Here is a 288,358-nt window from a genome sequence, read left to right as displayed (position 1 = left end):
CACTCTTCTGTCGCACCTTGTACTGTTTCCCAATATCCCCAGGCTGCGGGCCAACCCCAATGGCCGCAGCAGAGTTTAGCAATATGAGCAGGTATTCTAACATATTGTCCCTTCGCTCAACCTCATTCATCGAGTTCTCGTCATCCTCATTAGGGTCTGTTTTCTGTAAAACAGATGAAAGTTGTCAACAGTTACTTGATTTTTCTTAGATATCAACCAACATTTATAAGCACATGTTCTAGGTTCTGTCCCAGCCCTGAAGCTAATTAATGGATTTCACAATCTTCATCATCATCAGGTTGTTTTCTGCAAAGATCAGTATGCAAATTTTATATACTAATCAACATTAAGAACCTTGTTCATGGAGTTGACTTAACTCTCATTAAGAACCTTGTTCATGGAGTTGACTTAACTCTCATTAAGAACCTTGTTCATGGAGTTGACTTAACTCTCATTAAGAACCTTGTTCATGGAGTTGACTTAACTCTCATTAAGAACCTTGTTCATGGAGTTGACTTAACTCTCATTAAGAACCTTGTTCATGGAGTTGACTTAACTCTCATTAAGAACCTTGTTCATGGAGTTGACTTAACTCTCATTAGGAACTCTTTTCTGCAAAGATCAATTTACAAAAAAAAAATTCTTCAGATATCAATCAACATGTATGTTCATGTCAATTGGGCAATTAATTGTACAGTCCTGGACTACAATCAAAACACTCGAATTCTACTCTTAAATTTATGTTAGATTGATCAATTAAGTTGTTTATTGAATACAGCCCAAGATCAATATTAAATCTGTACACCAAACCTTAGGAGATTTATAGATACGCGATTTATTAAACCTTTATCATCAGTAAAATGCATATTTTACGTAAAAAGAAAATTACATAAGATTGACCCTAACCTTAACCCTTAGCTTTGTTTTGAGAGCCCCAGCGGCATACATAATACGATTTATCAAACCTTGATCGTCACAAAATGCAAATTTTATCTAAAATGACATAAGAATGACCCTTGACTTACCCTAAGCGCTGTTTTGAGAGCTCCAGCCGCGTCACCAAGTATTTTCTCCAACTTTTTACGATTCTGGACTTCTTTGCTGACTTTGTCTGTTTCGGTTCGCAGCTCAAACTCCAAGTTATCATTGTCTTTATTTAAAGTGTCAATCTCTTCTCTGTGAACAATATATAATAGGTAAGTGACTAAGTTTTGACAGAATAAACCTATAAACAAACCAATAAATACTTCCTTACTTCATCACACATTCAAAAAAACAAGAGTAGTGCTGGAGCCAAAAATTTGCAAACTCTAACACCAATTTAAGTTGTCTTATTCATCCTTGTAGATTAAGTGGAATAATGCCAAAGCCAGAGTTATAGGTTATGCTATACTACTTGTATGTTTTCTGCAACATGTATACCAAGTTTCATTTGACTATCTTGAAAAAAAATTGAGAAATGGCCATGGTTAAACGCCGCGTACTAGGCCTACAATGAGAATGCAACCAAGGCTCAGACAATTGGCTCTTAATATACTCTTTAATGTTTTCTTTTTTTTTCGACAGAAATGCAGTTCATATTTATCCCTTTGAATTACTTCCCCTTATTTCATTGCCTTGTTGTGTGACATCTTATTCTCGGACACAAGCTCCCAGCCCCAATTTCTCAGGTGATCTTAAGTCCCTTTAAACTTTTAATTTTGAAGAGTTGGGGCCAGTAACTCTTCTTCCCCCGGCTCTATTTATTAAAGATAAAATCATTATTGGGAGCACACCAAGTAGGACTTAAACTATAGCTTCATAGCATTGTTTTTTCTGATTGCAATTTCTCCATCTCAAACCAGAGTTCAAGAACTCCTGTTCCCGAAATCATAATTCATGATTAAGACTAAAATTAGGAAAGTATTTAAGATTGAATACTGTATGTGCCAAGTCTTACTTCATAGACTCGTTCTGCGATCGCAACATCTCGTTCTCCGACACCAGTTCCTGGTACTCTTGTTCTCGCAACTCAAATTCTTCGATCATGGCTTCCTGGTTACGACACTTCTCAGTCAACATCTTGATGATCTAAAAATACACGCCAAACAATGCACATCTTGTTTTACCCTAATCTTGATAACTGTCTTTTCTTCAAACCATTTCTAATTTAAATAGATCTACAATAAGGCCAAAAAAATATACTTTGGTTAGGTTTACATCCTTTTCTAAAACAGGTAGGGTAGGTAGGCTTTTTATTTTATTATTTTAATTTTTATTAGGCTTTATATAAGAAAGTTATTTTCATAATTGGGGTATGGTGTTGTTAAAGTAAACTTCTGTATATAGAGTGTTAAAGGTTTTAAACAACATATTAAAACACACTTGAAAAAAATAATCTGTATTTTCTTTTTTCTTGCATACCAGACGTGTGTTTCCGGTCATGTGACCAGTGCTGGAAAAACTCATCTTACATACCCCATGTAAGATGAGTCATGCGCAACAACGCGCCACTTCTTATTTCAATAAATTGTATGGTTTATGAACAATATATTATGCCATTCCAATAAAGCGCAATCAAATATTATGTATCTTTGCAAGACTTTTAATTAAAATTGAACATAAATAATCGTTAAAAAACGCTATTTTTAGTTATAATTCAAAATCACTGCGCTCTATGACGCCATTAAACAACATCGCACGCGCGTTTTGGTGAAATGAACAAAAGTGTGTTTTCTACGTCAAATTTTCCACAAATTCATGATTAAAGGTATGCAAGAAAAAATATCAATCATGTCTTTCCGGTCCGGATCGAAAAATCCGACCCTCGGGCACGCTGCGTGACCGGTAACTCGGCAAGCCTCGTTACCGCTTACAAGCATGCCCTCGGGTCGGATTTTTCTATCCGTACCGGAAATACATGATAGATACTTATATTACCAACTGACTATAAAAACCTATTTCCTAGGTAGGGTTTAGTAACCCGAACTAAATGTATTTTTATAAGGCCTAAACACATTTCTAAAAGAGTTGACTGCGAACTTATTTTTTATATACCCGGTATGTATATAGATGTATTAACGTAGAAATGAAAATTGTTTCTTGCTTTAAAACATTCTTACATATATCTCTGTCCATTTTGCATTCTGTAATTGCAAAACCTGTAAAGCAGGCTCCTAAATGTCTCAAAAAATCTTGAGGCTTAATTATCTTAATAATATTTCAATTAGCTAAACCACATTCTGAAACTTGATTCTACAAAACAAAAAATAGTTTATCACAATAATCTTGAATATAATATGCTTGTATATAGACTCAAAACTCATTGGACTGGCAGAATTTATATATATAATTATATATATATATATACATTGTATATGGCATATATTTGCTGACTGAAGATTATAGGGTAGGTTGGTCTTTTTTTTTTTTTTTTTAAAGAAACATTTTGGCCGAACATCATAGTCACATTATTTGGTCTGGATTAACATTTACCTGGAAACAATCCGTAAAAAACGTTAATTTATGGGAGTAAATATTAACAGTAAAAAAAATAAAATTGTCTGATGGCAATGAAAAAATTAGGGTTTGGTTGGGAAAAATAGGGTTGGAGGGAAACCGAAATGAACCAATTTCTTCAGTCAGTCTTGCTTTACCTTTTGATTACTATGATTCTTCTTTAAAATTTCTTTCTCGTTGTCTTCAAGCATCTCAATCTTTTGTCTCTGTTCCTTGTTTTTCTTCTTTAACTCGTCATTTTCCGAAATGAGTTCTGTCGTCTTGTCAGACATTTTATCAAGCTGAGCGGTAATTGACACGTTGTCTCGGATCGTTCGTTTCGTCGTCTCGGCCATCTGTTTGTTGGAGACTTTGCGGAATTCTGAAGCAACTTGGTTTACTCTGTTCACCATTTCTTTTTTGAGCCTGGAATAAAAAAATACTCATTCATTTGACTTTTTTGTTAAGGGTAACAACAAAATTACGAGGAAGGATAGGTATTGAATTTATTTTTTATTGAATATACTTGATGTCATTATAACTTTCCAGCAAATAGCGCTACTCCTTGCAAATGTCACTCATATATATATTGCTCTTGTTTATGGGGTTTTATTCTGTCAAAAATTAATGGCAGTTTATGTTTAAAAAAAGTATGACTGTTCTTGTTTTGTTTGTTTTTTTAATCATTTTAAATCAAAGCAATTATGATTCTATGGGAGGGGAAGTCAAAAGGTAACACCCATTATTAACACCCCCTTTCACGTCAATTCCTTGATCTGCCCCTGTTAATAGTGACTTACATGTCTTTATCGATGACCTGTTTCCTCTCAAGTCTGTAGATCTCTTCCTTGTGGTCTGCCTCATTCTTCGCAAGCTCTTCTTCCATCTCAGCAAACTTCCTCATCAGATCTTCCTTCTGGACCTTAAACTCTTCCAGCGAAGCCAGCTTGCCCTCTGTGGAATTGAAAAAAAACATTATGCAAGTTATACAGCGTATATAACATGAGTTAAATAAACTTTGTATTGAATAACCATGACAGTGTGATATCATAAATTTAAAATGGATGATTTTCAATGGCACTATAGGGCATGCACATTTTCAACGCTATTCAGTGATGACATCACTTCAAGAGTTATAACACCAGTTATATACCAGATTTATATAATGGATGTTATTTCATGATGGTGCCATCATTTATGATATAAATCCATTTACTACCTACAACGTTAAACATTATGACTTATCATTACAAACACAACTCTTATTACAATAAATGTACAAATTAAAAGCCACTTTCTTTATTGCAGGTCATTATCTTTTTAACTGAATGACAAGACTTAAAACGAAATGGTGAAATAGTTACAGCTTCAGTTCTTATATCATAATACCGAGTATATCATCTGCGATTATCATATCTGTGCCATCCAAAGCCTTTAAATATTATAAAGATACATTACTAATTTAAAAATCTACATACACAGTGATCAAAATTAGCGCAAAACCATAAGCATGAATCAACCACTGACTTGCAAAAAATATATGTTGATATATTCCAGCTTGTTCAAGAAAATCTAACAATTACAAAATTAACATATAGAACCCACTGAGTAACCTGACACTTATTCACAAGAAATGACAATAAACGTGTATAAAGTGTTTCAAAATTTTATCATTTGAGATATTGTATGCCACCACAACGCTTAGTATCGGTAAACTACATATGTTTTTGAAGGAGCCCAGATCATTATATTTGTATGAAGAAGAAGAGGATTGTACGAATGAACATTCTATCAGCAACAACTTATCATAAGCATATAAATTCCCTACGTTGGATCATATTTTCAGACTGAAGCTGGTCTTTTGTCTCCTGGAACTCATTCTTTAATTTCTGGAGTTCAGACTCGTATTGTTCCTTCTCAGCATCCTTGGCCTGCTGTAGACCTATCAGTCTGTCATTCAGATCAGCAATGTCATCAGCTGCAATATGGAGATACATGTATATATTTCATTTGAAGATGTATTACTACTTATAAATTCATTATACATCACAGACTTATTTATGCATTCTGTACTCCTTTGAAATCAAACCACATCACACAAATTAACCTATAATGTATACCATCTACTTATAGTTTAGTATGCACGAACGAAATATTATTCAATAAAAGGCCTCCAGCCCATAATACATGTTGCAATGCAAATCAAATATAATAAAATACATAATTATAGTAACTAAATAAGAGTTGTGTCTCTTGGTAAACAAATTTAAGTGTTGTCTATAGCTAACCTGTGTTTATGAACGTAAAGAGCAGTGGATTTAATATGGCTCATTATATGGGTAATATTTTACGATGCCATCGGATTATAGAAATGAACAATATCAGTATTTCCATGATACCAAGAAAACAAATAATTTTCACGGATGTCATTAAATCTTGAACACTTAAAAAACATGATATTCATCTTCAATAACAAGTATGTCTTTGTCCAATAAACAATAAATACAGAAGTGATCAGTTCTATCAATACTAAAAACTCGACCAATTTCAATATGGAGTTTATGACTAGAGGTTCTAAATCTAGCCAATGATTTTCATACTGGAAATAGTAAACTGATATTTTAAAAGGTGTCTTTCAACATTTAATAAAGACTTAAAGCATTTATAAGTATCACAATGTGAGGAATGATTTACACCATCAAGCCATGTTTGTCTACAACAATCAGTAAAGGTCAGTCAGTTAAAGGTAAGTAATCATGTTTAATCTATAGCATATACGCTTGTATTGATGCATTCTCATGACACAACTTCTCATCTTTTTAAGTTGTATGCTATATGTATTTTTGGCCAATAGCCGTTTATTACCAATTAAACAATCAACTTGAATAAACATTCCAATGAAAATAACAGTTTGATTGTTAAACAATAACATATCACTGAATTTCTAGACTTTTGTTAATGCACAACTATAAGTGAATGCTCTTTATCATGAAGACATATGAAGGCCAATTTTAAGTTATATACAAATAGTTGGAAATGGAAAATGATGATTCTGAAAATGACTGATTGCAAAATAATCTGCCATCAAAGATTAAAACACTTCTCTAATATTTTGATTAAGGCATTAAGACCAAAAAGAAAAAGGGGAATTATTTGCATATTTTCAAAACCTTAAAGGGGACCTCAAACATTAACAAATAAATCCACAAACATACTTCTCTGTTCAACCTGCTTTTTCCAGAAGGCAACAATCTCCTTCTTATCTGTGGCCATCTGCTCGAACTTGTCCTGGAACTGGCCATTGGAAACCTCCAACTCATCGCACTTTTTCTGGTATCTGTAATGCAAAACAGAGACATTAGAAAAATCAGCAGCTATTAAAATCTAGACGTCTACCTGATGTCTTCTTGTATTATTGAAATTCTTACTCTTCTGCAACAATGTGTCAGTGACATAGTTTTGTTATTCATGTGTTATTCATGTCTGAAAATAGCTCATTGAGCTAATGTTTCTTTTTAGCATATTATACTTGACACTTAATAAAGATATTTGTATCTTGTTTGACTATGTACATTTGTGCTGTTTAGTACAGAACATGGTTGGACGAAGATTGAGTGAAACAGTATAGGCCCTTTACCTCAGTTAATGATGTTGGTAAACATACAGTGACTATTCACTTCATACATGTTGTGTTTGCTGAGCGCTGTGATAAACTATTCATTGTTTTAAATCAGCATCCGGACGCTTCTCAACTCAGGTATTTCGATTAACTTACAATTAAACAAGTTTCTTGTAATTGTATGCATTGTGGTTTGACTTTGAGGACTTAACATGAATCAGAGTTAACTGAACATATTTATTATGAGAATTTATTATTGCAAAGCAAAAGCAGTTCAGATAACTCACCTTGCAAGTCTGTTTTCCAGATCCCTGATTTGTACGAGATAATACTCTTTGGAAAGCTCATTGATATCTGGGCCCATTTTAGTTGGGGATCCTCTTGCAGACTTCTTGCCACTCTTCTTCTTCTTTCCGCTCTTTTTCTTTTTGGCTGGCATTGTGTCTTGTTCTTTGACGCTTTAAAGCTAACTCACACACAATCTGACCGGATAAAATCCTCTAAAAAGACCGAAAAATGTAGTGATTTAATTAATGTCAATTTTAATGGTGTCCGCCATATTGTAAACAACTTTTCCGGAAGTGTAAACTGCCATAGCAACGAAATAGACTGGTTATCCTGAATGTATATGTATCACCAAAACGCTTATTAAAAACAGTTACAAGGAAAGCGTCTGCAATATTAATCTTTTCACTTCGGTCCATGTTCAGTCTATCAGGTCACATGACTTAACGATGGCGGCAGGCACGAAATGGAAGAAAATTTTGTATGAAGATCAGGGAGTACCAGATCACTATGTAGATGAGAGCTTTTTAGATGAATTGAAAAAAAATTGTAAGTTATCATTAGCTTCCGTAAGGCGGAAAGTTTTCTCCATGGATTTTCATTGTGTCAATACGAGTCAAGTCAATATTTGTTTATTGTCGGATTCCATATAGTACAGTATTTGAAATATAAGCTATTTATAGCTTTTTACCGGCATGATCATTTAACAAATAACAACAGGATTTATCTAAAAGAAAAAAATGCATGTGTAATAAGACATTAAAATCTTATATAAATAATATTAAACATATATGTATCTAAAAGGACACGATGTGAGAGGCATATTGAACTTATATCCTAACAAAGTTTAAAATGGTTAGTTATATAATGTATGATAATTATCACAGATAAGACAAATTCATGCCATTAAGAACTAGTAAGATATATTCAAATTGCACATATTATATTTTAAGACAAAGACTTAGCACATTTATCTTACTCTTACCTTTGTCTAAAGCAAGTGCACCCTGTTTCAGCCATACATATTTATTTTAAAATTCAATTGCACTTAAAAAAATTGAACTATTGAAAATTATTAGACCTGTTGACAAAGCATCACTGTAATACAGATCAGGAAATAGTCATTCTCTGGATCGCAAAGGAGCTGGGACCAGAGTAGCCACAATAAATTAATGCACGTTTAGAGAACTTTTTTAACATTTGGATATTCATTTTCTTCCCTAAACACCACAAGTCGACTGATAACTGATAGATACAAAAGTAAAATATATTCTTCAACTAAAACTCCACAATACTTCACTGTAAAATAAAAACACAAAAGTTACACATTAACTAATTTTAGCCAATTATAATCTTTCTCTTATTACACTGAAGTCAAACCGTCTCCGTGGCCTAGTGGTTAAGTATCCGCCTACGGAGTGGGAGGTCGTGGGTTCGATCCCTTGCCGCGTCATACCAAAAGACATTAAAAGTTGTTACAAGTAGCTCCTTTACCTGGCGCTTGACATTTAAAGGGTAGTGCTTGGAAAAGTGGTGTACTCAGTACTGGTTTAACCTAGGAAAGTTGTACCCCGTGTATCGGTGCTTCAGCACGTAAAAGAACCAAGGGGTCTCTTCGAAAAAGGGCTAGGGTATCGCACCCAGACTTCCTTGTATCCCACCACTGTCTCTTCAGCGTGCTGTCCCTTCAGCAAAAACAAAGGACCCCGTTGGAAATAAGTGCTTGCACTTTCATGGGTTATCCTTGACCGTAAGGTCTAAAGAAATACATACATACATACATACATACAAGTGTTAAATAAAACACAAATAATTAGTCTTATTCAGATTGACTTCTGTCAACATAACATGGCCATTTTAGAACCATCTAGCCGGTGACCCGTTATCTTTCTGCTCAATATACTTTGCGCTGGGATCTGTCATACTTGGATAGGAAAACAACAAGTGGGATATGGACGCGTAAAGTCGCCAAATTAAAAATTGTCAAAGACTCTAAAGTGACTGTTTATATGGACTAGGACCAGATGTATCAAAACTGTAATGCCCTTTAATCTTGTGAATGTCTGGGCTGTATTGAGGCATAAATTGGCCACACAAACATATTTACAATGTTATGATGTATTTTGAATATTAAAAGAAATTTATAAATATTGAGCCACATGGCACCGTGGAAAAATAATTATGCTCCTTGTTTTAACATGTATTATTTATATTGAAACTCCAATCTCACTAAATTTATTTGTTATCTTTTTTTCAGTGTACACTAGAACTTATGATTATTGGGCAGTGGTAAATGAAAGCGGTGTCATTGTCCAGCAGCTGTGCAGGTTTGTTCACAATTAAAAATGTGATGTCATGATCAGTTTCAACCATATTTTACTCTATAACTTTTATTTGAACCAGGCCTAAAAAATCAATATCTTATTTTGGGGCCACAGTCTCAAAAATGCTTTGTACGGTACTTTTTTTGTTTTGTTTTTGTTATAAGACCAGTCACAACAGCAAAGCGAATAAGCAAATGCTTACCATTACATTTCGGTGTAATGTAAATTTAATAATTAATACTTTATGTATTTTTTTTGGTATCTAGGGTTGATATTTGTAGTTTTGATGGGCTTTTGTTTTGTTTAGGTCTCATCTTTTATAAATTGAGTTTTGACAGAAAAAGAAAATTCTACGGCCCCAGGTGAATGTTAACTTAGTAGTTTAATAATGTATTATGTCTGCACTCCGACTTTGACCTACCAAACAACTAAAATATGCCTAGGTCAGACCTCTGCCAACATTTGTTTTAAAAGGATAAAAAATACACATGTAACTTGTTTACTCTTTTCAAACCTTGTATCTTATCATAAGTCATGGGTTCAAGATGTTCCATGATAAATACTATTCCTAAAATGTCTTCTGCAAAAAATTAGGCGTCATTGTTTTTTACATGATTCTCCTATATTATTATTTTTTGGCATAGTAATAGAATCTATGGTGATTGTTGTTTTTTACACAAATTATTATACATACATGTATACTTCTATCTATACATAATCATTTGTGAAAAATATCATGGATTTTATTCTGTAATTTGTATATTTCAAGTGTTTGTTTTCTTATTTTCATCATTCATTTTAAACTTTGAGACTTGATAATTGATACAGTTGTGATGTCTACGGAACTGCTGCCTGTAGTCTACACCAGTATAACCTCTCATTTTATACAAAATTTCTTTCAGTGTGTGTATGTTTGTGCTTGTGTTCCTGTTTATGGACAGCCATGTCCTCCAGCCAGAGATTCTAGTCTTCATATCGGCGTCACTCACTCTCTTAGGGTATTTAACGAACACGTGGCTTATCTGGCAGCGACGGGTGCAGACACAGAGAACTTGTGAGTGATCCAATGTTTGTTATTGTCGACTCATGGTCATTTCCAATGCTTAAACATATGAATTATTTTATGCTTTCTAATGGTTTATAGAGATTTATCTGTGAAATAAAATTGATATTTCACTGCTCCAAACAGCAGCTTCGCCACTTGTGAAAAATAAATTTTGGTGATCACTAAGTAAAATATTTTATTCCCTATTTTTTCTCACATGCGAAAATAAATTTCCAAATTGTATGGACTACATTTAATTTTATGAATATAAATGATGCCCACACTGTGTTTTGTACGGCTGAGTTTGTTTTTTTATAGAAACAAACTTGTTTTTACTTTAAGGCATTTAAGCACTTAAAAATGAAAACTCCATGAGATATTTGCTTGAAATTGAACTATTAAGGGCGAAGAATTTATTATAAATATTTAAGATTATCATTCTAAATGAAAAAAAATGCTTTGGAAAAAATGGAATCGATGAAATATATTTATTTTACCCCCATCCAGCCTATATTCACCAAACAAAATTTAAATTGGTGTTGCCTAAAATAAAAAATTACCCAGAAGTTTGAAGTCACTCAAGTTATATTCTTTCTGCCATCATAATTAATATTGTTAACATTAATAACATATTTAAATACAGAATAAATACATTCATGAAACTTAATTTAAGATGAACAAAATGTAATCCTGTTTTAGTTCTTGAGGACATGAAAACCGTGTTGATATTTGCTGGGTTCAGCTACTGTCTGTCTCCGGTTCTCCTGTCGCTAACGGAAACCATCGCCACAGATACCATCTACGCCATGACAGCAGTGATGCTGATTGCTAATCTCCTCTGTCATGATTACGGTGCTGATGCTCAGATGTATGTTTAACTTATTATTTGTCTCTTATTCTCTGCATTATCATCCAGCCAATGAATCTATCCGTCTGTCTGTCCATGCGTCAGTGCGTCCGTACAAACATTCATCTATCTGACTTTTCATTTAGAAGCCTCATGTGTGTATAAATGTAATCAAAAGCTATATGTTTCTGTATGTTCATGCCTGCTCTGTGTGTATTAATAAATAGTCTAGAATCTTAGCTGCATTAAAGTAATTTGAGAGTTTCATAATGACTCCGAACACAATGTGTATGTGCAAGAAATTTTGACATTTTCTTTCGAATTTGAAGCTTAGTTCACTTAACAAAAATACCATAAATCATTGTGTATAGGACGCTTTCATATATAGGACGCAGGCAAAGTAATACGAGAAAAGTCAAGAGAAAAAACCTTATTTCAACAATAGCATTTATTTATAGGATACAGTGAAAAAATGACAAAATCAGCAGCAGCCATATTTGTTTTGATGAATTTTATTGAATCATGAAAATGCCAAAGGTAATTAAATAGTACAGCAGTGCACATACATGTACGTAATTTTCAGGGTTAGTGGAGTCTTGTCGCTGAATGCTGGCTTATTTGCGTCTGTCTGTCTGGCATCCCGTTTACACACAACACTCCACGCGTTTGCCACTGTGACCTTTGCTGTTGAGATATTTGCCCTTTGGCCGGCTCTGAGAAGAAATCTTAGGGTAGGATCTAATTTATACTTTTAATTTTTTAAGAAAAATGTCAATTAACATACATTGTGTAATGTTGGATGTAGATGTTGTTCAACCATTTAATTGACCAAAAATCAATAAGTTATAGCACATGTTTGTTTGATCCAATGGTTTACGTTAACACCTGCTGACACTCAATCTGGGCTCAGTTAGTGGAGCGACTGACTTGCAAGCATGGACTTGGAGGGATCAATTAGGGTGCGATCCTAGAGCTGCCTCATACTTTTCTGAGACTGTGACATTGCCGCCCTTGAATTGCTTAAATTTCACAAACTGTATGTTGTCCACGCTGTCACTCGAATAGCTTGTGTCATATCACCACTAGGCTTGAATATATTTGTATGGGCAGATCTTTTTTAGGTTAGATTGCAGCCATGTAGGGCCAGTCACTTTAGAGTTATGGTCCTTGAATTGTTGAATTACTCAACTTTATGTTGTCTACACAAGAAACTATTGTCATATCATTACCAAATTCTTACTTTATGTGTTTCAGCAATCCATCCAGTCGAGCCACATTGCCATGACAACAGTTATGACCTTGTTAACCCTGGCAACCATGACGTGTATATCCATTCCCGCCACAGTGCTAATGTGTATAGCCATTGTCTTCATAACGTTTGTCTGCCCGATGTTGCTTATCTCTTTACAGACTTATAAAAAGTAAGTAATATCTGAGCTTTTTATATTTATAGAATAGGCACTTACTTTGCAATCTTAAAAATGCAGGAATCGTTAAATCGCTTTATGGTTTTATGGTTTCTGAGCAGTTATAATAACTATTTAAGGCGACTATAAATTATTTGATAGATTTTCATCCCAGCCATCCCGCTTCTTTCCGCTGCCCCTTAAATTTAATTGTCTCAAATAAAAATGTTGACCTAGGGTCTGTATTTGCACATCGACCTGGTACTGTCTGAGAACAGCATGTATTCATACCTATGGTGTCAATGTATAACATTCTCTTGTATGAAAAAAAGGAGAATTGTTACTATCATGCGTGGTTCGTCAAGGAATGCTTCTTTATGGTCCCTAATGCAATAAGAAAGAGTATGAACACATGGTGAAACAGACGTACTGTTGTAAAGATTGTTTTTTTTGTTTGGAAATTTGCATCAAAAACAGTAGAAAGAACCTTCAGATGAATATGACTTTGGAAACAATTTCAAAAGGAGTCTAAGCCCCTTAACCCTGCCTTGGGCATGAACCCCTCATTTGTTGAATAAGACCCCCCGGCTATTTTGCAGGATTGACAATTATCAGCTGTTAGTACCCCTGTTTAAGTAAAAGGTACATGTACATGTAGTTGATACAAAATTTGATCTAACTTGAAATATATTCGAAGTAATCATGTATATGTTATTGACATTGATCAAGTAAATAGTTGTATTTAAAGGAAAGATATACTGTACTGGGTGAGTACCTAAATTGGAATACTTTTGGCACTATTTTTGAAATATTTTTAGTTAGACTTGCACCACAACTACAAAATTTCCATCAGCATACTAGGATTGAAGCCCAATCGGTTGATATAAATGGTATTTTTCAATATACTACCAATCTGCATGAAAAGTACTTTATTAACCGCCCAGTCAAGGACTGCCATTTTTTCCTGGGAGTTCCTAAATATGGAACAGTTTTAATTCATTATTTATTTTTATGTATTCTTTTAAAAGTATTGCTACACGTTTTGTTTTAGTAAATTAATAAAAAAAAATATTTCCAGCTTGTTTTTTTGTCAGTTTTGTCAGTAAAAGTTGACGATTTAAGTAAAAAATACAGACTATACCAATATGCTGTGATTGTGGCAAGCATGGAGTCATTCCTCTGCATGCCATGTATTAACATTTGAACATGAAAAACTTTGAATGATAGCAGCATTTGAAATACTTACTTGAGTATCTTGTTGTTGGAATTCGTATTTAAGGAAAGCGTCTATAAAAATTGTAAATAAACCGATCGTGATCGGAAAAATGCTTTTATAACGGGTGTTCAATATTTAGGTAGTGTTCCTATTTAGGTACTCACCTAGTACCAGTATTCTGAAATATATTTGTATATTTTTCAGCAATATCCATGGACCATGGGATGAAGCGGTAATACAGAAGTGAATATATGTCTTTTCAGTGGAAAGAAAATTCATTGAGAAGAAATACAATGTGTGTGCCATAGTTTGGTCAAAGTTAGTGCCTGCCATAGTTTGGTCAAAGTTAGTGCGAACCATAGTTTGGTCAAAGTTAGTGCGTGCAATAGTTTGGTCAAAGTTAGTGCCTGCCATAGTTTGGTCAAAGTTAGTGCGTGCCATAGTTTGGTCAAAGTTAGTGCTGTTTTGTTTGCACAATTACCAGATTGTTTATTTGAGTTTATCAAGGTCTTCCTGCACCTATTGGCTGCATTATGGCTTGACCCCGCCGTGACGCCATCATGACTAAAATTGTGTGTTTTAAATGCCATAAGTGACATGAGATAGAAGTGATATTCATACTCAAATCAAGACATTGGAAGAACAGAGTGAGATACAAGAGATCCCGGTGTGATACCGTAACTATTTGTGAAGAGACCTCTTGGATCTTTAACGTGCTCGGTGTAAAGCACCGATACATGGGATACAACATTCCTGGGTTGAACCAGTACTGAGTACACTATTTTTCAAGTACTACCCATTGAATGCCTAACGCTAGGCAATGGAGCTACTGGTACCATATTTAAACATCTTGCGGTTTGATGCGGCCAGGGTTTGAACCCCCGACCTTCTGCACCTGAAGTGAACTCTCTAACACTGAGCACATTTACCTACATTTATATTTATCGGCCTCCATCTTGGATTTCTCGTTTTTACATGTATCTTGGCCTCCATCTTGGATTTCTCGTTTTTACATGTATCTTGGCCGCCATCTGGGATTTCTCGTTTTTAAATGTATCTTGGCCTCCATCTTGGATTTCTCGTTTTTACATGTATCTTGGCCGCCATCTGGGATTTCTCGTAGTTATTATGGACGCCATCTTTGATGACTTGGAAATGACCATAATGCGAAACGATCAACCCCACATATATCTGGCATCTGAGATGTTCATGTAAAAGCACAGCAGAGGGCTGTGAGGACTGAACCCACAACGTCTTTGGTGAGATAGACACCTATACCCCTCTAACCCCTGCTTGGGATCAAACTCACAGCGTCTTGGGTGATAGGTGAACTCGTATATCACTAGACCATTCTCACCCACTGAGACTAGACTATAAGTCTTTTACCTCATCAACTTTTGGAAAAAATGCCTGCGTCTTATCTATGGTATTAGGCTTCTGATATATTTTTTTTAAATTTATAATCCTTAAAAGAAAATGTTTGCAGTAGCCTTAACAACTTGACAGAATTTTTTTTATTTTTAAAAATAAGTCCTTGTTATTGAAACATAATGTTAAAGAGACTTGACACTAGATGTTACAATTGAAAAAAAAAGTCAAATATTTACATAAAATTGATATTGTTGTGTACAACACATTGAATCTTACTTACTGATGTATTACAACACATGTATCTTTTGAAGTTTTTGCGTATTTTTCCAATTCGAAAATTACTGGGTTTGTCTTCCATGTCAGTCCCAGTTAATTTAAAAAATAGCGTTGTTTGTACTATGTTTGTTTTGTGGAAATAATGTATTTGCTGATCATGGGACCATCTTGTGTCTAGCTCCTTTAAAGGGACTCATTTACAGTGTCAGACTCGGGCCTAAAAAAAAAATTGTTTGGTTAGGGTTACATCCTTAAAAAAAATAGGTAGGGTAGGTAGGCTTTTTATTTTTTTTTATTTTATTTTTTTATTAGGTTTTATATAAGAAAATAATTTTCATCATTGGAGAATGGTGTTAAAGCTATCTTCTGTATAAGCATTTAAGGTTTAAACTTAATATTAAAAAGCAATTTAAAAAAAAACAAGATTTTTTTTTTTTTTTTTTTTTTTTCATTTTTCATTTTTTTTTTCAAACTGACTATAAAAACGGTAGGGTCGGCGCCTATTCCATAGGTAGGGTCGGGTTACCCGAACCAAATGTATTTTTTTTTAGGCCTCGGACTCAATATATATTATCATATTTGTCTCAGAATCAACTGATTTTGGTATCAATGCCTTCATACATCATATAAAATACTGGGTAACTTACAATAGAACAGATCTCAATTGTTTGGAAAACTGCCGAAAAACTTTTTTCTTAAAGTGTTAGTAACGCTTTTAGCCATAAAATATCAATTTTCAAACATAAATATGAAAAACTGCGGTGTGGTCTTTTGTGGTCTTTTGTCAGCAGACTTATATCAATGGTTTCCACTTTTACTCAAGTTCCAAAAACAATTATTAATAAAGTTGTCAAAAGGTCATCTGTGAGAGTGCAGCTTTAAAAGCTGATACATGTACATGAATCTGAAATACGTTCAGCAAATGATAATAGCTATTTTCCAATTGAAAAAACAACAACAACATACTGAATCTTGAGCCTGGTTTTTGGTTTTTGACATTATTTAACCTTATTTTCGAAAGTCCTTAAACAGCAAATACATAGAGGGTATTAGTTTATTTCTGTGTAAGATCGTATTTTATTTCACGAGTGTTATAGAAAAACATTTGCCACGAGTGAAAATGTAGTTTTTCTATGATCACGAATGGAATTAAATACGATCTTACACTGAAATAAACAAATTTTCTGTTTCTTTTATGCTTATTTTCGGAGTTTTATTAGTTTTCTTTTATTTAATTCTGAATTACCCCCTTTTTTGAAAAGGGTGGTTTTTACGCCGCTACCCGTGGGGCGCCCCTCATGCAAAATTATAGCTGTCAACTTTTTCTATTTTCGGTTTGCTGAGAAATAGTTCTCTGCTATTCATTCTTATAGCTTATTATTCGCTCGTTTTTTAGTGCAAAGCTTTTATGAACAGTAAACAATGAAGTGCGCATATGTTCCAAAAAAATAATGAAAACACTTTTATTTTAAGTTGGGCATGAATACATAACCAAATTTCTACGCCGCTATTTAATGAATGAAACTTTGGAAGTTCAAATGTGTTAGCAAAACAAATGCGGATACTCATTGGATTTTAAACATTCTTCTTAGTTTAAGACTGCATGTGTTTACATAGTAAATTAATATTCAGTCATCTTACTGACAGAGACCAGTCTGTTTCGCTTGAAAACAGGTTTGTTTTCCAGATAAAGAGTGAATGCCACGCTAGTTTGTTGACAAATTTTAAGGTGTGGGTGGGGTAAAAAATATCGGATTATCTGTAAATTGTTCTGTGAATTTTCCAGGAAGCTCATTTTACGTACTACAAACAGTTCAAAATACATTTGAACGATGATATAAAATTCTATTTATGTTCGAACAGTTGTTTTTGTCTGTAATTTGTTTGGTATGAAAGCAAAAGTTCGAACATTCAGCTTCAAAGATCAGGAAAATGTTTGAAAAACGGGATAACCGGTAATAAACGGTAAGTTGTTAATTTCCAAATATATATTTATTTAAATAAATAAAAAAAATCTTTAATTTTCAAACATTTTTTTGACAACATTTACTTGTTCAAAGTCCAGTGTTCTTATTTGATCAAGGCAAGTAACTACAAAGGAATTTAAAAGTAGTTTTGAAAGTTGATATTTTCACTCCTTATTTTGCAGTGAAAATATCAAATTTATATTTTCACTGTTGTTATTTCACTGTTTAAACCCCATATTTCATCGTAAAGCATGAAAGAAACTCTGTTTATTTGTACGGTTTGTAGAAAAAATGTTCACTCATTCTTGGAATTTGCAATTGTGTGTACTGTACAGCTGGTCTGTATTAAATATTGTGAATTGTAAATACTTTTGGTTTCTATCGAATATGTATGTGATTTTTTGTGCAAATGTGCATATATGTGTAATAAAATGAAAGAGAAACTTCCATTGCTTATAATTTTAAGACGATATTGACTTGTATTGTATTGATAAATTATGTATAATATACATAAATATAATAATATTTTCCTGCTATAGAGTATTTACTTCAAATAACTTTATGCCCCAATTTCTCAAACATCATTAAGCGCACTATTTACGACTTAAAGGTGCTTGCTCATGTTTTTGTAAAATGCACTTTTTTTTTGGTATGACGACATATAGTGTGGCAAATCATTAGAAGTGTTAAAACTAAGATATCAAAAGCTGGAATCCTTTAGCAAATGTTGATAGTTGCACAAATGTCTTTGCAGACCACAATTATCATTAGCGTTAACGAGGCAAATAATCACTTAATTACAGCTTTTCCTATATTTTGCTTGGATAGTAAATACATCCTATAGAAACATGAATTTAATACATGTGCAATCAAGGATAACTTTGCTGTGTATGTTGGATGTTGAATAACTTAAATATCATTTTTAAATCTGAAGTGTCTGGGTTTGTATGTAATTTGAATAGCTGGAAGGCTTTAAAATACTTAACAGCTGTTGACTCTTAAGAATTTGACTTGACTGTAGTGTATACAATTACTTTTTTTTGTACTTAAATCAATTTATAAATAGTTTAGATAGGGTAAACTTTGAAACATCTTCTTGTCTGATCAGTGTGCAGACAACTGTATCAAGTCTGACAGTGTGCAGGCAACTGTATCAGTTAAAGAGGGGTTGTTTGATTTTTTATAGCTATACTGGCCAAAAATGCTATGGAATAGTGTCCATCGTTAGTATTTCTGTCTGTAGACAATTGTTTTTTAACAATTACGAATTATGCACCTAGGGCCAAAACTGGCCACACCCAGAGGTTTACAAGTTTCCTGTAGACTTTCTTATTTTTGAAGCTACAGCGATGGAATTTGGACCATGTAAACAGTTTGATTTTTTTATCAATGTTGTTCTCGGATGGCATTGACTGTGACCTTTTTTACCTACATGTACTTTCTTATTTTTGAAGCTACAGCCATGCAATTTGAACCATGTGTACAGATTTGTTAACAGATATCAATGTTGTCATTGGATGACATAAAATATGACCTTTTGACCTAATTTTTTTTTTGAAGCTGCAGCAATGAAATTCGGACAATGTGTACAGTTTTGAAATCAAAAATAAATGTTGTCCTTGGATGACATTAGCTATGACCTTTTGACCTGCTTTCTTCTTTTTGAAGCTACAGCAAATTTGATCCATGTGTACATTTTTGAAAACCATCATCTCAATGCTGTTCTTGGATGACCTTGATTGTGACTGCTTTCAAAATTGGACCCGCCATGAGGGTCACCTGTGTAACATGGAGATATAAAAAAGGATATTTGTTGAGTAAAATTGTTAAGCAGCTAGAAAGGTCAAAAACCTTTACTCAGTTGAACGACTTAGGGCCATCATGGCCCTCTTGTTTATACTATTTACTATATTTTCGTCTGCAATTTCGATATCATAAGAGTCAAATAATGATAAAATTAGGCTGGATAACCATTTTTCATTCAAAATTCAAGTTTGCGTTTTTGCTGATTGAAATAAGCTAATTAAGTATGTGAAACATGGGAAGTTTCAAGAAATTGGATCCTGGAACTTCAAAATACAGCAAGGGGCGGCTTTTTGGCTCTGCAGACAACCAAGTATCTGTGTAAGCAACCACATAGGTTTCTCGATTTTTTTTACCCTATATAACAGTGTGTGTGTTTAGCACGTGATAAATTGCGTCATAAATGCTACGTCGGAAGGCAATATTTTGATTTGAAAAAATACTTTCAACAAAGATAACTTCACTATTTCAAATCAAGTTGCTAGCTCTTCCCTTTATATTATTTGTTTGCGTTCCTTGAAGATAATTATTTTCAATAACTGTCTCCCTAAATGGTGTTACTCAACACTTTCCGGTTGGACAATGCACCAGGAAATTCAGTCTCCATTGGTGGATCAAGGATTTGACGTAACAAAGGGGGCGTAACTTAGCGGCGTGAGCTTTTGACTTGCGCCTGTTCCTGAGAACTGAACTTTATTTGGTTTAAAGTGTTGGCAAACGGCGGGAAGGATGTACTCCCCTAAGACAGTTTTAACAATTTCAAGTTCCAAATCCCAAATGGTGTGTTTGGCGTATTTGATTACTTCCAGAATTGAAATAAAAAGGAAAAAAAAACAATGCCCTCCCGGCAGACAATTAGTATTTTTTTAGAGGTGCGGTGGGGAATTTAACCTGCAACCCCTGGATTGACAGTCAAGTGTGTTACCACTAGACCACGGATCTGCATCGTAATAGGTACTTGGTATGCCACAAAGGCGGTCTATATAGTAATGGACGGTCTGCACTAGGGTTTCCGACCAATAACTTGCCTTGCAAACAAGTAGGTCTTAACATACTTTCGGGGGCACTTCTTTCAATATTGTCTCCCTATACCTCTCCCATTTCATTATATTTAAATGTAATTATTATCATTTAAATATTGCATAGGTTTCTAAAACTGTAGAAACACATAGCTTATATATTAAATTCAGAGGACAGTTGCAAAACATTAGACATGTATATAATAATTCGATGTATTCACAAGAAAAAAAATAGGTACTGCATGAATGCAATACACAACACTTATATGTCATTTATTATTGGATAAGATAAGAGCGATAGATGATATGTACTTATCATTTTATGCCACCATTTCCGTGATTTCATCCGTAAGTATTATGCAAATGTGTGGCATTCGAAACTCCAAAACCTTAGGGGAATGTTGCTGAGATCATGAAGTTGTGCACCTGGGGTTTCGTTTGCAATTGCACATAGAAAGGCAGGAGCTATAACCCTCTTATTACCAAAAAATACCAATTCAAAACTCCCAAACTATATGATATATTGGTAATGTTGTTTGGGTCAATCAGTTGTTCCTTTGTGTTTTTGTTTGCAGGTGCACATAGTTCATTCTTTTCAAAGCTGTTACACATATATCCCTGTAGAAACGATTCATATGTAGTGATAAAGGTCCGTTTGGATTGACAAAAACAAGTATGCTGGCGTTTTTGTTTTTAAAAGTTATGACTTCGCTCGGCCTCCTATGATTTCGCTCGGCCTCCTATGATTTCGCTCCTTTGCTCCCGTACCTCTTAAAATGAGCATATCTTGTTTAAATAGACGTTTTACCATTCACAAAGTGTACATCATTCGATTTATACGCAACATAGAAATAGTATCTAAAAGCAATCGAAGAACAAAACATTGTCGAAATGAAAAAATCGTTGGAAAAATTGCAACATTGTTCGCCTGGAAGCATGTTTTAGCTTGAAGAATTTACTTGTTCAAAAAATGAAATTGTGATTTCCGTGAAGCTTCATCAACCTTACACGGCACCACCTTTCTCGAATTTTGAAAAGATCCCTTCTTTTTAATAACCAGAAATAAAAATTGGTCATACTCATTTTTTGTCAAAAAACAACAACAGCACGTCCACTCTAGACTGGAAGTGGCTTTCTTGTTTTGCTTTGTTCTCTTTTTGGTTGTGGGGCGAATGTTAACCAGGCGTGATATTGATGCATAAGTACGTCTTAAATATCACAAGTCACCTTCCAGCAGTACTTTCATTGCTTTGATTTAGTTAGGACTGAATTATTGGACTTTAGCCTGATCTATTTTAAAACACACTTGTGAACAACATCTATTTTGAGCAGTGTACTTTTATGCATTTCCACAAGGTTGGTCGATGCTCTAGAAAATTCGTCTGATAAATTTATCGTCTGTTAAAGCGGATTGAAGCGCTGCTTATTTCATATACTGAATTTCTGAATTTGGAATTTGAAGATATTAAAAGGTAAGTGAACATTAAATTATGGAGAATTTTACGTATTATAATAGAACATTAAAGATAGTTTTAAATCTGAGACTTCGATGACTGATTATTTCCATTGCTTATTTTCGGCCTGTTACAAGTAGCATGGTAAGAATGCGCCATTTTGGGTTTTCTCATTCGATTTGGCAGCTTTTTGCCGCGGGCTGTGGCGGGTTTTCGTGTTTTGCACTTTCGCAAACGAAAAGCCGAAACCACTAAATGGCAGAAATAACAAACCATGATTAGAATGCTGATCGTAAATATCAACATTGCTTTACTTGAAGTAACAAATGCATGGGGGTTTTTTTGTACAGCTTCAACAGCATGATGAAGCGTCTATATGTAGCCATTATTTCTTAATTCCTTCATTTACAATGATAGCGCAGATGTTCGTTTGCCTGTTTTAACCAGGGGCGTAGCTAGCCCTAAAAAACTTGTAGGCCTGATGGTTCTATGTGGGTTTGGGGACTATTATATGCACATTACACACACTTAATTATATTTGCAAAAAAATCCAGCAACACATCCTGCACGTAGTTTAAATAAACACCACACTTGCTTTGGTTTAAAATAAAACTAATTTTAGAGTTGTTTAAGTAGCTATTTTTAATGCATGTTTGGGTTATTCAAATTTGTCATTTTTCAAAAAAGTCGTAGGCCCAGGACTACAAGTCATATAGGTAGCTACGCCACTGGTTTTAACTACATATTGATTCAACACACGTGTTTGATCACTGTCCGCAATGCTTTTTTGTCAAAGTGGGCTAGTTTTCGGATGGAACGGAACGACGAAACCGCCTCCGCAGGGGGTTTCGCTAGTTTCAAGAACCAGGTTCGGTTTTCGTTAAATAATGGATAAAACTGGTTTTTATTTTATTTGAAACTGTCAACAAATACATTTTTCGTGAAACCAATATTAAACCAAAACCAGATCTTACCAACAAAATACGCCATAAGAATGACTTAAAGGCCTAGTTTAAGGAATGTTTGGCATGACAATCCCCTGCTGGGCATTTGCTGCTAATTGTACTGGTGTCACAGTAGGGGCCAATTTCCTGTTTATTCGTTTATTGGCTCAGGGCCATTTAGGGTCCATTTCAATAATAAAACCTCTAAAACTGCACAGCAGGCTATTCAGATCAGAGATCTGATAAGACAATAAGGCACTGATTAAGATCAATACACAGAGGTGGTGTACAAATACACGGTTTGGGGGTGGGGGATCACTTATAGTAGGATTAAACGAGGCCTCCTTCAAGGTTTTATGAACTCGGTCATAAGTGATGATATAAGGGGTTCTAACATGCGGCTGATCATTTTCAATCCTTAAACATGACCAGCGGGCCTCAATTTCTCGAACATTCTTAAATCCCTTATAACAAGATAAAGCTACGCACACTATTTTTGTTTTGGTATAATTTGCGTTATATTCTCATATTGAAGTGTTCCGAGACGCTATAAGGAAGTGTAATGTATCATATTCACTATCAACTGTTTTTTTTTATTATGTAAAACCAACCAACAATTGTTAATTATGCTAAATGAAATACGATACTTAAGTTTGTAACGCTTTATGGTTGTGTGCGAAATATGGGCCGGGTATTATACGTATAATACCCGGCCCATATTTCGCACACAAAATGATACATTACACTTCCCTATAGCGTCTCGATATTACGATACGGGGCGCAGGAAACCATATGGGATGAGAGCGAAGCAAGAACCCGAATATGGTTTTCTGCGCCCCGTATATCCCATATCGGGTCACATTCTAAACCCGTAACGTATATATCACGCCGACAACATGTTTACGTGTTATTTCATTTATTCATCGGAATATTGAACTGAATCGGAAAATAGACGCCATTTTGGTACGATATAAATTTGATGACCAAATATGGAAAAATATGGGCTCACCGCGTGACCAGTCCTGGACCAATGGCGTTGCGCCATTTATGTTTGAGGCGTGATCTAGCAGGGTAAAGGAGCTTATAGACCCTGTTTGAAAATTGTTTTCAAAGTCATATCTACATGTAGATACTTCCTACTATGTTTTAAATGAAAATGACCAAGCGAATCTTTTCAGAATAAATCCAATTCAGAAATAATTTTAGATGCCCTGTAGTATACTGACAATAAAAAAACGCACCTCGTACACAGTATGTTCATGCTTTTAAAAGTGTTACATGTTATTTATTGGATTTCTAAATAAACTATTCTTGGAAAGAGTCATAATCACGAATCGTAACTGTCGTCAAACAGTTAAAAAAATATCCATAAAAAAACATGTCCAAAAAAATTAATGTCCAATTTGTTGGATAAATACTACCTACTCGATTTCATCAAAAATGCCAGGTAGAAATAATAAAAGGGGGAAAAAACGCTAGGACATCGGATCAAGGTTTGGTGCGTTTTCTTTTACTGTCAGTATATCATATTTTACTCTATCGATGTTTACGGTACACACGCCTGTCGCGTTTACAAAACTTCACTGTTCGATCGATATAATTGTTCCGGTTTAAACTGGATTCTGTGTAAGCGCACGTTTTTCTCACTTGATCAGACCTTGTATTATATCAAAGACATATCAACTCGCTTGGTCTGGCCTTGTAATATATCACAGACATCAACCTTGGTTAAAAAAGCTTTATTGAATAGGCCCATGTTGCGATAACTATACTACTCAACATTTGCTAAGGACTACGTCCTTTATTTGTATGCATGCAGCAGATATTGACTGAAAGCAGGGGCGGTTCGAGGATTTGACGTTAGAGGGGCGCAACTTGGGGGGGGGGGGGGGGCTTGTTTCAAGTGGTGGAAAAAGTAAAAAGAAAGTAATAGAATAAGCCCAAAATTCACCCTTTCGGACTAGAAGTTGTCATCCCCCCCCCCCCCCAACATCTTAAACAAAAAAAAATCCGTTCTGAGGGTGGGTGGGGGGAAGAGAGAGAGAGAGATGCCCTGTTCCATATAGTTATAACTATGTCTTATCATTCACTAGCGGATCTAGGATGGGGGGATACGAACACCCCCACCCCCCCAGAAAAAAAAAATAATAAAAATAATAATAATAAAATAAAAATAAATAAATAAATAATCGTCAGTTTTTATTTCATTATAGGAGAAAAAAGTAGTAAAATACGCCGAAAGGCACCTTTTCAGACTTGTTATTGTGTGAAATTTTCTTTGGAGAGTACACACAATTTTAAACCAAATAATTTTTGGTTCTAAGAGAGGGGCGGGTGTAAAAAGGTAACGCCCCGAAGTCACGCCCCCCTCCAACATGAAATCCTGCATCCACCCCTGCCATCTGCCTATCCGTCTTTCCACATGATAATTCAGGGGCGTACCTAGGCATACTCCAGAACGCACGGTCGTACAAAATAATTTTTGTTTCCTCAAAATGGCAAGTAATTAAATATCGAATAAGGAATAAAAATTGAAGGCTATATAAGGGGTTGTATATCTGAATAATTCGCTAGCGGATCCAGTGGTGGTGCACCCGGCCCCCCCCCCCCCCCCCCACGCCTACAAATTGTCCTAGTTTACTTTTTATTTCAATATAGGAGAAAAAATCGCCCAAAATGCACCAATTCAGACAAAAAATTGTTAAAAGGTTCGTTGGTGAGTTCCCGAAAACTTCCCTGCAAACATATTAAACCAAATAAATTTCGGTTCTGAGGGAGGAGCGCAAGTTAAAAGGTTACGGCCCCTAAGTTACTCCCCCTCTTACGTCATATCATGGCTCCGCCTCAGCAATTCAGTAAGTCAAATACCGTCTTCTACTGGTACCAACCACAGGGACAGGATGCTTGGCTAATCCACACTCCTTTAGCTCTCTCCAGACTCCTTTATTTTAATAACAAAACGGCAAAAATGTTCCCAGGGCTGGTATAGCAATATTGGTCTAAATTAGATTTAAGAGCGATGTAGCTAATCGGATTACTTGTTATTAATAACTGACCAATAGAGTGAATGAAGTCAATGATGTATGACCATAAGATTGACTTAAACTGAATATTGAATACCACCCCTGGTGTATAAATACTCATTGGGGAAATGCAACTAGTACTAAACCACAATAATTATAAATTATTTTAAATATACTTATTCTCAAATATTTTTACCGAATAGCAGTATTAAAACTGTAAGCATTACCGCTTGGCTCGAATTACTTGAGGCTCGAGGTATTTTCACCGGTCCCTGGGAGTTCGAGCCAACGGGATTTTTCTGTACAGTGTTATCAGTGCAGATTCCTTTCGCCTCCTGTAACGGCCGTGCTTATGCTGCACAGTCGACACGTGCATGGAATTTGTACTTTAAGTTATTAATAGAACAGGACCATCGGATGAACAAGTTCCAACGAACACGTACATTGCTCATCCACCTGTTCTGACAAGGCACTCGCCGCTTTGATTTTCTGTTTCAGAAAATGGCGTATCAGCGGAATTTTTGTGAGACAACAACAGTTACGAAACGGACGGACCATCGCTTCCCTAGGCTCCTTGGGACATTTAATGGACAATCGGGAACAATTATCACACAGGAAACGAATAATGCAACACTGCCTAAAACAGGTAAGCGACATATAGTCGAACCCCGTTGGCTCGAACTCGCTTGGCTCGACCTACATAAAGCTGCATTGCTGATTATGTTTTTCTTTCAAATTTAGATGTTTTAGAAATTCTGCATGTACAATGAACTTTAAAAACCACGTAGACGTTGAGGATGCGGAGAATAACCTTTCACGCACCATTTTCTATCGGATAACTTTTTCTATTCTCAACAGGGTGACGCTAAAATGTTGTTTGAGGTAGTATTTTATAGGGAAAGAGAGCTCTTATGATAGTTATGGTACTTAAAAAGTATGGATCTACCACTGGCACCGGATTATCAAACTCAAACATTTTTTTTAAAAATAAAAAAAATCTTATAATTCCTCACTAAAAATTATAATACCGAATATGTGAGTATAATATACAGTACAAAGTGCATATTTAAAAAAAAAATCAATATTTTTTCTCATATTCGGTATTACAAATGATTTTTTAAAAAAAATGTTTGAGTTCGAAAATCCGGTGACAGTGGGATCTACTATCTTCTACCATCTTAAAAACTGCAGAATAGAGTTCTTTTTGCACTCAAAGGAATTATCTTGCACCCCCATCAAAGTTTACTCTTTATAATAGCATACGCCCTAAGTGCATCAGTTCGGACTATAAATTGTTAAAACATTCTTGGGGGAGTACCCCCCCCGCCCCTTGCCAGCACTTTAAACCAAACAAATCTCGGTTCTGAGAAAAGGGCGTAAGTCAAAAGGTTACGCATCTGAGTTACGCCCCCTCTCAAAATACTAAGTATATAAAACCAAGGGAACAGACATTTTGTTTTGGATAACGTTTGAAAAAATACTCATTTTTGGTTAATATTTTAAAACGCTAATATTTAAGATATTTTTTAAATGCTTACCTTAAATCCCCCCCACCACACACGCACGCACGCTCAACAATCACGCACGCACACGCACACACACCAAACTGTGATCTGATGTTTTGTCAGCAGTCTTATATCACTGGTTTCCACACATTTACACAACAAATGACTCATTCCATGAAAACAGATTATAATCATTTAGAACATACTTGTACAATATTAATGTATAAGTAAGACTTGCTCACTCCGAACGACTGATTCGTCATTCCGTACATTTTGTGCGCCTTTGGGTACATTGCATTTTTTCATTCGAAACACCTCGGCCATTTTCTCTCGAAAACAACCTCGAAAGTATATGGTCGGTTTACAATGTCAGAAATCGTAACATTTAAAGGCCTAGTTTAAGCCTTCTATAAGTGCCCCCCCCCCCAACCCCTCCCCCCCCAAAAAAAAAAACAAACAAAAAAACTGTACAGTACACAATCTCTGTTTATTGATCTTAATCTACTTGCCTTGATCCCTCATCAGATCTCCGACCTGAGTATCCTGCTGTGCAGTCTTGGAAGTTATATAATAGAAATGAACCCTAAATGGCCCTGAGCATATTAACGAATACACAGGAATTTGGCCCCTACTGTGACACCAGTGCAATTAGCAGGAGGTGCACAGCAGGGGATTATCATGCCAAACATTCCTTAAACTATAGGCCTCAAGTAGATCGCGTAGTAATTTGAATTTAGCAGATAAACTTAAAGACTTTACTCTTGGGAATCTTAATTATTTATACAATAAAACACTTCACTGGCAATCAATTTAACTAAGAAATACAAAATACACGAGAAAAACACTTCAATTCATTAATAATATTATTTAAAAAAAATACGAACTACTTCTACTGATGTAACGGCATACATCCGGGGTTGTTTTCGATGGAAAATGGCTGAGGTGTTTCGAATGTGCGTTTTTTGTATGCCTCGTATCAAAACATTCGTCTTATTTGTATTCCAGATGCTGATTCCCAGAAGAAAAAGCGTAATGTGTTTCTGTTCGTACCCAATTTAATAGGTAAGAATCAGTATTGCTTTACTTCTACTATCTATTGTTATTCGGTTTGTTTGATCTTTGATATATTGCTGGTGCACTACATGATCAACTATTCGCCTGGTGCCAGTAAACCTGAGATACATCTGGGATGAATTGTTACTCCCTGGTTATAGCAACTTTCCCATAAACACTAATGTTTAAAGATGCACTATTGCTCACAAATAAGTTTTAACACATTAAATACAATTGTTTTAATATACCAAAAAGGATGAACAAATGGTTCTTATGAAGGATATATAAAAGAAAGGTGCAGAAAACACAGTATTTCTACCTTATGAGACTAAAGTAACCCACCGTAAATCTTTTAGCACTCACCAATCATTTAATATTTTTGCGTTTTCATCTATTAAATAAAAGGTTTTAATATTATTTATAGTCATTAAGATTTTCCATAAATGCATCATTTAGTAAGTAGTTAAGGGTATATCACTCAAACTCCATGTTTGTTTTACATATGTATGTATTGATTTTAAATAAGAGTTTCACTTTAAAAACTAGCAAAAAAATAAGTGTGTAGAATATATATGCATCGGTCTTTATTTAAACACATGTATTTATTTATGCGTGTGGTATTTCTTGATATGTTGTGTTTCATGTTTACTTGTAGATTACATGCGTGTGATATTCCTGGCTATGTTGTGTTTTATGTCTACTTGTAGATTACATGCGTGTGATATTCCTAATTATGGTGTGTTTTATTTCTACTTGTAGATTACATGCGTGTGGTATTCCTGGCTATGTTGTGTTTTATGTCTACTTGTAGATTACATGCGTGTGATATTCCTGGATATGTGGTGTTTTATTTCTACTTGTAGATTACATGCGTGTGATATTCCTGGATATGTGGTGTTTTATTTCTACTTGTAGATTACATGCGTGTGATATTCCTGGTTATGGTGTGTTTTATTTCTACTTGTAGATTACATGCGTGTGGTATTCCTGATTATGGTGCGTTTTATTTCTACTTGTAGATTACATGCGTGTGGTATTCCTGATTATGGTGCGTTTTATTTCTACTTGTAGATTACATGCGTGTGGTATTCCTGATTATGGTGCGTTTTATTTCTACTTGTAGATTACATGCGTGTGGTATTCCTGATTATGGTGCGTTTTATTTCTACTTGTAGATTACATGCGTGTTATATTCCTGATTATGGTGTGTTTATTTTTACTTGTAGATTACATGCGTGTGGTATTCCTGATTATGGTGCGTTTTATTTCTACTTGTAGATTACATGCGTGTGATATTCCTGATTATGGTGTGTTTTATTTCTACTTGTAGATTACATGCGTGTGATATTCCTGATTATATGTTGTGTTTTATGTTTACTTGTAGATTACATGCGTGTGATATTCCTGGATATGTGGTGTTTTATTTCTACTTGTAGATTACATGCTTGTGATATTCCTGATTATGGTGTTTTATTTCTACTTGTAGATTACATGCGTGTGATATTCCTGATTATATGTTGTGTTTTATGTTTACTTGTAGATTACATGCGTGTGATATTCCTGATTATGGTGTTTTATTTCTACTTGTAGATTACATGCGTGTGGTATTCTTGGTTATGTTTTGCTACGAAGCCTCTTATGCCAACTACTATGCGGCGGTATGTTGCTACGTGGTCAATTTCGCCCTGGATGAAATAGACGGAAACATGGCGCGCTGGTTGGGACAGAGTAAGAACACTTTTATAGTCGATCAAAATGAGCAAGGTTTTTAAAGGTCTTGAAAAGTCCTTGAATTTGATAGCTATCTTTAAAACTCCTTAATTTTTATATGTAAGATATACTGAATTTCAAGAATGATAGGACTATTCTATAATTTATTTAGATTCTTATTTTTGAATGGACGTCTACAAAACAACAATCAAACCCATATTTTACCTTCCCATCCATGGTTTGATCTGTAATTTGAAGTAGGTATACTGTAACCTGAATTTTTGCAAATTTCACAATACATTTTGTTTCGATGCAGTAGTAAAATTCTAAAATTTGCAGAATTGGACAGACAACAATAGTTTTCGTATCGGTAAAGGGCGGCGTGTGGTCCGAACACGATAAGAAACACAACTCGGACTACAGTCAACCTGAAAAAAACGTGTTCAGCTTTCAACAGGTTGTTGTTTAGCAAAAATGCTGACTATAAGACAGTGCATGTATGCAGTGTCTGTCATGAAGGCAAAAACAATATTATATAGGGTCAAAGGTCATGTTTTCTATACAATACAGCCAGGTATATATATCAACTGCGACTGATAACAACCGTGCATGCATGTATTCTGTTCAGCAGCTACGTATAATACAGGCTGTCCAGCGGCCCTAAAATTCCTAAAAAATCCTCTTTTTTTTTTAGTTTTGCTAAAATTCCTAAAAAAAACTTCAAAATTCAAAGGGAATTCCTAAAAAAAGCCCTTATTTTTTATGTAAATTCCTACTGTTTTTCATTTTTCTTCTCTAATTGCCTTTACAGTTTTGAAAATACAAACTAATACACTCACTATTTCATGTTTAATGTGTCTTTAATGTAGTTTGCAGTTCTTATTCAGAGTATACTCAATACAGTGAATGGCAGATGACCAGTGGATCCATGTCAGGCAATTAACAGCTGAGACAATGGAACACTGGTGTATGTCATTCCTGTACTTATAGTATGTGAGGTTTTTTCTTGTTAAATTTGCGGAGGTAAGTCCATTATGATGTTTAAAACCACCATATTTAGCCCTTAAATTCCTAATTTTATCCCTAAATTAGCCTCTTTTTTATCCCTAAAATTAGCCCTTATTTCTTGCCAAAAAGTGCTGGACAACCTGATAATAAAAACACGTCAAAAAGGAAGTTATCCAAGGAAAAATGGTCAAAAAATATTATTTTTAAACCCACCGGTTAGCAGACAACAGGTTTCATACCGAGCAAAAGATTCGAATTTGAAGATGTGTCCAACACAGTTTTGAATAAAACCAACCGATAATGTTTATTTATTATAAATTATTAGGAAAAAAACATTCGAAATGAAAAAAAAACGTCTTTAGTGACACGGATAAGGCACAAATCCGACAACGGCGCCAATGTTTTTAAGACAAAAAATAACTATACAGTATATTAATTCGAAACTATTGCACTATTAACAGTTGACTGATACCGAAAAATCGTTATCTATTTTTTTATTGCGGATCCAAGCCTCTGAAGTGTCTTTTAGGTCTCAAGACTATGAAGTTTGAAAAATCCTGGCATTTATTTCTATTAAAATGCTAGACGATTTATTTAAAATATGCATGTTAGTAAAATGAATAAAAAAAACATGGCAGAGTTGGACGGACAAAACGTCCGTCTCTACTGGTAAAACAGTAAAACATGTAAATACAAAAAGAAGGGTATCCGGGAAGGTTCGAGAAAAAGCGAACTTTACAACTGAGAAAACTCAAGATAACGAACTTACGCTTCTAGAAACGAAAACGAGGCTAAATTTTATAGGTTACATGCTACTATGAAATTCTGACCGAAACGAGACTCTGGTACGCCCCCTTTTAACAAAAATGCATTTGCAAATGAAAATCACTATTGAATATGTTGAACATTTTAAATCTTATTCTATGTTTGCGCATCTAAGCCTTTGAAGTTTCATTTATGTCGCAAGAGAGGCCGAAGACAAAGAAGATTGGAAAGTTCTGACATGTACACGTATCTTATGCCCAAGTTTTATTGAAATGTTTGTAAATCAAGAAAACATGTTGCACGGCCTAAAAAGTCCACATCGAAGAGGCAGGGAGGCGGAAAGCAAAAAAAAAATGCATTGAAGTTTGTTTATGAAATATTGAGAGAAAAAACGCAACTGTCTTTCCAATTGCAGTAAGTAGAAATATAAACAACAAAAATTTAATAATACAGGTGTACAAGTGTATAATCCTACAAATCAAGAGAGAGACACACACATCCCAATGTTCCCCATACATTATGGGTAATGTAGTTAATTTGATCTGGGAGTAGGATTTGTTATTGGTCCCAGATTTGTTGTACATAAAAAGTCACACCCCATTGTCTCATAAAGAATATACTGTTTTGACAACAACCAAAAGCAAAATTAATGGTTTTAAGGAATTGTTTTGAAAAGTGAATACTACCTAAAAATGGACAAGTATATTTTAATGGAATGGTTGTCTAAAAGGACGGAGAAAAATTATAACTTTGACGTCATTCCAAATGGCTGCCTCGCGTGCTTGGAAAAACTGTCCTCGGTACTACTGTACAAATGAATGAAATATTCAACAGGAAGATGTACATCTCAATCAACTAAAAAATACCTTCCAAGAGTACCTTCCAAGAAAAAATAAGTGTAATGGCAACACGTATATAAGCAACACCCCTATGTGTTATATGAAATGGATGAACGTACATACAAGAACACGATAATATCGGTACCGAGAAAATGAATATAAAGTCAGAAAAAGGAGCATGCATATAAGTGATAAGAATGTAGTGATTGGCTTGTGAATGCAATACAATTTAAAGTATAAAAGCTAATTGCAAGCTAAGGTATTGCACTTTAAAAGAGTTCGGTGAGGTAATTTAATCTTTAATTTAACAATGCGTTACGTGAATGTATGAACGTGCGATGGACGAAGAAATATGATAGGGCAAGACACCGCCTATGTTAAAAGTGTTTCCCTTTTTAGCTCACCTGAGCTATGTGGTCGCCCTGTGTCCGTCGTCCGTCGTCAACAATTTGACTGTTTACACTCTAGAGGTCACAATTTGGGCACAATCTTAATGAAACTTGGTCTGAATGTTACTCTCAATAAAATCTTGGACGAGTTCGATATTGGGTCATGTGCGGTAAAAAACTAGGTCACCAGATCAAATCATAGGAAAAGCTTGTTAGAACTCTAGAGGTCACATTTATGACTGTATGTTTATAAAACTTAGTCAGAATGTTAATATTAATTAGCTCTAGGCCAAGTTCGAATCTGGGTCATGTGCGGTTAAAAACTAGGTCACCAGGTCAAATTTAAGGAAAAGATTGTTAACACTCTAGAGGTCACATTTATAACTGTGTCTTCATGAAAGTTGGTCAGAATGTTTATATTAATAATCTCTAAGTCAAGTTTGAATCCGGGTCATGTGTGGTCAAAAACTAGGTCATTAGGTCAAATCATAGGAAAAACATGTTAACACTCTAGAGGCCACATTTATGACCATATGATCATGGAACTTGATCAGAATGTTATTCTTGATGATCTTTAGGTAGAGTTTGAAACTGGGTAATCAGAGGTCAAAAACCAGACCACTAGGTCAAATAATAGAAAAAACTTGAATTGGATCAGGTGAGCGATACAGGGCCTTCAAGGCCCTCTTGTTTGATGTTTGCTTTCAATGTACATTAAGGACTCTGATGTAAGTCTTTGAAAGAATGTGATTTTCAATGGTTCATACGCACGACATTTTGTTTCAAAATCCCTGACAGAATTGAGAGATTTGTAATGTTTTTTATGAAAGTTTGCAAAAGGTCATAAGCTTTGTAAACACCACCCAAAAAAACTTGATAATACGACATTTCCTGTAGAATATGTGAAGAGCGAACTTAACACGGGTTCTATAATAGACAGACTTGTCAGACGTGTACGCAAAACTTGGATTGGACTTTTTTTAAATGATAATAAGGACCGTTATATTTAAAGCTAGTGAGGAGAAGGACATGAAGGATACATGTTAAAAAGCTTTGTAGGCATTCGGGACAGTAAAAGATGAAAGTTCCTCATTCGAAATAAACCAAAGAATTCGATCATGACTAAGGATAAGAATAATAACACAAGAATTCATACGAGAGAAAGGAATAAGTTCGACTGAATTGACCAATCAAAATGCAGTAATTGGCGGAAGAATACATTTAAGTAAGTTGGCAAAAGAAAAAAAAAAAGTTCCTTCATTGCCAACTTCACTGAGAGGACACTCTATTTAGGGGTCTAGGTCTGTCATAGGCCTTTCAAAAGCCTTCGGCTTCGCGAAGCGGGCCAATGACATAGACCTAGACCCCTAAATAGAGTGTATAATAGGTAGTAATTATCCAAGAAAAGGTGTGAAGCTCCTTCCTGAAGGTGATATAATAACATGTATTTATTAGTAGCAGCGGTTGACATGTTTTCTGTGCGTTTGAACATTGAGAGCACACGAGTTATATACGTTGTATTTGCATTGATGCATAATTAAAGTTTGAAGATATTTTATTGCATGACGATACATTTACACAAATATATGATGATTATATCAACAAAAAACTCAGAAACATTGTAAAGTAATAAAGCTTACATTCATTTAAGATGGACATGCAAAGGGATTGGGCCACGAGTTTTACCAACATCAGTTACGGCCCTTTCCCAAAACGTCACATGAAAAGCAAAAATGCTTACGTTGTCGCATAAACAATGAAACCAAATGTAATATTTCATGCAGTTATATAAGATTCATATACATAGGAATGAGAATAATGTGTCCTATAACTACGAGAAATGTTATTTCTAATTACTACATAGTGTAATGCAATAAATAATTAGATTGGAGAAAGATATATATCAAGAGAGGACAAAGAGAAAGATAGGAGGGAGAAGTGGAGTGCTCCTTGTGTTACTGTGGAGTGCTTACTGTACTTTATGTAGTGGTGTGCACATCCGTAAATATTACAACATTATCATCATGAGGGAGGTTAGAAGATCCGAAAAACCGTGTGTAATTAGTGCTCAGAGGATGAAATTGTCAGGTGTTATAAAAAAAAAGCCTCTGCCTTTCGACTATAAATAGTGAGCAGCTAAAGAAGTAGTGTTCGGCATTTTCTTCAGTATTACAGTGACCACATAACGAAGATTCTCTAAGGTGATTATTAAACAAGTCTGAATTGAGATCACTGCAGTTATTTCTTAAACGTGCATGATAAACCGACCAGTCGCGTTCTCCAAAGACAAATAAAGATAAAACAACAAACCCTTTAAACATTTGTTGTAAATAACGTTTGAAAGACGAGAGTGAAGGCGAGTGTCTTGATGCATATGGATCCCTATATCATTGAAGCCGTTGATAAACAACTAATATAAGCCGTAATTTAATTAGAACCCTGCATTTTTTGGAAAATTTCTGTAATTTCCTTGATGTTAAACATAATTCGTGGGGATAAATCTAGAAGATACCGAAGCCTGCTATATTTTAATTTCGTTTGATACCTTCTAGTATACACCCGACGAATTATGTACATATACTACTAGTATATGATGGTGAGATAACTCCCTTGTCTTTACTAATAAATACTTTTGAAAACATTATTATGCTATTTAAGTCAAATATGATGCAAAAACTGACATATATAATGTTCACTGATTCAAAATGTAGTATAGCGGGCCTTATAAAAAATTGTGACATGCCACTTTTTTTATAAGGCTGGCTGAAACATTTCTTTTTCTATTTAAGTGCCAATCTATTAAGTGCTGTAGAATCTAAGGAAAAGTACAGACCACTTCGGACCTCCAGACATAACAGTAACCACAAACATTGAATTTGGATCTCTTCGAACTGTGTTCGGATTCGGTCCGTTCATTGGTTGTGGGCTGATTGGTGGGTCACTTCAACGAAGGAGGACCTCAGTGGTCTGTACTATTTCCTAAACATATAACGTCCAATGATACTACACAGTAAATATTTAGGTACAAGCACAGTAGAAATCAATTTAACGAAGACAAAGTTAAGATGCATCTCGTTCTAGCAAAACTTAACAAGAGGCACACCATTGAGAAAAAAAAAACAATGACAAAGGTGATACATTTTGCCCGTTTCATCACAGATCTCGGTCGTACATTAAAATTAGAGTCATATTATTGTTATTTTGAACTCTACCCAGTTCACTAGGTGAACCAAAATCAATTTGTTGCCAATTGAAATGTTAAAAAAAAAAAACAGACTATTTATGTTACTATTAAGGTCCGCTAATGAAACGGGCCACTGGCGACCATCAGTAATAATACTTGTTCAGCTACTTTGAATCATACCGTTCGTCCATGCGTTCTTTCAGCCTCTGAGTTTGGTATGCTGTTGGACATTTTGACAGACGAGGCGTCCGTGACCTGTGTTTGCATGGTGCTTGCGACGCTTTATCCCGCATGGCTTCTGGCCTTTCAGGCGCACTGCGTCATCGACTTTATGGGGCAGTGGACCTTATATTACTAGTAAGTCGCACTTAATACGGCCATACCAAAACGATTAGATATGTTTAACGTCATGTGCCCTACGTTCAAGGCAGGAAAAAACAAGCGTATTCTTCTTAGTTAATTCTCTTCAAGATATTCAACAGGCGCTTGGAAATGCTATCCGGCCATGCAAAACTTAAAAGACTAAACTATGTAAATGTAGATTTATGAAATATCAAAGATGAGAGTTTTATGTTTTAATGTACTTCTCAACTTCTCAATATTTTTCGTAAGCTACAAACAATGCAGTTTTCTTCTTTTTTCATTCTTAAAAACTGTTCCCAGATGACGCTAAACATAGACTCATTTTGGTATGGCCTAATATAATGCAAACCACGCGGACATTTTCAAACACAAACTTTTTACAATTATCTTATTTAAAGGCACAGGGACCATAAACTAACCGACTATCAAGGACTGACACTCAAGACACAGACTTAATCTGAACAACCATATCATGGATAAGAATAATCAATAAATTGTATATTATAGCAAGAAGACAGAAAATGACAAAGGAATAATGATAGTCGATGTTTGTAAGTTTGAGGTAGCAAGAAAAAGTCCTTCTAGCAATTAAAGCACACATTTACAGAATTGAGTAATTAAGCATTTATATAAATGCTTTTTCTAAGTCTCGATCACAGTCACTTCTGATATAAAGTATTGATCAACAGCACGTATCGTAGTTATGCGTATCGTAACTACCTTTTGGCATGTGTTTTTGGGGGAAAGGAATTGACAATTACGTTCGTTATTTCCAGCTTCTTGGAATATATGAATCGTTATACGTCAAGTTATTAACCAAAAAATCCTTGACCTTTAAATATGTTTTAATAAACTTCTTACCAAAACGTATTTTGTTGCTGAAATTGTATTATGCTTGTTTTGATAACCCTGCTTAGTTTCATATTGATGGGAGACATTGTACCAAGTTGCGTAAGTATCGGCCTAGGTAAGTTATTTCGTGGTAGAGAGATCAATTAGGTAATTTTCCCCGATCATAATTTTTGTACTTCTCTTAAGCGCTTATTAATAGTGCATTACTTATTCATTCACGTAAATTAAATATAGGTTAGATGGACTTCTTTAGAATTAATTCGGGTATATATAAAATATACGAGCCGTTTTGAAATATTTCCTTAGAAAGTTAACTTGACTCGGATCTCTTTCGAACTAAAATTGTTAGAAATCGAAAACGAGGCATTATTTCGAAGGTTACATGCTACCATAAAATTGTGCCCGAAACGAGTCACTGGATCGCTTCCCTTGAACAAAAATAATTTGAAAATATGTTGCACATATACATTTTTTAATTATTTTTCTGGTCAGCCACGTACAAAATTGAAAGAAAAATCGTTTAAGTAATAGGGAATATCATGTTTAATCAGTTGGTCTTCGGGGATGTATCAAGAGTTGCTCGTATAAAGTCAATATCACACGAGACCGTCGGCTCCGCGGGGCACTTGTCATATGGCGTTTAAGTTGCGTTTGTCTATTACTTTAAAGACGGCCAGACTTCAGTCACTTTGAACAGTCACATAATGTCAAGTTAACTTTCTAAGTAATGAAGTAAAGCAAACAAAACTTTGATTCGCCACGTGCATGAGGGTTTTCCAATCCCAGTATCTGACGTGAAAGATCAAAACAGTTTGTTTTGCGGCATGTGTTAACACTATCTTGTTTGCAGAAGTCCACCTAGCACCATGATCCACGAAACACGTCTTGAACGTGAAGCGCGATTTCGAGTAAAAGCCATGAGGCTGTCATCAAAATTGACCTGCAACCACACACCAAGGGTTCGAACCTAGTACACCGTACACAATTTTGTTCACAGTCTTTATATACTCGTTCTTAATTTTTCTGTATACTAGTAAATATATTTTTGATTAACACGTTAAATATAAAAAAGGTATTGCCACACTTGTTTCTTCGTTCAGCGTTTGTTTTCAAACGTCCGTATTAATCGATTGGGCGTATACATGTAATCATTTTTAGGGGACAGAGTCCGATGCAGTTATCCCTTGGGGCCGGGTTCATTAAAAAAATATCGTCATAATTTCCCTGAATATCTTAGGACTTGTTCAAGTTTCATAGGTTCAGACAGCGATTAAAAAACCCACATACAATCGGTTTATGTGCAATGCGACCACAAAGACTATAACAATGATGAAACATGATCAAAAATTCATTTTAGATATTTGTTTATAATTATTTAAACAGCTGACAGAAAGTGCTAAATTTTGCCCAAAAGCATTTGTAACGGTTTTGATAATTGAACTATTTTAGTCTTAATTTTACCAAATTAAATGTTTAATTTTACCAAATTCATTAGTTAGTTGTACCCAAATCAATTATTAAATTTTACCAAATTAATTACATGTGTGCTCAAATTGGTTGCCAGTCGTTGTTTTTCAGAAAGGTAAGTAAAATAATTAAATTTCAACAAAGTTTTTTTATTCCTTGCCCCAATAAAATCTACGATTAAGTCCCTTAAATAAAAACGCTAAACCAAGAAACAATTAGGGATTTTCAACCGTTTCAATTTGTTTCAATCTGCTTTGAAATAACCCATCCACTTAAACACGTAAAGTTGTGTGCCACAAGATATCACGGATTAATGATTCTAAAGATGAACTTTGCTTGATTTTTCGTTGTTACTTTTGTGTTAGATAATCAAAGAATCTGTGAGTTTCTTATGGTATTTCACACTTTGTGTAAAACTCTTCTGATTTTTTTTTCCATTTCAATTTAGGTGTACTAGAATATTTCAATTCAATTCAATTAAATAACCCCATATGTAGGATCATCATAACAAAACTCTGAATCGTATTCAAGCAATCTCTCGTGCTTGTTCGCCATTTTTTACCATCTTACTCCAGAAGTATCATTCGGAACTCCTCGACCAATTTCTATCTAAAACAACCTCGGATCATGGATGTGTATGGACGGTTTACGATGTCAGAAATCTGTGCACTTTAACTACGCTGCAAGTAGATCGCGTAGTAATTTCAATTTAGCAGTTAAACTTAATGATTTAACAATAATGTTTGCAATAATACATTTCACTGGCAATCAATTTAAACTTAGATATACAAATACACGTTAAAACACTACATTCAATTAATAATATAATTCAAAATTTTACGAACTACTTCTTCTAAAGTACCGGCATACATCCGAGGTTGTTTTTGATAGAAAAAGGCCGAGCGGTTCCGAATGCAGAAGTATTTGTATAGAGCAGAGTTTGTGTTACAACAACGTTATTAACGTATTTCAGTGCCGGTCGCTACAAAAACAACGATTTCAAGACGAAGGACAATTGGATTCTTGACATTTACTTCAATTCATATGTAAGGGAAAAAAACAAACTTTAAAGCATTTTAATTAGTTTTTGTAAGTATTTTCGGTTCAAAACTGACTGTCTTGCATTTCTTGATCAAAGTTTTACGCATATCTTGATAATAAAATGACATCCATTTTTTTCTCTGATAAAAACTCGTACGCTATATTTCTATGAAGATATACAATTTCCATCTTGATGGAAATACATACTGTTCATCTTTATGAATGGTCACTATTGTATTGCATTGAAACTCTAAATATGTGTTCCCAACTACACAACCTACTCAACTAATGAAGTTCGATAACACTATTTTGAATATAAAGCAAATTATGGACCTTTATTATTTGACCGGTTTGCATGTAAGCACACACAGGTTAATATTTCAGCAAATACATCATGCATTGCATTAAAACTTTACAGAATAGAATAGAATAGAATAGAATAGAATAGTTTATTTGGATTTAAACATACAGTTTACAGAAGGTTATCAAACCATCCAAGTCTTCAATTTGGAGAACTCTATCTTGCGAATAATATATCCCCCACCTCCTTATTATTCGACTTAGAAATTATGGGTAAGGTTTCGCATGATAGCACATATAAGTCAATAACTCAGAAACTACTTCATGTATTGCACTGCATAAAACTTATGTATAATAACTATATCTTGCATGCCTCTTTATTATTTCACTTATAATTTTAATAAAGGTTTTGCATGTAATCTGAATTTACAGTGGTCCATGCATGTTTCAACAAAACTTTGCAATCCTTCGACTTAAAAGTGGCGTATAAGTTGAGCGCGCTGTCTCTATCAGGGGCGAATTCAGGCTTTGACGTTAGAGGGGGCTCAACTTAAGGGGCGTTACCTTTTGACTTGCGCCCTTCCCTCAAAACCGAATTTCATTTGCTTGAAAATGTTGGCAAGGGTTATTTGGTACTAACCCATTTTTTTTACAATTTATAGTCCGCATTTTTGGCGTATGTTTTTACTTTTTTCTCCTATATTGAAAACAGTTGTTTGTCTCTATTGGGATAATTCTGAAACATAACTCCTGAGGTTTTGCATAATGTATAACAAGTATATGTATCATATTTCAAGCACTTAAATATGCTATTACTCCAAATCTTGATAATAATAAGTTGTCCCTACAAGATGGCGGCTAAACGGTGAGGGGGTAAAAATTACCCGCGTGTGAAATCAGTCTATTAATCAAGTTACCATCTGTATCTGCAGGTGCCTAGTTTTCTATGGGTGTACGGTAACCATGTCTTCCTCATCTCGCTGTATCTCTGCAACTACGCAAGCGGTCCTCTGGGTAAGAATCTGAAATTAAATGTAATTCGCGTGCACCTACCAATGTTTAGTTCCGCAGGTGGGTACACCTACCATATTTTTTCCAACCTGCTGTTTAAATCGAACCCATGGAAGGGCGGTCTAATCGGGCCATGCAATTCCATCAGTCAGGATTCATCTTTTTTTCTAAAGTGTATGCCCATCGATGGGGCAAAACATTTAATGGTGCATTATTTAAACGTCCTGGTCAAAATTCCCGAAGTACAATGTGTATTAATGTGTGTCACTAAATGAAGAGTTTCACTGATTTCTCTCAAAAAGGGAAGATATGACAATAATATTAAATTTGAATCCGATTCCCTGACTTTTCCATCATATCGACTTTTTTCTCGTTTCTTGTTTTCAGTAGGTGCATTCGGGCTCGAAATTGGATTATGGAAATTGTTGGCCTGTGTGTCTGCTCCACTGTCCATTTCCAGACTGGCGATTATGTTGAACCTGCTCCTCACTCAGATGTACAACGTCGGCCAAATGGACATGCAACGGTACTCCCAAGCCCCCGACTTAACCAACGGGAACGCCAAGCAGGGCTGAATATTGGTCAGCCAGAAAGCCACGGTTGAGGAGCTTTGAATTAAGTGGCACTTGATGACTTTTATTAGAAGATACTCGTATAAATCACACGATAAATTTGAACATGACAGTGTGAATTATAGAGTGTTGACCCTTGCCTTTTCAGTACGTGATAGACATCATGTGATATGGATGTGAAATATGGGACGCATGTATTTTGGTTGTATGACATTTTATCACAGGGTATGAAACGTCTTTTAATGACTGGCAGTATCCTGACGCGATTGATTATATGTATATATGGTTTAGTAATTATTGATATTTTTCTGACGCCAATGTCTGCTGCTACTTAAATTAACATAAAACGTACTTTGTGCCTGGTTTTTGAAATGCCCGTTTCCACTTTCATAGACTGGTATCCTCATTCTCTTTTCTCCCAAAATGAGCTAATATTTTACGAAAAAGTAACGTAGGGTTCCAGTCTAAGTTTTCAAAATTTGATCTTAATAATAATAGTTTTACACAACAAATTGAGTCGCATTGCGACGTTGAATTCCTAGTTAAAAATATAAACCAAGCCAAAAAACGCTATACTTTTTTCTCCACTTTGTTATATTTTATTGTTGCACGTATGAGTATTTTCATGTTTTGTCTTTGACTTTATAATATAAATTTATCTTTTTTGCCAGTAATGTGTTTCACAAATTAGGAATATATTTATTTTATATATATATATATATATATATATATATATATATATATATATATATACATTATTTATTGTGTATGAAACTGTTGAAGAATCTACACAAAAGTATGTATGCTATTCGTTTTAGCAACATGTATGGTCATAAGAATGCGTGTATTGTGTTAAAATTATAAAGGATACACTGTCTGTTGAACATGTTTGTGCCTTCTATGTCCAAACTTTTCTGTAACTAAGGTAAACGTGAAACCACATTAAAAAAAATGTAAAATAAGATGTGCGTTATTGTTATTTTTTATTCCAAAAATCAAAAATAATTATTCTTAAGTAATATTTCAGTATCATAAAAAGAAATTATTTAAACGTATTTTCTGAATTGACACAGATTAATATTTGCACATTTAAGTATGAACGCAAGCCAGCATTTTAGATAGAATATTATGTTTTACTTAAATAGTGATAGGTTAATTAAACTACTTTTAGTAAACAACTTAACTTATTTTTATTGATTTACATTCTGCTCCGTTGAGTTATAAGGACGTGTAAATGGATACATGTTGCTCGGGTTTGGGTAAAATAACATAGATAAAATAATTTTATTTCCAATCATTGGTCATGTTAAATGTGAAATGTGAAACACTGTTGATATAATGCAGAAAATAAATCATGTTTATAATTAACCTTAAAATATAATTTTAGATTAAAAACAAAGCAAGTAATCAATCATCAATAAAACTATTTAAAACTGGAAACAATAGCATAAAACAAGTAATCAATCATCAATAAAACTATTTAAAACTGGAAACAATAGCAAAAAGCAAGTAATTAATCATCAATTAACAACTCAAATCACTACTGATAACCTCTCAAACAGCTGGGGTGAGTGTGTTGTGTATATGTACATGTATTTACGCTAGGGCATGTTACGATTATCGAGCCTACAGTGATTTCCGAAAAGGGAAGTAACCGCTGCGTGGCGTTTGTGTATGTATTCAACGAATATCGAACTGTTCAGTTTTGTACAGTACACTGTTGAATTGACGTTTTTAAGTTAAACATAAACTTACTTTAACGAACACTGCTATATTGGTATGAAGTTCAGGAATTAGACAGGGAATGAGATAAGGAGAAAAAGATATTTGTATTCGTGTGGTGGGAATATGATACACGTGTTTTGTTGCCGAGTTTAAGGGAGCAGTCAACACTTTTCACTTTCGGTAAGGCAGGGACAAGTTTCTTATAGCTTTTCTATCTATGGGCTTTCACCGGCATATGCAAAGTAACGCAATTGTATTTTTCCCAATGGGATGGATTATTCAATTTGCCGTTCAGTTTTTTTGGGGTAAATCAGCAGTTAAAAAGTCTTTACAGCCGTTATTTAGTGCATGATTATAATCACGGTTATGTGATATGCGTCGCGTTATCTTGATTTTGGTAAATATATACCAATTACCTTTACCATAGAATGGTTCATTCGATTAGCTTAATACCAAACTGCTATAGAATATCCTTTCAAATATAAAGAGTTATCTTCTTGGCGACATTTTACTGTTCTGTAGTGCATTTTATATTAATTACTTCAATGCTTGTGAACATATACCAGGGTATAGTAAAACAGATTTATAACAACATGAATTGGTTCAACCTCGCCATACAGTTTAAGAAAAGCTTGATAATCCAAGCGTCTGGTAGATGGAGAGTTTTTTGTGTTTGTTTTTTTTAAAAATCCAAAAGTTTATAAGCCGTTTTGTCTTTCAGACCGGGAATGGCACCTCACACTACTTCCGCTCAGGACGAGGAATCCAATTGTCTAATGGCATTAGCCACTGACGATGACGTCTCACTTTGTACAACCGTCCGTCCGCCACAGTGTGAGTTTGGTACATGCACCTTCCACTTTAAAATATGACGAATTGATGAGAAATGGGTCAATAGAAATATATTCTTTTTTAAAGGAAACTCTATTTGAGTAAGTGAACATACACTCGAAAGCATTTGTGTTTCTTTTCTTTATTTTTTTGTACTTCCTGTTTTATTATTTCAGCCCGGAAACCACTCAGGAAGAATCTCAGCGTGTTTTTGTATGTTCCAAATATAATAGGTGAGATTTGTTTTAATTTATATAACTATGTTCTGAAGTACATATCAGGATTTGGCGTTATATGCGGCTCTATAAGTATTTTGTAAGGGGGTGAAGGGAGCCTCCCTCAGGAAAATTTTGGCAACTGTCTTAAACATTGCAAGTTTATGTATTTTCCTAAACCATATTGAAATAAATAGTTGCTCGGATACTCGGGAGAGCGCCCACTCCGCTAGTGTATAGATCTGGCCCCAATTTCTCGAAACTTCTTAAGTCCCTTATAACAGGATTAAGCTAATCTCACTATTTTTGTTATTCTATAAAATGTGTTATATTTACTTCTTCAAGAATTTTCAGAAATTATGTAGGAATAATCTGTATGATTATCAGAATAAAACATTTTTTATTTACCAAAAAACATTTTCAGTATGTATTTTGGCTAATTGAAATAAGCGACTTAAGCCTGTTAAGCTTAAGAAGTTTCGAGAAATTGGGGCCAGCTAGTTTAGGCCTGAACAAATGTTTGGTTAGGGTTACATCCTTTCCAAAAACAGGAAGGGTAGAAAGGCCTATTTTTTGAATAGACTTTATATAAGAACGTTATAGTCATCATTGGAAAATGGTGTTAAAGTCCGGCCGAAACCCGTTGGTTCGAACTGGCTTGGTTCGAATTCCTCGTTGGCTCGAACAAGATGAAAATGACCGATTTCTTTATAGGTAAACATTCCCGCTTGGCTCGAATTATCCGTGGCTCGAGTTATTTTCGCCGGTCCCTGGGATTTCGAGCGAACGGGGTTCGACTGTAATCTGTAGTATAAAACTTTAAGGGGTTTAAACTACATATAAAAACACACTTTTAAAAAAAAATATTTTTTGGTTTTACCAACTGACTATATAAACGGTCGGATCCGCACCTATTTCGTAGGTAGGGTAGGGAAAACCGAACCTAATGTATTTTTAAAGCCTTATGAAACAAAGAATGATCCATCCTGTATAACTCGACTGCTATTCTTATAGTGAGCTTTTTTTATATTCTTCTTTCAATTTCAGACTACTTCCGTCTACTGTTTCTCGGGATATTTTGTCACCAGGCGTTTGCAGGAGACCACGTGGTCGCTGCCGGAAGTTACGTCATCAGTGTAGCGCTGGATGAACTGGACGGGAATTTCGCGCGCTGGCTGAATCAAAGTAAGATGTTATTGTTTTTCAATGATGACTTGATTAGCTTCAATTTTTTTGAAGAAACTTTCGAGGTATCGTAATTTCATTGATTTCTTCGGCTTCGCCGTCATGCAAAAACCACCCCTTTTATTTAAAATCAAAACTCAAAAACTGTCCAAGAAATTGTCCAAAGTTGTTACATATGCTTTAAGTGATACTATGCATGCAGATGCAAATCAAAGCATATAACTCTGGCGTTAAGCTGCACTCTCACAGATTGACCGTTTTAACAATTTTTTATTGTCTTGGAATAAGCCAATTTTAGCGTAAATGTCTTGAAACCAGTGATACAAGACTGCTGACGAAAAATCTGATCGCAGTTCGTCATAATTACGTTCGAAAATGGTTGTTTTATATCTAAAAGCGTTACTAACAGTCCTGAAAAAAGAAAGAAATGTCTTTTCTAATCTCAGTTTTATTGTGAGGTACCATATGTGAATGATTTGAAGGCATTGCTGTCGATATTAGGCCTAAAAATACATTTGGTCCGGGTTACCCGACCCTACCTACGGAATAGGCGCCGACCCTACCGTTTTTATAGTCAGTTTGAAAAAAAAAAATGAAAAACTAAAAAAAAAAAAATATTTCGTTTTTTTTTAATTGCTTTTTAATATTAAGTTTAAACCTTAAATGCTTTAACACCATTCTCCAATGATGAAAATTATATTCTTATATAAAACCTAATAAAAAAAAAATAAAAAATAAAAAGCCTACCTACCCTACCTATTTTTTTAAGGATGTAACCCTAACCAAACAATTTTTTTAGGCCGTAGCTGATTCTAAGGCAAAAACTAAAAAATATATCAAAACAGTGATTCTGTGAGAGTCCAACTTTGAATAATGATAGCTTTTGCGCGCTTGATTAAAACTGGCCCATTAACTGACACGCGTTCATTGTCTGTTTTAATCCGACCGCTTTGCTCGAATTACTCGTTTACTCGAACTGGGTGTAAATGATGTAAAGGACCGATTCGTTTATACTGATGGTAAATATTCCCGCTTAGATCGAATTATACGAGGCTCCAGTTATTTTCGCTGGTCCCTGGGAGTTCGAGCCAACGGGGTTTGACTGTATGATTAAGTCAATAACTTAAACGAATAATCTTTAAACATTCATTTATTCAGCGTCGGAGTTTGGGATGCTGCTCGACATCCTGATAGACGAGGCGTCTGTGACCGCCCTCTGCATGGTTCTTGCGACGCTTTACCCCGCCTGGCTTCCGGCCTTTCAGGCGCTTTCCATTATTGACTTCGCCGGGCAGTGGAGTCTTTATTACTTGTGAGTGACCGGGTTAATGGAGCTCTTACCATGAGCATACGGGCCCCAATTTCTCGAAACTTCTTAAGCTTAACAGGCTTAAGTCGCTTATTTCAATTAGCCAAAATACATACTGAAAATGGATTTTGATAAATGAAAAATGTTTTTTTCTGATAATCATACAGATTTTTCCTACATAATTTCTGAAAATTCTTTAAGAAGTAAATAGAACACATTTTATAGAACAACAATTTACAAAAAAATCGAGATTAGCTTGATCCTGTTATAAGGGACTTAAGAAGTTTCGAGAAATTGGAGCCGGGTTATTAAAATAAACTTCTGTGTAAGATATAATAAGTAGATCACGAAGTAGTTTCAATTTAGCAGTTAATATAAATGGCTTTTCTCTTAAGTATCTAATCTTAATTAGTAAAGCAATTGCGCAATCAATGGCAGTTTTTTGTTTTATTTAGTAATACAAATATTATACGTTAAAACACTACAATTGATTAATATTATTATTTAAAAAATTACGGACTACTTCTATTGATGAACCGGCATACATCCTAGGTTGTTTTCGATGGAAAATGGCCGAAGTGTTCCGAATGTGTTGTCATAATTGTATATACGTTCAAACATTTTCAGTTCGGGACGATACAGAAACGGTGATTTCAGAACCCATGACAACAAACTATTTAATATTTATTTTAATAACAGAGTGAGTATAAATTCCGTTGCCTTTTTTAAGGATATTTTCAGCTGATGCTTCTGACTTAACGAACGTACCCTTCATCGGAACACCTCGGCCATTTTAAATCGAAATCAACCTCTAATGTATGGACGGTTAACAATGTCAGAATTATTTACATTAAACTACACTGCAAGTAGATCGCGTAGTAATTCCAATTCAGCAGTTAAGTCTAAGGACTTGACTCTAAGGAATCTTAATTATTTATGCAATGATACACTTTACAGGGAATCATTTTAAACTTTGTCATACAAAGTACACGTTAAAACACTTCAATTAATTAATATTATGATTATTAATTTTACGAACTACTTTCACTGATGCATCGCCATACATCCGATGTAGTTTTCGGAGGAAAAAGGCCGAGGTGTTCCGATTAAAGGTACCCGATGTAATTGTCAATTTTGAATGCGTAGTGACCCAATATTATTTGAGTATAACTTGAAAGTGGTTAAGTGTGCAGATAAAAATAAGTACGATTATTCCAAACAAGCTTTTTTGGTCCATCTTGACCTCTTATCGCAATTTTGGATTATTCAGCCCATATTCTCGATTTTTTTTAAACCTGTGATTTAGCTCAATTCGCTTTGCAACTGGTTAAAGCTTATCGTGTTATTCAGCTGCATTTCACAAGCCAAAACACGGCTTAAACTGCACTTTCACAGATTTACTGTTTTTACGTGTTTTTTTTTTAAATGTCTTGGAAAGAGCAACTTTTTGCGTACATATCTGCAAACCAGTGGTAAAAGACGACTGGCAAAATATCAGATCGCAGATTTTCATAATGTATTTCGATTCGAAATTAAATGTTTTATGGCTGAAAGCCTTACTCGCGGTTTATTTTTTTTCTTCATAAAACATCAATTTTAAACTTAAATATCAAAATCTGTGATCTGATGATTTTTTCTGCAGTCATATAAGACTGGTCTACATGCATTTTCGCATAAAATGGTTCATTCCAGGACAAAAAAATAATTGTCAAAATGTCCAATTTGTGCGAGTGCAGTTTTCAGCCTAACTTAAGGCGTTGTTACGGCTACACACATTGGACGTCAATTCGATCAATTCTAATATTTGTATTTAATATAAAAATTATCAGTGGTGTTTTTCACTTTCTTGTGATTGGGGCCAGAGGTGGTATTCAATACAGTCGAACCCCGTTGGCTCGAACTCCCAAGGACCTGCGAAAATACTTCGAGCGTCGGAAAACTCGAGCCAAGCGGGATAGTTTACCTTCAGTTTAAAGAAATCGGTCCTTTAAATCAAGCTCGAGCATACGAGGAATTTGGACTGTACAAGTCTAAATTAGATTTAAGAACGATGTAGCTAATCGGATTGCTCGATATAAATATCGCAACTATACAGTGAATGGAGTCAATGATGTATTATGATGTCAATAAGTTGACTTAAGTTCCATATTGAATACCAAGCCAGGGCCCTTAAAGTGTGAAAATAACAACATAATGCCTAAAATTGTGGATTTACGATAGTATGTTTCAAACAAGGAAAAAAAGCATAGACACTTTAGAAAACAGAATTTGACGATTTCTTATTAGATGAGGAGTTTATTTAAACATAGCTGTACTAGTTGACTTGGTAAGAGTTGAAAATGTATACAGTCGAACCCCGTTGGCTCGAACTCGCTTGGCTCGATTTCCTCGTTGGCTCGAACTCGCTTGGCTCGATTTCCTCGTTGGCTCGAACTGGATGAAAGGACAGATTTCTTAATACTGAAGGTAAACAGTACCTCTTTGCTCGAACTCCCAAGGGTCGAGGTAGTTTTGACGGTCCCTGGGACTTCGAGCCAACGGGGTTCGACTGTACTTTTTAGGATTGTCAATTGGGCCGTATTTCGGCCCCATTTTTCAGTCAAAAAGAAACACTGTATATGTCATGGATATGGCTTACACCTTTCAGGTGGCCGGTGATTTCTGGGTTTACGGTAACCACTTGTTCCTAATATCCATCTACATGGCGTTTTACTCGGCTGGACCCACGGGTGAGTATGAAGTGCGTACACTCACGTATGAAAACATTTTGAAAACCGAAGCCGGATATGGAAGCTAGGAAAGCATATTTTATATCGACTCGCTATACGTGCAAACGTAGAAGTTCTCCTGTGGTTTTCTGTTGACGATAAAATATGGCGTCACATTGGTGTCGTCGTCGCTGCGTCGGCCAACAATTTCGCACAACGGTCATTACTCAAATACCGTTCAAAAACTAACATTAATAACTTTAAACGTCGAGGGAGCATGGGAACCTCGGTTCTACTAAACTGCCTTGTTTATTCTCTGTGAAGGAGCAGAGTGATGTCCATTTGCTTTATACCATGGTCGAATTGCAGCCCTCATACAAGGCACTTTCCACAATCAAGCGGTGCCTCTATGTTTGTTTTTATCATCAAAAAGGATGTTTTAAGTGCAATTGTACCTGGAAATGTGGTTGTCGTTACGTGTTCAAATTAAAAGAAAAATAGCTTGATACTCTTCGCTATGTGTTCAATGTGCAAGGTAAAGTTGCTTAAACTCATGCGACACGTTTTCATGATGGACTTTTTTCAAAAACCAATATTATTCCAAAGGTCATATATGTTGGATAATGGCCGAGGTGTTGCAATTTATAGATAGTGTGTGAATATTAATAATATTTATAGATTATAATGATATTTCAATTATTCAATTCTTTTTTCAGTGTCTCTTTTCGGTCATGTTGTCAGTCTATGGCCAACGTTAGCCTATTTAGCCGCTCCGTTCTCAATATCCCGTCTGGTCATCATGATAGCGCTTCTAGTCACACAGATGTATCATCTTGGGCGCTTGGACCAAGAAAAAGCTGCGCGCGTTGCTAAGCAACGGGGTGACGTCAGTTGGGTTGGTAAGCAACAGAATGAAGATGCTCAGGTTGCTAAGCAGCGGGGTGAGGCTGCATGGATTGGAAAGCAACATGATACGGATTTGGTGGAAGAGAGTAAAAACGACCCAGGCGCGGATGGCGAGCATTAAAGTCGATGAACTCTTTATGACGTCAGAAATAATCTCTAACATGCAAAAATGCTGGAAGCCGACGGTTTGCTTAGCAACGGACAAAAGAAAGTGGTGGGAAATCGTGCGCGATTGGACGCGGGTTGGTTGGTGGTGGGGTCAGGAATTGATGCTTATAAGGAGACTGTGAAATAGATAAAAACAACAAGGTCTGTGTTTGCTCTGTTGAGTTATGGAAGGCCAAACATGCGCAGAAAAAATATTTATTTCCAAATACAGACGTTATCAGGATAAGGAAGCACGTGACTTCAAAGGGGTTGTCACATGGGTCAAAACAAGTGCAAGGAATGCGCTAATGCTGACCACTTTTCGTGTAAAATTGCACATACTGTCAAAACTCGCTATGTCGAAGTCTTTGGGTCCTCGGGAAATTCTTCGATATAACGAACATTCGATAAGAACGAATTACAATCAAGTTCGACATAACCAGAAAATCTAGATAACAGAGTTCGACATAGCGAGTTTCGACTGTATTTTATAATATGTATACCGAGTTTCAGTATTAACAAATGAGTAAGGAAAAAAAATTATTCAATCCACTAGTTTGCATTACTTTCTTGAATATATGTTTTATTAAGAAAGATATCGCCAAGAAACCACAAGACATTGTTGATTTGGTAGTCCGAAGCATTTTGACATCAACATATATGTTCGCCGACAGACTTTTCCAATAAAATGCAAATGCTTTTTGATCCAAAATCGGATAAAACATCATTAATATAAAAATAAATAAGAGATAACATTTTAATTGTTGGGCCTTCCCCACCCACTTTTTCACTGTGGAAGGCTATTGATTAAATGCATGCATAGTGTCCATGTGAGCGTCGATTCTAACTATAAATGAAGGTACAATCGAAGGCTATTGACATTTATCGATGTCAGGTAATGGATATTTTTATAGAAGCGTCAGATTGTAACAATGTATGAATAATGGAAGTCCAATAGCTGTGCCAGCTTCTCCAAAGATTTCTAGGGCGTAAATATTGGATTTTTTAAGAGATTGACCGAAAATGCTGACATGTTTGAAACAAAATATTTTGCTAACAAGAGAAGGAGCTTATTCAATGCGTTGGCGTTGAACGAGTGTTTTAATATCGAACAAAATACCGATGGATCATAGCAGAGCTTGCTTTGGCTTGAACAAATCTAACTCTTTGATTAAAGTCAACGATAAGAAAACAAATGCGGCAAGCAAGCTAAGTATCCGCCCACTCATCTCAGATATTGGTGTTACATGTGCTGTTGAACTATGAATTATTGACATTGCACTAATAAACTACTACTACTACTGCTGCTGCTGCTGCCGCCGCCACTTGTACTCTTACTACTACTACTACTGCTACTGCTACTGCTACTGCTGCTGCTGCTGCTGCTGCTGCTGCTGCTGCTGCTACTGCTACTGCTACTGCTACTGCTACTGCTGCTGCTACTGCTGCTGCTGCTGCTGCTGCTGCTGCTGCTGCTGCTGCTGCTACTGCTACTACTACTGTTACTGCTACTGCTACTGCTGCTGCTGCCGCCGCCACTGCTACTCTTACTACTACTACTACTACTACTACTACTACTGCTACTACTGCTACTGCTACTGCTGCTGCTGCTGCTGCTGCTGCTGGAAATACTACTACTACACTACAACAACTACTACTGCTACTACTACAACTTCGTCGAATCACGCACTGTTTTGTATAAGTCCATTGATCTACAGAATTGATACTGTTCACATTTATTTAATGGAGTAATAAGTTATGAATTATCTGCATGGGTACCGAGGACGTCACCCAAAGTGCCACCATTCCTCATCAAAATAAATAAAAGCTCTTGAAATGGGGGAAAGTCAAGCGTGGGGACGTTAGCTGTATATTTCGAGTGTATTCGGAAGTCAAAATCCGGATGACAGTGCTTATGAACACTTCAAAGCGTGACGTACATTCATATAGTAAATAAACACTTTCATCGTTAACAGGATTTAAAATGGACGTTCCAAAGTGGATTTCTGTGTGTTTCTATTTTGTGATTCTAGTATGCGTACTGCTAGCAAATACTGTACTGGTTTACCTAATATTTTCGAGGAAATTTATGAGAATTAAATACATTTTCACGGCTAGTATTTCAATCTCACACATAATTGTTTCAGTATCGGTGCTGCCTCTTCTTATATCAACTACTGTGACGTATAATTCAAACACTGCCTTAGCTTGTGACGTCATAACTTGTTTCTGCGTCAGCGTGACGTCACAAAGCATGCTAGCGACTGCCATACGTCGTTGTTTAGCCCTGTCAGAGAAGTTTCGGCACGCAAACTTTACATACAGAGGAAAAGTGAAACATATATTGTTTATATGGATTTTCTCAATTTTAGCCGCAGTTCCTTTTATATTTTATGGAGACAATGTAAATATATTTTCGTTAACGTTGACATATTCGGTGAAAAATGCGAGCGAAACGAGCGTGCCAAATTCAACCTACAGTTATACAGATGGTACAAATGCTTCTAATCTTTCTTTTACTATGACAGACGATATTACAATAAAAAGACATATGGGTCATACGATGGATTTGAAATCCAACAACCAATCAGAATCGAGTACTTTATACACGTCACAAGGTTCATATTTGGACAACAACCAACAACGGAACTGGCACAAAGTGTACAACATGGTGGCGTTTTTTGCGCAAATCGCCATCCCGTGTTTACTGTCGTTGGTTTTACAATCAATAACACTGCACCGCATACTACGGCGACCAAATCAGGTTCATTGGCAAAAGGAAATATCGATCACGAAGCAACATCTCTATATGGCAGCTTCCCTCCTCTGTTGCTGGACGCCACTGATTGTTGTCAACGCTGTCGTAGAGTGGTCTACGCGTCGCCATGGCAACGAGGTGTTATTGACTGTTGTTCAGATATTCGCTGCGGGCTGTTTTGTGACCTTTCCAATTATTTACTATTTCTTGAACGCTCACATGCATAGAGAGTTCAAAATATGGTTGAACAATTTAATTTCTTGTTTTACTACTATTTCTTGTTTTACTACAAACCAATAAAATCGATTTCTGTAATTACTTCCGCCTACATGTACATGTGTTTCTCAGTTTCTTCTGACTATAACTGTTGTGGTCGGTCGTTGCATGGCCGTCGTCCGTCGAGGGTCGGCAACAATTTTCCTCAATCGGAACACCTCTGCCATTATCCAACAGAATTCTCGAAGCCTGCCGGAGCTTGCCGAGTTGTTACGATTGCAGTTTCCCTATCATTATTACAACTAGCAGCATGCACAGTCTGTGTTTAATGAAAACTATATGGGGGTTAAGTATAAGTTATGACAGATAAAAAATAAGTAAAGTACTTAGCCTTGTACGGTCTAAGTGGAACTTGTGAGCATGCTTAATATGTCATATTTTGATAACAATCCTCATGAAACTTGGCCAAAATGTACGCCAGAAGTTGCGCCCCCGCCCCCCCCCCCTCTAACATTAAATCCTGGACCTGCCCCAGACACACACAAGGGTGGATATATTTTGGCTGAAACTAACTTATTTTGATTGAATTTGGACTGTCAACTATTAAAATACTAGTTGTGCTAGTTTGTGTTTATATTCAATTCTTCAAAATGATGTTGGCATATCATGACGATGATGATTATGAGATGATGATGATGATGATTATGATGATGATGATGATGATGATGATGATGATGATGATGATGATGATGGTGATGACGACGACGACGACAACGATGATGATGATGATGATGACGACAACGCCGACGACAACGATGATGATGATGATGATGATGTTATCGTGGTGAAAAAGAAAGAAATATATAATTTGCCTTAACGTTTGGCTGACGGGCTCATGTCCGTAGCTCCTCATCGTCGGATACCCCCGACACACCCAACGCTATGCTTCGTTGTGTACCGCGGGCAATTTGACTGGGAAAATCTCGTAATCATGATTAATTAATGAGGCAGTCGCATTGGTTTCGCTAAGTACCAGACGCTTCACTGTTGAAAATTTTTCTGGCGATTGCCCAGCTGAGTTGAACCGGGTCCACCTTCTCAGTACAATAATATTTGGCATTAATCACGACCACACGGCCATCGAGGCTATTCGATCACACTGTACAGTTATTGAACAATATTTGAGGGTAATGAATTCATTGGAAGAAGAGTTGTCTCTCCTGTATATTCATTAAAACGAGATTTTTTAATGCAATTGTTCCACGGTATGTATGAGGTGTAACGGAGGAAAGTACCTAGCTACGTTGCCGACGATGGTAGCTGACCTGTCCTTCCCAGTGTTAGTAATACTGACCATGGAGATCCCAATTTCACGAACGTATTTAAACACACTTTTTTACGAAAACTGCAGAACAAAATTCATTTAAAGTATAAAAAACTGTTCCTAGAAGGGAGCGAACGCTTAATATTAGTTTAAACACTCCTACTGATTTACCAAACTGTATTTCGTCATAAAAAAGTGCATCATTTTACAAATCATGAGCGAGTTTTAAGTAATTTCTTAATCACAACCTCAACCCATTTTTCAAAATCATAAATGTTTTACGCTTTTTGTGTATTATTTTGATAATCATCTAAAACTGCTCAATATTTATCAAGTTAAGTTAAATTTAATTAAATCAAGAAATCTACTTGAGTTTAAGCCAAAATGATAAATTGTACAATTTTGGCTCGTATATCATTTTCCTTAACTTATTGAATAACATTATATTGACATTAAAAAGGAGGAAATGCACTTTTTAAAAAAGTGAAAGTGTATAAAGTCTTGAATATTGGTATGCTGTATATAATGTGGTGAAATGAGTTCAGATTGAGTGTACTGTAGACTTAAGTACTTTAGAGTTTAGTGATATTTGGGACAGACGTAACTCAACTAACCTGCATAAGCGTTGTTTTGAAATTTAATGTTTTTATGATACTCCCACCTCTAGAGTTTAGTTATACCGTTATACTGCTAGGCACACAGTTGTCTTGCTGCGATCTTGGTTTACATACATGTATGTAGCCTGATGAGTAAATGGAAGAATTAGCTGTATTGTATCTTCCATAACACCAAACATTATTTAAAACAAACGTCACATATGACAACAAGTTGATTTCAATTTTAACACTGGCGTAAGTTCAGTTTACACTAAGTTTTAGCAGAATAATGAAAATATGACACAAAGATAACCACAAAATTCCAAAGACGTATGAAAAAATCCTAATTTGACCTAGAGAAGTGTTGCCTGCTACTCATGTACAGTTCGGCATAATTTTTGGGGACGGTTGGGTGTTGTCTGTTGACAAAAACAACAACAGCAACAACAAAACCTCGATTTTATACAATCTGAAAGATTATTAAGCATAAAGGTAATATAATATAGGTAAATATAATTCATATTTGGTTTATTCTTTATCCTTTTGTCTGAGTTATACTGAATTTACATTGAGTGAGTACAACAGTTTTCCGGATGATTAATTCGGATAATGCCCTGAGGTTATAGTTCACTACTTATCAGTTTATACTAGGAGTAGGATTAGTTATTGGTCCCTTGTTTATAGCTATGATAGTTGGGATTCAGGATGAAACGCAAAAACTCAAAATTATAAGACCATATAATTGAAACCAAAGAACCATTGACTTAACAGATTTTGATCAGTGGCTGTGTTTAATTAAACATTTTACTTGCAAAAAATCTTGGTTTTCTTTGGTCTAAAATAACGATTAGCCAACACACTGGATGAACTGCTCAAGATTTAGGCTCCTGGACTCTTTCAAATTCAAGTACCTGGTATGTGTGTCTGGCAGACTTTAAAGTTTTGGGTTTCAACCAAAAACAACAACATGTATCTTACATGTAGTCCAAATAATTGTATGTTGACGGATTTTTTTTACGATTTTTGATATGGCAAATCCTTCACGTACAAATTGTTTTGTACCAAAAGTGGGTAGTTGTTCCGATCGGGATTCCAGGTTAAAGCATATTGCGTCCATAAAATATCATAAAAACAAGAAATATTACTAGATAATGTTATTTTATATAAGTTCCATACACAAAAAATAAATATTCAACGAATACTTATGAGTTTGATGGGTTTTTTCGTCATTTCATTCTGTCAGAACATAACACAAGGCTGCAGTTTACAGTTTTACAACAATCGGAGCTCTCCAGTCATGGCCGAGTTGTTACGATTGTATTTACGATGTCTATCACGAAGCTTGTCGGAGGTGGCCGAGTTATTACGATTGGGTAGAGTTGTTCCGCTTGGCATAATTGTTGTCTGTGTCAGTCAAGTTTCATTTTAATGGAAAGGTAGATCATGTGTTTAATGCTTGTTTTATGCAAAATAGCTTTGTACTTACATGGAAAAATGTGAAAATAACCTTTATCCATTTCAAACATAAAATACTTCTGATCACTTAATGCAATTTCAATATTTTTCAAACCCACCCAGTTTTTGCACAAACCCGCTTAGACGTTAAGGATTGGAATAATCACGTATAACACGTCTATTATTTTAGACTACATGTATCTATGTGACTGTCACTGTATGAGTAAAAAAATCAGATTAGTCCAAATAATTGTACGTTGATAGATATTTTTAAGATTTTTGATATGGCAAATCCTTATAACACGTCTATTATTTTAGTCTACTATCACATTAGTCCATATAAATAGCTGCTTCAGAGTCTTTGACGATTTTTTATTTGGCGACTCTACGCATCCATATCCCACTTGTTGTTTTCCTAGCCAAGAATGACAGATCCCAGCGCAAAGTGTATTGAGCGGAAAGATAACGGGCACCTGCTAGATGGTTTCAAAATGGCGATGCTTTATTGACAGAAGTCGATCTTAATTAAACTAATTGTGTTTCATTAAAAATCTATGTGTAATAAGTAAATGGTATTGGCTAAAATAATTGAAGTGTAACTTTTATGTTTTTATTTAACAGTGTCAGAGGTGTTTAGTATTGTGGAGTAGCAGTTGAAGAATATATTTTACATTGATATGGAATAGTCGACTTGTGGCGTTTAGGGAACAAAATGAATATCCAAATGTTAAAAAGAGTTCCCTAAACGTGCATTATTGTGGCTATTATCAGACAAGCTGTACTAACTCCTTAAAAAGATAAAAAAAATCCTCTGAACAATTTTTTAAGGGACACATTCATGTTTTTAGCTCGACTATTCGAAGAATAAGGAGAGCTATCCTAGTCACCCGAGCGTCGGCGTCGACGTAACCACTTATGTTAAAGTTTTTGTAAGAGTTTGTGTACCACCTCAAATGTTTTCAAAGTCCATTGACATATGGCTTTGAAACTTTGCACACTTGTTCACCATCATGCCCCCCACCTGTACACAGGAGGAGGTAACTTTATCAAGCATTTTAACAAAATAATGCCCCTTTTTCAACTTAAAATTTATGTTAAAGTTTGCATACCACCTCAAATATTATCAAAGTCCATTGATATATGGTTTTGAAACTTTGCAAACTTGTTCAACATCATGCCCCCAACCTGTACACCGGAGGAGGTAACTTTATCAAGCATTTTAACAAAATTATGCCCCTTCTTCGACTTAGAATTTACTTTAAAAAGTTTGCGTTCCACCTCAAATATTTTCAAAATCCATTGACATCTGGCTTTGAAACTTAGCACGCTTGTTCACCTTCATGCCCCAACCTGTACACAGGAGAAGATAACTCTGTCAAGCATTTTTACAAAATTATGCCCCTTTTTATACGCCCGAAGGTTGTATTATGTTATGGCCTCCATCGTCTGTCTGTCCGTCCGTTAGCAATTCCGTGTCCGGGCCATAACTTGGTAACTAATAAAGCGATTTTCAAATAACTTATTCAAATCGTCACTACATTAAAAGGATGTGTCACGCGCAATTTCCAGGTCCATACCTCAAAGACTAGAATCACCATGGGGGTGCGTTAGCAAATCCGTGTCCGGGCCACAACTTGGTCACTAATAAAGTCATTTTCAAATAACTTTATACAAAGCATTATAACATTAAAAGGATGTGTCGCGCGCAATTTCCAGGTCCATACCTCAAACACTAGAATCACCATGGGGGGGGACGTTAGCAATTCCATGTCCAGGCCATAACTGGGTTACTACTAAAGCAATTTTCAAATAACTTTATACAAATCATCTCTACATTAAAAGGATTTGTCAAGCATGGTTTCCAGGTCCGTACCTCAAAGGCAAATTTCACTGGGGGGCGTTAGCAATTCCGTGTCCAGGCCACAACTTTGTGTTACTACTAATAAAGGAATTTTTAGAAAACGTGTCCTAGCCACAACTTTGTAACCAATAAAGCAATTTTTAGATAACTTTATACAAATTATTGCTACATTAAAAGGATGTGTTGTGAGCACTTTCCAAGTCCTGCTACTTTTAAACTTAGTAAGCAGTATACTAGTATAACCTAAATGTTTATTAAAGACCTCAAGCCGAATCTTCTTCGGGCGTATAATGCTCCATTTCGCGGTGCTCTTGTTCTACTTAGAATTTACGTTAAAATTTGCTTACAACCTCAAATATTTTCAAAGTCCATTGACATCTGGCTTTGAAACTTAGCACACTTGTTCACCATCATGCCCCCAACCAGTACACAGGAGGAGGTAACTCTATCAAGTATTTTGACAAAATTATGCCCCTTTTTCAACTTAGAATTTATGTTAAAGTTTGCGTACCTCCTCAAATATTTTCAAAGTCCATTGACATCTGGCTTTGAAACATAGCATGCTTGTTCACCATCATGCCCCCAACCTGTACACAGGAGGAGGTAACTCTATTATGCATTTTGACAAAATTATGCCCCTTTTACGACTTAGAATTTACATTAAAGTTTGCGTACCAGAAATATTTTCAAATAAAATTTATGTAAATTTCCCAGCACATCATGTTTTGCATTAAAATCTAATTTAACAGTGATCCATGCATGTTTCGCCAAACCTTTTCAATCCATACACCGAAAAGCGGCTGAATAGTCGAGCGCGCTGTCTCTGTGACAGCTCTTGTTGTAAAATGCACTTTTTTTATACGGCGAAATAAAGTAAGGCAAATCATTGGGAGTGATAAAACTATGATACTGACAGCTGGAACTCTTTAAAAATGATGATATATGCTCAAATATCACCTTTGAAGTCCATGATTTTGAAAAGTGTTAGTAATGTGATTTAACAAAAGGCATTAAGGTTAAGTTATCCTGAAGTTCGTGTATGAGTAATTGTGGGTGTGAGGTTTTGTTGTCAGTTTTCAAATTTTTCTTTGACTGAACCAACTTTGGTTCGCACCCAACTAAAACCATAATATTTTTTATACTTTTATTTTTTCTGCAATTTCAGTATCAAAGAGTAAAATAGTTATAACATATATTGTTTTCAGATGCATTACTGGGAAAAAAATTGTGCCAAAACATGAGCAAGTCCTTTTAAGTTTAATTGAAAAAAATAATTTCGCAGACTGATAATTTTTACTTATTGTAATATTTCAGATTTAACTTAGCAGCCATTATCACCATGGCAGAAACAAACAAAGAAAGTGAAAGTGAGGAAAAGACGGAGACTACGAAGCAGGTGTGTGAAAGCTTGTTTATGCTTGCACTTGGGCCTTGTTAGTCATTTTAGGTTTTTGTAGCATAGTGCACAGCCAGAGTGTTATATTGTGTAACCCTGGTTAGAGCTACACTGGTTCTTTAACGTGCACCAGTGTATAGCACTGACACAAGGGACCCAAATTTAACGTCCCTCCCGGAAGTCGATAAGTACACTTAGTGGTGCAGTGGGGAATCGAACCTGCAATCTCTGGATTGACAGTCAAGTGTGTTACCACTTGACCACGGATCCGCAACAAACCTCCATCTTAACTTAACCCGTTATGGTCTTGTATTCAAAGGTATTGAAATTGTTATTGAATAGAATTTGGACATTAACATATTCGTAGTATGAACAAATTTATTTGCCTGTTGATTTCTGTTTTTAGTTTTAAAACATTTTAAAACCTACTCCGCAGAAAACTAATTTTTTAAGCTCCCATGAAGCAGGTAAGGTTACAGCACTCTTTTATATCTTGTATGATCTCGAGAGTTGACAATTTTTTTTTGCCAGGAATACTTCCCTATGACAATGAGAAGTATGCACAGTAATAAAGCATCAGGGGTGGAGCTAGTCCTCTATGCATGATGTTGTGGATTCATAATTGTGCTAGGGGGTCTGGTGGCATGTCCCCTCAGATGATTTTTAGCTCTACTGGCCAAAGGCCAGAAGAGCTTATGCGATGGTAATGTGTACGTAGTATGTGCATCCGTGCGTCCGTGCGTCTGTAAACAATTGCTTGTGAACACGATACAGTCTTCAGTTTTGATTGTATCTCGATGAAATTTGTACAGTATCTAGATATCCATTAGAGCTCGGTTCCTTTCGAAAACCAGCCAGATCCGCCCATGCATGCCTAGATTATGGCCCTTGATAGTATAACAAATACTATTGTGTAAACAATTGGTTGTGAACACGATACAGTCTTCAGTTTTGATTATATCTCGATGAAACTTGTACAGTATCTAGATATCCATTAAAGCTTGGTTCCTTTCGAAAACCAGCAAGATCCGCCCATGAATGCCTAGATTATGGGCCATGAAAGTTTTAAAGAAATGCTTTCTATTTTTAGCCAGGTCTGCATGAGCGAATTCTATTTTTAGCCAAGTTTACATGTATATGTTAATTCAAGTCTAGAGTTAAGGGAGACAATTTGCAAGTCTAGGATTTTGAGAGAAAATTTGCTTTTTGCTTCTGCAGTTGATTTTGTGAATTACTCTGCCTTGTTCTTGTTGAAAGCCCAAAGGCCATTTTTTAGCTTTAAGTTCTGTAGTTTGCGCATTTATCTTAACAAAATTGGTTGTGAATGTTTAAGTTATGCACCTGGTGTCATTAATGGCCACACCCAGGGTTCACAGGTTTGGTAAACATAAATCTGGAAAGGTTTGAAAATCTTTTTGTGTGTTCGTGCATCCATCTCAGCACAATTGATTGTGAATGTTTGTTCAAATTGATCAATGTTGTCCTAGGATGCCCTTGACTTTGACCTTTTGACCAACTTTTTTTAACTTTTAAAACTACAGAAAATTTTACTATGAGTACAGTTTTGAAAGCATTTTTTTTGTCAGATGACTTTTACTTGGCACATATTAAAATAGTTCATGCAACTAATCTGCTTACAATACTTTCTGGGCTCAGATGTAACCCAAACACAAAACATAAACTATATGTCTGTTGCCTTTTACCCATACATACATGCTCTGGATTGATATGACCACAAAAGCCATGCCAGTAGAGCATAGGCCCTTTTGGGCCTCTTGTTTAAACCATGGTCCAATCTGGTGCATTCTGGGTGTTCTGAGGTGCTTTATTTAGTACTGGAAAATGGACAGTTTAAGGATCATGTAGGCAAGTATGCATACTGCAACTTGGGCTGATTTGTTTTTGGATTATTTTTGTCAGAATCATGTGGATGCACCTGTGTTGTCGCATATACAGCTACACGCCTGAGGATATTCAACTACTTGTATTCAAAAATATTAGGAGGGAGTGCAAGTTTTAAATTAAAAAATTATCACTGACAACTATATTGAATATCAAGCCATCTTATTCACTAACGTATTGTCCAGTTGTTTCTTTTTTTCAAATCAATCTGTTAAAAGTGAAACATTTAAATGAATTTGAGACATTCGAAAAATATTTAACTGAATTTTTTAATGTTTTTATGTACATTTCTTGTTAAGGTCGCCCCTTTTTAAAAAAGGGACCAGGCATTGAGGTACCCTTTAGAATTTGAACTGGTAATTGATTAAAAATGTACATTCATTGAGTAAATGTATATTTTACAGAAACAGGATGAGATGCAGCTAATACAGTGAAGCTGATACTTAATTCTCAAAAATTGACTCTGTCAAACAAAAGGGCACAGCAGGCTGTAGAAAAAAGGCAGCAGGGTGCTGGAAAAAGGCAGAGAGGTGCCCCAACCTGCTATTTAGGCCTAGCTGGAGCACTGAACAGTGCGATATATTGTCAGTATACAAGAATTCACTTTTACAGAAACAGGATGAAAAGCAGCCATTTACAGTGAAGCTGGAAGTGGATTGTATGCAAATTGTTTTGTTTCTGGCCGCCCTGGCAACACGAACATGGCAGATTGGCGTTCCTCGAGCAGTTGTGTAAGATGTTTAGTGTTTAACTCAAGTTTAATTTATTCCTAGTTTTTTTTTTTTTGACTGATGCTATGATATTTCAATACAGGGTGCAGATTAAAGAATAGTATTGGATGACCGAAGCTATTCTTAAGTTGTTATGAGAATACAGTTGACATGTGACTGTCTGTTGTGAGTGACCTTTGATCTGCAATCAGACCACTGCATTATTGCTAAACAAACCTTTATTCCTTCAACCATGTTTCTGACAATCACTGCATTATTGCTAAACAAACCTTTATTCCATCAACCATGTTTCTGACAATCACTGCATTATTGCTTAACAAACCTTTATTCCTTCAACCATGTTTCTGACAATCACTGCATTATTGCTAAACAAACCTTTATTCCTTCAACCATGTTTCTGACAATCACTGCATTATTGCTAAACAAACCTTTATTCCTTCAACCATGTTTCTGACAATCACTGCATTATTGCTAAACAAACCTTTATTCCTTCAACCATGTTTCTGACAATCACTGCATTATTGCTAAACAAACCTTTATTCCTTCAACCATGTTTCTGACAATCACTGCATTATTGCTAAACAAACCTTTATTCCTTCAACTACGTTTCTGACAATCACTGCATTATTGCTCAACAAACCTTTATTCCATCAACCATGTTTCTGACAATCACTGCATTATTGCTAAACAAACCTTTATTCCTTCAACTACGTTTCTGACAATCACTGCATTATTGCTAAACAAACCTTTATTCCTTCAACTACGTTTCTGACAAAGCGTTGCTTACATGGCTTAATGTTTGACAAACATCTCTTGTTTATTTATATTATCTCTGTTGTTTTCAGGTTTGACGAACTCCATTTTGCCAAGTTTGTCTCACTCTACTTGCGAAGAATATTCTTCTTCGATACCCACCCTCCCCTGGGCAAAATGATCCTGGCGTTTGCAGGTGATGCGCCTTAAAATACACAATCTGCATGTTATATATTTAGGCTTTTTGTAAGAATGTTATTGTCATCATTGGAGAATTGTGTTAAAGTAATATTCTGTATAAAACTTTAAAGGTTAAAAGCACATATTAGAATACACACTTAATTTATTTTTATATAAAAAGTTTGTTTCAGTGTAAGATCATTATATATTTCACCGAGTGAGCACCAAAGTTTATATTTCACCTATATTGCTGTTTAACACTGAACCAAACAATTTTTCTTTTCATTATATGACTAAAATTTGGAATGAAAAGTCATTTAATAACACTTTTTTTTAGAAAAAAACACGCCATTTTGTATTCGTAACATCATTTCGGAAATGACGCTATTGAAATCGTGTCCCAGCCGCATGTTTGAGAGCGACTTAATTTTTAAAACCAAATGCAAAATATCAAATATCTCTATTAAAGCTGCATTCTCACAGATTGAACATTTGACAACTTTTTTCATTTTTAGTCTTGAAACGAGCAATGAAATGAAATTTTTGCTACAATCCATGGAAACCAATTATATAAGACTGCTTACTAAAACTTAGATTGCAGATTTTCATATTTAAGTTCAAAATTTGATGTTTTATGCATTTTTCTTAAACCATTAGTAACGGTTTAAGCCATAAAACAGTAATTTTCGAACGGAAATATGAAAATCTACGATCTGATTTTTTGTCAGCAATCTTACATCATAAGGTTTCAGATATTTACGCAAAAATTTGCTCTTTCCAAGATAAAAAAAAAAAAGTTGTAAAAATGGTAAATCTGTGAGACTGCAGCTTTAAGCACCGGAAAGCAATTAATAAATATATGTATACTTTATTTTTACCAACTAACCTTAAAATTAGTAAGGTCGGCAACTATTTCGAGGTAGGGTCGAGTAACCCAAACCAAATGTTCTATTTTTTTAAGGCTCAGTCTATTTAAAGTTGTCATGTTCAGATAGAAGAGCTGGAGATAAATGCTACATATACGCGGTCAGTCAAAAATTACTGAGCCATTCCTGATAACTTTTTATATTTGATAAACAGAAAAACTACCTGTTTATAATCCTTCATAGTAATCTTCCTTGGAGCGAAAAAACTGAATTCCATCTCCTTAGCCATGCTTGGATACCAGTTGCTAGGCAACTGAAGTTGATTCGTTGGACCTTCCTCTTCATGGCACACTCTAGTTCATCATACGGATTCCTTGAAAAAAAAAATCAATTTTGGAAACAGATCAAAATCAGGGGAGAAAGGTCTTCAGAGTACATGGGATGATGAAGCACTTCCCAGCCATATCCCTCCAGCAACTCTTTTACAACTTTACTTTTATGGGGTGGCAGTGTGTCATGCAAAATGAGCGTATAAAGATGAATTAATAATTATTTTTTTTTTCAGGTGGCTACATGGGCTTTGAAGGGGACATTGGCTTTGATAGGATTGGAGCAGGTAAGAAAGATAAACGGATGGTTATGGTTAATGCATGTGTTTTAACCTCATCTGTTTTGTCAAAGTTATGGTGTGTGTCGTATGTATCTATTGGTGCGTTGTTGAAAAACTTTATTCTTTGCCGTAACTCAGAAAGTGTCAAAGATATTTAAATGATGAAACTTGGTGCACATTAAAGCTGTGCTCTCACAGATTGACAACTGTTTAAAAAAAATTGGGGGTTGAGCCACATCTTGTGTAAAACCATGTATATACGATTGCTGATAAAATACCTTATCACAATTTTTAATATCTATGCTCAAAAAATCATGTTTTATTGGTAAAAGCACCACTAATGCTTTAAGAAAAATGAAAATTTTGGCTTGAGATCTGTTCTATTGTGTGTTATCCAATATGACTGATATGATAACACTGTTGCCTGAATCAGCTGAACCTGAGACAGAAAATGAAAAAAATTGTCAAATCGACCAATCTGTGAGAATGCAGCTTAAAATCAAAGTTTGCTAACTAAATATTATCCCCCCCCCCCTACACCACACACAACTTGTGCCAGCTGTGTTCCCCCCCTCCGTTTATATAATTTGATAGCTGTGGAGCAGGGAGTCGTTTGCAATATGATGAAATGGGATTTTTATTTTTTCCTTTTTAATATTTTAAGGTTTTCCACCGGATTACCCAGTACGCGAGGTACGACTGGTGCCCGCAGTGTGTGGCAGCATGGTTGTCCCCCTTGTGTACCAAATAGCCGTGGAGCTGGGACTCTCGCGATGGGCTGCCCTACTGGCTGGGTCATTCATATTATTGGGTATGGTAACTGGCAAGTTCCGAAACTGGATTTTTTTGCTGCCATTTATTTATAATTATGCATTTAAAATGAAGCCTTTTTCAACCTTTGGCATTCATGAATCATTTGAATAAAACTTTGAAAAGGCCTATCAAAAACAAAAAAATGGTATGGGTAACCTGATCCACCCACGAAATATGCACTGATTTTAACATTGTTATTGTCTGTCTTGTTTGTGTGTGTTTTAAAATATAGTTTAAAAATAGTTAAAAAAAAGCTTTATTGTATATTATTATACTGAAGATTACTTTAATGTCACCACCACAAACCACTATAACGTTCTTACATACAGCCCGATAAAAATAAGTAATTAAAAAAACAAAACCTACTCTACCTGTTTATGAACAAGATGTTACACCCTTGTTTGGGCCTAAGATGTCCAAAGGTTATATTTGGTTAGCTGACTCATTATAATGCATTTATTTTTGTGCTAACATAATAGTTGTATGTAACCTTCAGACAACGCCCTATTGGTCCAGTCGAGGTTTATGCTTATGGAAGGGATGCTGCTGTGCTTTATGTGTATTGCTCTGCTTGGGTTCCTGAAATTCCGTAACCTTGCTCACAGGTAAACATTTACTTGTATTTTTAGCTACGAGCATTGTTGACATGTAAGACTGTCAGTGAAGACCAATGTATTTTTAGTAACGACCAGTTGACATGTAAGACTGTCAGTGAAGACCAATGTATTTTTAGTAACGACCAGTTGACATGTAAGACTGTCAGTGGAGACCAATGTATTTTTAGTAACGACCAGTTGACATGTAAGACTGTCAGTGGAGACCAATGTATTTTTAGTAACGATCATTGTTGACATGTAAAGACTGTCAGTGGAGACCAATGTATTTTTAGTAACGACCAGTTGACATGTTAGACTGTCAGTGGAGACCAATGTATTTTTAGCTTAATTGTGAAGACCGCTTTAAAGCCGCACTCTCACAGATTTACCGTTTTGAAAACTTTCCTAATTTATTTTCCTTGGACTGTGCCAATATTTGTGTAAATATCTGAACAACAAGTTATATAAGACTTGTGACAAAAGATTAGATGGCATATTTTCATTCGAAAATTAATGTTTTATGGCTAAAACTGTTACTAGCCCTTTAAGAAAAATGCATAAAACATCAAATTTTGAACATAAATATGAAAACCTGCGATCTGTTTTTTTTGTCAGCAGTCTTATATCATAGGTTTCCTTAAAAAAAATGGCTCGATCAATGACAAAAAAAAAAGGTGTCATAACATTCAATCTGTGAGAGTGCAGCTTTAAAGCTGATGTGATTCATTCTTGAGTCTGTTTGGTGGTTCAAGACCTTGTCTGTGAGAGATGGACACCATGCTTGATCACTAGACCGCTTTCACTCTCCTAGACTGTTGTATATGCTGCATAAATGTGGTTAATCTCAAACTCAAGACCTTGTCTGTTAGAGATGGACACCATGCTTGATCACTAGACCGCTTTCACTCTCCTAGACTGCTGTACATGTAAAATGGGTAATGCTGTTTAAAGCTGCAATAGCCACTTTTCCAATTATTTTATGTCACACAATAAAGTTTTGTTATTTGCTTGACTTTGTTTGAACAAAAATATATGAGCAGACCTAACAGTTTTTACTGATGTCTTGCGCCAATATTACCAAAAAACATTTTAATCAAATCTCAATCTCGACTCATTTTACCACAAATCATAAAGAATCATAAAAAAAAATGTACATTTTTTTCCACTTTTTTAAAACATTATTTTTCATAGAAGACTTTAATCAAAACCTTTAATTTATATTTCAAAGAAAACTTATTATAGAGCATAACATTGGACTTGAGTTATTGTTAAAAAAACAATTAGCTGTGCAATTTTTGCTGAGAAAATGTTTTCTTTGGCATTTTTACCAAAGTTTTTAATCCATACATTCTTTGACCGAATGTGCTAAATTGTGCATAAAACTTGTATGATTTTTCATAATTTTTGACGTGATGAGGTAAAAGGATTTGAGATCGAGATTGAGATTTGACTTGAGTATTTTTTTCGTGATATTTGGGGCTGGTTTCACTGGCATGGCATTTGCGTGCAAACTAAGAGTGAAATACAGTGAGTTTTTCAAGAGTGTATATGAAATGTGTATTCTTTTGTTTCCCAGGGAGTTTTCACTGATGTGGTGGTTTTGGTTGTGTGTCACGGGCTTGGGGTTCACGTGTGCCCTCAGTGTGAAGTATGTCGGGTTTTTCACAGGTGTACTTATTGTGTATCTGGCAGGCAAAGATTACTGGAGGATGATCGGAGATTTCTCACGATCCGATGTAAGTAAAGACAGACCGTTATTATATCAAATTATCACTTGTAAATCTTAATATGAGCTTATTTTTTCCTTCTTTATGGAAAGAGTATCAATCTATCCAACCATCCATCCATTCATCCATCCATCCAGTGAAAGGTTCCATGGCTTTTCATTGATTAAAATTATAATTTCAGGCTTATCTGATAAAGCACCAAGCAGCCTGTGTGTTTATGTTTGGAGTGGTTCCCTGCGCCATCTATGTGTACATGATTATTTCAGGCTAATCTGGTAAAGCACCTAGCAGCCCGTGTGTGTATGTTTGGAGTGGTTCCCTGTGCCATCTATGTGTACATGATTATTTCAGGCTAATCTGGTAAAGCACCTAGCAGCCTGTGTGTGTATGTTTGGAGTGGTTCCCTGCGCCATCTATGTGTACATGATTATTTCAGGCTAATCTGGTAAAGCACCTAGCAGCCTGTGTGTGTATGTTTGGAGTGGTTCCCTGCGCCATCTATGTGTACATGATTATTTCAGGCTAATCTGGTAAAGCACCTAGCAGCCTGTGTGTGTATGTTTGGAGTGGTTCCCTGCGCCATCTATGTGTACATGATTATTTCAGGCTAATCTGATAAAGCACCTAGCAGCCCGTGTGTGTATGTTTGGAGTGGTTCCCTGCGCCATCTATGTGTACATGATTATTTCAGGCTAATCTGATAAAGCACCTAGCAGCCCGTGTGTGTATGTTTGGAGTGGTTCCCTGTGCCATCTATGTGTACATGATTATTTCAGGCTAATCTGGTAAAGCACCTAGCAGCCCGTGTGTGTATGTTTGGAGTGATTCCCTGCGCCATCTATGTGTACATGATTATTTCAGGCTAATCTGGTAAAGCACCTAGCAGCCCGTGTGTGTATGTTCGGAGTGTTTCCCTGCGCCATCTATGTGTACATGATTATTTCAGGCTAATCTGGTAAAGCACCTAGCAGCCCGTGTGTGTATGTTTGGAGTGGTTCCCTGCGCCATCTATGTGTACATGATTATTTCAGGCTAATCTGGTAAAGAACCTAGCAGCCTGTGTGTGTATGTTTGGAATGGTGGCCTGTGCCATCTAAATGTATGTGTACATGATTATTTCAGGCTAATCTGGTAAAGCACCTAGCAGCATGTGTGTATGTTTGGAGTGGTTCCTCGTCTAATCCATGTGTTCATGATTATTTCAGGCTAATCTGGTAAAGCACCTAGCAGCCCGTGTGTGTATGTTTGGAGTGCTTCCCTGCCTAATCCATGTGTACATGAATATTTCAGGCTAATCTGGTAAAGCACCTAGCAGCCCGTGTGTGTATGTTTGGAGTGGTTCCCTGCGCCCTCTATGTGTACATATTCTATCTACATCTGTCGACACTGACGAAAGCTGGGCCCCATGATAATGTGATGACCAGCGCTTTTCAGGCTAGCCTTGAGGTAAAGACTGAGTTTAGTTTCAAATCAATACATAGTAATTATAAGCTGTTCAGTCTATATATTGGGGTATGTCGTAGCCCTGGTATGGTCGTTGGCCTCGGTATCCATCTCTTTGTGCTAAAACTTCAAACTTGGTCATTACTCAATTCTTCTTAAGATATTTAAACCAAACTTGGTATGTTGTGAGCGTTTGTGACAGGGTGATTGTCTGTCATGTCGTTGTCAACATTTTCCTAAACCACTGGGACAATTTCAACCAAAGTTCACAGGAATGTTCCTTAGGTGGTCCTCTTTCAGATGCCTTCAATAAGAAAGGGTTCCTTGCTCTGGTTTCCATGGCAACCAAAAGGAACACTTTGAAAATCTTAGAAACTAGGTAATACATCGATCCGACCTGTCAATCAAACTAATCATTATTGACCAATGAGAAAGCTGCAAATTATTCACCGAGTCCCGTCCGCCATCTTTACCCACAAACACAGCAGCGATAACTGTTTACAACCGGACATTTTATTGAAGTTTTAAGACTGATTTGTGAAAATGGTTAAACGATGCGGATGGGGAATATGTTATGCAGATTAAGGTATCCGGAGGGACTAAATGGAGGCCGATTTAAACGATTTCCGACCTATAATTTAATATAATCCGATATTGAGAAGTGCAAATGCTGGATTAAAGCCTGTGGACGGCCACAAGAGAAACTGAATGTCAACAGGATAAACAAGCACGAAGATGTCTGCTCGAAGGTTAGTAAATTAAAATTTGGTTTTATCGTAAAGCGATCAAAATACAATCATTTCAATTATAATTCTGAATTCTGCAAATCATGCCAAATGTTTATTTTGTTTACTTTCTTGTGTCCTAAATATTGACCTCCATATGGAGATCATGCTAGTTGACAGTTTCCATCAGGTTATGAATGTGTCAAGTTTAAACTACTGTTTTATTGTATAATATGTATAATATGTTACTGACTGGCATTGTGGAGTCTTGTCACACTAATTATATTTTACTATTATGCATATTTAAGCACTTTCATGGAGGAAATGGACCATCTTAAGAGTATCCTGACCCACCATCAGCTGATGGCTGGAGAATAACATCTTCAAGAAAACTCCCCACAAAGCGGTCACTTGGAAAGGAAACTTATGGCAGCATTTATACACAAAATGCAAGTGTGCATTTTATACAAGATATCACATGCCTGGGCGTTAGAGTTTTATTTATCTTTATGGAGTGCACGGAAGACTTGAATAACATGTACCATGTAGGATAAATTGCAAAACTGAGACTGTATTATTTTGTAGACTTCTACTCATTTTTAAAATGCCACTGTTCCTTTTTCAATACAAAACAACAGCATTATAGTTACATATATTTTAATACAAGTATTTTGTATGTTACAGAAAATAACACTCAAAAGAACTGAAGAAAACATTATTACACGGAAATTACACAGTTTTTTTGTGTGTAAATTTGCATATAAATATATCAACATAACAACAATTTCCTGCAGGATCCTGCAGACACTGTACCAGGAGTAGAAACACAGACCGAATGTCCATGTAAGTGAAACCAACACTCTAACAATGCCTATGATCTTGTTGTCAGTTCTGTTTTACTTGGGTCTTCACAGGTTGTGTGGTATTTAACGGTGTGAACTCTTTCGGTAAATCAATAGGTGCTGCATTTCAAACAGAGGTATTCCCACACTCTTGAGAAATGGTAGGAGTCAGTTTTAAACATCTTGTCTTAAATGTAAAATGTATTATGCATTTATTTTCAGGGACGTCACCTTTGGATGTTTGCACTTTATACCGCTCAAAATGCTTCCCTAAAAGAACAGTTGTCACAAAAAGAAGTCCAAGTTGAAGAATAACAGTCTGCACTTTCATCAAAGTGTTGTGAAATTCAGATTTTAAAGCAACTGGTGGGAATTTAAACAAACTGTAAATGTCGATATAGTTCTGCTCAAAGAATCAATAGTTAAAATTTGTTTAAATATTATACAGGAATCATATGATTTTATTTCTGCTTCTTTGATATAATTGAATAACTGTTAGTTTATTCATGTTTGGAATAAAGCATTGTAAAGTGAATTGTGTGTTTGTAGTTCATTTATTTAATTAGATTTAAAATTTGTAAACTTGGTCTGTGTATCTATCTGGCAAAGGACAGGTTTCCTTTTCCGACTGTGCTACTATGACTTGGTTCACTGGAACTGGCTTGATCTTTGATCCCTTTGGCACATTCCATTGTTGGGGAATACTTGTGTAACTTTGTTGATCAGGAACATGGGTGAAGTTGTGCAACTTGAGTTCCTGAAGTGACTTGATTAAGCCAACCACGTGTGAACAATGACAGCTCAATCTATAAAAAAAAATGAAAGCAGAGATGGTTGACAAGTTATCAAAACAAAAGCATGATATCATGCTGTGAAATTGGCATGTGTTTATCCTACACTGACCCATGAAGTATCATTTGACTTTCCAGATGTTAAATGTCTAAAACGAGGCAGTAACTAGAAATATGAAAACCAATAAATTGAAATACAACATACAGTATCTTACTTCTTTCTCTACTCGACGACTTGAAAATATTTTAAAATTTGTTTTCGCATTCCGAATTACGGCATGAAATGTAAAAGACATGGCGATCCAAAATTGCTTATAATTCACAATGTATATTTAAGAATAAAATTACTAGTATAATAACATTTGTTAAATACAATTGGAAATTCACATACCCTGGTTTTCATGAGCAATACCTATATCGTATGGAATCCCTCTCCACATCGACACTTAACATATGATGCTTGTCGTTTTTTCTCATTGAAGGCCAGCATCTCGCGGTAACATGGCAGATATTTCCTCTTCCAAAACTTTAATGTCATGAATATAACCTTGTAGAAAGTAATTTAATCCCTTTTCTTACACCTTTCCCGATAATTTGGCTTGATCTGGTAAATATTTAATTGATATATTGTCCGAAATCTTCGCGAGAGAATCGGATTCTGATGCTATCGTAGCAGCGCGTGAGCCGCCATTTTGAATTTACGCTTGGGGCGCATAGTAACAATATCTAAGGGGGCGGAGCTTATCTTGGCATCTCGGATCGATGTATGGTACACCCTTATAACAATAATAGTATTTGCTAATTGGCACATATGAAAGCAAATTTTTGCCAGTTATGACCCCTTTCTGTAGCTCTGGTAGTAACTACTACTGGAATATTGTAACAAAGCTTTACGATGCCTTACATACTAAAATTTGAACTTTGGCATTGCATGAAAATGAATGGTACCCCAAATGCAATTATTATTTTCCTGTTTGAAAATGAATTGAGTAATGATACAAACACCATACAAACGAGATGTTTTCATATATTGATGGACTAGCCCAATTTCGTACTCCTAGTGCTTGGCATTTAAAAATGTAAAAAAGCCCTGCTGAATTAAATTCTGAATTGAAAGATTTACAAGTCAGGGACGTGATTGATCTGTGGATCTAATGGCTTCTGGGACCAAAAACAATAAATAAAATAAAATAAGTTAACTGGATGATTTTGGTTGTAACTTTATTTGTTGTAAGTTAAGTATCGACACTCCAGTTTGCTTCAAATTTGAAGTCAGTAGAGCCCTTTTGAAGGCTCATCTAAAAAGCCAGATTTGCTTCTGTGCCAGTGTGCTTCACCCCCTTTCACCCCCATCAGGTGCCTCAACAGCCCTCAGAACCCATAACTGAAATAGGTTAAGCCCTTCACCTGCCAGATCATTGCAATCGCTATTAAAAGCTTGTGCTTATTTATACCACTGTCATATTTCTATATTTTGAATTACAGGGAGGCTTAGCTACGTTGACCAAAGGCCAGCCACTGTACGTTGCCTTCGGATCTCAGATTACATTACGTCACACATACGACCCCAGCCCCGGGAAGCCATGTTGGCTCCACTCCCACGCGCACGTGTATCCCGTGCGTTACAAGGACGGGCGGGGATCCAGCCACCAGCAGCAGGTCACATGCTACTACTTCAAGGACGTGAATAATTGGTGGATCGTTAAACACCCAGACAGGTAAGTAAGCTTGTCTTTTTTTAGAAAAGTTGAAGTATCTTGTGCTTGTCTTGTTTTGGAAGCATCTCAAGTGTATGGGATGTGGATAAATAGTTACATTTGCCTAGTCCTTTGTAAAGATAAAACTTGAAGAGTTAATATTGTATAACATGCAAGAAGTTATGACGTCATTGTTTATTTCAATATTGAGCACTAATTGGATTAGCTGGACATCATTTAAATAATGATATACAACAAATATAAGCTATTATTTTATACAATCATAAGTTTTTGGTAACACCTCTAAGAGAAGAAAAACTCAATTGCAAAAGAAACTGCTAATTTTTAATCATAATGAATAATTGTTCAAAATGTTAATATAAGTATTGATCTTTTTATTTTTTGCATTTATGCTTCCGTGCTTCATGGAATTTGCTCCCGTGCTGTACTGCGTTCATACAGCATAAATGAATGAAAAATGCGATCAATCCTTATAATCAGAAATGAGGGCACTAGCTGAAGCAGGTTATAAGGCGTGCGTCATTGTTAACTGATGGCAAAGACTTGATGCACAGTATTCAAAGACAACTTCAAAAAGTTCCTGAGATTAAGATATGCTTATTTATCAACTCAAAAAAAAAGAATTTCCCTTGAGGTGCTCTGGATATATTTTGTAGCTTGGATTCAGGTGAAAGTATAGGCATTTAGTGGATTCGTTTTTAGCCAGAAATTGCACCGATATTGCTACAAAAAATATGCATTTCTGGATAGTTTGAATCACGATTTTTGTTGTTCTGAATCGTGGGCTGAAATATTGTTGCGAAAAAATGCAGTGTTATTTTTGGGAAAGGAGGTACATAAGGACTATTGGTCAGGTGTGGTGTTTTTTAATACATGAATTACATTCATAGTAAGCATATCACGAGGCGCGAGCCCAGTAAAATCAAAGTCTGCAAAAATCCACGAGAGTGGAATACAGCTGCCTGGAGCATTTTATTATATATTGGTTCATTACTTGCTAATTCACTTAAAAGAATCATGTTTTCATAATTAATATTATTTTTATGACGCAATATTTGTTTTATGACGTCGTTTCAACATCGTGCAATGATACATTTATGATATGACGTCAGCAGAGAGGAATACGTTTGTATTGCATTGGAGTGGATGATGGACTAGCGTGTTTAGCGACGTGTATTGCTTGTGGATTTATGATTGATATATAAAAAATGAAAAAATCGCGATCCCTGCCACCTGTGTAAATGATGAAAAGAAGAGTGTTTCATTGGCGTGCTTTGTCTGTGACTAAACTAATTAAAACGATCAAACAGCATGTTGTCAGTCTGTCAAGTATTTATGAACTATTTGTTTACAGGGATGAGATGGTTGTTGACGATCCAGTACAGCCAGTAAAACATGGTGATGTGATACAGCTGGTGCATGGTCTTTCCAGCAGAGCACTCAACAGGTTGGTTTCCTTATAAACATAGATAAATATCACAATATCACAAAAGACGACTAAAACTTTGTAATATGATAAAAAATGGTGTATGGTCATTACAGCAGAACACTTAACAGGTTGGTCTCCGTTTAACAATGGATAAATATCACATCAAATAGATCAAAGTATTTCCATTAGAGCACTCAACAGATTGGTCTTAATTATAACAATTTATGAATATCACAATGAGCCAGTAAAACATGGCAATGTGATACAACTGGTTCATGGTCTTTCCAGCAGAGCACTCAACAGGTTTGTCTCTGTATAACAATAGATAAATATCACATCACATATAATACAGAGTTTGAAAAAATTGTCAGCCAATAAAACTTGGCCATGTGATACAGCTTGCTTCATGTTGTACCTAGCAGAGCACTTAACAGGTTTATCTCTGCGAAACACTTACATTCTAACAGTCAATAAATATCACATGCCCTTACAGATAAACCTATTGTTACAAACATAATAGGAAAAATCTTTGTTAGCCAGTGAAACAACATGGCTATGTGATACAGCCAGTCCTTGATCTGTCTGGCAGTGCACTCAACAGGTTTGTTTCCAATGTAATATTCAAATTATTGCATCATCATGTGTTAAAACTGGTCCTTGATCTGTCTGGTAGTGCACTCAACAGGTTTGTGTCTCATGTAATATTCTGTAAATTATTGCATCATCCTGAGGATGATGATGGATATAAATATCCTTTCACCATTAGAGTTGTACATGTGGTGTTTAAGTATACTTTGATGCAAATGTTTGTTTAAAAGCTGCACTCTCACAGATTGACAACATTTTCATTTTTTGTCTCAGAATCAGCCGTTTTGGCATCACTGTTTTCAAATCAGTCATATAGGACATCTCAGTTGTTTGGAAAAATGACGAAAGTTTTATTATTCTTATAGGATTAGTATCGATTTAAGCCATTAAACATCAATTTTAAATATTAAAAACTGCGATCTGATCTTTTATCAGCAGTCTTCTATCAACGGTTTTCAGACATTTAAGCAAAATTTGGCTATTTTCAAGACAAAAAGTTCTTAAAACAGTGAATCAGTGAGTGCAGCTTTAAGAAATTGAGGAAAGTTTTCACCAGCAAGTGAATAGCAAAACTACATATTTCAGCCATGATGTGGCAGCCCCAATGACTCCTCAGTGCCAGGAGGTCTCGTGCTATATCAACTACAACGTTTCGATGCCGGCACAGAGCCTTTGGAAAGTGGTAAGATAGAAAACTAGTCAGTTCTTAGCATGACCATTTCATACCCTGCGATTTTTGGTATTTTCGTACCCTTAAGATAGTCATTTCGTACCCTATATTTATGCCCCCCCTTCAAAGAAGAGGGGTAAATTGCTTTGCACATGTGGGTCGGTCGGTTGGTCGGTTGGTCAGTCAGTCTGTCGGTAGACCAAAGCTTGTCTGAGTGATAACTCAACAATTCCTGGACGTATGGTCATCAAACTTGACATGAAGGTTGGGCCTGACTATTAGATGACCCATCGGGTCAAAGGTCAAGGTCACAGTGACTTTTAAGGGTAAAATAATTTTAAAGCTTGTCCGAGTGATAACTCGACAATGCCTGCACCCATGGCCCTCAAACCTGACTTGGAGTTGTGTCTGGCCTGTAGATAACCCCTTATGATTTTAGGAGTCATCGGGTCAGAGGTCAAGGTCACAGTGACCTTGAACGAAAAAAGCTTGTCTATGTGATAACTTGTCAATGCCTGCACCCATGGCCCTCAAACTAGACATTTAGATTTTTGGTGACCAGCTGATGATTCCTATGGATTTTGATGTCATAGAGTCAAAGGTCATGGTCATAACACACTTTATCCTCACACTTTGAATGGTCATAATCTTAAAACTGCCTCAACGGCATCCAATGCCAGTGACAATTCAGCTGTCATTTCGGTTCATGCATATTTCATTCAATTGTCCATATAATCCTGACAACATGGCGCTCAGGGGGGCATAATGTTTGACAAACATCTCTTGTTTATTTTGGTTTTAGTCCTGAAATACCATGCTTAAACAAATAGAGACATAGATAAATCTTGAGGTAGATATTGTGAAGATTCATTTCAGGTTACAGGGCTGTTTTTCTAATATTTTTTTATGCCCCCGAAGGTGGGCATATTAAAATCGCACCGTCCGTCCGTCCGTCCGTCCGTCCGGCTCTGTAACTTTCCCTTGTATGGACAGATTTTAAAATAACTTGCCACATGTGTTCCAAATACCAAGACGACGTGTGGCGTGCAAGACTCGTGTCCCTGCCACAAAGGTCAAGGTCACACTTAGTGTTTATTCACAATGGAGTGCTGCATATAAATAAGGACATAGAGTATAGGTTGTCGTGTCCGGGCTGTAACTTTCTCTTGTATGGACAGATTTTAAAAAACTTGCCATATGTGTACCACATACCAAGACGACGTGTCGCGTGTAAGACCCGTGTCCCTACCTCAAAGGTCAAGGTCACACTTAGTGTTTATTCACCATAGAATGCTGCATATAAGCATAGAGTATAGGTTGTCGTGTCCGGGCTGTAACTTTCCCTTGTATGGACAGATTTTAAAATAACTTGCCACATGTGTTCCACATACAAAGACGACGTGTCGCGTGCAAGACCCGTGTCCCTACCTCCAAGGTCAAGGTCACACTTAGTGTTTATTCACAATGGAGTGCTGCATATAAGGACATAGAGTATAGGTTGTCGTGTCCGGGCTGTAACTTTCCCTTGTATAGACAGATTTTAAAATAACTTGCCAGATGTGTTCCACATACCAAGACGATGTGTCGCGTGCAAAACCTGTGTCACTACCTCAAAGGTCAAGGTCACACTTAGTGTTTATTCACAATGGAGTGCTGCATATAAGGACATAGAGTATAGGTTGTCGTGTCCGGGCTGTTACTTTCTCTTGTATGGACAGATTTTAAAATAACTTGCCACATGTGTTCCACATACCAAGTCAATGTGTCGCGTGCAAGACCCGTGTCCCTACCTCAAAGGTCAAGGTCACACTTAGTGTTTATTCACAATGGAGTGCTGCATACAATGACATAGGGTATAGGTTGTCGTGTCCGGGCTGTAACTTTCCCTTGTATGGACAGATTTTAAAATAACTTGCTACATGTGTTCCACATACGAAGACGACGTGTCCTGTGCAAGACCCATGTCCCTACCTCTAAGGTGAAAGATACACTAAGTGTTTATTCACAAGGGAATTCTGAATATAAGGATATAACAGTGTAGGTTGTCAAGTATGGGTGGTATTTTTTTATGTTCAGAGGAAATTTAAAATAACTTGCCATATGTATTTGACACATAAAGGCAAGATCAACTTTTCATGTACTGACCTTGTTCGTAGGTCAATGTCACATTCGGGGGCATTCGTCACATACTGTGACAGCTCTTGTTTATACCTTGATATGTGTTTACAGAACTGAAACAAAAGGCCTTTTCTAGTATGATATTTCGGCCCCAAGAACACGTTGTTGAGACTTAGAGATATATGGAAAAAAATATTACAATTTTAGTGCTTTTTCATTTATTTTTGGTCCAAAAATAACACTAACATATCACATGTGATGGTGCATGCACAAAATATGTATGAATTGGGTCAGTAGTTACACAACAGTTATTGCCCTTTAATTAATGAAAATATATCAAATATATATATATCTACCGTTAATGTCTTGCCAGGGGTCTTTTTGTGGGTCTGTTTTCCTATTCTGTGGCATGAATAATACATATGTTAATCCTAAACTCCAAAAAATGCAATTATTCCGATAAAAAGCATTCCTACGATCGCCATTTTAGGGAACCTTCTGACGTTATGCATATACAGAAAAAAACATACCCTACTGTACACAATAACAGTCGTGATAAGTTGCTAAAAGTTGTGTTTATATATATTGAAGCCAAGTGTTCAGCGGACCATTTAAATTTTTAACACAGCAGGGTATGTTTACAGCTACAATGCAGCGGATCGTTATTTCATGTTTTTTACTTAAATTTAGCGGACTTAAAAAGTTGGTCTGATTTCGGCATCAAAACTAATGTTGGGTGCCCATCAACAATTACTTAAGAAATATTACACACAACTGAGGATCATATGACACTATAAGAACCAGCCGGTCAGCCCCTGAAGGTGTATATTGACCAAGGCGGTCCTTATAATGCCATATATAGGGCTTGAAGTGTTATATTTCTTATATTATACCGAGCACTTTATATTGCCATTCAATAGTTTTAAACAGCTTTTGAAGTGTTTCATTGAGTAAAGCTTATACTTTTCCTCGCCTTTGTGAAAATCGCAAGCTGCTCTCACCAGTTTTATGACATCAGTGGTCCTTTTTTATAATTTTGGCGAGATCCGGACCTACCAAAAATATGATATGGACTGCTGATGTCATAAAAACTGGAATTTTATTAAAATACAGTGATATATGAACCGATCAACTTTATATACACAAGGCATGGATACATTTATTTGATTACTGGTATATTCGTTCAATGAGCCATCTCTACCTATATTGTTATAAAATTATAAATATTAGAAATAGTATATATCCTTTTTTTCAGACCAATTTATTGTTTAATTTATACAATGGTCATGACCATTGATTAAATATCACAATAAATCAATCTGAAGAAAAATACTTATTATAGCAGTATAATTTCTTGAACTTAATAGCAGTATTTTATCTTGAACTTAATATCAGTATAATATCTTGAGCTCAATAGCAGTATTTTATCTTGAACTTAATATCAGTATAATATCTTGAGCTCAATAGCAGTATTTTATCTTGAACTTAATATCAGTATAATATCTTGAGCTCAATAGCAGTATTTTATCTTGAACTTAATATCAGTATAATATCTTGAGCTCAATAGCAGTATTTTATCTTGAACTTAATATCAGTATAATATCTTGAGCTCAATAGCAGTATAATTTCATGAACTTAAAAGCACTATAATATCTTTAACTTAATAGCACTATAATTTTCTTGATCTTAATAGCAGTATAATTTCTTTAACTTAATAACAGGTTACTTTATTAGCAGTATAATATCTTGAACTTAATAGCAGTATAATATCTTGAACTTGATAGCAGTATAATAGTTAAACTTAATATCAGTATAAATTCTTGAACTTGTAAGCAGTATAATTTCTAAACTAAATAGTAGTATAATTTTTTTAATTTAATAGCAGTATAAATACTTAAACTTGATAGCGGTATAAATTCTTGAACTTATTAGCAGCAGTATTTCTAAAGTAATAGCAGTATAATTTCTTGAACTAAATAGCAGTATAATTTCTTGAACTAAATAGCAGTATAATTTCTTGAACTAAATAGCAGTATAATTTCTTGAACTAAATAGCAGTATAATTTCTTGAACTAAATAGCAGTATAATTTCTTGAATTTAGTAGGAGTATAATATTTTATACGTGGCAGCAGTATAATTTCTTATACCTGATAGCAGAATAATTTCTGGAACTGAATAGCAGTAAAATTTCTTGAACTTTATAGCAGTATAATTTCTTGAGCTTTATAGCAGTATAATTTCTTGAACTAAAAGCAGTATAATGTATTGAATTTAATTGCGGTATAAATTTTTACCAGGTTTTCAACGAAAACCAGGTTATTAGAATGAGGTTGTCGTTGGGCGGGCGGACGGGCGGGCGTCAAACATTGGTTTCTGTTCAATAACTTTAGTTAGCATTGATAGATATTAATGAAACTTGGTGTGAAGGTAGCTTATGTGAAGAGCTAGCTTGGGATTACTTTTGAGGGGGGTGGGGCTAAGGTCATGGTCACTGTTACTAAAAATAGAAAAATGGTTTCTGCCCAATAACTTTAGTTAGCATTGATAGATATTGACGAAACTTGGTGTGTAAGTTGCTTATGTGAAGAGCTAGCTTGGGATTGCTTTTGAGTGGGGAGGGGCTAAGGTCAAGGTCACTATTACTTAAAATAGAAAAATGGTCAAGGTCACTGTTACTTAAAATAGAAAAATGGTTTCTGCCCAATAACTTTAGTTAGCATTGACAGATATTGATGAAACTTGGTGTGTAGGTAGCTTATGTGAAGAGCTAGCTTGGGATTGCTTTTGAGTGGGGTGGGGCTAAAGACAAGGTCGCCTGTTACTAAAAATGGTTTCTGCCCAATAACTTTAGTTAGGATTGATAGATTTTGACGAAAGTTGGTGTGTAGGTAGCTTATGTGAAGAGCTAGCTTGGGATTGCTATTGAGGGGGGAGGGGCTAAGGTCAAGGTCACTATTACTAAAAATAGAAAAATGGTTTCCGCCCAATAACTTTAGTTAGAATTGACAGATATTGATGAAACTTGGTGTGTAGGTAGCATGTGAAGAGCTAGCTTGGGATTGCTTTTGAGTGTGGAGGGGCTACGATCAATGTCACTGTTACTTGAAATAGAAAAATGTTTTTTGCCAAATAACTTTTGATAGCATTGATAGATATTGATTAAACTTGGTATGTGGGTAGCTTATGTAAAGAGCTGGCTTTGGATTGCTTTTGAGGGGGGTGGGGCTAAGGTCAAGGTCACTGTTACTAAAAATAGAAAAATGGTTTCTGCCCAATAACATAAGTCAGCATTGATAGATATTGATGAAACTTAGTGTGTAGGTAGCTTATGTGAAGAGCTTGCTTGGAATTGCTTTTGAGTGGGGATGACTAAGGTCAAGGTCACTATTACTAAAAATAGAAAAATGGTTTCTGCCCAATAACTTGAGTTAGGATTAACAGATATTGATGAAACTTGGTGTGTAGGTAGCATGTGAAGAGCTAGCTTGGGATTGCTTTTGAGTGGGGAGGGGCTACGGTCAATGTCACTGTTACTTGAAATAGAAAAATGTTTTATGCCAAATAACTTTTGATAGCATTGATAGATATTGATTAACTTGGTGTGTATGTAGCTTATGTAAAGAGCTAGCTTGGGATTGCTTTTGAGGGGGGTGGGGCTAAGGTCAAGGTCACTGTTACTAAAAATTTAAAAATGGTGTCCGCCCAATAACTTTAGTTAGCATTGATAGATATTGATAAAACTTGTTGTGTAGGTAGCTTATGTACAGAGCTAGCTTGGGATTGCTTTTGAGGGGGTGGAGCTAAGGTCAAGGTCACTGTTACTAAAAATAGAAAAATGGTTTCTGCCCAATAACTTTAGTTAGGATTGATAGTTACGTCTCTTTTTAGCTCACCTGTCACTTTGTGACATGGTGAGCTTTTGTGATTGCCTTTTGTCCGGCGTCCGGCGTGCGTCGTCCGTCAAAAATTTACTTAAAATACATCTCCTCCTTAACTGCTGGGCCAATATTAATAAAACAGGGATGTTCCTTGGGTTGTCTTCTATCAAAGTTGTTCAAAGAATTCAATTCCATGCAGAACTCTGGTTGCCATGGCAACCAAAAGGAAAAACTTTAAAAATCTTCTTCTCCCAAACCACAAGGCTTAGGCCGTTGATATATGGTAGGTAGGATCACCAAATGGTCCTCTACCAAGATTGTTCAAATTATGGCCCTGGGGTCAAAATTGGCCCCGCCCCGGGGGTCATGGGTTTTCTCTATATCTTTATAGTGAAAACTTAAAAAATCTTCTCCTCTGAACTTACTTGGCCTAGAGCTTAGATATTTGGCATGATTCATCGTCTAGTGGACCTCTACAAAGTTTATTCAAATTATGCCCCTGGGGTCAAAATTGGCCCCGCCCCGGGGGGTCATGGGTTTTCTCTATATGTTTATAGTGAAAACTTCAAAAATCTTCTCCTCTGAACTTACTTGGCCTAGAGCTTAGATATTTGGCATGATTCATCGTCTAGTGGACCTCTACAAAGTTTGTTCAAATTATGGCCCTGGGGTCAAAATTGGCCCTGCCCCGGGGGGTCATGGGTTTTCTCTATATGTTTATAGTGAAAACCTTTAAAAAATCTTCTCCTCTGAAGTTACTTGGCCTAGAGCTTAGATATTTGGCGTGATTCATCGTCTAGTGGACCTCTACAAAGTTTGTTCAAATTATGGCCCTGGGGTCAAAATTGGCCCCGCCCCTTTGGGGGTCATGGGTTTTCTCTATATGTTTATAGTGAAAACTTAAAAAATCTTCTTCTCTGAACTTACTTGGCCTAGAGCTTAGATATTTGGCATGATTCATCGTCTAGTGGACCTCTACAAAGATTGTTCAAATTATGGCCCTGGGGTCAAAATTGGCCCCGCCCCGGGGGGTCATGGGTATTCTCTATATGTTTATAGTTAAAACTTCAAAAATCTTCTCCTCTGAACTAACTTGGACTAGAGCTTAGATATTTGGCATGATTCATCGTCTAGTGGACCTCTACAAAGATTGTTCAAATTATGGCCTTGGGGTCAAAATTGGCCCCGCCCCGGGAGTCATGGGTTTTCTCTATATGTTTATAGTGAAAACTTCAAAAATCTTCTTCTTTGAACTCACTTGGACTAGAGCTTAGATATTTGGCATGATTCATCGTCTAGTGGACCTCTACAAATATTGTTCAAATTATGGCCTTGGGGTCAAAATTGGCCCCGCCCCGGGGGGTCATGGGTATACTTGATATGTTTATAGTTAAAACTTCAAAAATCTTCTCCTCTTAACTTACTTGCACTAGAGCTTAGATATTTGGCATGATTCATCGTCCAGTGGACCTCTACAAAGATTGTTAAAATTATGGCCCTGGGGTCAAAATTGGCCCAGCCCCTGGGGGTCATGGGTTTTCTCTATATGTTTATAATAAAAAAAATCAAAAATCTCCTCTGAACTTACGTTGCTTAGAGCTTAGATATTTGGCATGATTCATTGTCTAGTGGACCTCTACAAAGATTGTTCAAATTATGGCCTTGGGGTCAAAATTGGCCCCGCCCCGGGGGGTTAGGGTATTCTCTATATGTTTATAGTTAAAACTTCAAAAATCTTCTCCTCTGAACTTACTTGGACTAGAGCTTAGATATATGACATGATTCATCGTCTAGTGGACCTCTACAAAAATTGTTCAAATTATGGCCCTGGGGTCAAAATTGGCCCCGCCCCGGGGGGTCATGGGTATTCTCTATATGTTTATAGTGAAAACTTCAAAAATCTTCTCCTCTGAACTTACTTGGACTAGAGCTTAGATATATGACATGATTCATCGTCTAGTGGACCTCTACAAAGATTGTTCAAATTATGGCCCTGGGGTCAAAATTGGCCCCGCCCCGGGGGGTCATGGGTATTCTCTATATGTTTATAGTTAAAACTTCAAAAATCTTCTCCTCTGAACTAACTTGGACTAGAGCTTAGATATTTGGCATGATTCATCGTCTAGTGGACCTTTACAAAGATTGTTCAAATTATGGCCTTGGGGTCAAAATTGGCCCCGCCCCGGGGGTCATGGGATTTCTCTATATGTTTATAGTTAAAACTTCAAAAATCTTCTCCTTTGAACTTACTTGGACTAGAGCTTAGATATTTGGCATGATTCATCGTCTAGTGGACCTCTACAAAGATTGTTCAAATTATGGCCCTGGGGTCAAAATTGGCCCCGCCCCGGGGGGTCATGGGTTTTCTCTATATGTTTATAATAAAAAAAATAAAAAATCTCCTCTGAACTTACGTTGCTTAGAGCTTAGATATTTGGCATGATTCATCGTCTAGTGGACCTCTACAAAGATTGTTCAAATTATGGCCTTGGGGTCAAAATTGGCCCCGCCCCGGGGGGTTAGGGAATTCTCTATATGTTTATAGTTAAAACTTCAAAAATCTTCTCCTCTGAACTTACTTGGACTAGAGCTTAGATATTTGGCATGATTCATCGTCTAGTGGACCTCTACAAAGACTGTTTAAATTATGGCCTTGGGGTCAAAATTGGCCCCGGCCCCTTTGGGGGTCATGGGTTTTCTCTAGATGTTTATAGTGAAAACTTCAAAAATCATCTCCTCTGAACTTACGTTGCTTAGAGCTTAGATATTTGGCATGAATCATCGTCTAGTGAGTGGACCTCTACAAAGTTTGTTCAAATTATGGCCCTGGGGTCAAAATTGGCCACACCCCGGGGCTGATGGGTTTTCTCTATATTTGTTATAGTGAAAACTTAAAAAATCTTCTCCGAACTCACAAAGACAAGTAAAGTCTTAATTTAAACTGGATAACATATTTAGTATACATACCAATTTTCAATATGGGCCACATACAACAATTAATAACAAATATACATATATAGATACACACGTAAAATCAAGTAGTGACAAGAGCTTAGATATTTGGCATGATATATCATCTAGTTGACTTGTACCAATATTGTTCAATCTTTGGCTCTGGGGTCAAAAAATGGCCCCACCCGGGCGGTCATGGGTTTCCTTATATATGTATATGATGAAAACTTAAAAAATCTTCTTCTCCGAAACCAAAAGGCGAAGGCCTTAGATATTTGGTATGAAGCATCTTTTATCGGACCACTATTAAGATTGTTCAAACTTTAGCCCTGGGGTCAAAATTGGCCACGCCCCGTGTTCATAGGCTTAGGTTTTCAATATTTGTATATAATGGAAGAATGTGCAATATATGACAGGTGAGCGATTCAAGGCCATTTGGCCCTCTTGTTGATAAAAGTAAAGATAAAGTCATACAACAAATTAATTGGCTATAATTTCTGATTGCCCATAACAAAAACCTGGTTTCGTCGCATTGCTAACTAAGGTTCGGTATAAAGTTTTAGTTCTATTTATTCTACATTCCAGTTTTAACCACTGCATACATGTTAAGTCTTTATTTTAATAACAGAACAAACCCATAAACCGCACACACTCAAAATCTATTGAATCGAAAGAACAAAAGAAATTTGAAGTTCTATATATCACTTCTTTGTTTTGCCAAAGATCTGTTTGAATCAGTGTTCAGTGTTCAATCTAAATCTTTAATTGTCTAAAGACACGCATGTTCACATTAGTGGCATTAAAAGGCTATTGTTCAGTTTATTGTTCTGTTACAATTATTGTGTTTAAATTGAAATTTGAGTGAACTGGAACAAAGTTTATAGCCTTATGAGTGCTTATAAGGTTAGTTTTCTGCCGATTAAGTTTTAAAATGTTTAAAACTAAAAACAGAAATAAACAGGCTAATAAGTTGTAATCAGTCCCTATTCAATACAATTAAAATATACCTTTGCATATAAGACCATAACAAGCTAAGTTGGTGAGTAGGGTAAAAACCTCATACCTCTGCCATTCAGGCATCGGGTTTGTGGTATGTCACTCCATTAAAAGTCAAACCAATATCGATCTATTATTGGTTGGCCATAACAACATCCTTTGAACTAACCCTTTTGTTTCCTGTTATATTTTGTTAAGGGTTTAAAGAAATGACAGTTGGTTAGTTCACACACTCACGCATGCATGCTCGCACGCACGCACGCACGCACGCACACACGCACGCACACACACACATGCTTTCACACTGGCACACATACCATTGTCAGCAACAAAAAAGTCAATGATTGTATTTTCAGGATCTTTATATTTTGCTTCTTTGCATTTGGAACTCCTCGGGCATTTTCCATGTAGTAATTTCAATTTAGCAGTGAAATGTAATGACTTTACACATTCTAATATTTATCTTGATTATTTATGCAATAATACAATTCATAGACAATCTATTTAAACTAAGATATACAAAATACGCATGAACACACTACAATTCATTAAACTATTATTTAGAATTTTATGAACTACTTTTAATGATGTATGGGCAGACCTCTGAGGTTTTTTTCGATGGAAAATGGCTGAGGAGTTCTGAATGGCTTCTTTGGTGTGTCATCTGGGGTCAAAAACTAGGTCTCTGGGGCTTATCTTTTAGGAAATGCTGATGTTTTTATAAAATGTTCCATTTTTCCTCATACGAAATTTAATGGAAAAGTTTCTGTTGATCCTCATGAAATTTTAGCAGGTTAATTGTTTGAACATATCTCTGATAAGTATAAATCTGGGACTTCTTGGTTAAAAACCTAGTTCACTAGCTTGAGGTTTGCAAAATTGCATTGTCAAATTAAAAGTACGGCTTTAATGCAGCGTTGCTGCATTTGCGTCTTATTATAATAATAAAACATCTTTCAAAAGCTAAAATGAATTCTTTTTAACAATTTTGCCTGTTATAACTATTATTGAATTATTTAATGCTTAGATTTATTATTCGGAACAATTGCCTTTAAAATCTATTATTTCCTTAGATTTCAATGAGAAGTGATTGTTGATATTACATTAAAAAATGAATGCCTTCACGGCAAATGCATGTTTATCCAATTAAATATACAAACAACAACAGTTACAACAACAGTAGCAACAACAACAACAACAAGAACAATATAATAATAATAATAATAATAATTTCCATCAACACCACCAACACTACCAACACCAACACCACCATCATCAAAATCATCATCATTATCATCTTCATCACCACCATTTCCACCACCACCACCACCACCATAATCATCATCATCATCATCTTTATCATCACCTGCATCACCATTTCCACCACCACCACCACCACCACAACCTTCACCATCTTCATCATCATCGTCATCATCATCATCATCATCATCATCATCATCATCATCATCATCATTATCATCACCATCATCACAATGATGATAATGATTGATGGCTGCTACGTCCAATCATGGTACATTAGAAATGTATTGCTAATATTTTTTTCAAAGTGCTGCCTTAGGCACGCATTATAATTTTTCTGTAATTTGTTTCATGGATGTTTATGATCTTTCAGTACTTGCCATTTAATACAAAAATAATTATGAAACAAGTTTAGGAAAAGTTGTCAAGTGCTGACCTAGGCAAGCATTACAGTTTTTTTGTATTTTGAATTAAATGGCAACTCATGTAAGACTGTTATCTTGACATGACACATTCATAACCAAAAAAGAAGAATTCATTAATTTTTCAGTAAAAGTTTGATGCTTAATTAGAAGAGCTAAATAACTTCAGTGGTCAGATTGTCCAGAACTGTGTCAAAGTTACAACATTGTTAACATCATCATTGTTTACTTTCTAATCATTATTGTTCTGGAATTAAGAATTAAGATGTGTTAAGACATTTGGATGTTTACTTTCAGGAAATAGTGAACCGCGGTGATGATGGATCAAAATGGGAGACTATCAAGAGTCAGGTTCGACTGATCCACATTAAAACGGGACAGGCTCTTAAGGTAGAGTATATCTTCAACATTAACACAGGAGAGGCTGTTAAGTTATACAACAGTATATCTTCAACTGATTCACATTAACACAAGACATCCTCCTAGGTTAGGGGAATAGGATGGACTTTGACTTTCAGTTCAGCCATTCCCAGGTAAATTTCCCGCCCTGCATGGTATGTTTCAGTTGGAATATTTCATCAACACTTGATTTCCATTCCATCTACTAAGCATCCTTAGACGGGAGTTATTAATTTGATGTAGATGCTTGTTTATTAATAAATTTAAAAGCAAAGAAAGACATCTCCTTCATACTTCATGAATTTGATCACAGTAACAATGTGATATTTGTGACAAGTTTCAAGTTGCATTACACTAACTTCAATATTGTCAGATTTATTGCCCTTTGTAAATGTTTTTATTCAAATTGAAATTCAACAAATGAATTAACTTTCCATTACAACTCAAAAGATTTTTAACAGAGAAGGATCACATTATCCTATCGCAAGCTTGTATGTATTACAAGAACCACAAGTCTGTCACCAATTGATACCAAATTATCTCCCTTGATATGGAGTTTTTTCTAAGCACTCATCTTGTATGAATGAAAGAACTTAAAATTGATTGAATGATTATAAGCAAGTAGAGGTTAAACTCAAGCCCATTTCAAGGACAAAAACTGTTGCCCAGTGTTCTCAAATTGCCTTCTTTGGAAAATTATTTTTTTTTGTACTGGAAATTGGTTGACGGCAACATAGGTTTGTACCACATTTGAAGAACCATAGTTCTATAACTGATAGGTCCCAAAGGGTACCTCACTTTCATATTTATTTGGGTGTGAGGTAGCTAAAATTTAGATAATGTATTGGCATTGCTTTTACTTGCAATTGAGAAATCACAGTGCTAGAACTTGAAAGCGTTGACACATATTTATAACCAATGTTGAAGATCATCTCCCTTACATTAAATACATGTAATAGGGTTATAGCCAGGTTTAATAAAAGACAGGGTGCTACAGCAGAGAGACTGCTTTGAGGGGGGGGGGGGGAGGAGGGGGTCACTATTACTTAATTCATAAAATTGGTTTCAACCCAATTTCTTAAAAGCTGCACTCTCACAGATTTACCATTTTTACAAGGTGAAGGTCACTGTTAATAAAAATAGAAAATTGGTTTCCACACCAAAACTTTTGTGAGATTTGATAGAAACTAAACACATATGATACTTATCTAGAGTATTTGTCAGTTACATCTCATTTTGATAAAAGTTAAAGATAAAGGCTGCGTATATTACCTAGCTACAAGAAATTAATTGGCTCCAGTTTCTCATCGCCCATATTCAAAACCTGGTTTCATCGCATTGCAGTGCTCCTAGTTGTATGTAGTTGTATGTAGTATCATATAATGGTCCTCTATCAAATTTGTTCAAATCATGCCCCTGGGGTCAAACCCCAGTGTCACAAGTTTCTTATAGACTTATATAAGTGAAATTTTCTTGTCTGAAACCACTAGACCCATATGATTTCCCTCTACCAAGTTCAAATACTGCCTATGGGGTCAAAGCTGGCCCAACCTCATTTGACCTACTTTTTGTTTCTGAAGCTACCGCAATAAAATTTGCTTCGAGTGTACATTTTGAAAACAAATATCAATGCTGTCCTTGGATGACCTTGACTGTGACCTTTTAAACCTTTACCTCATGTCAAACCAAGCCATTAGGCCTGCCAGTACCATCAGTGGCCAATAGATAATGAGCTCCTAAATGTACTCCTACTGCATAGGAGATTATTGGAGAATATTGGAAATTTGAATCCTATGTATTTCAAACTTATTTTTCTAGTATATATTTTGTTTTATCAATTATTGATCAATACAAATTTGGTAGGTAATTAAATTTCCAACCCAGTAATATTTTTATGCCTCCGAAGGTGGGCATATTAAAATTGCACCGTCCGTCCGTCCGTCCGTCTCAATAACTCAGAATATTATGCACAGATTGTAAAATAACTTGCCACATGTGTTCGGCATACCAAGACAACGTGTCGCATGCAAGAACTGTGTCCCTACCTCTAAGGTCAAGGTCACACTTAGGTGTTTATTCCCAATGGAATGCTGCATATAAGGACATAGAGTATAGGTTGTCGTGTCCGGGCTGTAACTTTCTCTTGTATGGACAGATTTTAATATAACTTGCCACATGTGTTCGGCATACCAAGACGACGTGTCGCATGCAAGACCCGTGTCCCTCTTAGGTCAAGGTCACACTTAGGTGTTTATTCACAATGGAATGCTACAAATAAGGAGATAGAGTATAGGTTGTCGTGTCAGGCATTCGTCAAATACTGTGACAGCTCTTGTTTAATTCTCATGTCGAAGAAGAGGGGGTATATTGCTTTGCACATGTTGGTTAGTCCGTCGGTAGACCAAAGCTTGTCTGAGTGATAACTTGACAATACCTGAACCTTGAACTTGAAAACTATTTCTGAGTGTTAACTCGACAATGCCTGTACCATGGAAAAAAAACTTGATGTGGAGTTGGGGCCTGACCAGTAGATGACCCCTTTTGATCTAAGGGGTCGTCTGGTCAAAGTTCAAGGTCACAGTGACTTTTAACGCTAAAATGTTGTCAAAGCATGTCCAAGTGATAACTCAACAATGACTGGACCTATGGTCATCAAACTTGACATGAAGGCTGGGCCGAACCAGTAGACCCCTATTGATATCAGGTGTCATTGAGTCAAAGGTCAAGATCATAGTGACCTTGAATTAGAAATAAGTGTTAACTCACAATGCCTGCACCCATGGCCCTCGAACTTGACTTGGAGGCTGTGACTGACCAGATTATGACCCCTATCGAGTAGGTGTCATCAGGTCAATGTCACAGTGATCTTCAACGCAAAAAGTTTGTCGGTGTGATAACTCGACAATGCCTGTACCCATGGCCCTCGAACTTGACATTTCGATTGAGGAGTCACAAGTAGATGACCCCTATTGATTTTGAGGTCATAGAGACAGGGACATTAAACGCAAAACCCTTGTTCGAATGATAACCAGACAATTGGTAGAATTTTGGTCCTCAAATTAACGTAGAGGATGGTGTGACCAGAAGATGATTTGAGGTCATCAAGTCCAAAGGTCACTATGACCTTCAACAAAAAAAGCTTGTCTGATTGATAACTGTCATTTCGGTCCATGCATATTTCACTCAATTGTCCAAATATTTCTTGGAACATGGTGCTCAAGAGAGCTTAATATTTGACAAACATCTCTTGCTCATTTTGGTAAACTATATATAAACAAACACAACACATGTAAAAGTTATTTATTCCATATTATAATACAATCAAAGTGTTACCTTTACATTTCAAACTTATTTTTGTAGTATTTCATTTAATCAATTATGGATGCATATAAAGTTTGTAGCATACCGTATTACATTTGAATTCAAGTTATATCTTAAAAAACATTAGGATGATAAACAAATATTCAAAATTAAAGGAATTATGAATTGTTTAAAGGAAAATCACAATTTTATTGGATAAACAAAAAGTGTTATTTCAGATAAAAAAAATACTAATAGATCAACTATGCAAATTCGTTGTTTTTTAATGAATTATATTCAATCTATTAATCTAAAAGATTATAATGCTAGGTCAGCTCCTAGCACAGATTTACACATTATTTGCACTAAACTACTAGATATTGGCCTCATCGAAGCCTTACATCTTGAATTCGTTAGAATCGGTATCAAAATAAAATGCCATAACTCAGTAACGATATTATCCAACTTTGTCAATAAAAGAATTAATCAAGGTGACTGAACTGCATGGGAAATATATATAGCCCGGAATTAACTTAACTGGGTTTCCCCATGCCGGTACAAATAAAAGGTGAATATCGAGCTATTGAAATTCATGTAACAGTCCAATGACTCTATTGTCTCCGAAGTAACGTGTGTATATAACAACGGTTTAATTTTGTTTGTACCGGAGGATTAGGCTGGGAAAACCCGAATAACTATAATTCCGGGCTTAAACTATTGGGACTGCATTGTTGTGTTATTCTCGAGATAAAGAGAACACATGCTTTAACAGCTGTACAACTGGGTCATGTCACATAATTTTATAATATTATTATAACCCAGGTATTTATAACAAAAAACTAACTTGGACACATTTTTATTCCCGGATAAACATTCCGTTTTGGGGAAAAAAAGTTACAAATGACATGTGTTTATACAAGCCATACTCTGTCTACTGAACCGTAAATCAGCCATTTTGACACAGTACTGAGCCATGACCTCTGACGTCATTCTCTCATGATGAATAGGATATATTTATTATTGGTAGTTTAAAATAGCTAGTGACATGTTTGGGAATTTTCCATCAAAAAATGAGGCTAGGACGCCCTCAAACATGTGCTGTGAACTTTGAACGCATGTTGACCCCTGTCACTTTCATTCGCTAATTTCTGAAAATCTTTAATAGAAACATAGCCTATCATTGCCAGTTATATACTTATTGATGCTTATACTTCATAAAAATGCATTCCTTGCCAAAAAAATAAGCAAGAGATGTATAAAAAAAATGACCATTTAACTGATGGCGCATTTCTGCGCAATCATGAAGCAATGGATAAAGCGACCTTTTGGCGTTATCATGGGGGAAGAGATAACAGTACATTATCGCGCAATTATGCTGAAAAGATTTAACCTACTGTCTTATCTTTGAAATTTCAGCAGAAATTTTGACCATGTGGTGTACATTTTGTAAAACAAATATCAATTGTTTTGCTTGGATGACCTTGTCTTTGACTATTTAAACTACTTTCTTATTTTTGAAGATACTGATTTGAAATTTGTACCATGTGTTTAGTTTTTAAAACAAATATATATATCAATGTTGTCCTTGGTTGACCTTTGTTGTTACATTTTGATCTATTTTCTTCATTTAGAAGATACAGCAATTAAATTTGGACAATGTGTACAGTTTTGAAAACAAATACTAATATTGTGCTGGTATAACCTTGATTTTGACCTTTTGACTTACTTTCTTTTTGAACCTTTATCAATAAAATTTGGACCATAATAGCAGTTTTGCCATCAAAATATTAATGTTTTCCTCAGATAAGCTTTACTGTGAAACATTGACCTACGTATTTCTTAAGCTACAGCACTGGAATTTTGACCATTTGTACAGTTTTTGAAACATTAATGTTGTGCTTGGATGACCTCAATCATTTTAACATTTGCCAATACTCAATCATAGTTTAATCCCTAGTTACCATGCCATAAACCAATTAACATGTGCATTGTCATAAAAAACAAAGGTTTAAACTTTCACTAGGGTAAGCGATTTAAGGCCATCATCGTCCTCATTCTCATAAAAACAAAGGTTTAAACTTTCACTAGGGTAAGCGATTTAAGGCCATCATGGTCCTCATTCTCATAAAAAACTATGGTTGAAAACTTTTCACTAGGGTTAGCGATTTAAGGCCATCATGGTCCTTTTGGTTAAATTACCATCAGTGTATATAAGATCTTGGTATATTATTCGATTCAAACTCAAGTGTTTAAGGGAAAATGTTAACAATCTGTGAGCAATATTGTAACTGCATACACTTGCAAATCTGCCACACTCGACTCTAAGCATGTCTTCAATTGCTCCCCCTGTCAAAATGCTTTCAACCAAGGCCCTTATTAAATCCTATGATTTTTCTAGTGTTCCCTTTAGAATTACTCAATATTCACTCTATTGAAAGTCCACATACTTTACGAACTCCTGTCCAGTTTTCCTGCGAATCACTTTAAACATGATGTCAATGTCTCCAACAATCAACTGTACATCAAACGTTTCAGCCATCGTAAATTTACCAAGTAAGAAATGATCTTTGGGGTTTATTGTAGCTATAACTTTGCACTGGTCATCTGGATTCACAATGTTACGGGGGTTATCTAGAGGGGAGCGGTATAGGATAAAGACCTGAAACAATATTCATTAATCAGCATCTTGAGCATAAATTTAACTGATATTCTTATTGCTTACTGTGAAATTATTTAGTGGGACATGAGTGGTTCTCTTTCATTGGGTAATTCAAGAATTTGAGATCCCAACGAAAATTGGACCATATATTCTTAAATTATATGCTATATATCCTATGTTAAAAGGTATACCGCACATCTCTGGGTATTTGATTCTAGCAAAGATAGGATGCATGCAATAAGTACAAGAAAAAAACAGGAGAAAAAAACTTAATAATACTACTAATACCATAAGTAGGACGCATAGTACCGCACATGTGCATGCTAAAATATATTGAAAATACAGTAGCAGAAGTGGTATAAAGCACTTAATTAGTTAATTGCAATCTGTTTCACATACATTTGTAATCAATAAGCAATTTCCTTTTGTCATACCATTGTCGCATGGTAGTATTGGACAAACAACACTGTCATTGCAACAGTTTCTACTTTAGTATTGGTATAAGTACAGCTAGCCGCATCAATGCGCGCATAAACCGCGTGACGTACATAGCATAAAGTGGCGCACAGGGAATTTTGGTTGTGCAGTTTGTTTTATGTTTTACTCTCTATGCCTTTATTAAAAAGAGATCAAAATGACAGTTTAAAGGGGTTGGTTGATTTTTAGCCCTATTGACAAAAGGCCATTTTAAGCTCTATTGGCAAAAAAACAATAGTTGTATGTTGTTCGTGCATCATTCTGAATACAATTGCTTTTGAATGAATGTTCAAATTATGACCCTTCCGTCATCAGTGGTATGGCCCTGGGGGCAAGTTTTTTTTTAGAGACTTATAGAAGAATTTTTTTCAAAATCTTTCTTTGAAACCACAAGGTTCATAACTGGTCCATTTGTTGTGGAGCATCAGATGATGGCCCTCTACCAAGACAGTTGGAATTATGCCCATGGGGCCAAAGCTGGCCCCACCCCATTTGACATGCCTTCATATTTTTACATTACAGCATGTAATTTGGACCATGTGTAAAGTTTTGAAATCAAATATTTATTTTGGAGTTTGATGACCTTATTTGAGACATTTTGACCTACTTTCTTAGTAGCTAGTACAGCACTGAAATTTGGACCATGTTTACAGTTTTGAAAACAAATATTTATGTTGACCTTGGATGATCTTGACTATGACCTCTAGACCTACTTTCTTAGTTTTGAATATACAACAATGAATTTGAACCATATGTACATATTGTAAACAAATATTTATTTTTCACTTTAATTACCTAAGTGTGTGTGACTTTTCGTCATAATTTGACCAATTTTTCACAAAGTGAAATCACGGATCGAAAATAACCACAAGAGTCATGCCAAGGCCTCATGTTTAATTATTCCAACAATTTTGCCCTTTTTTAAAACTATGAAATTTCACAGTTATAGATCAATCTATTATGAAACATGAAATTGGCATGTAAATAAAACAGACCGCAACACCACCACCAGAAAACTATATACTTAACTATACTAGAATGCAAACCTACCCCGTGATTGAGGAAAAATGCAGCAGAGAAAATTTGTCCTTGGTGCAGCAGCTGGCCCTTCTCTATCAGCTTGTATAATTCTGGTATCGCATGGAAAAATGTCTTGTTCCAGATCCCATATGTATGGTTTGCTCTTCTCTTTATGCTGTGAGGGTGTAATCCTGCTAATATAGGGCTTTGCATAGCAACTGAGCTGGGCCCTTTAAGAAATTCAGTCTTCAACTTGTATGTGAATTCAGCTGTTAGTGTTTGTGCAGCTTTTAGGTCAATAACTCTTATTATTGGCCCATTCTCTGTAACAGCGAGTGTATACTGGAACTCTACTTCATCTGGCCAGCCCTCAGCAGGAGGGTGGGACTGAATTGTGGCTGCTAATTCACAACCTTCCTCATTAATGTATTGGGGGTTAGAAAATTTGGACCTCATTACATGAGCTTCATGGATGGACTTTTTATTCTGTTTTAAAGTAAAGGTAATGGTTTCACTCCAGATGAATTCATTGTGAACAGTTATATGTTGCCCCTTTTTAATGAGAGGTCTAAATATCCATATTGCACATTCCTCGACGGTATTGTTATAGCAGAGGGAGGTTTTATTCTGTTCCGAGTGTTGTTCTTTATTGAAATTCTCTATGGCCACATAGCCAAATGTGTAGTCCGATGTTACTGTTTCTCCTTCTTTACATGCTAAACTACCTAGTAGACCATTGTTATATTGCAGCTCCTGCTCTAGTCTTTGCTGAAAGTTATATGAACTTGTACATAATTCCATTTGTAAGTAACATATCAAGCTGGTCTGATGTTTAAGTAAGCATTTCAGACATTCAATCACACAAAAGTTGAAGTTGTCCATGATCTTTTCTAGCACTTGTTGTGAGAAGACTAGTGACGACGTGTCAGCATCGTATCTCACAGTGTCTCTATATTTTGAATCATGAATAAGGCTTTCGACTGGCATAGAGTGATGTTGGTTTATCTTTGTCACAAAATGTTTACAATTCAAAGTTATATCTGCAGTGGCAAAATCATACTGTCTGATCTGTTCCTCAAAATCTTTGTAAAGCATGTTATAGTGGTACTTATATTTCATTCTATACGAACGAATAAAATCCTTTGTGAATACACAACATAGCAGCTGCTCAATGTAATACTCAAGTGGCCCCACCTCCAATTGGTTGGTGTTCCTTGAATTGTTGCATATTGTGCCATCTTGCAATACATCATATGAGCCAATTTCACCAAATTCTTCATCAAAACAAACATATGAAACTTGACTAGTTCCTCTCTCAGCTGTCGTATTAGTTTTGTTTCTGCTTTGTTCCTTTGCATTGTAGAGTGCTAAAACATCAGAAGAAAAAACATACTGACATTGACTTCTTTTGAGGGTAGCACTACTGGCAGCTTCCTTGATTTTAGATTGTAACCGTGTTCCGGCTGGTAATATAATTAACCATTGGATGTCTTGTTTGTGAATTCGTTTCTGAAAGGTCTTCCAAATATATCCCTTTGCTTCTCTTTGGTGGAACACAAACACTTGGTGTAATAAGTATACTAAATTAGTATTACCCATCAGGTTCAAATTCCCTAATTCAAAAACAATCTCATCATTATTCAGTTGAAAAGAACAGTATGGATATTTCTCAGATGTTTGAACAGTTGTCTCTTCACTTTTCTCAACTGAAGCGTGGATTGTGTGTCTGGTGTAGGTTTTTGCTAGTTCAATTACAACAACTGCTTTGTCTTGTTTAGATTTACTTCTAATATTATTCTCCATTTTTCACTTTAAATGTCAACCATGTTTGATTTTAATTCATATTACGCTTTGTTATCTCCTGAAGTCTTAATATGCCTTATTTTGCTTATTATGTTTTTCACATATCGTATACAGTTTCTTTATTTGCTAGTATGCTGCTTGAATAATTTACCATGGAAGGTCAGGCACTTGTCACAGTAATATTTTGAGCAGTCCCCACAGGCCTCGATGTTGAGATTGTCATCTTTACCCACATAACAAGATAAGTCATGTATCTCATCAGAGGCATTCAACACTGAAGTGTTCAATTAAATCCTGTGCTTTAAAGTCATATTCTTTTATAAAGTATTGTGAATTTTTCTTTAAGCTGTTTAAATATATTTTAACCATTTCATGACGTATAAACTCTTCAGTTTATATTGACATAACCCATGGCAATATATATCCCAAAAGTGTTTGCTTTTCCTTTCCCAACCAGTAAGTTTAAACCCTTGAACAATTTTAAGTTTAATCAACAAAACTGATAGTCTAAGGTGTAGCAAACAATTATACTTGAAAATTAAACAAGACATCAAAAAAATTGTATTGGAAATTTGTTGATGGCAGTATGGATTTGTACCCATAGTTTTGTAATTGATAGGTCCCAACGGATACTTTTACGTTTCAATAGGTTGTGAGGTAGCTAGGATTTAGAAACTGTATATGCTTCTGCTTGTAACAAGGATGGCATTTAGTTGTTCACCACAGTGATAGAACTTGAAGCTTCAACACATACTTTCAACCATAACCTTTGTTGAAGATCATTTCATTTTGTTTAAAAAGTAGGGTTATAGCCAGGTTTTGCTTTTAAGGTGGCTGGGGTCAAGGTCAGTATTACTCAAAATAGAAAAATGGTTAGCGTAAGTAAGAATTGATTGATAGTGATGGATGTTGGTGTGTTGGTATCTTTTGTGAAGAGCAAGCTTGGAATTGCTTTTGTGATGGTTGGGGTCAGGGTTAAGCCACTCTTACTAAAATAAAAGAATTGGTTTCCATCCAATATTTTAAGGAAGAATTCATGGAAAGTGATGAAATTTGTTGTGTAAGAGCTAACTTGGTATTGCTTTTATTTTATTAAAAAATGGGGGGGGGGAGTAATGGTCACTGTTACTTGAAATAGAAAAATACTTTCCGCCCAACATCTTTAATTAGAACTGATTGACACTAAATACAGAGGATACTTATCTAGAGAAATTTTTAGTAACGTCTCTCTTTGATAAAAGTAAAGAAACCAGTATAGGCTGCTTCACTTTCCTAACTCATACAAAAAATCAATTGGCTATAATTTCGCCCCTATTAAAAACCAGGTTTCGTTGCAATGCGGAGTTTCTAGTTTGTATGTTGTATCAAAATTTATTACAGTGGTCCTCTATCAAGTTTGTTCAAATCGTGCTCCTGAGGTCAAACTGGTCCTACCCAAGAGTCACAAGTTTCTTAAAAACTTATATAAGAAAATATTCTTGTCTGAAACCACAAGGCCCATACGATGGCCCTCTACCAAGTTTAGATTATGCCTGTGGGGTCAAAGAATATTAAGGCTACCGATCAAACAGCGTGTAGTTCCTATCTTCCCACTCTTGACCAGTGGCTGTGTACAATTATAGTTAGATTTAAGGTATTAGTCAGGTTGCGTTAAAAACAAAACATACTAAAAAACAATGGTGGGGGATTAGCCGTCCTTTGGACTGCCTTGTTGATCTTAGTTTAAATTGATTTCCAGTGAAGTGTATTATTGCAAACATAATTAAGATTACCAAGAGTAGAGTTATATAGTTTAAATGCTTAATAAAATTACTTTCATACAGAATGTATACTTCGCAAAACTCACAATGCAATATTTCGTAAACATACAAGTAAAGATGGCGCCGTATTTACAAGTGGTAAGAAAGTTTTTTTCCAAAGGAATGATGACGATACTAAAGAGAAACGAGAAGTGTTTTTGTAAGTAAGCTGTTCTCTGTAACAAGTGGCAATAGATATTTTAGTGATATATGCATGGAACCTCTTCAATCGTTATTTACATGCAAATGTCATTTATTTCCGCGACCTGTCAGAAACTTGGCACAACAAAATAGAATACAGTGTTTTGATTGGCAGGTATATTTAGCTCACTTATAAGCTGCAAGGAATCACTGAGGCATGTTTAAGAATAAGGATAAGATCAGAGAGTGTATTGAATACTGTCCCATTTCTCACCTTAGAGGTTGACTTAGAAAAAAGAACACTGGTTCAGCGTACAATTATTAAAAAAGTGACAAAGGGCTGATTGTTCAGAACTTTGTAAAAGTTAACAGCGTGATTGACGACATCGTCGTTAACAGTTCAATGTGAAATATTTGATAATGGGATAATATATTTAAATTTAAATAAGTACTCTTGAACAGTAGTTTTAAATCGTTATAGAAATTCACCATATCAAATATGTATCTATTAAACTTCTAGAGCAGTTATGATTCATGGCTTTTTCACCTTCTTTGCAAGGGGCCGAATTTCGGCTACTTCACAATTGCAGGAAATGTCATTTTTTCCCAATTTCTGGATATTTTTTATATGTAGTAAGCTAAGAAGATCCCTGACCTCTTCCCAGCTTGATGCTCTCATGCGAATTAGTCTCATTAAGAGACAGCTAAGTGACAAATACTTTGATGAATTTGCCAAATTGGGGCGTTAACGCGCTTACATTTCCCAATTTTCAGGATTTCACACGCTAAAATTTCCCAAATTGAAAAGGCTAGGCCTCTTCCCAATGTTTGGTGAAAAAGCCCGGAGATTAGAAAGTTAACAATTATGAAGTAACCAGCGTTATTAACTTAAACAAAGGTCTGCATAATCATACCATAGTTAATCAAATGGCTAATTAGACTGCCAACCATTTTAAGACAATGTGTAATGTACTTATATCTGTAAGAAATAACCACAGACTAAGATGGTTAAGATGAAGACTACTATCACTAAGAGTTAATGACTAATTCATTCAGAGTATGAGAAATTTGCTCTCAGAGCATGGCTTCAATTTACATTATACTGACCGTTCCAAGGTGGTAACTAACAATTCTTGATAAACATACCTATTTTTTATATATATATATATATATATATATATATATATATATATATATATATATATATATATATATAGGTTTATGTTTAGACTTTTTGCTACTGAGCTTGTTTCTGTAGCTTTTTGCATAAATATTCAATCCTTTAAAAGTAGCCACAGATCAATTATCTAATAGGAAATAGTAATAGGAATAAAATAATATAATAAGTCCTGTGCCACTAATGTTTCAAACACACTTTTTTCAGATCACTGGCAATGTTCTGCCGGAGTGGGGATTTAATCAGTTAGAAGTGGCCACAGACAGAATTGTTCAGCAGGAGGCGACGATCTGGAACGTGGAAGAACACAGATATACCAAGGGTAGGAAATGTTTGACAGATACACCAAGGGTAGGAAATGTTTGACATATACACCAAGGGTAGGAAATGTTTCATAGATACACCAAGGGTAGGAAATGGTTGACAGATACACCAAGGGTAGGAAATGTTTCATAGATACACCAAGGGTAGGAATCTTTGGCAGGTACACCAAGGGTAGGAAATGTTTGGCAGATACACCAAGGGTAGGAAATGTTTGACAGATACACCAAGGGTAGGAAATGTTTGACAAATACACCAATGGTAATAAATGTTTGACAGATACACCAAGGGTAGGAAATGTTTGACAGATACACCAAGGGTAGGATTTGTTTGACAGATACATGTACACCAAAGTTAGGAAAATTTTGACAGATACACCAAGGGAAGGAGATGTTCGACAGATATACCAAGGGTAGGAAATGTTTGACAGATACACCAATGGTAGGAAATGTTTGACAGATACACCAAGGGTAGGAAAAAGTGGATAGTTTTGTAGGAATAAAAATAGATTGCTGACAAACAATCCAGGTTGTCGATAAGTGATTGTATATTTGATTATCACTACATGTATGTGGCCTGTATCTCTAATAGTTATGGCAAAACAACAGTATAAATGGAAAAAAATCAGGTAATATCCCCAAGCTTATTAATGAAAAAATACATCCAAACAATAAAAATAAAACAGAGACATTTACGTGCACTTTGAGATCTTAGTGCAATGTTTTTGTAACATCTTCTATTTCTTTATTTAGCCCACTGTCTTATTTACATTGAAATAACTGTTATTCTTTCATACTACTTTAAGTGTAATAAAGAGATTTATGTAATTATACCCCCCAAAACAAAGTTTTGGGGGGGGGGGGTATACTGGAATCGGGTTGTCCGTCTGTCCGTCTGTCCGTCTGTCTGTCCGTCTGTCCGTCTGTCCGTCCGTTTTTTTTTGTCCGGGATTCATCTTTGTCGTTATTGAACAAATCTTTTTCAAACTTTCAAATATTAATGACCATGATGTAAACCTGTGCCTCCGTGGATTTGGTCAGAGTCGCATGATCCTGAGTGGAGTTGTGGCCCCTTAATGAGTTAAATTGGGCAAAAATAGCTTTGGCCAGGATTCTTCTTTGAAGCTATTGAGCAAATCTTTTTCAAACTTTCAAATATTAATGGCCATGATGTAAACCTTTGCCTCCATGAATTTGGTGGGAGTCACATGATCCTGAGTGGAGTTGTGGCCCCTTAATGAGTTAAATTGGGTATAATTAGTTTTGTTCGTCCTACTCCTTCGTCATTTTTGAATGAATCTTTTTCAAACTTTTAGCCATGGTGAGAACATTTGCCCCTGTGATTGTGGTTGGAATCACATGATCATGTCTCCAATTATGGCCCCTGAATAAGTTAAAATAGGCAAAAATTATACAGCTTTGTCTAGCCTAATCCTTGGTCATTTTTTCTCATTTTTTCTATAAATCTTTTTCAAACTTTCAGATGTCAATGACCATGATATGAACTGTTGAATATGTGATTTGGTGCACCTGTATTAATCAGAATGTTTGCATGGCCTTAAAAAGACCTTTAATTGATTTTGTCCTTAAAAAGACCATCAAAAGTCCTGAAGTTAGGTGCATACAGGCCTTAAATTTGTTACAATATTCGCTTTGGTGGCCTACTCCTTTGTCATTTTTCAATATATTTTTCTCAAACTTTCAGCTATCCATGACCATGATGTGAACCTTTGTATATGTGATTTTGTGCACCTGTATTATTTCCTTGGTACTCATGTGTGGGGGGGAGGTGGTGGGGGTGGGTAAACAGAAATTGGGTTGGCAGACTGTCAAATTCACCCTCATCTCTGCTGCAGTGCCATGGCAATCCCTGATTCAGTAATAGGTATTCTAAATAAACTAAATAAATGTATTGCCTTGTGCTTTCTAATGATACCATAACTAAGGCCAGGGCAAACAACCTAGACAGGGAAGGGTTGGGGGGTATTCGTTAGCCTTTGGCTTACAGTTCTAGTTTTTAATTTACATAATGAAGAATTAATTGAAAATGGCCTGCCTGATTTTTCATGATCGATAAAGACTTAAGACCGATTTTCAATCCCTACAGTTTTGTAATAATCCTTGAGTTTACTCCTTATACACTTATGGTTTTGAATATGATGTCATACAGGAAGTGACATGTCACAGGAAGTGACATCCTTATATATCTACGTTTGATAAATGAATAAGATTGATTCACTAATTTTTAGATGAGGACAAAGACTTGCAGATGGCGTCGCTGCAGCTGTCTGAGATGATCCCGACGAAACCGACGGAACTTTCATTTTGGGAGAAGTTTATAGAATTACAGCTTAAGGTAAATTCTTATGGTTGTTTTCAAGTCTCAATTTAAGTTAGTAAACCAGGCACCAATCCAAGACAGCAGATGTTGTATTTGCAACTGTTTAAGGCGAACCCGACGCCGCCGATAGAACTTTCATTTTTTACTCAAAGTTTGTAATTTTTGGGTTATTTTGTTGAAAAATATCCAAGGAATGATTATATACAGTCAATATTGATTTGTTGTTATGAATGAGGAAAATCGTGAAATTTCAGGGGGCCACTTTTGCCCTATAGACCCCTCAATGGAGCCCTGTCTGAAGTACAAACTCAATTCTACGATTCCTTATGAAAGGGGCCACTGTTTTTTTACTCCATATCGGGTACTAATTGAGGAATATGGGAAATTTACATCTATCAATCCTGGATGCAGGAATAGTTCTAAACATACAAAATAAGTTTCTGATATTTCAGATGTTGTTTGTGAGCGCAGACAAAGAGATGGAACACAAATACGCCTCAAGTCCGCTAGAATGGCCTCTAATGAACAAGAATGTGGCTTACTGGATGAGTGGAAATAGTAACGTAGCATACCAATGAATTTGATGCCTATCTTATATTTTATAAAAAAGCTGAGGTACTGTTATAGGTTGGTTGTCATTGATGTCACATTGATGACTTTTTTTACAATAAAAAAACTGCTTATGATAATAATGTACAGGTGTAGGAATATTAGCAATATTAGCTTTTTAACTGTCGAGAGGAAATTGTGGCCATGTAGCTATTTTAAACATGAATAAAGGTTAATATTTTTATTGTTTAACTGGGGAAGCAGTGGCAATGTAGCTATTAAAACATGAATAAAGGTTAATATTTGTATTGTTTAACTGGGGAAGCTGTGGCCATGTAGCTATATAAAACATGAATAAAGGTTAATATTTTTATTGTTTAACTGGGGAAGCTGTGGCCATGTAGCTATATAAAACATGAATAAAGGTTAATATTTTTATTGTTTAACTGGGGAAGCTGTGGCCATGTAGCTATATAAAACATGAATAAAGGTTAATATTTTTATTGTTCAACTGGGGAAGCTGTGGCGATGTAGCTATATAAAGCATGAATAAAGGTTAATATTTTTATTGTTTAACTGGGGAAGCTGTGCCCATGTAGCTATTAAAAACATGAATAAAGGTTAATATGTTTATTGTTTAACTGGGGAAGCTGTGGCCATGTAGCTATATAAAACATGAATAAAGGTTAATATTTTTACTGTTCAACTGGGGAAGCTGTGGCCATGTAGCTATATAAAACATGAATAAAGGTTAATATTTTTACTGTTCAACTGGGGAAGCAGTGGCCATGTACCTATATAAAACATGAATAAAGGTTAATATTTTTATTGTTTAACTGGAAAAGCTGTGCCCATGTAGCTATATAAAACATGAATAAAGGTTAATATTTTCATTGTTTAACTGGGGAAGCTGTGCCCATGTAGCTATATAAAACATGAATAAAAGTTAATATTTTCATTGTTTAACTGGGAAAGCTGTGGCCATGTAGCTATATAAAACATGAATAAAGGTTAATATTTGTATTGTTTAGCTGGGGAAGCTGTGGCCATGCAGCTATATAAAACATGAATTAAGGTTAATATTTTCATTGTTTAACTGGGGAAGCTGTGGCCATGTAGCTATATAAAACATGAATAAAGGTTAATATTTTTATTGTTTAACTGGGGAAGCTGTGGCCATGTAGCTATATAAAACATGAATAAAGGTTAATATTTTTATTGTTTAACTGGGGAAGCTGTGGCCATGTAGCTATATAAAACATGAATAAAGGTTAATATTTTTATTGTTTAACTGGGGAAGCTGTGCCCATGTAGCTATTAAAAACATGAATAAAGGTTAATATGTTTATTGTTTAACTGGGGAAGCAGTGGCCATGTAGCTATATAAAACATGAATAAAGGTTAATATTTTTATTGTTCAACTGGGGAAGCAGTGGCCATGTAGCTATATAAAACATGAATAAAGGTTAATATTTTTATTGTTCAACTGGGGAAGCAGTGGCCATGTAGCTATATAAAACATGAATAAAGGTTAATATTTTTATTGTTTAACTGGAAAAGCTGTGCCCATGTAGCTATATAAAACATGAATAAAGGTTAATATTTTCATTGTTTAACTTGGAAAGCTTTGTGCCATGTAGCTATATAAAACATGAATAAAGGTTAATATTTTCATTGTTTAACTGGGGAAGCTGTGGCCATGTAGCTATATAAAACATGAATAAAGGTTAAGATTTTCATTGTTTAACTGGGAAAGCTGTGGCCATGTAGCTATATAAAACATGAATAAAGGTTAATATTTTTACTGTTCAACTGGGGAAGCTGTGGCCATGTAGCTATATAAAACATGAATAAAGGTTAATATTTTCATTGTTTAACTGGGGAAGCTGTGGCCATGTAGCTATATAAAACATGAATAAAGGTTAATATTTGTATTGTTTAACTGGGGAAGCTGTGGCCATGCAGCTATATAAAACATGAATAAAGGTTAATATTTTCATTGTTTAACTGGGGAAGCTGTGGCCATGTAGCTATATAAAACATGAATAAAGGTTAATATTTTCATTGTTTAACTGGGGAAGCTGTGGCCATGTAGCTATATAAAACATGAATAAAGGTTAATATTTGTACTGTTTAACTGGGAAAGCTGTGGCCATGTAGCTATATAAAACATGAATAAAGGTTAATATTTTTATTGTTTAACTGGGGAAGCTGTGGCCATGTAGCTATATAAAACATGAATAAAGGTTAATATTTTTATTGTTTAACTGGGGAAGCTGTGGCCATGTAGCTATTAAAACATGAATAAAGGTTAATATTTTTATTGTTTAACTGGGGAAGCTGTGGCCATGTAGCTATATAAAACATGAATAAAGGTTAATATTTTTATTGTTTAACTGGGGAAGCTGTGGCCATGTAGCTATATAAAACATGAATAAAGGTTAATATTTTTATTGTTTAACTGGGGAAGCTGTGGCCATGTAGCTATATAAAACATGAATAAAGGTTAATATTTTTATTGTTTAACTGGGGAAGCTGTGGCCATGTAGCTAAGCTGTGGCCATGTAGCTATATAAAACATGATTAAAGGTTGATATTTTTATTGTTTAACTGGGGAAGCTGTGGCTATGTAGCTATATAAAACATGAATAAAGGTTAATATTTTTATTGTTTAACTGGGGAAGCTGTGGCCATGTAGCTATATAAAACATGAATAAAGGTTAATATTTTTATTGTTTAACTGGGGAAGCTGTGGCCATGTAGCTATATAAAACATGAATAAAGGTTAATATTTTTATTGTTTAACTGGGGAAGCTGTGGCCATGTAGCTATATAAAACATGAATAAAGGTTAATATTTTTATTGTTTAACTGGGGAAGCTGTGGCCATGTAGCTATATAAAACATGAATAAAGGTTAATATTTTTATTGTTTAACTGGGGAAGCTGTGGCCATGTAGCTATTAAAACATGAATAAAGGTTAATATTTTTATTGTTTAACTGGGGAAGCTGTGGCCATGTAGCTATACAAAACATGAATAGAAGTTAATATTTCTACTGTTTAACTGGGGAAGCTGTGGCCATGTAGCTATTAAAACATGAATAAAGGTTAATATTTTTACTGTTTAACTGGGGAAGCTGTGGCCATGTAGCTATTAAAACATGAATAAAGGTTAATATTTTTATTGTTCAACTGGGGAAGCAGTGGCCATGTAGCTATATAAAACATGAATAAAGGTTAATATTTGTATTGTTCAACTGGGGAAGCTGTGGCCATGTAGCTATATAAAACATGAATAAAGGTTAATATTTTTATTGTTTAACTGGGGAAGCTGTGGCCATGTAGCTATTAAAACATGAATAAAGGTTAATATTTTTATTGTTTAACTGGGGAAGCAGTGGCAATGTAGCTATTAAAACATGAATAAAGGTTAATATTTTTATTGTTTAACTGGGGAAGCAGTGGCCATGTAGCTATATAAAACATGAATAAAGGTTAATATTTTTATTGTTTAACTGGGAAAGCTGTGGCCATGTAGCTATTAAAACATAAATAAAGGTTTATATTTTTATGCCCCCACAAAGTGGCGGCATATAGGGTTGCCCTTGTCCGTACGTACGTCTGTCTGTCTGTCTGTCTGTACGTACGTACGTCCCGAAGATTGTTTCCGATCTAATTCTTGAAAACTGTTTGTCCAATCCTCACCAAACTTAAAACACATGTTTGTGACCATAATATCTTGATCAAGTTCGATAGTCATGGAAATCGCTTTAGTCATTTAGGAGTTACGGCCCTTTTTGCCAAAAATACTTCAAAAATATATGTTTCCAATCTAATTCTTGAAAAGTATGTGTCCAATCCTCACCAAACTTTACATACATGATTGTGACCATAATATCTTGATCAAGTTCGATAGCCATGGAAATCGCTTTTGTCATTTAGGAGTTACGGCCCTTTATTTGCAAAAAAAGACTTGAGATTATCCTGAATAATCATTATGGCTTATTTTCTGTGACAAAAAATCGAAGTGGGGGCATCCGTGTCCTATGGACACATTTCTAGTTATATCTGTACCTAAATCGTATCATTGTTATTCAGTCAAATGAGTTAAACATGAAAATGCATTAAATAAAGAAGAGGTGTCTTGTGTTGTATGGGAAACCCGAGTTCCCAGAGGAAACCCACTTGTCTGGCTTGGTGACCACAAGCTAAACTCATATGCGCTCAAGCCAGGAATCGAACCCTGGACACCTTGGTGAGGACCGAGTGCGATTACCAGACATCATTGAACTGACGGTAATGGCTGAAGACTCAACACCGAAGTTAACGTATAGTTTGCATTAATGTTACCAGATATTGATTGAATCAATGACCTCTTGCTTATTTCATTCCTGTATGCTGTTCCAGGCTCAGATTCATCTCCTCGGCAACATTTTTATCTGGGTCTGTGGCACATTGAGTCTTGTCGTCTTGTCCGCATTTCTGGTCTTCTACCTGCTAAGAAGACGACGTCTGGTCTGTGATCTCGAAGAAGGTTTGTATGCCCTTAAGATTAAGGATTCGTGTGACTTTTAAGAACAACCCAGCAATGTAAAAAAAGACTTTGAGCAAGTGGCTTATGTGAAATTTGACTGCAGGGACTGAAAGTAAATTTTGACATAGAAAAATAATCGAGATAGAAAAATGGAAAATATAGACTGGAGAAAGAATTCGACAAGACCTGATAATCAAGATAAAAAGATCAACATAGCGAGTTTTGACTGTACCTTACTTCTTTAATATTAAATGTTCTTAAATGTTCATTTCCAGGAGCGTGGAGCCAGTTTCCATTTGTATGGGAGTTAGTCACGGTGGGCTACCTACTCCACTTCCTGCCACACTTTCTCACGGACCGAACCCTGTTCCTTCACCATTACCTGCCGTGTGTGATCTTCAAGGTGCTTGCCGTGGCCGCGCTTGTGAATCATGTGGAGGTCTGCATACGAAGGTGGGTCTTTAAATTCTTTTATTTTGTTGCAAAAAGGTATTGAAAGCATACTTCACATTCCAACTTATATTTCCGCATTTTGATAATAAATAATTTATATATATTAACTAAATGTGTATTATTTTAGGCCTTAAAGTGTCCCCAGTGTTTAAACTTTTGCTGCCTCGGTGAGTGCTTTTTCGATTCAGTCGTTGCAAAGAAATTCTGCGTGTAAAAAACCATGTTGACTTTCATTTCAGGTCATCATATGTTAGGTACGTCACATGTAACGTTGTCGTCATACTGATAGCAGGTGCCACCTGGGTATTTCGGGAACTTTGTGTCGTCTCGTACGGAAACACCGATATCACACCTACCGACGTAGAGCGTCTTACATGGCTGGAATCGTGGGACTTTCTCCAGCATACAATGGGATAGTTGTGTGATGTGTTACATGGGATGCTCCTGGCCCCAATTTCTTTAAACTTCTTTAGCTTGACAGGCTAAAGTAGCTTATTTCATTAGCCAAAATACATACTTGAATTTTGGTAAGTGAAAAAAGGGTTTATTGTGATTATCATAAAGATAATTTCAAGAAGGTATAAATATCTTAAAGAAGTAAGTATGACACAAATTATTGAAAACAAAAATAGTTAGCTTAGCTTAATCCTGCTATACGGGACTTAAGAAGTTTTGATAAATTGGGGCATGGTGAACAGTTTTGATGTGGCTGGTTTCACAGATTAGACAACATTGTCATATTCATATCATGTTCATAAAATGTCCATCATCATATAAGATGTCTATCATGAAACTGTGAAGTGGGTTTTTTATATTTATTTTTCATAAATATACTGGCCTCAATTTCTCAAAACATCTTAAGCTTAACAGGCCTAAGTAGCTTATTTCAAATAGCCAAAATACATGCTTAAATTGAATTCTTATTAATGAAAAATGGTTGAATGGTTAACATACAGATAATTCCTTTCTATAGTATAAAACTCTAGAAGTAAATATTATGCAAATTATTAAAAAAAGTGAGTTTAGCTTAATCCTGTTGTAAGAGACTTATGAAGTTTGTTAAGCTGTTTTGTAGGGAGCATTTCACAACCAAATTTAAATGAAGTTTAATTGACAACGAGCCAATAGTGTTAAAATTTTGAATATTTTGAAAATTATGAATATTTTTTTTTTATCATTTTAGCAAATTCAATTTTCTGCCAATCTCAAACCACTCGTTAAGATTTAATATTGGTTTGGAGACCATTTAAGTTTAATGATAGGTTCGACCGTTAAATCAAGCTGTTAAAGTTAACGAGACTTTTGAGCAAGCTAACAGTAATGAACATTAAAATTTAACGGATATTTAGCTGTTTTAAACCGTCTCTTAAGCCGAACGAAGGTTTTGAACACACGGCCCTTGGTATGCAAAACCTAGGTAGTATTTGATTATCAGCAAAAAAACATTTGTATTTGGTATACAGTTTACTAGTGCAATGTGTTAAAATGGTATTTTTTGAGAAAAAAGAGGGTAAAGTTTTTAATGCATTTTACTTAAGACTATTTATTTATTTTTACTTCAGTCAGCATATGTGTTCATGAGTATCTGTTAATTTATTAAATATGTATCATGTATATATGTCAATTTTGTCAATGTGTCAGTTCTTCAAATTGTTATACCTCCAACACTTAGGAGTGTGTGGTATATAGGTATCACCTTGTCCCATCCGTCTGTCTGTCAGTCCTGTGACATAGGGGCAAGTCCTACTTTTCCTCATATGTACTGATGTATCAACTTCAAACTTCATACACATATTGACTGTGGAGAAGTGCTGCGCAAAAGAAACATTATTTTGTGTAAGGTATTTTTAGAGTTATTGCTGGCGTGGGATATGGCAGTCTGAGACTGCTCTTGTTATGGTAATTGCTGGCGTGCGATATGGCAGTCTGTGACTGCTCTTGTTATTCTATTCATTTACTTGCCTCTATAATTTTGAATGTTTTTGAGGTATTGACTTCAACTGTACAAAAAAATAACATTGTTTAAATGCCTTATTTCCCCACTCTTTCTTCCGTCAATCCTTGAATTTTATTGACTCAAATAAAACATGTTGAACTAGGCGGATTTGTCTGGTTCTGTCCGGGAACAGGAGAATTGAAACATCGTGTTTGGAGGATTCATATTGAAGCATATTGTCCCTTGTACAATAAGAAAGATCATGAACCCATAACTATTATACAAGGTGGAACAATCATCTAAGAAAATAAAATGTCAATTCCCTCTCAAAATTAAAAAAATGGATGAAAATCTAACAAGTAGTTTATATTGGCCTTATTGTCCTAAATTCTTTAGTAGGACATTAATCAATCTTAACTGACGCCATCTCACCAACATAGGACATTTAATGATGTTAATTTCACATCATTCCTAGTGATACTTCTTATAATAGGTGATGTTGTGGGGGTATTAATCACATACAGTGATACCTCTTTTTTCGTAGTTTGGTTATCTTTTCTGTTATTTCACACTCTTTGGTTTTTGTGTTGTCAGCGAAAACATGGCCGACACAAAGGGAGATAACGTTGTCAGACAGCAGCCACATTGTCGGCACCACACTTTCGTTTCTGATCAGCAACTTTTGAGTGACTCGTAGATAAATCAAACTTGGTATGTTCATTCGTCAAGGTCAGTAGATGACTGCTAGATTTTGGGGTCAGTATGTTATGGGTCAAGATGACCTTTGAGATCCGACAGGTTGCCCATCAGATTCACTGATTTCTAGTTATTTTATTAAAAAGCATAATTACGCAATTACTTATGTAATTACAGTCAAAACTCGCTATGTTGAACTCTGTTATCTCGATGTTCTGGTTATGTTGAACTTTTTTAGATATTTTTCGGTTAAGTTCGACATGTTTTGTATTTCGGTTATATCAAATGTTCTTTATCACAAAGTATTTCCCGAGCTCCAACATAGCGAGTTTTGACGGTAAATGAGGGATTTATTAGTTGGTTTAATAGTGTTTAGTATATATGTATTCAAAAATTACATTGTATGTTTTTTTTTATGTGGCAAATGTTTTTCTTCTTCATTTGTTCAAAATGAAGTTAATAATTTTACAATTTTATATGAATCTCAATTTTAAATTGCTTGCCATATTTATATGTCAGATTGCATCTATCGTTTTATAACAATATACAACAGGGCCGTCCTTCGTACAATTTTGAGGCCAAAATGAAATGCTGTTTCCAACCTTACAAAGTACATATTTTTTCATTGTTTTGAGTCAAGTTTTTATTTTATATCAAAATCAGAAGACAACGATAACCTAGTTATATGATATGCATTTTTCTACTGCAGTATTATGTCAATAGAATCCAGTTATTGATAATGTTAATGTGATTGTCTACATTTGAACACATATAAGCAATGGTTTTTATTTCAAAATTCTTTATTTTTGGCAAAATCTGGTTTAGAAGGCCCTGGCCCTATTTTCCCGAGAGCTCCTTGTGTAAGTCCATTTTAAACATTGAAAGGCAATGGCACAAACTTTACAGAACAAAATTATTGTTCTCATGTCTGAAATGAAATGAAATGAAATATTTAAACTGTCGAATGGTGGTAAAAAAATCAAGACAATCGTAAACATTCGCTATCGTAAACATTCGATATTGTAAACATTCGAATAGAATTTGAAAATTTACCATTTATGTTTATAGTTTTAATACGAAGTAGCTTTACACTATTTTTCCACTAGTTCATAGTTTAGGGTTAATATAAAAGTACTAACTTAAAATGTTGAAGGTTATGAGTATGCAGGGCGTGTCAAGAAATCAGCCCTGAGGGCACGTGTGGAAAACCTGTAACAATTCCTACAGAGTTACCGGTCATACAGCGTGTCTGAGGTTCAACCAGATTGGATTTATCGACCCGGCCCAAATTTACTTGATAGATTGCCCAAATAACTTATAAGAGCTGTTGTTTTGCTCTTTACCAAATAGCGCTTGTAAAGTAGTAAAGTAGTTGTTTACTAACATTTACGTCATGACGTGCAAAAATTTGAAGCCCAATGCCAAATAGTACCGAGAAACATTGCCGTTTTCAGTTATTTGAATGTGCTTTTCTATTTATAAAACACCACTTTAAATTGTTTATTATTATTTAAGTATTATTCACAAACTGTGCATTGTAGCACTCGAGTTGTCTCTCATCCAGGATAAGGGAGACAAAGATTTCTATGCCTTATGCGATATTATGGATATGTCTGGTCTGTTATGGAATAATTGCTGTCTGACATTCTGACAATTGTATCCAAAATGTATATGTATGAAATGTCATTTAACATTATTTATATTAAATAAAGTATGAAAATAGCTTTAACCTGTCTTAGTTATTCCCGCTGCTTTCCGTTTTGTCAAACAAAAACATAGTTTGGTTCTTGGCCAGTATTCAATATAGATCTTCTCCTTAAACATGCCATAATGATTCCATTCAGCCTGATGGTAGAGTATACGTTCGACTGGTCCACATTAGCATGGGACAGGCTCTTAAGGTAGAATTTATGTTCGACTGTTAATGTGAATCAGTCATGTACCTTAAGGTAGAATTTATGTACGACTGATGCACATTAAAACAGGACAGGCTCTTAAGGTCGAATATATATGTTCGGCTGGTCCACATTAACACAGGACAGGCCCTTACGGTAGAGTATATGTTCGACTGATCCACATTAACACAGGACAGGCCCTTAAGGTAGAGTATATGTTCGACTGGTCCACATTAACACAGGACAGGCTCTTAAGGTAGAATATATGTTCGACTGATCCACATTAACACAGGACAGGCTCTTAAGGTAGAATATATGTTCGACTTGTCCACATCAACACTGGACAGGCTCTTAAGGTAGAATATATGTTCGACTGGTCCACATTAACACAGGACAGGCTCTTAAGGTAAAATATATGTTGACTGATGCACATTAACATGGGACAGGCCCTTAAGGTAAAATCAATGTTCGACTGATCCACATTAACACAGGACAGGCTCTTAAGGTAGAGTATATGTTCGACTGGTCTACATTAACACAGGACAGGCTCTTAAGGTAGAGTATATGTTCGACTGGTCCACATTAACACAGGACAGGCCCTTAAGGTAGAGTATATGTTCGACTGGTCCACATTAACACAGGACAGGCTCTTAAGGTAGAATATATGTTTGACTGGTCCACATTAACACAGGACAGGCTCTTAAGGTAGAATATATGTTCGACTGGTCCACATTAACACAGGACAGGCTCTTAAGGTAGAATATATGTTCGACTGGTCCACATTAAAATAGGACAGGCTCTTAAGGTAGAGTAAATGTTTGACTGGTCCACATTAACACAGGACAGGCCCTTAAGGTAGAATATATGTTCGACTGGTCCACATTAACACAGGACAGGCCCTTAAGGTAGAATATATGTTCGCCTGGTCCACATTAACACAGGACAGGCCCTTAAGGTAGAATATATGTTCGACTGGTCCACATTAACACTGGACAGGCCCTTAAGGTAGAATATATGTTCGACTGGTCCACATTAACACAGGACAGGCCCTTAAGGTAGAATATATGTTCGCCTGGTCCACATCAACACTGGACAGGCTCTTAAGGAAGAGAATATGTTCGACTGGTCCACATTAAAACAGGACAGGCTCTTAAGGTAGAATATATGTTCGCCTGATCCAAAACCAGAAATAAGGTTACTAGGTCAAATCTTAGTACTCATCTATGTACAATATTATATTACTTCAAACAATTGCAACAGAGCCATAAATCATATCCAGCATGCATTATAGTACATCACTCTGCAGTCGTATGACATGTTTCAGCTGTAATATTTCATCAACTATGCCTCATCAGGTGGGGTAAATAAATAGTGAACTTGTTTGTTTATTAATAAACTTTAAGTCATCAAGGTCATTCTTTAACAAACGCTTATTGTGCTTCATTATATATTCAAGCTGATGAATAGTAGTAAAATATTAAAAACTATGAGGTGATGAGTTGATAAAAAAGGGTTAATAAATAGATTGGAAAAACTTAAACGGGGGCGTTATATTTACTTCGAAATAGCTATTATTTCTAAATGGAATTCGAATCATTGATAAAAAATTTGGTTAAACAGAGAAAAAATAGTGTTTAAATGTATCAATCTAACTTAAAAATTGTCAGATTTATTGCCCTTTGTAAATGTTTTTTATTCAAATTCAACAAATGAATAAACCTTTAATTACAACTTAAAATGTTTTGAAAGGAGATGCATCACTATATTACATTGCAAGCTTGTATGTATTACAACAACCACAAATCTGTCACCAATTGAAACAAAACTGTCTGCCTTGATAGATAATAAATGTTTGAGCCCTCATCTTGTATGAATGAAAGAACTTGAAATTGAGTGAATGATTATTGGTAAGTAAAGGTTGAACTCCAGCCCATTTTAGAACAATCATTGTTACCCAATGTTCTCAAATTGCATCCCTCGGCATGAAGTGTTTCAGAAGATGAAATCACTTTTTATCAGAATTAAAACAAAATGAATAGAAGTGAATGAACTTGGTGCCATTAATTGATGTTGAATTTGACTTTGCATCATGGCTCTGTAACCGGGTGTTCCCTAATTGCCTCCCTTGACAAACAAGTATGCTTGAAAATTATACAAGGCATTCAAAAAATGTACTGGAATTTTGGTGAAGAGATTGCTTGAGTTGCTTTGAGTGGAGGGTCAAGATCAAGGGTTGATACAGTGGTCCTCTATCAAATTTGTTCAAATCATGCCCCTGGGGTCAAACTGCCCCCTCCCCAGAGTCACAAGTTTCGTAAAAACATTGAAAATCTTTGTGTCTGAAATCAGAAGGCCTATATGATGGCCCTACCTTGTTCAAATTATACATGTGGGGTCAAAGCTGGCCCAACCTCTTTTGACCTTCTTTCTTTTTTATAAAGCTACAGTAATACAGTTGGCTCAAGTGTACAGTTTTGAACACAAATATCATTGTTGCCCTTGGTGACCTTGACTGTGACCTTTTAAAAATTTCCCCCATGTCAAACCAAACCATATTAGGCCTTCAGTAGCCAATAGATAATGAGCTCCTATATGGTCACCCCCCCACTGCCTATGAGATTATTGGTGAATATTGGACTTTGATCCCTATGTATTTTACTTATTTTTGTAGTATTTATTTAAATTTTGTCAATTATTGATCAATATAAAGTTGGTAGGTAATTAAATTTCCGATCCAGTGATATAAATTTGTTTTGTCTAATTAAACCCCACTTCGAAGAAGACGGGGTATATTGCTTTGCACTCTCCAATGGTCCGTCCGTAAACCAAAGCTTGTCCGAGTGTTATTCGACAATTCCTGGACCTATGGTTATCAGACTTGACATGAAGGTTGGGATATGACCAGTGGATGACCTTCATTGATTTCAGGGTTATCGGGTCAAAGGTCAAGGTCACAGTGACCTTTAACTCAAAAAGGTTGTCAAAGCTTGTCCGAGTGATTACTCAACATTGACTGGACATTGGCCATTAAACTTGACAGGGATGCTGGGCCTGACAAGTAGATGATCCCTATTGATTTGTGGTGCCAAAGATCAAGGTCACAGTGACCTTTAATGCGAAAAGGTTGTTGGTGTGATAACACAACAATGCCTGCACCAATGGCCCTCAAACTTTGCATTTAGTTTGAGGGGTGGACAGTCGATGACCCCTATTGATTTTAAAGTCATAGAGTCAAAGGTCAGGGTTACAGTGAAGTGAACGCGAAGAACTTGTCCGAATGATAACAAGACAATTGGTTGATTTATGGTCCTGAAAATTTATGTGGAGGGTGGGAGCTATTGAATATGGGATCATCAGGTCCAAAGTTCATTGTAACCTTCGACACAAAAAGCTTGTCTGATTCATAATTGTCATTTTGATCCATGCATATTTCATTCAATTGTCCAATATTTCTGACATCATGGCGCTCGGGGGGGGGGGGGGGGGGCATAATGTTTGACACACATCTCTTGATTATTTATTACTTTGGTTAATAACAAACACAACTCTTGTAAAAAGTTATTTATTTCAAATTATAATACATTCAAATTGTATATGTTGTTTATTTCCACTTTTCAATGACATATTGAACAAATACAGACATACATATTTACAAATATTCGATCATATATACAGCTCAAAGAAATGCATGATGTCAAATAATGAGAAATTCAATCAATCATGTGTAATAGCAACATATTGGCAACTATAAGCGATAACATAGATCATTTATGGTTTAATCTAAAATAATTTTTCTGTAGTATTTCTTTTGATTTAATAAATAATAGATGCATGTCAAGTTCGTAGCGTATTCAAAGTTTAGAATCAAATGATCTTAGTTTTATCTAAAAAGAAATTCAATAAGACCATAAACACTTATTCATAATTGAAGGAATCATGTATTGTATGAGGTTGAACCACAGTTTTATTAGGTAAACAGAAAGAGTTATTTCAAATTAATTCTATACTAATTAATCAACTATGCACGTTTGTTGGATTTTAAACGAATAAAATTCATTCTATTATTCTAAGATATATAAAAGATAATGTTGGGTCAGCTTCTCAGGCACCATTTAACAAATCATTTGCACTAATGATGAAAGGATTTGATGCCGTATTAGATATTGCCCTCACTGAAGCCTGCAACTTGAATTCGTTAGAATCGGTATCAAAATTAAATGCCATAATTCAGTAATGATATTATCAAACTTTGTCAACAAGAGAATAAATCAAGGTCTGAATTGCATGGGCAATTAGGATTGCATTCTTGAGTTATTCTCGAGATCGAGAGAACACTTGTTTCAACAGCTGTATAACTGGGTCATGTCACATAAAATAATATTATAACCCCGGTATTCGTAACAAAATACTAACTTTGACACATTTTTTATGGCGGATTATCATTCCATTTTTGGAAACAGACGTGACAAATGATATGTGCTTATACAAGCCAGGCTCTGTTTACGGGATCGTAAAACAGCCAATATGACACAGTTCTGAACCATATTATCTCACATCATTCTCGCATGATCAACAAGATGTTTTTATAATATTTATTATTGGTAGTTTAAAGTTATGTATTATAAGTATTTTAAAAAGCTAGTGACATATTTGGGAATTTGCAACAGATAAATGAGGTTATGCTGTAAAAGGTTAACATACTTTCTTATATTTTTGAAATTTCGGCAGGAAATTTTGACTATGTGTACATTTTTCAAAACAAATATCAATGTTGTGCTTTGATGACTTTGACCTTGACCTTTTGATCTGTTTTCTTATTTTTAACGTTCGAAAATTAATGGTTTATGGCCTAAACCATTAACGGTTTAAGAAAAATGCAAAAAAACATCAATTTTTGAACCTAAATATAAAAAGCTGCGATCTATTTTTTGTCAGCAGTCTTATTTAACTGGTTTCAAAGGATTTTCGCAGACATTGGCTCGTTCCAAGACAAAAAAATTGTTGTCGAACGTTCAATCTGTGCAGCTGTAAGCTCCAGCAATGAAATTTGGACCATGTGTAGAGTTTTTGAAACATAAATGTCGTGCTTGGGTGACCTAATCACTTCATGACTACAACATTTGACAGTACTCAATTATAGTTTTATCCCTTGTTACATTGCCATAAACCAATTGACTTGTGCATTCTCATACAAAAAAAAAGATTTAAAACTCAGGTGGGAGATTTAGGGCCATCATGGTCCTCTTGGTTAAAATACCATCATTTTATATACGATCTTGGTATATTATTCAATACAAACTAAAAATTCTTAGGGAAGATGTTTGCGATCTGTAAGCAACATGTTAACTGCATGCACTTCCAACTCGACTTTCAGCATGTCTTCAATTGCTCACTCTGTCAAATCTTGAGCCGTTATTAAATTATAGTTCAAGTATTTGCTTTAAAATTACATTAACGTTTTCGTTATTAGTTATTAAGTAAACTAAATATTTACTCTATTAAATGTTCACATAAATCTTCCTCTCCCACCCAGTTTCTCTGTTGATCACTTTAAACATGATGTCAATGTCTCCAACAATCAACAGTACATCAAACTGTTGAGGCATGTCATATCCACTATCAGATATATAATTTAAGGAGACTATTCCAGCCACAAATTTGCACTTGTCATCTTAATGTACCAGGGGTCTATCAGAGGGGAGCGCCATAGGGTAATGAGCTGAAACAATTTTCACTAATCAGCATCTTAAGCATTAATTTAAATGATGTTTTTATTGCATACTGTACATTTAAGTGACATTCGTATTTAAAATCAATACATACATATTTATAACAAATATAAATTTTGAGTGATAAGCCTTTATCTACTTAATAAATAATGCATTTATTGTAAATATTAATTACTGATAACAATATTGTAACAGTGTTTTAGTACCTGAATTAACACAAATATTAAATGACTTGTCACAGGGGCCTGAAAGATTAACAGTGATCAACTATTGTCTCATATGATATATAAAAAAAAAATTCTGCAACCTTCTTTCAAATTTAACACAGTAACCTTCATAACAACCACATATTTATTAATCCTTTTGGTAAATTAAAACACTTTCATAAATTGTGGTATAAGTAATTTGGGAGTAAGAGTGCATCTTTAATAGGATGACATCCATTTTCGTGGTTTTCATTGGTTGGGTCATCCAAGAATTTGAGATCCCAACGAAAATCGGACCTTACATTCTCAAATTAAACTGCCTATGTTAAGGGCCAGCCACAATGAAAACGTCGATTGAATGACCTAATTTTAAATGTTTAAAAAAATCAATTTTTAATTTCATTTTGATGTTCAATTAAGTAGTACAGGCGAGCAAATTCCATGAAGTTATATATATTTCCATTTACAAAACATATTCATTGCTATTAAAAATTAGCAGTTTCTTCTGCTATTGAGTATTTGTTCCTAACGAGGTGTAACCGACAACATACGTTTGTATAAAAGAATAGCTGATTTTTGTAACGTCGTATATCATTGGTTAGATGACGTCGCGCTTATCCAATGGGAGCGCAATATTGAAGTAAACAGTGTCGTCTTAACGTGTGTGTTATTCAATATGAACGTCAAGTTTTATTTACACAGAGGACTAGGAGAATGTTAAAAAGATTTAGTGAGCAGAATTCATACTTTCTAACATGTAAACCTGTAAATCGGAGTTGAGCAATGTTTACGAAAAAAGATTGTATTAGATTTCGAATCAAAAAGCATTTACGTTTACCCGGAAATGTCTTAAAACAAAATGGATATGTTTATTAGTCAAATTTATCAAAACGACCCAATCAACAATGTCTTGATGATTGCATTTTTGTAATCAGGAAATAAATTTCATCCACTAATTTTCATTATTCTCTTAATAACTTTCTTATTTGAAGTCTCAATATCATCAATAATTATGGCGACATTGTTGATAAGGTAGTCTTGGGCATTTTGATACCATAACAAAGTAATACTGTCGATCTTTCTGAATGTGAATGCTGTTTGATCCAAGATCTTCTTTTGTAAAATTTTCTCATTTCCTGTCACCAAGATTGTATGTTTTTCTCCAAAGATCGTTCCTCAAAACGTAAAAAAACACATGAACTTTTAAAACTTTTTGTTTTACCTTCCCCACTTACTTTTGCACTGTGGAAGGCCCTTGAAATGAATAACGTGAATCACTGTCTATAGGATGCTAGCAAAGATAGGACGCATGCAAAAATACTTTAAACACTTAAGTAGTTTATTGCAATATGTTCTACATAATCAATAAGCAACAACCTTATTATGTCATCCCAATGCCTGGTATAATGGGACGAACAACACTGTCATTGCATCAGTTTGTACTTGAATATTGGTAAAAGTACAGATAGCCACATTAATGTGCGCATTAACAGCGTGACGTAGATTAAAGATAAAACATAAACGGCGTGCAGTAAATTTGCAGGCAATTTGACCGCAGCTTCTTTTTTATTATTATACCATCGCTATAGCCTTTTTTTCATAACCACAACATTTCATGTCCTTGAATATTAATTATTTCATAGTTATAGATCAATTTACTAGTATAATAATTATAAAACATGTAAAGATTGGCATGTAAATTCAACAGACAGAAACAATAACACCACAAAAATATATACTATACTATTAAATCTGCAAACCTACAATGCTCCAAATAGTACGGGTAAATGAAGCAGAGAAAGTCTGTCCATGGTGCAGCAGCTGGCCCTTCTCTAACCAATTGCGGAATACTGCTATCACTATCAACAACCCTGAGGTGTTCTGGGTGCCTTCTCTCCTGGAAAAGTGGTTCAGTCAAGATCCTATATGTATGGTTTGCTCTTCTCTTTATGCTGTGAGGGTGTAATCCTGCTAGTATAGGGCTTTGCATAGCAACTGAACTGGGCTCTTTTAGAAATTCAATATTCAGCTTGTATGTGAATTCAGCTGTAAGTGTTAGCGCAGCTTTAAGGTCAGTAACTCTTATTTTTGGCCCATTCTCTGTAACGGCGAGCGTATACTGGAACTCTACCTCATCTGGTCATCCTTCAGCAGGAGGGTGGGACTGAATGGTGGCTGCTAATTCACAACCTTCCTCATTAATTTATTTGGGGTTATTCATTACATGAGCTTGATGGATGGATTTCTTTTTCTTTTTAGAAGTAAATGTTATTGATTCACTCCAGATGAATTCACTGCTAACAGTTATCTGTTGTTCCATTTTAATCAGAGGTCTAAATATCCATATTGCACATTCCTCACCAGTATTGTCAAGGCAGAGGGATGTTTTTATTCAGTTCCGAGTGTTGTTCTTTATTGAAATTCTCTACTCTCTTGGCCATATAGCCAATTGTGTAGTCCGATGTTACTGTTTCTCCTTCTTTACATGCTAAACTACTTAATAGACCATTGTCATATTGCAACTCCTGCTTAAGTTTTTGCTGAAAGTTATATGAACTTGTACATAATTCCACTGGTAAGAAACATACCGAGCTGGTCTGATGTTTAAGTAAGCGTTTCAGACATTCAGTCACATTGAGCTTGAAGTCGTCCATGATCATTTGTAGCATTGGTTGTGAGAAGACTAGTGACGACATGTCAAAATCGTATCTCACAGTGTCTCTATATTTTGAACTATGAATAAGGCTGTCTACTGGCACGGAGTGATATTCCTTTATCATTGTCACAAAATGTTTACATTGCAAAGTTATACCTGCATTGGTAACATCATACTGTCTGATCTGTTCCTCAAAATCTTTGTAAAGCATGTAATAGTTGTACATATATTTCATTGCATACCAACGAATATAATACATTTCGAAAACACTACATAGCATCTGTTCCATACAATATTCAAGGGACCCACAATGGAACTTGACGGCGGCTTTCCTTGAATTTCTGCTTACTGTACCATCTTGCATTACATCGTATGATCCTATTTCACCAAATCTTTCATCAAAACAAAGATATGAGACTTGAGTAGTTTCTCTCTCAGATGTGTTACTAGTTTTGTTCTTACATTCTTCCTTTGCATTGTAGAGTGCTAAAACATCAGAAGGGAAAACATACTGACATTGACTTATTTCGAGCCCCGCCGTGCTGGCAGCCGCTTTGATTTCAGATTGTATCCGTGTTCCTGCTGGTAATATAATTACCTGGATATCTTGTTTGTGATTTCGTTTTTGAAGTGTCTTCGAAGTATGTTTTGCTTCTCTTCGGTGGAAAACAAACACTTCGTGTAATAAGGCTTCTAAGTGAAATATATGCAAGTGGTTTAAATTAAGTGTTCCATATGTATAATCAATCACACCACTTTTCGGTTTAAAAGAACTGTTTGGATATTTCGCAGATGTTTGAACACTTGGCGCTTCATATTTCTCGAAAAAAAGGCATGGACCGTACGTCTGGTGTAGGTGGCTGCTGATTCAATAACAACAACTGTTTTGTCTAGTTTATATTTTTTACTATTTTTTTTCCCCATTTTTCACTTCTTATACGATACAGATTTTATTAACCAGGTTTTCACATAGTGAAACCTGGTTATTAGAATGGCGAACGTCGTTGTTCGGGCGGGCGGTCTGGCGGGCTGGCGGCCGGGCGGCGTCAAACTCACCTATGAAACTGAATAACTTTAGTAAGGGTTGACATATCTTGACCAAACTTGGTCTATAGAAAGAGTTTATGGAGATCTTTCATGGGATGGCGTTTGGGGTCCCTAGGGTCAAGGTCAAGGTCACTGTTACTAAAAATTGAAACTGAATAACATAAAGGGATGACATATCTTGACTAAACATGGTCAATAGGAAGAGTTTATGGAGACCTTTCATGGGATTGCGTTTAGGGTCCCTAGGTTCAAGGTCAAGGTGACTGTTACTAAAAATAGAAAAACAGTTGAAACTGAATTACTTTAGTAAGGGTTGACATATCTTGACCAAACTTAGTCTATCGAAGTAGTTTATAAGTACCTTTTATGGGATTGCGATTGGGGTCCCTATGTTCAATATCAAGGTCACTGTTAGTAAAAAAAGAAAAACGGTTGAAACTGAATAACTTTAGTTAGGGATGACATATCTTAACTAAACTTGGTCAATAGGAGGAGTTTATGGAGACCTTTCATGGGATTGCGTTTAGGAGTCCCTAGGGTCAAGGTCACTGTTACTAAAAATAGAAAAACTGTTGAAACTGAATAACTTTAGTTAGGGATGACATATCTTGACTAAGCTTGGTCTATAGGAAGAGTTTACGGAGACCTTTCATGGGATTGCGTTCTGGGTCCCTAGGTTCAAGGTCAAGGTGACTGTTACTAAAAATAGAAAAACAGTTGAAACTGAATTACTTTAGTAAGGGTTGACATATCTTGACCAAACTTAGTCTATCGAAGTAGTTTATAAGTACCTTTTATGGGATTGCGATTGGGGTCCCTATGGTCAAGGTCAAGGTCACTGTTACTAAAAATAGAAAAACGGTTGAAACTTAATAACTTTAGTTAGGGATGACATTTCTTCACTAAACTTGGTCAATTGGAAGAGTGTATGGAGGTCTTTTATGGGATTGCATTAAGGGTCCCTAGGGTCAAGGTCAAGGTCACTGTTACTAAAATCGGAAAACGGTTGAAACTGAATAACTTTAGTTAGAGTTGACATATTTTGCCCAAACTTGGTCAATAGGAAGAGTTTATGGATACCTTTCATCGGATTGCGTTTAGGTGTCTCCAGGGTCACGGTCAAGGTCACTGTTACTAAAAATAGAAAACGGTTGAAACTGAATGGAAGAGTTTATGGATACCTTTCATTGGATTGCGTTTAGGGTCCCTAGATTCAAGGTCAAGGTCACTGTTACTAAAAATAGAAAAATGGTTGAAACTGAATAACTTAAGTTAGGGTTGACATATCCTGACACAACTTGGTATAAAGGAAGAGTTTATGGATACCTTTCAATGGACTGCATTTGGGGTCCCTAGGTTCAAGGTCACTGTTACTAAAAATATAAAAACAGACACAGACTGAAGTTCTTCTGTCAATATTTAAAAACCTGGTTTTGTCGCATTGCAGCGTTTCTTGTTTTAATTGATTTTACACTGTGTTATCTCCTGAGGCATTTATATGCCTTATTTTGTTCATTATGTTTTTCACATATCGTATACGGTTACTTTATTCGCTAGTATACTGCTGCAGTAATTACGCTAGTTTACTGCTTCAGTAATTTTGCTAGTATACTGCTTCAGTAATTTACCATGGAAGGTCAGGCACTTGTCAAAGTAATATTTTGAGCAGTCCTCACAGAAATGCTTGGCCTCGATGTTGAGATTGTCATCTTTACACACAGAACAAGAAAAGTCATGTATCTCATTAGAGGCATTTAGCACTTAAGCGTTCAAATAATCCCGTGCTTTAAAGTCATATTCTTTCATAAAGTATTGTGAATGTTTCTTTAAGCTCTAAATCTGTTAACCATTTCATGACGTATAAACTCTTCAGTTGATATTGATATCACACTTGGCAAGTCTTTCTTTTTCCTTTCCCAGTCAGGAAGTTTAAACCCTTCAACAATTAAGTTTAATCAACGAAACTGATAGACCTTAAGTGTAGAGTTACATTATGAATGTGAATTGCTTTTGATTTAGCTAGATAAAATACAAAACTAAAATCTATGGCACACTTTGGTTTATTATACATGTTGACATTAATACTAATTGTCTGTTAATTTGAACAACTTCTCATATTATTAATGAGACTGAATGTAATCCAAGTTATTATTGTAATATTTCCAGGGGTTCTGAAAGTTTGAAATCTCAATTGACCCAGGCCTGTTGATCGAACTCTTCCTCCCCATTCAAACACGCCCCCCCCCCCCCCATTTGACCCCCATGCAATTCAAACTTATAATTGTTCAACTATTTGTTTTGGTTTTATCAATTATTGGTCAATATAAAGTTGGTAGGTAAATCAATTTCCTATCCAGGGGTATAATGTTTATTTTGTCATCTAATTAAATGCCCCCTTCGAAAAATACGTGATATATTGCTTTGCACATGTTGGTCGGTCCTTTGGTAGACAAAAGCTTGTCCGGTTGATAACTCGACAATTTCTAAAGTCATCAAACTTAACTTGAAGGTTGGCTCTGACCAGTTGATGACCTCTATTGGTTTAAAGTGTCATCGGGTCAAAGGTCAAGGTCACAGTGACCTTTAACGCAAAAAAGGTTGTCAATGCTTGTCCGAGTGATAACTCAACAATGACAGGACCTCTGGTAATAAACTAGACATTGAGTCTGGGTCTTTCCAGTAGATGACCCCTATTGGTTTTAGGGTCATCGGGTCAAAGATGAAAGTCACAGTGACCTTGAATGCGAAAAGGATGTCTGAGTGTTAACTCGACAATGCCTGCACCCATGGCCCTTAAACTTGACTTGGATGTTGGGCCTGACTAGTAGATGACCCGTATTGATTTTAAGGGTCGTCGGCTCAAAGGTCAAACTAACAGTGACCTTGAGCGCATTTTTTTGTCTGTGTAATTATTTGACAATGCGTGCACCCAAGACTCTCAAACTTGACATTTAGGTTGAGTGGTGACCAGTTAATGAACCGTATTGATTTTGAGGTCATATAGTCAAAGTTCAAAGTCACAGTGACATTGAACGCGAAAAGCTTGTCCGAATGATTACTAAACAATGGGTATATATTAGGTCCTTAAACATTACTTGGAGTGTGGGGGTGACCAGAAGATAACCCAAATTAATTTTCATCAGGTACAAAGGTCATTGTGACCTTCAGCAAGAAAAGCTTGTCTGATTAATATGTGGCATTTCGGTCCATTCATATTTCATTCAATTGTCCAAATATTCCTGACAACATGGCGCTCATGGGGCATATTATTTGAAACATAACTGGTTTATTTCGGTAAACATTTTATAAACAAACACAAATGATGTAAAACAATATTTATTTAATATTATAATACACTCAAATTGTTACATTCACATTACAAACTTATTTTTGTAGTTTGTCTTTAATTAATTATGGATGCATGTAAAGTTTGTAGCATATTAAGTTTCGAATCCAATGACTTAAGTTTCATCTAAAAGGAAATAAGACAATAAACAAATATTCATAATCGAAGCAGTTATGTACTGTAAAGTAAACCACAATTTTATTGGTAAGCAGTGTTATTTCAAATTAATTTTGTACTAATAAATCAACTATGCACGTTCGTTGTTTTTAAAGGAATTCAATTTAATCTATAATTCTAAAATCTAAAAAAAAATAATGCTGGGTCAGCTCCTTGCACCGGTTGACACATCATTTGCACTAATGATGAATGGATTTGATGAACTCGACGTCTTACTAGATATTGGCCTCATCGAAGCCTTACATCTTAAATTCGCTAGAATCGATATCAAAATTAAATGCCATAACTCAGTAATGATATTATCAAACTTTGTCAATAAATGAATAAATCAAGGTCTGAAACGCAATTAGGACTGCATTGTTTTGTAATTCTCGAGATCGAGAGAACAAATGCTTCAACAGCTGTACAACTAGATCCCGTCACATATAATATTATCACAATCCCGGTATTTATTACAAAATAAAGCTACATTTCAACTGGATACACTTGCATAGTTGCCCAACTCGACATTAAAGATGTCTTCAATTTTTCCCTCCTGTCAAATATACTTTCATTCGGGGCCTTTATTAAATCCTATGATATATATTTCTAGCTTTAAAAATACATCCAAAGAATTGTCATTTATTTTTTTAGTTAACTCAATATTCTCTATATTAAAAGGACACATACTCCACGGACTCATGCCCAGTTTTCCTGTTAATCACTTTAAACATGACGTCAATGTCTCCAACAATCAACAGAACATCACACGTTTTAGCCATTTCATTTCCACAATCAAAGTAATGATATGATACTGGGTCTATTGTATCCACAACCTTGCACTTGTTATCTGGATCAGTAATGTACCTGGGATCCTTCAGAGGGGAGCGGCATAGGGTATTGTCCTGAAACAATATTCATTAATCAGCATCATTAGCATAAATTTAATTTATATTTTTATTGCATACTGTAAAACCATTTAAGTGACATTCATATTTAAAATCAATACATACACATTTATAACAAACATAAATTTTGTAAAGATTAATAACTGATAACAAGATTATAACCATGTTTTTAAAAGCTGAATATGCATACTGGTGAATGCTTTACGATTTGCCGGTACAGTGATCATTTATTGTCTCATATGGTAGAAATCGCTGTTTTCTGCACCCTTCTTTCAAATTTAACACGGTTACCTCCATAAGAACCACTGTTTTCGATATTTATTTATCCTTTTGGTAGATTAAAATAATTGTATGAATTGTTGTTTAACTAATTTGGGAGTGAGGGTGCATCTTTAATAGTGGGACATTAATTTTCATGGTTTTCCAAGAATTTGAGATCAAGACGAAAAATGGACCTTATATTCTCAAATTATTCTGTCTATGTTAAAGATATACGGTAGATCCCTGTGCATAGGATGCTAACAAAGATAGGACGCATGCAAAACATACTTAAACACTTAATTAGTTAATTGTTATCTGTTACAAATAATCAATAAACAAAAAAATCATTCTGTCATCCCAATGCCTGGTAAAATGGGACGAACAACACTGTCACTGCAACGGTTTGTACTTTTATATTGGTATAAAAACAGCTAGCCACATTAATGTGCGCATTAACAGCGTGACGTAGATTAAAGATAAAACATAAACGGCGTGCAGTAAATTTGCAGGCAATTTGACCGCAGTTTCATTTTTTTATTATACCAACGCTATAGCCCTTTTTTCGATACCACGAAATTGCATGCCCATGAATATAAATTATTTCACAGTTAAAGAACAATCTATTATAAAACATGATATTGGCATGTAAATAAAACAGACAGCAACAACAACACCACAAAAATATATATTATACTATTAAATCTGCAAACCTACCATGATCCAACTAGTAAAGGGAATTGTAGCAGAGAAAATCTGTCCCTGGTGCAGCAGCTGGCCCTTCTCTATCAACTTGTGGAATACTGCTTTACATCTGCTCACACCTTCACTATCAACGAACCTGAGGTGTTCTGGGTGCCTTCCCTCCTGGAAAACTGGTTCAGTCCAGATCCCATATGTATGGTTTGCTCTTCTCTTTATGCTGTGAGGGTGTAATCCTGCTAATATTGGGCTTTGCATAGCAACGGAGCTGTGCTCTTTTAGAAATTCAATATTCAGCTTGTATGTGAATTCAGCTGTTTGTGTTTTCTCAGCATGTACGTCAAAAACTCTTATTATTGGCCCATTCTCTGTAACGGCGAGTGTATACTGGAACTCTACTTCATCTGGCCAGCCTTCAGCAGGAGGGTGGGACTGAATTGTGGCTGCTAATTCACAACCTTCTTCTTTGATGTATTGGGGGTTAGAAAACTTGGATCTCATTACATGAGCTTGATGGATGGATTTCTTTTTCTTTTTAGAAGTAAAGGTTATTGATTCACTCCAGATGAATTCACTGCTAACAGTTATCTGTTGTCCCATTTTAATCAGAGGTCTAAATATCCATATTGCACATTCCTCACCAGTATTGTCATGGCAGAGGGAGGTTTTATTCAGTTCCGAGTGTTGTTCTTTATTGAAATTCTCTATGGCCACATAGCCAATTGTGTAGTCCGATGTTACTGTTTCTCCTTCTTTACATGCTAAACTACCTAGTAGACCATTGTTATATTGCTTCTGCACTATGCTTTGCTGAAAGTTATCTGAATATAATTCCATTTGTGAGTAACATATCATGCTGGTCTGATGTTTAAGAAAGTGTTTCAGACATTCAGTCACACTGAGCTTGAAGTTGTCCATGATCATTTGTAGCACTTGTTGTGAGAAAACAAGTGACGACGTGTCACAATTGTATCTCACAGTATCTCTATATTTTGAATCATGAATAAGGCTGTCTACTGGCATAGAGTGATATTCCTTTATCTTTGTCACAAAATGTTTACAATTCAAAGTTATACCTTCAGTGGCATTATCATACACTCTGACCTGTTTCTCAAAATCTTTGTAAAGCATGTAATTGTGGTACATATGGGCGCATTTATACCAACGAACAAAACTCATTGTGAATATACAACATAGCAGATGCTCTATGTAATACTCAAGTGACCCACCATCGACCTGGTCGGTGTTCCTTGAATTGTTGCATACTGTGCCATCATGCAATACATCATATGAGCCAATTTCACCAAATCCTTCATCAAAATAAACATATGAGACTTGAGTAGTTTCTCTCTCAGATGTTGTATTAGTTTTGTTTTTGCTTTCTTCCTTTGCATTGTAGAGTGCTAAAACATCAGAAGGGAAAACATACCGACATTGACTACTTTCGAGTCCTGCCGTCCTGGCAGCCTCCTTGATTTTAGAGTGTGACTGTGTACCGGCTGGAAATATAATTACCCACTGGATGTCTTTATTGTGAATTCGTTTTTGAAAGGTCTTCCAAATATATTGCGTTGCTTCTCTTTGGTGGAACATAAACACTTTGTGTAATAGGTTGTCCATATTTCTGGATTCATTTTCTGTTTGTAACTTCACCTGTATCTGGTTTTCGAATTTCTCACCAATCACATTCTTATTCAGTTGAAAAAGAAAGTATGGATATTTCTCAGATGGTTCAATAGCTGGCGCTTCACCTTTTTCAAAAGAAGCGTGGATCGTTTGTCTGGTGTAGGTGGCTGCTAATTCAATCACAACAACTGCTTTGTCTAGTTTATGTTTACTACTAAAATTATTGTCCATTTTCACTTTTAATATATTAATTTATATTACACTATTCACTGGGGCCTTAATTTGCCATATTTTACTCATTATGTGTTTAACCTATGTATACAGTTACTTTAATCCGCTAGTATACTGTTTTAGTAATTTAGCACTTGTCATAATATTTGGAGCAGTCCCCACAGAATTGCTTGTGCTCGTTGTTGAGATTTTAATCTTCACACACAGAGCAGGAAAAGTCATGTATCTCATTAGGCCACTACTTTTATATAAATTGGTTTACAAAACCGGCGGGTCTAATTTTTCGAAAAGTACCAAAAAAAAATAAAATGAATTTTACTTTTTTTTCAAATTTATTTTCCCGACCGTATTGATTTTGATGCGAAACGAAAGAAAAACGAACAGATGAGACTACGAATGCAGTAGATCTCGACTGGTTTGTTGTTCCGTAGCCGTATTCGCCAATTTATAGTGATAGCATGTGAGCATGTCAACTGTTATGGCAGCGCCGTTTGCAATGGCGGAATTGACGATAGCAGTCATTCTTTGTATGAAATAATTAATTAAAATATACAGAAGTTGTTAAATTAACAAAAGCAAAATACATTGGCAAATTTAACAGTCGACAAACACAATAACTGTCACGTGATTGTTGTTTTTCCCCGCCAATTTAGGTCATGAAAATAATGTTGTTTATAGATGAAAAATAAAAGTATCAGCAGCTGCCATCGAATAAGTAGACACAAATATCTGTAAATTATGTGTGAGAAAAACATTTTTTAACATTTTATGGTTAAATATCAAATAACAGTGCACTGAGTGTGAGTGGTGAAATCGAAAGTAAAATTTCTAAGTTGACACCGGTGACCTAGTTACACAAGTTCGGTCGGTTGTGTTTATGGATTTTAAATCACAAAATGGTTTGGAAATACTTGTCATTGAGTTAATGTTAAGCTTGTGTTTATTCTAGATTACCTGTGTATTCATGTTTGGGATAATAGTAGAGTAAAAACAAAGAAAGAGTTGAACACATGTGTTAATGACATTTACTAATGCCAGGGGTTGTGTGCAAAACATTTAGATAAAACAACACGGAAAACTATTTTGAATACAGTAAAACTGCGATCGCTCGAGGTCGCCAGGGACCGAACCAAAACCTCGAGGGAACCGATGTTTCGAACGACCCGATTTTCAATTTTCCAGTTTAGTATGAAATATCTTTCAGTGTATTCTAAGTTTGAAGTCGTCAAACAGACTGTTTTTTTTAGACACCGATTATGTGTTGCGTTGTGGAAATCGCTAATATGTTCAAATAACGTAAACTAAATGAAAAACGCAAAAGAAAAAAAAAAAAATGAATAAATAGAAATGTTTATTTTAACAAAATAACACATTTTCGTAACAAGCAACATTTGAATGACAGTATTAGTCAGATTTTAGTTTCACAATTAAGGATTGTTGAATGGCGCATCTAGTCGGTTTCGCGAAACTGTTTACTCGTAATGTGACGTGACAGCGTACAGAACGTCTAAAGATCACGGTCAGCATCGGCAGTGAATTCAAAGAACCTTCTGACCACATCTAAAGCGTTAACTTCTCGTCATTAACTTCTCATAATTATCATCTCAAATGCCCATATCAACTAATATCGGTCATGCGTTAACAGTGAAAAACGGTTTTTCACACTTTATCAAATTGCCTTTCAACTGTCATTGCAATTTTTACAACTTGCGAAAATTTTAACACCTAGCAATTGTTTGTTTATTTTGGAACGCGCGTGTGAAATTATGTCCTCGAGGGAGCCATATGGTTTTGTGCACGATTTGTGTACTTGGGGCCGAGGATATTGCTCGACTGCTCGACATAATTAGGTTTCGATGCAGCGTGGGTATATTTTATATGAAAATAGAAGGAAAAAAGTTCGGGACCAAGCTCCGACCTCGAGGGAACGCCGGTTCTCGAATGACCGCTTGTTTGAGGGAACGCAGTTTCGCTGTATGTCCATTTTAATTTGTAATGAACTTGATATTTCTCTATAAATGAGATTTGTTGTTGTAACCAAGGAATACTCTTTAAAAAAATCAATCATGAAGTATAGATGCCGTGTGAACGCATGATACACGAAATGGCGGATTTATTATTTTGCTATGTGATTTTTATGTACTGATGTGGTAATTTGCTGCAAGATTTGAATTTGAAATGGATTTGGTGAACATCCCGATCCGAAAATATCCGGACTTAGCATGGATAATTATTCTTATAATTCCGAACTAAAAATTATAATACCGAAAATGTGAAAAAATATTGAAAAATATTTTTTTTATAAATATGCACTTTGTACTGTAAAATATACTAACATGGTATTGAACGTTTCCATACCCGGGTCACGTAATCATTTAATTATTCAGTTCAAAAGAACTTCTGCAGATTAAAAGCCATCGGAATTTAAGGATATGATATCCATCTTCCAAACACTCAACCTTAGCCCGCGAAGAAATTTGCCTATCATACAGGCCCTTAAGGTAGGGTAAATGTTCGACTGGCCTACTTCTACACGGGACAGCTCTTAAGGTAGAGTATTTGTTAGGCTGGTCCACATTAACCCGGGACAGGCTCCTTGAAAATATATATGTTCGACTGGTCCACATTAACACAGGACAGGCTCCTTAAGAAATATATATGTTCGACTGGTCCACATCAACACTGGACAGGCTCTTAAGGTAGAATATATGTTCGACTGATCCAAAACCAGAAATTAGGTTACTATGACTAATCTAAATGCTGCTCTATGTACAATATTATTTTATTTCAAACAATTGCAAACAAAGTCAAAAATCATATCCAGCATTCATAAGAGTACATGTTTCAGTTGGAATATTTCATCAACACTTGATCACCATTCAATCTACTATGCCTCATCAGGCGAAGTAAATAATTCAACGAATTTGTTTGTTTATTAATAAACTTTTAAGCCATCAAAGTCATTCTTTAACAATAGATTATTGTGCTTCATTATAACCTACAGCCGATTCCCGAGTGCTATAGCAGTAAGATGTTAAAACCTATGAGATGATGAGTTAAAAAAAGGATTAATAAATAGGTTGGAATAAACAAATCAGGAGCGTTTTATTGTTCATAATAGCAATTATTTCGAAATGGAATTCAGATTATTGTTTAAAAATTTAGTTAAACAAGGAAGGAATAAAATCGGGACCGAAAATAAAAGTGTTTAAATGTATCAAACTGCCTTAAAAATTGTCAGATTTATTGCCCTTTGTTAATGTTTTTATTCATATTCAAATTTAACAAATGAATTTACTTTTCATTACAACTTCAAAGGTTTTGGAAGGAGAAATATCACTATATCACATTGCAAGCTTGTATGTATTATAAGAACCACAAGTTTGTCAACAATTGTTACCAAATTGTCTCCCTTGATATGATAAAATATTTGGGCACTCATCTTGTATGAATATAAGAACTTGAAATTAATTGATTGATTATTAGCAATTATAGGTTGAACTCCAGCACATTTCAAGAACAATAACTGTTGCCCATTGTTCTCAAATTGCCTCCCTTCGCATGAAGTGTTTTAAAAAATTAAATGACTTTTATTATCAAAACTCACTAAAATTTTGAATATAAGTGAATGACCTTCAAGGTCAAGGTCAATGTTTCTAAGAATAGGTTTTTGTCACAATGCGGTGCTTTAAGATTTTTTGTAGCATCATATAGTGGTTCTCTATCAAGTTTGTTTAGATCGTGCCTATGTGGTCAAACTGGCCTTCGCAAGAGTCTCAAGTTTCTTATAGACTTATACAAGATGTAAAAGAAAACTTTAAAAATCTTATTGTCTGAAATCACAGGGCACATACAATGGCCCTCTACCAAGTTCAAATTATTTCTGTGGGGTTAAAGGTGGCCCAACCTCTTTTGACCTACTTTCTTAAAGATACAGTAATGAAAATTGGCTCAAGTATAAAGTTTTGAACACAAATATCAGTGTTGCCCTTGGGTGACTTTGACTGTGACCTTCTAAACCTTTAACTCATGTTAAACTAAGCCATATTAGGACTGCAAGTATCTTCAGTAGCCAATAGATAATGAGCTCCTATATGTATCCCCACGACCTTATTGAGATTATTGGAGAATATTGGAAATTTGATCCCTATGTATTTTACTTAATTTTGTAGTATCTATTTGGGCTTTGTCAATTATTGATCAATATAAAGTTGGTAGGTAATTCAATTTCTAATCCAGTGATATTTTTTTTGATTCCATTGTCGAAGATGAGGGGGTATATTGGTTTGCACATGTGGGTATGTCCATAATTAAATTTCCGATCCAGTGATATAATTTTTATTTTTTGGTCTAATTATGCCCACTTCGAAGAACACGGGGTAAATTACTTTGCACGTGTCCAATGGTTCGTTTGTAGACCAAAGCTTGTCCCAGTGGTATTCGACAATTCCTGGACCTATGGTCATTAAACTTGATATGAAGGTTGAGTCTGAACAGTAGATGACATGTAATGCGAAAAGCTTGTCCGAATGATAACTAGGCATTTGGTATATTTTTTTAGCCGGACTATTCAAAGAATAAGGAGGGCTATACTACTCGCCCCAGCGTCGGCGTCGGTGTCCTTTCATATGGAGACCTTTCAGGATTGTGTTTGAGGCCCCTAGGTTGAAGGTCAAAGTTACTATTAATAGAAAAATGGTTGGTATTAAATAGTTTATGTAAAGGTCGACATATAGCGAGCAAACCTGGTATATATAAAGAGTTTATAAAAACCTTATGAAATTTTGTTTTGGGCCCCTAAGAGTTATGGTCACTGTTTACTTTATAATTTGATTGTTTTATTGCTTTTGACAGGCACATACATTATTATTGTATGAACTTCTAAGTCAAAGTGGCGTAGTCGAGCGCGCTGTCTTTATACGACAGCTCTTGTTTTCCTCAAACGTGGAGGGTGGGTGTGACCAGAAGATGACCCCTATTGAGGTCCAAAGGTCACTGTGACCTTCAACACAAAAGCCTCTCTGATTGATAACTGTCCATGCATATTTCATTCAATTGTCTTAATATTCCTGACAACATGGCCCTGAGGGGGGGAGGGGCATAATGTTTGACAAACATCTATTGTTTATTTTGGTAAACTATTTATTAACAAACACAACTCATGTAAAAAATATTTATTTCATATTATAATACACTCCATGACCTGTTACGCCATTTTCGCATGATCAATAAGATATATTTATAATTTATATGATATTTAGTATTGGTAGTTTAAAAATATTTATTATTGGTCGTTTAAAATAGCTAGTGACGTATTTTTGAATTTGCCACGAAAAAAACGAGGCGAGAACACCCTCAAACATGTCCTGTGAACTTTGAAGGCATGTTTTGACCCAAGTCATAGATAGTAGCAAACTTTCGCGCAAGTATGCTATAAAGAGTTAACCTAATGTATTATTTTTGAAATTTTAGCAGAAAATTTGGACCATGTATACATATTTCAAAACAAATATAATGTAGTGCTTGGATGATCTTAACCATTTGACCATTTGACCTGCTTTCTTATTTATGATGCTACAAATATCAAATTTTTACCATGTGTATAGTTTGAAAACAAATTGGTTGATCTCTTCTGTTAGATTTTTATCTATTTTCTTATTTTTGAGTCTACAACAATGTAATTTGGAACATGTGTACAGTTTTGAAAACAAATATCATTGTTGTCCTTGGTTGACCTATTCTGTTATATTTTGATCTTTTTTCTTATTTTCATTTTACAGCAGTTAAATTTTGACCATGTGTACAGTTATTAAAACAAATATCAGTGTTGTGCTTGGATAACCTTGATTGTGACCATTTGAACGGTAACTGGACAATTCGGCACCAAACGAATTCGGCATAGTCAATTTGGCACCAACACATTCGGTACCCAGTCGACTCGGCACAATAAAGCATAGTCAATTCGGCACACAATTCAAATAATCTTTAACTCAATTTTTCCCACTTTCATTAGTTATATTGTTTGTTTATTTCAATTAAACTTCTTTTCAAAAAAGATTCGATTATCCAATATGAGTATCATGTATCGTTGTTTTCTTCAGTAATAACAGATGGCTCAAGTTTATGATCATCTGGGTTTTCTGTTATACGGTGTATTTTGTTGTGTTTTCTATATCTTTCTTTACGTCTAAATTTATTTCAGCGGTTCTTATTTTAACAGCCTACGCATACATTTGTTTATTGGAGGATATTTTGCTTCTTATTTTTTTAACTATAATTAAAATACGAACAGATGTAAGCGAACATTTGGCTGTTTAAAACCTAGGAGGTAGTAATACTTGTAGTATTCAAAGTGAATGCATATTTTCTTATTTTAAAACAAATTATTTAATATATAGCTTTTGTCTTTAAAAAAAACAGAGATAAAAATACACGTTGGGTTATTACTTAAAGTTCACTTGTTTGTTTTTATGACAATTGTAATGTACTTTTGATTTTCGTTAGTACATAAAGAGTGATACTCCGCTGTGCATTTTCAAATGGGTCCATACATTGCCCCAATTGACTTAAGAAAGGCTGAGGCGCTAATTTAACCGTCGTCAAAAGAGGACCATAGGTCTTGCAGCTTCACGTCTATTTCCCTGTACACTGTCGGTAATGGCGGGACAAGATGTGCTCGAACACAAGCTGTATTTGTCTTACCAACAGTCTCGGCCTCACGCTGCAGCAATGGCACAAGAACGTAAAACTGCAAATTACTGCGACCCGCTTTACAGTTGATCCATATATGCCATCCTTAAATTGTATATATTGGTATAAAACTATTTATCAAAATTTATGGCACGCGATCGGTAGTTTGTTTTATCTTTAACTTTAATGTTATGTTATGGCACTACATCAATTGTTAATTACAATTACACATAAGTTTAAGTCGGTGCAGCTGAACGATAATGCTGCTAGAATATAATGCTTTATTTAACAAGTTGGGATTTAGATTTTTGCTTACCTCCGCAATCATTGTTTGTCCTGACAGACTGACGATAGCAAGACCACTCGCGCACAGTCCAGCAAGAGTAGAACATCCACTGGTGGTCTATGTATTCACAGAGAATCTCGAGTTTGGGGGTTGTTGCTTTTTCTCGAAGACGACGGAACGCGCTCTCTATGTGTTGCGGTGGCAGAAAGGGAAGGGCAAGGAGGCTCTTTACCACCCAGTACCGTTCCTTATAAAACCGCTTGGAAGAATGTTATACATTTGTTTATCAATATTTGTTTTATCAAGCACAATCTGATACTAAGCGAATATCATTGCGTACCAACTTCAAAGTCCATCATGCATCCCTCTACATCTACTTGGTCGTCGATAACTTCTAGTTACTTCTCCAGCACCTATGACAACATAATTTAGAAAATGGTCAGCCTTATTTATGTTTTTATTTATATATACGTGCCGTTACTTTGCACATAAAGTCATTACTGCAGTTTTTTATTAAAATATAAATTAACATCAGTTAATGTAATTGATGATGGCGACGCCATTTATGCTATAAACTTATTTTTTTCAAATAATTCTAGTTTGTACCGCAATATTGTATTCTTTGCGTCGTCTTCTCATCAACACAAACACAAGAGTCACCTGCTTTTTGTAAACTCCGGACCTCAAGAACGTCGAACCACTGCTGAAAGGGATCACCTTCCTCACTTTAAAAGTCCCATCCAAGTACCAGGGTCGTGCACGCCTGAGTTGGTCACGTGAAGCAAAAAGCAGAGCACAATATAATTAATATTATTTGGTAATATATCATACATATTTCTTCCTCAAACCTCTATTGTGAGTAGCAAACTAATATGCGTTAATATGTTTTTGAGATAATCAACTTACCGGAACGCTCCGTTCCAAAACTGGTGGTTCATCGAAAATTTCTTCATCGACTGATGACAGTTGTTCAATTGGAGCCTTTACACATATTGAAACAGACTGATTTATTAAGTTATTTTTGTAATTGAATTAAAACTAAAACATGACATCGCGTGAATATAAGAACGATAATAATTATGATAATTTGTCAACATGATTAAGGTTGTTAATATCATTATAATTGTAGGAAATTCTGTTATTCGAGAAACCGAAACAATAATTAAAGAAATAATAAAAAAAGACAACTTAAACTTACACTTATTTCGAAAAGAGGGGGTTCGTTAATGATATCGTCGATATTTATACACGATTCCCTTTCCGAAATATTTTCTTCGCATGGCCCGCACACAAAAGAACATGTCTCAGCCCCATCTGTAGTTTAAGACATTATTTTAATGTATTTTTAAATAGTATAACATATGTGTATGCAGAAAAGAAAACACATGAATAATAAGTACGTAAACTAAAACAATCACTTATTATACTAACAAAATACCCATATGAAGTTTTTATGCAACAATCTAATAATTAAAAAAAATTACTTTCACTTTACATATATAAAGAAAATTTTTACCTTCAAGGCACTGTTCATGTTGTTTTTTTCCACATGATATACATTTCTTTCCCTTTTGCTTAGGCCTCACAAGACTGCGGCACATTATGCACAAATCGTCGATCATTGTTTAATCCAATACAGTTTTGCAACAGCTAATCGGAACGTTTAACAGTTAAATAGAAAAATTCAACAACTATAACTGAAAATTAGTCCGACTGAATATATACGCACACAAATATCATTCAGAAAGTTGCCACGCGACCCCCCAATTACTCAATTCAACCATATGGTCATCAATAAACAATGGTATGTTAAAGATTATTATTAATTTTCACAACAGGGGTTGAACGGATAGGGTTGATTAACGAGACACATGCCGACACACTATGACATGTGTTTCTACAAATAACAATCAGCACACAGCAAATAACTATGTAATATATTTAAAGTCGTCTGTTTATTTTCATTATGTTTTTAGTAGTTCATGAAGATATTCGATTTAAGCATTCTATGCATACGGAATAAGAAAGCAATTTGTCAATAAAATGATTTAAGTTTAAATAATAATTATATTTCTTTCCGTGTAAATGAATTTACGTTTAAAATCAACTTTAACGAGTTCATTTTTATAAAAATCACATTAGATTGGGTATTATACCATAGCATCTTAATTTCATTTTTGCAAAATACTTTAATATGTTTATTTTTTACTTTTTTAACAACGAAAGTTTCAGCATAAAGTTTTAATGTTAACATTTTGATTATGTCACATACATTGTTTGTTATCTCGAACATTCCTTTTGAATTCAGTATAACAAAAAAAAAACGGATTTAAATGCTTTTAAAATATTTGTACCGGTACTTGAAATTTAGAATACGGTACGATATATCAGTGACAATGAATACGAAGTGAAAGGAAATAAGAAGTGAAAACAAAATAAAAAATAAAGTAGCTCTATAAATAGTTCGGGGAATAATTATTTTTCTTGAAAAACAATTAAACCCTTAATGCTTAAATACATGAGCAAAAAATAAATAAAACGGTGCCGAATTATCTTGGTATCCAGTCGGATGGTGCCGAATTGGACGTGCTGGATTAACTTAGTGCCAAAAGGTATGTATGCCAAATTCGTTTGGTGCCGAATTGTCCGGAATCCATTTGAACTACTGTCTTATATTTGAAGCTACATCAATGAAATTTGTACCATGTGTGCAGTTTTGCAAACAAATTTCAATGTTGTCCTCAGATAAGCTATACTTTGACATATTCACCTACTTATTTTTCAAGCTACTTCAATGAAATATGAACCTTGTTTTCAGTTTTTGAACATTAATGTTGTGCTTGAATGACCTTAATCACTACAACATTTGACAACACTCAATCACAGTTTTATCCCTTGTTGTGTTGCCATTAACCAATTTCCTTGTGCATTATTGTAAAAAAGCAAATGTTTAAAACTTTCACCCAAGTCAGCGATTTAGAGCCATTATGGTCCTCTTGGTTAAATTAACATCAGTGTATATAAGATTTTGGTATAGTATTCAAAACCAACTAAAGTGTTATGGAAAAAGTTATCAATCTATGAGCAGGATTTTAACTGCATACACTTGCATAGTTGCCCAACTGGACTTTTAGCATGTCTTCAATTGCTCCCCCTGTCAAATATAATTTCATTCGGGGCTCTTATTAAATCCTTTGATAGTTCTAGTATTCACTTTAAAATTACATCCAAAATTTTCGTCATAAAGTTTTTAAGTAAACTTAATATTCACTCTATTAAAAGTCCACAGACTCCACCTTCTCCCTACCAGTCTTCCTGTTGATAATTTTAAACATGATATCAGTGCCTCCAACAATCAACAGTACATCAAACTGTTGAACCTTGTCATATTGAACATAATATGTGTGGAAATTTGAAGCCACACATTTGCACTTGTCATCTGGATCATTAATGTACCTGGGGTCCTTCAGAGGGGAGCGCCATAGCGTAAAGCCCTGAAACAATTTTCATTAATCAGCATCTTGAGCATGAATTTAACTAATATTTTTATTGCATAGTGTGAAATCATTTAAGTGACATAAATATATACAAACACATGTATCACAAACAAAAATATAGAGTGATAAGCCTTTAACAACTTAATAAATATTGCATTTATTGTAAGTATTAATTACTGATAACAATATTGAAGCCGTGTCTCATGTGATAGAAATATCTGTTTTCTGCAACCTTATTTCAAATTTAACACCGTAACCTTCATAAGAACCAAATATTTATTAATCCTTTTGGTGCATTAAAACACTTGTTAAAATTGTGGTGTATCTAATTTGGGAGTAAGAGTGCATCTTTAATAGGTTGACAATTTTCGTGGTTTTCATGGGTTGGGTAATCAAAGAATTTGAGATCCAAACGAAAATTGGACCTTAAATTCTCAAATTTAGCTGCCTATGTTAAGGACCAGCCACAATTCAAACGTCGATTGAAGGACCACATTTTTAAATGTTTGAAATATCAATTTTTAATTTCATTTTGATGTTAAATTATCGCATTTTGTCTGCTGTATGAACGCAGTAGGACAAGCGACCAAATTCATTGAAGTTCTACATATTTACATTGACAAAACGTATTTATTGCTGTTAAAAATAGGCAGTTTCTTCTGCAATTGGGTATTTGTTCTTTAAGAAATGAAAGTGACAACATACGTTGTATAAAAGAATAGCTGATTTTTGTAACGTCATATAACATTGGTTAAATGACGTCGTGCTTAACCAATGGGAGCACAATATATAAATAAACAATGCCGTAATAACTTGCGTGTTATTCAATATGAATGTCAAGTTTTATCTACACAAAGGACTAGGAGAATGTTTTAAAGAGAAAGATTTAGTAAGCAGAATTCATACTTTCTAACATGTAAAGCTGTAAATAAGAGTTGAGCAATTTTTACGAAAGAAGATTGTTCGTTATGTCATCCAAATGCCTGTCGTAATGGGACAAACAACACTGCCATTGCAACGGTTTCTACATTTATATTGGTATCAGTACAGCTAGCCACATTAATGTGCGCATTAACATCGTGACGTAGATTAAAGATAAAATATAAACAGCATGCAGTGAATTTGCAGGCAATTTGGCCGCAGTTTAATTTTTACCCATGATATTGCCCTTTTTTCGTATCCACAAAAAAATCATGTCCATGAAGATAAAGTTCAATCTATTATAAAACATGAAATTGGCATGTAAATATAAACAACAACACCAACACAAAAATATATACTATACTAGTATACAAACCTACCATATCCAAACTAGCACGGGGAATTGTAGCAGAGAAAATCTGTCCATGGTGCAGCAGCTGGCCCTTCTCTATCAACTTGTGGAATACTGCTTTACATCTGCTCACACCTTCACTATCAACGAACCTGAGGTGTTCTGGGTGCCTTCCCTCCTTGAAAACTGGTTCACTCCCAATCCCATGGTTTGCTCTTCTCTTAATGCTGAGAGGCTGTAATCCTGCTAATATAGGGCTTTGCATAGCAACTGAACTGGGCTCTTTTAGAAATTCAATATTCAGCTTGTATGTGAATTCAGCTGTTAGTGTTTTCTCAGCATGTACGTCAAAAACTCTTATTATTGGCCCATTCTCTGTAACGGCAAGTGTATACTTGAACATTACTTCATCTGGCCAGCCTTCAGCAGGAGGGTGGGACTGAATTGTGGCTGCCATGTCACAACCTTCCTCATTAATGTATCGGGGGTAAGGAAATTTCGATCTCATTACATGAGTTTTATGGATGGAACTTTTATTCCATTCAGAAGTAAAGGTAATGTCTTCAAACCAGATGAATTCACTGCTAACAGTTATCTGTTGCCCCTTTTTAATGAGAGGTGTAAATAGCCATATTGCGCATTCCTCACCGGTATTGTCAAGGCAGAGGGAGGTTTTATTCAGTTCCGAGTGTTGTTCTTTATTGAAATTCTCTATAATGTCCACATAGCCAATTGTGTAGTCTGATGTTACTACTGTTTCTTCTTCTTTACATGCTAAACTACCTAGTAGACCATTGTTATATTGCAGCTCCTGCTGTAGTCTTTGCTGAAAGTTATATGAACTTGTACATAATTCCATTTGTAAGTAACATATCAAGCTGGTCTGATGTTTAAGTAAGCATTTCAGACATTCAGTCACACTGAGCTTGAAGTCGTCCATGATCTTTTCTAGCACTTGTTGTGAGAAGACTAGTGACGACGTGTCAGCATCGTATCTCACAGTGTCTCTATATTTTGAATCATGAATAAGGCTTTCGACTGGCATAGAGTGATGTTCGTTTATCTTTGTCACAAAATGTTTACATTGCAAAGTTATATCTGCAGTGGCAATATCATACTCTCTGATCTGTTCCTCAAAATCTTTGTAAAGCATGTGATACTTGTACTTATGTTTCATTCCATACCAACGGATAAAATCCGTTGTGAATACACAACATAGCAGCTGCTTAATGTAATACTCAAGTGACCCACCCTCGAACAACTTGTTGGTGTTTCTTGAATTGTTGCATATTGTGCCATCTTGCAATACATCATATGAGCCAATTTCACCAAATTCATCATCAAAATAAACATATGAAACTTGACTAGTTTCTCTCTCAGTTGTTGTATTAGTTTTGTTTATGTCATGTTCCTTTGCATTGTAAAGTGCTAAAACATCAGAAGGGAAAACATACTGACATTGAATACTTTTGAGTCCAGTACTACTGGCAGCCTCCTTGATTTCAGATTGTAACCGTGTTCCTGCTGGTAATATTATAACCCACTGTATGACTTGTTTGTGAATTCGTTTCTGAAAGGTCTTCAAAATATATCCATTTGCTTCTCTTTGGTGGAAAACAAACACTTGGTGTAATGTGTCTTTTAAATCAGTATAACACAACAGGTTTAAATATATTTTCCCTAATTCAAAAACAATCTCATGATTTTTCAGTTGAAAAGAACAGTATGGATATTTCTCAGATGTTTGAACAGTTGTCTCTTCATTTTTCTCAAAAGAAGCATGGATCGTGTGTCTGGTGTAGGTTGATGCCTATTCTATTACAACAACTACCTTGTCTAGTTTAGATTTTCTACTAAAATAATTGTCCATTTTTCACTTTTAATATGATCCATGTTTTATTTCAATGTATATTATACTGTGTTACCTACTGAGATCTATCTACCTGATGTTTTTTACATATCGTAAACAGTTTCATTATCATGCTAGTCTACTGTAAAATCATTTTTATTCGTCGGTTTGAAATTTTGTTGTTTGTTGAAAAAGGACAATTTTGTTGGTTCTTAAATTCATGGATTTTTTTAAATATGGAAATAATCGAAACTGCCATCCTTAATCGTCTGCAAATTCACCATGCAACGATTTCGTGCTATGTATCATCTAGTCATCTACTTTAGGCAGTTTATGACAAAACAATGGGATAATATGTCAATAAGTACAGATACCCATTTCCATTATCGCTTGATCAGTAATTTAAAGGTCATAAATAAAGATGCACCCACATTAAGGATATAAAATTCAATTCAATTATAAAATAGTGAAGCCATTGCATGTTAATAAGTGTGTGTTTTTTTCAAACTGTGAAAATATAGAAGGGTGTTTAATTAAATAATCGATTAAATATTTGATCAAAGAAACAAAATCAGGTAGCGACACGCTCAAAACAAACAAACAAACAAACAAACAAGTTTAATAACCAGCACCTTTAACATGTGCCGCACATGAGGTTGACAGTGAACTTGTTTTAATGTTCCAGTATCATACAAAAAACAACAGAATGCAAGTTTTCATAATTGGCTTTAATATATTATTATTGCGGTTAAATAATATAAACTATAAACCATATTAACATTTAAATAAACAATTATTTGTATACCACAACCATCTATACTCTGTTAATACATGTATACATTTTTACATAGACAATATGATTTTAAAATTAAAGGTTAAATTTTCTTTGGCATGTCGAAATCGTGGATAAGCCAATCCACAAAATCCACGAATGTTAATATCCCACGGACATTGATGATTTCACAGTATATTCTTTTCATTTGTGTTCCAAATGAAAAGACTAAATCTTCCTCCTTAAATTTCAAAGCGCTTTTGTTTCATAGAGCCGCCTTGAGAATATTCTGAATTGTTTTGAGGGTTTTGTTTTATGCCTCATTAAATTTATTTCAAGGTATAGCAGTTGTTTCCATTATACATTATGAGCCTATGATATTTTAAAGGAAGTAATTGTTATATGACATAAATAAAATCCTAATGTTGTAAATTTAATTCAGGTCAACACCCTCTACTTTCCATGAAATTCATTTGTAAATGATGACATGAAGTGAACTCTTAATTATTTATCTTTTAAGATATTACTCATCTAACTGACTTCGAATACATCCTCATTGTCAACGCAAAATCTGACGTAGGGATAACGTGTATCAGATGAGTGGCAGTGGGCGGACCTTTAAACACCAACAAAAGAAAGTTGAAATTCTTAATGATAAAGCATAGTACTTAATAATTGCCTATTTGCAATTTCATTTGCTGTAAATGTAGGTTGTATTATTAGCAGATTAACAAACTGTAGGATATGATTTTGCAGTAATTTAAAGTTGTTTATGTATTTTCTGACATATTTTGTACTCTTAGGAATGGACTGAACTAGAATTTGAACAAAATAGGGTCATCACAAACAGTCAAGACTGTATTAACTCATTTTTTTACATGTACCCTCAGTCTTGCAAACACCTATGTATGTTTGAAGTAACAAGCACATTCAAATTAAACCATCTTGGAATCAGTTGTTTCAACTCCAATGTACAAGGCGTGTCGGTCGTCAAGAGTTGGTCGACAATTGAAATTAGTGAAAATTGGACTCCATTTGCAATTGACATTCAAATCCAATCGGACCAAGCATTTCGCTTAAAATTACTATCACACAATAATCGAAAATCAATATATTATTGGGAAATACATTATTTTCACATATCAATTTTTTTTAAAAGAAAAAAGCATTGAAAATATACACGAATAAGATATTTTCCTTATATGCAATCGTCTCTTCACGAAGACTTCGATGTTGTCAGGTCTCAATAAAACCAATAGAGATCCTTGTTTGTTTGCCCGTTCTCTTTTGTTTTATCTCGCTCTTGGATACATCATCAGCAGCCACCGTAGGAGTACTTCGTCAGCTCCCACCAATGAAAACGCTGGATTCGCCAATTTCCCTCTTCTCAGCCAATCAAAAAGACGCGGCAAAAGTCTTCTTCCTTGTGTCAGTCCGCAGTCCAAGAAATAGTTATAGGCCAAACAGTATAGATAAAGCTTATTTCGATAAATAATATACTAAAATTTTCTGCTATATTAATACTTCAATACATAATTATAATGTAAATTAACCCTAAATTATGTACTGTGATACTTTGCAAAACTCAAAATGCAATATTTCGTAAACATACAAGTAAAGATGGTGCCGCATGTACAAGTAATAAGAACGTTATTTTCCAATGAAATTATAATGATACTAAAGAGAAACGAAAATTGTTTTTGTGAGTAAGCTATACTCTGTCACAAGTGGCAATAGTTATTTCAGTGATATATGCATGAAACCTTTTTCAATGGTTATTTACATGCAAATGTCATATATTTCCGCGACCTGTCAGAACTGTCAGAAACTTGGCACATCGAAATCTATAGATATCGTCGTTATTTAATATTATGTAAGTTTTCCATAACCATTTAAATTTAGGATTGGGAACTAGTGTTTTGATTGGCCGCTATATTTAGCTCACTAATAAGCTGAATGGAATCACTAATTTCCGTTTAAGTTAACAACGTGATTGACGACATCGTTTTTAACTGTTCACTGTGAAATATTTGATATTGGGATAATAAATTTAAATTTAAACAACAGTTACTACTCCAGAAAAGTGGTTTGAATCGTTGAGGAAATACACTAGATCAAGTGTGTATATATGTACTTCAAGAGCAGTTTTGAAAGTTAACAACGATGAAGTAAACAGTGTTATTAACTTTAACAAAGTTCCGCATAATCATACCATAGTTAATCAAATGACTAATTAGACTGTCAACCATTTTAAGGCAATGTGTAATGTACTTCTCTCAGTAAGAATAACCACAGACCGAGAGGTTCAGAAGAAGTCCACTAAGGGAGAAATGTGCTCTCAGGGCGTGGCTTTTATCGTTTAAAAGTAGCCACAGATCAATTATCTAAAAGCAAACTAATAAAATACTTTAGAATTAAGTCCTGTGCCACTAATCAGTGTTTCAAACACATTTTTTCAGATCACTGGCAATGTTCTGCCGGGGTGGGGCTTTAATCAGCTAGAAGTGGCCACAGACAGAATTGTTCAGCAGGAGGCGACAATCTGGAACGTGGAAGAACACAGATACACCAAAGGTAGGAAATGTTTGGCAGATACATCAAGGGTAGGAAATGTTTGACAGATACACCAAGGGTAGGAAATGTTTGACAGATACCCCAAGAGTAAGAAATGTTTGACAGATACACCAAGAGTAGGAAATGTTTGACAGATACCCCAAGGGTAGGAAATGTTTGACATTACACCAAGGGTAGGAAATGTTTGGCAGATACACCAAGGGTAGGAACTGTTTGACAGAAACACCAAGGCTAGGAAATGTTTGACATTACACCAAGGGTAGGAAATGTTTGACAGATACACCAAGGGTAGGAAATGTTTGACAGATACACCAAGGGTAGGAAATGTTTGACAGATACACCAAGGGTAGGAAATGTTTGACATATACACCAAGGGTAGGAAATGTTTGACATTATACCAAGGATAGGAAATGTTTGGCAGATACACCAAGGATAGGAACTGTTTGACAGAAACACCAAGGGTAGGAAATGTTTAACATTACACCAAGGGTAGGAAATGTTTGACAGATATACCAAGGGTATGAAATGTTTGACAGATACACCAAGGGTAGGAAATGTTTGACAGATACACCAACGGTAGGAAATGTTTGACATATACACCAAGGGTAGGAAATGTTTGACATTACACCAAGGGTAGGAAATGTTTGACAGATACATCAAGGGTAGGAAATGTTTGTCAGATACACCAAGGGTAGGAAATGTTGGACAGATACACCAAGGGTAGGAAATGTTTGACATTACACCAAGGGTAGGAAATGTTTGACAGATACACCAAGGGTAGGAAATGTTTGACATTACACCAAGGGTAGGAAATGTTTGACAGATACACCAAGGGTAGGAAATGTTTGTCAGATATACCAAGGGTAGGAAATGTTTGACAGATACACCAAGGGTAGGAAATGTTTGACAGATACACCAAGGGTAGGAAATGTTTGACATTACACCAAGGGTAGGAAATGTTTGGCAGATACACCAAGGATAGGAAATGTTTGACATTGCACCAAGTGTAGGAAATGTTTGACAGGTACACCAAGGGTAAGAAATGTTTGACATTACACCAAGGGTAGGAAATGTTTGACAGATACACCAAGGGTAGGAAGTGTTTGACATTACACCAAGGGTAGGAAATGTTTGACAAAAACACCAATGGTAGGAAATGTTTGTCAGACATACCAAGAGTAGGAAATGTTTGACAGATACACCAAGGGTAGGAAATGTTTGACAGATACACCAAGGGAAAAAAGTGGATAGATAAAAAACTGATTGTTCACAATCAAGGTTGTCAATAAGTGTTTGTATATTCGATTATCACTATGTGGCCTGTATTGTCTAATAATAGAAAAAATATGGAAAACAACAGTATAAAGGAAAGTTTTTTCAGCAAATATTCCCAATCTTATTAACGGAAAAATACATCCAAACAATAAAAATAAAACATACACATTTACATCTTATTGCAAATTTTGTGTAACATCATCTCTTATTTAGCCCAGTGTCTTATTTACATTGAAATGCAGCCTGTTATTCTTTCATACTACTTTACGTTTAATAAAAACATATATATTTTTTTTAATTTACATAATGAAAAATTAATTGAAAGTGCCTACCTGATCTTTCAGTGATCGATAAAGACTTAAGACCAATTTTAAATCCTTACAGTTTTGTGATAATTCTTGAGTTTACTCCTTATACACTTATGGTTTTGAATATGATGTCATACAGAAAGTGGCATGTCACAGGAAGTGGCATCCAAATATATCTCTGCTAGATAAATGAATAAGATTGATTCACTAATTTTTAGATGAGGACAAAGACTTGCAGATGGCATCGCTGCAGCTGTCTGAGATGATCCCGACGAAACCGACGGAACTTTCATTTTGGGAGAAGTTTATAAAATTACAGCTAAAGGTAAATTCTTATGGTTGTTTTCAAGTCTAAATGTAAGTCAGTAAACCAGTCACCAAGCCAAGACATTGGCCAGCAGATGGCGTCACTGCAACTTTCTGAGACGATTTAGAGATGGCGTCACTGAAACTTTCTGAGTTGATTCTGATGACGCAGATAGAACTTTCATGTTTTTGCTCATTTAGGTTTGTAATCTTTGAGGCAGTTATATAAAAACATATCCTAGGATTTATTTTATACAGCATTGGCCTGAATAATCTTTCCTTATCAACCTTATATAGAGTTTGACTACTGCCAATTAACATGGTTAACGGTGAGATCCAGGTGTCATAAAGCAAACAATTATTGACAATGTCAGGCGCCATGATCAGGATTTCACCAAGACAAAATATACTAGTAAGATACTCTGTTTGATCAGCACTTCATGTGTTTTGTATAGGTCATAAGAACGCTCCACCTAACTCTTCCTGATCACATGTACAAATGTTGGGCGAGGTCAATATCGCTTTGATCGAGCGATTAGAAGATCTTAATGGTAAAGTGTTGTTTTGACTGCATGAAAAGAGGCCTAATTCTCCCTGATGGACAGCTCATGGACAATTTGCTAAAGTTGTCGGTGAAATCAATATTAATTTGTTGTAATGAATGGGCAAAATCGACGATTTTTTTTGCCAAAATCGCCCTTTAGCGAGAGCCCTGAAAGGGGCCACTGTTTTGTTAGCCCATACCGGTTACTAAATGAGATATATGGGAAATTTACATCTATCAATCCTGGATGCAGGAATAGTTCTAAACATACAAAATAAGTTTCTGCTATTTCAGATGTTGTTTGTGAGCGCAGACAAAGAGATGGAACACAAATACGCCTCAAGTCCGCTAGAATGGCCTCTTATGAACAAGAATGTGGCGTACTGGATGAGCGGAAATAGTAACGTAGGATTAAGTTTTAGCTTGTCTTATTTTTCATAAAAAGATGAGAAAGTGTCACAGCTTGCTTGTCATTGACTTCTCTGTTCAGAGATGTGATTGACCTGGCAGCTGGAGGGCTGAAACCATTTCTATCATTGGTTCTTGGGGCACTTTTGGGGTCAAAAGCACACTGCCGTAGAAGAAAAACTGGCTTTTAAGAAGCTCTTTTGAGGGTTCTTCTGACTTTAAATTTGAAGTAAACTGTGATATCAACTCTAACAACCAAAAGCACACTAGCATCTTGTTTAATCAGCTAAAAAATAAATAAAAAATGCTTTTATGTTTTATTTTATTTATTTATTTATTTTTTTTTGGGCGGGGGTCCCCTGGGGCCATTAGATCCCCGGAATTCCGCGAATATGCAGACAAATCACATCCCTACTGTTGGCTAGCAACTTATAAACCGTTAAACGTGCGCAATATAGGTTGATGGAAATTTTAATGTTTTAATGTTAATGCATTATTATGTTTAACTCATTTGACTTTTTACAATCAAAACAAAAAACTGCTATGATAATAATGCACAGGTAAAGAAATGTTAGCAATATTTTGGCGCTTTTAAATTTTAACTGGGGAATATGTTGCCATGTAGCTATAAAAAAATCATTAATAAAAGATAATATTGTTATTGTTTAATTAGGAGAGCTGTGGCCATGTAGCTATTAAAACATAAATAAAGGTTAAAAAAATATATCTGTACCTTTATCATATACTTGTTTCTGGTTTTATTCATTTAGTTAAATGAGTTAAACATGAAAATGCATTAAAAAAGAAGAGTGGTCTTGTTTGCATGTGACACCGGAGTTTCAAGAGGAAACCCACTTTTCTGGCTTGGTAACCACAAACAAAACTCATGTGCCCTGGCCAGGAATCAAATCAAGGGTGACTTGGTGACGATCCAGTGCGCTTACCGTCATTATTGAACTGACGGAAATGGCTAAAAACTCAACACCAATGTTTATGTATAGTTCGCATTAATGTTACAAGATATTGATTGAACCAATGCATTACTGACCTTTTGCTTATTTGATTTCTGTATGCTATTCCAGACGCAGATTCATCTTCTCGGCAACATTTTTATCTGGGTCTGTGGCACATTGAGTCTTGTCGTCTTGTCCGCGTTTCTGGTCTTCTACCTACTAAGAAGACGACGTCTGGTCTGTGATCTCGAACAAGGTTTGTATGTCCTTAAGATTTAGGATCTGTGTGACCTTTTTTAAGAACAACCAAGCAATGTAAAATTAAGACTTTGTGTGTGTTGCCCCTGTGAAATTCGACTGCAGGGACTGAAAGTTAACTTTGACATAGATAAAAAATTGAGATATAAAAATGGACAAAAGCGGTAATTTTTTTAGAAAAAGAAGGCATAAATTCGAGACCAGAGAAAAAGTTTGACACAACCGGATATTCGAGATAAAAGAGATCAACATAGCGAGTTTTGACTGCATCTTACTTCTTTAATATTAAATGTTCATTTCCAGGGGCATGGAGCCAGTTTCTATTTGTATGGGAGTTTGTCACGGTGGGCTACCTACTCCACTTCCTGCCACACTTTCTCACGGACCGAACCCTGTTCCTTCACCATTACTTGCCCTGTGTGATCTTCAGGGTGCTTGCCGTGGCAGCGCTTGTGAACCATGTGGAGGTCTGCATACAAAGGTGAGTCTTTAAATCCTTTTATTTTGTTGCAAAAAGGTATTGAAAGCATACTTCACATTCCAACTTGTATTTCCATTAGCCCATGCATTTTGATAATAAATAATTTATATATATTAACTAAAGGTGTATTATTTTAGGTCTTAGAGTCCCCAGTGTTTAAATCTTTGCTCCCTCTCAGAAAGTGATGTTTCGATTCAGTCGTTGCATAGAATTCTGCGTGTTAAAACCATGTTGACTTTCATTTAAGGTCACCATATGTTAGGTACGTCACATGTAATGTTGTCGTCATACTGATAGCAGGTGCCACCTGGGTATTTCGGGAACTTTGTGTCGTCTCGTACGGAAACACCGATATCACGCCTACAGACATAGAGCGTCTAACGTGGCTGGAATCTTGGGACTTTCTCCAGCATACAATGTGATAGTTGTGTGATGAAGTGTTACATGGGATGCTCCAATTTCTCGAAACCTCATAAGCTTGACTGGCTTAGGTAGCTTGTTTTATTAGCCAAAATACATACTTAAATTGGTCTTTGTGAAAAAAGGGTTTATTGTGATTATGCTTATCATAAAGGTAATTTCTAGCTTGAGTATAAAATTTCTTAAAGAAGTATATATTACACAAATTATTGAAAACAAAAATAGTTAGCTTAACTGAACCCTGTTGCAAGGGACTTAAGAAGTTTTGATAAATTGGGGCATGGTGAACAGTTTTGATGTGGCTGGTTTCACAGATTAGACAACATTGTCATATTCATATCATGTTCATAAAATGTCCATCATCATATAAGATGTCTATCATGAAACTGTGAAGTGGGTTTTTTATATTTATTTTTCATAAATATACTGGCCTCAATTTCTCAAAACATCTTAAGCTTAACAGGCCAAAATACATGCTTAAATTGAATTCTTATTAATGGAAAATGGTTGAATGGTTAACATACAGATAATTCCTATCTATAGTATAAAACTCTAAAGAAGTAACTCTAAAGAAGTAAATATTATGCAAATTATTAAAAAAAAAAGTGAGTTTAGCTTAATCCTGTTGTTAGAGACTTAAGAAGTTTGTTAAGCTGTTTTGTAGGGAGCATTTCACAACCAAATTTAAATGAAGTTTAATTGACAACTAGCCAATAGTGTTTAAATTTTGAATATTTTGAAAATTAGAGCTATGAATAAATGTTGTTTTTTTATCATTTTAGCAAATTCAATTTTCTGCCAATCTCAAACCTCCCGTTAAGATTCAATATTGGTTTGGAGGTCAGTTAAGTTTAATGGTAGGTTCGACCATTAAATCAAGCTGTAAGTTAACGGGACTTTTGAGCAAGCCAACATTAATCAACGTTAAAATTTAACGGACATTTAGCTGTTTTAAACCGTCTCTTAAACCGAAACAGAGGTTTTGAACAAACGGCCCCTGGTATGCAAAACCTAGGAAGTATTTCATAATCAGCTGTAAAAACCTTAGTATTTGGTATACAGTTTACTAGTGCAATGTGTTAAAATGGTATTTTTTTTAGAAAAAAAAGGGTAAAGTTTTTTAATGCATTTTACTTGAAGACTCTTTATTTAATTTTTACTTCAGTCAGCAGATGTGTTCATAAGTATCCGTTAATTAATTAAATATGTATCATGTTTATGTTAATTTTGTCAATGTGTTTTTCAAAATGTTATACCCCACCTCGCAGGGGTGTGAGCTATCACCTTGCCTTTTCCATCTGTCAGTCAGTCCTGGGACAAAGGGACAAGTCTTACTTTCTCCCAATACTCCATATCTTTTTTGAGGTATTGACTTCAAACATACACACTGTATTGAGCATAAGTGATGTGCAAAAGAAACATATTTTGTGTAAGGTATTTTTAGAGTTATTGCTGGTGTGGGATATGGCAGTCTGGGACTGTTCTTGCTGTACTATTTTTTTACTTCCCTCCATTATCCCTCCATTATTGTATATGTTTTTGAGATATTGACTTCAACTGTACATAAGGAACCTTATTAAGAAGCCTTATTTCCCGGTGTAAATTTAATAGGCGACTATGAATTAATTGCTAGTTTTTCTTTCCTACCCGCCCCCTTAAATTTTATTGACTTAAAATGTTGATATAGAGTCAGTATTTGCCTATCGGTCAGGTACTATCTGGTAGCTGCAATTATTCATACATATTGTTGATTCACGTTCAGTGTCGAAAAAGGAGAGTTATTACAATTCAATTCATGGTTCGTCTAGAAACACATGTAAGCAATGAGAAAGAGCATGAACTCATATACAAGGTGGGCCAGCATGATCTAAGAATATAAATCAATCCTTGCCCCAAATTAAAACAAGAGATGTTTGTCAAACATTATGCCCCCCCCCCCCCCCCCTGAGCGCCATGTTGTCAGGATTATATGGACAATTGAATGAAATATGCATGGAGCGAAATGACAGCTGATTTGTTGCCGTTAAGGCAGTTTTAAGATTATGACCATTAAAGTGTGAGGATAGAGTGTGTAATGACCATGACCTTTGACTCTATGAACTCAAAATCCAGAGTCATCAGCTGGTCATCAGAAACCTAAATGTCAAGTTTAGGGCCATGGATGCAGGCATTGTCAAGTTATTACACAGACAAGTTCTTTTCGTTCAAGGTCACTGTGACCTTGACCTTTGACCCAATGACCCCTTAAATCATAAGGGGTCATCTACAAGTCAGATGCAACTCCAAGTCAAGTTAGAAGGCCATGGGTTCAGGCATTGTTGAGTTATCACTCGGACAACCTTTTACCATTCAAGATCACTGTGACCTTGACCTTTGGCTCTATGAATCCTAAAATCAATAAGGGTGATCTACTGGTCAGGCTTAACATCCATGTCAAGTTTAATGATCATAGGTTCAGGCATTGTTGAGATATCAGTGGGAGAAGATTTGTTAACTTTTTTGCGTTAAAGGTTACTGTGACATTAACCTTGGCCTGATGACCCCCAAAGTCGATAGGGGTCATCTACTGGGCAGGTCCAACCTTCATGTCAAGTTTGATGACCATAGGTCCAGGAATTGTCGAGTTCGCTTTCAAGGTCACTGTGACCTTGACCTTTGACCCCTAAAATCAATAGGGGTCATCTACTGGTCAGGCCCAACCTCCATGTCAAGTATGAGGGCCATGGGTGCAGGCATTGTTGAGTTATCACTCGGACCTTTTATCATTCAAGGTCACTGTGACCTTGACCTTTGGCCCAATGACCCCTAAAATCAATAGGGACCATCTTCTGGCCAGGCCAAACCTCCAAGTCAAGTTTGAGGGCCATGGGTGCAGGCATTGTCGAGTTATCACTCGGATAACCTTTTACCATTCAAGGTCACTGTGACCTTGACCTTTAGCCCAATGACCCCTTAAATCAATAGGGACCATCTTCTGGCCAGGCCCAACCTCCAAGTCAAGTTTGAGGGCCATGGGTGCAGGCATTGTCGATTTATCACTCGGATAACCTTTTACTTTTCAAGGTGACTGTGACCTTGACCTTTGGCCAGATGACCCCCAAAAACAAAAGGGGTCATGTACTGGTCAGGCCCAATTCCAAGTCAAGTTTGAGGGCCATGGGTGCAGGCATTGTCAAGTTATCACACGGAAAACCTTTAACCATTCAAGGTGACTGCGACCTTGACCTTTGGCCCGATGACCCCCAAAAACAATAGGGGTCTTCTACTGGTCAGGCCCAACCTCCAATTCAATTATGAGGGTCATGGGTGCAGGCATTGTCGAATTATCACTCGGACAACCTGTTACCATTCAAGGTCACTGTGACCTTGACCTTTGGCCCGATGACCCCCCAAAACAATAGGGGTCATCTACTGGTCAGGCCCAACCTCCAATTCAATTATGAGGGCCATGGGTGCAGGCATTGTTGAGTTATCACTCGGACAACCTTTTACCATTCAAGGTCACTGTGAACTTGACCTTTGACCCGATGAGCCCCAAAAACAATAGGGGTCAGCTACTGGTCAGGCCCAACCTCCAAGTCAAGTTCGAGGGCCATGGGTGCAGGCATTGTCAAGTTATCACTCGGACGACTTTTTACCATTCAAGGTCACTGTGACCTTGACCTTTGGCCTGATGACCCCCCAAAACAATAGGGGTCATCTACTGGTCAGGCCCAACCTCCATGTCAAGTTTGAGGGCCATGGGTGCAGGCATTGTTGAGTTATCACTCGGACAAGCTTTAAAATTATTTTACCATTAAAGGTCACTGTGACCTTGACCTTTGACCCGATGACCCCCCAAATCAATAGGGATCATCTACTGGTCAGGCCCAACCTTCATGTGAAGTTTGATGACCATACGTCCAGGAATTTTTGAGTTATCACTCGGACAAGCTTTGGTCTACCAACGGACCGACCGACCGACCGACCGACCGACATGTCTGTGCAAAGCAATATACCCCTCTTCTTCGAAGGGGGGCATAAAAATGGATGAAAATCTAGCAAGTAGTTTATATTGGCCTTATTTTTCTAAATTCTTTAGTAAGACTTTAATCTTAATGGACGCCATCTCACCAACAAAGGACATTTAATGATATTAATCTCACATCATTCCCAGTGATACTTCTTATTATAGGTGATGTTGTGGGGGTATTAATCACATACAGTGATACCTCTTTTTTCGTAGTTTGGTTATCTTTTCTGTTATTTCACACTTTGGTTTTTGTGTTGCTAGCCAAAACATGGCCGACATAGAGAGATAGCGTTGTCAGACAGCAGCCACATTGTCGGCACCACACTTTCGTTTCTGATTAGCAACTTTTGAATGACTTGTAGATAAATCAAACTTGGTATGTACATTGGTCATGGTCAGTAGATGACTGCTAGATTTTGGGGTCAGTATGTTATGGGTCAAGATGACCTTTGAACTCCGACAGGTTGCCCATCAGATTCACTGATTTCTAGTTATTTTATTAAATAGCATATATAATTACTCAATTACTTATGTAAATACAGTCGAAACCCGCTATGACGAACTCTGTTATCTCGATACTCTGGTTATGTTGAACTTTTTAAATATTTTTCGGTTAAGTTCAACATGTTTTGTATTTCGGTTATATCAAATGTTCTTTATCTCGAAGTATTTCCCGAGATCCCAACAACTTCGTTAAAGCGAGTTTTGACTCACTGTAAATGAGGGATTTATTACTTGGTTTATTAGTGTTTTGTATATATGTATTCAAAAATTACATTGTATGTTTTTTAAGTTATGTGGCAAATGTTTTTGTGTCAAATTTGATAGTTCTACTTTTTTTGTCAAAATGAAGTCAATTATTATACCATTTTTATACGAATCTCAATTTTTAATTGCTTGCCATATATTTATATATCAGATTGTGACAATCGTTTTATAGCAATATACAACAGGGCTGTCTTTCTAATGATTTTGTGGGCCAAAATTATACCTATTTTCCCACCTTACACAGTAATTACTTTTTCCATTATTTCGTGTCAAAATTTTATGAAGACATTCTTAATTATCAAATTAGAAATAATCACCAATGTATGCATATGCATTTTCTACTTCTGACAGTATTATTTCACAAGAATCCAGTTATTAATAATTTAAATGTGATTGTCTACATATGAACACAAATTAGCAATGATTATTTTTTGAAATTTCCTTTTTCTTGCAAAATACGGTTTAGAAGGCCTTGTCCCCATACCCCGAGACCTTGCCATGTATAAGTCTGTTTAAATCACTGAAAGGCAATGGCACGTAATTTACAGAACAAAAGTATTTTTCTCATGTTTGAAATATTTATACTGTCAAATGGTGGTAAAAGAATCAAGAATACTGTAAACATTTGCTTGAATAAAAATAATTATATTATAGAAAAGAATTTAGAAATTTACCATTCATGTTTATAGTGATTAATACGGAGTAGTTTTACAATATATTTCCACTAATTCATAGTTTAAGGTTAATATGCAATGGGTTTTTTTGGGGTGCAATTTACTACCTTCTAAAGGCTGTTTCCCCTTGTGAAAAACTGTCCATTTTTCCAAATTTTTTATATTTTTTTCCCAATTTGATAAATGCAGAATAAGCTGATGAATAAGAAGGCAATGAATTTCTTGAAATATAAACAAAATCTTAACAAGACCCACTCTTTCACAGCATAATGTATGCATAAAAAAACTTAGAACATGTATGTTTGCCATTATATTAGCTTTTTCAGCCTGATTTTGTATTTTTCTTTAAGTCAACTTTTTTCCAAATTAGCAAGGCACAGGCGGTAAAAATAATTCCAAAAAAAATCACTGATATGAAAGTAGTAACTTGCAATGTTGAAGGTTATAAATATCTTTCACATGTATACAGGGCATGTAAAAAAATCAGACCCGAGGACACGTGCGGAAAACAGTAACAGTGCTTACAGAGTTACCAGTACCTGTCTTGCAACGTGTCCGAGGTTCAACCACGTTGGATTTATAGACCCGACCCAGTATTTACTTATATGAGCTGTTCTTATACTCTTCTCCAAATAGTGCATGTATAAAAGTTGATTACTAACATTTCTGTCATGACGTGCAGAAATTTGAAGCCCAATGTCAAATAGTATCAAGAAACATTACCGTTTAAAGTGGGGTTTATAATCTTATTTTGATTGTGCCTTTCTAAAACACCACTTTAAATTGTGTATCATTATTGAAGTATTATTCGCAAACTGCATTGTGGCACTTAAATGTCTTATCCAGGGTAAGGGAGACAGAGATTTATACACCTTAGGCGCTAATATGGAAATGCCTCGGCTGTTATGGAAATCAATTAATGTTGTCCGACATTTGTATCCAAAATTTATATGTATGAAATGTCATTTAACATTATTTATATCAAATAAATTATGAAAATACGTTTAACCTTTCTGTTATTCCCGCTGCTTACTGTTTTGTCAAAATTTTGCAACTAGGTCAAACAAATTTTTTTTTGTGGTTTTGGGCCAGTATTGAATATTGGTCTTGGAACGATGTAGCTAATAGGATTTCTCGATATAAATAACGGCCATATACAGTGAATGGAGTAAATGTTGTATTACCATAAGATAGACTTAAGTCGCATATTGAATACCATCCCTGGGTCAGTATTAATATTGATCTTTTCCATATCCTTATTCATGCCTCATTGATTCCATTTAGCCTATTGATCAGCTAAATATACAGGCCAATCAAAACACTTGATTTCTAATCTTAAATTTAAGTTCAATCGTAATTGCCTATTCAGAATTGACTACCGCATCTGGATACCTCCGACATACCACATTTTTTGACACCGGACATGATGCCTAGTTTCTTCTAGGTCATGAATGCAATAAAAAACAGATCAACATGAGCATCCCAGAGAGAACGCTGATGCTTGTTCAATATTTCACAACTTCTAAGAAGGGGGATGCCTATACAAGTTTTAAAGTCAAGAATTCTGGGCCATGCTACACCTGTGCGTATATCCTCTGATAACATCTGTTCCAAGTTTCATTTGAATATCTATGAACATTTTTATAGCTATGGCTAAAATTTAAGTATTTGCACTACAATGGCCCTGACACCAAGCTTTCACAATAACCTGTCTCTTATTCTTCAGAATACAGATGAGCTAATAACATTACAAAATGTACCAAGGAAGAAAGACATTCTGTGTTAAATCAAAATCATCAATACTTTGTTTGATATATTACACACTTATTTCAAACACTTGAGTTATAAAGATTTATTCTTCCACTATATTACTATGTACACCAAATTTAAAAAATCTTATTTTCAAAACCCCGGCAAAATACGACCCTTCTTTTTCGCCTTTTGTACTTTCTTGTCTTTATTGGCTTGTTTCCGCTTCTGAATATTCTCATTTCTTTTCTTCAGTTTATCATCCTGCAACTTTTTCGTCGAACTTTTTCGTTCGTCCCATTTCTGTTTCTTCTTATCCTTGATTTTTTCTTTCCGCTTCAGCGCCTTCTTCAACAGTTCAGGATTATCCTTAACTTTTTCTCCCTCAGCTTTGTGAAGCACACTTTCCCACTTAAACTTCTCCTGAAGCGACTTAGCTGCCCCTTCGTCCTTACTACCAACTTTCCTAATCTTTTCATTACGTTTTTCGATCTTCTCAAGTAATCGCTTATAGTCTTTACCTGTCAAATCACTTTTCCCGCCTTTTGCCTTCTTTCCTGATGCAGTGAAATCAAACTTACTGAACACCAACTGCCCTTCACTATTGTAAATAGGTTTTGGTGTAGCACTTTCACCGGATGTATTACCCCCCTTTGTTTTATCACCGCCATTTACAATTGGTTTAACTTTTATCAATTTCTCCATTTTTCTTTTCTGTTTTAACTTCATCTTGCTTTCCTTTCTCTTTAGGCGCTTCTTGTCGAGTCGTTCACTGTCATTCAACTTCCTCTTAACTGGAAAGTAATAGATGAAATGTTAAAAACATGATATTCAACAATTTTGTCAAAAGCTAAAATATATATATACCGTATTATACTATGTATAGGACACACTTTTTTACCCCCAAAATGTTGGGGAGAAAATTGCCTGTGTCCCAGGGCTTCCTTTAAGAATTTGAAACTGGAAGTATGAACTTCCTTGCTATCAATTTAGTTGAGTTTTTCACTGAAATTTGGAAGTTTAAGTCTCCCGAAAACAGTATTTTTTCCATTTTCTTCAACCAGTATGTTAAAAATCAAATAATATGCAATTATAACCTGCCAAATTCACAGCCTTATATTATATAATACTTCAATTTACTGAAACACTGATTGAAATTGTGACCATAAAAGTAATATTGACACAGGTTTTGATATTTTTAACTTCCAGGCATTCAACTTTGGAAGTTTTCTTCAAAATTATGGAAGTTTTTGTACTTCCAAGGAATCAACTTTGGAAGTTTTAACCCATTTCTAGGGAGTAATATACTTCCAAACTTCCTTTAACGGAAGCCAATCTTATGTATTATGTGTTTGTCTTGAGGCTATATTAGACGGAAATTCTCTGAGCTGTGACAAAGGGGTAAGTACCGGTATATTGTCCATTTAATATATACAGTATATATTAAATGGAAAGTCACGTGATATGCCAATTTCGTAATGACATTTACGCGCTAAAAATAGACTTGCATTCGGTTTTGTCGCAATTTGTAATTGCTATAAATGCAGCATTCTAAGAGTTCAAAAAGTGTCAAAAAGATTAACAGAAATCAAATAAATAGGACTAAACCCCATTTGATAAGGCTTCTAATATGTTGGCTGGAGTAAAGAGTAGGTAGACAAATTTCTATTAGGAAAGTTATGGCCCTAGTTTGACAATGTATATTTCTTTGAGTTCCCATTTATTTTAAATTTATCTCATAATTTCACTAATGTATTCTTTTATTGTATGCAGGCATTAGACTGAAATCAACATATTGATGTTTATGTCACATTTTTTGCAATATTTTTTTATTTATATACTAGTCCATATACAATGAATTTTGTCAACAGAATAACAATTTGCTATTAATATCTTGTGCTTCATGTACAACAAAATGTTATGATCTGCACGACAATGTGCTAATTAAATGCAATTTAAGGCTCTTAAAATGCTTAAACCCCATGAGCTTCAGGGGGCTTCGCCCCCTTGGCCCCCACAAGGGCGCTGCCCTGGACCCGTAAGGGGGCCTATCGCGGCCCCCTTAACCCCCCGCGAAAGTGGCAACAACTTTTTAGAACCCAGGGGGAACCCTGATACTGGTACTGGTACTTACCTAAATGGGTCTCAGGATCCTGGGGAGCTTTTGCATGACCAGGGTCCTCATTAAGTTTTGGTTAAACCATCTCAATTAGTACAGTAACCAACAAGCTACTAATTTATTCTTCTTAAAATTCATCAATTTTTCCTAATTAAAACTGGCTCATTTGCCATTTGAACCATCAATTTTGGCCAACAGTCGGTTCATAATGAGAACACAGCATTACTAGACCTAATTCAATATCTGACAAAAGGCAAGTCACTACTGGCACTGCATTCTGAACTCCTGGGCCATCTTCCATCGAAAACAACCTCAGATGTATGTCTCTACACCAGTAGAAGTAGTTCGTAAAATTTTAAATAATAGTATTAATCAATTGATAAAATCAATTGGTAAAATTTATTGCCAGTGAAGTGTTTTATTGCATACATAATTAAGATTCCAAATAGTAAAGTTGTTCAATTAAACTACTAAATTGAAATCACTAGGCGACCTACTTACTAGTACTTAGTGTAGTAACTGTAGTTAAATGTTAAGATTTCTGATATTGTAAACCGGCCATATACATCTGAGGTTTTTTTATGGAAAATGGCCGAGGAGTTCCAAATGCTGATACTGATGAAAGACTTAAAATTAATATTTATAAGTGTAAAGTGTGACATTTCCTTTAAACCAATAGAATGCAAAGGTTCTGCACATTGTCTGGCAGGGCTATCTCTGAACTCTAGGGGCCTTCGACCAGTGTCCAGTGCCCTTCAGAATTGTAACATTTTATTTAATTTAAACTTATTTATTTTAACAAATTAATACAACATTATATTAATCACTCTCGTTGGCAAGATTTTACGCCAGAGTGTGGTCTTGTGTTGTGGAAGAAACCGGAGTACCCGGAGGAAACCCACTTGTCAGGTTTGGTGATCACAAACCAAACTTACATGCTCCTAGGTCGCATCACCTAGGTCAAAAGCAAGAGTGTCAACCACTTTGCTAACCAGACAACATTAAAGCACTACTATATAATATTAAATTATGAAAAAGCTTAGCGAGTATTCAATCAGCAAAGGGCTTGCAGGCTTGTGCTTATTTCAACCACCATTCTGATTAACTAACAGTACCTTGCAATTCTTCAATCTTGGCTCGTAGCCTGGCACGTTTATCGTCCATCTCTGCAATGCTGGATGTCAGGAGCATGTCAGCGGGATTCGGCGTCGACGGAACCAGATCACTGTTGTTTGTTGGTTTCTCATCATTAACAAGACGCGGCTTCTTCACCTTTATCTTTGTGTCTGTAAAAACAAAATAGGTCCTAGTGCTTCTTACTGAAATTCGGCCCCATTTACAATCCCAAAAAGTATACTTTTTTCTCAAAAATTGGACTAAAAATTCATACTCCTAGTGTACACATATATTATGTATACAAACAAGGGACATGTTGGTATAATTCCAGCTACTAGATTTGGTATGTTTCAAACTGAAAGACCACTGCCCTACCTTAGAAAGTATATATTTTCCCCAATTTTTGTGCCAAAATTTGCCTCCTGTTATGAGGAAAACAAATTTATTAAAATTGCAATAATAGAGGCATTTTTCTTTTGCAATATAAGATATCTAAATTATATATGGCACAGCAATACATTCATTTCATGGTATCATATGAATAAGAAATATATTGCTTTAAGCATACAAAATTCCATTTTGTTGACAAATTTCCCCTTTGTAAGTGCCCCAGCCCCATTCCCCTGTAGCGAAAAAATAGCCATACTATAGGATAGAACTTTTTTTTAAAAACTTCGAAAATATTGTCAAGCTAATTAAGACTTCCAAAGGTAAAACAATGATAAAAGCACAAGTCAGTACTTACGTGAAACTTCATCAGTTTCATCACTATCATCAACAATTTTTCTTTTCTGTTTTTTCTTCAGCTTATTTTGTTTCTGTTTTTTGTTTTTCACCAAACCTTCTTGTGGCACCGTTGGACCCTGATTTGGTGTTTCATCTGGAACAAAATACAGTTTTACAGCATTGCTTTAAAACAATAATATTCATAATCAACACTGTCCCATACCCCCACTACATGACCGACAGATTAGCAGTTGGTAGACTACAGAAGGAAGTTTCCTCATACCAGAGACCCTCATTCTGTCAACTGTGCAACTGACCCTACTGACCATGGAATTCTAACATGTTCTTTATTTCATTGAGCCTGTAAAGCTATATATTTTTTGAAATTTTCACCTTCGCTTTCCTTTTGCTTTGTCATTTCAGGCGTTGGCGGGGTTTGATGCTGAACAAGTCCCAACATTTTTCTGAAGAATGTGTCATCCTCTGCAATACTCTCTGCACTCACACATAGTGGTGTTCCACTATCAACCATCTTCATTGACCTTTCCCTCGCTTTACCAAAATTCGATTTATGAAGTTGACAGCTGGAAACTGTTGTTGATAGAAACTCAAACTGGAATGATTTTAAAAAAAATACTGAAATAATGTTCAAAACATCAACACAACAATATTTATCAAAAAAAAATATCTCAATAGGTAGCAAGTACTTAAAACAGATATTTCACAAGTCATTATCCGAATTGTTTTTTGTCCGAAAAAAATATCAACTGGGGCATGTCTATAATCAGTAAATCGTGAATAAACTAAGTTACTTTGGAGTTGATTTATTTGATAATGAAGTGGACTTACATAGGATTTGAAACTGATCGCAAATTATCGATTATAACAAGGAATATGCTTTAAATTTCGTTGAGAAATTGCACATGTTCCTCCTGAAAATTTCCTTCGTCGTAAATTTCAGCAATTTAATGACACCGTCGGAATAGACCAATCAAAATCGTTGTTTTATTCTTTACAGGAACTGCGAGAAACTTCAGTGCACATGAATAACAAAATGACATTTTTGTGATTTTCTCCCAATAAAAGCTACCAACATGTCCGACAAAGGACATAATCTATCTCAGGAGGATGAGGATCAGATAGCCAAGTTATTCAAAGAACTGGACAGAAATAAAGACGGCAAAATTGAGATTGAAGATTTGATAGTTCGCCTGAAAGCCAAAAACGTTGCTGATGCATCTAGACACGCAGAGGTATACCAGAAAAAATATATATTACAACTGTTTTGCCAATATCAATAAAGTGTATGTCTTGGTTGACTTTCGTTTTGATGAAATTGATGGTTTCAGGTGATACACATACTGTGTGTGAAGAAGAGCCTTTCCACGGTAAAAGGCTCAGTTATGTTTTTAACTATGTCATTCTTTTCAGCGGTGTTTACCGCTTTAAGCTGATGACAATCCGAATATAGCAATGTGCCAGTCTGATTCCAGGGCGTGACACTAATTTTTTTATCAGATTACCGGCAGGATCACCTACTGTCCAAAATTGGTGACACAGGGTGGCCTGCAAAATTTTGCCAAAACACAAACAGTTTACTGTTTTTAAAAAAAACTAAGAATCAATCAATTGACTTTTTTAAGCCTTTCCTCATCAGGCTTTTATTTCTATGTGGGAAATGGCTTCGGAGCATCGCTTACAAATCGCCACATCGCAAAAGATTAATGACATAATTCACATCTCAATAAGGGTGGCTGAATTCCAGGTCATACTAAAATTTGACAAACGGAACTGGTTGGTTATTTGTTTTGACTTTATTTAAAATAATTTAATTATTCATCGATTATTCATAAAATTAAGGGCTGACAATTATCTTAAATATCCGATAATGACGTTGTTTTTAAAGGAGTTTGGCTTCTCTGTATTTACTTTAACCAAACACTGTAGAAAACATCGACCAGGAACATATTCAATGACATCGAACTAGCAGTATGCGGCTGCTATATGCATGAGAGATAGATTATTTATCGATAAAGCATAGTTTGTATTTTTTTGTTTTTTATTGGTCAAAAAAATAAAATATATATTAAGTTTCTTATCCATGGTTTATATGCCCTTTGTTCCAGCCTGTCATACAGCACACATTTGATGAAATTGCCCCCAAATTAGTACCATGCTTTTCAATATATTTTTTTTTTAAATTTACAAGTTGGGCAATGACATGTGAGGTTTGATATATATAAGTAAGTGTTTTCAGCTGTTTGTATGGAAGGCAGAATTTAACTTATTTGTGAACATTGAATATGCCATGTTCTATGTTGAGAAAAAAATCTTCATCAGGTGAGCTTGACTTTGTGATGAAACCTCAATAGAAAGTTAATTGGCATTCTTTAAACTTTCTTACAATGAAATGACATCTTTCTTCCTTGTATTCATTTTAAAAACACTGTCTATAATCCTAATTCCAAAGTTAACTATTCTTTACTCAAATTAACTTTTTTTAACTTGTATTGAATAATATGTAGCTTGGGTTTGCAACAATAATTATGTTAATATCTATACCAGTTCATATATTTGTTTGTCTCTTCTCTACATAAATAAAAGTTTATAGTGGTTTACTAAGGCATATTTACACATTTTATAAAACTTCCAAATCACATCAAATTTAAAATATGGAAATGTTTTGGATTGGCCACTTTATATTGTAAACAGTGTTCTGTAGTTAAATATTTATTTTAGTTGATTTTTGTTAAAAAAATTGGCATGCTCTTCTTTTAGGCCACAATTAAAAATTAGATTGTTTGGCGACAATACCCAACACACACTTTGAGGGTGGGTAGATAGGAACGTAGGGTTGTCTGAGGGCTGTCTTCCTAGGAATTTTGGGGCTGAATTTGGGTCTCATTCCCCACCTTAACATAATTTATATTACCTGTTTTGTGCTAAAACTCTGATACTTTTTAAATGATAAAGTAAATAAATAGTTTAACAACTGACAAAAAATCCATGATAGAGGCAATTTTCTGTTGCAATATGCTGTCAAATGTTAAAATCGAGATGTATGAATGTAAATATAAATTATTTATGGCTCAATAATACATTAATTTGACTTTATCATGTGAATAATTAAGTCACAAGTTAACTGCATGCAATCAAAATTCCCTTTTGTCAGCGAAATCCCCTCTGAATGTGTCCTAGCCACATTTCCTACACTAGTAAGACAGCCCTGGGTTTTTTTTCTACCTAAGAAACCCCTCAATTGCAATGAAAAAGGTGAGCAAAAAATATGACCAATGTAGAGGATAAAAACATTTAAGGTCGTGGGTATTATTGTGACTCTGTGTGGTAATGTCAAACAAACTACTGATTTATTGTGGCCTTATATGGTACATTTAGTATCCCAACTGTTTCCACTGCTTTGCTTTTGTAAAGGCAAAGTTTATTGCTTGAATATGTTGACCTGTATAGAAAATTAAGATTTTGAATTTACTATTAACATGGAATTATTTTTTATTCAGTCCCAAAAATAGTTGTTTTTGATTCCTCTGCCATTAAGAAAAAAAATGGTAGGTAGGTCAAGATTTTTAGTTTCGTTATGTTACGTCTTTAAGTAAAGTTGTGTCTCAACATAATTGTCACTCTAAGATAGCGCCATTTGGTCTAGATTTACGTTTTCTGGTGTGCTCCTATAAAGCAAAACATTTATGCTTCTTACCAAATTAAGAAACTACCTGAAACATATACCTGGATAGTAAATAAAAATAATTGTCAGACATTTTTTTCTCTGATGGCAAAAAAAATTAGGGCTGGAAGGAAAAAAATAAGGTAGGTTGGGAAACTGGAAACAACTTTTTTTCTTATGCCTCATTTTAAATTACAACTACACTGGTCAAAATATTCAGCTTTATGCCTCATTTTAAATTACAACTACACTGGTCAAAATATTCAGCTTTATGCCTCATTTTAAATTACAACTACACTGGTCAAAATATTCAGCTTTATGCCTCATTTTAAATTACAACTACACTGGTCAAAATATTCAGCTTTATGCCTCATTTTAAATTACAACTACACTGGTCAAAATATTCAGCTTTTTATTTCCTTACAATTTCATCATTATGTATTCACATTGATTGTAATGAGTTATCCATCATTTTCATGTAAGTTTATCTGCAACAGAAAAAACATTTTAGATTCTTACATTTATAAGATGTTATAAAATCTAGCAGCAATCTTGCATTGTTCCATCTACAAACTTTTCAATGTTTTCTTTCTTGATACTCTGTCAGCAAGGAAAGGGCTTCAAATACTCTTGCGCACAGTGGTCAGAAATTGGCGAAGGGAGAGCAATATTTGATAAGCATGTAGAAAGCTGGTTTTTCAACCTTCTATACCCTATGCATAGGAGTGTTAAATGTTCATTTCTATTTCATTAAAAAAAAATGCTATGAGAATGCAGTCATCAAAAAGATGAAATTAGACCACAGATGAACAAGCCTGAATTCTAACATTTCTATTTAGCATAAAAAATTGTAACATTAGTGCGGTTATGTGAAATATAAAATTGTAATAATTACCCTTGCAAATGTTTTACAAGTGCGATTGAATATGCAAGATTGTGCTTATTTTGACTTAGACTGGGAAGCGGTTTTAAACAATTGCTTGAAAGAATCTAGAATTTTTTTCTACTGCAGTCAAAACTCATTGGCTTGATGGTCCTTTTTAACCATTTCGTGGCTCGAGAATATTGAGCCATCCGATCAAATTTTATATGAACATATGTTAAAAATCCATTTCGAGCCAACGAGAATATCGAGCCATCCGATATCGAGCTAGCGAGTTTTGACTGTACCATCGATCTAAATATCGTAGCTTACTAACAATCATGTCACCTCTTTTCTTGATCTAGAAACACATTTCGCATTTGGAAACGGTGAGTTTGTAAGTTTTTCTCTTTTTTTACCCATTGTCCAACCACTTATATTTAAAGTACTTATTCCTTAACTATTCTTTGGTGACAGAGATTTTTGTTACTAATCGATTCTGATATGCAGGGGTTCTAGAGACCTGAATAAAGATGGAAAGCTTTCATAAACTGTAGAAAGTACCTTGAAACGTAAACAGGTGACTTTCTTACAATTTTCAAAGGGCTTTAAAGCTGCATTCTCACATATTGACACTTTTGACTTTTCTTCAATATTTTGTCTCAGTATCAGCTGCTTTTGGCATTGAATGACTTTTAGTTTACTGGTCATATAAGGTAACTCACATAGGAATAGATCATGGGTGTTTGGAGTCAACTCTAAAAAAATCATTTTTCTTAAAGCGTTAGTATTGCTTTTAGCCATAAAACATCAAATTTTCTAACTCAAATAGTAATAAACTGTGATCTAACCTTAGGTAAGCAGTCATATATCACTGGTTTCCAGACATTTATGCAATATTAACTCATTCCAAGACAAAAAATAAAAAAAGTTTGGTCAGTTTGTGAAAGTGTAGCTTAAAACCCCTTTACCAATCTGATTTTGGCCTGAATCCCTCGTACCTAAATAGTTGGCTGGAAATATTTCAGGACTATCGATTATCAGCTCCTAGAACCCCGTTTATTCTTGCTTTTTAACAAGTAAATCAAAATTCACTGACAATCAAGTTTCATTGAAGCTGTTGTTGTTTTTTCTCAGAATTTGTGCTGAAATAAGAGAAAAGTTTGATTTTTTACACTTTCCCAAACAATTATTGTTACTCAGTAACCCACATGATATGAGGTTCATTAGATTTGGAACAAGTTTAATATGATAACCCCTTTAAGTGACGATGATAAAAGTATTAAGATATCAGAGCTGTGAAAATAAACAGAAATAATGTTTGTTTCTGTGCACTAAGAGACATATTATTTACTCATTAGGACCATTACATGATCTTAGACAATATTACAGTCCATGATTGAATGAAAAGCAATTTTCGTAGACAAATAAAAGGCAACAATTTATTCTATGACGTCATAATAATGCTTGAAAAGGCACGTCAAAATCACCATATTGACCTGTATGTTTAAAGACCGGAAATTGTTTGGGACATTATAATATCTCATGTGGTATCCTGTTATTTACCTAAAAGCAGTTAAATTCATCAGTTTAAAAAATAAGCTGTGTCTTAATATTGCTGATATATATATGATCTGTACACAGATCATGTTATATATTTTTTTATCAATAGAAACAGCGGAGTTATACATAATAATACATATTTAGTGATATGTTTTTTGGGCATCTATCTCCACTTTACTTTTAATAAATGAACTATACAAATATATTTTGCCTTATCTTTATATGCATTTCAAATTTTTCCCATTCATATAAAGTAATAAAAATTGACTGTAGCTCAAAGCTTCATATAATAATTATACAGATTAATTCATACTACACTAGAAATTGAATACTCAAGTCTCGCTTTTGTTGATCTGTTTGTTTGTTGTTGTTTGATCAAGAACTTACATGTTGCAGTTGCTTTTCCAATAATTGCTTTTCTGCAGCTTACTAATTTCTAACGCTGGCTTTGATTGTTATGTTTTGTTATGTTTCGTTTTCGCTAGTTGTTAGGCCGTGCCAAATCGATTGTATGTTACAGGTAATCAAGCGTCATTTGTCAGGTAGTTTTGCTTCCTTCAAATAAATTAATCTAAATTAAGGAAAGTAATATAGTTTTTCTCGAGCATAATATTTAAAGCAATAATGATCTACATGTATTATATTAATGATGTCAAGAAAAACACAGCAACTGCTGAGTTGTCAATATCAGCGATGCTGGCAAGCCCTAAACTGGTGAATTGATTTCTGGGCTTTGCTCAAATTCTCCGTCGATTTTATATATCAGGGTTTAACCCTTTGCATGCTGGGTAAATTGTCGTCTGCTCAAAAATGTCGTCTGGTTTATTCTAAATTTCTTTCATTTTACTTAAAACTTTGGGGATATATTGACTGAGTGGCAAACAGCTTGGAACCTGACCAGGCGCCGAGTTACTCAGTGTGTGGTCTGGTTCCAAGCTGTTTGCAAAGCCTTTAAAATCGCCATCAGCAGCCTAAGGGTTAATGGCAACCATTATATATATATATAATTAAGGCTTGGTTATCCAAACGTCTTATTTCAATGACTTATATGGGAAGTTCAAGTTTTACAGATGTATCAACCTGCAAATTTATATGATGCTTTTTTTACGATTTCATTGTTCAAATCTGCTATCAAACAATTTATATTTAAAAGAATAAGAATTGTGTTTTTTCTTTTGCACTTTGTTTGTTTTTTTTGCTTGCATATGGAATGGAAGATACAAAATTTGAAACTGATTCAAAACATTGCATAAATTTGTTTGGCCTAATCTAGTGGGTGACCCAATTTTACCCATCGTAAATATTTACTTATGTACTAAAACAGGTCAGTTATCTCCTTTCAAATTGAGTAGGTGAAAGATTCATTTCATTCATATTTCAGTTAACAAGGAGATTTGTTTTGACGACATTGCCATTTTTGTTTCGTTTTGTTTCAAGTTGAATGACTGGTAGATAAACATAATTTTATGACTTCTGAAAAATGGTGTTGAAATTGCTTGTGTGTTCAAACTTACAAATGTGTTTTTGGTTTCATAGCCATTTTTTTTATGTCACTAGTGGATTTGGTGAACGGGGGTGGAGGCATCTGGTGAGAGCCCTACCCTCTTAAATCATCCAAATTTACTTTTGATGTCAATATCTGAGAATAAAAGTTTTAAAATAGGCTCAAAATGCACAATTTCAGACTATAATTTGATAAAAAAATATAGGGGAGTACCTCTAAACCCCCATGCCAAACCATTTAAATTTCTGTTCAGAGGGAGAGGCGATTGTCCAAAGGTTGAGCCCCCCAAGTTACCCCCTCGTCATTTCCTGTATCCCCCCCTGGGTATAACACGCCTCCTCTAAATCCTCAACTGCCTGCGTCTCGTCCCCACACCCTGGCATCCGCTGGTTTCCAGAGCATCTGGTTGTACTTTGGAAGTTTACTTGACTGTTAGGGTACTACCAGGTTGCTCACTAGGTTTCCATAGCATGTCCCTGGATAGCCTCCTCTAAATCCTCAACTGCCTGCATCTCGTCCGCACACCCTGGCACCCGCTGGTCACCACAGCGTCTCACTGTACTTTGGAAGTTTACTTGACTGTTAGGGTACTACCAGGTTGCTCACTAGGTTTCCATAGCATGTCCCTGGATAGCCTCCTCTAAATCCTCAACTGCCTGCGTCTCGTCCCCACACCCTGGCACCCGCTGGTCACCACAGCGTCTCACTGTACTTAGGTTATTTGACTGTAAGGGTACTACCGGGTTGCTCACTAGGTTTCCATAGCATTCCCCTGGATAAAACATGCCACCTCTAAATCCTTAACTACCAGCTGTGTGCCCCCACACCCTGGCTCCCACTGGTCACCACAGCGTCTCACTGTACTTAGGAAAGTTATTTGACTGTAAGGGTACTACCAGGTTGCTCACTAGGTTTCCATAGCATTCCCCTGGATAAAACATGCCACCTCTAAATCCTTAACTACCTGCTGTTTGCCCCCACACCCTGGCTCCCACTGGTCATCACAGAGTCTGGCTGTACTTAGGAAGATTACTTGACTGTTGGGATAGTACCAAGTTGCCCTCTATATTTCCATAGCACGCCCCTGGATATCTACCAAACCTCTTATTTTCCTGCGTCATGCCCCCACACCCCTGGCACCCACTGGTCATCTGCCACACTGTTGGGGTACTAGCAGGTTGCCAGCAAGGTGTCCCTAGCACAGCAAGTGCCTGATTCCCCTTGTTGACATTTAAAGCTCTCTATTTTGTCAAAAGTTACTAATGCAAGATAGCTCTTTTACATAAATGTTTAAATAAAGGTAATTATAAGTGCATGGATATTGTCACTTTTTACTTATTTGATAAAAACAATCTTTTCACCTGAATATGACAATGTCTGAAATAAATGGTCACCTTAAGGTTTAAAATATTACAAATTATAATCGATTCAATATGCTTGATAATTCAATATTTCAATGTGATGAAGATAACGAATTTGATTTATAGTATTTATACAAACTATTTCAGCAAATGCTTCTATGAGGTGAAATAAAATACTAAATTTCGGTACAATTGTGGATGAATCTCTTTCACTTGGATAAATTTAATTTGTTTAGTTTCAAAGAAATATTTTTGTATTTCTCTTGAAACAGTCAGAGTGACGTTAAGCTACATGCATCATATACTGTTCATTCATCATTTTCTATATTATTGAATTATGTCTTCAAGCGTACCTTCCCATAATACACTTTTCATTGATAACCCATAATTGTGGAGTCAGTGGTGTATACAGGGCTGTTAAATCCAGAAATCGAGTATCCAATACTAGTTGGAGCTCCGGTATACACCAGATAATTTTTGTCGTATACCAGTTCATTTTTTGTCACAGTATAAAGGACATTCATTGACCTTCACTTTCGAGTTAGGATGCTTTGGTTTAAATTTATAGATGTTTAACTAACAACTTGAGCACTCATATTTTATTTTTATTCTACGACATACCATGTATTGATAATAAAACAGACACACTGCAGTCTAACTCGATCATTCACCTGATAAAAATAATTTAAAGTATGTTGACATTTTGTTTAAACTGCTGTTAAATAAAATGTGCATACTAATTTTATATTCTTAACAAATAACAAAAAATAAACTTGTGTATACAGTGATTTTTTTTGGCGCAATTTACTGCCTTCTAAAAGCTGTTTCCCCTTGCGAAAAATTGTCCATTTTCCCCAAAATTTATGATATTTTCCCAATTTGATAAATGCAGATTATGTTGATGAATAAAAAAGCAATGTATTTTTTGAAAAATAAAGTTTTTGACAAGACTAACTATTTCACAGCATAATGTACCCATAACTATTTCACAGCATAATGTACCCATAAGAAGGTGAAAACATGTATATTTGCCATTACATTTGCTATATGTTCTGATTTTGTAATTTTCCCAATCTTGACTTTTTTTCCCCAATTTGCAAGGCACAGGTTGTAAAAATATTTCCTTAAAAAATCACTGGTATATATACTGTATTATTTATTTTTTTTGTAATATTTAAGGAATGAATTGCATGATTGCTGTCATATTATTGGTGTATGCACGCAGTTGGGCATCCACGCAATTTGTTACTTGTATGTACATCTATAGTTCATTATTCCCTTCAGAATTGTTAATAAAATACTTAATTTCATTTTTAAGAAAGCCTAACAGTAATTCTTTCTCACCCATGCTGTAAATAGAACGATCCAACCGGTTAACGCATTTTATTGCTACGGACAAAAATAGTCCCAAAATAAATTAACTTTTTAATGTAAAATTGAAACGCTTAAGTCAACGATACATTTAACAAACTGTAAAGTAAACTTTTAACTAATGTTTAAAAAAAGTTGTAGCCTGCTTACAAAAAACAAAGAATGGTACGTTTTTTATATCAATACATGATGATTCATGATTCGAACATATCCGAAGATGTTGCATTTATTGGAAAATATTTGCAATTGCCCAAAGGCTGTTTATTTAAGAAATGGAAGTCAAGGTGTAAATATTGATTTTTGATGTATAATAATGTTTTAGTCTTTTCAGTTCATTATGGTTCTCATTTAAATAATTTTTGTTTTGTTTGTCAGCTTGTTAATAGAAAAAAATAAGAAAACAGAAGAATTGTTCATTTAATGAGTGTGTATGTATTTAAGGACTCACTAGACATGTTCTCTTGTACATTCATTTTAAATTAAAGGCCAAAAAAACCACTTGTGGTTCGGGTTCCCATCTTGCCTACGAAAAAGGTGCCGACCATACCATTTTTTACAGTCTGTCAACTAAAAAAAATGTGTGTTTTAATATGTAGTGTAAAATATTTTTTTCTGAAGATTACATTTATGCCGTTTCCTATTGATGATAAAGTTTTATCATAATGTCTGATAAAAATGAAAAAAAATCAGAAAAAAATACCTTTCCTTACATGTGTTTCGACAAGATTTAACCATAACCACACCATTTGTTAATTTGGTTTGCCTTATAAATTGTTCCTGACACTTTTAATGATATTAGTTAAAAACGTAAAATGGTAAAAACTGATTTTTTCTGAACTGACATACTTTACTTAATACTTTTCTTAATGCACCAGTGAATTGTAAGGCCCAGGGAAAGAGGGGGGAATGGGCCGTGTTTTAACCTTTCATGTGGCCCCGTAGTGCCGGGTGAATGCGGTGGTTTTGTCTTCGCGCCAAAGTAGCGGGCAATGGTCCATACCTGGGGTGCGGGGGGATTTAACCAGCAGTTCTTAAATCCTGATTCACCAGGACTTGGCTGGACCGAAAGTCAAAGTCCCCGCTATTCTCCAGACCTTGGGGGGGGGGGGTTTGTTACAATTGACTGGTGCATAATCAGAAGATCATGCTACTGCTTTGTACAAGAAATTATACCCAAGAAATTTATGTTTTGATTATTGAGGTATGTAATTATCATTTGCTTTTAATTTATGTATTTCTTTGATCTACCTTTCTGTCAATAATTACTTGTAATTTTGAGATGTACATGTTTTGTATCATTGAAATTGTCTGTTCTCCCTATCATACCTGATATTTTTAACATTTTCCCCCACTTGTATTAATCCCGTTGTATTAAGCATTTTCCCGCTTGACTCCCATGTAGTTTACATTTTCCCGCTTGTTTTTTTCAGAAACTGATGAAACATGACAGTGATAAGGATGGGAAGATTAACCTCGAAGAATTTCTGCGATATGCGTCAGAACATGACAAAAAAATTAAACTGTTCTTTTCCAAAATGGATAAAAATAAAGATGGTGAGATATTTACTGTTTAAAGTTTTCTTCATGTTATCAGTCCCAAATGAAATGGTTTGGTACAATTTAACCATTCGTTACCAAATGGAACAAAGAGCTCGTGCATACTACAAAACACGAGCAAGTCCCTTTAACAACCAAGCTATAATAAATCTGTGTGAAATGAAAGGACATTTTAAAAAACTATTTGTTAGTATGCCTTGATTAATATAAAAAGACGCTAAGCTTATTAAACTGGACTCATACTAGGCTACTTTGAATACTTTCGTAGTGGTGCTGTTGTAGAAAGTGCTGTAGTAATTGCGCGGACTAAAATTATGCAGTTTTTTTGCGACTTATGCTCTTTGGTCGATTTTGTAAAATCGATGAACTATACCATCCAGAATCTTTGATTGTAACTGTTGATACGCCAGAATGGGTTTTTAAAGTTGCCGTTATTTGCAGGTCTTATCGACGTTGAGGAGATCATGGCTGCCTTCAAAGAATCAGGAATGTCCATATCAAAAGACGAGGCAGAAAACTTACTCAGCAGGTTGGTTTAAAATAAACTGAAACTTTAGTTCAATATTATGTGATGAAGGAGGTCGGAGTGTATAAATGGCACTGAGAGGATGGTAAACATAACCCTTCGCTAGGCTCAAAATAAAAGAAAACTTTAGTTCAATATAAAATCCCTTTAATATGCTTAATTTTAGCTTTTCTTTCTTTTCTCAGTGGTCTAGAGCGTTGTTGCGAAAGCGCATTAAAATATCTGAAAAACAATGGATTTTGAAGCTTTGCTTATCAACAGGCATTTGTATTTATTCAAAACATCCCTATAATTTCTTAGAACACGGCCCTAAATGGCAATTAGTCAATAAACATTACACAGTAAATTAAGCACCCTGCGCTGATACCAGGGCCAGTATTTTATATTGATCTTACCCTTAGACATGCCTCAGTGATTCCATTCAGCCTATTGGTCAGCTAAATTTACAAGCCAATCAAAACACTTTGATTCTAATATAAAACTTAAGTTCAATCTAAGTTGGATTTTTAATATGGCCCTAGTGGAAATAAACAGGCGATGCATAGCTGGGAATTAACTGTCCAGACATCCCTTAAATGAGGCCTTAAAAGGGACTTGCTAATGTTTTGGTAAAATTCACTTTTTTGTATGGCAAAAAATGTGTGGCAAATCATTAAGAGTGTGTAAACTAAGATACCAAAAGCTGGAACCCTTAGCATTGATAGCAAATGTTGATATTTCAGCTTTTTGAAGTTTTTGAAGACAACAATTTTCATTAGCATTTACATTGCAATTGGTCTTTCAATTAAGACTGTCTTGTTGCATGATTGGTTGATAGACATTATCATGTGACGTTATCAGTCTATTCTTAAGTCCGTGTAGCCTTGTAGTTAAGGTGTCGGTTTTCTAGTTCTTTCTTGTTTTTTTAAGCATGGTGTTTGCATCCAAATAAAACTTGTTAATACTATAACTTTATTTTTTTCTGCAATTTCGATATCATAGAGTAAAATAAATATAAAATAAGTGTTATCAGACGTTATCAGATGCATTACCTGGGAAATTTGTTCTTGGTTCAAAAACTTGAGCGGGTCACTTTAAGGTTAAAGGTCAATGTACAGTATGATGTCTACTAAATATGGCCAAGATGTTCAATATTAAACAGCCTCTACTTTTCACCATAGCAACATAGAGCCAAGATAATGATTGAGTTTGTCTTGCCTGGACTTTATTGGAATCAATAATGTTCAGCTCTGAATATTACTGATTTTATTCTATATATAGCAGGGATGTGATTTGTCCGCGGATTCGCGGAATTCTGCGGATCTTATGGCCCAAGGTACCCCCCCCCCCCTCCCCCTTCAAAAAAAAAAGATTTTTTTTTAGCTGATAAAAAAAAATACTAGTGTGCATTTGGTTGATACAGTTGATATTCCAGTTTGCTTCAAATTTAAAGTCAGAAGGATCCTCAAAAGAGCTTCTAAAAAGCCAGTTTTTCTTCTACGGCAGTGTGCTTTTGACACCAAAAGTACCCCAAGAACCCATGGCCGAAATGGTTTCCAGCCCTCCAGTTGCCAGGTCAATCACATCCCTGGTATAGTTATATAAAGTTATTCAGGGATACCATTATTATTAATACCTTATGTCAATATGACAAATTGGCTTAACAATCAATTTCATGCGTAATTCATTGGGAAACTGGCCTTCAAGAGTCTGTAGTGGTCCAAGAATTTGAAGCATAGTTTAATAAGTATAATGTTCCTATTTTCAAGATGTATGGGAATCCCAAAATATCATAATTGGCACTTTTTTCCTAAATCAAAAATGCTCAGATTATCCCCTTTCCAAATTGGTTGGGAAAAGGCACTTAAATTATACCTTTAAAGTGACACTCTTATTCAAAATCAATACATATATACATGTATAACAAACATCAATTTTTATTGATAAACCTACAACTTATTAACTTACTTAATAATGCATTTATAATTGTACAATGTGGTATTCTATGAAATAAAACAAACAAACAAAAACAAAATGCTATTGATAAATCATAAAACATCTGCATCTCACTTTTACATTTGTATACAAGAGCTATTGATGTTTTGAATATAATTATTATTCTATACAAATCATGGTAAATAACATATCAATTCAAGTCATTTCAATATACATCATGTACAGGCTGACAGACACTCAATAAAACACAACAATTTACAAAACAACAGTTATTTCGATCTTTAACATAATATAGGGTCAAAATATAGGATTGGACTGGAAGATGGTAAACAACTGATGAAAGTCCTTTCCCAAAATAAACGCTTTCGACATAAATTATTCTATTTATAGTTTGCAATGCATATAATTTAAATTTAAAATGTTATTTACTTAAAGATAACAAGTACTTATTACATGTTTTATCATATTCAATAGATGATATACATCTATATATATACATTGCTAGTTTTTAGCTCCACTGGCCGAAGGCCATGGAGCTTATGTCGTCACAGATTGTCCGTCGTGAGTGCGTGCGTGCCTGCGTGCGTGCGTGCGTGCGTGCGTAAACTTTTACTTTAAACAACATCTCCTCTGAAACTGATAAGCGGATTTTGACAAAACTTCACAGGAATGTTCCTTTGGTGGTCCTTTACCAAAATTGCTCAAATGGTTCCGGTCCATTGCACAATATGGCCGCCAGAGCTAAAAATAAACGGATAGGCAGATTTTGATGAAACTTGACAGAATTGTTCCTTGGGGGGTCCTTAATCAAAATTGCTCAAATGGTTCCGGTCCGCTGCACAACATGGCTGCCAGGGCAAAAAAACCTTTAAAGAACATCTTCTCAGAAACCGTTGATCAGATTTTGATGAAACTTAACAGAAATGTTCCTTGGATGGTCCTTTATCAAATTTGCTTCAATGGTTTCGGTCCACTGCACAAGATGGCCCCCAGAGGTAAAAATAGAAAAACCTTTAAACGACTTCTCCTCAGAAACCGATGAACGTATTGCAATGAAACTTGACAGAAATGTTACTTGGGTAGTCCTTAACCAAAATAGCCCAAACAGTTCTGGTCTGCTGCACAACATGGGCACCAGAGCTAAGAATAGAAAAAAAACGTTAAACTACATCTTCTCAGAAACCGATTATCAGATTTTGATGAAACTTCACATAAATGTTCATCGGGATGCCCTTTAACCAAAATTGCCCAAATGGTTCCGGTCCGCTGCACAACATATGCGAGAGTTAAAAATAGAAAAACCTTTAAGGACTTCTCGTCCGCAGTCTTCACGAAAAACATTTTAACCTACTAGCCAGTTGGACTAGCATAATGGCATATTTTACTAGTCCGAATGACAATCTAGTAGTCCGACTATTTTGCCACATTATAAAACTGTATGCTTGAGGTAAATACCTATTTCAATTGAGCAGCTTGCAGTTTGAGTAAACATTTCTTTATTATGATGCTCATGCAGTGATAGGGAGTGACATCCTTCTGTTGGGAATAGTGCTCCTTGTTTTTCAGAACCTATGGGTACTATGTAAAAACAAAAGGCATCTTGCTTGAATAGACTGTAATAATATCAACATGGTTAGAAAAGAAATGCCATGCTTTAATAGCTTTGATTACATTTTACTACTGAATTACCTCCCTTTAATAGAAAAAAAAATAATGTCTTAATTTTTCACGTATAGCATCTTTAAATAATTTTTAAACAATAATAATTTATGAGTAAACATATAAGCATAAAGTTCTCACAAAAAGATCAATTTAAAAACCTTACATTTATACATAGGAAAGTATATATAGACTGAACATTAATTTTCGTTTAAGTGACATTCTGAAAGTTTATGAAACAGCTATTTTTAGTAACTTAAATGGCCGAAAAGTGTAAGTGAAACACCAAGTCGATTCTATCTCGTCAGTTCTTGTTCAGGTTAGATATTTGCTTCATAATCTATTCAGATTAAATGTTAACCGATGATCAGATGTTCCTTGGGTGGTCATTAACCAAAATTTGTTAAATGGTTCCAGTCCACTGCACACCATGGCTGCCAGAGCTAAAAAATAAAAAAACTTTATATGACTTGTCGTCGAAACCGATGACCTTTTTTCGATAAAACTTGACAGAAATGTTTGTTTGGTGCTCCTTTACTCAAATTGCCCAAATCATTTCGGTCCACTGCACAACATGGCAGCCAGAGCTATTAAAGTAAAAAATTTTTTAAATAACTTCTCCTGAAAAAAATTGATGATTGTATTTCTATGAAACTTGACGAAAATGTTCGTTAGGTGGTCTTTGCTTGAACCTTTTGGCCAGTGGAGCACAGGCACTGATGTGCCTCTTGTTATATAGTATCATCAATTAAAGAACTAATTGATGAGCAGTTATCATTTATATTGTTTCCAGATGTTAACCAATGTTAACCAATTAAAACAAATAGTGTCTATGAATAATATATAATTTACTACAAAAAAAATCCTTATATACACAATCAGTAATATTCATGTTGTTAATATTCAGACAAAAATTACAAAGTCTCCCATCTTGCAGAGAATTAAAATTCCTATTATTACCGTAGTCTATGGACATATACATTCTATTCCTATTATTACCGTAGTCTATGGACATATACATTCTATTCCTATTATTACCGTAGTATATGGACATATACATTCTATTCCTATTATTACCGTAGTCTATGGACATATACATTCTATTCCTATTATTACCGTAGTCTATGGACATATACATTCTATTCCTATTATTACCGTAGTCTATGGACATATACATTCTATTCCTATTATTACCGTAGTCTATGGACATATACATTCTATTCCTATTATTCCGTAGTCTATGGACATATACATTCTATTCCTAGTATAAGGCCTAAAAAGTACATTGGGTTTTGGGTTACCCGACCTTGCCTACAAAATAGGTGGCGACCCTACAGCTGGGATTTTTTTGTGTATGCGAATTAATTAAATTTTGTAGTTTCAATCATTTAAACCTTTATACAGAAGATAACTTTAACACCATTCTCCAATGATAACAATTATGTTCAAATATAACAATTATGTTCTAATGTAACAATTATGTTCTAATATAACAATTATGTTCTAATATAAAACCTAATAAAAAAAGGCTAACCAAACCCATTATTGTAGCTGTACTGCAAACAAGGGACATTCATGTTTTCTTAATAACCTTACCACATGGTCTGGCATACATGCATTCTTTCCATGTATTTCACTTGCAAAATTCAGCAACTCTCCTGACAGGTTAATGAGTGATGTTGTATTATTATCCTGTTACTTTGGACAAGTCGAGCTTCCTTGTTTATTTTTCCAGTACAGGTAAGTGTGCAGCTACCAAGATAAAGATTACAACGGGTATCACAAAATGTCAGCCACTCTGATAAGGGTTGATGATTTAATGTGGATATGTTAGATGAATGTTTTGTAGTGTTGGGAATCGGTTGCAATTTTACTATCGATGATCGGTTCCACTCAAGTAACCGATTATCGATAGTACAATCGGTTTTTAATATACTAGATAGTATCCGAGTTGTAGTTTTATTCATGTACAGTATTAAACTCTTAATCATTATATGCATATACCTTATGTCTATGATTGAAGTTATTAAGTGTTGTTGTATAAAAAATAGTTCATTTTCTTGCTCATTGTGGCTTTCATCAGCCATTTTGTTAAAGATAACATCTGAACACTTACTAATATATATATAATTTTTTTTTTTGATAATCGATTATAACTAAATACTAACGATTGTCGCCGATTTCAGGCCCAACCAATCGATTTTCGATTATAATCGATCATTGGAACATCATTAATGTTTTGGCTTTGTTTTCTTATTTGATTGAGTTATGATTGGCTTGAAAAATTAGTGTTGTATTAGAAAGGCTGCTTTTCTTAAGGTCAAAGGTCAGAGATTGGTGTTGTTTTAGTAAGATTGCTTTTCCAGAGGTCAATTTCAAAGGTTGGTGTTGTTTGAGAAGGGCTGCTTTCCTCTAGGTCATAGTCAATGGGTGGTGTTCTACTTAAGGGCTGTTATTCAAAATTTCAAGGTTAAAGTTTCTTATTATTTTTGAAGGGTTGCTTTTTCTAATGGTCAAAGGTCAAATATTGATGTTGTTTTAGTAAGATTGGTTTTCCAAAGGTCACATGGTCAAAGATTGGTGTTGCAATAAAAGGGCTGCTTTTCAAAATGTTGAGGTCAAAGTTTGTTTTTGTAGGGGTGCTTTTCCAAAGGTCAAGATTGAAGGTTGGTGTTGTAGTTGTATTAGAAAGAGCTGCTTTCCCTATGGTCAAGGTCAAAAGATGGTGTTGTATTTAATGGACTGCTTTCCAAAGGTCAAGGTCAATGTTTTTACAACAGAGCATGTATGGATATACACTGTTTCCACACAGTACAAACCAATATGAAATTCAGACCCTAGTTCAACATTTTTATTTAATTAATACAATTTAAGGGGCAGCGAAAAAAGAGGGGAATGAAAATCTAGCAATAAATTTAAGGTCTACTTATAGTATAGAACGGCGGGAGACAAACAAACGGAAGACAAACCATTTACTGCATTTCGGTGACCTTTTTTATGACCTAGTTTTTAGGCCATTTTTAGCTTATGTTTAGTTTTGTGTTCACAGTACCATTTACTGCCGAACAGTGAATCTTCATGACATAGTTTTGAGACTTGTAATGCTTCATATATATATCTCTCATCAATGTATTTTCAGTATAGACAGTGATGGGACTAGAAAGATCGACGGCAGCGAGTGGCAGGCGTACCATTTACTTCGGCCCAGCGACAATTTTAATGATGTACTACACAATTGGAGACATTCGACTGTAAGTTCTTAACAAGGGGAGGAATGTGTGTAGTTTCATACTGATTGACACAGGAATATCTTCAATAATAATGCATAAGATTGGGAAAAGTAGTTCGTACTGAAATTAAATGGCGCAGGATTGAAGAAAATAATTGTACTTTTTAATAAATGTATAAATAAGTGTCATTCATATGTTTGTGCACAATTATTTCAATACTTGTCAATTATTCTTCAAAATCCGAAAGGTTCACTCTCACAGATTGACAATTTCATCAACTTCTTTTTATTTTGTCTTGGAAGGTGCCAAATTTTGATTAAATGTCTGAAAAAAGGTAATTAAGACTGATGCGAAAAGATTAGATCATAGTTTTTTTTATATTTAAGTTGGAAAATTGATAATATTTGTTTTGAAAGCGTTACAATGTAACAATTGAGATCGGTTCTATTAGGAGTTATCTTACAAGACATTACATTGAAAGCATTAATGCCAAAAACTGATTTTGAGATAAAAATAACAATTAGTTATCAAATCGTTCGATCTGTGAGAGTGCAGCTTTAACTTGTACAAAGCAAAAAAATATTAAAAAAATGTCTGTATTTTCCTGCTCAAAGATTATGGAAAGAAAGTTTAAAGTAAGTTTAAATAAAATGTCCGATATTGTTGATCAATTTTTAACGTCTGCCTGTGTGTAAGATTTCAAAACTAGAAGTGTTTTTTGCACAGTTGCCAATGATCTGATGTAACAATAAGCCTTATTTATTTATGTTTGTCCCTAAAAAGTGGTTTATTTAGCACCTTCTGTTGTAATTTGTAATTTTTGCATGCATGTAAGGCCTATATAAATTGATTGCTAGATTTTCATATAATTTGTTTTTAAATGGAGGCTGGGATGGCATTTTATTTTTTTATTTTCCTAAGATGACCGTTGAACTGTTGAAGTGTTGAATTTGTGTTCATGTTCTTTCTTATTGCATAAGAACCATATATATATGTGTTTCTAGACATTAAACCACACACGTGATCTTAACAATTCTATTTTGTGCATCTTATGCATCAACACCGTATTTATGAATAAGCAACGTTTCCTGACAGTACTGGACTGATATATGCAAATACAGACACTATTCAACATATTTAAGTCAATAGAATTTAAGGGAGGGTTAGGGGGCAGAAAAAAAGGGAGGCAGACAGGGATGATAATCTAGCATTTAATTTATAGTCAAATTCCAAATGTGTTGTAAAGGTAGTGTTTAAGTTTTTAAAAGTGCAGAGTGTTGCAGAAAACAGTTTTAAGAGCGCATTTTATCTGGCTGTTAAGAACTTCAATAACATGATTTGGATTTTATTTTTTTTATGCGTTTTATTGAAGTAGTTTAAAGTTTAATTGTTAAATAATTTTGTTTGTATTAATTCATAATGATATGTTAATGTTTTCAACAACACAAAGGATATATTTTATTATCAATTCTAATAAGGTAGAAGTGTGCCCATGCTGGTTGCCATGAGGGCAGAGGTGTGCTACAAAAAATGGACAACATGCAGCACCCTACCTTTATCTCATTAGCTAAAACCTTAATATTGTAAACAGCTTTGTCTGCTAATGCTTGAATGAAGAACAGAGCTTGGCGATAACTTAACATTGGATAAGTATCGTGTAGTTTGATTTATTAAGAATCGATAAACTTCCAACATATTTGGCTTAAGCTTATCTGCAAGTGTTCAAATTTTTATTTGTATTTATGGTGCTGGTGTGTGTCTGCATTGTGCATTTTATTGGAATATTGTTGTGAGAACTTGTTAAAAAAATGTGCAAAACTTTAAAAAAAAAATGGTTCAGTAACTCCAATTCAATTTAGTATAGCTATAAGTATGATTGTGATAAGTTTCATCACTCTAAATAAAACATTTGCTGACTTATGGCCTCAGGGGCTCGACTGTGAAAAATTAACAAGAGTTGGAAAATACTTGTAGTGATTCGAGAGAGCGAGAACCTTAATAGAGATTTCCACAGAATTATTGCTGTGTTGAAACGGCCCCTGAGTAGAGATATTCAACAGTATTATTGCTGTGTTGAAATGGCCCCTTAGTAGAGATATTCAACAGTATTATTGCTGTGTTGAAACGGCCCCTGAGTAGAGATATTCAACAGTATTATTGCTGTGTTGAAATGGCCCCTTAGTAGAGATATTCAACAGTATTATTGCTGTGTTGAAACGGCCCCTTAGAAGAGATATTCAACAGTATTATTGCTGTGTTGAAATGGCCCCTTAGTAGAGATATTCAACAGTATTATTGCTGTGTTGAAACGGCCCCTTAGAAGAGATATTCAACAGTATTATTGCTGTGTTGAAATGGTCCCTTAGTAGAGATATTCAACAGTATTATGGTTGTGTTGAATTGGCCCCTTAAGTCAGTAGAGATATACAACAGTATTATTGCTGTGTTGAAATGGTCCCTTAGTAAAGATATTCAACTGTTTTATTGCTGTGTTGAACTGGTCCCTTAGAAGAGATATTCAAGAGTAATATTGCTGTGTTGAAATGGCCTCTTAGTAGAGATATTCAACAGTATTATGGTTGTGTTGAATTGGCCCCTTAAGCCAGTAGAGATATACAACAGTATTATTGCTGTGTTGAAATGGTCCCTTGGTAAAGATATTCAACTGTTTTATTGCTATGTTGAAATGGTCCCTTAGAAGAGATATTCAACAGTAATATTGCTGTGTTGAAATGGTCCCTTAGTAAAGATATTCAACAGTATTATTGCTGTGTTGAAATGGCCCCTCAGAAGAGATATTCAACAGTATTATTGCTGTGTTGAAATGGCCCCTTAGTAGAGGTATTCAACAGTATTATGGTTGTGTTGAACTGGTCCCTTAGAAGAGATATTCAACAGTAATATTGCTGTGTTGAAATGGCCCCTTAGTAGAGATATTCAACAGTATTATGGTTGTGTTGAATTGGCCCCTTAAGCCAGTAGAGATATACAACAGTATTATTGCTGTGTTGAAATGGTCCCTTAGTAAAGATATTCAACTGTTTTATTGCTGTGTTGAACTGGTCCCTTAGAAGAGGTATTCAACAGTAATATTGCTGTGTTGAAATGGTCCCTTAGAAGAGGTATTCAACAGTAATATTGCTGTGTTGTACTGGTCCCTTAGAAGAGGTATTCAACAGTAATATTGCTGTGTTGAAATGGTCCCTTAGAAGAGGTATTCAACAGTATTATTGCTGTGTTGAACTGGTCCCTTAGAAGAGGTATTCAACAGTAATATTGCTGTGTTGAACTGGTCCCTTAGAAGAGGTATTCAACAGTAATATTGCTGTGTTGAAATGGCCCCTTAGTAGAGATATACAACAGTAGAATTGCTGTGTGGAAATGGCCCCTTAGTAGAGATATACAACAGTATTATTGCTGTTTTGAAATGGCCCCTTAGTAGAGATATACACTAGCATTAATGCTGTTTTGAAATGGCCCCTTAGTAGAGCTATTCAAAAGTATTATGGTTGTGTTGAAACGGCCACTCAGTAGAGATATACACTGGTATTATTGCTGTGTTGAAATGGCCCCTTAGTAGAGATATACAACAGTAGAATTGCTGTTTTGAAATGGCCCCTTAGTAGCCATTCAACAGTATTATGGTTGTGTTGAAACGGCCACTCAGTAGAGATATACACTGGTATTATTGCTGTGTTGAAATGGCCCCTTAGTAGAGATATACAACAGTAGAATTGCTGTTTTGAAATGGCCCCTTAGTAGAGCCATTCAACAGTATTATGGTTGTGTTGAAACGGCCACTCAGTAGAGATATACACTAGTATTATTGCTGTGTTGAAATGGCCCCTTAGTAGAGATATACAACAGTAGAATTGCTGTTTTGAAATGGCCCCTTAGTAGAGCCATTCAACAGTATTATGGTTGTGTTGAAACGGCCACTTAGTAGAGATATACACTAGTATTATTGCTGTGTTGAAATGGTCCCTTGGTCGAGATATTCAACAATATTATTGCTGTGTTGAAACGGCCCCTTAGTAGAGATGTTCAACAATAAGTAGAGATACTTAGCTGTAGTATTGCTGTGTTGAAACAGCCCCCTGATATGTTATGGAAAACTTACCGAGCCCTTTCCTTTTATTCCAGATAATTGACATTGGCGACAACACCATCATTCCTGATGACTTCACTGAGAAAGAAATGCAAACGGGGATGTGGTGGCGCCATCTGGTTGCGGGGGGAACGGCAGGAGCCGTCTCAAGAACGTTCACTGCGCCACTTGACAGACTGAAAATTCTTTTCCAGGTAGGTTTTTATGTATGTATGTATTTCCTAGACCTTGCGGTCAAGGATAATCTGTGAAAGTGCAAGCACTTATTTCCAACAGAGTCATTTGTTTTTGCTAGAGGGACAGCATGCTGAAGAGACAGTGGTGGGATACAAGGAAGTCCGGGTGCGATACCCTAGCTCTTTTTCGAAGAGACCTCTTGGTTCTTTTAAGTGCTCGGAGTAAAACACCGATACACGGGGTACAACTTTTCTGGGTTAAACCAGTACTGAGTACACCTATTTTCCAAGCACTTCCCTTTAAATGCCGAGCGCCAGGCAAGGGAGCTTCTTGTACCAACTTTTAACGTCTTTTGTTATGATGCGGCCAGGGATCGAACCCACGACCTCCTGCCCCTTAGGCGGGTGCTTAACCACTAGGCCATGGAGACAGTTAAAGGCAAGTGGTCAAAGTTGTACAGGAGGAAAACCAGTTTAGTTTAATATTTCTTTTAGTCAAATTCTTGTCTGTAAAAATGTCTTTCTACCAAGTTTCTTTCTGTACAACAACAATTGTCATGCGGTGTGCTTGTTTATATTATTAATATTTTTTTCCTGATCAGGAAAGAATAATAATATATGACATCATTTTTCCTGCAACATAATATTTCAATATTGTATTTGATCAAAAATGTAAACAATTTTATGTAATTCATGCACAGTTTTTAGAGTAAATCTTAATCCAAATAATTCAACCATCTGCCATGTCCAAATTATTACAAAGGGGGAGAACTATAATGAAAACTCATGAAACAAAATCAAAGGACTGAAAGCATTTATTAGACCAACATTTACTTTACATGGACACATTATATCTTGGCACTGTATGTATTATCTTTACAATAAATATTTTTCACAAGTCTACTGAAGGTTTCGGGTTTCATTTAAGGAATGAGATAAATTTTGTGGAAATTTAAGCACTCAATAAAGCAGTTAGATCAAACTAGCAAATTCCATGAAGTGCAGAGAGAAGGGCAATATGACTACAAAGAACAGGTTTCGTCACTTGTTAAAAGCGGATAGAGTGAAATTGCACATATTTTTTTGTTTACTTTTATTTCTCCAGGTTCATGGTGGGAAAATTGAAAAGAAGGATAAATTGACTATACGAGACGGTTTTCGACACATGTTGAAGGAGGGTGGGGTAAAATCTCTGTGGCGCGGAAACGGGGTCAATGTGATCAAGATAGCCCCCGAGTCTGCCATCAAGTTCATGGCTTATGAACAGGTATGTTGACAGGTGTATGAATCGTGACAAGTAAAAACAGGTCTAATTGTAAATATGACATGAGTGTAAAATATGACATCATAGATTCCTGTTGCTAAAAATAGAATTTTAGTGACCATGATGTAACATGTTTTTAACAATACTTTTAAGGTAGTTACCGTAATTCACCTAAGAGTTCGGACACCTTAAATTAATTATATTTTTCGCTGTCCGAATACATAGAAAATTACCATTTTTACATTTTATTCACATGTTTGTTTAACCTGCCTTTTTTCTTCATGTTTGCATTTTACCACTTATTAATTTATCCGTAGTAATCAATGGTCATAAACTTATTTATTACGCCTATAAGTGTAAATCCTTCATCAAGTTAATTAAAACACCATTGTATACATGAACTGAATAAACACATTCTATCGGCTTCAGATCAAAGAGTCACACTGTGTGACGTCACACAACTTACAGTTATACCCACGAGGATCTCGTGGAGAGCATGGACATTGCTATGCAGGATTAATGTATAACTGTACAATTATTGCTTCATACAGTCTTTAAGTGTGGTACTAGTTTGAAAGTTTATTGGCAGATCGTTTTACAAACATGTCTTGTCTATGTTTTCTTAATCCCTTGATTGCCCTTGTTGTTTCTTTAATCCTCCAATAAATATATCACACTTCCTTAACTTGTCACAGTGGTGTATACGGTTAGGTAATCTAGCCAGGCATTGTAAAGATAAAAATCAATAATCTTCGTCTGTGAAACTTGGTAACTGTAAAAGTTATGATTGATGTCCTTTTGGTGTCCGAAAATTAGGTACGCAAAATAAATTATTTTGGAAAATAATTATGGGTGTCCGAATATTTAGAGTGTCCGAACTCTTAGGTGAATAACGGTAACATCTCTTTTTGATAAATAACATTGATGATCAAATGGCAGCATTTTTTAGATGCTGAAAACTGCTTTTTAAATATTTACTTCCCAATTCAGCTTGTTTCTTATGTTAAGTTTTTTGCTAAGTTATAAGAATGTCTGACTTTTTGAAAAGAATTGATATCATACCTCAGGCCATCAACCTGACATATACTTACAAACATAATCTGTTTTTAAGATAAAGGGGATGTTCCGGGGAGACAGAAAGGAGATCGGACCATTGGAACGGTTTGCGGCAGGGTCGTCAGCTGGGGCCATATCTCAATCCATCATTTATCCAATGGAGGTAGGCTGTAAACCAAGTATAACTGTTTCCTTTAGAGAGACGCCTTTATACTTCACTATACAAAGAGTCATTGTTAGGCCTAAAAAAAAATATGTTCGTTTCGGGTAACCCGACCCTACCCCTACCTATAAAAATGCGTCGACCCTAACTATTTTTTTCCGTTTCTGAGCAAAAAAAATATTTGTTAGCTGATGGAGAGTTACGAAGGGCGGATATATGCAGATTTTAATCAGAATTATTGTTTATATGATAAAACAAAGTCAGGCAATGACAGTAATGTAGGAAAGACTGCCATGTGCAAGACTCTGAACTTACAACAGATTTTGAAAAATAAAAATAAAAATCCCTACCTACCCTACCTAGAAATTTTGGGAAGGTTACCCTAAACAAACTATTTTTATTTATTTTTTGGCCTTACGCTATTTTACTTAAATTGATATAACGAGGTTGATGTAGCCATTTCTGTTGGAAGGAACGGGTTAAAAGCAAAAGACTTTGAATTTATAATCATATTTCAAGTTAGAATCAAACAAAAGAAATGTATGATTATCTTAAGCATTTAATTCTTTGAAGGCAGGACTGCACATTTTGGTCAACATGAGGGCAGAAGGGTGCTTCCAAACAGAATGTAACACCCACCAATAATGACTTAGTTGTTACTGAAATAATCTTAAATAGTCTTGTATAAACTTCACAAACGGCAACACATTGTTTCTGTTTATTTCCTTAACTTTGTCGTCATTTTTAAAAATGCTTGAATTTTTTCAAAAAAGTAGCAGAAAATGAAACTATGATACAATGTAAATATTCCTGTCAGATTTCTTTACAATCTGCCCAAAAAAAACATAATCACAGTTTATCATGGCTTTAACCCTATATTAATTAGAAACTTGCATATTTCCATTGCCTCTACAACTCCTTTATGATAATTTCAGTGTACATCTTACATTGACTAAGATCTGTATTGAATCGGCCCGCAGTCAGGGATTAAAATATGACCTAACATGATCAGGGCTTATCAGCAACCATTCGGAAGAGGCCAAGCCTTAGCACAGTCTTAAAGTGACACTCTTATTTAAAATCAATACTAACACATGTATAACAAACATAAATTTTGAGTGATAAACCTTTTATTACTTTCTGATAAATATATTTTTGGAAAAAATATGAATTACTGATCACAAGATTGTAACCATGTATATAGTAACCGTGTATTTTATTGCTGAAAACACAAACATTAAATGACTGGTGGGTCCTAAATGACTTACAGTGGTACCTCTTTTCTCATAAGGTTGAAATACTGTGTTTGCTTGACCTTTCTTTCAAATTAAGCAAGGTATCCTTCATAAAATCTTTTTTTTTTTCTATATTTATTCATCGGTAAAATTAAAACTATTGTATATATTTTGGTACATTTTTTATTTGGGATTAAGTGCAAGATATATTGTCTTTTGTCATTTTCTCATAATAGCGATTACACTTATTGTTTCTGCCACTCTAAAATGAGACTATAGGTTTTGTCCTTATTGTAAGCCAGATGTGATAGGAGATGAATATCAGCTCTTATTACATTGCCTATTGTATCTTAAATTTAACAAATTCATTTCCAGGTATTGAAGACCCGTCTAGCGCTGCGAAAAACAGGCCAGTATAGTGGAATGGTTGACTGTGCGGCGAAACTTTTCAAGCACGAGGGGGCTGGTGTGTTCTACCGTGGTTTTTTACCAAATATTATAGGCATTATTCCCTATGCTGGCACTGATCTGTGTATATACGAGGTATGTTAGTGAATGTTTTTAGGGTCAAAAAATATCCGGACTTAGCATGGATCAGGTTTTACACAACTAAGTCTGAATATATTCAGACCCGGCATGTTAAGTTAAGAATAAATGAAACTGGGGAATGATTTGAGTTCTGAGTAAATTCTGAAATCAATATTGAGCACTTTAAATTTTTGAGTCAGTATTACAGAAACATCATAAGATAATTTTAACGTTCTGTAATTGAAGTGTCAATATTGAAATTGTTATATATATTTCTTGAAAAAAACTTATTATTTAAAATTAATTTTTTCATTTTTAAAAAGCTTTAAAGAAGTGTCCATATTTTAATTGCAGGCCTCCTGGCCATCATCTGAGTATGATTAAGAAACTATGTTTAATTCAAAATGTAGTCTGTGTCATAGAATTTTATAATGATTCTTTTTTAGAAGCTTTACTTATGGTTTTTTGGCAAAATGTAACGTTTCCTGCCATATTTGTTTAATAATTATGAACAAGCACCTTAGAGCATTAGGATGGTAAAGCAACACTTTAACAGATTGAAAACTTACTCTATTTTTTGTCTTTGAATGAGCCAATCTTTGATTGAGCCAATTTTGTGTAAATGCCTTGAAATCAGTGCTTAAATTAAGAAGGCTAACTTAAGAAACCATCTCTAGTGTTATGAAAGCTAGTACAGTAGCTAAAAGGATAGGATGAGAAAGTACATTTGGTGAGGTTTGAACCCAACACCTTAGCGGTGTGGGTGAAAGGCCAACTCATTTACCACAAGAGCACTCTCACCCTGGTGGGGATTGAACCCACAGCCTTTTGGATGAGAGGTGGACACGCCTTAAACATCAGATTGCTTAAAGATTGGAGGTTTGCCCAGTAAATGCAGTGGTTAGCACACTGTCATCTCAACAAAGAGTTCTGAAATATTTTAAATATGTGTTAATTTGGTTTTCTAACAAATGGACAAGGAACATAATGTATTTTGCCCAATTCTTTTCAGACTCTAAAGAAGCTTTACCGTCGTAAAAACGAGGGTGCTGATCCCGGGATTGTTGCCCTTGTATTGTGCGGTGCTACGAGTTCCACGTGCGGGCAGCTTGTCAGCTATCCACTCGCTCTTATACGCACAAAACTACAGGCTGAACGTAGGCTATTTTATTATTGATTATTTGTTATTGATTATTGTTATACAGTTGAAACCTATTCACCCAATATCGCTTAGTTCAATTTCTTTGTTGGCCTGTAAAGAACCATGTAAGTATGCCCGCTTGGCTCAATATTTTTCGAGGCTTGACAGAAGTATTTTGGCCTTACCATGGATTAAGTCAATGGGTTTCAACTGTATCTTACATAGTTATATTAATTCTTGTCTTATTTAAGTGGCAGTGGCCTTAAAACTGTCTAATTTTCATCATTTTGTTTTGAGTACCGCAGAAACAATAGTGACTAGATATTATTTGTAAGGCCTGCTGATAACTAGTTGTGTGTAACCGTTGAGTTCATTTTACAAGACAAATATTTTCGGAGCACCTGTTGAAACAAAAATATTGCCTGGATTACATTTTGTGTTTTGAACAGAATTTTTTTTTTTAACTTGAAGAACAAAGGTTCTATTTAATTTTGCAAGCTAAAATAAGTTATAATGTAAGAAATGGAACAGATGGCTTTTGATCAATTTGGCTGATTACTGTAATCGAATATCATGCACATGGCTGGCACTTTAAGTCATACATTATTCATTATTTTTTCAAATTAACACCAGTAAAAAGAAATTATATCTGAATGCTTGTCCTTTATTCATGATTTCTCACTCAAATGAAAGTCATAATAATTTACTCAAATGAAATGTCAGTCAAAAGAAAATGCAATCTGAATCCTTAACGATGACTGTCCATGATACCAACAGAGAATGTTCCTATTTTCACAGCTGGTGATAATAAAAGCACCTTGAGTTCAATGTTTAACCGTATACTCCGAAATGAGGGACTAAAGGGATTTTACCGTGGCCTCGCGCCGAACTTCCTCAAAGTTGCGCCAGCCGTGTCCATCAGCTATGTCGTGTACGAGTCTGTAAGAGAACAACTTGGAATGAAGATGTCTTAGATGGGATATGAAGTGGTCTGGGACCAGATTTCGAAGTAGAAGAGATGGATCGAATTGGCGGAAAGAGGCTGACGGCCTGATCAGGGGTTTTTGTCGATATATTATGTGATTTTATGAGTACATGCATAAGTATGTGTGTACTGGTTAGAATTTTGCAATTTGATTATAGAAATATACTCTATATACAGAAGATGGAAGCTTTTTACATTAAATTTGCTATTGTTATTGATCTTTGAAATGACCGAAGAAGCTAAAAGCTGCACTCTCACTCACTGACCGTTTTGACAATTTTTTACCTTTTTGGCTTTTGTGTAAATGTCTGAAAACCTGTGATATAAGACTGCTGATAAAAGATCATATCGCAGTTTTTTAAAATTTAAGCTTGAAAATTGATGTTTTATGGCTAAAAACGTTACTAACGCTTTAAGAAAAAAATAAAGTTTTCCAAACAAATGAGATCTGTTGCGAGTTATCTTTTCTTTTCTTTATCTGACTGGTTTGAAAATACTGATGCCAAAATTCAGCTGATTCTAAGACAAAAAACGGAAGAGTTGTCAAATCAGTCAATCTATGAGAGTGCAGCTTTTAAGGTTGATAATTACAAATGCTTAGTTTGAGGAATGTATAGGATTTTACACGATTTGCCATTTAAAGGGACTGGACACCAGTTGATCGAGTTGAAAGAAAAAAAAGAAAAATGTCAATCTTACTTACTGATGTATCATATCGCTTACAAGACATGCTTCTTTTACAGTTTTTGGGCTTATCTACCACATAAATCCCAGTAAGTTTAAAATAGCATCATTTTTAAATTGGGAACCTCAGATGAGACAAGCAACATGATTGTTGCAATTATTCGTTAAATCATGTAAAATGATGACTTTAGGCTTGTTTTGAGGAAATATTGTTTTTGCCGATTTTTGGATCATCCGGTGTCTAATCCCTTTAATATAAAAATAATATGAAACAAGTTTAAGAAAATTTATAAAGTGAGCCTTTTATGAGCTTTATAACTTTTAACGTAACAAGTTCAATGTAGTTTTGTATTGAATGACACAATCGTTGCCAGAAATAAGAAAAAATATTTCCATTTTTCATTAATAAGTTTGACACTAAAAATGTAGGGCAATATGACATCAATCTCAAGTAATATTTCGCTAGTGTTATATAAGGAAATACAATATTTTTGAATTGCTCTCAAAAGAAGCAACGTCATGTGACTTGAATTGTCAATCCCAAATTCCTCTACTAGATTTTTCAACAGCCCTGCTGTAAAATATCCAAAATTTGCTCGAAACGCATTCTACCATTGCAGTGCTATAGTGGGTTCGTGCTAATTTCGACCACAACATGATGATAATAATATTGTCAAAATTGTTTAAGATTGAGACTTCTGCTGTAATTTACGTATTTATAAGGAAAACATGTATATTATGTATATTTTGGAGTTGGAACATGTTTGACATTTGAAAGAGAATGTGTTTGGTATTTATTAGGCCTAAAAAAATAATGTGTTTGTTTCTGGTTTTATTTCACAGAAAAATAGGGTAGGTGGGTCGGAAAATCATTTTATTTGAATATTTTTTTATTAGCCATTTTTTTTTTATTAATATTTTTCTGTTACTATAAACTAAAGGTTAAATGCTTGAGAACATTGATTCACTCAGTTTTAGCTTTGCTAGTATTAGTAAAAGCTGAAAACACATCATTTTTAACTTTTGATAGATTAAAATAAAACAAATAAACAAATTAAATTTCTCAAGGCAATAAAAAAAACGTCTAGGGTCGGGGCTAAAAATAGGTAAGGTCAGGCTACTGGAAACAGACATATATATTTTTTATGCCTTACTGAATATAGTGGGGCTGATTGTTCAGAACTTTGTTAAAGTTAACAATCTTGTTAACTTCAGCGTTGTTAACTTTACAATCATTACTGCACTGGAAGTTTTCTTTAAATATGATCTGCTGTATTTGAAACAACTGTTTCAGAAGGGCAATAAAGATTTGAAAGTTATTTACTGCGCTGACCCGACAATGTTGCTAAGTTTAACAAAGTTCTGAACAATAGGCCCAATATGTGAACATGGCCTTTTGGTATGTAAATAAAAGTAATGTAATTGATAATTGGTTCAAATTTACTTCAAGATTGTTACAGATTTTTGTTTAAGATTTGTACTGTTGAGAATAGACCTAGAATTGTGGTAATATGGGAATGAATATCAGGGGTTCTAATGTACAGGATCAATCACAAAATCACGATTAAGAGCTTTTAACTATCAGAATATTTTATAGTTTTAAAGATCGATTTTTGGCTCAGACATAGTTTTAAAGATCGATTTTTGGCTCTGACATAGTTTTAAGATAAATTTTTGGCTCCGACTTAGTTTCAAGATCGATTAAGGGCTTGGACATAGTTTCAAGATCGATTTTTGGCTGTGACATAGTTTTAAAGATCGATTTTTGGCTCAGACATAGTTATAAAGATCAATTTTTTGCTCTTAACTTTCGTATCAAAAATAGAAGGTGCAAGTACCTTGAAATGAATAAAGATGACTCTTTGGAGAAAAAAAATATTTTGAGAGGTCAAAGCCTCTTTACACTGCTTAGGGCATGAACCCCTCGTACTCTTAAAGCTGCACTCTCACAGATTGACAGTTTTGACATTTTTTAATTTTTTTGTCTCCGAATCAGCTGATATTTGCATCGATATGCCTTCAATTCAGTCATTTTAGATAACTCACAATAGAACATATCTCAAGTGTACGGAAAGGGCCCGAAAATTTCAATTTTCTTAAAGCGTTGGTAACGCTTTTAACAAGTCAATCTTTGAGCGTGCTTTAAAGACCTGGCTGTTTTCTGAGATCAACAATAAGCTATTATAATCCCTGGTATGTATGTATTTGAACTAGGAAGTTGAAATTAATCACCAAGTTTGATACAAATAGATAAACAGGGATATTATGGAAGACGAATTCTGATTTTGAAGGTATTAATATCAGTTCAGTATATTACTGCGCAATATATGTTTACCATGTTAATGTATGTTGTATTTTTTGTCGATGTTGTACATTTCACTCTTTAACCAAACCTTGACCATTTTTATGTTGTTGTTTTTTTAATTTCTTTCAACTTTCTGAAGAAATAGTTTAATTTGTATAATTGATTTTTAGGTTTTTCTAAGATAACATACATGTACTTATTTTTTTCTGTAGTTAATATACTAGGACAGTTAATGTGAAGGGATTAAAGTAATTGAATATAAGTTTCTATCATGTGTTTCCAGATCGGATTGAAAAATCTGATCCGACAGAATGCGCGTCAGCCTGTAATGAGGTAGCATGCCCGAGAGTCAGATTTTTTTATCTGGACCAGAAAAACATGATATTGGTGTAAGTGATTCATCTTACATGGGGATGTAAGACAGGTTTTTCCAGCACTGGTCACATGGCCGAAAACACACGTCTACGTTTATTCTATGTTTAGTACACGTGGATATAATAAACATAAACAATTTATTCTTATGTCCATAAATAAGCTCTATAAGATGCAGGTAATGATTTTAATCATATTATGTGGAGAAAAACCATGTTCTTTCTACCGTTAAATTCTGTATGCAAGTTCTAAATTTTCTGAAATACACTTGGAATGAATATTAAATTATGCCTTTGGGGATAAAACTATGTAGCAATTTTTTTAACTAGAATTATGTTACAAATACAATTGTTTCGCACAAGGGATTTGAAGGGATTAATCTATCATTGAATAATTGAGCTGATTACAACATATCATGGAAGAGATGTTTAAAACATTCTCCATTTACTGAATAAAAGTGGTTTATATAGTATAAATATATCCGAAAACGAATAACAAAATCCCACTTAAACAATGCTACTTAGTATAATGATTTTTACAATGTCATGAAAATTATGACCTTGCTATGGGTTTGCAATTTGGCATAGACAGCAGTATAAAATATAAAATAATGGATAAATATTGACTTTGATCATAATTCTATTGTATTGATTAGTTGAGTTTTTCGAATTTTTTGTACAAGTGATTAAATACACAAAATGCCAGTAAAACAAGCAGGGTGTTTTTTGGTGGGGGGATAGCTGACATTTAACATTCACGATTTTTTTTTTTTTTTCTAGAAATAACATACCGGTAACTTATTTATTTTAGGACTACGTAAATTGTAACTTTTTTCTTTCTTTTGCTTTTTACTTATTAATGCCATGTGAGTAATTTGTATATTTGGTGCAATCATATTATTGTTTCAATACATTGGCTGCCTCCTTAATTTACAATACACCAATATTTTTTTAAAAAGCATTAAAAACAATTTAGCGAAAATAGAAAAAAATAGGGGGATTTTGTGTGTTTTTTTAATACATTGCATCGAAAATTAATCATTTTCAAAATGACCATGCCTCATTTTTAGCTCTACTGGCCAAAGGCCAGAAGAGCTTATGCGATGGTAATGTGTACGTAGTATGTGCATCTGTGCGGTCGTGCGTCTGTAAACAATTGCTTGTGAACACGATACAGTCTTCAGTTTTGATTGTATCTCGATGAAACTTGTACAGTATCTAGATATCCATTAGAGCTGGGTTCCTTTCGAAAACCAGCCAGATCCGCCCATGCATGCCTAGATTATGGCTCTTGATAGTATAAAAAATGCTATTGTGTAAACAATTGGTTGTGAACACGATACAGTCTTCAGTTTTTATTGTATCTCAATGAAACTTGTACAGTATCTAGATATCCATTAGAGCTCGGTTCCTTTCGAAAACCAGCCAGATCCGCCCATGAATGCCTAGATTATAGACCATGAAAGTTTTAAAGAAATGCTCTCTATTTTTAGCCAGGTCTGCATGAGCGAATTCTATTTTTAGCCAAGTTTACATGTACATGTAAATTCAAGTCTAGAGTTAAGGGAGACAATTTGCAAGTCTAGGATTTTGAGAGACATTTTGCTTTTTGCTTCTGCAGCTGATTTTGTGAATTACTCTGCCTTGTTCTTGTTGAAAACCCAAAGGCCATTTTTTAGCTTTTAAGTTCTGTAGTTTGCTCATTCATCTTAACAAAATTGGTTGTGAATGTTTAAGTTATGCACCTGGTGTCATTACTGGCCACACCCAGGGTTCACAGGTTTGGTAAACATAAATCTGGAAAGGTTTGAAAATCTTTTTGTGTGTTCATGCATCCATCTCAGCACAATTGATTGTGAATGTTTGTTCAAATTGATCAATGTTGTCCTAGGATGCCCTTGACTTTGACCTTTTGACCAACTTTTTTTAACTTTTAAAACTACAGAAATTTTTACTATGAGTACAGCTTTGAAAGCATTTTTTTTTGTCAGATGACTTTTACTTGGCAAATATTAAAATAGTTCATGCAACTAATCTGCTTACAATACTTTCTGGGCTCAGATGTTGAACGTGCTACGTTTTCAGGTAAGCCAAACACAAAACATTAACCATATGTCTGTTGCCTTTTACCCATACATACATGCTCTGGATTGATATGACCACAAAAGCCATGCCAGTAGAGCATAGGCCCTTTTGGGCCTCTTGTTGTTGTATATAATAAGTATATATTTTTCACACTATATTTACACATGATATGCAAAGTAGTGCTTAGCCGACCTCACTCTCGTTTTCTGTTATATCTATCATGTGTATATTTCAATTGCTTATTGCTCACCGTATATATATTTTATTTTTATATATTATCTATTATTGTAACATTTATTTCGCTGTTCGTCTGATGATTATTGATTATTGGTTGTGTTCCAACAAGTATATTTTGTCCAGATAATTGATTATTTCCAAATTGTCAACTTAAAATTGTACCAATTTTGAGAGTGTTTTCTTTGTTTTTCGTCTACTCATTAAAGGTACCAGACACTAGATGATACAATTGCAAGAAAAAAAGAAAATTATTAAAAACCTTACATAAAAGCAAGAACAACGCATAAAATCTAACTTATTGAAATTTCGCATCGCTTAGGGCACATGATACTTTCTTTTGCCGTTTTTGCGTATTTTTCCAATTGAATATTTACTGGGTTTGTCTACCACGTAAAAATCCAAGTTAATTTAAAAATAGCATCAAAATGTGTCTGTCCTAATCACGTGACTTTCACATGCTTACTGTACACCCTATAAACTGGGAAACCATTATGCGCTTTTTTTAAACGTCTGAACTCAGCTGAGACAGCAACAAAATATTCTTTTAATCATGGAAAATGATGTTTTATCACCATTCTAGCTTTTACTGGCAATTCTAGGCTTGTTTTGTGGAAATAATGTATTTGCCGATTTTGTGACCATCTGGTGTCTAGTCCCTTTAACTCCAACATCAGAGCTATAACAAGTAGGCGGAGCTTAAATGTTCAATAACTATTGTGATGATAAATATCAACACTATTAACTTATACAGCATGCTAGTTAACGAACAATGACATTGACAAAATGGTACAAAATGATTACATCCCCCATGAACTAACCTTTGTGATTGAAATGCTTGTGTAAAATGCGCTGAAACGCCTAAGTTCAATTTCTATGACTCCGGTTATGGGTGCCACAGTAAGTATAACTTGATGTGTGTTTGGCAACAGGCTTCTTGTCTTTCATCGCTTATCTAAACAAGATTCCAAGTGCTAAATATTTTCACTCATAGTAAGAAATTGGGCAGTAATTACAAAGCTACTTAACTTAGAAACTTGATTAACTTTATAGCGGAATATAGCCTTTAATTAAGTTTTATTTACAGAAAATTAACCTAATTTGATCACTAAACATATGAAAATGAGTATAATTTTGTTAAGATTATAAATGCATATGAAAATCTATCATGAAAAGAGGGCATTTGAAATTATATCTGTAAATTTTTGGGATATTTTTTTTCACCTACATACCATGTGAATTAAGAGCTCTTGAATGTGTGTGTCAATCAAAGATTTTCAAAGAAGAGTAATTATATAATTATGTAAAAAAAAATCCTTTAAGTCAAATATTTATTTGAGAAAATAAAAAGGTCTCTCTTGTCTCAAGTTAATTTATAAAAATGATATGTTTTCTAATATATATCTTTTAATATGTATTCATTATTGTCTTGTAATTCAATCCAGAGATATAAATTTCTTAATATATCCATTTTGTTACTTTTTTGTGTATAAATGATCTGTCTTATTTAAGTACAGAACAAATATCAGTTACATTATAAATGATGTGATGACACCGTACCAGAATATTCTGTCCCCAATTACCTGAAACATCTTAAGCTTAACAGGCTTAAGTAGCTTTTTTCACTTAGCCAAAATACATACTTAAACTTGATTTTGTTAAATGAAAAAAAATATGGTGATTATCATACACATAATTCCTATTTAAAGCCTAAAATCTCTGGAAAAAAAGAAGAAAATATTACACAAATTATAAGATTTTTTTTTTGAGATTAGCTTAATCTTGTTTTAAGGGACTAAATTGTATAATAATGTTAATTTTTTTTTGCCTCAGTGACACCATACTATTTTGATATAATTTGAAAGGATTTAATATGTAAATCAGGCCTCAATTTCTCAAATGTTCTTAAGTAGCCCATTTCCTTACTAAGGCCTTTCCATCTGCATTAGGTTTTGAAGCTTACTGGTTTGTGATTTCAAACACGACTGAACATGCTGTAATTAACTGGATCTACTTTTTATTGTTTACATCTTCACCGCATCGTTTGTACTCCTACACCGGATGTTGTCACTTTATCGAATACATTGTGGTTACGTTCAACCGATTTTATTTTATTTAATTTTTAATAACATAGTTTAATGCTTAGTACATAAGTAAAATTTTCCTCCCCTATATAGTGTTTGGGTAATGAAACACTAGAAAGCAGTGCAATTTCGCGTTAGAATTGGTCGATTGATTTTAAATTATATAGGAAATTTATTTAGTGGTATATAACCTCCCATTACACCTCAAAATGATTAGTTATTCCACACCACGGTTCATTGGTTCTGTACTTTTCGTACTATTTATATATTGACCAAGGTTAGGTAGAACGAAAACCAGTCTTAGGCGAACTTGTATGGACGAAGGGAAAACAAACATGTTGATTGAATGAAAAAAGGGCATTTATTCAAAAAAGTGTTCTAAACTAATATATATACACATGTAGTTTTTCCAAGAGATCATATCTGGGTGGATAAAACACCTGTTTTAAGGTCGCCGCCCCGTTATCATTCGTCCATATAACAAATAAAGTACTGAGGTAATGAAAGTCACAAAGGAATAACCTTGAATTCCTGGAATCACTGTACAAATAATCAAAAATGTATTAAGTTTGGCGAGGCAATCGCCCACGCCGAAAAATATCTGAGAACGGCCAAGAACAATGTCATTGGCTTAGGTGTGTCACGTGATGAAATCTAGTCAAATGATTGGTTAAAATAATAAACAATGCTAAGAAAATACCCTAACGGTTAAATAGGTGACACACAACTAATAGTTTATTTGTTCAAGTTTATAAATGATTTTATGTTTTTCCATAAAATTTCATTTATCATGTATGTATGTATGTATGTATGTGATGATTAATTGAAATGTTGCCGATCGGCGTGAAAAATATACTAGTAAATAAAGTTCACAAAGTATTTAGTGTTAAAGCTGCACACTCACAGAATGACAGTTTTGATTTTTGCTCTCTCAGAATAACCTGATTTTGGTTTCAGTGCTTACAATTCAGTTATATAAGACAACTCACAATAGAGCAGATCTCAATTATTACAAAAAACTTCCGAAATTTTCGTTTTTCTTAAATTTGTAACGCTATTTGTCATAAAACATCAATTTCGATTATAAATATGAAAAACTACAAAAAAAAGAAAGTTGACAAACGGTCAATCTGCGAAAGTGCAGCTTTACAAGAGCACTTTATAGAAACTAGACATAATGTGATACTAAATATACACACTATGAACTGGGAAACCATAATGCGTCATACGCTATTTTTAAACGGGTAAACTCAGCTCATATTCTTTTAATCGTGCAGAATGATGTATTATCGGCCTCATGGTAGCTCGCATTGACTTTTCTAAACTTATTTTGTGGAAATTATGATTTTGCCGATTGTGTAAGCACCTGGTGTCTAGTCCCTTTAACAAAGACTTCAAATCCGGAAAAGGCAGGATTTTTTACTGAAGAAATAAATCGATTTTTATGTATTAATATAACTTTAAGTGTTTATGCTCGTTGTTTCGCCAATTTGATCGATGGAAGAACACTCGCTGGAAATAAGTTATTTAATAAGAAAGCTACTGAAGAAAACAAATACCAAGTTAGTATCATGGCGTTAACTAACTTTAAAATTACCAGTTCGCTCTGATATTTTTCAAGATAATTAATTGTAGATGACTTGTACGCCAAAACTGGCTGTGTTAGTGGTGTGTTAGCTTATTTATACTCGCACTCGGGCTTTGCCCAATCGGCGACTGCCCCGATAAGATTGTTAGCCATTTGAGGTTTTTGTAGTCGAGTGCACAGACAGAATATAAGCCATGTAAGCTATTTATAGCTATCCTGGTTCTTAAATGTACACCAGTTTACATCACACCGTCTCCGTGACCTTATGGTTAGGGCGTCCGCCTACGGAGCGGGAGGTCGTGGGTTCGATCATGGGTCGCGTCATACCGAAAGACGTTAAAAGTTGGTACAAGTAGCTCCCTTGCCTGGCGCTCGGCATTTAAAGGGTAGTGCTGGGAAAAGTGGTGTACTCAGTACTGGTTCAATCCAGGAAAGTTGTATCCCGTGTATCGGTGCTTTACACCGAGCACGTTAAAGAACCAAGAGGTCTCTTCGCAAAGAGCTAGGGTATCGCACCCGGATCTCATGTATCTCACTCTGTTTCTTCAAGTCTTCCAATGTCTGGATTTGACTGCGAATTGCTGTCACTTCTATCTCATGTCACCTATGGCATTTAAACACAATTTAAGTCGTGATGGCGTCACGGCGGGGTCAAGCCATAATGCAGCCAATGGGCGCGGGCAGACCTTGATAAACTCAAATAAACAAACAAACATCACTGTCACACGGGACCCCCATTTATCGTCCCTCCAGGACGACGAATAGTATTTTTAATGTTGCGGCGGGGAATCGAACCGGCGAACCCTGGATTGAGGGTTAAGGGTGTAAGCTTTGGCCAAAATTTCAACTTGACGGAATTATCATACATCACTGACTCTATTCAACGTATATGTCCGTTATCTAAACTCGTAATACTATTAGCTACATCGTTCATTCAATACCGCCAGACTGTATGCGTTAAAAGTGAATATAGAAAAACACATGGTGTACATGGATGTCATGTTAATTAATTATCTTACTTTCCAGGTGTCTTTGCATTATCTACCCGATTACAAAAACCCCTGCTGGAAAGTTCCGATCCAATCTCCACCAATCAGATGTATTCCGTACTTCTATCTGATTGGCTGCGCGAAGTGCGGTACCACGAATCTTTGGGAAACAATCGTAAAACATCCACAAGTCGCTGATACGGAAAAAGAGACTGGCCACTGGATTAATAGGAAGAGGTTCCAAGGTATTTACTTAGCTTTCTGTGCTTGTCCCCAGTGTGTGTATACCACGTGATAAATGACGTCATATATGCGACGTCAGAGATTAATAGGAGGAGGCTCCAAGGTATTTACTTAGCTTTCTGGGCTTGTCCCCAGTGTGTGTATACCACGTGATAAATGACGTCATATATGCGACGTCAGAGATTAATAGGAGGAGGTTCCAAAGTAATTACTTAGCTTTCTGTGCTTGTCCCCAGTGTGTGTATACCACGTGATAAATGACGTCATATATGCTCCGTCGGAGATGAATAGGAGGAGGTTCCAAGGTATTTACTTAGCTTTCTGGGCTTGTCCCCAGTGTGTGTATACCACGTGATAAATGACGTCATATATGCGACGTCAGAGATTAATAGGAGGAGGTTCCAAAGTAATTACTTAGCTTTTTGTGCTTGTCCCCAGTGTGTGAATACCACGTGATAAATGACGTCATATATGCGATGTCGGAGATTAATAGGAGGAGGTTCCAAAGTATTTACTTAGCTTTCTGGGCTTGTCCCCAGTGTGTGTATACCACGTGATAAATGACGTCATATATGCGACGTCAGAGGGAAACAATAAAATAAAGACTTAAATCAAAGATAACTTTTCTTTTACTACATCATTTTAAATAACACAAAGGGCAATCTATGCCGCTTAAATAGCCCCGCCTTCGGCCTTTTACCAGAGTTTGATTGAGAGTGTATTCTCTTAAGACACTTCGACAAACCTTCACAATACGACCGTCTAACGAAGCACAGTTTAAACATTATTTTGGAAACAGGTTTGTCAAAGTGTTTGAAGAAACTAGTTACCTAATCAAACTCCGGTAATGAAAGTAAGGCGGGGCTTTTCAAGCGGCATAGACAGCCCTTTGTTTCATTGCCTACCTACCCTACCTGTTTTTGAAAAGCATGTTACCCTCACCAAATCATTGTTTTGCCTAAGGTTGTTTTTGCCTTGTCAGTCGTCATTTCTTATCTGAGTTATTTTTTATGATTAACATTGTGACATTTTTCAGAACTTGTTAAAGGTATCAATGTTGTCAACGTCATTATTGTTAAAGTGACACTCTTTTTCAAAATCAATACCTACACATGTAAAACAAACATAATTTTTGAGTGATACGCCCTCAACTACTTACTAAATAATGAATTTATGGAAAATATTAATAACTATTAACAATATTGTCACCGTGTTTTTAATATCTAAAAACGCAAAAATAATAAATGATTGGTGAATGCTAAAATATTTACTGCGATCTACTTTCGTCTCTTAAGTTAGAAATACTGTGTTTTCTGCACATGTCTTTTAAATTAAACTCATTATCGTTCATAAGCAGCATTGCTTTTGACATTTCTTCATCCTTAATGGTATATTAAAACAATTGTATTAATCAGGTTAAATCTTATTTGGGAGTAATAGTGCATCAACTTTCAAATAGTTACTGCTCCGAAAGTTTAAAGCTGCACTCTCACAGATTGAACGTGTTGACAACATTTTTCTTTTTTGTCTTGGAACGAGCCAATTTTTGCAAAAATCCATGGAAACCAGTTATATAAGACTGCTGACAAAAAATTAGATCGCAGATTTTTATATTTAAGTTCAAAATTTGATGTTTTATGTTGTTGTTTTTCTTAAACCGTTAGTAACGGTTTAAGCCATTAACATTAGTTTTCGAACGGAAATATGAAAATCTACGATCTGATTTTTTTGTCAGCAATCATATATCATTGGTTTGCAGATATTTACGCAAAAAAATTGCTCTTTCCTTGACAAAAATGGTATATCTGTGAGAGTGCAGCTTAAAGGGATACACTTGTGGTCCGCTGTTTTTCTTACAAGCATTATCGAGAGGTATGTAGACTATTAGTGTCCCTAGCCCCTTAAAGGTGCACTCTCACAGATGAACCATTTTGACAAGAGTTATATATATATATATTCTTAGATTGAACCAACTTTCGCGTAAATATCTCATAACTACTGATATAAGACTTGCAATCCGATCGCACTGTACTCTCACAGATTGACCGTTTTGACAACTTTCTATTATATTTTTTTTGTCTTAGATGAGCCAACTTTTACGTAAATGTCTGAGAACCCTTGATATCAAATATGACTAATGAGATCGCAGCTTTTCATATTTACGTTCGAAAATTGCTGTTTTATGCCGAGAAACTCATTTTTCTTAAAGCGTTACTAGTGCATTTACACACAATTTTCGAACGGAACTATTAAAAACTGCGATCTAATATTTTATCACCGTCTTATATCACTGCTTTTCAGATATACATTTAAACGCAAATATTGGTTCCTTCCAAGATGATATTTTTTTTTTAAAAATCAAGCATCAAAACCAAAAAAGCTATCGTATGATTAAGGTACAGCTAAAACAAAATTAGCCTTTATCATTTATTTAAGTAGTAGTAGTAGTAGTAGTAGTAGTAGTAGTAGTAGTAGTAGTAGTGGTAGTGGTAGTGGTAGTGGTAGTGGTAGTGGAAGTGGTAGTGGTAGTGGTAGTGGTAGTGGTAGTGGAAGTGGTAGTGGTAGTGGTAGTGGTAGTCGTAGTAGTAGTAGTAGTAGTAGTAGTAGTAGTAGTAGTAGTAGTAGTAGTAGTAGTAGTAGTAGTAGTAGTAGTAGTAGTGGTAGTAGTAGTTAAACAAAGATAACTTATCTTTTTCTACACTCTGGTAAAAGACAGAATGCGGGGCTCTGTAAGCGGCGTAGACTGCTATATGTTTCATTTAAATGGTGAAGAAGTAGAAAGAATCAGTAGAGCATTGGAGTGTGAATCGGACAACCCGGGTTCGATTCCCGGGCGTACCAGATCACGTCTGTTGTGATTGGTTATGAAATCGTTTCTACGACCATTCTCACTGTACGATTGCCCCTTGCATGTACAGAAGTTGTCAGTTCCTTGCAGAGGTGAAGGCACCTAGTACTGGTGAACCTCCCAGGATAGATGTGCGGTGATTGAACTGTCAATCTGGGACCCTTCAATGTGCACACGCCGGGACTCGGAGTATAAACTACTAACACCACCACCGACAGGCATTATTTGCCTGCCTTTCAGTGCGCTAGTCGCTTTGATTCAAGATAACAGAATGCTCAATAACCATTGAATGAATTTGCATTTCAGGAAAGCCGTTCCATTGGTATCTGGAATTCTTCAAGACCGCGGTCACAAAGGTTAAAACAAAAGTCGACAGCACAGGATTTCATCCATTGATAATCGGTACGACTTTTACTCAATTGAAGACATTAGTAAGAATTCAGAAATGTGGGTCACCGTAGTGCTTCAATATAACAGTCGAATCCCGTTGGCACGAAATCCCAGGGAACGGCGAAAATACTTCGAGCCTCTGGAAGTTCGAGCCAAGCGGAAATTCTTACCTTCAGTAGAAAGAAATTGGTCCTTTACATCCAGTTCGAGCCAATGAGGAAATTGAGCCAAGCGAGTTCGAGCCAACGGGGTTCGACTGTATTTAATAATTGAAAATGAAAAGGATAAGCCAATCTTCAGAATTTCAAATATAAAATGGTTGAGTACATCTTACTGTCTACAAGAGCTGTCACTGTAGAGTCCCCATGCAGGGTTATTGTATCAGTTTATCATTGTAGATATAATATTTTTTTTATCTGCTTTAGGTGACGGGAATCCATCGTTGATTGCCTTCAACGATTACTGGAAGCTCGATCCTGCAAATGCCCGTCACCTGTCGGAGCCCACCTTTACCAACGCCAACGCCCTCTATCGACTGAATCCCCAAGCCAAAATAATCGCCATCTTAAGAGATCCCGTGAAAAGGTATAAAACTTAAAAAATAGTAATTTCTGTATTTTTTTAGCTAAACTTGGTTTTATTATGTTGTTCATAGTATAGTGTATCATTTCGTGGTCATTTGGTCTCGTTGAAGGCCATAAGCTGTTTGTTTTAATGTATTTCAATTTAGGAATGAATTGCACGGTTGATGTCATTGTCTGGATATGCACGCAGTTGGGCCGGTTAAAGCGTGTGGGCAACGATTGACAAGACATAATTATCCAATTATTTTGTTTCTTATTTTTATAATTTTCTGAATTTTTTGTTCTTGTTTATTTTCAGATTAATATCGGAGTACAATTACTTTAACTCAACCAAATTTAAAAAGTCGTCAGAACATTTTCACTCCTTGGTTCAGCATGAAATACAAGAATTCAAAACTTGCAGTATGAAGCAGACGCTACGTCACTGCGTGTACATTAAACACAACGAATCTAAATTCGGCGTAAGTATTTTAAAGCTGCACTCTCACAGATTGAACGATTTGACAACTTTTTTTTGTCTTGTAGGGAGCCATTTTTTGCGAAAATCCATGGCAACCAGTTATATTAGACTGCTGACAAAAAATAAGATCGCAGATTTTTATAATTATGTTTAAAAATTGATTTTTTTTGCATTTTCCTTAAACCGTTAGTAACGGTTTAAGCCATAAAACATTGATTTTCGAAAGAAAAAATGAAAATCTACGATTTGATTTTTTTTGACAGCAATCTTATATCATTGGTTACAGATATTTAAGCAAAAATGCTCTTTCCACGACAAAAAATATTTTTTTTTTATTAAAATGGTATATCTGTGAGGGTGCAGATTTAATAGAACCTATAATGTAATGCAAACGTTTGCATGGAGACTTAAAGCCGCACTCTCACAGATTGACCGTTTTGACAACTTTTTATTTATATATTTTTGTCTTTGAAAAAGAAATATTTTACGTAATTGTCTGGACACCTGCTGACAAAAGATCAGATCGCAATTGTTTTTTTTTTATTTTTACGTTCGAAAATTAATGTTTTATTGATAAAATTGTTAATTACGCTTTAAGAAAAATGATTTTTTTTAGCATTATTATTATCTTACAATTGAAATCTGTTCTATCGTGGGTTGTCTTATATGACTCAATTGAAGGCATTGCTACCCAAACAAGCTGATTGTGGGAAAAAATGTCCAAACTGTCAATGTGTGTGAGTGCAGTTTTAATGACCCTTTCAAATTGCTTATGGTGAGTGTGTGTGTGTGCGTGCGTGCGTGTGTGTGTGTGTGTTTAAAAAAAAAAGACATATTAAACGTGTACATTGTACAAATCCATTGATGACTAAGCAAACAAGAAGAACAGTAAATGTTTATGAAAACACAATCTGTTACTGATTTTTCCAAGTGATTCATTAATATTCGGGGCATTTGAGCGCCCCAAAAAACTCTGTTCAAAATCTGACTACATTAGATGCATGGTTAAGGGTTGGCCACAATGCAATAGTGGGTAGGAGAGCTCAAAAACTAATACGTTTAAAAAGTTTATGTTCTATTTAGTTTTGAGGGACGATCTTTTTTGGGAGTGACACATATATTACTGGTGACATGTTTTGGGGTAGTAAGGAGTTAAACAAATTTTACAAAAAAATAATTTATAAGATTTTGAATCAAAAGGTATTCACATTAGTTCGGAAAAGTCTGTCATGGTTATTACATTGTTTGTATGTCAACATGCCCCAAATGTAACAATCTCTTGAGAGTTAATGCCGATATCTTGTCAAATAAGAAAGATATAGAAAAATAATGAAAATAGTGGATGGAATTTATTTCCGGGTAACAAAAATGCATATATCTTTTTTTTAAAATAGCTGCAATCAACACACAGCCCTAAGACATTTTTGATTGGTCAGTTCCGATAAAGTTGACTCATTAACATATTATTTTTGTATTAAGACATTTCCAGGAAAACGTATATGTTTTTTGATTGGAAATCTGATAAATATGCTTTCGTAAAAATAGCTCAACTCCTAATTGTACAGCTTTTCATGTTGCAACGGATATATGAATCATGTTCATTAAATATTGAACATTAACACCATTTAGATATTGTTTTTTTTAACAATTCAAATTTTGGTCCTTCAATCGACTTTTGCATCGCTGCTGATTAATTTAGATCTAAAACTCAGACAGTGTACAGGTATACACCAACCATGTCTCATTTACATATACGTCATAGGACCGAGTGCACTGATCTTAAATTAATTTGAATGGACCAAGATCAAATGCAATGAACATTCTAAGATGTTTTGCTCATCTCTTAGCCCAGGCTTTATGAAATACGTTTATTCGTTGCATGGGATCAAATATTACTGACCGCAGCAGATTCAAATTCAAATTCAAATTATTTATTTGTAAAGATTTAGACAGCTGATTGCTTAATTCAAGTACGTTATATAGTTTAAACGTACGGCAGGAATTTGGAGTGGCCGGATAATACAGGTTGCCGCTCAATACAGGTGACCGTACGACCAGGTTTGACTGTAGCATGAATCTATGAAGTTAATCGAATACGGGTGCATTTGCGATCACTGTTGAGATCTTTGTTTGCAAAATCAAGTTGATCCTGCTAGGATTATGTGCTATGTATTAAGGCTTTTAAGAAAAGAGACATTATATTGCTATTAAATGTGTTAGTTTTGTGTATATCATATGTATTGTTGGTATAGTTACCAAAATATCCATATGCATGACTTATATGTTACATGCATTACTTATTTGTTACATGCATTACTTATTTGTTACATGCATTACTTATTTGTTACATGCATTACTTATATGTTACATGCATGACTTATATGTTACATGCATGACCTATATGTTACATGCATGACTTATATGTTACATGCATTACTGATATGTTACATGCATTACTGATATGTTACATGCATGACTTATATGTTACATGCATGACTTATATGTTACATGCATTACTGATATGTTACATGCATGACTTATATGTTACATGCATAACTTATATGTTACATGCATAACTTATATGTTACATGCATGACTTATATGTTACATGCATGACTTATATGTTACATGCATTACTGATATGTTACATGCATGACTTATATGTTACATGCATGACTTATATGTTACATGCATGACTTATTTATCACTTGCATGCCATTCTTTCATTTTTTCATTCTGTGTTTATAACGATGAGCTGTATATGGTTAAGTGAAATAAACATTCTGTTCAGTTATGTTTTGTTCTATGTAAAGAGTATTACAATCTGTGAAAACACTACTGAATTCTATTTTCAGCGCGTATGGCTGGGCTTATATGCAGTATTTTTAGAGGACTATTATCGTGTATTTCCACGAGAGCAAATACTCGTGCTATCACTGGAAACTTGTAGTCAAGACTTCGCCCTTTGCCTACAGAGGACGTACGACTTTCTAGAAGTTGGTAAGTTAATGCCATCTTTTGTTTCATTTGTTTATTTGCTTCACTGGATGTTTTCCAAAATATTGTAGAAGGAAGATAAATGAAAGGTTATCACCGATTTGATATGTAATCGAATATGGCAGATGTACAAAATACACATTCACAGACAGGCAGACAGACTGCCAGGCGGGGGGAGTAGGCAGGTAGGGATGCAGGCAGACAGGCAAACAATCTGATAAGAAGGGAAACAAACAGGATGACGGACAGAGATAGATAGATAGACGGAGGACGGACGAACGGACATACAGAGAAACAGACATGCATATAGACGGACGGACAGACAGTACACAGACATATAGATACATACATACATAACACAATATAAGAACTTAAGAAAATATCAAATCAGGCATTTCATAGAAAAATATCAATATATATTTTTATTGAAGTGTTACATCATGACAATGTAAGACTTAAGCCTTATGTTGTGCTTTAAGCGACCAAGCTCTGACACAATTAACATTTAAACTGACAAATACGATTGTTTACATGACACTCGTAATTAAAATCATTACATGCACATGTATAACAAACATAAAATTTGAGTAACAAACCTTTAAATACTTTCTAAATAATGCATTTATGGAAATTATTAATTACTGATAACAAGATTGTAACCGTGTATTTTACAGCTGAAAACGGAGAAATATTTAATGACTGGTGGGTCCTAAAATATTAACAGTCATCAACTATCGTCGAATAAGATAATAATACCGCTTTTCTTTACCTTTCTTTCCGTTTAAACAAGGTGATCTTCATCAGAACCATTATTTCGATGTTGATTCATCCTTTTCGGTAAATTAAAACAATTGTATTTATTCTGGAACATCTTATTTGGAAGTAAGAGTGCATCTTTAATATTTACTGGTCATTTTTTCAGCACCAATTGACCTAGAAACTATACGAGTATGGTTAAACCAATCGGAGATAGCCAACCGGGGGCCTAGCAAAGTGACCATGTTGGATTCAACGAGACGAATGGCAGAGCAGTTTTATGAGCCATACAACGCCGACCTCCTCAAATTGATGGGACCTGATTTCAATTATACCTACACAAATGAGGTCTCATGATGTTGGGATTCAATGGAGAATCACTGGCACTGGATTTTCAAACTCAATCACTTTATTTTTCAAAATATTTTTTTTTTATATAATTCCAAACTAAAAATCATAATATCAAAAAAATGAAAAATATTTTTTTTATAAATATATATAAACAAAACAAAATGATTAATTATACAAAAATATTTTTTAATATTTTTCACATTTCTGGTTTTAACTTTTGATTTGGAATTATTAGATTTTTTTTTTGATTTTTTAAAAAAATGATTGAGTTTGAAAATCCGGTGCCAGTGAGGAGAATATACGAAACTACAGTCCCCGATTTTTGTAATTCACGCGTTTGAATATCTTCAGATGATAAAAATAGACCATACATATCGTTTAACTTTCTAGTGCTTGGCACCACAACGCATAAAATAACCTTACGAAACACCACATGTACGTGTTTATGTGCTTGTGTTATAAATTTTGCAGTGAGCATTTAACACGACATAGTAATTTCTGTAAGGAACTACATTCCCCGATTTTTAAAAACCTAATTCTCTTTAGAGGAATAAAATAGACAATACCAACTGTTTAATTTTCTAGTGTTCGGCACCACAATGCCTTACAAATTGTTGTGGATTCACTTTATTCATATGACAACGGAGGGGGGTAAAGTCTAAATATTCTATCCGTTTGGATACTTACATAATATTAAAAATAATGTGATAAAATATTTTCGCTTAAAGTTTGCATAACACATCAAAACATAACCCAAGGGTATTTCATTAACCTTTGCAACGGTAATATATAGACATTTATGAAACATTTTTAATTATGTCCTTCTCGACCCGCTTTATCTTGATAACGACCATCATTTTCAGTTATATAAATATTTGTTTTAATATCCAATGTGCAATAATGTTTCATATTGAAATGCTATACATGAGATCTTAAAACATGTGGAATACAAAAAGCAATGAAGAATATATGATATATAGTTATAGGTTACAAAAATAACTAACAAAGAATATAAGAAAATATTATTGTAAGCCTTGTTTTAAGTCAGATTGTCTATTATACATATAAGACCTACTTAAATTATGATAAATATTTTGTACTATTTATATAATGAGTCGTTATTTCTTCAAACTCTTTTAAAAAAATAAATGCATTTCTAAGCAACTGTTCAAAATATTAACTATTTAACCCATTTGTTAAACTGTTTAGCTTTTTATATCTATTGTATGTATGAACAGACTGCATTGGTTTTATTTAAGAATGGTTAAAACCAGAATGGTGCAGATGAAGATTTGTTTACTTTCTGGACAGACATGAAAGAAATGAATTTTGTGTTATGTTTGAAATATTGAATATACCGATCACTATAGAAAGTATTCGAAAGGCAATTAAGGAGTTGAATACTAGCAAAAGTGGCGATCTGGATATGCGCTTAAATGATTTTTTCATTCATGGTAGAGGTATACTCTTATTGCTACCTTCCCGTTTTCAAAGATTTTTGATACTCGTCATTTCCCAGATGAAATGTCTGAAGGCTTAGTCGTGCCATAACATGAGAAAGATAGCATAAATGATGGAAACATCTATAGGGAAATAACGCTTTCACACGAATATTGATTAACAGACTTACTGATTGGGCCAAAAGATACGCGCTGTATTTTGAAGCATAGGCTGTTATAGATTAAATATGGATACCGTTGAGACATTTTTTTTTGTATTTTATGGTTTGAAAACACATGTTCTTAATCCAGGAAACAACTGTTTTGTGTTTTTGTTGACTTTGCTAAAGCTTTTGATTATGTTGTTAGAGATACTCTTTGGTGCAAACTTATTAAGTTATGACTTTGTGGGAGTATATGTGATATAATCAAATCTATGTATTCGTCGTTTAAGTCTAGAGTGAAATCTAGTAATAAGTTGGGAGAAATGTATGCATGTGTGGTAGGTGTATGACAAGGAGAATGCTGATCTCCTTTTCTGTTTTCTATGTTTTTAAATGATGTAGAATCAGTTTCTGTGAAAAATGTTTTGATGTATTGATAGTTAAGCTTTTTTTATTCTGCAGGTTGATGATATTGTTCTATTTGCTAACACTGCGTTAAAATTACAAAAGTCTTTAAATGTTATATGTCTGAATATCAGAACATTGCCCCTTTATCTTTTTATTACAATCGAAATGAAATTCAGATTGTTAAGAAGTTCACTTATTTTAGATAATAAGTTTTTATCCCCTCGGGTTCTTTTCAGATCAATGATAGGTCAAACATTAAAGGCAAATATAAAATGAACACATATTTACATAAATTCAAAGATGATACTGTAACACATAAGTTATAATTGTTTGATAAACTAAGCACGCCAACTTTGAATTATGTTAGCAAAGTATGAGGTTAGAGTCAAAGCCATAGTGCGAGTACACAGAATGGTTTTATTCATGACGTGCTTGGTCGTGTCAATTATCAGACATTAAGATATCCCAAAATTATAAAGTATTATGTTAAATTGTTACGTACACACGGTAATAAGTTCAATAAGAAAATATACTTTACATTGTTGAATGATTGTGAAAGATACTCAAATAAGACAAATTGGTGTTCATTGACATTAACTTATTAAAGAGACATTCTTATTCAAAAACAATACAGACACATGTAAAACAAACATAACTTTTGAGTAAAAAACTATTAACTAAATAATGCATTTATGGAAAATATTTATTACTGATAACAATATTGTAACCGTGTATTTAATAGCTACAAACGCATTTTTTAAAATGATTGGTGAGTGCTAAAAATCACTGTGATCTACTATCGTCTAGTAGAAATACCGTGATTTCTGCCCCTTTCTTTCAAATTAAACTCGGTATCCTTCATAAGAACCATTGTTTTCGTTATTTATTCATCCTTTTTGGTATATTAAAATTGTTAATTGTGGTAAATCTTATTTGGGAGTAAGAGTGCATTTTAAATATACTCGGATTTTATTATATATGGCTTTCCATATGTAGGTAGTGATAAAATATTTCTTTCTAATGTTTAACAGAGATCAGATGACAATTTTATTAAAAACTAGAATGGTAGATTTGACGAATCTAGTACAGCATTGCTTTAGAACAGCAAGTTTAAAACAACAACCTTATTTTATTCATATTATATAAAAAAATCTTTTTAGTTTATCCAGGTTGAGGAATCGCATGACTTAAAGGGGTTTTCACATTGGTCACCACGGGCCACAATCGATGAAAACAAACAAGTAAGAGACGTTTCTAAAAAAAATACGGAAAAGATATGAAAATATTTATCATGCTTAACACATGTGAACTATTTTAGATGTGATCTTATTTTACTGATGCAATCCTTGGCCAAAATTTCAATTTGCATCGTTCTACAAAATTCCGTCAAGTTGAAATTTGATTGATTGTTCAAATTGATTGACCTAATTTGAACGTGTTTGTCGTTCTTTTTTTATTATCGTGTTTGACTTTTTCAGACAGTTGTATTGCTTGCAATGCGAACTGCTTGACCTTACGATTTACGCTTATTTGTTGTTTATTTTTGGTATTGTGTTTTCCTATTCCGGTCAACAGTATTGAAAGTAATGGGAATATATTGACTTTAATTCGCATGTATTTGTTGTTTTATTTTATTATTGTATTTTCCTTTTTTCTAACAACAGTAATGAGTGTAATGAGATTTTCTTTCCAAATGATTTACCCGCATTTGTTGTTTACTTTTGGTATTGTGTTTTCCTTTTCCTAACAACTGTATTGAATGTAATGGGAATAAATTGACATTATTCGCATGTATTTGTTGTTTTATTTTATTATTGTGTTTCGCTTTACCATACAACTGTATCGAATGTAATGTGATTGTTTTTCGGATTGATTGACCGTATGATTTGCCATTTGTTGTTTATTTTTGGTTTTATGTTACGTTTTTCCCATACAACTGTATCGAAAGTAATGAGATTAGCTTTCCAAATGAATGACCCTATGATTTGCACGTATTTGTTTTTAAGTTAGTGTGAATTACTCTTCCAGACAACTGTATTGATTGTAATGTGATTGTTTTTTTCCGAATGATTGACCTGATGGTGTTTCGCTTTTTGAAAGAACCGAATTGCTTTTAATGGGAATAAATTGACCTAATGATTCGCACTCATTTGTTGTTTATTTTTGGAATTGTGTTACGCTATTTCTTACAACTGTATTCAAAGTAATAAGATTTGCTTTCCAAATGAATGACTTTATGAATTACACGCATTTGTTGTTTAATTTTGGTATTGTGTTTCGCCTTTCGGAACAACCGTATAGCTTGTAATTGGAATAAATTGTCATTATGATTCGCACACATGTGTTGTTTATTTTTGGAATTGTGTTTCGCTCTTTCTTACAAATGCTGAAAGTAACGCGATTTGCTTTCCAAATGATAAACTATATTAAGTACAGGCATTTAATGTTTATTTTTGTATTTTAGTTTTAACATTTTTATTTTACAACGATTTCGAAACAAGTTACTTCAACATTATATTAATCACTCGTTGGCACGATCGATTTTACGCAAGAGTGTGGTCTTGTCTTGTGGGGAAAACCGGGAAACCCGAAGAAACCCAATTGTCCGGCTTGGTGACTACAAACCAAACCCACATGCGCCCAAATACCTTGGTATTTTAGTATTGTGTTTCGCTTTTACAGACAACTGAATTAATTGTACTAAGATTGCTTTTTTGCTTAATTGATTGACTTTATGATTTGCAAATTAATGTCAATTATTTGTTTTTGTATTAATTGAGTCAATCCATGCTATTCATTTTATATTGTATCGCTCTGTCAAGAAAATGCTTAGTCTGCATGCCTACTTTGAAACTTGTAATTCTCAGTAATAATATCTAGTGTACTTTATATTGTGTGTGTCTTTTCTCAGTCCGTCATGCGATAATTATTGAGTAAAGCGAATTTATAATCGTCTATAAAATAAAAAGTGTTGTTGCTGCTGCTGCTGTTGTTGTGCTGTTGTTGTTGTTATTGTTGTTGCTGCTTCTGCTGCTGCTGCTGTTTCTGCTGTTGTTGTTGTTGCTGTTGTTGTTGCTGCTGCTGTTGGTGGTGTCGTTGTTGTTGTTAATTTTTAAAATGCAACTATATGTCCATTGTCAATGTTATACCTAATATGATAAGGTGACTATCCGAACTAAGTGATTAAGAATGAAATTCTTGTGATTTTCAGTGTAATACATAAAAAACATGAAAACACGATCAGGTGACTATCAGAAATGCTTTATATTGCAACTCTATGGTCATTGCCAATGTAATACACACAAAACATCAACTGTTTGTCACGTGACAATGCACAATGCTTGAGAAACCACGTGGTATTTGTTTATGGTATTATACCATGTATGTACATTTTATGGTCAGGTGACTATTTGTAGTGCTTAAAAGATAAGCGTTTATTGAAAATGGTGAACATATTGTAACGTGCGAGACCAAACAAGCCCAACAGATCCCTTCAGAGAAAAGCATGCTCTTCTCTGAAGGGATCTGTTAGTGTTTGTTGATGTCGCACGTTACAAATGGTGGCAGCGGTGGGATGTTGACATCTGCCTGAACAGAGTTGCCTTACCCTTGAGTTTCCCAGACCAAGACTCGGGACGTGTCTTCTCGGAGGGAAAAGTAATGTAATGGTCCGCTGTAGGCGGCGGATATCCGTTCATAATATTGTAACGGTCCGCTGTAGGCGGCGGATGTGCATTCATAGTGTAACGGTCCGCTGTAGGCGGCGGATTAGTGTAACGGTCTGCTTTAGGCGGCGGATGTGCGTTCATAGTATAACATTCTGTTATAGACGGAAGTACGTATGTTTACTTGGTTGGTAATATGCAAATTAGCAAAGCCTGGGTTCTGTGTAGATTGAGAATTTACTGAGTATAAAGATCAGCGGACCCCTTCAGGATCGAGTATGCTTTTCTCTGAAGTGATCTGTTAGTGTTTGTTGACGTCGCACGTTACAATATCAAGGTTTGGTGAAAATTCGTAGTGCTTCAGAACTCCAAGTCCAATGATGTTTTCGATGAGAAATTGGCCGAGGAATTCCGAATGACAATATTGGAAGCTGTACATACTGATCAGGGGTTGCAGTTGGAACGCACGCTGATAACGGCATTCGGAACACCTCGGCCATTTTCAATCGAAAACAACCTCAGATGTATGCCGGCACATCAGTAGAAGATGTTTGTAAACATTTCAATAAAAGTATTAATGATTTAATATAATTTTAACGTGTGTTTTGTATTTTAAATTGAATGCCAGTGAAGTAAATTATTGCATAAATAATTATGATTCCCAAAAGTAAAGTCTTTAAGATTAACTGCTAAATTGAAATTACTACGCGACCTACCTGCGGCGTAGTTAAATGTAAATATTTCAGACATTGTAAAACGTTCATTTATGTATTGCTACTGAATAAGGAGGGGCTGGCCATGACAAGTTCAACTAAGTGGGAGACGTGAATAATAAACCACAGTCAGTGAAAAGAACATTTTTTCAATGTCAAAACTAATAATAAATACGAGTTTGACATCCTCGTAACATATTATTCACGACTAGCACATTGGGCGTCCAAATAACCGCCATAAGTGTAACCACACCCAAAGAGAGGAACGTTGGCATGGCACTGCGCCATAGATGCTGTTAAGGATGATTAGCTTATGAAACTGGGAACCCAATCTGTGTGAATTTTAACATATACGAAAACAATTTAATTTATGTTTTCCTTTATAACGTGAAGAAAGAAAATGAAATAAAAATCTATCAAAAGAACAACACTTTGACAACGTACTTGTTACAAAGGCTACGGCATAGGCACGTTAGATAACATAGCAACACTACACACATATGTACAAGTTACAAGCAAAAACAAGTAGTAACACTGTTAATAAGCATATTGAATTTGAACCTCCGCTTCGTTACGGTAGGTAACGCAGTTAATAAACATATTGAACTAGGACCTCCGCTTTGTAACGGTAGGTACCAGTGTTAATGAACATATTGAAATAGAACCTCCGCTTCGTAACGGTAGGTAACACTGTTAATAAACGTATTGAACTAGGACCTCCGCTTTGTCACGGTAGGTTACACTGTTAATAAACATATTGAACTAGGACCTCCGCTTTGTAACGGTAGGTGACACTATTAATAAACACATTGAAATAGGACCTCCGCTTCGTAACGGTAGGAAACACTGTTAATACAAATATTAAAATAGGACCTCCGTTTCGTCATGGTAGGTAAAACGTTGAAATGTTTACACCTGCTTTATCACAGTGAGTAATACACATAGTTTGACCCCCCACTGGGTCATTGTAGAAACAATAGGAACAGGTAATGGCACACTGAAAGTCATATAGAAAGTATGGGAGCAAAATGGCGACCCCGTGCCCCTAATTGGTAATAGGCACTGGTTTCGAACGGATGTACTAAAGTTATGGATAAGAACGCCAGTGGCCCTGTTGTTGAATCTGTGTTGCAGGCATATGCAATAGATGGGCGTGAGTAGTGCCTCCGGTCCGCAGAGAATGACTCGTATAGCGTTTTGGGTCAAGATTACATTTTATAACGCATTGCCTTAAAACCTGACGAAACGCAGATGTAGTTATCGAAATGCCATGGGGGTGATGAAATAGGGGGCCCTGATAAGCGCATGAGCGGCGTAGATAACGAGTTAAAGCGCGAACCGGACAGAGTGATTTTAAAGGCTGTCGGGACAAGGGAATCCTGGCGCCCCGACCCGCGGAGTGTTTATAAGCTTGTAACTCATCCTGAACACCGGGTACTTTACCGTTCGCGTATTCAAACTGAATGCCTGCCTTTTGAATCAAACTGTTTTGCCCTAACTTTGATAATACCAATTCGCCTATGCGGAATAGACCGAAAAAAGCAACCAGTATCATAGCTTTATATAACACCGCATAATAGCCGTTCACGCAGACGGATGTTTTGAATTTTATGAACATATACAATAGCAGATACGTATGATGTGACTGTAGAAGGTTTGAGCTGACGAAGTGGCAATAAAATGTGTAAGATGTACTATTGGTACAGGCAAAGGAGCGCATTGTGGTTAATACAGTTGGTGAAAGGCCATGTAATGCTTCCAAGCTTTTCTATAGCTATTCATCGTGGAGGGTGCCAGAGACGTATTTTGAAGGGTACACACACTGTAGTTCAGAAAATTGTGGTCAGATGTTCTGGCACCGGAGTTGAGTCTATGTCCATGTGGGGCGCTAACTGACGGAACTTGTCGACCTGAAGGCGAGAAAGTAGATCAGGTAAAACATTTTGTTTGCCTGGAATGTGCTCCGACTTCACCAAAATATTGAACTTCATACACGCTAGTACCATGCGACGGACCAAAACCACAATATTCGAAACTTTAGACGTTTGTCTATTAATCATATGGGTGACAGAAATGTTGTCAGTGTGTAACACAATGCAACGATTTTGTAACAGTTGACCCCATAGCTCCAAAGCCAAAACAATAGGAAAAAGTTATTTTAACGTTATGCCCTCAGGTTGAATTTGGTCTGACCATGTTCCAAAAAACCAATGACTTTTAAATGTCGCCCCAAAACCTAATGAACCAGATACATCAGTATGCAAGTGTAGTGAATAAGCCTCGACCCAGCGGAGCTGAAGCAGTAAAGAAATACCGTTAAAATGATCTGTAAAAAAGCTTCCTTGCAGCTATGTCTCTCCTATGTTCTTTGGTGAGAGTAATGTAATGTCGAGGGTAACTGGCTTTCTTTGTGAGGTCTATGAGACGCCTTAAAAAACATCGGCCAGGACGAACCACCTGGCAACAAAAGTTGAGGTAACCAAGTAAAGACTGAAGCTGTTTCAGAGTTATGGTACGTTTTACCGAGAACAGAAGGTTTCGAAGTTTACCTAGCTTGTCCTGCGGAAATCTAGCTTCCATGTTGATAGTATCTAATTCGAGTCCCATGAATGTGATAACTGTCCGAGCAGTTTCAGTTTTTTCGGGTTTGGTAGGCACCCCGACGTATGCACAGAAACGTAAAAATTTATCCAAGTTCGTTTGACAGTGAGCGGAATTAGGTGGACCTAGAATGAGAAAATCATCAAGAATATGAACCATACAATCGATGCCCAGGTGTTTTTCAGAAATGATCTGAAGGGCAGTGCTAAATCGCTCAAATATGGCGGGAGCTGAAGAGCAGCCCATGGGCAAGGAAGTATCAAAATAGAATTTGTCTCGAAACTTGAAACCGAGCAGATCATGGTCTTCAGGGTGTACTGGAATGATGCGAAAAGCAGAGTCAATTTCTGTTTTACTGAGCAAAGAACCCCGGCCTAACATGACTACTTTTTGTACAGCATCATCGAAGGTTGCATAAGAGACTGAAGCCAGATTTTTGCCAATAAAGGAATTTACTGAGTTACCTTCGGGATAACTTAAGTGATAAATTAACCTAAACTGGTTTGGTTCTTTCTTTGGAACTAAGCCTATAGGACTAATATGCAATTGGGGAAAGGGTTTAATTGTAAAAGGACCTTTAATGCCACCAGCATCTAACTCTTTCTGAAGCTTACGAGCAACCATAGAAGGGTCTTGGATACAAGATTTTAGATTTGAGCATGAAGTGTTATTTCGAGGACCTAAATAACCCAATTTGAAACCATTTGTAAACCCATTGATGATATACTGGGTTAAAGGGTACCCGAATAGAAAAGGGGTCATACTGGATGAGATTTGAGCGGCCTGGGCATTGAATTGTTTATTTGAGTATGTGCAATGGAATGTTGTATGTTGTTCTCTGCAAAACCCACACACGTGGGGCTGGGAACATTTGGGATTATGGCATCCAGTGCGCTTTGTTGTGATTCCAACATGTGTTCTCGAGGAATTGTCTGACTTTGAATTAAGTTGACTTACCAGGACGAAAGGGACGAAATGGCTGTGTTTGTGCAGATACTGTGTTGAAAGAGGTACACGCCATTAACCAAAATTCTGTGTGTAACCTGTCCCATGGCAAAGGTGCAGATGCTCGGGCCATACGAAACTGGGTGTCGTAGAAAGCAGATGAAAGACCTGGGCGCCGTGAAGCTATATCCCGAACTATCTCTATATACTTCATGAGCTGAGAAGTTTCAAGTGGATATCTGTGTGAGTAGACGGCGATAAACCGAATAAAAGCCGATGTCCAAGACTCAATGGTAGTAATTTTCTTAGCTTTGTTGGATGGTGAGATTGATATATTGGATTGATTGTCCACATGTAAAGAAAATGTTGGAGATTGGTGTTGATTGGATGATGCCGGCAGAAGCAAAGCTATGTCGATATATTTATGTGCCCAGATAGCTTTTTTGGACCGACTTCTTTATTTGCGATAGGATTGGGGAGCTAATAGGCTCAGAATATTGAATTGGTGTGTGATATTACCTGTTATTAACTCCGAGTGTTGGCGAGAAGGGTAGTCTGCGTCTTCCACAGACTCATCTGAGTCTGAAGTGTCGCTTCCAGCAATATGAACAGTCTGAACACCTCCAGGAGGGATAGACATTGTGTGGATGGTTGATCTTCTCAGACGTGAACTGTTGGGGTTCGGAGGGGCTGGGATGACTATCTCAGCTTCACTTTCGGAATCTTCATGAGATAAAGCTATGAAGTGATGATTGTTCATTGATGTAGAAGATAAAGACGGATTTGCCAGAACCGGGGCTTCGCTTCACAATCCGAAATGTCATGTGACAGCAAAAGCCTAGTACGTTTTGACACGTTTGGAGAGGTATCCGGAAAAGCTGTGGCGCTGGCCGTTTTCTTACTTCTAGGCCGTCCAGTCCGCCTCTCAGTTGCCACCTTCTTATTTCGACCTGCAGTCAGGGCATGACGAGAGTTGTCTCGACTTGTTTCATGTGGTGAAATTGGTGCCTCTTTGTTAGTGTCTGTGTCGGGGCAGCAAGGACAACTAGATACTGTGGCAGCCTTACGTTTATGACGCCGCATCTGAAAAATATCAAAACATATAGAAAAGAAAATGTGGTTGCATTATGCACCGCACAAAGCAACAGAAAAAATGTCATGCTGCACCAAACAAGGTTGACCCGCGGCACAACGTGGTCGCAATGTGCACCGCAAAAAGTCAAAAGATGTGCACAATGCACTAAATAAAAAGTTTACCCGCGCCACACCGTGGTCGCAATGTGCACCGCAAAAAGTCAAAAGATGTGCACAATGCACTAAATAAAAAGTTTACCCGCGCCACACCGTGGTCGCAATGTGCACCGCACAAGGTCAAAAAATGTGCACCGCACAAAATAAAAAAAGTTGACCCGCGCCACACCGTGGTCGCAATGTGCACCGCACAAGGCCGAAAAATGTGCACAATGCACTAACATAAAAAGTTGACCCGCGCCACACCGTGGTCGCAATGTGCACCGCACAAGGTCAAAAATGTGCACCGCACTAAATAAGGTTGACCCGTGCCACACCGTGGTCGCAATGTGCACCGCACAAGGTTAAAAATGTGCACCGCACTAAAATAAAATAATAAGTTGACCCGTGCCACACCGTGGTCGCAATGTGCACTGCACAAGGTCAAAAATGTTCACCGCACTAAATAAGGTTGACCCGCGCCACACCGTGGTCGCATTGTGCACCGCACAGGTCTAAAATGTGAAGACTGCAAAAATAACAATGACCACACCATGGTCACATTTCGAAGCCACCTGTGGACACCTTGTGCACCACACAGACAAGAACATGTGCATACCCCACTGAAATCATGCCGCACTATGGTAACAAACAATATTATACAATTAATAAAACTGTAAACATGTATTTTCAACTTATCAAACTGAAATATCAAGCATAAAGTTTATCGTAATAGAATATCATTGACGAAGTTGAATATTCTTCATAAATATTCCAATCTTTTGCGTAATGTACCAAGCTAATTATTGAAACATAAAAACGTAACTTGCGTATCACTTGACTGTGGTACGGAAGGCTGCAACTGTGGCTGCCCGAAGATTTGACAAAAGTTTGAACTGCCCGTCTCTGGAAAGGTGCCAACCATCCGAACTGAAGTGTTTTGCCTTCGCCTCTGCCGACCAAAATCCCTTGAATCGCCATAGATATGCACGACCAGGAAAACGGGAATGCAGATTGATGTGAAGTTGTATGTTCAAAGAATCCACTCGATCATTGAACCACTCAATGTCAACTGGGTAACGGATTTGCAAAGATGCTGGACATCGATGTAACACTTGGCATACTATGACCTGTGTAATGTTCAAAATATGAAGTGCACTGTCAACTATATCACAAATTTGATTTGTAATGGTTAATTTAGAGTTATATACGTCATTAGTGCCAATCAGTAATATGAGAACATCCGGAGAAAAGTCGGCCACTGTTCCAATTTTAGTTTTGAGAACCGCTGCTGAGGCCCCAGGAAAGCCAGAGAACTGTATCATGGGCCGTCCGTGTAAACCGAATTGAAAATTAAGCGAATCCTCCTCCCGAATGAAAGTTCGAAGTCGAGATATAAAAGAATGTCCAAAAAATTGCACTTTCATAGGCGCGGCCATATTAAATCGCTTATGTCCTTACTACACACATGTAGGTCAAAGACGCTTGACTGACACAGACTGAGTAATCCGTTTTCTAAATAGCGCAAACCGTACAATGTTTCACAAAGTTAAAAGGCATCGGAAGGTTGCCACCACTATATTTTTAATCCAGAAATAGGACGAAGCAATGCCTATTAATAATGCGTAAAGTATAGACCTTCGCAAACAATATATCGGTAAAATTATGCAAAATATTTTGCTCAAAATATGCAAGCAAGCATCTCAGAAGATTTTTCTAGAATGGCTGACGGGGGAGGCTAGCGACAGGCTGACACCCACCACGTGACCACTGGTCACGGCTTGGAACGCTGATAAGCCAAGCACACACCACGTGACCACTGGTCACGGCGTGGAACGCTGATAAGCCACGCTTTGGATGTAAATGTTTAACCCGCACATTTAGCAAGGGGTGATTCAGTTCAACCCGCAGATCCATAAAACATTTTATGTCGGCATAAAATTATATTTAAGTCCGAGGTTGTTTGCGTTGGAAAATGGCCGAGATGTTTCGAATGTTGAATACGTAGCTTCCATGGCCAAAAGTGTAAGATAGGTTCATCCCGATCCGAGCGTAGGGTGTTTTGCGGAAACGAGGTTTACCGAGTCTTACACGAGCGCCTATGGTAGATGCTTTTTCTCACACTTCGGTTAAACAAAATTGAGTAAAAATGTATTTTTTGCTGGAACTCTTTTGTGCGTAGTAAAAATAAATGCGTATGGATATGCAATAATGCGTGGTTGTCATGGATATGCTCGCAGTGATTCAGATTATGTTAATAGTCAAATCGGTCTTAAAATAGTTCTAAGGAGAGTGAAGTATTATTTCTTGAAAAGTGCGTGAAATCTTTTTTATAGTAACATTTGAAGCGAGAAATAATAAATAAGAATTCTAAATATGGCCACCAGACAAGGTTTCTATCATTCTACAGACGACGGTCTTCAACATGGGAGGTAATTACAATGGGATGACCATTAAAAAGCAGTTCCATACAGGTACTTGTTGATCTTTACCCGTGGGCAAGATAAGAATTTCTAGCATGGCTAAATTATTGGATGTTCTTAGGCCAAAAAAAATGTTTGTTTAGGGTAACCTTCCCAAAATTTCTAGGTAGGGTAGGTAGGGATTTTTTTGATTTTTTTTTTTCAAAATCTGTCGTAAGTTCAGAGTATTTTCTTGCACATGGCAGTCTTTCCTACATTACTGTCATTGCCTGACTTTGTTTTATCATATAAACAATAATTCTGATTAAAATATGCATTTATCCCCCCTTCGTAACTCTCTTTTCGCTTACGAATATTTTTTTTGCTCAGAAACGGAGAAAAATAGTTAGGGTCGGCGCATTTTTATAGGAAGGGTCGGGTTACCCGAAACAGACATAATGTTTTTAGGCCTTATCTGAGGTGGGAGAAAAGTCACTTTGCAATGGTAACTCTTAATTAAATCACTTTATCTATTTAGAAATGTAACAGTGAGTTTGTCGAAAAAGTCACAGCTCACGGGCCAAAATCGAACTATAGTACGTTTAAATTTATAATTATCTTTTAATTACAAACAAACAAATACAAACACTCGATCAAAGTAATAAAACATGCATAATCACTATTGGCCTGTTATGAAACATAAATCGCTAGAGATTTTCCCCCGAAGTTTATACAAATGGTTATAAATAGAAATTGCTAGAGACATATGCACGAGGATCACGGGTCGTTGTATCTGTTAATTGAATGAAACTGTTCGAACGGGATTTTTGAGGATAACTGTACAATAGGAAACCACGTGACCTGCCATATAAAGGTATCACTCAAATCAATAATTACTGTATCACCAAAAAATCAAAAATTCAGATAATAGTAACAAGTTAAAAAAAAACCGGATATACATGCATGTATGTGGGCGTCTACCAAGCTTCTGTTCCAGATTGGAGTTGATGGAATAAGTTAGTGTTTTTAATGGATATAACAGTTATGTTTTTGATCGTGTGTGTAAAGTTCTTGTGAAACAATTATTCACGAGTTGGGGGATGGAGGTAAGTGTTATATTTTTAAGAAGATACTGGACAAAGGCACTAACTTTATTTAAAGTTCTAGTATTTTCTTATTGTAAGTAATTTACATGTATACAGTACGAGTTTTTTAAGTGAGCAAATTAATGCATGAATAAATACAGATTTATAAATAGATAAATAGAAATATTTTTCCGAAAGATAAACTTTAGATTATTATAATGGCCTTTCTTAATAGAATGTATCCGCTAGTGGGATTACTCGAAATTCTCGTGCACGGTCCGCTTAAATACAACCGTAAGCACACACTTGTTCAATAGCTGGGGGTATAGTCTATACTTGTTCCCCATAGTTCGTGCGAACGGAAATATTTGCTCATACGCATACATATGTGTCCACAAAAATACTATAAGGAGGAAGTTATATCGATCACCCAATTATCTTTTTTCACATAAAGAAGGTGAAGAATTTAGTGACTTAATGGGTACAAGGATCAATGCTATCGCTCTACAAAAGTTAAAATTTGGCCAAGGCCAAACAGGCCGTAACAGGGCACTAATTAAAATACAAGCAAGTTTGAAGTATTTCGCACGTGTAGAAGCAGATAATAGCAGTCTTTTTTAGGCTTAGAAATATTTTTTCATCTGTCAAAAAGTTATTTAGAAATTTACGTGACTTACTTGTTTGTTTACATCGGTTGTGACCCGTGGTAAGCAATATGAGAACCCCTTTAAGTCACGTGTTTCCTCACCCTGATAAAGTGTAATACATTTCCTCAGCAGAAACAATATTTCAGCGACCTGTTCCAATGAGACATTTTAAGTACATGATTCCTAGCCTACAAAAAGAAATTGCTTGTTTTGAGAAAACATATTTGAAGTAACGTTCAAACTGCATTTTATCCTATTGTTATTAACGCCATAGATTTTCCCTTTTTCGAAAATTTATTATGTTTGATTAAACTTATCTAAACTCTCGATTAATAAACATTCGTTTGTTCTGTGTAATAAAGCTGTGCTGACTCTCAACAAAAAGATTCCCGAAATATTAAGAACATACATACATTTATATTATATTAAATGTCACTGGCGGTATCGGGGATGGGGTGCACCCGGTGCAAGCCCCTCAAATTAAAATCGTCCGAGTAAACTTTTTATTTGACAATAGGAGAAAAGGGTAATAATACATGCCAAAAATGTACCATTTCGGACTAGAAATGGGGTAGTAGCCTCAAAAAACCCTGCAATAACTTTAAACCAAAATAAATTTCGGTTCTGAGGGAGGGGCGCTGGTCAAAATTGTACGACCCTAAGTTACGCCCTTTCTAACGTCAAATCATGGATCCGCCCCTGGAGATGAGCTTATATACAATGGAAGTGTACTTATTCATAGCACAATGAAATTACTCCAATAATGAAACAGTTAAGCCTATATTTTGAGTCTTAAAGGTCGAGTTCCCCATCCAGCATATACACCGATGTAGATTTTCTGGATTTGATGACTTTGAGCGAAAAAAGTCAAGTGGATTAACTCAAGCTAATCTGTTTTCTTCAAAACCCCAGATCTTGCAAGCTTAAGTTGGAAATAAAGAACTGCAGGTATTCCACTGACAAAAGAGTAACATTTCAAAGTATTGACCATGTTATGTTGGTCAGTGTCACAGGCGCGTAAAGTACGCAGCTGAATCCATATGATTCTGACATAAAAAGTCATCAGCCATCTGCCAATTAAGGATTTATTTGTTGATTAATGATTCTAAATATGTCTATTTTCCAGCACTAAATAAAGCATCACAGAACGCCTAGAATGCCCCAATTTGCAGCATTGTTTTCAAAAAGAGTCCGGAGGGGGAAGGGGACATGCCCCCCTCCACCACAATTATGAATCTACATAAAAAGAGGGCTAGCTACGCCCCTGAGTGACAATGATCACTGAGTTTGTACGAAAGCACAGTAGATGGTCAACTAATCGCAGTACATGTATGTATAATATTGACAGTTACTAGTGATTTGCGTTCTAATGCACTGCAAATGGTCACATGGCCATAGTTTGTATAACACTGAACATTTATATTAAGTTTCATTCGACATTGATATTACTAGGCGATCTTCTTAAAGCGTAGTTAAATGTAAAGAATTCTGACATTGTAAACCGTCCATATACATCCAATGTTGTATTTTGTGGAAAATGGCCGAAGTGTTCCGAATGCTAACAATGTTTCAGCCCTTTTGGCCTACATCAGATCGTATGCAATACAGGAAATGGCGTCATGAACAGGAAATGAATTGAATGTCATATGACGTCAGCGGTGATAACATTAAATAATATAGAAATTCTTTCGAAAATCCTTTAATGTCCAGTATATAAAATACATGTAATACAATTCCAACAGTTATGTCAATGAATATCATTGTGGCTATGCTTAAGCATTAAAACCCCAGTGTCACTTAGGATTGAGTAATTACAGAAACGGGTGAGTAAATAACTATAATAGAGTTTCATATAATGTCTGATAAAAAACCATGTCCACATGGTGCTTTATTAAAAAGAAATGAATGGGAAATACCAATGAAATCCGTAGCTCGACCACTGGGCGGAGAATAGCGCTTTGCAATCAGTAACTCGGCCACTGACTTACTATATGTTAATGAGGCTGATAAGTGGGCGGAGCATAGCGCTTTGCAATCAGTAACTCGACCACTGACTCACTATATGATAATGAGGTTGATAAGTGGGCGGAGCATAGCGCTTTGCAATCAGTAACTCGACCTCTGACTCACTATATGCTAATGAGGTTGATAAGTGGGCGGAGCATAGCGCTTTGCAATCAGTAACTCGACCTCTTACTCACTATATGGTAATGAAGTAGATAAGTGGGCGGAGCATAGCGCTTTGCAATCAGTAACTCGACCTCTGACTCACTATATGTTAATGATGTAGATAAGTGGGCGGAGCATAGCGCTTTGCAATCAGTAACTCGACCACTGACTCACTATATGTTAATGATGTAGATAAGTGGGCGGAGCGTAGCGCTTTGCAATCAGTAACTCGACCTCTGACTCACTATATGTTAATGAGGTAGATAAGTGGGCGTAGCATAGCACTTTGCAATCAGTAACTCGACCACTGACTCACTATATGTTAATGAGGTAGATACGTTGGCGGAGCATAGCGCTTTGCAATCAGTAACTCGACCTCTGACTCCCTATATGTTAATGAGGTAGATAAGTGGGCGGAGCATAGCGCTTTGCAATCAGTAACTCGACCGCTGACTGACTCTATGTTAATGAGGTAGATAAGTGGGCGGAGCATAGCGCTTTGCAATCAGTAACTCGACCACTGACTCCCTATATGTTAATGAGGTAGATAAGTGGGCGGAGCATAGCGCTTTTTAAACAGTGCATTAGCAGTTCATATAAAAGGTTCACATCACTAAAACATAATGGGACTTTAAGTGTTTTTTCGCGAAAGTACGGACTAACAAAAGTAACCAATGAAGTTGTTGTAAACAGAAAACAACAACAACAACAACAATGCATGCATATATAGATGTTTACAATATATAATGTGATGCATTAATTGATACAACTAATACAAAGATAAATAATGCACATTTATGAGGCAAAACATTAAAATAATCAATTAAAAATCGATTCTCATAATATTTAGTACATTTGTCTGGAAAACCGAAACACACAGTAGCAAAAACAACAGAAAAATGGTATAAGTTATGAGAACAGTTCATGGCTTACAAAAAAGACATAAATTGTGGTAAATCAATAGGAGTGTTAATACTAAGATACTGACGGCTGGAAGCCTTCAACAATTGTTGATATATGAAATATTGTCTTTTTGCCAATTTGATATTTTCACTGTTGTTATTTCACTGATAAATCTCCATATTTCATCAAAAAGCATGAAAGAAATGTGTGTATTTGAAGTAATACACTATTTAATTGTCATATTTGTAAAGTGTGTATGTATTTATAAATCATTATTAATTTTGATTAAAAAATGATTAGCTTAATCCATATATTTTATGAAGGCGTAAGGTTAGTGTGGTAGAATGGTCTACATAAATGCAGATAGTTACTACCGAAAATAGAACAGAGCGCAACTTCTTTCCTTGACTTATTACAGTGTGTGTCTACCACGTGATAAATTACGTCATATATGCTACGTCGGAAGGCAAAAATTTGCTTAAAATAAAGACTTAAATCAAAGATAATTTTTCATTTACAACACAATTTTAAATGAAACAAAGGGCAGTCTATGCCGCTTAAAGAGCCCCGCATTTGTTTTATAACCAAATTTTGACGAGGTCATTAGTTTCATCAAACACTTCGACAAACCTGTTTCCAAAATAATGTTTTGACAGTGCCGTGTCAGACGGCCGTATTGTGAAAAGGTTTGTCGAAGTGTTGTAAGAAACTAAACTCTCAATCAAATTATGGTCAAAGACCGAAGGTGGGGTTCCGTAATCGGCGTAGACTGTGCTATGTTTCAATTAAAAGGCTGAAACAAATACTGAAGTTATCTTTGTTAAAGTATTTTTTCAAATTAAAATATTGCCTTCCGACGTAGCATTTATGACGCAATGTATCACGTGGTATACACACACTGTATTCGCTAATTTTCGACTTCCATGAATATATGATTCATATAATTTTGAGATACGAAACTTCGCAACAGATAATCCAAATAAAAGATAACGTGTAAATGTTATATTTTCGTGTGTCAAGGAGCTGAGATAATTTTACGTGATTTTTTATCAAGATTTTTTTTTAATTTCTCCGTCTGCATACAATCAGAAAGGCTTTCGACTTTATTCACTATCATTGTTGAATAAATAAATTTAAAACTGAATATATCCCTACTTTCAACTTTATACACACCGAATTAACATAAAGGCATCATGATATTGTAATGAGCTATGGTGCCAAGCACCCAAAATTAAACGGTTTGTATGGTCTTAAAGTGACACTCTTATTCAAAATCAATACATACACATGTAAAACAAACATAAATTTGAGTGATAAACCTTGAACTACTTACTAAGTAATGTATTAATTGAAACTAAAATTACTGATAACAAAATTGTAACCATATATTTAATAGCTGAAAACGCAAAAAAATATTAAATGATTGGTAAATGCTAAAATATTTACTTTAATCTACTATCGTGTCATAAGGTAAAACTACCGTGTGTTTTTTTTTGCAATTTTCTTACAAATTAAACTCGGTATCCTTCATAAGAACTATAGTTTTCTACAGTTATTTATCATTCTTGGTATATTAAAACAATTGTATTAATTGTGATAAATTTCTTTTAGGAATACGAATGCATTTATACGCGTTAGATTCAAAACTCGGGGAAAGTAGTTTAGTATTCTCTTTATTGTTTTCCTTCGTCGGAGACATCATATTGTGTTGTTGGGCTTTCTTCACAATGCTTATAAAATGAATAAAATGAAGCCACAACGATTTGTCATGTGCTGTGGTGCCAAGCACTAGAAAATTAAAGAGTACGTATGTTCCAATTGTTTTCCTCTTAGTAAAAGTTAGATGACTTGAAGTGAATTCTTAATTCTTAAGAATGGTCGGAGTGAGCGTAGTGATATTAATCAGTGAATTTTAAAAATCGTGGAATGTAGTTTCTTACAATAATAATTATTTTTTGTTGAACGCTCGCTGGAAAGTTAATAATACAAGTACATAAACACATACCAGTGGTGTTTCTTAGGGTTTTGATGTGCGTTGCCGTGACAAGCACTAGAAAATTGAAAGTTTTGTATAGTCCATTTTGATCCTTTTAAGATATTTAAACGCGTGAATTTTAAAATAAGGGGAATTTAGTTATAACACAGGAATAAATATATTGTGTTAAATGTCCAATGTACATTTTATACAAATACATGTAGCTACTGGCACAAGTACGCATACACGTACCCGTGGTGTTTCGTAAGGTTATGTTATGCGTTGCGGAGCCAAGCACTAAAAACATAAAGGTATTAACCATTTTTATCCTCTTAAGATGATAAAACGCATGAATTTTAAAAATCGGGGGCAGTAGTGTAAGTTTGTTTTTTCTCCAATGTTTCCCAATATCATGAGACTTCCTTTGAGTACGTATAGTTGAATTCAGGTCCCATCAACTCAACGAGGTCGGCGTTGTATGGCTCATAAAACTGTTCTGCAATTCGTCTCGTTGAATCCAACATGGTCACTTTAGTGGTCCCTTGGTTGACTATCTCCGATTGGCTTAACCATACTCGAATAGTTTCTAGGTCAATTGGAGCTGAAACAAATATATATTCAAAGATAAAATAATCGTATTTGTCAGTTTGAATGTTAACTGTGGCAGGGGCTGGACGCTTGAAACCCCAAATAAGTGAAATGTATTGTCCTTTCTTCAATTATTAGATAAAAATGGATTTATATTATATGTTACAGGGTTAGTAGGTGACCCGATATGGGATATACGGGGCAAAAGAAACCATATCGGGTCAGAGTCGGGGGCGTAGCCAGCGTTACACACTTACGCACGTGCGTAACATCAAATTGAAAAAATGAAAAAAATATAAAAATGGCCAAACATGGCATCAAAGTCGAGGGCTAAGCTATGTTTTGACATCAGAATAAAGCCTTAAAGGGACGATCAGCTATAGAAAGCATTTTTTTCTGTGCTAGATAGCTTAAAGTGCCTAAATCACATTTTCCATTTTTCCTTCGGGAGCAGCAGCCCTGAACCCCCTACGGTTACAGGGATGTCCCCCTCCCATACCTTCCCACATTTGTGCGTAACATTCAGTACAGCCTGGCTACGCCCGAATATGGTTTCCAGCGCCCCATATATCCCATATCGGGTCACCTACTTATCCATAACCACTAACATATACCGTGTTTACATGTTTAAATGATTCATTTATTCATCGAAATATTCATCGGATTCGGAAAATAGACGCAATTTCAGTACGATAAAATTGTGTTGACCCCAATATGGAAAACTATGTGGTCACCGCGTGACCAGTCCTGGGCCAATGGCGTTGCGTCATTTATGATGGAGGCGTGATATAACGTTTCATTCATGACTAAGAATTGAAAAGAATTTGATTATGCTGTTATGAAACTGCCAGCTATTTGGGTCACAATACTTGATGAAGATCAAAATATTAAAGTATCACATGACCGATTTCGTTTATGACGTGATCATTGATGACGTCATTTCGCGATCATATTCGAATTTAAAATGAAAACAACGATTTAGATCTACTTTCCTTCTTTCCACAATTTTTGAGGAAACCAGCAGTGAATCAAGGAAACAATGAATTGCATTGACTTACCAACTTCTAAAAAGTCATACGTCCTCTGTAGGCAAAGTGCGAAGTCTCGACTGCAAGTTTCCAGTGATAGCACGAGTATTTGCTCTCGTGGAAAAACACGATAATAATCCTCTAGATATACCGCATATAAGCCCAGCCATACGCGCTGAAAATGGAACACGGTAGTGAACTCACATGTCTTACTCTAAACACAGAATATATGTCCAGTTATTCAAGCTTTATTTGGTACTTAAATGTGTCTCCACATCACACCGCTTATAAGCCCAGCCATACTCGCTTAAAATAGAACAGAAAAGTGTCATAACATTACACCGCATATAAGCCCAGCCATATGCACTTAAAATAGAACACAATAGTGTCATCACATGATACCGCATTTAAGCCAAGTCATACGCGCTTAAAATAGAACACAATAGTGTCATCACATGATACCGCATATAAGCCAAGTCATACGCGCTTAACATAGAACACAATAGTGTCAGAACAAGACATCGCATATATGCCCAGCCATACGCGCTTAAAATAGAATACGATGGTGTAATCACATGATAGCGCATATCAGCTCAGCCATCCGCGCTAAAAATAGAAGACAATAAAGTTATCGCAGGAAACCACAAATAAGCCAAGCCCTACGAGCTAAACAAATAATAAAATAGTGTATTGTTGGGGATTAATACTCTCAACACAGCATATATTCCTATCAAGATTAATATGGCTTGCAAAAAAGAAATATAATTTTATGCCGACATAAAGTATTTTATAATTATCTAAAATTAGGCAAAATGTTTTGCTCAAAATTCGCAAGCACGTATCTCTGAAGATTTTTCAAGAATGGCTGAAGCGGGAGGTTAGCGATAGGGATAGGCCGATACACACCACGTGACCACTGGTCACGGCTTAAAACGCTGATAAGCCACGCACACACCAAGTGAGAGAGAGAGAGAGAGAGAGAGAGAGAGAGAGAGAGATTTATAAGTATCCTTTAAACACTTACTCCAAATTTAGTATCTTCATGGTCTCTGTACGCACAGTAACGCAGCGTATGTTTCATAACGCATTTCTGGAATTCTTGTACCTCGAACTTTACCAAAGAGTGAAAATGTTCTGAGGACTTTTCAAACTCGGTTGTGTTGAAGTAATTGTACTCCGATATTAATCTGAAAAGAAGCACAAACACAAAAACAATTAGTAAGCAATAATCGTAAGTGAAATTGTGACCCAGAAAGAATCGACCGATTTCACCGAGACGCTTTATCTCTTGAATAACAATTACAAGCCTTTGTACGTGTGTTCATGTTCAATACTCGTGCAATTTCCCATACAATTTTCCATACAAGTTTCCCAAAAAGCGCTAGAGCGTTTCATGCGAGTTTCCCAAAAAGCGCCAGAGCGTTGCATGCGAGTTTCCCAAAAAGCGCTAGAGCGCTTTATGCGAGTTTCCCAAATGGCACTAGAGCGCTTCATGCGAGTTTCCCAAATAGCGCTAGAGCGCTTCATGCGAGTTTCCCAAATGGGGCTAGAGCGTTTCATGCGAGTTTCTCAAATGGCGCTCGAGCGTTTCATGCGAGTTTCCCTAAAAGCGCTAGAGCGCTTCATGCGAGTTTCCCAAATGGCACTAGAGCGCTTCATGTAAGTTTTCTTAATAGCGCTAAGGCGCTTTATGCAGGTTTCCCCAAATAGCACTAGAGCGCTTCATGCAAGTTTCCCTAATAGCGCTAGAGCGCTTCATGCGAGTTTCCCAAATAGCGCTTGAGCGCTTCATGCGAGTTTCCCAAATGGCGCTAGAGCGCTTTATGCAAATTTCTCTAAAAGCGCTAGAGCGCTTTATGCAGGTTTCCCAAATAGCGCTAGAGCGCTTCTTGCAAGTTTCCCAAATGGCGCTAGAGCACTTCATGCAAGTTTCCCTAATAGCGCTTGAGCGCTTCATGCAAATTTCTCAAATAGAGCTACAGCGCTTTAAGCAAGTTTCTCAAATAGCGTTAGCGCCAACATAATATTTTTTTGGTTTTTGGCATAAACTGCTATTGACAATTGTTACCTTTTCACAGGATCTCTTAAGATGGCGATTATTTTGGCGTTAGGGTTCAGTCGATAGAGGGCGTTCGCGTTGGTAAATCTCGGTTCCGTTAGGCGCGGGTCATTTGCAGGATCTAGCCTCCAAAAGGCGTTATAAGAAATCAAAGATGGATTCCCGTCACCTGAAGCAGATATTTAAAAAAAAACATATATCTTAAACGTTAATGAAGTGTTATTGTGAAATTTATATTGATTACCCCTGTAGCCTAAGAATTTAGGATACCACTAGCTTATCTAAAGGGGGCCCATCCGGCGCGCAACCCCTCAAAAATCGTATAAGTTTACTTTTAATTTCAATATGGGGAATGAAGTAATAAAATACACTCAAAATGTAGCATTTCGGATTTAAAATTGTTTAAAAAAAAAAGGGAAGTACCCCCAACCCCTCCCCCGCCAACTCTTTTAACCAAAGGAATTTTGGGTCTGATGGAGGGGCGCAAGTGAAAAGGTTTCGCCCCTAAGCTACGCCCCCTCTAAATATAAATTCTGGAACCGCCCCTGGATATTGTTATATTTCTGAGGAATTTACAGTTACAACTTATGTAGCTTAACATTTTACGAAAACCCATGTCCCAGCTCTCTTAGGAAACGCACAATCTGACGGTACTATTCTGAACTCCTAGGCCAGTTTTGATCGAAAACAAATTCGGATTTATATTGACGGTTTACAATGTCAGCTATCTTAATATTTAACTACGTTACAAGTAAATCGAGTAATACTTTCAAATAAGTTTAACTGAATGATTTAACTCTGGTGAGTCATTATTATTTTTTATAATTTATTTATGCAATAATACACTTCAATGGCAGTCAATTTAGACTTAGTAATTCACAATTTACGTTAAAATACTATAATTAATTAACACTAGTATTTTTACGAACTACCTCTACTGATGTACCGGCATACATCCGAAGTTGTTTTCGATGGAAAAAGGCCGAGAAGTTCCGAATGCTAGCGGTACAACGTTGGAAGTCGGATACCCTTTCATGTTCATATTTGGATGACAGCCAAGGTTGTTTTGATTGCCAATCATGTACCGCTACATAGCGAATTCCCTTAAAGCTAAACTCTCACAGATTTAACATTTTTACAACTTTTTTAGTTTTTTGTCTGGAAAGAGCAATTTTTTGTGTAAATATCTGGAGTGCATACTGGAACACATCCGGGCACTTGCAATTTAGTTATAACGTTCCAAATAGTACTTTACCGATGGTGCATTTGGAACAACTCGGCTATTTTTCATCGAAAAACCCCTCGGATGTACAATGTCAGAACGAGGTGATCCGAATGACCGATTGTGATGTTCACTTAATGTTGGACCATTTACGGGGTTGTACTCAGTATGATAAAATAGCTAAAAAAAGGAAGAAAATTGTCGAAAACTGGCATAAACTTGGCATCGATGTGTACAATGCATTGAAACTTACTAACTGAAGTACCACATAGTTTACCATTTATTTAAGTTGAGCAATTAATTCGTATTTTTCCATTAAAAAAGATTACTGCGTATGTCTACCATGTAGAATTCATTTCTTATGCGTGATTGGCTAATCGGTGTTATCACGTGATATTACCGAGGTAGGTGTATACTATAAATATGTCACTTATATAGGATAAGCCGCCGTTGCTCAGTGGATACGACGCTTGACTCCAATTTTGGCGACATGGGTTCGAACCCGGTCTCCGACACAATATTTTTATTAACATTTTGGTACTTTTTTTACAATTATGATATCAAAGCGTAACACATTCTATTTCTAATTGTCCTGAAATTCTTTTCAGAAAAAATCTTTTTTTGGTGCCAATCTGGTGTACAGTCTCTTTAAGACAGGTTTTATATTTGTAAATTTTGCTATTGAGCTTGTCCTTGAATTTTGAAATTTGAGCGTCGATAATATCTGGATATCAGATTTGTAATTTAATCCTTATGTACCAGTCAATTGTAACCACGGCCCCCCATGTCCGGGGAATAGCGGGGACTTTGACTTTCGGTCCAGCCAACCCCGGGCAAAATCTCCGTCCTGCGGGGACGAACTGCTGGTAAAATCCCCGCTAAAGTCCCCCGTACCCAAGGGACCTTGGTAAGGCCCATTCCCCGCTATTTTTGGCGCGAGGACAAAACCACCGCATTCACCCGGCACTGCGAAGGTAAAAACACAGCCCATTTCCCCGGCTATCCCCGGTATCCCCGGTATACCACGGACCTGGGGTGGTCGTGGTAACAATTGACTGGTGCATTAAAGGGACTAGACACCAGATGATACCTAGGCAAAAAGAAAAGAAAATTGTCAAAATCTTAAATCTAATTGATATCCTTGTGTTCAACCCTTCGAATCAGTATTACAGATGTTTCACATCACTTTCGACTTTCGCAGTGTTTGCATATTTTTCCAATACGAAATTGACTAGATCTGTCTACCACGTACATCCCAGTAAAATTAAAAATAGCTTCGGTGTATAAATGTTCCAATCATGTGATTGTCTCATACTAAATATATACACATTGAATTGGGAAACCATTATGCGCTATATTTAAACGGGAAAACTCAGCTGACACATCGAAAAATATTCTTTTAATCATGTAAAATGATGTATTATCGGCCTCTTATTAGCTTGTTTTTACAATTCTAGGCTTGTTTTGAGGACATATCGTATTTGCCGATTTTGGAACAATCCGGTGTCTAGTCCCTTTAAGCGTCGATGTGACACCGGTATTATATTTGTAAGATAACCTTCAACGTAAGTAATAGTACAACCTATTATCCGTGGGTGAAATCCTGTGCTGTCTTTCCACGCTACAATATGTTTAACTGCTGCTTTGAAGAATTCCAAATACCAATGAAACGGCTCTCCTGAAATGCAAGTACATCGATTGGTTAGTTAGCATCATATGACTTAGATACGTAGTTTCATTGTCAGAGCATTTGGGGACATGAAAATAGTACAACGATTGGAGTTCTTCCTTTTTACTTTACGCTAAGCGCTAAATATAGCGCTAAGACTGGTATACAATCATTTTACTCTCATTTGCGCGTAGGATGGTATATTTTTTTCTACTCAACTATGCGCTTAGACTGGTATACTTTTTTTCTTCCTAACTATGCGCTTAGACTGGATTTGTTTCATTATACTTTGAGCGCTGGGATTCTTTTATCATACTCTACTATGCGCTTAGACACGGCGCTAAGAATGGAATTATTTGATTATACTTCACTATGCGCTTAGACTGGGATTGCTTTATTATTCTCTACTACGCGTTTGGACTGGTTTCCTTTTTTTCTACTCCACTCTGCGGTAAGACTGGAATTGTTTTATTATACTCTAATATGCGCTTAGACTGGTATCTTTTTTTCTACTCCACTTTGCGCTTAGACTGGTATCTTGTTTTCTACCCCACTTTGCGCTTAGACTGGTATCCTTCCTTTCTTCTCCACTATGCGTAAACATAGGTTCAATGAATACTTTTGTTATTAATATATGAAATCGCGGATTCATCAACGTCCGAGTGCTACTAGGTATTCAAATTAATAAATTAATATATGAATTTTTGAAATGTAAGCGTGTTTGTTTATTCAGAGGCATGGAGTCCTTAAAGCTGCACTCTAACAGATTGAAATTTTCACAACTTTTTTTGTCTTGGAATTAGCCAATTTTTGCGAAAATGCATGTTAACCAGCCATATAAGACTGCTGACAAAAAATTAGAACGCAGATTGTTATATTTAAGTTAAATAATTGCTGTTTTATGCATTTTTTTCTTAAACCATTTGTAACGCTTCTAGCCATAAGACATATTTTAAACGGAAATATGAACATCTGCGATCTGATCCCTCGTCAGCTGTCTGTTATCACTGGTTTGCAGATATAAACGCAAAACTTTGCTCATTCTAAGACAAAAAAAATATAAGTTGTAAAATCAGTAAATCTGTGAGAGTGCAGCTTTAAAGGAATGAATATGTTTGTAATTGTTGTATGATAAACCGGACCTATTATGGATTAGTTTAAATTGATATAAATTAAGAAATAATTGAAATACCAAGGACTAGATAAGAGCAGTAAATACGAAGATTGGAGAGGTTAATGGAGCAAAATTTCTCGACCCAAAACAAGATGGCGGATGTCTCGAAAATAATCATACGAATGGGGTCTCGGATGAAATCTCGCTGCTCGCGATATTTCAAACTAATCAATATAAACACAGAAGAAATTGTTCCAATCAATGGTTAATAAGTCCTTGATATTATAAAGAAAATAACCATGCTTGAGATTACATTAATATACAACTATTTATTTATTAACTGTGAAATATGCTGCCATAGTGATCTAAAAGTCCTTTTTGACCAAGGCGATAGCCGTTTTATTACCCGATACCGCATGATATTTGATGACGTCATATGCTTAGCGGCATTCCGGTCTTTTAAAAGACAGGTCAAAACGTCGTTATTATGGCGTCATATGATGAACTGTTTCCGGTCTATAAAAAACAGGTTTCATTGCGTTTTATTTTGTCTACGAAAATTGGCTTTTGTCCAAATGATTACGGTTTATTCTTAGATCATTTGTTAATAGGTTTTCTTCCTTGATTGTTTATTATATACAAGGGTTATAACACCTTCATGATGAAGTAATCAAATAAAGATGTCAAATTTCCGATGGCCATATATATAAAAAAAAAATTTTTAAAAGTAAGGGGCTTGTAAGTAAAAATCCCTAGATGTTTATAGTTATCTTTACCCTCGAGTTAAAATGAAAATATAAACTTAAGCAATACCTAGAAATCTCCGTCTGTTAAGCCAATGTCCTGTTTCTTTATTAGTGTTAGCGATCTGTGGATGTTTTCCAATTGTTTCCCAAAGATTCGTGGTACCGCACTTCGCGCAGCCAATCAGATAGAAGTACGGAATACATCGGATTGGCGGAGATTCGATCGGGACTTTCCAGCACGGGTTTTTATATTCGGGTAGATAGTCCAAAGACTCCTGGAAAATAAGAAATTTTGTAAACAAAAAACATCCCTGTGCCCCATGTGTTTTCTTGGCAAATATTCATTCTTTAACATCTTGAGTTTGGAGTTATGGGACTTGCTTTAAGTTCACCAAATTGACATCGTGTGCTTTTGATCTGAATACACCTGTGGCAGGTAAATATCTTTGTTCCGCCGACCCTTAAATTTTACTGTTTACGTATCGGTCCGGTTCTGTCCAAGAATTGTTACGATCATGGTCGTGGTTTGTCTAGAAAAACATGTATATAGTTCTGTATGCATTAAGAAAGAGCATGAACTTATTTTCATCGTCGATTTTTATTTATTTTATATTTTTATTATAATCATTATAAATATTATCATTATCAATATGATTATTATTATTATGATTATTATTATTATTACTATTATTATTATTATTATTATTATTATTATTATTATTATGATGATGATGATGATGATGATGATGATGATGTTGATGATTATTAGTGTTAATATTTTCATTTCACTTATCATTATCAGTATAATTATTATAATCATCACTATTATTAAATTATTTCGAGAACGGTTATTTGTGTACAACAAAAATATGTAAAGATATAGAAAAAACTGTATTACAAACATTTTTGGGACTTACAAAAGTGCATTAATGATCCGAATCACATATGAAATATTAAACGCAAATACAAACTGTACCTTCATATATTGTATATTTGATGGTTTCCATTACATAGTAGTAATTATATCAGCAAGACATTACTTTTCAAATGATATCGAGTTTATACAGCAGGGTCACCGACAGGTATAAAAATTATCGCCTAAGGGCGCAAAAAATGACCAGCTTTTTGCGGATAAGGTAGAAATTACGCCAATTATTATTATTATTATTATTATTATTACTATCATTATTATTATTATTATTATTATTATTATTATTATTATTATTATTATTATTATTATTACTATTATTATTATTATTGTTATTATTGTTATTATTAAAATTATAAATATTATTAATACTTCTACTATTATTAATATCATTATTATTATTATTATTATTATTATTATTATTATTATTATTATTATTATTATTATAAGAATTATTATTATTATTATTATTATAAGAATTATTATTATTATTATTATTATTATTAGTATTGTTGTTGTTGTTGTTGTTGTTGTTGTTGTTGTTTAATATTGTTGTTGTTGTTTCATATTGTTGTTGTTGTTGTTGTTGTATTAATTATTATGATCATTAGAATTGATTTTGTTGTAATTATCATTAATTTAATTTTATTACATCGAAAACAACCTCAAATGTAAATGGCTGGTTTACAATGTCAGAAATCTTTATATCTAACTACGCTGCAATTAGATCGCGTAGTTATCTCAATCCAGCAGCTAAAATTACTGACTTTACTCTTGGGAATCTTAATCGCTTATGCAATAAAACACTTCTTTTGCAATAAATTTAAAATTAGTAATACAAAATACACGATTAAACACTGCACTTTATAAGTACCATTTTTTTAAATTTCACAAACTACTTGTACTGATGTACCGGCAATATGTTACATCTGATGTTGTTTTCGATCGAAAAAAGCCAAGGTGTTCCGAATGTTGTTTATTCATATTTTAGTAGCAAAACAGGATCATTAGGTTCGGTCCTTTCAAGTACAGCTGTGTCTGACTATCATGTCATCACTCTCAAAACATTTTGTAGAAATAGAAAGAAATCAAAAATCAAAATACTTACCAATCTTCTAATCTCGTCGACCTATAAAGTGCGCTTTTAATAGAAAAAATACTTACCAAACTCCTGATCTCGACGACCTATAAAGTGCGCTTTTAATAGAAAAAATACTTACCAAACTCCTGATCTCGACGACCTATAAAGTGCACTTTTAATAGAAAAAATACTTACCAAACTCCTGATCTCGACGACCTATAAAGTGCGCTTTTAATAGAAAAAATACTTACCAAACTCCTGATCTCGACGACCTATAAAGTGCGCTTTTAATAGAAAAAATACTTACCAAACTCCTGATCTCGACGACCTATAAAGTGCGCTTTTAATAGAAAAAATACTTACCAAACTCCTGATATCGACGACCTATAAAGTGCACTTTTAATAGAAAAAAATACTTACCAAACTCCTGATATCGACGACCTATAAAGTGCACTTTTAATAGAAAAAAAATCAATACTTACCAAACTCCTGATATCGACGACTGGAATTTTCTTTTTCTTGCCTTCTCGTTTTACCATGACCAAACGTTTGAATTTCTTGGAACTCGTTTTACTAGCAGCCCAAACAAGATCTTCACCATTAGAATCAACTTGTTTGTTTATATTTATAACGTTTATATCATAAGACGGCATTTCCCTTTTCCATAGTTGGTCCCATTCCAATGAAGATGGATTTGAAGAATGTCCCCAAAACTCAAGACCGGATAAAAAAAGATACAATATAATTCCTGAAAGAACAAGTGGTAATGTCCTAACACAAAGCTTTTTCATTTTCATTTTGTTTGTTCCTGTTGTATGATAGAAAACACATTCCACGACTAATAAATAGTTGAAATAAAAGCTCTATAGATGTAAAACAATAATTATAAGTGAATTGGCCTAAAGGCAAAAAGGTACAAATCAATTAACAAGCGTACATATCATCCCCCCAGAGCAATATCTCAATAACTGCATAAAAAAATAGTAGCAGTTATTGAGTTCTTTCATTAAGGTGTCGATATACGGTTTCGTAAATTAATTAAAATTTTGTTGTTTGTTATGATAGTATCTATTAATAATTAATATTCACCACCTATGTTATACAAACGTAATGTCAGAAGTTTGTCACTAACAAGATGCTTAATATATAAGTAATGTATTTTGATAAGTCCTTTAAAGATGCACTCTTACTCCCAAATAAGATCTACCACAATTAATAATATTGTTTAAATATTCCTTTAAGGATGAATAAATTTCGAAAACAATGGCTCTTATTAATGATACCGAGTTTAATTTGAAAGAAATGTGCATAAATCACGGTATTTCTACCTTAGGAAACTATATTAGACCACAGTAAATCTTTTAGCATTCACCAATCATTTAACATTTTTACGCTTTCTACTATTAATTACACAGTTACAATGTAGTTTTCAGTAAAGAATTCCATAATTGCATTATTTATTTTAGTAAGTAGTACGAGTTTTATCAGTCAAAATCGATGTTTGTTATACATGTGTAAGTACTGATTTTGAGTAAGAATGTCACTTTAAATTAAAAGATTTGTTGCAATGAAGGCCTTTTCACCAACTTTTACACGGCTACGAAACACTGGCTCCAGCTCTTTTAGGAGCTGTGTATAAAAAAAGAGAGCCAATGACACTTCCGAGCTAGAGCAAAAAGAACGGATATCATCATAAAACGTTGTATGACTCGTTATTTTATCTAATATCACAATTATGAGGGCTTATTTGAGAAATCGGGAAATGCAGTGCCATATAAATATGTTTAATCTTCACACGTATTTCGGTTATTTCGTAAACATATTGTTTATGGAGATATAAAACCGATTCTCCCATCAAACACATGCATGTTTACAAACGAAAGTAGATCACTTTCACTAATTTTCATCAGAATTTCTCGCAAGAAGCTTACATTTAAGATAAAACCAGTATTATCGAGTGCTTTTTATTCTGTCGGGAATAATATTTTCGTAATGTGTTACAAGTTTGTCACTAACAAGATGCTAAATATAGTAATGTATTTTGATAAGTCCTTTAAATAAAAGCTGCACTCTCACAGATATACCGTTTTACAACTTTTTTTTATTTTTGGGTCTTTGTTCTGTAAATTTCTGCAAACCAATGATAAAAGATTGTTAAATGTTACGAATGCCATAATTCTTTAAGCACATTGTTGATGTGAATAAGTTCATGAAGTGCATGTTGATATCTTCAATGATTGTAAAACAATAAATAATTATGAAAGGTTAAGATAAAACATGGAGACAAATGATATTAAAGCTGCACTCTCACATATTAATCGTTTTGACAACTTTTTTATTTTTTGTCTTGGAATGATCTATGTTTTGGCGTTAATATCTGCAGTAATATAAGACTTCTGACAAAAGACAAGATCACAGATTTTCATATTTCCGTTCGAAAATTAATGTTTTATTGCTTAAAGTGTAACCAACGGTTTAAGAAAAATGTATCAAACATCAATTTTTGAACTTAAATATGAAAATCTGAGATCTGATTTTTTGTCAGCAGTCTTTTATCACTGGTTTCCTTGCATTTTCGGATAAATTGGGTCTTTCTAAGACAGAAAATAAAACAAAGTTGTCAAAACGTTCAATCTGTGAGAGTGCAGCTAAAGAATGTTAAAAAGAAAAGAAAAATAGAAATAAAATAGCTTGATTAAAATTTTCTTTCTTGTGACAGCCATAGAAAAGATACAACTTTCCTACATCTTTAGGATAACAAAAATGCACATTTTTTGTTCGCAACGAGCTTTTGGTACTCCGCATTCTTCATTGAAAATCGGGCATGCCGCAATAGGCTCGGGACATATCGCAGTAACGTTAATTAAAAAGTGAGACAGCCATAAAAAAGGTTCAACTTTTGACCTGTTGACATCCCTAGGATTACAAAAAAAATCACTTTGTTGCGGTCGCAACGGACTATTGAAATCTGGCTAATAGTTTCTAAAGGTTTTTTTCCCATCAAGACATATATTGAAAAATAGCCCCCCCCCCCCACCCCCCATGGCGGCCATGTGTTTATTTGAATCAACAATTGATGCAGTCATTTTAAAGAGGGTCCCTTTCCATGAAGTAACTTTTAAATCGGACTGACAGGCTCTGAGTAGAAGATTTTTGAAGTTTTCCATATATAAGTTAAAAGTAGTAATCCCCCCCCCCCCTAGCAGCTGTTTTTTACGAATCAATATTTGGTTAACAAATCTGATACAGGGTCGCCAAAGGCAACCAGAGTTCTGCATGGAACCACTTTTATAGTAGTAATCTGGAAGAGGACCACTCAAGGAACATTCCTGTGAAGTTTGATTGAAATTATGGTTTAGTGGGAGAAGTTGTTTCAAGAAACGTTTTAACGACGAACGGACAAAGACGGACGATGGAAATCACCCTATCACAATAGCTGACATTCAAGGCAGATTTCAGTAAATACTTGATTTTATTTTAATAAAGTTACACTTCCGTATATCGTAAAATTGTAAAAAAAAAAAGATGACAATATCTTAGCCAGGGTAACTTTTTTTTATTTCGTCACTCCTTTTCATAAAAATCGCAGTCAACCCTGCTGCAGAGTCATGTTCATGGTCCTTTACTGGAGTTTGATTTGTGGTCTAAGGTACAAATATATTTGAGAAAAAAACAACACGTTTTCAAAATCATTTTTTGACAGTGCTCCGGCAGGTGGTGCTTTCCTTTTTGAGTTTTTCATTGTAATGCAGTCATGTACAACATATTTTTCTACAGCCCAACAACTTTGTTGTTTACGAACATATTTAAGATAGTCTTCCCGTTCCGTTGTAAAGTGTCACCTTAAACATGCAATCTGAACTTCTCGGCTATTTTTCATGGAAATCATTCGCGGATGTATACCGGTACATCAGTAAAAGTAGTTCGTCATTTGTTTATAATACTATAAACTAATTGTAGTGTTTTAACGTGTAATTAGAATTACTAAGTTCAAATCGATTACAAGTGTATCAATTCATAAATAATTAATAATCCTTATATTCAAGTCCTTATGTTTAATTTAAATGACTACGCGATCTACTTGCAGGAGATGAAGAATACGGATTTTAAACAATCACTTCACATGCTCCATACACAGATTATATGTTGGCATTTTAAAATGTTTGAATCTGAGTTATTTTACTTACTTTCATGAACAAATACCAAAAAAACAAATGGGACATCTAACTAAATGCTAACTTAGCATATTTCACCAATAGCATTTACAATGCAGGAGTTTTCAAAACGTTCATATTCGTTTTCTTCATTTGAAAAGTCCTACAAGAGAAAAGAACATTCTTTTTTCTTGCAATTTATTTCTTCTTAAAAAAGCTTCTGAACAAATCAACGAATCCACATGAGTAATTCTTTACTTTCAGGCTTTCATCCACGGTGTTATCGATTTCTTTTGGTCCACCCTTCTTTAAAGCGCTGCTCTCGAATGCACGTTTCTGTTCTCTAACATCACCATTTTCCGGTTCAACAATTTGTATTCTGACCTCAGCAATGGCATCTTTATGTCTTCCATTCTGCTCTTTCCTTCGATCAGCGTCGGGAATTACTCTCATGTTCTGTATTCTGTGTCTAGCTGCGTCGCCTTCGTAACTTCCAAGTTTCTCATTCCTCGCCTCATTTGTACTATATCTCCTTATGCCAATTTTACCAATACCACGTGACATATTGGTTTCCCCTTTCATTTCCTCAGCGCTGTAATCTGCAGCCCGTTTTGAAACCATATCGAAGCCAGGTTCACATATATTATTCTTCTTTGTCCTTCGCTCTTCAATTTTCAATTTGTTTATAGTTTTCACCCACTGTGCTGTTGCCTCAGCATTGCCGCAACCCCTCAGCCCTGAAATGCTATCTTTCACATTTGTATTGATTTTGTTAACCTGTGTAAGACCCTTCACAGCACCAACTTCATCACAACTGGCTATTTCACTCCAGTCTTCATTGCAGTGTGCCTTAACTACTTCCCCCGCCTGTGTTTGAGCCTCTGCAATTCTCTTCCTCCTAGCCCTTGTCATATTCCTACGCCAATTCCAATACCACCTTCCGCCATGTATCCGCTTGCAATGCGGACTATCTTGTCTTTGTCTACTGCAGTCAGATGACCTTGACTCAGTCTCTAGTTCGAGAAAGGGTTGATCTTTCACCAGATAGCTATTGTCAAAATTTTGACCGACTCTTGTATCAAGCCATTCCCGGTTCACCATTTTCCTTGTGTTTGTTTTGAATTGATTCTCTTTCAGAGAGTCCTGAATAGGTTTTGTCACCTTTTGTTCTGTTTCAGCCTTGGCTTTGTCTATTTCTTTAAAAAGCATATTATTGAGCTTGTTAGCTATTTTAACAGACTGCGCAAATAGACCGCTCAAATTTTCATTACCTGCTCTCTCCCGGTTTAAGTATTCAAGAAGGTGTTCGGTATATGAATCAACCCTAGCCATGTACTTATCAAAGTGTTCCACATAAGCATTTCTGACTTCTTCATCAATCAGTTGTTGAGATTGTCGGACGTATTTTATCTCGTCAATAAATCTACTCATTTCTGCTCGAAAATCATTTCTTAATTCCATATTTCCAGTTCTTTTTGCAGATTCCCCCTTCTCTTCCGTTTCAATTTCAGTGATGTGTTTGTCTTTTCTGCTGTATTGAATAGCCCTTATTTCTTTCTGTGCACGTTCGTCTTCGAGTTCTTTGAGAATTTCAAGATATTCGTCCTTGAACAATTCTTTTAAAGTTTGCTTCCGTATGCTTCCGTTGTCACACAACAAATCTTGTATTTGGTTTACTAAAGAGGCAGGGAAAGACTTATCATTTTCTCTATTTAACATATAGTTGGAAGTGTCATAACTATTAATAGTATTGTTCTGCTTTTCTTTCAATGTCCTCTTTGCAAGAGCTGCGAGTTCATCTGCCTCTATATGTTCATCTTCTTCACAACAATGCATGGTTGTTTCATTTACATAACTCTTGGGGCTTGCCTTAATTGCTGATGTCAATTTACCTTCTTCGTCTCCATTAAGAGGAATAATCCCCTTTGCAATAGAATAATGGTTTATATTTGTCTCAATTACTGTTTTCTCCAGATGCTCCCCTCCTTCATAAGAAGTCATTGCTTTCTTTGCAGTATGTCTAAACTTTGGCTGAGTCTCATTTGCTGTTGTTCCGTTTTGTTTGTATTCTTCGTTTGGAAACACGTCTTCTTTTACAATATATTTTGTTTTCGATCTAGCATGAATTGCTGTCGTCCCAAAATGATGAGCATTGTCATTGGAATACCCGGTTATCTTTGCAGGATTCTTGGAGTTGATATGTGTAAGTCCTGACTGTTTTTCCTTTTCATTGGGGCAGTCGACTTTTTTTTCAGAGTAATTTGAGTTTGACTTTGACTCAATTGAGAATCTTACATCTCCTAGATGTATATCCCTTTTATTAGATGACATGACTTTCTTATCAATGCACATGGACTTCGTTCCCATTGAAATATACTGTGATTTCTGTTTACTTTTGATTCGTGTTGCAATTGTCTCCAGTTTATCACCTTCTTCATTGGAACAGATGACGACCTTTGCAAGATTCTCTGGTTTTGAATCAGTGAGTTGTGTAGAACTCTCCATTATTTTACATTGTTTTCCATTGCGTCTATCGAGTTCTGGTCTGCTTGGAACGGAAATGGAAATTGGCAAATCATCTGATTGCTGCATGTTTGGTATGGAAACCATCGTCTCCTTTCTCTCCGCATGTGCTCCAGATGTAAAATAATCTTCGTCAAATACATTATCATCGATGGAGCACAGGCTATTATCGTTCAATGTAGTATCTTCTCTACTTTCTAATTGCAACTCTATGTCCGATTCAGCGTTGTCCGAAATATCATCTCTTGGCCTGTCACTAATGATGACTGGTTCTGGGGCAAAGACTACCTTTCTGCAATCAAGCATGTTTTTGACTTTAGGAAGCTTAGCTTCTGTGTTTTCTGCAACATCACTAATCACAGCACAATAAACAGGCGGCTTATCAGTTTTCTCTTCTTCCATTGGACCATTTTTCGATTCGGATATGAATTTTATATGGTCAAATAATTCTTTGCTAGAGGTCGATGTATATGAGATAAATTCATCTTTAGCATCCGTAGTTTCTTGAGCTTTGATTTTCTTCTGAGTTTCCACACATCTTTTTATTTCCTTTTTCTTAGCTAGTGTCGTATATTTGGCACCAAGTTCTTCAGTCAGCCGTTTCTTTGGGAAATCGCCGTGTTTTTCCTTCTGTGCAAATTGTTTTTCAATCTCGACACCAAGGGATGGCTTGACATGAGCGGCCTTGTTTACATATCGCTTTATGTCAACAGAAATCGCGGTTGTTTCAGCAGTAGAAGGTATTTGAACCGACCCTTCAACCTTTCTTAGACTATGTCGGCCTATTTGCCCGGTGTCGATGTCTGGCCCTATTTTTTCATTGCCGTCGGCGCTCTCACTGTCTTCGTTAAAGCATGCAATTTCGGCAGCGGTCCGATCACTGCAAATGGATGACGTTTGATTCTTGTTCTCATTACTCTTGACGCTATTCTTTTTGGTGTCAATGTCGAGACCGAAGCAATTCATGATAGCATCGCCCTGGCTTACCTTGTTGATGATCACAGCCTCAGTCTCAGCAGCGACAACTTCTGAATCACTAACATCCGTTTTGGGGGCAAGCTTGCAGTCTCGTCTTATGAAGGCGATGTCGGAAGCCATTCGGTCGCTTCCAAGAGCAGACAACTGTTGCCGCATAAGATTGTTCATGACATTCGTAAAGCTCTTTGTTTCATCTCTGCACCTGAAGAAAATAAAGCACAACGATGACATTTTTGTAAGCTTTCTGACATGGATATTTGAAAACACGTTGAAGGCGAAGTATAATTATATGTGTTAAGTGTGTTAACACTTTTGAAAAGAGCTAATATTCAATGTGTGAGTTGTATAACATGGTAAGCAACGATGTGTATAACGATAACGTTATGAAAAAAACTATTTTAACTAACACGGCTTACTTTTCATGAATTGGTACATCTGTGTCATCAGTGTTTTTGCCATCAGCGTTGTGTGTCAATTGAGTAATGACGTTCTCATGTAGGGAGTTGGTCAGTGATTTTTCATAGTTCTTGTCACCATCTTGTAGCGACGGGCTTCGGCCGATCTCGGAGGGGAACTCCGTCTGTGCCATCTCAAAGTCCGAGTCGAGGTTAGCACTGTCGCTCCTTGGAGCATCGCTCATACATGGCGACGTCCTAATGATAGAGGGGCTTAAGATTAATTGTTACAATAAAAATCCATAAACTGAAATGTGACGTAAACATCTATGTATGAGAAAAAGGTAAATTGAATGCTATTATATTTAAGGACTACTCACGACTTTCGTTTTGCATTTGGCGTCCCAGGTGGCGTCAGATTTTCAAAAGCGTCCTTCAGCCAGGCAGGTACTAACGAATCCTCGCTAAAATGAAAGTTAACTTTCGTTTGTCAGTATTTTGGAAATTTAAAAAAAAGTTTGTTTTCATCGTGTATGAAGGAAGAAGGGCAAGCGAGAATTTTGCAAACTTGCCTTTCTTTTTTTAACAGTAAGAACACACGTAAAATACTATCAATCCTATTGTTAATATGTTTTAAAAAAGATCATCACGATTCAACATTAGAAACTTTTCTGTATTTGAATAAGATTTCTTAAGAAATGTTATCAACGTTATATAAAGGTTGATAACATTTCTACAAAACTGAGAAAATGTAACAGCGTATACCATTGGTTAAATAACGTTGCGCTAATCCAATCAAAATGCAATATTGAAATGAACAATGACGCCATAATCCTTACGGTTCATACAATGTAAAGGTTTTCCTTCAATATACTAGGTGAATCTACATTTATTTTTAATTGTTTCGTTCATAAAATGACTACATGAATATCAATTCATGAATATCGCCTCACCTGTCACTATGAGTGACTTTCGGTGTAGGGGGCGGAGTGAGTGAGTCACGTGCTTGCATCAGCCAATTAGCTTCGTCCATGTTTTCACACGGCTGGCGTTGTCTGTAAAGATAAATAATAAATGTAATTATCAAATAACGGAGGAGGAGGGCAGAAGGGGGGGGGGGGCGGGTGCGGGGGTCGAGGTAGGGGGGGGGGGATATAAAAGGAGGAAAGGAAGAAATCATTTATAAAAAATACTTAATGTTAGATGTTAGATGCTTTATTAATTTTACAGTAAAACTGCGGTCGTTTGAACAAGCGGTCGTTCGAAAACCGGCGCTCCCTCGAGGTCGGAGCTTGTTCCCGAACATTTTTCCTTCTATTTTCATATAAAATATACCTACGCTGCATCGAAACCTAATTATTTCGAGGAGTCGAGCAATATAGTCGGTCCCAAGTACACAAATCATGCACAAATGTACAAGGATTGAGAAGACAGTTTTATTCACTTATAATTAATCACTTTCGTTGGCACGATGTTGAGAGAGTGTGGTCTGGTCTTGTGGGAGAAATCGAAGACAAATGATAAACGCCATTTGCCTGGCTTGGTGAACACCAACCAAACTCACATACGCCTAGGCCGGAAATTGAACACGTGTCAACTTAGTGAGAAGCATATTTAGGGGTGAAAGCGAAAAGGTTCTATCTTCTTTTTTATTTAATATCACTGAGAACCTTTTCGCATTCACCCCTCGAGATACACAAACCACTTGGCTAACCTGGAATAAAAAAAAAACCTACTCTGGTTTGCTGACGGGTGAGGGATTTACACATGGTAACGGCAGCTCCTCCAGGTCGCCCACCTGACTCATAGCCAGTTGTACTTCTGGCAGAGGCCTCAAGTTAGCGGTGGCACTTTCGGTTTTATTGGCGCTGTTGGAACTTCCAATTGGTGCTAAAACACTGAAATATGAGTTAAAAAACAGTTGTTGTGGTATGTAAATTAAAGGATAGAAATGTATTATTTTTTGAAGTGGTGTGCGTCTTTAAATTTATGTTGTTAATGTAACCGGGTATACGATGTATATAGCGACACTTATACTGTCTCGCTATAGAGCTATCTTTTATAGCGACGCGGTAGAGTGTCCGCCTGCAGAGCAAGAGGTCGTGGGTTAGAACCCCGACAGGTGCATAAAGCAATTTGTGCTGTCTGTTACATTTGATAAAGAAATGATTAATTTCTTTGTCATTGGATACTAATTAATGAAAAATCATGAAATAATGGTCCATCTTCAGAATAGAAACTAATATTTGTTCGTTCGATATAAGAATCCTTACTCAGGGCTGGAAGTTTTGAGCCAGCTAGCACGACCGAGGCTATTTTCTGATGACGTCCGTTCCTGTTGCGGTTTTGGGCGGGTAAAATCACTTCCGGTCTTCTTTTCTGTGCCTCCAATAGGCTTCAGGACACTGTTAAAAGCATTGACTCATTATTATGACATGGTATGCCAGACGGGCAGAGTGTTCGTACGAAGTAAGACGGAAACAATTGTTCTGTGTTAAAGGCAGTCAACGACTTTCAAATAAATATATATATATAATTAAAAAATATACCGATGCCTCGGAAAATATATGATATATCACAGACAAATAATTCCCAGACAACCTCAGCCCATACAACAAATAAACAAAAGTATGTTGTATATTTAGTTTCTGGCTTTAACTGAACTCATCTAATTTTAGACACATTTGCAAAAACAGCTTAACGTTTGGGTATAAAATGACATTCAAATTTATATTAAGTCATAAACTGATTTCTTTTTGTGAAATCATTTTGCAATTTTCTTTCTACCTTACCTGAGAATGTGTGATCAAATGTACAGCAGAAGAGGTTTAACACTTATTTGCGTTTCAATACTTTTACAGGTGCATTTGATATTAGCTTCATTTAATGCAACTTTTATCAAGAACAACAGGCGTGATATATTGTTATGATTTGCCATCTGACTTATGTCATTTGTACGTTGGTTAATATGCAATCTTACTCCCAAATAAAATGTATTTCAATTAATCTAAATTATATAGTATACCAAAAATGATTAATAAATGTCGAAAACAATGGTTCTTATGAAGGATACCGAGTTTAATTTGAAAAAAAGCTGAAGCAAGCACGGTATAATATAATTTTCTACCTTAAGAGACGATAGTAGACCACAGTAAATCTTTAAGCACTCACCAATCATTTAATATTAGTGCGTCTTCAGCTTTTAAATACACTGCTACTATCGTGTTGTCAGTAATAAATATTTTCTCAAAAATGCATTATTTATTAAGTAGTTAAAAGTTTAACACTCAAAACCTATGTTTGTTTTACATGTGTATGTATTGATTTTTAATAGGAGTGTCACTGACAAAGTTGTTTCGGAGTGCTCCGAACCTATTCCCTATTCAATGAAAAGTTAGCTATAATTTTGCAGGGACTTTGACAGACCTAGTGGGACCGCGATCCGGGAAATAAACTTAGCCGGATGTGTTTATGCTGCATCCAAGCGGAACACCTCGGTCATTATCCATTGAAAATAACCTCGGATGTATACCAGTACATAGAAATAGGTTTGTACGACACACAAACTCACCACTGCACCCAAACCCTCACGACCTATTTCTGTCCCGCCACGCCCCGCCTCGCCCCCCCCCCCGAATGTGGCATGCCATTGAAAGGGGTATTTATGCCGGTGTACCTGTATGTATTACGGGAGGAGAAGGCAATAACGGGCGGTTTCTGTCCCGCCCGGCCCCGCACCGCACCGCACTGACACGCCCCGCCCCGCCCCGCCCCGCCGCGCCGCGCCCCGCCCCGCCCCGCCCCGCTCCGCTCCCTCCCGCCGAATATGGCACGATATTGAAAGGGGTATCTATCCCGGCGTACCTGTATGTTTTACGAGAGGAGAAGGCAAAATTGGCGGTTTCTGTCCCGCCACGCCACGCCCGGCCCCGTCTCGCCACGCCCCGCCCCGCCCCGCCCCGCCCCCTCCTCCGAATGTGGCACGATATTGAAAGGGGCATTTATCCCGGCGTACCTGTACGTTTTACGGGAGGAGAAGGCAATAACGGGCGGTTTCTGCATCCAGTTAAGGGATCTCGTTTCACTCTCAGACTTTTTTGACGAGGCACCCAAGGGATTCTCCATCAAGGTGCGAGCGCCTTCATCGCTGTCAGATGTCTTGGTGGCAGCTTTGGCCCTCTTTGTCTTCTTCGTCTTCTTGCGCCTTGGCCTGAATGAAATGCTTTGTAAGAAACATGTGTAAAAATATGGTTTTATTTAATGTCCACTTGACTGAAAATGTCAAAGAATTTCATGATCTATTCTAATGTCTTCTATTTGAAAATAAGTCACTGGACATGTCAGTATTGTTTTATTTATTATAAAAATAATTTACCGGACTGTAGTTATTAAAAAAACATACATGCAATTGAGAAAAAAGATGTTTTAAATTAAACAGTTAAATCCGCCTTATAACGCTTTACGTTAATTAGTAATTTTTTAAGCGTTCGAAAGCGTATTGAATATATTACGTACTTAGAATGTAGTTCCATGCTGAAATGTTCCGCGGGTGCACGTGGCGTCTCATGTGGCGCGTCTGCGAATGCCTCCTTTGGGTGCAGAAATGGGTCCGTCCGCGCGATGCCAACACCCATGGATGCTTGGGAGCAGCTTCTGTTTTGAAAATTATTGGATATTATAATAAAATTTCTGAAATATAAATTATATATATTAAGTATTAACGGTATACGCTAACTTGGAATTAGATAAATTAATATGTTAGGCAATGCTACTGCGCGTGCCTCTGTAGTTTCTAATTGCACAATCTATAACATAATGCGCTTACCCCAGCAACTTTTCGGATGAAGCGGGTCTTTCGTGACCCCAGTCTATCACATTGTGGCTGCTGGAGTCGTGGACGCCGGCAGTATGAGGCCGCATGCCGGGATGGATTCCAGAAGTTTCATGGAGCCCGGAAGTCGGGTGCATACCGTACATCTGGCGGGCGTACATATCAAACGTATCGCCGTCCATGTCATAGAGGTCAGAGGGCATGTCGTAGTACTCTTCCGGTAGCGGGACCCCGTTGTAGGAATCAACCAGCTGTTCAAAATGGGCGTCCAGCTGCAGTTCAAAGCGGGCATCCAGCTGTTGGTCACTGTATCGGGCTTGGCTAGTGTCCGGCTCTTGGTCAAAATATGCGTGGTTTTGGCCAAACTGCTCGTTAAAATGGGCGTGGCTATATCCCAGCGGGTCTAAGTGAGCATGGCTAGAACCGAGGATGGAGACGGGCTCTGAGCGGCGGCTTAGCAGCCCCATGCCGGGACGTGCCATCATGGAAAGTGGCTGAATAGAGCGGCGATGAAGTAGCCCGGTACCAGAGGTGGGCCCAACTTTCAAACCGGAAATCTCTGTGTGGGGACTCTCCGGGATTGTGCATCCTCTTCCGGCGGGGTCGTAAACCTCGTAACCTCTAAAAACAAAAGCGATGAAGTTAATTTAGTCTACAAAATCGATTTTTTCGAAAATATTAAAAGGGCTATTCAACGTATGATGAAATAGCGAAAAAAAGAGAAAATTGTCGAAAACTGACATAAACTTGGTATCGATGTGTACAATGCATTGAAACTTACTAACTGAAGTACCACATAGTTTACAATTAATTTATTTTTCGCAGTTTATTTCGTATTTTTCCATTTAAAAAGATTACTAGGTATGTATACCTTGTAAAATTCATTCTTATGGGTGATTGGCTAGTCGGTGTTATCACGTGATATTACCAAGTTAGTTATATAGCTTAAATAGTCCAACTATTAAGGGTAAGCTTTCGTAGCACAGTGGATACAACACTCGATTGCAATTTTGGCGCACGGGTTCGAACCCGGTTTCCGACTCGATTTATTTTTACATTTTGGTATTTTTTTACAATTATGATATCAAAGAGTAAAACGTTTTACCAAATAATTGTCCTGAGATTCGTTACAGAAAAAACAATCGGTGCCAATCTGGTGTATAGTCCCTTTAGGGCACAAATCGGTTTCATACCCTCCCATAATCGGGTAGATAGGAAAATCTTGTTTTTATACTTTTATTAGTCAATTTTTTTCTTGAGATATTTCTGTCACCAAAAATTATCAAATATATGTTTAAGAACATCTACCTATTTGATCAGTTTCAGCATCGCTGGTTTTGTTAAAAGCCAAAAACACTTATATTATCTTTTAAAAGTCAAGTCAACTCAAGTCGGGACATTTATTGATTTAGTAATCAAAGGCCACCGGTCCAAAGTACGAAATATACACAATAAAACAAATAATATACGAGTTGTGTCAAGAAAAGGAATTCAAGCATATAAATCTAAACTTATTTGTTTCCCTTTAATTGTTAATTTCTGAGAGAAGATGATATACTGTACATAGAAAGACAACTTACTTCGATAAAGTAATTGGTTGATATCATAAGGTTATAAAAGTCATTTAAATTTATACCAGCAGAGTACCAATATTGTCTTCTTATATTGTGTTCGAAAGGGTATTATATTATCATGTATACAGACAAAAAATGCATGATATTCACAATATAAGATAGATGTATGTGCTTTATCATAAAAGAAAACAATCAAAGAAATTATAAAAATATATTTCTTTATGCAATTAAAAAAGTCTAGGGTCGATGCTTAAATATGGCAGGTCGGGAAAACGGAAACACATATATTTTTACAACTAAGTGCAGTACTTCTTAATTAAAGCTGCACTCTCACAGACTGAACGTTTTGACAACTTCTATTTTTTGTCTTAAAATGAGCCAATTTTTGCGAAAATCCATGGAAACCAGTTATAAGACATGTGACAAAATATTAGATCGCAGATTTTTACATTTAAGTTAAGAAATTGATTTTTTATGCATTTTTCTTAAACAGTTATTAACGGTTTTAGTTATAAAACATAAATTTTCGAACGGAAATATGAAAAAATGCGATCTGTTTTTTGGTCAGAAATCATTTATCATTGGTTTTCAGATATTTACACAAAAAATTGCCCTTTCCAAGACAGCAAATAAAACGTTGTAAAAACGGTTTATCTGTGAGAGTGCAGCTTTAACCATATTTGTTATTTCCTATTCTTTTTTTTACACCCGTTTGTTTGTCTGTCCATTTGTGTCCTTCTTGCAGTCGTACCTATTCAGTTATTAACACGCAGTCAATGTAATAGTCTGTTCGTTCGTTCGCTCGTTCGTTCGTTCGTTCGTTCGTTCGTTCATTCATGCATGCATTCAATCATTCATGCGTTCATTCGTTCGTTCGTTCGTCCGTTCATTCATGCATTCGTTCGTTTCAGACGCTTGTAAGTTTTAGGAATTGTATTTCATTACATATAAAAAATATATAAAACACAGGTAGCTAGTGTTTTATTTATCTTCACATTTTTATATAAAATTACATAACATATTGTCTGTAAACTATTTCATTTTGTTTTCTTGTAAAGTTTTATTAATTGAAGGGTACGCTATACTAAACGTGTCCACATGATTATTGCACATAAATAGTATGTTGTCATTTTATGGGAATTTTAGCTTTATTGGTTACACATTTTTTGATCGAGCTTTTTCACACTATTGGACATTTAAATTAATTTTTGATAACTAATTTGTACTTACCTCATATAAAGCTCTTTCGCTCGGCTGTTTATCATCGTTGAATATTAAATTTCATTTTTGAAACGGTTTTCTGTCGCAGCAAAACATTGCGTGTTGTCCGTACAACGTAAGACTTCAGGCTGACCAGTCACCAAGCGTACGACGTCATTTTAAACATGCGTCGACGTCATAAGTTGTGACGTCACAATGTCAAAAATACGGCAGTGAATTGTAGTTATTTCAGTCTCCATTTGTGTAATAATAATAATAATAATAATAATAATAATAATAATAATAATAATAATAATAGTAATAATAATAATAATAATAACAATAAGGATTATTCGGCATTTAGATTTAAATAGCAATAAAAATGATTATTATAAATTAAAACATAATCCGACGGTCTCACCCACCAGTGTTTAGCGGTCGGGGATTCCCTGCATGTGGGATTTTGACAGCCCCGTGAGTCCGCCTCCGGGGAAATAGGCCGAATTTCTTTTACATAGGTGGTCTTGTATCTGGAACACGCCCGACCCCGGGGATTTTTACGAAATTCAACCAGCTCCAGTGGCCGGTGGGATTAAAGACAGCAATTTTTGTAGTCCGTCTAAGTTTTCTCGGTATTTACCCTTTAGAGACCTCTGGAGACGACTTAATAATATACCGTATAAATTATTATGTATGGTGTATTTAAAGCTGTACTCTCACAGAAAATCCATGGAAACTTGTTATATAAGACTGCTGACAAAAACTTAGATCGCAGATGTTTATATTTCTGTTCAAAAATTAATGTTTTATGCTTTTTTCTTTAACAGTCAGTAACGGTTTAAGACATAAAACATTAATTTTCGAACGGAAATATGAAAATCTACGACCTAATGTTTCTTATATCATTGGTTTGTAGATATTTACCCCAATATGTACTCTTTTCAATACAAAAAAAATGTAAAAATGGTATATCTGTGAGAGTGCAGCTTTAAGACGTAATTCGACATTTGGATATTTAAGACGGGCGTGTTGGATACTCTTAGCTGTAGTATAAATAATTGTACGTCGATATTCTTTGGACGATGTTGATACGGCAGCCCTCTCAGACTCCCGAATATATGAAAAACAAGTGTAAAAAGGAAAGGTTGTCCGATTAGCGCAGTGGTTAGCACACTCGCCTCTCATCACGGCGACCAGGGTTTGATTCCCGGCCTGGGCGCATGTGAGTTTAGTTAGAGAACACCAAGTCGGGCATGTGGGTTTTCTTTGGGTACTCCGGTTTTCCCCAAAACACAAGACCACACTCTCGCGCAACATCGTGCCAACGAGAGTGACTTAGTATATGCTTTCATCGCTTCCTTAACAATCGTTGTTAAATATATTATGGTTAAAGTAAGAGAAAGGTATTGGCTTAAAACAATTTGTGAGTAACTTTTCTGTTTTATTTAACAATACAGTGTTAAACATGGTGCAGTTACAGTCGAAAAATATATTTGACATTGTTATGAATCAGTCGACTTGTGTCACTACTTGACTCGCGTAGTATGAAATTCCTTGCTTTATTTGGTTGTGCACTTCCGTTTAACACTGGTTCTTGAGCGCTTCTATTTCAGGTATAAAGCAGTACCGTCCAAAAAAAGGGTGTTATATTTTTACAGGTTACGGGGCGGTATATATACTGCTCGCGAGTATAAACCGTACTGACCGTCCGGTTAGCTGAATCGGTAGAGCGTTGGATCCTGAATCGGACAACCCGGGTTCGATTCCCGGGCGGACCAGGTCACTTCTGTTGTGATTGGTTATGAAATCCTTTCTACGAGCATTCACACTGTACCACTGCCCCTGGCATGTACAGAAGTTGTCAGTTTCTTGCAGAGGTGAAGGCACCTAGTACTGGTTCTGCCCAGGATAGGTGTGCGGTGGTTGAACTGTCACTCTGGGACCCTTCAATGTGCTCACGCCGGGACCCGGAGTATAAACTACTAACACTACCAAACCGGACTGACGGATCCGTGGTCTAGTGGTAACACATTTGACTATCAATCCAGAGGTCGTATCTTCCGGGAGGGACGTTAAATGTTGGTCCCGTGTGACAGTGCTATACACTGGTGCACGTTAAAGAACCAGGGTAACTCTAACCAGGGTTACATTCTTTCCGTACACTATGCTCCAAAAAACCTAAATTGACTAACAATCTTAACGGAGCACTCGCCGAATGGGCAAAGCCCGAGTGCGAGTATAAATAAGCTTACACACCCACACAAACCGGACTGACTGTTCAGTATAAAGGGAGATCAATGCTACGAGCATGTAAATATAATTGTAATCATAGTTCCCATATCAATTGAACCTAATTGTCTCGATTTTGTTCTAATGGCTTGTATACTGACTGCATGAAAATCGGGTCGAGAAAAGGAAGTCTGTTATAAACACCCCACATTTTTCACAACCCCACAGAAAGGGTTTCATATTGGAAAACATCTCACATCTGGATAATCTCTTAGTATATATGTATATTCGAATGGGGATAATCATTCTAGTTATTGAAATCAGCAGAGATGACATGCATTGTTATCAACATATGTGTTGTCAGAAACATGTTAAAGGTTAAATAAAACATGTTACCCCCAACACCCAAACGGCACCAACTTAATTAGTCATTACGCAGTAACATGTCTGTAGGACAAATTTAGGAGATAAGTGTATGTGGAAAATATTTCACACACTTACGGTTGATAACTAGGTGCGTAATCGCCTTCTTTAGGTTTATACATAGAAAATAACAGAGCATATATTGACTTAAATTATACATAGTGTCTCGTCATTATAGACATATTATAGAATATATTAATTTTATAAACTCATATAAACACAATGAAACATGATACATTTCAGGTCAAGAGTTAGAAATATAAAGCAATGAAGTTGAATAAAATAAGATGAATTAATTGTCATAATCATCTTTACAGGCAATACTAATTATATGTATAAAGGTACTCCTACGTCCTATATGCCTTTCTTAATATTAACCTCATGAATAAAACATGAGGTGCCCAGAACGAGGCTCGGATGGGTCAATTGTAAACATGCTGATAAGCAGAATGGCTTCCCATAGTATTCCAGTATTTTTCCGGACATAATATTTTCTTTTCTTCAAATATATAGGAAGGAAAATTAATTTTCTTCTGGAAATGAATCAATACATTCTAGCTACAAATACTACATTGACGGATTTGTCAATAGTCTCAAAGGTAAGTACATATTTTAATCCTTAGCATGTATACATAATGGAACTTCATTCACGAGAAAATCTTATCACATTTAGAGAAACTATATTTGTATTGAGTTGTATTGATACAAAGTTCTAATCTCAAAATAAATACCATGACTAATTAGTGACCATTAACCATCTATCTGATGATCTATTTAGTTGAGGGCCTTGTAAATTGAATCTCAAAGATATTTTTCCTTCAATTAATCCAACATTAGAGTCTTGCATCTGCTGCATGTTTGTGTTAATAAATCACATTTTCATACCATTATAATACCATTTGTGTTTGATCTTTCTTTCAGTTTAGCCACTCTAGTCAGCATTTAAGGTAACTGGAAGTTGTCAAAAATAAAGAAGAAAGTTTAAAGATCCATATTATTGCCAGGTAGTTTAAGTGTAAATGTAGAAATACTTAAACAAACTGAGCGCTTAAATTGTTTGATATATATTTCAAATGTAATGATATAAAATGGATTATTAGCAAAATACCCAGTTTATCATTTTTTTCCAGATAGGATTAAAGGAAAATGAACATGGCTCATGTGTAAATGTACATTGTGTGAAACAGAGTCATAGCCCTGAACGTTTGCTGTGGACATGACTTGTTTGTCTAGTGTGAAAACGGCAATCACAATGAAACAATATACTTAAATACAGATTTGTTTCTTTTTCAATAAATTTATTTAGCTATCTATACATCGCCCGACGACCATGATTGAACAGTGAATAGAAGCGGATGGTTCTACACATTGATAAAATGTAAGAAATATTAATTATGAAGTGAATCCTGTATATAAGTTACTTAGTTTGTCATTAGTACTCAGCATGTCATAAATCTATCTCTGTTGATCATTATGTAATATTTAAATTGTATTTTATGTGAACTTCGATGATTATATATATATATAAACATGTTCAATAAAATATGTTTAAATCAATATGTAAAGAGGTGATCATGAAAATGTCCTCCCTGCTTCCACCAGACTGAACATTTGATGTCAATGTTGCATTATCATCATCATCCAATTGTAATCTGAAATAATAGTGAATTTGTCAACCAGTGTTGCAGTAATAAATACCCAGTTCTTGAATACTAGTACGTCTTGAATGTTATAGTTCAAGTGCTTGAATGTAAATTGTTGAATGACAGTTTGATAAAGGCAGTAAATAGTTGCTTGGTGTTTATAAGAAACCAACAATTGCAAAATAATTTACAAACTGCCGTTTGTTTTTACAAAAAAATGTATACCGTTTAGTTTTGGATTATAATGTTGCAGTAGGCTTTCTCGTCAACAATATCATTGGGTCGTTTCCTCACTCCAGTCAGGAACTGTTTCTTCCTTAGCTTTTGTGTCTTTGAAGGTGTCCATCCCAAAAAATCCTCTGTCTTAAAATAACAGATCAATGTTGTTTTTTAAATCTGCGGGAAAAAGAACTAAATTTGGATACGTATGTACAGTAACTGTACAACATTATCATTTTCTAATTTAAAGAAAAAGCACATATTTTTAAGATTTTCTTTATCATATTTAACATCTGTGATAGCCAGCTGATACATATTGTCAAAAACATATATCCTCAATTGCATTAACCTCTAACAGTCAAAGTAATCGCTATGTTATTTATGAAAGAGCTTACCTGTAAAGCATAGCCTAGCTATATCTCTTCTTACTTCACCATCCATTGTTTTCTTATATTCTTCTTATTCTTTTGGAAATTAATGAAAGCTGATTCTTCCAATTGTATTTCAGTCGTAAACACACCAATGATAATTAGAAAACTTGTAATCTCGCACTTTATTACTAGGAATCACAACTTCACCTGAAGTAGCCATTGATATGAGTGACCAATGTTTACATCTGACCCATCTGAGCCTCGTTCTGAGAATGAAATGTTAAGCATGCATAAATAAATTGAGAAAGGCCTATAGTGGCTTCATTATAACTAATGTGCGTATTCGCATGTAAATGAATCGTCCTAGCAATGCGGTAAACTAGAGACATGTACCCTGTGTTCCTTTTGTAAAAATACCGACAGATCTGCGCGTGAAAACGGGAAATTGTGGCGATTTTTGAGCCGACTTGGTATGTGCTTTAAAAACACACGAGTTTTCCTAGAGTGGTGACCTCTGTGGGATGGAAGGCCGGCGTGTCCCCTCCAACACCTAGTAGGCGCTTACATCCTTCGGTTGAGAACCAGACCCAACCAAACTCCTAGTGTTGTAGAGATTTGGGGCCATATTTGCGTGTCCCGAACCACACCTCATAGGTGGTACTCCGTCCACTTCTTTCTTGCGAGTAAACCCTCTAAGAAAACCGATATTGTGGCAATTTTTTTGACCGACTTTACGAATGATTTGAGCGAGTTGACGAGTTTACCAAAAGTGGTTAGCTATATCATATATAGTGTGGTAGTTGGACTTGTATTTCTAGGCGATATTCTGAACCAGTAAAACTCATTAACGAAGAAATAATTCCCTTTTTATAACTACACTGTGTATACTGAATAATAAGACTATAGTGTTCATACCAATCAACATTTTAGATAATAGGTCGATCTCACAATTTGCAGAAACAGGAGGTTTATACATTTGCATATCTTTAAACGTTTTGTGTATTTGAGTTAAAGCATACTTTGATAAGATTTACCTTTTGGGCATTTACTTTATTCAGGATTATTGGGATAGGAGTGATGTTGTGTACACAAACTGGTTAAACCCCCCAGTAAATTTACATTTTACTGACCCTTCAAATGCGGTCCTTAACAATCCTTGATAAACACACCTAGTTTTTTTATAGAATGTATGCACTGTGTTGTTTGTGGAGTTTTGTGCTGTTGTTCCGTGTTTCTTGTTTGTGTTTTTTTTAAATTGTGCTCTATTATCTTTGGCGTTTACCCAGTGCCAAAAAACGGGGTTTTTGTTTAAACTTTCGGCTACTGAGCACACTTGATTAATTTTCCCGATATATCATTTTTACCAAAAAATTGTCTTGAAAAGAGCAAATTTTAATGTGTTATGGCTTAAACCGTTACTAACTGTTAAAGAAAAAATGCATAAAACATCAATTTTTGAACAGAAATATAATAATCTGCGATCTAATTTTTTGTCAGCAGTCTTTTATAACTTGTTTCCATGGATTTTCGCTAAAATTAGGTCTTTCCAAGACAAAAAGTAAAAAAAGTTGTCAAAACGTTCAATCTGTGAGAGTGCAGCTTTAATAGACAATTAGCTAAACAAATGATATACGGAAGTACAAACAGTTGTTAAATTTGAAGCGCTTACTTATACCGTTACAACCGGTCCTACCAAAGTTAATAAGAGCTGGTAAGATGTTCTTCAAACACTAAGATATACTTAAACATCAATATGAAATGAATGGAAATTAATAATTATGGCAATAGTTAAAAGTCAGAGAGGAAATTTAGTCTCAAGTTGTTCCATGTAATTACGTATTTATAGAAAAACTGTTTATGAGATATTCGATCATAGGGGTCCCGATACATTTTGTAGTGTGAGCTGTATAAATATTCCGTATTCGGTCATAGGGGTCTCGATACATTTTGTAGTGTGAGCTGTATACATATTCCGTATTCGATCATAGGGGTCTCGATACATTTTGTAGTGTGAGCTGTAGAAATATTCCGTATTCGATCATAGGGGTCTCGATACATTTTGTAGTGTGAGCTGTATACATATTCCGTATTCGATCATAGGGGTCTCGATACATTTTGTAGTGTGAGCTGTAGAAATATTCCGTATTCACAATGGGCCATGCAAAATGAACGCCCCTTTTTAATTTCCTTATGTTAAGATGTACAACAACGTCTCCAATTCTAGCTTTAATAATTATTAAGTGATGTGTTTGATTTATTTAATGATAATCAACAGCTGATCGTTAGCTATCCCTCCAAAGTGCTTTATTAGACCTATAGAAACAACTTATCAATATATATAATTTTTATTTCTTAATGTTCTAAAAATAATACAGCACGATAAGGCCATCCTTCAGCCTATGGCCAGTTGTCGGGGAATATATTATCTAACCAGCCAAGCCTTGCTATCCGTACAGAAGATTGGACGACCCCTCATGAGTGTGCCATTCTTAGCATCTGTCATGATCTTGAGAAAGTATTGACTGTACACCGGCCATGATCTTAGAGAAATATGTACCTGCCACCACTTCAAAGAAGTATTGGACTCTACACCGTCCATGACAAGTGCGAGATATGAAATAGCCACCATGTCAAAGAAACATCGGACTCTCTCTTCATGGTTCTGCCAGCTGAAAATACGGACTTTATATGAGAAATTTACACCTGCTCCTCCCCCCTCACGCACACAGAAGCATTAGACTCTTCTTACATGAATGAATGAATGTGCAAGCTCCAACAACAGCCTTGATCTACAGCTTCCTAACCTCAAATAAATTAAGAAAGTTCCATGATCGCTTGAGAAATCAACACCTAACACCCTTAAAAGAAATATTGGACTGCCCCCCTCGTGAATTTGCTAAGCTCAATGGCAGTTTTGGTTATGTTAGACATCTACACCTGTCACCCCTTCGAAAAAATATTGAACTCTCCACTGAGAAATGTACAGTGAGTTTGTGAGAAACATACACCTGTCTTGCCTCCAGAAAATGGATTCTGGGAGTATTAATAAAGCATGCCTTACTTGCTTATTCCAATCACTTATGAGATCGTTTAAACTTATGTTTACCCTCATTCTAAGAATGATAAAAATAATATAGTCACACTTGAACATATTCAGCTGCATCTTCTATGTATTGTATCTAAATTAGTTTTGTCTGTGAATTGTTTCCCTGTACAGAATAATAATTGACACTTTCTGCATGGTCAAGTCACTCCTGATTTGATGACAATGAGGATAATCTACATGGTTTTCCCTCTCTGACAAAACATTCCCACTCCTTTGATGGACTGTACTCTTCCTCATAAGAAGAACTTGGTCAATATACAGCTATTAAAATAAGTAGGATCTCCTTGAACGAACTCGGTTCTTCCAAAAAACGGTGTAAAGTCATGCCTCTGAAAATATGGTGACAGAAAATTACACCAGTCTAACATGTCAAAAAGTAGACCCACCATGAATTGGCTTGAATCTTTTGGAAAAGGTGTGCTAATTGGAAACTCACCAGATGTCATGAGTGTTAGAAAAGTAATTATATAAGCCAAGCAGACAAGTGCTACTTAAACCATATTGTCTAGTTGAATACTAGTCTATACATGTGTACTTGTTGGAATGAAATTAAAATAACGCATGTGACGTATTAGTATCAGCAACTTAACACTTCTAATGTTAACTTTCCAAGTATGGATTGTTCTAGCCATTGTTCTGTAAATGTTAGGAGAATAGTGGTGAGTGGTTAGACAAGCACGATTACGTGTGGGTTTTCCGTATTTTCTACGCATTTGATTAATCTACTATCGATATAAATATTTCATGATGTAATTTTTAAGTAATGATATTGTTCGACACGTACGGCAAAAATTGTGAATTGTTTAATAATAAAAAATAAAAGGGTAGCAAAACTTTGTCTTATTCAGAACGCTCTTTAGGCTTTTCTAAAGCTTTCCGACTTAAAGGGAGAAAATAACTCACAAACTCCTATGTTGGGATCTATTATAACATTTACTTTGCCGATCAAAGAAACTAATGCGTTTCTGGTCTTATTTTAGGTATAGTATTTTATGAAAAAATGAGGTCTGTAAAAATTGACCAAGGCTGTGTTGGCGTCGCTGTTACAGTTTGGTCAAAACTTGGAGAGACCATAACTTTATTGCATATATATCGATAGGCGTACGTGCAATCGGGTTTTCATCACATATTTGTCAACGAGAACGCCGCTTCACACTTCTTTGCCTCACACCTGAAATGAAAGTCGTGTTGTTTAACTTATATATATATATATATATATATATATATATATATATTGCCCATATTTGACTACTGTTGTACGGTCTGGGCCAGAGGAACAAGTAACTATTTGAATAAGATAAATATACTACAGAAACGAGTTGCAAAAATAATACTTAATAAACCGATGCGAACACCTTCGACAGAGCTTTTTCCAAGAATTAATATGACTGAGTTTTTCAGACCGATGCAAATACCACCGTGTTGTCCTGGTATATAAAATAATGAAAAACAAGGCCCCATCACATTTGGCAGATATTGTAATGTTCTCTGACAATAAAATCTACCAGTTAAGATCAATATCAAACAAGGATCGAGCCTTATAAATAACACCTTGTACTAAATACATGGAGACATCATTCACAAATTATAGCTTGAAATATAAGTTCCTTGAAAACCCTTAAAACGTTCAACCATCATTTAATGTGTGAATGATAAGTTAATTTACATGTTCATTAACATATGTATATGTTTAATTTATAGTCATGTCCTTTGAGTGTCTGTCAGTGAATGTTTAAGCATGAATGCATTTAATAACAAAATGTTTAATAGTCGTATATGTAAATGTATATTTCTAGTTTTAACATTGACAGTTGACTTATATTTAAGAATACTGATGTGTTTATTTCCTTTACTTTGAAGGCCATATTGGAAAATTAGAATATATGTTTTTATATGTCAAAATGAGTAACCTTCGGTAAATAAAGCTTTTATTATTATTATTATTATTATTATTATTATTATTATTATTATTATTATTGTTGTTGTTGTTGTTGGTCTGAATGTTTTGCAAGCAAGGAGTCGGTTCCATCCATGGACTGGTCACATGTCTGTCTTAGTCTGAGACAAATTAATCTTTGTTTCAGAAGACTAAATTGAAACTACCTTCTATTTTAAGAAAGTCGTTTTGTAACACGCGGGAAGCAAGTTTGGATCGTATTTTTTCAGTATCTATTTTTCAAGAAAGGATACCATCTGTTTATTAGATGGTCTGAATGCATTTGGTGCAACGTCATTTATTTCTCCAACCCGGGTACCTGATTTCATCTGCACTGTATATCACTATATGTATACTTAAGAAATATTACACACCATTGGGGGTCATATGACATTATAAGGACCGGCCAGTCAGCCACCAAAGGTGTATATGGACCAAGGCGTTAGCCGAGGTCCATTCACCTTCGGGGGCTGACTGACCGGTCCTTATAATTTCATATGGCCCGAAGTGGTGTGTTATATTTCTTATATTATACCGAACACTTTTCATTACAAGACAATATTTTTAAAGCGATTAAAATGTGTTTAATTTAACAAACCTGATAATTCTTACTTGCGACAAGTTTTCACCGTTGTGAAAATAGCAAGCCGCACTAGCCAATCGTGTGACGTCAGCGGTCCATTCTACTTTTTTGGTGAGGTCCGGACCGGCCAAAAATATGATATGGACCGCTGATGTCATAAAACTGGATTTTCTCAAAATACAGTGATATACGGACCGATCGAGATTATATATATAAAGAAGGGACAAATTTATGTGAGGTATAATATACATGTATGTATAATTTGTGCTCAATGAAGCAGAGGGTAAGAGAGTCTCGGAGAACCGACGGTGTGTAGGCATGTTGTCAAAAGACTTGTGGTTTTTTTATAAAAAAAACCTTGGTTCAGCCAAAGAACCTATTACAATGAAAAGGTCCATGCGGTAATGTATGTACCGGGGAACCGACGGTGTATAGGCATGTTGTCAAAAGACTTGTGTTTTTTTAATAAAAAAATCTTAGTTCAGCCAAAATAAAAGCGCACTAATGAACCAATTACAGTGAAAATGTTCATACGGTAATGTATGTACGTAATGCACCAGTCATTTGTACCGCCCCCACCCCCCCCCCCCCGCCCCCCAGGTCCGAGAAATAGCGGATAGCGGGGACTTTGACTTTCGGTCCAGTCATCCCCGGGTAAAATCCCCGCCTTTCGGGGACGAACAGGTGGCAAAATCCCCGCGAAATGTCCCCGCACCCAGGGACCCTAGGTAAGACCCATTCCCCGCTACTGTTTGCGAGAAGACAAAACAACCACAATCACCTAGCACTGCGGGGCCACCTGAAAGGTATTAACACGGCCCGTTTCCCCGGCTTTCCCCGGTATACCCCCGGACCTGGGGGGGGGGGGCGTGGTTACAATTTACTGACGGTGCATATGCATCACAAACAGAAGATTCTTTGAAAAGACACCATGGTGTAGAACCCGAACGTATGATTATCGTATGAAAAACTTCCGGATAACACAAGCTTTAGTAATATGTTTGTCAGAAGCCTTGTTCTTTGCCGAAGATTTTCAGAAAAAGTTAAGGATTTTAGATTTATTTCTTTATAACCTTGGTAAGTGCTCTTTATTGCGAGGTTTATGGTTTTTATATGACAAAAATAATCCCAATATTAAGAAATCACCTGGGTTCTCCACCATGTACTCTGCCGTGGTGAGCCAGCTGGATGACTAGTCTAGTGTCCGAATGGTTTGAATGTTCGACATGCAATAGAGATAGGTTTTGATTTAATTATTGTTGAGAAATTCTTGGGTCAGTGTAGCTTTTTGAAAGGAATATCATACCCATGAACATCCTTACAGAGTTTTACGCGTGTATATTTCAATAAAGAAATGTTTTCACCCCTAAAAAGGTAACGAAATTTCATGCGCTGAATTATTAGCTTTATTGTAGAGCGTCAGTATATATGACCAGCAAAAACTGAGTTCTTGGGAAGATTCGTTTTGATTATAATGATCGACCTTGAAGGGAGTAAGCCAGTCTGCTTGTGGCTTGCAACTTAACGGGCCTGTAAAGTATAAACATATCAAATTTAATAAATAGTATTATAAAATTGATATGTTACAAACATAACATGGGCGGTATTAATTAAACTTCTTAAGTCATTTCTTAACTTAAGTACCTATTAAAAAATAAAGGTTTTCTAAATTACATTATTTGTATTGACCTTATTTAAATAAAACATACTAAAATATTAAAAACACTTATACATTTCTTTTCATTTGAATTTGAAATTTTTAGAAATTGACTTAAGTTAGAAAATGACTTAAGAAGTTTTATGAATACCGCCAAAGGTCTCAACGCAAGAAAGTAAAAGTGAAACAGGACCGTATAACACCAAAAGGAAATTTAAGTCCGAAAACTATTTATACTATTTTCAGCGTTTTACGTGTTGGGTTTACCCTTCACCAGTCTTATTTTTCAGGAAAAATCATTGGCAAGGAAATAAATTTCTTAAACTTTTAAATAATCCGAAATCTAAAGAGTCCGATACTCCTTTATTTTATTTGACTAATTTTTCAATGACGAATTGGATTTCTAGGTAATTTCTTCAACTGTTAAACAATCAAAGATCTAAAGAGTTCGTTTCCGATACTCCTTTATTTTATTTGACTAATTTTCCCATGACGAATCGGGTTTCGTGGTAATTTCTTCAACTTTTAACAATCAGAGATCTAAAGAGTTCGTTTCCGATACTCCTTTATCTTTTTTGACTAATTTTACAATGACGAATTGGATTTCTGTTTAAAGTTTATAATGACCAATGAATCTCTGTGAATTTTACGGGATGTCAGACTGATTTCAAACGGCCTTACGGCTGAAAATTGAAGTTCTATTCATTGATTTATGAACCTAAGAATAAAGGGAAATCAGTTTCCTTTCGGTTATTTATAAACCTATTATTTTTTAGAATGTACCCTTTAACAAAATTAAAATTAAGTTCCATTCAGTAGAAATGTATGTACCTAAAAATGAAAATAAAGAAAATCAATTTCCATGCAGAAAATTATGTGCCTAAATTCAATGAAAAATAAGCTCCATTTGATAATTTGTGTAATTTAAATAAATGTCTCATAAAAAAATGAAGTTTCATTCAGTGATTTATTTGCCTTTGAAAATTAAAAAGAAATTCCAATCGGTAATTAATAAACCTAAAATAAATGATATATAGGTTCTAATTTTTAAATAAAAGTTTCATAAAAAATGTCATAGTGTCAATCATTCCGCTTATATAGTATTTCATCTTAATTAAATATTTTGTATTTTGTTCTCGCGAACTACGAATTCGGCGTTTCTGCGTACACATTATTGTAAATATAATATCTCAGTAGCATTCGGAACTACTCGGCCATTTTCATCGAAAACAACCTCGTATGTATGCCGCTACATCAGAAGAAGTAGTTCGTAAAATTTTAAATAATTGGAGTGTTTTAAGTTTTTTACCAAGTTAAAATTGATTGCCAGTGGAGTGAATAATTGCATAAATAATTAACATTCCCGAGAGTAAAGTCATTAAGTTTGACTGTTGAATTGAAATTACAACGCAATCTACTTGCAGCGAAGTAAAATGTTAATATTTCTGACATCGTAAAAACCGTCCATAAACATCCGAGGAGTTCCGAATGTCTCAGTTGATCTGGCCGAAAATGGCCGCGGAGCTCCGAATGTCTCAGTTGATCTGCTGGAAAATTGCCGAGGAATTCCGAATGTCTTAGTTAATCTGGCCGAAAATGGTTGCGGAGCTACAAATACCTTAGTTGATCTGGCCGAAAATGGCCGCGGAGCTCCGAATATCTTAGTTGATCTGCTGGAAAATTGCTGAGGAGTTCCGAATGTCTTAGTTGATCTGGCCGAAAATGGCCGCGGAGCTCCGAATGTCTCAGTTGATCTGGCCGAAAATGGCCGCGGAGCTCCGAATGTCTCAGTTGATCTGGCCGAAAATGGCCGCGGAGCTCCGAATATCTTAGTTGATCTGCTGGAAAATTGCTGAGGAGTTCCGAATGTCTTAGTTGATCTGGCCGAAAATGGCCGCGGAGCTCCGAATGTCTCAGTTGATCTGGCCGAAAATGGCCGCGGAGCTCCGAATGTTTCAGTTGATCTGGCCGAAAATGGCCGCGGAGCTCCGAATATCTTAGTTGATCTGCTGGAAAATTGCCGAGGAGTTCCGAATGTCTTAGTTGATCTGGCCGAAAATGGCCGCGGAGCTCCGAATGTCTCAGTTGATCTTGCCGAAAATGGCCGCGGAGCTCCGAATATCTTAGTTGATCTGCTGGAAAATTGCCGAGGAGTTCCGAATGTCTCTGTTGATCTGGTACTGTAGTTCATCGCCTTTACGTTTGTTCATTTATGTTCGACCCTCTTCGTCCGTCATCGATTATGTTCGGCCCTGTTCCTCCGTCCTCGTATGTTTTCAACCCTGTTTGTTCGTCCTCGTATATGTTCGACCCTGTTCGTCTGTCCTCGTTTATGTTTTACCCTGTTTGTCCGTCCTCGTAAATTTTCAACCCTGTCCGTCCGTTCTCGTAGATGTTCGACCCTGTCTTGTCTGTCCTCGTATATATTCGACCCTGTTAGTCCGTCCTCGTTTATGTTTGACCCTAGTTGTCCGTCCTGTGTTCGACCCTGTTCGTTTGTACTCGGTTATGTTCGACCCTGTTCGTCCGGCATTGCCAGCAGCATTTGTAAATGAAACGTTACCAGCAGCATTTGTAAATGAAGTTACCAGCAGCATTTGTAAATGAAGCGTAACCAGCAGCATTTGTAAATGAAACGTTACCAGCAGCATTTGTAAATGAAGCGTTACCAGCAGCATTTGAAAATGAAGCGTTAACAGCAGCATTTATAAATGAAGCGTTACCAGCAGATTTTTTATCTATAAAAGATTGATAGACTTCCTTTAATCAAATTTAATGTTAAACTAACGCCAAGGGGTTTGTGTTTGGTACGAAATATGAGTATTTCACTCTGTGACACTGTTGGTCAGTGTGGCATTTTGGAGTTATACTGAGAATCATATGGTAAGTGTACTCTGTGGCACTGTTGGCCAGTGTGGCATTTCGTAGTTATACCGAGGATCATATGGTAAGTGCACTCTGTGGCACTGTTGGCCAGTGTAGCATTTTGGAGTCAAACTAAGGATCAATTGGTAAGTGCACTCTGTGGCACTGTTGGTCAGTGTGGCATTTTGGAGTCATACTAAGGATCATATGGTAAGTCCACTCTGTGACACTGTTGGCCAGTGTGGCATTTTGGAGTCATACTAAGGATCATATGGTAAGTCCACTCTGTGACACTGTTGGCCAGTGTGGCAATTTGGAGTCATACTAAGGATCAATTGGTAAGTGCACTCTGTGGCACTGTTGGCCAGTGTGGCATTTTGGAGTGATACTGAGGATCATATGGTAAGTGCACTCTGTGGCACTGTTGGCCAGTGTGGCATTTTGGAGTCATACTAAGGATCAATTGGTAAGTGCACTCTGTGGCACTGTTGGCCAGTGTGGCATTTTGGAGTTATTCTGAGGATCATATGGTAAGTGAATTCTGTGACACTGTTGGTCAATGTGGCATTTTGAACTTATTCTGGGAATCGTATGGTAAGTCCACTCTGTGACACTGTTGGCCAGTGTGGCATTTTGAACTTATACTAAGGATCATATGGTAAGTCCACTCTGTGACACTGTTGGCCAGTGTGGCATTTTGGAGTTATACTGAGGACCATATGGTGAGTGCACTCTGTGACACTGATGGCCAGTGTGGCATTTTGAACTTATACTAAGGATCATATGGTAAGTGCACTCTGTGGCACTGTTGGCCAGTGTGGCATTTTGGAGTTATAATGGGAATCATATGGTAAGTCCACTCTGTGACACTGTTGTCCAGTGTTGCAGTTTGCAGTTATACTGAGGACCATATGGTTAGTGCACTCTGTGACACTGATGGCCAGTGTTGCATTTTGGATATATACTGAAAATCATATAGGGAGTGCACTCTGCGGCACTGTTGGCCAGTGTGCCATTTTGGAGTTATACTGAGGATCATATGGTGAGTGCACTCTGTTACACTGTTGGCCAGTGTGGCTTTTGGCGTTATACTGAGGATCATATGGGGAGTGCACTCTGTGACACTGTTGGCCAGTGTGGCATTTTGGAGTTATACTGAGGATCATATGGGGAGTGCACTCTGTTACACTGTTGGCCAGTGTGGCTTTTGGCGTTATACTGACGATCATATGGGGAGTGCACTCTGTGACACTGTTGGCCAGTGTGGCATTTTGGAGTTATACTGAGGATCATATGGTGAGTGTACCCTGTGACACTTTTGGCCAGTGTGGCATTTTGTAGTTATACTGAGGATCATATGGGAAGTGCACTCAGTGACACTTTTGGTAAGTATGGCATTTGGGAGTTATACTGAGAATCATATGGTGAGTGCACTCTGTGACACTGGGATCCAGTGTGGCATTTTAGAGTTATACTGACGATCATATGGTGTATATAAAACAGTCATAGTAATCGATGTACTTACCCCCTTTGTGCCATCAGCTAGTCGAGGAATGTAGCCATTGTTCTGTTTATTTAGGCTAGACATTGAAACCTACCATATTACGTCATGGACAACTAGGGATTTGATATATTTTTTGTCAACTCTGACGAACTATTGCGGTTGAAGGAGGACCGATTTGTTATGACTTTGTTTTGGTTTCGGGAGATCAATGTCGAAAGCGGTTATGGAGTATAAACGTTGCATGCGCAGACGATCAATAATAATTAAAATGACTTCCGAGTCTTACAACGCTAAAATATCGGGAAATTACGGCGTTTAACCATCTGATTACGATTTTGAGCGAGACTTTATCGATTTATACATTTAAGGATGTCGGTCTGAGCCACTGGTTAATCAATATTATTAAAAGATGTGAATTCTACAAATGAAAACATTGTAAGTATTTTACGAAAAAACGGTTTTGGCAATATAGGGCACATTAAAATGTTGCCAACTTTCGTTGAACTAGTGTCAATTGTCGCATATCACCATATTTAGACTTGTTGTAATGCTGTATATCAAAATAATAATGACACTACAATCCCTTCTATGACTTGGACTGTTTAAGTACCACTTTGACCGAAACTGTTAAAGTTCTTTTGAAAGTGTTTAAAGTAATGTAGGTGATTCACAATCGTCGCTGCCGTGTTTCTATGAAGCTATAACTTTGACCGAAACTGATAAAGTTCTTTTGAAAGTGTTTAAAGTAATGTAGGTGATTCACAATCGTCGCTGCCGTGTTTCTATGAAGCTATAACTTTAAGAACGCTTCTAGGAGAATACTACCTACTTGCATTGTGTAAATCACAACATTCTTGATATACGGAAATAAGATCTTAAATTACAGTCATGGTTTTCTCTGAGGTTATAAGTACTTTCCCTTATATTATAGTATAAAAGTTATTATTTTTCTCATTTTCTGAAAAAAAGTGTGAGCGTTTGTGTGAGCTGCGAGTTGATCTAAAAATATTGGTAAGTCGTATGTGGTATTGGTATGTGTTGTTTTACATGTTGTTTTATGTTTATAATTTTCATAACAAATAATTTGTACTCGTTTTATTACGCGGATAGAAATTAAGCTCTTGTTAAATTATATCGCGCATATTCTATATTAGATACCCATGAAATAGCGACACGCTTCACCAATCTTCTACGCAGTGATCTCCCCTGACAAGTTGAATATATCACTACCACCATTAGCGAGTAATCTACAATTTTTTTATGTTTGGAATATTTTTCTTCTCCTCTCTCTCTCTCTCTCTCTCTCTCTCTCTCTCTCTCTCTCTCTTTGTCAAATTTTATTTTTTCAAGGGGCATTGAGGTTAAAATGCAAAACAGAAAATAAAGATAATATACAATCTTTACCGTTATGATAAACACGACCCATTTCACCCGCTATTCCCCGTATATCTTGGCCGTGGTTACAATTGACTGGTGCATTAATATCACAATTTTAAAGAAAATCTGAAGTACCTACTGTACTGTAATGTATGTTTTATGCAGAAAGATGACAACTGTGACGCAGATGCAAGTTGTTTCGAGTTATTTATATTATCATTATTTTTCACATCAATATTTGCAACAATTATTGGCACGAAGCAAAACGACGTCATTGTTTTTTTGATTTTCACTAAGTTTGTATTTCCGTGTTTTACTGCAACTTATCAGTCATTAATTGTATTGCGTTAAATTCAGCCAATTTGACCACAAGGTGATGATGTTATTCAATTAATTATTTTTAATTCTCCTTTTTAGCACTAACAATCCATTGTAAAACTCGAGTGTGATGCCTTAAATCCGATTTGACATCGGAAATTCCACGGACATGTGTTGATTCATCCGCCATCTTGGATAAACCGGGTCATTTTGGGTCGTGCCATTAACACATCATATTTTGATGATTCTACTTAAAGAGTCTACAGTATGATATATATTTCAAAATATTTCGATAGTTCAAAGTATTGAATTAATTATGTTTAGCAACAATGTACTTCAGTATTCAGTTCGAAACATTTACGGATTTATTTTTATCGATACAGTAAAATGGCCGAGGAGTTCCGAATGCATTTTTGTAGTCATGTAGTGGAACTATTTCCATGTAGTAGACAATATTGGCGAAATGATTTATCAATATAAAAATTTGATTTCAGTACCAATTGTCAATAAATTATACATGACCCACTTCTCTCACTATTCGCCCAGACATTTTAGAAAAAAACTATGTAACAGCCACTTTAAATCAGCTGTGTATTCAAAACAATGATGAGAACTATTTACTGAGCGCACTGGCGTTCTTTGGCTTGTAGTTTGCTCGGCTGATGTGCCTACTTAGGACGGGCCCTGAGGGGCACCGTCCAAAAATCCGAGCTATGTTCCGAATGCATACATGTGCTGTCATTTTGTTTTAAATGTTGCATGTTGTTTTAATAAAGAAGTATAATAATGAATTATTTGTCATTTATTAAACAATTAATAAACAAATATTTTTGTATACGAAAGATCACTTAAACCGAATTCATTGTATTGGTAACGTGTAACCGACATTGCAATCTTCACGACTAAGTATTTCCCGTCATCTATAATTCGCGAAAGTTGTTTTTTTCTGAAAATTGTTAATCCGAAATATCGTTATTCCGAAATATGTTTTTGGGTCCCCACGATTAACGGTGTTAAACTGTATACACGGTATCCTTCATAAGAACCATTGTTTTGGACATTTATTCATCCTCTTTGGAAAATTAAAACAATATTAATTTATTAATTGTGGTAAATCTTATGTAGGAGTAAAAGTGCATCTTTAATTCCTCCTGTCTGGTTAGTGGGTTTTGAAATTGGAGGCTTACGCTAAAATAAAATCATGAAGTATGGTATATCTAAGGTAAACATACATTTATCTTCATTTCAGACCATGGACCGTGACCCTGAAGGGCAGCGCGTGATGTCAATGAGACTGTCAAGAGTTATGAAAGACATCGGTGTGACCAAACAGGGAGTCGCCACGAGGAGAAGGAAAATTTTGACCCTAGAAGAAATGTGTACCTATTTGTACAAGAAATTACTCAACCTAGACTGCGTCACTTTTATCTTCGGAAGTCAATCAGAATGTACATCAACATCGGGAATGATGTCGGACATTGATATCTTCGGTTTAAGTATGGATGTTCGCGTGATTGTAGACTTGGCAGACTGGGAGCCGGGGAAATTGCAGCTGCTTATGATAAAGAACGAGCGTTCTCCGCCCCAGCACTGCTGCCTGCAGATGGTGAGCGATTACTGTCCACTGCCCGTCACTACGGACATGATGCCACCGTCTAAAGAATATGAGGGGATAGACGGCAGAGTGCTAATGCCAAACTCGTTGTATTATCCCAAAGCATTAAAAATTATAAAACAAGGTCCATCGAGAAGTCATTTTATAGGTGTAGATTGCATCATCGCATTATATTGTCAGAGCGTACCAAAAGAATGTCAGTTCTTATTCACAAGGCCAAAACCTGGCCACTGGCCGAGACATGAAATACTTCAACAGGCACGCCAGTATGGAATATTTCTAGTCCCACAGGGTCACGCCGAGAGTGATCTGTCAAAACTGGAGTGGAGATTCTCTACATCATTGGTTGAAAGGCTGCTGATGTTTGACCTATGTATTGTTAAAATACGTGTGTACGTATTTCTTAAGATATTGCGTAAGTCTTTCTTTAAACCACTTGTCGGCGATAGACTCAGCACATTTCATTTCAAAACCGCTCTGTTGTTCACTGTGGAGACATATCCTCCCGACATCTGGCAAGAACATAACCTGCTGCAGTGTGCAATCTATTGCCTGCAGACCCTCCAACGATGGTTTAAACGTCGGTACTGTCCACATTACACGATCTCGGGTGTAGACCTTTTCGTGGGAAAACTGAAAAAATGGGAGCTTCCTATTCTATCAGCAGTTCTGTCCGACGTGATAGACAACATCATGGTCTATATATACCTGATAGAAATGGACCAGATAGGCGATAAAATGCAAAGCTTCATTAGATCCGTGCACGTTAGTCGCGTGCACGTAGATGCCGTAACAAGGTTCAAAAAAATCTTATTAACAGCAATACCCCGTTACAAATACGTTGATCAGTTGTCTATATTGTTAAAACACAATGGTGAGCAAATAAATGGAAACTCCGAAGAAGCAGCAATTGTTCACAGTTGTAAGTTTGGATTTCAGTCTTTCGTAACAGCGACAGTTTCCTGGTTTTTATGTTTCCCCATGTTCTTTAACAACATCATCGCACTATTTCTTGACATATTTAATGAGGATTCACTGGACTCAGACCTCACCTCCAGTAGACTGAAGTATGCCTCCAGGCTGTACTGCACTGATCAGTATGAGAGGGCAGAACTGGCGTTGGCTTACACCGAGGGGCTACTTCATGACGATGTGTGGCAGTGGTGTCCGTGTATGAGACGAGCAGAATCACTCTACACTGATAGGTTTCTACAGAGGGTTCATGATTTACCTGGGTTGGAAGTGATTCAGTCGCATGTTGCGGTGAGCGTTGCTTTTAGTTCAATGGAGGCCGGGTGCGTACCACAGTTCCTAGAGTTTGAAATGCAGAGAACGGTCGGGCAAGGAGATAAGCAACACAGACATTCCGAATTGGACGATTGGATGGACATGGCCATCATCGACTCCATCCCATTCCTGTATTACCTGCAATATCTCACATACAGACAGCTAGGAGAACAAGAGAGAAGAGTGAGATCGCTTAAGAAGTTGCACACCTATGTTTTCTTTGAAAGTGGCGACCGTGGCCACATTGAGACGGCTCTCAATGTACTAGGCCACTGCTTTGAATTAGAAAATATGCACATCGTAGCCTGGGCATGCTACGCTCGATCTTTGCGACTGTTCCCATACAACAACGCAGCCAGATGGCATATCATGAGACTCCTTCACCAGGCCGCTGCTCAGATGTGATTCACACGTAAATAAACTTAATTGAGGCGGAAATAAAAAAAGTTAAGAGTGGACGATTAATATGCATGTATACAAATGCACGCACACAGCGAGAATATTATTATGTTTTGTACTGACCTTGTTCCTGTGATTTCCATTGTATTACAAACGTACATCGTTTTTAGTAAAGTTGAAAGTTCGAAATGTATACATGTACTTTCTTTTTTTTCCGAACATATCCATTTAGTCTATCTTTGTTATATTTAACAATTAAACTTGAAAATGTTCTGTTTTGATGTTTTCAATATTAATGGCTTATTATATAATTCCGTATGAATTGAATTGAATTGAATTGGTGATTTTAAAACGTTCGAGTTAAATATCTTATGAAGTTTCTGTGAGAAAACCATAAAGTTAAATATTGTCATATGCATTGATAGTTTAGTTCCACATCTGTTTGTTATCCAAGCTAAATTCTCCAGTGTGCTTCAAGAACAGTAAAATTCCGCGATTTGTCTGGAGCGTCCATCATTACATTGTACATAACTTTGACCTACTGACCCCGAAATTAACAGGGGTTATATACTTACCATAAAAGTATTCAAGTTAGGTCGGTTAAAAAGAATCTATCAGAAATAAAGAAAAGTGACGCCGATGTGGTCGACTCCTGCCAATGTTTTCCCCGTAGGTGTCCCAATACAAACAAAGCAGACTGATAATAATTTTGTTGATTCATTAAGTTTTCGCCGCCTGGCACATATTACAATATTACTAGAGTGAAGCTTAGTGCTATTCATTATTGAAAAAGACATACAAACACGTACATGTACGGACAACGATGCCTGTTAATCATACAGTCGGAACTCGTTATGTCGAACTCCGTTATTTCGATGTTCTGGTTATGTCGAACTTTGAGCAATTTTGTTCTGTTTATTATTTTTGACTGTTTTGCAATTCTGAACAACAGCATCGAAAACAATATAAGACAACGTAATAACTGGTAGTAGGCTTCAAATTGCCAAACACGAGCTTCGAGGTATTTGGAAATATTATTCCGATCATCGTTATGACAACGAAAGTTGAGGACCGAAATTTAAAAGCAAAATTTTTAATGATTATGTATACAGTCGAATCCCGTTGGCTTGAACTCCCAGGGACCTGCGAAAATACCTCGAGTCTCGGCAAATTCGAGCCAAGCGGGATTGTTTACCTTCAGTTTAAAGCAATTGGTCCTTTACATCTAGTTCATGCACACGAGGAATTCGAGCCAAACGAGTTCGAGCCATCGGGGTACGACTGTATATGTGTAATACGGGTTGTCCGGTTAGCGCAGTAGTTAGCGCACTCGCATCGAACAAAGGTGACCCGAGCAGGTTCGATTCTCGACCTTGACACATGTGCGTCTGGTTGTTGTTCAACAAGCCGGACAATTGAGTTTTCTTAGGGAACTCCGGTTCCCCTTTATCACAAGACCATAATCTCGCGCAACATCGAGCCAACGATAATCACTAGGCATATGTTAATGTTACTTTCTACACAATCGTTGTAAATAAATACAGCTTAATCTAATTGGTGCCTGCAGCAACACGTCTGTTTGGAATCGAGGCAGAAGTTTAAAACTATACGAGTTAGTTATATTGTTTAGTTTCATTCAATTGATTAATTATAGAATTACATATCACAATAAATATAACTTCAAAAGGCACATACATAATACACACCTACAACACCGTAATAAATATTCAAAACAGAATAGCAAATACCTCACCCGACTTTGAAAAGAAAACAACGTCTGGGCCGGCATTGATAAAAAAGTATTTTCTTAACTTAGGTCGATTTCATGTATAGTCAACAAATAAAATATTCAGTCGAACCCCGTTGGCTCGAACTCCCGGGGACCGGGAAAATTACATCGAGTCTAGAAAAATTCGAGCCAAGCAGGAATGCTTACCAGCAGGATAAAGAAATCGGCCCTTTTCATCCAGTTCGAGCCAACGAGAAATTCGAGCCAAGCGAGTTCGAGCCAACGAGAAATTCGAGCCAAGCGAGTTCGAGCCAACGAGGTTTGACTGCGAACGAGCATAAGTATCTTAAAAATAAAGTATGTTTCTTTTAAATTAAGTTAATGGGAATTAAGTATTTCAGAAAGTATTAAGTACTTATTTCATATGGCCAGTGAAAAACTTTAATAAGGAAAAAGATTTTCTATGAAAACCGTCCCTGGATTTAAGTACAAAGGTTTACTCCTAGTATGTACTAGAAATGATACCCTTTGTGAATATTAACATGGACCCATAAACAAGTAAACCTATAAACGTGTTAACTTTATAATCTTAACTGCTCTGGAAGTTTAATGGATACAGTTGTGAACTACAATTTCTAACAAGATTTGAGACGCGTGTTTCAGCTGTACAAATTTTTGCGTACATATCTGCAAACCAATTATATAAGATTGTTGACAAAAAATCAGATCATAGATTTTCATATTTCCATTCGAAAATTAATGTTTCATGGCTTAAACCGTTACTTACATTTAAGAAAAATGCATAAAACATCATTTTTTTAACTGAAATACTAAATTCTGCGATCTTATTTTTTTGCCAGCAGTCTTATTTAACTGGTTTCAATGGATTTTCGCCAAAATTGGCTCGTTCCAAGACAAAAAAGAAAAAAAAAAAGATGTCAAACGTTCAATCTGTGAGAGTGCAGCTTTAAAGTTTACAACGATGCCTTAAACAACGTTGTTAACTTAAATAAAGTTCTAAACAATTGGCCCAAATAAATGTGAAATGACTGAAAGGTCCACGTGAGCAAGTAATTTGACTGTTTTTATCATCAACATATACATTCAAAACCTGCTATGTCGAACTCATTTATCTCGATGCTTCGGTTATGTCGAACTTGTATCGAATATTTTGGATTAGTAAGACATGTTTTGTATTGCGGTTATGTCGAATGTTGGTTATCTCGAAGTGTTAACTGAGATCCAAGCGCATTCGACATAGCGAGTTTTGGCTGTTAATGATTTGCATCATTATAAATCCCATTATGGACATTAACGTTGCGGTTTTATCACATGCTGGAGTGACTGTATATAATCATTGCCGTTGTAGATAGGTAGTATCACATGCTGGATTGACTAAATATATATAGTCATTGCCTTTGTAGTTAGATAGCGTCACATACTGGATTGACTTAATATAATCATTGCCGTTGTAGTTAGGTAGTATCATATGATGGATGGACTAAATATAATCATTGCCGTTGTAGTTAGGTAGTATCACATGATGGATTGACTATAGATATTCATTTCTGTTGCTGCGTGGTTCTTCGCTATGGTGTTAAGCCTCCTGCAAAAAATGTAGAAACATAATTATTGCATACATAAAGTATAACTGAGGATATGATATAAAGCAGAATACCTAAATATGTTGCTAAAGATGTATTTTTCATAAGTGTAGATTTAGATACTTTAGCTTATACTACAGGAAATTATTCGCACACGTTCCATGCAGAGCAAACCAAATTGGTAAGTATCCGTTTCACAAAAAAAATAAAAAAAATTACATATAAAAACTTTATGAGCATCCATCCTGTGACCTCTAGCGCTGCCCCAGTAATATAGCTTGCTCTTATCATAAAATCTAGCGCCGCCCAAGTAATATTGCTAGCTCTAACCCTAACCTTTAGCGCGGCCCCAGTAATGTAGCTAGCTCTTACCCTTACCTCTAACGCCGCCCCAGTAATATAGCTGGCTCTATCCCTAACCTCCAGCGCCATCCCAGTAATATAGCTGGCTTCAATCCTAACCTCCAGCACCGCCCCAGTAAAAAAAGTTGCTCTTACCTTAATCTCTAGCGCTGCCCCAGTAATATAGCAAGCTCTAACCCTAACCTCTAGCGCCGCCACAGTAATATAGCTGGCTATAACACTAACCTCTAGCGCCATCCCAGTTATATAGCTGGCTTCAATCCTAACCTCCAGCGCCGCCCCAGTAAAAAAGGTAGCTCTTACCTTAATCTCTAGCGCTGCCCCAGTAAAATAGCAAGCTCTAACACTAACCTCTAGCGCCGCCACAGTAATATAGCTGGCTATAACCCTAACCTCTAGCGCCACCCAAGTATTATAGCTAGCTCTAACGCTAACCTTTAGCGCCGTCCCAATAATATAGCTAGCCTTAAACCTCACCTCCAATGCCGCCCCAGTAATATAGCTGGCTTCAATCCTAACCTCCAGCGCCGCCCCTGTAAAAAAGCCTGCTCTTTCCTTAATCTCTAGCGCCGCCCCAGTAATATAGCAAGCTCTAACCCTAACCTCTAGCGCCGCCACAGTAATATAGCTGGCTATAACCCTAACCTCTAGCGCCACCCAAGTATTATAGCTAGCTCTAACCCTAACCTCTAGTGCCGCCCCAGTAATATAGCTAGCTCTAAACCTCACCTCCAAGGCCGCCCCAGTAATATAGCTGGCTCTTACCCTAACCTCCAGCGCCACCCCATTAATATAGCTGGCTCAAACCCTAACCTCCAACGCCACCACATTAATATAGCTGTCTCTTATCCTAACCTCCAGCTACGCCCCAGTAACATAGCTTGCTCTAACCCTAACCTCTAGCGCCGCCCCAGTAATATAGCTGGCCCTAAGCCTTACCTTTAGCGCCATCCCAGTATTATAGAAAGCTCTAACCCTAACCTCTAGCGCCGCCCCAAAAATATAACTGGCCACCCCAGTAATATAGCTGGCTTCAATCCTAACCTCCAGCGCCGCCCCAGTAAAAAAGCTTGCTCTTTCCTTAATCTCTAGCGCCGCCCCAGTAATATAGCAAGCTATAACCCTAACCTCTAGCGCCGCCACAGTAATATAGCTGGCTATAACCCTAACCTCTAGCGCCACCAAGGTATTATAGCTAGCTCTAACCCTAACCTCTAGTGCCACCCCAGTAATATAGCTAGCTCTAAACCTCACCTCCAAGGCCGCCCCAGTAATATAGCTGGCTCTAACCCTTACCTCCAGCGCCACCCCATTAATATAGCTAGCTCTAACCCTAACCTTCAGCGCCGCCCAATTTATACAGCTGGCTTTAACCCTAACCTCTAGCGCCGCCCCAGTATAAAAGGCCTGCGCTAACCTCAATATTAAGCGCCGCCCTAACAGGCTAAAACCCTAACTTGAGCGCCGCCCCAGTAATATAGCTGACTCTAACCCTAACCTCCAGCGCCGCCCCAGTAAAAAAGCTTGCTCTAAACTTAATCTTTAGCACCGCTCCAACAATATAGCTGGCTCTAACTCATACCTCTAGCGCCGTCCCAGTAATATAGCTGGCTCTAACCCTAACCTCTAGCACCACCAGAGTAATAAAGATGACTCTACCCCTTACGTCATGTACCGTCCCAGTAAAATAGCTGGTTCTAAATCTACTTTCTAGCGCCGCCCCAGTAATATAACTGGCTCTTTCCCTAACCTCTAATGCCACCCCATCAATATAGCTGGCCCTTACCTAACCTCTAGCGCCGCCCCAGTAATATAGCTGGCTCTTACCCTAATCCTGGCATCTAACCTGTAATCTCTACCGCCACCAAAGCAATATACCTAGCTCTAAACCTAACCTCTAGCGCCGCCAAAGTAATATAGATGGCTCTAACCTTAACCCAAGCAACTAACCTGTGACCTCAAGCGCTGCCCCAGTAATATAGCTGGCTCTAGCATATTACCTGTGACCTCTAGTGCCGCCCCAGTAATATAGCTGGCTCTTACCCTAACACTAGCAACTAACCTGTGACCTCTAGTGCCGCCCCAGTAATATAGCTGGCTCTAATCCTAACCATAACCATAACACTAGCTACTTACCTGTGACCTCTAGCGCCGCCCCAGTAATATAGCGGTTCCAGTATTATATCTTGCTCAAACCCTAACCCTAACACTAGCAAATAACCTGCGACCTCTAGCGCCGCCCCAGTAATATAGGTTGCTCAAACCCTAACACTAGCAACTAACCTGTGACCTCTAGCGCGGCCCCAGTAATATAGCTTGCTTAAACCCTAACACTTGAGACTAACTTGTGACCTCTAGCGCCGCCCCAGTAATAAAGTTTGCTTAAACCCCAACACTTGAAACAAACTTGTGACCTCTAGTGCGGCCCCAGAATTATAGCTTGCTGGAACCCTAACCCTTGCAACTAACCTGTGACCTCTAGCGCCGCCCCAGTAATATAGCTGGCTCTGTCACTGGCAAGGAATAGGCACGCTTCCGCAATTTCTAAATGAGCATAGAAAAATATACATTATTATTCACAAGTGAGTATGAAATAATGGGCCGATTATTAAAAACATTGTTAAAGTTAACTACGTTGTTAACGTCATCGTTGTTAACTTTAAAGTCGTTACTGCCCTGGTAGAGAGGTACACTTAAGATCTGATGGTTTTCTTACTGCCTTTGAGATAGCTGTAGTAGCTGTACTTGTTTATTTTTATATACGTACATTAGCACATCATCAAAAGTTCACGTTAAAATGTTAACAACGATGTCCTGAATCACGTTGTTAACTTTAACCAAAAAAATAACATTATTGTTAAATAAAAACATTTGCGTGGCCTATAAAGCCGCCCTAATAATGTAGCTGGCATTATCACAAGCTAAGAATAGGCCATAGCTGGATACCGGCCACGACCGACCCATTTCGGTTTAGCACTCATATCATGAGTAACGGGATGGGTCGATCGCGGATAGCGAACATGAGGACAGCCACACCTCCACAATTTCTGCAAAGCAATCACGAACAATTGAGAAAAGTATTGTTGAGTATTTTACATGTGGCCTCTCATGCTGGCTCAGCAATAAATTTGGCCGAGCAAGTTTCTGCTATAAAAATACACGACTTTTATAATCATCATCGGATACATTCCGTGTGCTGCTGGATTTCAACGTACGATCTGCTTCGACGTCAATCGGAACACATCGGCCATTATCGAACAGTAATGAGCGACGCTTGCCGGAGATGGCCGAGTTGTTACGATTTCTTCTACATCAATCGGAACTCCTCGGCCATTTTCCAACAGATATGAATGAAGCCGGAGATGCCCGAAGTGTGCCTTTGTTAGCGGAATGTTGGAACGCCTGTCGCGTACATGATATTTTGATTTATTTTAACAGTTGAGGAGGCAATTATATATGTTTAAGTACACATTATTCAACACACCGTAACATTATAGAAATACCGGTATTTATTTCAACACATACCAGCTAGCTTTCGGTATGTGTGACGTCACAGAGGTCTTGACATTGTCCGGAACGACGTCACATACAAGTGCACGCAGGTGAATTGTGCTGCAAC

The 288,358-nt window shown here is 35.7% G+C and overlaps 10 protein-coding genes and 1 long non-coding RNA gene across 13 annotated transcripts in view; 7 read left to right on the top strand and 4 right to left on the bottom strand.

The window, feature by feature from the left end:
• The window catches only part of LOC128222900 (cilia- and flagella-associated protein 157-like), a 10,140-nt gene extending 2,473 nt beyond the window's left edge, over positions 1-7,667 (bottom strand). The window contains exons 1-8 of the mRNA XM_052932072.1: positions 7,384-7,667; positions 6,693-6,814; positions 5,306-5,455; positions 4,278-4,431; positions 3,636-3,903; positions 1,940-2,070; positions 1,026-1,176; positions 1-163 (exon numbers count right to left, since the gene is read on the bottom strand). The exon at positions 1-163 is cut by the window's left edge and continues 37 nt beyond it. Coding sequence (XP_052788032.1) covers positions 1-163; positions 1,026-1,176; positions 1,940-2,070; positions 3,636-3,903; positions 4,278-4,431; positions 5,306-5,455; positions 6,693-6,814; positions 7,384-7,535 — 1,291 coding nt within the window. The 5' untranslated portion in view covers positions 7,536-7,667. The remainder of the gene's footprint in view (positions 164-1,025; positions 1,177-1,939; positions 2,071-3,635; positions 3,904-4,277; positions 4,432-5,305; positions 5,456-6,692; positions 6,815-7,383) is intronic.
• Positions 7,668-7,818: 151 nt separating this feature from the next.
• On the top strand, positions 7,819-18,265 carry LOC128223076 (phosphatidylinositol N-acetylglucosaminyltransferase subunit C-like). Its single transcript, XM_052932311.1, has 7 exons — positions 7,819-7,930; positions 9,639-9,708; positions 10,608-10,759; positions 11,450-11,618; positions 12,181-12,328; positions 12,852-13,018; positions 14,424-18,265. Exons 1-7 carry the CDS (start codon positions 7,831-7,833, stop codon positions 14,464-14,466), a joined length of 849 nt encoding a protein of 282 aa, XP_052788271.1. The 5' UTR covers positions 7,819-7,830; the 3' UTR covers positions 14,467-18,265.
• A 3,691-nt stretch (positions 18,266-21,956) lies between these two features.
• Positions 21,957-42,821, top strand: LOC128223649 (CDP-diacylglycerol--inositol 3-phosphatidyltransferase-like). The gene is made up of 8 exons (XM_052932923.1): positions 21,957-22,127; positions 26,575-26,722; positions 28,587-28,643; positions 30,225-30,362; positions 36,733-36,886; positions 40,185-40,257; positions 41,485-41,566; positions 41,951-42,821. Exons 2-8 carry the CDS (start codon positions 26,578-26,580, stop codon positions 42,136-42,138), a joined length of 837 nt encoding a protein of 278 aa, XP_052788883.1. The 5' UTR covers positions 21,957-22,127; positions 26,575-26,577; the 3' UTR covers positions 42,139-42,821.
• A 1,004-nt stretch (positions 42,822-43,825) lies between these two features.
• Positions 43,826-52,416, top strand: LOC128224527 (CDP-diacylglycerol--inositol 3-phosphatidyltransferase-like). Its single transcript, XM_052934404.1, has 8 exons — positions 43,826-44,040; positions 44,582-44,694; positions 44,868-44,924; positions 45,954-46,091; positions 47,250-47,403; positions 48,028-48,100; positions 50,048-50,129; positions 50,825-52,416. The coding sequence occupies exons 2-8, from the start codon at positions 44,589-44,591 to the stop codon at positions 51,133-51,135; spliced, it is 921 nt and encodes a 306-aa protein (XP_052790364.1). The 5' UTR covers positions 43,826-44,040; positions 44,582-44,588; the 3' UTR covers positions 51,136-52,416.
• Positions 52,417-60,686: 8,270 nt separating this feature from the next.
• LOC128223825 (protein O-mannosyltransferase 1-like) lies at positions 60,687-153,053 on the top strand. The gene is made up of 18 exons (XM_052933245.1): positions 60,687-60,767; positions 63,282-63,400; positions 64,246-64,349; positions 65,765-65,815; positions 66,474-66,620; positions 67,119-67,227; positions 68,795-68,954; positions 70,236-70,391; positions 74,232-74,464; positions 75,819-75,911; positions 77,067-77,163; positions 89,076-89,168; positions 101,761-101,875; positions 104,123-104,229; positions 104,667-104,777; positions 109,171-109,297; positions 109,573-109,750; positions 152,864-153,053. Exons 1-18 carry the CDS (start codon positions 60,711-60,713, stop codon positions 153,036-153,038), a joined length of 2,232 nt encoding a protein of 743 aa, XP_052789205.1. The 5' UTR covers positions 60,687-60,710; the 3' UTR covers positions 153,039-153,053.
• On the top strand, positions 70,764-72,490 carry LOC128223829 (uncharacterized). The gene is made up of 3 exons (XR_008259366.1): positions 70,764-71,137; positions 71,422-71,956; positions 72,178-72,490. It is a non-coding gene; the product is annotated as an uncharacterized LOC128223829 (long non-coding RNA).
• On the bottom strand, positions 127,977-129,549 carry LOC128223828 (uncharacterized). The gene is made up of 2 exons (XM_052933248.1): positions 129,301-129,549; positions 127,977-128,322 (listed from the first exon to the last, which is right to left on the bottom strand). The coding sequence occupies exons 1-2, from the start codon at positions 129,541-129,543 to the stop codon at positions 128,092-128,094; spliced, it is 474 nt and encodes a 157-aa protein (XP_052789208.1). The 5' UTR covers positions 129,544-129,549; the 3' UTR covers positions 127,977-128,091.
• Positions 140,539-144,811, bottom strand: LOC128223826 (uncharacterized). Of its 2 annotated transcripts, none has more exons than XM_052933246.1 (2): positions 142,917-144,811; positions 140,539-141,612 (listed from the first exon to the last, which is right to left on the bottom strand). In XM_052933246.1, the coding sequence occupies exons 1-2, from the start codon at positions 144,063-144,065 to the stop codon at positions 141,394-141,396; spliced, it is 1,368 nt and encodes a 455-aa protein (XP_052789206.1). In that variant the 5' UTR covers positions 144,066-144,811; the 3' UTR covers positions 140,539-141,393. The 2 variants fall into 2 exon arrangements, with proteins under 2 accessions (XP_052789206.1, XP_052789207.1); XM_052933247.1 differs by having other exon boundaries at positions 142,913-144,691.
• Positions 153,054-160,333: 7,280 nt separating the features above from the next.
• LOC128223820 (surfeit locus protein 6 homolog) lies at positions 160,334-165,162 on the bottom strand. Its single transcript, XM_052933238.1, has 5 exons — positions 165,050-165,162; positions 164,594-164,813; positions 164,220-164,354; positions 163,474-163,644; positions 160,334-161,033 (listed from the first exon to the last, which is right to left on the bottom strand). The coding sequence occupies exons 2-5, from the start codon at positions 164,736-164,738 to the stop codon at positions 160,393-160,395; spliced, it is 1,092 nt and encodes a 363-aa protein (XP_052789198.1). The 5' UTR covers positions 164,739-164,813; positions 165,050-165,162; the 3' UTR covers positions 160,334-160,392.
• Position 165,163: 1 nt separating this feature from the next.
• LOC128223819 (calcium-binding mitochondrial carrier protein SCaMC-2-like) lies at positions 165,164-201,711 on the top strand. Of its 2 annotated transcripts, XM_052933235.1 has the most exons (11): positions 165,164-165,453; positions 169,110-169,133; positions 175,974-176,097; positions 176,542-176,629; positions 183,360-183,471; positions 187,594-187,752; positions 188,840-189,001; positions 190,110-190,217; positions 191,828-191,995; positions 192,993-193,137; positions 193,920-201,711. In XM_052933235.1, exons 1-11 carry the CDS (start codon positions 165,295-165,297, stop codon positions 194,093-194,095), a joined length of 1,425 nt encoding a protein of 474 aa, XP_052789195.1. In that variant the 5' UTR covers positions 165,164-165,294; the 3' UTR covers positions 194,096-201,711. The 2 variants fall into 2 exon arrangements, with proteins under 2 accessions (XP_052789195.1, XP_052789197.1); XM_052933237.1 differs by lacking the exon at positions 169,110-169,133.
• On the top strand, positions 200,674-213,081 carry LOC128223180 (carbohydrate sulfotransferase 15-like). The gene is made up of 7 exons (XM_052932473.1): positions 200,674-200,685; positions 204,484-204,691; positions 207,844-207,939; positions 208,353-208,512; positions 208,810-208,972; positions 211,827-211,971; positions 212,891-213,081. Exons 1-7 carry the CDS (start codon positions 200,674-200,676, stop codon positions 213,079-213,081), a joined length of 975 nt encoding a protein of 324 aa, XP_052788433.1.
• The last annotated feature ends 75,277 nt before the right edge of the window (positions 213,082-288,358 follow it).

The sequence above is a fragment of the Mya arenaria genome, chromosome 17 (assembly GCF_026914265.1).
Source record: "Mya arenaria isolate MELC-2E11 chromosome 17, ASM2691426v1".
Lineage (NCBI taxonomy): Eukaryota > Metazoa > Mollusca > Bivalvia > Myida > Myidae > Mya > Mya arenaria.
This window is presented reverse-complemented; position numbering and strand designations above follow the sequence as displayed.

Coding starts and splice junctions, on each gene's coding strand:
- LOC128223649 (XM_052932923.1), top strand. CDS start 26,578: ATGGCGTATCAGCGGAATTTTTGTGAGACAACAACAGTTACGAAACGG. Junction 30,363..36,732: donor GGCGCGCTGGTTGGGACAGA/GTAAGAACACTT, acceptor GCGTTCTTTCAG/CCTCTGAGTTTGGTATGCTG. Junction 40,258..41,484: donor ACATTTACTTCAATTCATAT/GTAAGGGAAAAA, acceptor CTGTATCTGCAG/GTGCCTAGTTTTCTATGGGT.
- LOC128223819 (XM_052933235.1), top strand. CDS start 165,295: ATGTCCGACAAAGGACATAATCTATCTCAGGAGGATGAGGATCAGATA. Junction 189,002..190,109: donor AGTTCATGGCTTATGAACAG/GTATGTTGACAG, acceptor TCTGTTTTTAAG/ATAAAGGGGATGTTCCGGGG. Junction 193,138..193,919: donor CACAAAACTACAGGCTGAAC/GTAGGCTATTTT, acceptor CTATTTTCACAG/CTGGTGATAATAAAAGCACC.
- LOC128223820 (XM_052933238.1), bottom strand. CDS start 164,738: ATGAAGATGGTTGATAGTGGAACACCACTATGTGTGAGTGCAGAGAGT. Junction 164,355..164,593: donor AAAGCAAAAGGAAAGCGAAG/GTGAAAATTTCA, acceptor ATTTTGTTCCAG/ATGAAACACCAAATCAGGGT. Junction 163,645..164,219: donor TGAAACTGATGAAGTTTCAC/GTAAGTACTGAC, acceptor TTGTTTTTACAG/ACACAAAGATAAAGGTGAAG.
- LOC128223180 (XM_052932473.1), top strand. Junction 204,692..207,843: donor TAATAGGAAGAGGTTCCAAG/GTATTTACTTAG, acceptor TTTGCATTTCAG/GAAAGCCGTTCCATTGGTAT. Junction 208,513..208,809: donor TTAAGAGATCCCGTGAAAAG/GTATAAAACTTA, acceptor GTTTATTTTCAG/ATTAATATCGGAGTACAATT.
- LOC128223825 (XM_052933245.1), top strand. CDS start 60,711: ATGGCAGAAACAAACAAAGAAAGTGAAAGTGAGGAAAAGACGGAGACT. Junction 101,876..104,122: donor AGAACACAGATATACCAAGG/GTAGGAAATGTT, acceptor ACTAATTTTTAG/ATGAGGACAAAGACTTGCAG. Junction 104,230..104,666: donor TTATAGAATTACAGCTTAAG/GTAAATTCTTAT, acceptor CTGATATTTCAG/ATGTTGTTTGTGAGCGCAGA.
- LOC128223826 (XM_052933246.1), bottom strand. CDS start 144,065: ATGAAACATAAGTACAAGTATCACATGCTTTACAAAGATTTTGAGGAA. Junction 141,613..142,916: donor CCCGTGCTAGTTTGGATATG/GTAGGTTTGTAT, acceptor AAATTGTTTCAG/GGCTTTACGCTATGGCGCTC.
- LOC128224527 (XM_052934404.1), top strand. CDS start 44,589: ATGGCACCTCACACTACTTCCGCTCAGGACGAGGAATCCAATTGTCTA. Junction 44,925..45,953: donor GTATGTTCCAAATATAATAG/GTGAGATTTGTT, acceptor TTTCAATTTCAG/ACTACTTCCGTCTACTGTTT. Junction 48,101..50,047: donor ATATTTATTTTAATAACAGA/GTGAGTATAAAT, acceptor TACACCTTTCAG/GTGGCCGGTGATTTCTGGGT.
- LOC128223076 (XM_052932311.1), top strand. CDS start 7,831: ATGGCGGCAGGCACGAAATGGAAGAAAATTTTGTATGAAGATCAGGGA. Junction 9,709..10,607: donor ATTGTCCAGCAGCTGTGCAG/GTTTGTTCACAA, acceptor AATTTCTTTCAG/TGTGTGTATGTTTGTGCTTG. Junction 13,019..14,423: donor TCTTTACAGACTTATAAAAA/GTAAGTAATATC, acceptor TATATTTTTCAG/CAATATCCATGGACCATGGG.
- LOC128223828 (XM_052933248.1), bottom strand. CDS start 129,543: ATGCAAAGCCCAATATTAGCAGGATTACACCCTCACAGCATAAAGAGA. Junction 128,323..129,300: donor CCTTTACTAGTTGGATCATG/GTAGGTTTGCAG, acceptor ATATTGTTTCAG/GACAATACCCTATGCCGCTC.